Source organism: Bos indicus x Bos taurus, chromosome 8, assembly GCF_003369695.1.
Source record: "Bos indicus x Bos taurus breed Angus x Brahman F1 hybrid chromosome 8, Bos_hybrid_MaternalHap_v2.0, whole genome shotgun sequence".
In the NCBI taxonomy this organism is placed as follows: Eukaryota; Metazoa; Chordata; class Mammalia; order Artiodactyla; family Bovidae; genus Bos; species Bos indicus x Bos taurus.
This window is the reverse complement of record NC_040083.1, coordinates 75,198,722-75,458,072: the sequence shown is the minus strand read 5'-3', so window position 1 is coordinate 75,458,072 and position 259,351 is coordinate 75,198,722. Positions and strand designations below refer to the sequence as shown.

Sequence of the window (259,351 nt, the reverse complement as noted above, 5' to 3'; positions counted from 1 at the left end):
TGTGGGGAGGGCCTGGCCTAGACCTCTGGCCTCTGTGGAATCTTGGCCCTGCTCCCACTTTCCAGCCAGACTTTGCAGCAAGCTATGTATCACAGAAGGGCTTTGTGGACTTACGTGGGCCCTCCCATTCCTGCCAGCAGGCCTTACTCCCAGGCCATGAAAGAAAGTCCTTGTTCTTAGGCACATGCCTCATTCGAAATGGTCTACTGGCCCCTCCCATAATACTTTAGGTCCTTTTGCAGACGGCTTTGGAGTCTCATTTATGCTCCAGGTTCCCCCATCCCTGCCACTCCAAAAGTGGATTAGTATTAGTCTGGTGCATTAAGATAACAATGTTAAATTTATTAGTGTTCCTAATAAAGCTAAAGATTGCCAACCCAGGGCTCTCTGATCCCAAACATTTCCTAGACCAGGTACCCTGGAAAAGAAGTCAGGGTGTCAAGATCCTTGGTTTAGGATTGGGGGGTCAATCTAAGATCCTACAATCCAAGTGTTTTTTTCCTTTCTTTTCAGTTGGCTAGTGTCTCACAGACAACAATGTTGTGGCACGGGGTATGAAGGGAAGAAAACAAATACTCCATGTTTCTTGCTTTTAGCCACATCTCATTTCATACTATTGTGCTAAAATGGCTGGAAGCTTTGGAAGTGTAGAAACATGGGCTCCTAATTCTGTAGTTACTGAAGAAGACAAAAAAAAGTTCAGGTTTGTTAACTTGATTCTCCTGCCTTCATTTCAGTTCCTCCAAAGAATTATCTAGAGAAACAAATGTTAGAAATTTGTTTCTTACCTACCTCTAGAGAGAGAGGTGTGAACTGAACTCAAGATGGAATTGTGTAAACTTATGATTCAGCTCTCCAGACAGGTGTGAGTTGTCCTTTTAAATTCCCCCTGGGTTGAGCCTCACGTCTGAACACTCCTCTTTATTAGTGTGTAATTGCTGAAGTCAGAACTTTTAAACGATAATAATATTCATTAGCTGAGCTCAGTGTCACATGTTTACTGCCTTTGTTGTTAGGCAGTATTCAGAATTGTAATTAACATCCCTAGTGCTGTGAACAGGAAGAAAACAAATGATCAACTCCCATCTTAAACTTCCCTTGCTCATAGTTACTTTTTCCTTAGCTGATGACAGCTTGGATAGAGGACTGGAAATAATAATCTGGCTTCTTTGTTCCCCAGGGTTAAGGCCATTGGTCAATGCAGAGAACACTGCTGGGTACCTTGTAGCAGTTTGGGCCTTACAATGTGTTGCTTACCTAAGAAGCATCCTTCACCACCGCCACCACTACTCTGCTTCCCCTGGCCCTTCTGCTAAAAACACAAAATTATTGCTCTAATCACCATGCTTAAGTTTCCAGTGTTAGATCTTTTCTTTTCTTGAGGGAAGAGGATGTTATATTACCTGATTAAAGATACTGGAGGGAAAAAAAAAGAAAAGATACTATTGCTCTTCCCTGGAGGAGGCAAAGTGCCAATTGCCGAAGGTGAGTGTGGCCTGCAAGGGGAGGATATGGGTTCAGTTACAGTTCTACCACTGATGCTCATGGACATGAATTTAAACAAGTCTTTACTCCTCTCTGGACATAAGTTTTTTTGTTTTGTTTTGTTTTAATCTTATACAATGAAGATAGGAGTTCAAATTAGACATTAGATTTCTGTCATCCACAACAACTATTGTACTGGTACAGGGAAGCCTAAGAAGAATTGGAAGTGATCCTCTACTACTGACCTCAAAGCAAGTAAATAGAGTAGGGTTTATTAAATGAGTCTTATTTTCCTAATAGTTTCCAATAAAACACTGGAAATTGTAGGTTGAATGGTGTACCCCCAAAATTCAAGTCTACCAGAACTTGAGAACAATGATCGGGTTAGTCACTCAGTTGTGTCTGACTCTGTGATCCCATGGACTGTAGCCCGCCAGGCTCCTCTGTCCATGGCATTCTCCAGGCAAGAATTGTGGAGTGGGTAGCCATTCCCCCTTTCAGGGGATCTTCCCAACCCAGTGATTGAACCTGGGTCTCCTGCATTGCAGGTGTATTCTTTATGGTCTGAGCCACCAGGGAAGCCACCAGATCATCAGTGTGACCTTTAAGGTCTTTGTAGATGTAATTAGGAAGGATTGAGATGGGCTTATACTGAGTTAGGGAGTCCCTATCTCCAATGAGAGGGCTTCCTTGGTGGTTTAGACAGTAAAGAATCTGCTTGTAATGCAGGAGACCTGGGTTTGATCTCTGGGTTAGGACAATCCCCAGGAGAAAAGAGTAGCTACCAGTCTTCTTGCCTGGAGAATTCATGGACAGAGGAGCCTGGTGATCTACAGTCTATGGGGTCACAAAGAGTCGGACATGACTGAGTGACTAACACACACATACACACACCAATGAGAGTGACTTTATGAGACAGAAAAGGACATATGGGATCAACCAGAGAAGATGATGTGAAGACAGAAAGAGATTGGAGTGATGCATTTGTAAGCCAAAGAATGCCAGGAGCCACCAGAAGCTGGAAGAGGCAAGGAATGAGTCTCTTTAGAGCCCTAGAAAGGATTGTGGCCCTGCTGACATCTTGATTTTGGATTTCTGGCCTCCAAAGCCATGAGAGAATGAATTTCTGTTGCTTTAAAGCCACCAAATTTGTGGTAATTTATTTCAGCAAACCTAGCAAATTAATACAGAAGTATTCTGAGGAATTTCCAGATGCCAATTTTTATAAAATCACTTTTGAGATTTAAGAAAAATGTTTTCCTTTTCTGATAATACAAAGAGGAACTGTACTTACGTAGTAGTGCTAAGACTTATAAAAGCAAACATTAAAGCTCAAGGATTTTCCTGGAAGTCCATGGCTAAGACTCCATGTTCCCAATGCAGGGAGCCCAGGTTCAATCCCTGATCAGGGAACTAGATCCTGCCTGCTGCAACTAAGACCCGGTACAGCCAAATAGATAAAGAAAAATATTTGCTTCTGGCTGAAAATCCTGTTCCTTCCAGAACTGAGGCAGTAATCCCCAAATCTGCCTACCCCTGGTTGTTTTTTCCTATCTCAAACTGCTTCAACATTTTAAACTTTTACTCTAGGTCACCTTTTCACAGTATACACAGTAGAGACTCAGGGTGCTTTCTCATCTAGGATTTATTAGCCAGTAAATATGGACAGCTCTCTGCAGTCCCCCTTGAAAATGGGAGAAAATAGAAGATCTAGTTAAGGCCTAACACACCTAAACCTGCTTTATGATAGGATCTGCCCCGTGCCTGCCTCTGTGGACCTGGAGCTGCTAGCCAGAGTAAGAAGGATGCCCAAGTCAGCAGAAAAGTCAGCCCTGACGTTATTGCTCCTATTGGTTTATTTTATTTACTATGATCTTAATTGGGAAGACAGCCTAGCAAAATGGTATTTATTGCATTGAAAAATTCTTATCTCAGGACTTCCTTGGGAGTCCAGTGGTTAAAACTCCACACTCCTAATGTAGGGAGTGAGGGTTTGATCCCTGGTCTGGGAAATAAGATCTCACATGCCGCACAGTGCAGCCAAAAAAACCCACAACAAAAATTGATTGTCTCCATTGACCCAGACTTCTGGAAATTTTAGGAAATATTCTAGACAAGTATGCGAAGACAGATGTATAAGAATGGTTGTTGAGCATTATTTCTTTTTAATATGTTTTCTCTACTTATCAGAGTATTTTCTATCCATTATTTTTGGCTGCACTGGGTCTTTGTTGCTGCACACAGGCTTTCTCTTGTTGCTGAGAGCAGGGGCTACTCTCTGGTTGCGGTGCGTGGGCTTCTCATTGCAGTGGCATCTCGTTACAGAGCACGTGTTCTAGGGCATACAGGCTTTGGTAGTTGTGGCCCATGCTTAGTTGCTCTGAGGCATGTAGGATCTTCCTGAACCAGGGATCGAACCCATGTCCTCTGCATTAGCAGGCGGATTTCTAATCACTGGACCACTAGGGAAGTCCTGTCATAGCATTAATTAGCAAAAAAAAAGACAGAACAAACAACTGGAAGTTCATGCTCGGGTTCAAGTCAAGGACTGTAGCCTTGCCAGGCTCCTCGGCCCATGGGATTTCCCAGACAAGAATAGTGGCAGGAGGAGTGTGCTTCCAGATGATGGAGTAGAAGAACATTTGCTCACCTTCTCCTGCCAGAGCACCAAAATTGCAACTAGCTGTTGAACAACCATTGACAGGGAGATCCTGGAACCCACCAAGAAAAGATACCCCACATCCAAGGACAAAGAAGAAGCTGCAGCGGAACAGTAGGAAGAGCACAATCATGATAAAATCAAATCCTATGCCTGTCAGGTGGGCAACCCACAAACTGGAGAATAATAATACCAAGGAAGTTTTCCCACTGTTGTGACAGTTCTAGGCCCTACATCAGGCTCCTCAGCCTGGGGATCTGGACAAGGGACTGGGAATCCCTGGGGAATCTGACTTTGAAGGCCAGTGGGATTTAATTACAGGACCTCCACAGGACTGGGGGAAACAGAGAGTCCACTCTTAGTGGGCACAGACCAAATCTTGTACACACCAAGGCCAAGGGGGAAGGAAAAGTGACCCCACAGGGAACTGAGCCAGACCTACCTATGAGTGTTTGAGGGTCTTCCTGCAGAGGCGTGGGTTGGCAGTGGCCCACCACAGGGACGGGGGCACTGGCAGCAGCAGTCCTGGGAGCTACATCTCTGGTAAGTCCTTTTGGGGGTCACCAATAGCCCTCCCATAGAGCCAGTATGGGCTTCCCTTGTGGCTCAGCTGGTGAAGAATTTGCCTTCAATGTGGGGGACCTGGGTTCATTTCCTGGGTTGGGAAGATCCCCTGGAGAAGGGAAAGGCCACCCACTGCAGTATTCTGGCCTGGAGAATTCCGTGGACTGTGTAGTCCATGGGATCGCAAAGAGTCTGACACAACTGAGCAACCTTCACTTCACTCACTCTAGAGGCAGTAGACTCCAGGACTGGGTCGCCTCAGGCCAAACAGCTAACAGGGTGGGAGGACAGCCCCCACGCCCCCATCAGTAGACAATTGGATTAAAGTTTTACTGAGCACAGCCCTGCCCACCAGAGCAAGACCCAGTTTTCTCCACAGTCAGTCCCTCCCATCAGGAAGCTTTCATAAGCCTCTTAGCCTCATCCACCAGAGGGCACACAGAGGAAACAGGGCAAGAATACTGGAGTGGGTTGCCATTTCCTTTTCCAGGGGATCTTCCCAGCCCAGGGATCTAACCAGTGACTCTTACATCTCCTGCATTGGCAGGTGGATTCTTTATCACTGCGTCATCTGGGAAGCCTGTTAATAAGGAAACAGTTAAATTTTAAAATTAAAAAAAATTATATATTTATTTGGCTGCTCTGGGTTTAGGTTGCAGCACCCAGGGCCCCTGCATTGGGAGCACAGAGTGTTCACTGCTGGACCACCAGGGAAGTTCTAAATAAAAATGTTACATATTCTTGGTTAATCTTACTACAGAGAGAGACCACCACATACTATGTTCCTCCTGATGGGTTGCAATAGGAATTGAACAGGATTGCTTAAGAACTACTCTTGCCAGAAAAATCAAACTTGATCTGAGCAAGCTTTTAGATCTTTAAGTTTTCAGAAAATATAGTGGCTAGAAGAACATATTAATGGTATAGCAGGGATGCAAACAACCAAATGCAGAACCCAAGGAAAATGTTCTACTTTTTTCAGTAAACAAATAGCATGAAAAAAGAGAACTATTATATATTAAGGGAGACTTGAGACAGGCATAGGAAGCAATGTAATGCATAAGGGTGTTTATATCCTAATTCAAAACAATGCAACTGAGAAAGATCATCAGGGAGAGAATTCTCTGGCAATCCAGTGGTTAGGGGCTTCCCAGGTGGCACTAATGGTAAAGAACCTACCTGCCAATGCAGCGAGCTCAATCCCTGGGTCGGAAAGATCCCCTGGAGGAGGGCATGGCAACCCACTCCAGTATTCTTGCCTGGAGAATCCCATGGACAGAAGAGCCTGGCGGTCTACAGTCCATAGAGTTGCAAAGAGTCAGACATGACTGAAGTGACTTAGCATGCATGCACCAGTGATTATGTCTCAGCACTTTCATTGCCGACAGGGTTCAGTCCCCACAAGCTACGGGACACAGCCAAGAAAAAAAAAAATGCCACTGAAAAAAACAACAACAACAATACAGATAATTAGGGAAAACTTAAAACACTGACTGGATATTAAATAATAGTAAAGAATTACTATTACTTTTTCTAGGTATAATGATATCGTGAGTATGGACTTTTTAAAATAATTACATTTTCTTTTAATCTTACCTCTTAGAGATATTTTATTTGTAGATGAAGTAACATGATGTCAAGCATTTGTTTTAAAATAATCCTAAGAGAAACTTCCCCACTGGTCTAGTGATTAAGAATCTGCACTTCCACAGCAGAGGGCACAGGTTACATCAATGGCTGGGGAACAGAGATCTTCTATCCTCGAGGTGTGGCCAAAATTAATTAATTAATAATAATTCAGAGGGTTAGATTATTTTAAAGAGTTATATTGATAATCGTTGAAGCTGTCAGATGGGTTTATGGGGGCTTATTATGCTAGTCTTTCTAATTATGTAATATTAGGGATTTTTTTTATAATACAAAGTTTTTTAAATGGTACATAACAGGTAAACCTATATGCAATGACATAGAATAATCAAAACATAGGCTATATTATTAAGAAAGTTATAAGCCAGCTTCCATCTCTTGTAAAATTCATACATATCTAGATTTAAGTATAGGGAAAACCTAAAATGTTATCACTAGACTATCACTAGTGGATCTCTTGGTGTGTGTGCTCAGTTGCTCAGTCATGTCTGACTCTCGGTGGCCCCATGGACCGTAGCCTGCTAGGCTCCTCTGTTCACAGAATTTTCCAGGCAAGAATACTGGAGTGGGTTGCTGTTCCCTACTCCAGGGGATCTTCCTAACCCAAGGGTAGAACTCGTGTCTCTTTTGTCTCCTGCATTGGCAGGCGAATTGTTGATCGCTAAAGCCACCTGGGAAGACCATGGGTCTTTTTATTACCCCCTTCAGAATTTTGGCAGCAGAGTTTTAATGATTTTTTTTTATTCCCTTGCTCATCTGTATTTTCTGGTAGTATCATTTAAGATACACCTCTCCCAGGCTTCGCTGGTGGCTCAGTGGGAAAGAATCTACCTGCCAGTGCAGGAGACATGGATTCAATCCCTGATATGGGAGGATCCCACACGCTACTGGAGCAACTAGTGAGCCTGTGCTCTAGGGTCTGGGAGCCCCAACTCCTGAGCCTGCATGCCCTTGAGCCCCAGTTCCACAATAATAGAAACCTCTGCAATGAGAAGCCCTCGACCATAACAGAGAGTAGCTTCGGAGACAGTAGCTTCTGATTTCTGAAACTGGAGAAAAAGCCCAAAGCCCCAGATCAGCCAAAAATAAATAAATAAAAAGTTTTTAATAAAATAGAAATAAAACACACCTCAGTTTTTTTCCCAACATGTGCTGGTTGTGAATAAGTAGTTAGTAATAAAGGAGGAGAGAGATTTTTTAAAATGTTTATTTATTTATTTGGCTGCACTGGGTCTTAGGTGTAGCACACGGGCTCTTCAGTCTTTGTTGTAGCATGTGAGACCTTTTAGTTGCGTTATGTGAATTCTTAGTTGCAGCAGGGATCAAACCCAGGCCCCCTGCATTGGGAATATGGAGTCTTAGCCACTGGACCACCAGGGAAGTCCTGAGGAAAGAGAATATTGATTGCTCCTTTGCTCAAAAAAACCTAGAACAAAAATTCCTCACTTCCTTTTTCTGGGGCATGAACCTTCTGCTTAGGCCAGCCAACTCATCCAACCCTCTCAGTTCACACAGCACTTCCCTTGTCAAAACTGCTCACAACCAGACTTCCCTGGCCATCTAGTGGTTACGACTTTGAGCTTCCAATGCAAAGGGTACAGGTTCGATCCCTAATGTGGAAATTAAGATCCCATAAGCCATGCAGCAAGGCAAAAAAAAAAATTGCTCACAACCAAAATCTTTCAAGGTGTGGTTCAGAGCCTAACTCTTAGGAAGTCTTCTGTGATCACACCCCTCTCAGGGAGCCCTGCTCCCTTTCCAAGCTCATGCAGGTACGTCATCATTCCCAAAGCCCCAGAATCTTCTGGAGAGGCTGCGTAATTCCTTTGGGCCAATGAATTCATCATACACCCGGTAGGGGGAGCCAGAACTTACTTCCCAACCTCTGGAGGCACCATCCCTGTATAAGCAAACTCCATATGGAGTGTGATCAGAGATAGGTACAAAACATGTTTTTTAAGAGGGGAGGAAGGAGTAGGCTGGCTGTAATGTAAAGTCTTAAAGAAGGTTTTCTTGTTTCATTTTCTATAATGGACTTTTCAGAGTGACCATCCTTGAACCAAACTCCTCTATGCATTTATGTATAGATTTAACTTACAAAAATATGTGCACACAATTTCTCAAAAGTATGTGTGTGTGTGTGGTTTAAAGCCACATAGACCTCACCATGCCAAGAACGAATAGGATGTTGCCATTGAATCTCCAAATTCAATAAACTGAGCGTTGGAGGAATGAGGTAGGAGGCAGTCTGGATTCTCCAGTGCTCTTAGAGCACTGGGTCTAAGATTGATGTTCCTAGTGGCATCCTGTCTCCAATCATAAACCAGTTATTTGACTGTAGGCTGTCTGAATCTCTCTGGTCTGATGGGGAACTTCTGCGATAAGAGATGTGAAGGGGCTTTAAAATAGGGCACAAGTGTGAAGCATTCTTAGGGTTCCCAATAGGCTGAGCCATCTGTTGAGATTTCGCAGTCTCAGGAAGATGGCCAGCCTCCCTCACTCAAACTCAAGTCCAGATAATTATGACTATGGGGCAGCTAGGGGCATGTGAACTAGCTGGAGTCAACTTGGACAAAAAGCTCCAAGCCTTCAAACATCTAGCCAGGCCTTTACCACAGCAGGAACCAGGAGCCCCTTTACCCTTCCTGGGCTCAGCCTCCTGTCTAACCATGGAGAGAAGGGAGGCTTAGCCACGTTGCCTATGCCAAAGGAAGCCATTATTTGGCCTTTCCCTAGGACGCTGGGGACCTGAACAACCCTGGAGAAAGAAGCTGAAAGCTGGGCTCCTAGAGTCATTGATGGGATGTAACTTCTCTAAGAACTCTACTAGGAGCTGAGCTGGTAGAATTGGAGCAAGGTCTCAAGGAAAGAGATGTTTTTTAACTAATCAGGGTTAGGGCTTGATGAACGTTAGCTTGCCCTCTACAGATCCAGTTTGGGTTCATCTATGTTTGGCCACCTGATGTGAACAGCAGGCTCATTGGAAAAGACCCTGATGCTGGGAAAGATTGAAGGAAGAAGGCAAAAAGGGCGACAGAGGATGATATGGTTGGATGGGATCACTGATTCAATGTACATAAACCTGGGCAAACTCCAGGAAATGGTGAGGGACAGGGAAGCCTGGCATGCTGCAGTCCACGGGGTCGCAGAGTCGGACACGACAGAGCAAGTGAACAACAGTCATAATGTTTGGAGTCAGATTCTGATTTGTGTTTTCTCTGAGGTCTTTCCCTTCTTTCTGCACGGTTTGTCGCTGACCGTGGCTACAGTTGAGGCCAGTCGTTTTCTGCAGGGGCTATTCCTCAACAGGACATGTTCAGGCCTGCAGGAACTGGCTTGACTTGCTTCTGAGAGTCTTAACTCCACCCCAGACTCCTCTGGCTTCAGGGAAAGGAGGAATCAGGGTGGAGGAGGAGGAGACAGGATACAATCAAAGGTAACTGTGAAATCAGGACAGGTAACTTTACTCTGAGGAAGGAGAAGTTTCCCTAGGTCTCCCTGAGCTTTCACCAAACTTTTCTTGCACAGCCCAGGACAGTCTCCAGCCCTCTCTGTCTCTTATCTAGTGGGCATCTCTGTTGATTCTCCAGGAAGTCTTTCCTGCCCGACACTATCACACAGGTCTCCAGGAGGAGTCATCTATGGTCAGGCCTCACCCTTTGTAGACTAGACTCAGATTCCTTGAGGGCAGGGCCTGGGCTGTTGTAAGGTTTTCCCCCAGGTCTATGTGGAGTCAGCACTGGGCTGAGGAGCAGAGCAGTGCCTGGATACTTCCATCCACCCATCTAGTCTCTGCTTCCCTCAGCATATGACAGCAAAGTGCTCTCACTTGGAGCTTTCTTGCATCCTGTTGTATCTTATGTTCCTGGCAGCTTGCTGTGTTGCACACTTTAAGGCAAATTTATGGGGCATAAATAGCATTGTTTGAAATGTCAGTAAATAAAATGATGACAGGTTGGGGTTCCCTGCTGGCTCAGTGGTAAAGTATCCACCAGCCAATGCAGGAGACATGGGTTCCATTGCTCCCGAACATGGGAAGATCCCATATACCTCAGATCAACTAAGCCTGTGCACCACAGCTATTGGGCCTGTGCTCCAGAGCCCGGGAGCCACAACATGTACTGAGCTTACATGCCACAACTACTGAAGCCCATGTACTCTAAATTTAGTCTGTGCTCTGCAACAGGAGAAGCCACCACAATGAGAAGGCTGCTCAACGCAACTGGAGAGTAGCCCCTGCTTGCCGCAACTAAAGAAAAGCCCCATGCAGCAACAAAGACTTGGCACAGCCAAAAATAAATAAACAAAATAATTTTTTAAAAAAAGAAGCCAGACACAAAAGAAAATATCGATTAAAAGAAAAAAATGATGACAGTTGCTTTCTTTTAGCTCCAGATCTGCTTTCCACCCTCCCTGTTCAGGGCCCCAGTTTGGTCTGTTACCAACACACTTCCTTATCCTCTGGCTTCTGGTTAGTTTCAGCCAATGAAGGCTAAAGGAAGGGGAAAGAAGGATGTGAGATTGTTTATTCCACATCACAATCACACACCCCACGTTTCTAAAAGCAGGGTCTGAAGACACCTTTCCATACACTCTCTTCTCCATCCCATTGTCTCCTCAGTTCAGTTCAGTCGCTCAGTCGAGTTCGACTCTTTGCAGCCCCATGGACTGCAGCACGCCAGGCTTCCCTGTCCATCACCAACTCCCGGAGCTTGCTCAAACTCATGTCTATCAAGTCAGTGATGCCATCCAACTATCTCATCTTCTGTTGTCCCCTTCTCTTCCTGCCTTCAATCTTGCCCAGCATCAGGGTCTTTTCCAGTGAGTCAGTTCTTCACATCAGGTGACCAAAGTATTGGAGCTTCAGCTTCAGCATCAGTCCTTCCAATGAATATTTAGGACTGATTTCCTTTTGGATTGACTGGTTGGATCTCCTTGCAATCCAAGGAACTCTCAAGAGTCTTCTCCAACACCACAGTTCAAAAGCATAAATTCTTCGGTGTTCAGCCTTCTTCATAGTCCAACTTTCAGTCCATACATGACTACTGGAAAAACCATAGCTTTGACTAGACAGACCTTTGTGGGCAAAGCAATGTCTCTGCTTTTTAATATGCTGTCTAGGTTGGTCATAACTTTTCTTCCAAGGAGCAAGTATCTTTTAATTTCATGGCTGCAATCACCATCTGCAGTGATTTTGGAGCCCAAGAAAATAAAGTCTCTCACTGTTTCCATTGTTTCCCCATATATTTGCCATGAAGTGATGGGACTAGATGCCATGATCTTAGTTTTTTGAATGTTGAGTTTTAAGCCAGCTTTTTCACTCTCTTCTTTCACTTTCAAGAGGCTTCTCAGTTCCTCTTCACTTTCTGCCATAAGGGTGGTGTCATCTGCATATCTGAGGTTATTGATATTTCTCCCGGCAATGTTGATTCCAGCTTGTGCTTCATCCAGCCCAGCATCTCACATGATGTACTCTGCATAGAAGTTAAATAAGCAGGGTGACAATATACAGCCTTGACATATTCCTTTCCCAATTTGGAACCAGTCTGTTGTTCCATGTCCAGTTCTAACTGTTGCTTCTTGACCAGCATACAGATTTCACAGGAAGCAGGTAAAGTGGTCTAGTATTCCCATCTCTTTAAGAATTTTAAGAATTGTCTCCTCAGGTCCCATAATGACAAAATTTACCTCTGTCACTGGCCTGGGGATTATCCTTTGTCTCATGCTGGGACCCTGATAGACAGGGCAAGTGCCGCTGAGAAATATGAATTACCATCTAGCCTGGCTCTGTCACTTATCTCTGGGACCTTAAGTTACTCAGCCTTCCTGAGCCTCGGTTTCCTCCTTTGTAAAGCACTGCAGGGAGGGAAAGGGTGTGCTGAGATCATTTTCAGCTTTTAGACTCTTCAGTTCCAAGGTGATAAGTGTAGCTCCTACAGAATTTAACCAGGAGACTCATGGGCCTGAATGGAAAAATATGTAGAATTATTCCATTGGGCATCTGGATGTAGGAGTTACAGAGGTTACCTCCGAGTTAAGAATTGGTGGGAAAAGGCAAAGAATACCTCCAGGGATTTCCCTGATGGTCCAAAAGTTGACTCTGCCTGCCAATGCAGGGGACATGGGTTTGATTCCTGGTCAGGGAACTGAGCCCCGACATGACTCAGGGCAACTAAGCCCCATGATTGGCAACTACTGAACCCATGCACCACAGCAGGAGAGTCTGCGTGCTGCAACTAAGACCCAAGGCAGCAAAATAATTTTTTTTTTTAATTTTGGAAAGGAAAGGAATATTTTAAAAGGAAAGGAAGAAATACCTCTATCTGTGCTGCATGTGTGTTTATTTTAAACATGGTCCTTTCCAAGAAATTCTCTAGCGCGTGGTCAGAGTCTGCTCCTAGTTCATCTTCAGCCCTGTTTGTATTTGTTTTCTCTTGTTAAAAAATGTAGGAAAAATCTTTTTCTCTTGATGTTTTTTTCTTTTCCTCAATCTCTGTTTCTATTAATCTAGTCTCTCTCTCTGTATTTGTTTTCTTCTTTTTATTTCTCTTTCTCTCCAATAAAACAAAGAAAAGGAAAGGAAAAAAAGGTATTCTCCTCAGCACCTACTTAGCTGGGGAGAATTGAAAGTTCGTGAAGGAAGGCTTCTGGCAGGCATCCAAATGAAGCGGTTGAAACTGACCGGCACCTGGAGCTGCCAGTCACAGGGAGCGTCCCAGTGCTGGAAACTTTGGGCTCTGGAGAAGTTTTCCCAGACTGAGACCCAGACTGACAATTTTAACTTTATACTTTGGACTGAGTCCACTGTGGAATCTACCTGGCTGTCTTTTGTACCCCTTGGATGGCTTGTACCTGTGATTTCAGGAAAAGTACTTGAAAACCAGAGAGGAAGGCTGAAATTTCTCTTTAACTGGAGTCATAGAAAGTCCTAAGATTTCTAGAGCTGGAAGGGCTTCAAAGATTATTTATACTAAAACCTCTATGTTTTACAAATACAGGAACTAAGATCCTGGAAGAGGAAGGGTCTTGCCCAAGGACACACAGTAAATTTGCAGCAGCATTGAGTTAGTCACTCGGTTATGTCCAATTCTTTGCGACCCCGTGGACCGGAGCCCATTAGGCTCCTTTGTCCATGGGTATTCTTCAGGCAAGAATACTGGAATGGGTTGCCGTTTCCTCCTCCAGGGGATCTTCCCAACCCAGTGATCAAATCCCTGTCTCCTGCATTGCAGGCAGATTCTTTACCATCTGAGCCACCGGGGAAGCCAGCAGAGATAATACCAATTAAAAGGTACAAAATGCTGCATATTAACTTTTTTAATCCTCATCACAACTCTATGGAGGCAGTATTAGTATCATCACCTTCTCATTTTACAGATGAGAAAACAGGCCCAGAGAGGCAAAGGACTTGCTTGCACTGAAGTCTATGTTCTCTGCTACTTCAGGCTACCACCCCCAGGATGATGACATAGCTTGCTGTAGCCTGACAAACTCTGAGGCTTGAATGATGGGGGTAATATTCCTGTCGCAGAAATCGGCAAATGTTACAATCAGCTTGTTTTGTTAATTGTTATGGCTTAAGAAAGTGATGTAGGGACTTCCGTAGTGGTCCAGTGGTTAGGAGTTCACTGGCTAAAGCAGAGGACATGGGTTTGGTCCCCAGTCAGGGAAGATTCCATATGCTGTGGGGCAACTAAGCCCGTGTGCCACAACTACTGAGCCCATGCTCTAGAGCCTGCAAGCCACAACTACTCAGTCTGCATGCGGCAACTACTGAAGCTCACACACCACACAGCCTGTGCTCCACAGCGAGAGAACCTACTGCAATGAGAAGCCCACATACCACAAGTGGAGAGTAGCTCCAAGAAAGTGATGAAGATCCAGAGGCACAGGGAGATGCAGAGTCTCCCCCACCCCCGCCCCCGATGAGAAAGACGGAAGGATCACCCCCCAAACAGCCTTGGATGTAAACTAGTTTCCAGATGGATCCTATTCTCTCTCATGTGTAACCTTTAAAGTAAACTCCTTTGTTCTTAAGTCTTCCCCATATCAATAAAGATCATTTCTGGGGTGTGTGTGTGTGTGTGTGTGTGTGTATTTAGGAATAATTTCTATAAATAAAATGCAGAGATACTAACAGTTAAGTTTTTACAGTATATATCCCCAGGCAACCACAACTCAAAATGAGACATAGATCATTCTCATCATTCCAGAAAGTTCACTCAAGCCTCTAACCAATAAAATATCCACCACAGCTTCCAACCTGCCCTTCCCCAACCACTTTCTGATTTCTTTCAAGTACATAGGATTTCAGTCTTTCAGCTGCTCAGGCCGAAAACCTTATAGTCATCCTTCACTCATCTCCTTCTCTCACACCCCACATCCATAGTGTTTCTTGTCAGGTAGGTTTTCAAAATATATCCAACATTGAATCGCGTCTCATCAACTCCACTGCTGCCTTCTTAGTCCAAGCCACATCATCTCTTGCATTCTGACTGGTCTCTGTTTCCTTATCTTGCCAAGCTCCTCTGTTCTCTCTACAGGCTGTTCACGCAGCTACCTGAGCCATCCTTAGTCATGTAAATTCAGATCATGACACAACTCTGTAAAACTCTCCAATACTTACCATCTCTCAGGATAGACTCAGCCTCAGTCCCTACCACTGGCCTTTTTGGATCTCAATCTACTGTTCCCCACTGATTTACTGGGCTCCAGCCAAACCAGCCTCTTTACTGTTCCCTGATGACACAAGCATATTCCCTTCTCACAGCCTGGTCCTTGCTGGTTTCTCTACTTGAGATGCTCTTCAAATGGCTCATTTCCTCAGTTCATTCAGGTCTCTGCTCAGCTGTTATCTAATTATAGAGAACTTCCCTGACTGCCCATTCAAAATAGCATATTCCCTGACATTCTGACTCCAGACTCTGTTTATTATTTCTTCCTAGTCCTTAAGAACTTACATTATATTACGTCTGCTTATTTGTCTTTTTTCCCCTGATGAGTGAGCTGGCAAAATGTTTAACAACTAGCTCTCTGTAAAATGTGAATGTGTTATAGAACAGTTCATGTGCCGGACGCACAGTGAGAACAAACAAACCGGAACATCGGCCTTTTGAGCAGAAAAAGGCTTATTGCAGGACCAAGAAGAGAGAACAGATGGCTCATGCTCTAAAACTCTAAACTCTCCCATAGTATTTGCAGAAAGGTTTTTTTTTTTTTTTTTAAAGGCAAAATTTGGAGTGAGGGCTGCAGGATGTGTGACTTTCTTCTGATTAGTTGGTGGTGAGGTAAGAGGGCAGTGCTCCAAGGATCTTGGGCTCAGCCTGAAGTTACCATCCTCTACCTGGGTGGGGATCCTAGTTCCCACAGAATAACTCCAAGATATTATTTTGTTTGCTGTTAAAGTGCTGCACTCAATATGTCAGCAAATATGCAAAACTAAGCAATTTCCACAAGACTGGAAAAGGTCAATTTTCATTCCAGTCCCAAAGAAGGGCACTGCCAAAGAATGTTCAAACAATACTGTACAATTGCGCCCATTTCATATGCTAGCAAGGTCATGCTCAAAATCCTTTAAACCAGGCTTCAGTAGTATGTTAACCGGGAACTTCCAGATCTACAAGCTGGGCTTCAAAAAGAGGAATCAGAGATCAAATTGCCAACATGTTGGATCCTGGAGAAAGCAAAGGAGTTTCAGAAAAACATCTACTTATTTTTCATTGACTATGCTAAGGCCTTTGACCGTGTGGAACACAACTGTGGAAAATTCTTAAAGAGATGGGAGTTCCAGACCACCTTACTTGTCTCTGGAGAAACCTGTATGTGGGTCAAGAAGCAGAGTTAGAACTGGGTGTGGAACAACTGACTGGTTCAAAATCAGGAAAGGGGTATGTCAAGGCTGTATATTATCACTGTGCTTATTTAATGTCGACTACAAATTGGCTCTTGCCAAAGGCATTTGCCAGTGACTGAACAACAACTACAAGGGCATTTGCCATCTGCTTCTGCGGAGATTGAACCCTGTGCTGCTGCAGCTGTTGACCTTTGACATGTCCTGAAAGGAGTTCAGGGTGAAGAATGAGGCACTCTGTGCCCCAGGGAAACTGGTGGAACAGGTCTTCAGATAAATATTTTCAGGAGCTGATTTTCATGATCCGAATCCTTGCACCTCCTCATATCTAGAAAAGCACACTAAATCCCTTCATGGTGGCATCAGTTCCTCATGACCAACCAGCAGAAAACCTTTTGTAAAATAAGTGCTTGGCTGCATTAAACCCCTGCTTCATCAAAATCATATGTACTGACCTTCCCCTTTTTGGAACAGTTTCCCAGAGCTATCTGAGAGGTGTTAGCTAGGACTGTCTCCCAGACTGCAGTCCTCATTTTGCCTCAGGTAAAACCTAACTAGCAACTCTCATCTTGTGCATCCTTTTTTAGTTGATATTAACTTATATGCAGAGATTTTTGTTGTTGTTGTTTAGTCCCTAAGTTGTGTCCAACTCATTTTCAACCCCATGTGTTATTGAGTCCAAGGACTGTCTGCTCACTGCACAACAGGCCAACTAATCAAGAGAGATGAGGTATTGGGGCAAGGAATATGAGTTTATTCAGAAAACTGGCTGACTGAGAAGAAGGCAGACTAATATCTCTTTGTCTTGTCAAGGTCTGGATTTGTTGTTCAGTTGCTCAGTTATATTCGACTCTTTGCGACCCCATGGATTGAAGCATGCTAGGCTTCCCTGTCCACTGTCTCCAGGAGTTAGCTTAAACTTGTGTCTGTTGAGTTGGTGATGCCATCCAACCATCTCATTTTCTTCTTCATTTGTTAAAACAGGTCACAGGAGTCAGGGAAATATTTATTTATGTTTCTCAGTTTATTGTAAAGGATATTATAAAGAATACAGATGAGCAGCCAGATGAAGAGGTACACAGGGCAAGGTCTGGAAGGATCCTGAGTGTAGGAATAGAACTATGGTATGCCGCCTTCCGGACCAGAAGCTCATAAATCTTCCCTGAGGTCAGTGGGCAGGACTGAAACCCTCTAATCACTGGGACTTGCTGATCAGCAGTCCAGTACTGAGCCTGTGTAGGAAGCCTCCCCAGGTTAACCAGCAGCACAACTAAGGTGGGAGACAGTAGTAGTCATCGTCGTCGTCGTCGTCGTCGTCGTCGTTGCTCAGTCGTGTCCGACTCTTTGTAATCCCTTGGCCTGTAGCTTGCCAGGCTTCTCTGTCCATGGGATTCTCCAGGCAAGAATACTGGAGTGGATTGCCATTCTCTTCTCCAGGGGATTTTCCCAACCCGGGGATCGAATCCGGGTCTCCTGCTTTGCAGGCAGATTCTTTACCATCTGAGCTACAGGGAAGCCCTAAGGTAGGAGAGAAAGGGCTTATTGTGAATAACAAAAGACAGACAATCCTACCACTGAGATAAATACAGAGATTTTATTAGCTTTCTTCCAGGAACCAGGGCTCAAGTACAGATGGTCTTCTAGCCCTCTGTATCTGTGCATTCCCATCTGCAGATTCAACCAAGGGAGGATGGAAAACACTCAGGAAAAAAAAAAAAAATTCCACCAACTTCCAAAAACCAAAACTTGAATTTTCTGGACACCAGCAACTGTTTACATAGCTTTAAATTGTATTAGGTATTATAAATAATCTGGAGGTAAGTTAAAGTATACAGGAGTGGGAATTCTCTGGTTGTCCAGTAGTTAGGACTCTGAGTTTTCATTGGAGAGAGTGTGTATTCAATCCCTGTTCCGGGAAATAAGATCTGACAAGCTGCTAGTGCAGCCGAACAGAAAATATAAGGGAGAATGTTAAATGCAAATACCATGCCATTTTATATAATGTACTTGAGTATCTGTGGATGAATCCTCTGGGTGGGTGGGGTGGGGTGGGATCCTGGAGCCAATCCCCTCTGGATACTGATGAAATGAAATTCATATTTAATGGCAAGACAAGAAAATTTAAACAAAAATTTTCTTTGCCTGTTTGGGCCTCCTCCCTCCCCTTTACTGTGTACTATGCATCTACATAGGAATTCCCTGGTGGCTCAGATGGTAAAGAGTTTGCCTGCAATGCGGAGAACCACGTTCGATCCCTGGGTTGGGAAGATTACTTGGAGAAGGGAAAGGCCACCCACTCCAGTGTTCTGGCCTGGAGAATTCCATGGACTGTATAGTCCACAGGGTTGCAAAGAGTCGGACACCACTGAGCAACTTTCACTTTTACTTTCTTTCAAGAGTCACTATTCCTTAGGAGATAGCTCAGTTCAGTCACTCAGTGGTATCTGACTCTTTGCGACCCCATGGACTGCAGAACACCAGGCCTCCCTGTCCATCACCAACTCCCAGAGTTTACTCAAACTCATGTCCATTGAGTCGGTGATACCATCCAACCATCTCATCCTCTGTCGTCCCCTTCTCCTCCCACCTTCAATCTTTCCCAGCATCAGGGTCTTTTCCAGTGAGTCAGTTGTTCGCAGGTAGCCAAAGTATTGGAGTTTCAGCTTCAGCATCAGTCCTTCCAATAAATACTCAGGACTGGTTTCCTTTAGAATGGACTGGTTGGATCTCCTTGCAGTCCAAGGGACTCAAGAGTCTTCTCCAACACCACAGTTCAAAAGCATCAATTCTTCAGAGAATTCTTAGGAGATAACCTTCCTTCTTAATCTTGCAAGGGGTCAACACCACCCAGGACCTACTACTTTGTACCTGTAGGTCTGGATTGTGTAAACAGTCCATGATATGTCATTTGTCTCAAGAACTTCTACAACTGTGCTTTGACTTCCAAGGGGAGAATAGTACTCACAGCTTTCTAAAAGACTGTCTCCCAGACTATAATCCTCAGGTTGGCTCTAGTAAAATTTTCCATTTCTTTCTTAGACTGACTTTTTTTTTAAACTGGAGGATAATTGCTTTACAATGTTGTGTTTACAATGTCTTTACAATGGGCTTCTCTGGTGGCTTAGCTAGTAAAGAATCCACCTGCAATTCAGGAAACCTGGGTTCGATCCCTGGTTTGGAAAGATCCCCTGGAGAAGGGACTGGCTACCCACTCCAGTATTCTGGCCTGGAGAATTCCATGTACTGTATAGTCCATGGGGTAGCAAAGAATCGGACATAACTGAGTGAAAGAAAGTGAAAGTGAAAGTGAAAGTGAGGTCGATCAGTCGTGTCCGACTCTTTGCGACCCCATGGACTGTAGCCTACCAGGCTCCTGCCTCCATGGGATTCTCCAGGCAAGAATACTGGAGTGGGTTGCCATTTCTTTCTCCAGGGGATCTTCCCCACCCAGGGATCGAACCCAGGTCTCCCACATTCCAGGCAGACACTTTAACCTCTGAGACAACTGAGTGACTTTCACTTAATTCACAATGTTGTGTTGGTTTGCTGTACAACAACATGAATCAGCTATAAGTACACACATGTCCCCTCCCTCTTGAGCCTCCCTTTCCACTCCTGCCTCATCCCACCCCTCTAGGTCATCACAGAGCACAAAGGTGACTCCCTGTGGTGCCTGTAGATTGAATTTTTTTTTTAAGTCGTTTATTTATTTGGCTGCATCAGGACTTAGCTGCAGCATGAGGACTCTCTGTGGTGTGTGGGCTGCTTGTTGCAGGGCGCTGGCTTCTCTAGTTGCAGCACATGGGCATAGTTGCCCAGCACCATATGGGACTTTAGTTTCTCAACCAGGGATTGAACCTGTGTCCCCTGCACTGCAAGGTAGATTCTTAACCTCTGGACCACCAGGAAAGTCCATTTTCCTTAGATTGACTATTGGTTAACTTTTTCATCAACAGTACTGAGGGACAACTATATATTTGGCTTTAAGTTTTTAAAAAATTTCATTGGAGTATAGTTGATGGGGAGCCTGGTGGGCTACAGCCCATAGGGTTGCAAGGAGTCAGACATGACTGAAGCGACTTAGCATGCATGCACATGCATAGTTGATGTATAATATTATGTGAGTTACCGTTGAGTAATAAAGTGATTCACACTTTTTAAAGGTTATACTCCATTATAATTATTATAAAATATTGGCTATATTTCCTGTGTTGTACAATATATCCTTCTAATTTTTTTTTCCCACACTCTATGGCTTGTGGGATCTTAGTTCCCTGAAAACGGATTGAACCTGGGCCCATAGCAGTGAAAACACCAAGTCATTGGCCAGAGAACTCCCTGTAATTTATTTTATACATAATAGTTTGTACTTCTTCATCCTTTATCCTTATATTATCCTTGCCCCCTTCCCCTTCTCCACTGGTAACCACTAGTTTGTTCTCTGTATCTGTGAATCTGCTTCCTTTATGTTATATTCACTAGTTTGTTGTATTTTTTTTTTAGATCCAATATATTACTGTCATCATACAGGGTTTGTCTTTCTCCATCTGACTTATTTAACTTAATATGATACCCTCCACGTCCATCCTTGCTGTTGCAAATGGCAAAATTTCATTCTTTTTTATGGCTGTGTAGTATTCTATTGTATATACATACTGCATCTTCTTTATCCATTCATCTGTTAATGGATATTTAGGTTGCTTCTATATTTGGCAACTGTAAATAGTGCTGCTGTGAACATTACTGTGCATATATCTTTTTGAATTAGTGATTTTGTTTTTTTCTATCATATAGTCAGAAGCATAATTACTGGGTTACATGTGTATACTTTTTTCCTTGGTTGGAGGAGGTACACCACCCAGCTTGCCAGATCACAATTCCTCAAGCAGGGATCAATCTGTGCTCCCTGCAGTAGAAGTGTAGAGTCATAACCACTGGACTTCCAGGGAATCCCCAACATGTGTATACTTCTTATCACACAATAAACAGGAGAAAAGTGTAGGAACTTCATCAGTGAAGTGAGTAACTTACTAGCTGAATAATACCTTTTGAGTACTGGAAAAATATTTCTTTAACTTTTGTGGTATCCACAATGCAACAGCTACAGACATGAAACACTTCTAATTTGCATTGTTCATATTTTCTCCATCACTTTCTTAAGTCTAGACAATGAATAAAACTAGCTCTGATTTGTAGCATTTGCTGATTTCTGTGGGTAAATACTCCCACTATAGCCTATTTCAAGCTGCCAACAATGATGTCACTGACCATGAGTTAGGAAGAAATGCACTGTAGCACACCATTATATGGTTTCTCCTCCGTACAAATAGAATAGTGTAGATAATAGTGACATTGGAGAAAGGAATGGCAACCGACTCCAGTATTCTTTCCTGGAGAATCCCATGGACAGAGGAGCCTGGCAGGCTAGTCCAAGGCTTCACAAAGAGTCGTACGTGACTGAAGCCACTTAGCAATAGTATCACTAGAAGGCAATGAATTGGAGTATTTATTATCTTTATTTTTATATAACTTTTTAAAGTTTATGTAATTCAATTTTTGAGGACTTCTCAAATTTCTGAAAATTTAGCAAGTGGCTCTCGTGAGCCCACAGGAGCCAGCTCTAGCATATCCTGGTTTCTTACGAGACTGTAAGATCCATGAAAATGAGGCCTGGCACATAATATATAGTCAATAAATGCTTCTTGCATAAATAAATGAAAGTAATTTTAGTGTTATTCAGTTTCTTACCACCTAAATAACTTGATTAAATTAATTTGACAGGGACGTAAGAGATGGGTACTGCTTGAGCTGTTGTCAGATCCTCATGCCATTTCTAAAGAAATCTGGGAGCAGGTTAGATAAAGGAGTAAATTGGTCAGGGAGGCCTGAAAACTCCAGATTGAGAATGAGGGGAGAGTGAGAATATCCATAACACTATCACTCAGTCATCCTCCACAATGTTGCCAACATTTATTTTTTGTTGCTGTTTTTTTTTTAATACTGCTGTATTTATTTTTATTTTGACATGTATACACTGGTATATTTATTTATTATTTTTGGCTCTGCTGGGTCTTCATTGCTGCACTCAGGCTTTCTCTAGTTGAGAAGAGTGGGGGCTGCTCTCTACTTGTGGTACACAAGCTTTATTGCAATGCCTTCTCCTTTATGCAGAACACGGGCTCTAGGCACTCAGGCTTTAGTAGCTGCAGCACAGTGTTTCTGTCAGTTTTGGCTCTTGAGCCCTAGGTGGTGCAGGCTTCAGCAGTTGTGGCTCTCAGGTTCTAGAGCACAGGCTCAGTAGTTATGGCGCATCGGCTTGCTCAAGGCATGTGGAATCTTCCCAGACCAGGGATCAAACTGTGTACTCTGCATTGGCAGGTGGATTCTGTGTATAGTTTCTAGTCTCTGAGGTCTTAGCTGCTGCCCCATCCTCTCTGGCATAATTAATTCTCTAGTATTTTCATACACTGGATTGGGGAGATGTTGGTCAAGGATACAAACTTTCAGTGATAAGAAGAATAAGTTCTGGGACTTCCCTGGTGGTCTACTGGTTAAGAATTTGCCTGCCAATGTGGAGGACACCAGTTTGATCCCTGATCAAGGAATATCCCACATGCCTCAGCGCAACTAAGATCCTGAATCACAATTACTGAAGCCCAAGCGCCTAGAGCCTGTGCTCCTCAACAAGGGGAGCCACTGCAATAAGAAGCCCTAGCACTGCAACTAGAGACTAGCCTCTACTCACTGCAACTAGAGAAAGCCCATGTGCCACAACAAAATCAGTGCAGGCAAAAATTTAAAATAAAAAAATTAAATTTTAAAAATAAATAAATTTTAGAAAAAGAGTAAATTCTGAGGATCTAGTGTACAGTATGGTGACTACAGTTAACAATACTGTCTTGTATAGTTAAAGTTGCTATGAAACTAGAGCTTTCACATTCTCACCATAACAACAATACAAAAAAGGGAATTTCCTGGTGGTCCAATGTGCTCCCACTGCAGGGTGCCTGGGTTCCCTCCTTGGGTGGGGAACTAAGATCCTGCATGCTGTAGAGTGGCCAACAAAATAAAACAAAAGCAAAAAGCAAACCAAAAAACAAACAAACACAAAATGGTGCTAATGTGAGGTGAAGGATTTGTTAGCTAAACTTATTGTGGTAAACATTTGGCAACATCCGTATGTATCAAATCATCACATTGTATATCTTAAATTTACACAGTGTTGTATGTGGGAGAAGGCAATGGCACCCCACTCCAGTACTCTTGCCTGAAAAATCCCATGGACGGAGGAGCCTGGAAGGCTGCATTTCATGGGATCGCCAAGAGTCAGACACGATTGAGCGACTTCACTTTCACTTTTCACTTTCATGCATTGGAGAAGGAAATGGCAACCCACCCCAGTGTTCTTGCCTGGAGAATCCCAGGGACGGGGGAGCCTGGTGGGCTGCCGTCTATGGGGTTGCACAGTCGGACACGACTGAAGCAACTTAGCAGCAGTATGTCAATTATATCTCGACAAAACTGGAGAAAAAAAGAATTGACATATCTGTTTCCCTGCTAGACTGTGAAAGCCTTGAGGACAGAATCTGATTCATCATCTCCCATGGCCCAGTTTAGTCTCAGGATTCACTTAGTAGGCAACAACAATTGTTTATCAAAGGGATAGTCTAGGGAGAGGAAAGTATAACAGCTAATCTCTTTAGGCCTCAGATCTTCCTCTTTAAAGATAATGTTTCCTTGCCTGCCGGGAAGCTGAAGGAGATGAGCTTACAGGTCATTTCTCAGATCCATGAGATGCTTCAGAGTTTCCCCTAGAGCGGAGCCCAGTTTCAGACATGTTGAGAAGCACTGTGGTTTTATCCTTCACCCCAAAGGTATTTGATCTTACTTTAAGAAGCCAACAGGTGTAGCCATTCTGTTGCTGCCACAGGCCAAACTGAACTATCTTTGGCCCGGAAGAGGGCCCAAACTGCTGGGAGATTTGTGTTTGGCTGGGGGAATGTCAGGGAAGATCTGGGCTCAACAGGTTGTCAAGTCCCCTCCACAGCCAGGCTGGGAATTTTCCTCGTCTTTCATCGGAGCAGATTTCTCCTGGCAACTACCATGTGCTTGTTCTTGGAAGCGCGATAGGAAAGTTTTGCTCAGGTTTACTCAGGAACTGAAAATTGACATGCAAGTGAGTGTTGAGTGGAAGTATTCTTTCTTTAGTCACCACAGCTGGCCCACTCTCAAGATGGCAGAACTGGCGCCGTATCAGCAGAGGATCTGAGGGGGTGGCCTCCTCATGTAGAATATCCACCCTTCCACCTGTCATTCCACCCTTCAATCTGAATTCCTCAGTGTCTCTAAGGAGGCTTTTCTGCTTCTAGAAACCCAAGTGACATTCCACTTCCTCTGGAGAGAGCATTTTAGCCAGAATAACAGGAGGAAATAAAATTCCTTAGCTTAGCGTCAAGATACTACACAATCAGACACTACCGAACTCTACAATTTTATCTGCCACTGCATTGATCCCCAAAGAAGTCTCCTTTAGCCAAACTGGTCTCTAAACCTACCTTGCTTTTATTGCCCACTCTGTTTGCTGTCCATGCAATTTCCTCTGCCTGGAATATTTGGCCACCCATCTTCCCCTAGTCTGTCTCTCTTTCTTTTCTCAGTAGACATTTTAAAAAAAATTATTATTTTTATTTGGCTTCTCCAGGTCTTAGTCGGAGCATGTGGGATCTAGTTCACCAACCAGGGATCAAACCCAGGCCCCCTGCATTAGGAGCTCAGAGTCTTAGCCACTGGATCACCAGGGAAATCCCCTCAGTAGATATTTATTTATCATCTACTCCATGGGAACGCAAAGACATGTTCCTTTCAGACATGACTGAAGCAACTGAGTGCGCACACACAGACACACACAGTGAAGCACTGTGTAAGGTAAGGGTTGGGTTTTTGTTTGTTTTTTTTTTTTTCAATTGTTTACAGCCCCCAGAACAAAGCTAGACACGTCCAGGCATACAACAAACCCAATGTGAAACATGTCTTATATTCCTTCCATCTCTAGAATTTACTGGGCTTCCCAAGAGGCACTGGTGGTAAAGAACTTGCCTGCTAATACAGGAGACAGTAAGAGCTGGGGGTTCAATCCCTGAGTCAGGAAGATCCCCTGGAAGAGGGGGGCAGGGCAACCCACTCCAGTATTCTTGCCTGGAGAATCCCATAGACAGAGAAGCCTGGTGGGCTACAGTTCATATGGTTTGAAGTGACTTAGTACCCATGCTAGAATTTGCTAAGTTATAATTTGGACATGCAGGTGGGTATGTATTGGTTTCTGCATTTCCCTTGTAAGCAAAACATAGAAAGTAAAAAATAGAATTTTGTGAGACTGAAAGCATCACTCTTCATTTTAAAAATACTGAGTATGCTTGCTATGAGCTAGAAATAAAGACATGAAAGGACATGCTCTCTCGTCTCTAGAAGCTTATAGTCCCATGGAAAGAGGCAAGCAAAAACACTAATGATGTTGGAGAAAATTAAGTACTATGTTTGGAATTAGGGAGATCTGAGTGTTAATCTTGACTCTGCAACTTGTTAGCAGTATGTTTTGAATTAACTCTTTCTGAGAGGTGATGATGCTGATGATACTTCAGAGTTGCTGTGGGAAAATAATTTCTATTAAACATCTTGCACTGGGCCTGGCACTTCACATGGGCTCAATAAATATTAGTTTTCCTTCATTTTTCCTTAAACCACAAGCATTCATTGAGTCTCTCTGAGTCTCATGAGGAATATAGGCCAAGAATGAATTTAGAACAAGTACCAGGTGTGATTTTCTGCTAATTTATAGTCTGTTAAAATAGCGAGACCCACACACATGAAGAGTTAATAATACTATGAGATGGGATCAAGGAGGGCTGGGATTTCCTGGAGAGGTGGGCCTGGAGAGGAAATGAGACCTGTGTTGTGGAAAGGTAGGTATTGGGGAGGGACAGTAAGGGTATGTAGTCATGAAGGTCTTGGGATGAAGGAATGAAGATGCTCTGATGGATAGAAGTGAAAAATAAAGTGGAGCAGGGAGTATGATTGCTGAAATATCAATAACCTCAGATATACAGATGACACAACCCTTACGGCTGAAAGTGAAGAATTAAAGAGCCTATTGGTGAAAGTGAAAGAGGAAAGTGAAAAAGTTGGCTTAAAATTCAACATTCAGAAAACGAAGATCATGGCATCCGGTCCCATCACTTCATGGCAAATAGATGGGGAAACAATGGTAACAGTGAGAGACTTTATTTTCTTGGGTTCCAAAATCACTGCAGATGGTGACTGCAGCCATGAAATTAAAAGACACTTGCTCCTTGGAAGAAAAGTTATGACCAACCTAGACAGCATATTAAAAATCAGAGACATTACTTTGCCCATAAAGGTCCATCTAGTCAAAGCTATGGTTTTTCCAGTGGTCATGTACAGATGTGAGAGTTGGACTATAAAGAAAGCTGAATCCAAAGAATTGATGCTTTTAAACTGTGGTGTTGGAGCAGACTCTTTAGAATCCCTTGGATTGCAAGGAGATCTAACCAGTCAATCCTAAAGGAAAACAGTCCTGAATATTCATTGGAAGGACTGATGTTGAAGCTCAAACTCCAATACTTTGGCCACATGATGCGAAGAAATGACTCACTGGAAAAGACCCTGATGCTGTGCAAGATTGAAGGCAGGAGGAGAAGGGGACAACAGAAGATGAGATGGTTGGATGGTATCACCAACTTGATGGACATGAGTTTGAGCAAGCTCCGGAAGTTGGTGATGGACAGGGAAGCCTGGCGTGCTGCAGTCCATGGGGCCGCAGAGTTGAACACGAATGAGTGACTGAACTGAATTGAACTGAACTGAGGGAGTATGAACTAGATTATGGAGGGTTTTGAGAAGTGGTCAGAGTTATTTTATGTTGTTTTTAAAGCACTGTGTTGATTTTTGAACAGAGGAGTGGTGTGTTTTAAAACTATAATTTCTCTATACATTTAAAATGTACTTACTCTATAAAGGACAAATATACAGTTACTTTTCTTTTTGGCTGTGCAGCACGCGGGATCTTAGATCCCAGACCAGAGATCAAACCTATGCTCCCAGCAGTGGATGCACAGTCTTAACCACTGGACTGCCAGGGTTTAACCACTGAACTGTCCCCTGTTTAAAATTTTTTTTAAATCATAAAAGACCTGAGTATTAAAGGCAGTTTGAAAATATAGAGGTGAAAAGTGAGAAAATGTTATCCATAATCCCATTGTCTAAACACTTGTCTGTGCCAGGTCACTTTGGTCCTGCAGACACTCTGTGACCCTGTGGGCCATAGCCTGCCAGGCTGCTCTGTCTGGGGGATTCTCAAGGCAAGAATACTGGAATGGGTTGCCATGCCCTCTTCCAGGGGATCTTCCTGACCCAGGGATCAAACGCATGTCTCTTAGGTCTCTTGCATTAGCAGGCAGATTCTTTAACACTAGCGCCACCTGGAAAGCCATTGCCACCCCCGACCCCAGCCAAATAAATAAACACGGCCCATATTTATATTCTTTGGATGTACTTTTATAGCCTTTCCTATCTGTAGTGTTCTTACATAGTTACATTCTCTTAGCAGGTTTTGGCTTTTTATACCTAGCTCTACACAGCCAGCATTTCCCCATGTTCTGGCACGTTCTTCATAAATGTTATTTATAAAGGTTTCATTGTGTGGGATCTCATAGAATGCCATAATTTACTTACCCATTTCTCTACAGTCAGACATGTATTAATAAGATGTTTCCAATTTTTTGCTTTTATAAATAAAGCTGTGAGAAATTTTTTTTGGCATAACAATTTTTTCCATATTTAAAATTATTTCCTTAAGGCAGGGTAGCAGAGTTGCTTTGGATGAAGGAATTTGTAATGGCTTATGCCAGCATATATTTCTATTAGCCACATAAGAGAGTGCCTCTTTTTCAAAACACCAATTAGCATTGGGTAACATCATTATTTTCACTATTATTAATTCGGTAGGCAAAATACATGTTATTGCTATGACTTTCGACTTAAAAACTTATAGCGAGGCAAACATTTCCCTTTGTTTTTTGATTGGCTCTATTCTGTCTTTTAGAAATTGACAACTTATGTACAGAAATTTCAGGGTTCTCCATTTATATGAGCTTTTTATGGTAAGTATTATACATTCAAAAATTTGTTTCCCACCATCTATTGTTTATCTTTTAATTTTTTTAAAATGTTACATAAAGAAGTTTTCTATTTAAGAGTAGTTTAATCTCTTAATTACTTCCTTTCTGCCTCTCCATGGCTTAAATATTTATTTGTTTCCTTTAAGCTTTTCTATTTTTAAAAAATGACAATTTTTGTTCACTGCACCAGACTGGTTTTTCAACTAAACCAAGTCGAGCACAGCCTGGTTTAGTGGAAAGAGCACAAGTCCTTTCCTCTTTGTTCTGTGCTAGAATATTTGTAATTGGGATAAAAATAAGATGGACATATATAGCACTGTGCCTGACATACATTAAAAGCTTACCCTTTTATCTTTAAACCATTTTGTCACAGAGAGTGCAGTGTGGCTCTCAGTCTTTCCCCCAGATTGGTAATAGATTGTATCACTACTTTTAAATTATTATTATTTTTTTTTTCTTTTTGGCAGCTCTGGGTCTTCGTTATTTTGTGTAGGCTTTCTCTGGTTGTGGTGTGTGGACTTTTCTTTGTGGCTTTTGGCTTCTCTTAGTGAATGATGCTAAAGCTGAAACTCCAGTACTTTGGCCACCTTATGCGAAGAGTTGACTCATTGGAAAAGACTCTGATGCTGGGAGGGATTGGGGGCAGGAGAAAAAGGGGGCGACAGGGGATGAGATGGCTGGATGGCATCACTGACTTGATGGATGTGAGTTTGAGTGAATTCCGGGAGTTGGTGATGGACAGAGAGGCCTGGCGGGCTGTGATTCATGGGGTTGCAAAGAGTCAGACATGACTGAGCGACTGAACTGAACTGAACTGAACTGAACTGTGGTTCATGAGCTCTAGGGCACTTGGGCTTCAGTAGTTGTGGAGCAAGGGCTTAGTTGCTCCCCACAAACACATGGAATCTTCCCAGACCAGGGCTCGAACCCATGTTTCCTACACTGGCAGGTAGATTCTTAACCACTGGGACACTGGGGAAGCCCTCTCACTACTTACTTTAACTACTGTCTGCAAAGGTAGAATTTGTTTCATTAGCAGACAGCAAGCACGCTCCTTTCACAGTTGTGGATGTTTGTGAAGTCTAACTTAGACTGTTAAGTTAAATTTTTTTGTTTCCCTGGGTCTTTTTCTGAAATATTTCCCTGCTACCTTAATGCTAAGAAGAATATATATACTGAAACTGGGATTTCTCAGTTTGCTTGAATATTTTAGGCATAACAACTTTGAGAGTATGGAAGTAGAGTTATGATGAACTATTTTATTTTTGGCTGCACCATACAGCATAGCATATGGGATCCTAGTTCCCTGACCAGGAATCAAACACAGGGAGAGCATGGAGTCTTAACCACTGGACCGCCAGGGAATTTCCTGAACTATTTTATTACACCAAATTAGTGTCTGTCTCTTCTACTTTAGCCTGAACTGTGATTGGCACAGAGGATACATGCCATTCTATATTGAGGTCCATGCATTTTCAGCCACTAAAGGCAAATCTGTCTTGAACAAAAGAAAAAATTAACCTGGCAGAAAATAAACTATTTTTGGGTCTTAGTACTAATATTTGCTCAGCACTTACAATATGCCAGACAATGTTCTAAGTATTTGTATTAATTTGGATAATAATTACTATGAATATTATAAAGGTGATTTTTTCTCTCATTCCTTCCATGTATATTAATTGGAATTCTTCTGTATGGAAGAGTTTTCTCTTCTCCCTATCTACTCTTCCATTTATTTATATCAGCATTTACTCCTGGATATTTATTTTATTCCTTGAGGTATAATCAAATACCATCATTATTTATTTTGCTGCTCAAATTGTTCCATTTTTGGTCACTGAATGCACTTTCTACTTTTAAAAAACAGAAATAGAATAGAATATCAGAGTTTAATGTGCTGTGATTTTGTAAAATGTTAACATTAAGTGATACTAGATAAAGGGGATCAGAGGTGATGGCACCCCACTCCAGTACTCTTGCCTGGAAAATCCCATGGACGGAGGAGCCTGGTAGGCTGCAATCCATGGGGTCGCTGAGGGTCGGACACGACTGAGAGACTTCACTTTCACTTTTCACTTTCATGCATTGGAGAAGGAAATGGCAACCCACTCCAGTGTTCTTGCCTGGAGAGTCCCAGGGACGGGGGAGCCTGGTGGGCTGCCGTCTATGGGGTTGCACAGAGTCAGACACGACTGAAGTGACTTAGCAGCAGCAGCAGCAGCAGATAAAGGGGATGAAACTCAGAGTACATAAGGATAGGTACTGTTTTATAAAACTTATTTCAGTTTTATGAGTATGTATTTCTTCTGATGATTCAGTGGTAAAGAATCTGCCTGCATTGCAGGAGGTGAAGGACACTCGGGTTCAATACCTGGGTCAGGAAGATCCCCTGGAGAAGGAAATGGCAACCCACTCCAGTATCCCTGCCTAAGAAATCTCATGGACAGAGGAGCCTGGCAGGCTACAGTCCGTGGGTTCACAAGAGTCAGACCTGACTGAGCAGCACGCACATTTCTTCTAATGGGTTGCAGTCAAAAAGTATTGAACCCTGCCCTCTTCCCAGTTCCTTCTTTGCAGTCCAAGGAACTCTCGAGAGTCTTCTCCAACACCACAGTTCAAAAGCATAAATTCTTTGGCGCTCAGCTTTCTTTAGTCCAACTCTCACATCCATACACGACTACTGGAAAAACCATAGCTTTGACTAGACAGAACTTTGTTGGCTAAGTAATGTTGCTGCTTTTGAATATGCTGTCTAGGGAGGTCATAACTTTCCTTTCAAGGAGTAAGTGTCTTTTAATTTCATGGCTGCAATCACCATCTGCAGTGATTTTGGAGTCCCTCAAAATAAAGTCAGCCACTGTTTCCACTGTTTCTCCATCTATTTGCCATCAAGTATGGCATTTGACCAGATGCCATGATCTTCATTTTCTGAATGTTGAGCTTTAAGCCAATTTTTTCATTCTCCTCTTTCACTTTCATCAAGAGGTTCTTTAGTTCTTCTTCACTTTCTGCCATAAAGGTGGTGTCATCTGCATATCTGAGGTTATTGATATTTCTCCCGGCAATCTTGATTCCAGCTTGTGCTTCATCCAGCCCGGCATTTTGCATGATGTACTCTGAATATAAGTTAAATAAGCAGCCGTAGACAGTACATAAATGGTTAAGCATGGTTGAGCTTCATTAGAACTTAATGAACACTGAAATTTGAATTTAAGTTCTGTGTGTTGTGAAATACTTCTAATCCATTAAAAAATGTAAAAACAATTCTTAGCTAGTAAATTATAGAAAACAGGAGGTGGGCTGGACTTGGCACACAAGCTGTAGTTTGCTGACCCTTGTTCTGAAATCCAGGCCTTCTTGGATTCCTCTAGAACTCATGCCTTTACCACTGACTAGAGCTATATAGGTACTGGTGTAACCAAAGTTCTTCCTGATATTAATAGTGCCTTACAATTTTTATGGTCCAATTATTTTGGGGACTTTCATAGGCAGTATCTGATATGAACCTGACAATGCCTTATAAAGTTAGCATAATTTAGCTCCTTTATATAGATGAAAGAATAAGTTTAGAAAGGACAAGTTATCAATTAGTAGAGTTAGGAAGCAACTGGACTGTTAGAGAAATGAGACACAACAGTGTTACCAAGGAGTTGTTTTTTTCCCTAAATAAATCATTTTATTTATTTACGGCTTTGCTGGGTCTTCATTGCTGTATATCACCTTTTCTCTAGTTGCAGTGAGTGGAGGCTACTCTCTAGTTGTGGTGTGTGGGCTTCTCATTGCAGTGGCTTCTCTTGTGGAGCACAGTCTCTAGACCTTGTGGGCTTCAGTAGCTGCTGTTCCCAGGCTCTAGAGCAAGGCTCAGTAGTTGGCACTTGGGCTTAGTTACTTCATGATGTGGGATATTCCTGGACCAGAGATCGAACCCATATCTCCTGCATTGGCAGGTGGAAACTTTACCACTGAGCCTCCAAGGAAGCCCCACCAAGGAGTCTTTTTGGCTATTCCACACAGGTCTCACACAGACTCATTCACACATTAACTGTTTGTTTACTATTTTCAAAGGTCAGCGTGCCCACAGCTGGCTCTGGGCATAAACATACTTCAGAAACTGATGGTATATTCCAAATTGTCATTGTCACTGTACTAATTTTCAGCCAAACAAAACAACATATGGTCTTCCAGTTAATAACACATTCACACCTCTGGAAGAAAAATCATGAGAAGCCAAATTTTAATTCTAGCTTGTTGGTGAGTTGGGAATTTCAGGGTATCTTTATGAATAGTAAGGCATGGAGCACTCATCTCTATCTGACAAATGCAGATCTGCCAAAGGGACCAGAATGTCCTACATATGGGTCTGGTCACCGTCTTCCCTGCATGATGTATATTTTTGCTTAAGATTCTTTTTAAGATTCTATACAGACCATTCTGAGTTATCACATTCTTCATCCAGGGTATAATACATTTGATTATGATCATTTATTTTACTGTAAGTGAATAATTAGATTTGAAGTGTGATTAGCTTTATCTATGTGAAAATCCTTTATGAGCCTATACTTTACCATAAATGAGTAGATTAGACTTGAAAAGTGATTCATTTTTGTCTAGATTATTAAAATCCTTTGAAATTTATACACATTGATTCGACCTTCCTAAATGTGAGCTACCAGTTACTGATTTTATTCTGAGATGGGCCTTATTTCAGAATGACTAATTTCACTCACCTACCTTAGCTACACACTTAAAAACCCAGGCTTCTGAGAATTTCTCCAGTGTATTTTCTATCACATTAAAATGCTCTCACTTCAGTCCAGCCAAGAGCACTTAAACAAAAGCTAGTGAAAGGGATGGTGGTGTGAAATTAGTTTCAATTTCTCAGTCAGGCTGGGTAGAAAAAGGTGGTGGTGATATCCCTCAGGAGAGATTATTTTCAGAGGATAGTTCTATTGCATTCAGGTGGTAGGAACTATACTCAGAGGGGATTTAGGACTTTGATGCCCTTAGTTTTCGGAGAAGGCCATGGCACCCCACTCCAGTACTCTTGCCTGGAAAATCCCATGGACGGAGGAGCCTGGTAGGCTGCGGTCCATAGGGTTGCTAGGAGTCGGACACGACTGAGCGACTTCACTTTCACTTTTCACTTTCATGCATTGGAGAAGGAAATGGCAACCCACTCCAGTGTTCTTGCCTGGAGAATCCCAGGGACGGGGAAGCCTGCTGCGCTGCCATCTCTGGGGTCGCACAGAGTCGGACATGACTGAAGTGACTTAGCAGCAGCAGCAGCAGCCTTTAGTTTTCCCCCTTATTTTAAGTCTTAGGTAGGACTTCTTCCTTGATAATTTAGTGAAAGCACCCAGTGCAGTATGCCTGGAATAGAAAAACAGACATTTAAAATAAAGTAACAAGAGATAATTGAGGCCTGGAGAGGTAACATAGCTTGTACAAGCTAACACATGGTCTCTGGTTTTTCTTTTCTTAAAAGTTAATCTTCAATTAAAACCAGTACTTTCTCCATGTAGAAATGAAAACATTACAGATTAGATTATAGTCTCTTTCAACTAGCACTCTCAATCACAAACCTCTTCCCACTTCTCAGAGACAGCTGTTATCAGGTTTGTCCACATCCTTTTGGAAGAGCTTTCTTGGGCTCTTTCCATTGTCTTTGCCTCTCAAGGGTGGTTTTCGTCTTTGACTCTCCCACACATTTCTATACAGCAGAAATACAAAAAAGAGGAAGACTGAATTGCCCAGACACAACCCTAGCTCAGTGTCAAAAGAGAGATAAGACACATCTACACATGAATGGTCATGATAATAAGTTCTGTTTGTTAAAGGGACAGGCTGAGTATTCTTTGATCAATTCAAATGAATAACAAAGGCTTCCCTGGAACTGAGTGGGACAAGGTTTCAAGTGTTTTTCAAGTAATTTAATCTACAGCTAAGAAAGGCAATGTCAAAGAATGCTCAAATTACCATACAATTGCACTCATCTCACACGCTAGCAAAGTAATGTTCAAAATTCTCCAAGCCAGGCTTCAACAGTACATGAACCGTGAACTTCCAGATGTTCAAGCTGGATTTAGAAAAGGCAGAGGAATCAGAGATCAAATTGCCAACATCCGCTGGATCATCGAAAAAGCAAGAGTTCCAGAAAAACATCTGCTTTACTGTCTATGCCAAAGTCTTTGACTGTGTGGACCACAACAAACTGCGGAAAATTTTTCAAGAGATCGGAATACCAGACCACCTTACCTGCCTCCTGAGAAATCTGTATGCATATCAAGAAGCAACAGTTAGAACTGGACATGGAACAACAGACTGGTTCCAAATCGTGAAAGGAGTATGTCAAAGCTGTATATTGTCACCCTGCTTATTTAATTTATATGCAGAATATATCATGAGAAATGCTGGACTGGATGAAGCATAAACTGGAATCAAGATTGCCAGGAGAAATACCAATAACCTCAGATATACAGATGACACAGCCCTTATGGCAGAAAGTGAAGAACTAAAGAGCATCTTGATGAAAGAGGGGAGTGAAAAAGTTGGCTTAAAACTCAACATTCAAAAAACTAAGATCATGGTCCCATCACTTCATGGCAAATAGATGGGGAAACAATGGAAACAGCGACAGATTTTATTTTGGGGGGGGGCCTCCAGAATCACTGCAGGTGGTGACTGCAGCCATGAAATTAAAATATGCTTGCTCCTTGGAAGAAAAACTATAACCAACCTAGACAGCATATTAAAAAGCAGAGATATTACTTTGCCAACAAAGGTCCATCTAGTCAAAGCAATGGTTTTTCCAATAGTCATGTATGGATGTGAGAGATGGACTAAAGAAAGCTGAGCGCCGAAGAATTGATGCTTTTGAATGGTGGTGTGTTGGAGAAGACTGGAGAGCCCCTTGGACTGCAAGGAGATCCGACCAGTCAATCCTAAAGAAAATCAGTCCCGAATATTCACTGGAAGGACTGATGCTGAAGCTGAAACTCCAGTACTTTGGCCACATGATTCGAAGAAATGACTCACTGGAAAAGACCCTGATGCTGGTCAAGATTGAAGGCAGAAGGAGAAGGGAAGAACAGAGGATGAGATGGTTGGATGGCATCACTGACTCAATGGACATCAGTTTGAGTAAGCTCCGGAAGTTGGTGATGGACAGGGAAGCCTGGCGTGCTGCAGTCCATGGGGTCGCAAAGAGTCGGAGACGACTGAGCGACTGATCTGATCTGTCTTCTTTACGCGTAATTCGTGGAGTTAAAACAGGTGAGGTCATTTTGAGAGGCAGGTTATCCACTGTTTGGAGATAGAAAACTTGGATTTGGGTCAGTGCAGCTGGGAAACGGAATTCTTTCTCTACGCTTAAAACCCGGACAATTCCTGCCTCAAAGGGTTGATTCTATGACTTAATAAATGAAGTTGTATGACGACCGACAACGAGTAGGCTTTTCAACAGATGCTAGTCTTTTCAGGCCTTAGAGGCTTGGGAATGCAGAATTCAAGCCCGCATTGAACAGGGCACAACCTGCGAGGTCCGTCCGCCCCGTGGAGGTGCTTCTGAATCCCGCCGTGCGCAGCGGCTACCTTTTCCAGCCGTTGGCGTTTTCCCGCGCAGGGGGCGGGGCGGAGCGCGAGCCCGGGAACGTGTTCGCCGAACCCGACGCCTCGCCAGAACTACATCTCCCAGGAGGAGGGTCGCTCAGCCACCTGGCAGGCGGCGCCCACTGTTATTAGTCTCAGGTGGTAGCCCTGTCAACTTTCCGCCTTGGCCTTCCCTCGTACCGAAGTCACAGGCGCACCATCTAACGAACTCAGGAGGGAAAGGATGTGGTGGTGGGTGCCTTTGCTGTACAGCAGTTTGGGAGTCGTAGTCCCCTCGCACAAGGTTTGGGAGGCTGGGTTTGTCTTGAGTGGTCGGACCACATCACGTGATGACGGAAAGGCGGCCGTAGGCAGGGGAGCGACCTGTGGTGCCTTGTGAGGTCATCACACGGTGACGACGAGCTGTTCTTGGGCATCCTGGACGCGGTGGGTAGTACGTCTCTGAGAACTCCCGAGTTCGAGAAACTCCATAAAATATCCCTCGTTGACTCCATCTGCGTGCCTTCCCTTGACCCGCAGCTGTTGGCCTCTCGGGGCGGGAGTTGGGTGGCTAAAGGAAACAACGCGCTCCGTAGGCGGGCTGATGAGCCGCGCGGCGAGCTACGTGTGTTGGCTCCTCCTTCGGCCGTGACGCGGGGTCACGTGACGGGCCGGGCCGCCTCTGCCGCCGCCGCCGCTTTGTAAGAGGCACATTGGCAGGTAACGAGCGGCGGCGGCGGCGGCGGCGGCGGCGGGTCCCGAGTCCAGCGAGAGCAGCAGCGGTAATTGGCACCTTCTCTCTCTCCTTCCCCGTTCCAGCTCCTTGACCGCTACAGCTTGCGCTCAGTAGACCAGGGTTCAGCTCTTCTTTCCTCCAGAGCCCTTCCTACTGCCCCAGCGTCCACCCTGAGGTTGGGCCGAGCTTCCTTCGCCGGTTTCGTGCGTCCTCAGTTTGCCCAGGCCTGGGTGCTGTCCTTCCTCTCCACCGCTGGTTGTCCTGCGCTCCTTTCTGCCAACCCCTTCCTCGTCAGCCCAGCCCCACCCAGCCCCAGGGGGCGCCTACCCCTCCCCCCTTCGGGTTTCTGTCCTGGAGGGTGTGGTTTTTCTCTCCCACCGTTGTCCCTTCCTGCCTGTCCGCTCGAGCTCCCGCGCCACGCTGTCAATGACCACCTTTCCGCGTTCACGCCTGTCGCTAGTCCTGGAACTGGACATCTCAGAGCCCAACTTCTGTACTCTCTAGGCTTTCCTGGCAGCCCGGAGGCGTAGTTCAGTTCTACTTCTCCTCCTCATTCTGGAAAGCTTTGGTGCCAGACTCTTGGGATTCAGTTTTCCTCTTCGGTCCTAGTTCCTGTGGGCTGGCTGTGTCACGGTTGTTCTTTAGTGTGTAGGTTTGAGAAGGGTTTTGTAAACTAAAACGCTCTCTTATTCCAAATCTTATTCTTTTTATTGGTGCATTGCCTCTCAGTTTTCTTTGCCGCTGAATCACTTTTCCCACTCGGCATTCCCACCTTTTCCCCTGGGTTTTCAATCTGATTAGTTGTCCAGGTATCTCAGGTACCATCACTGTTCTCACCACTCTGATCTCTTCCTTGTTATCTCTAGGAGTTAGTTGATTCCATCATCATTCCTGTTATTTCCTGTTTGACCTAATCCTGCAGTTTACTTCCACCTCTGTTGGATATTGTTTCTGCGTGTATTCAAGGTGTCTCCGCCAGTATTTGGGCTTGCTGTGTTCTGCCCTTGTGTGCCGTAACAATTGAGAACTTTTAAAGGTCTTCACAGGGTACCTAAAGATCATCTTTTATTTGAAGGGCATATAATTCACTTTTTGAGTGAGCCCAATTACTGCGTATTTTCTCTTTGATTATGATAGTACTTTTAAAATCAAAAGTGTCAGTAATTAGTGTGTTCCTCACTTTTCCGTTATGAGTTGTACATTCATAATTTTTAGTTGTAGTTTGTCTAATAAAAGTGGAAGGAAAGTGAATGTAATCCTAAGGATTGGGTGACTCTTGGGGTGGGATCTGTCTGTCTCAGGAAAGGGAATAAATTCACTCGCTGGAGATGAAGGGTCTTCCCGTACCCCAGCATCTCTTATTTGCAGAGACCTTGGCTAGGACTGCCCTCTCATTGTTGCTTATCCAGGCAAAAGTGATTAGTTTCTCCTACACTACTTTTCTGCTTGCTTCCAGTGTGTTCCTCCTGAGTTTGTCTCCTTAAGGATAGTTCACATGTGTGGTGAGTTTTTTTTCCTCCACTCCTGTCCTCCTTGTTTCCCACAGCTCTGATTTCCTCTGTCTGCTTCATTGTTTCTGACCTTCAGTAATTAAGAAAATGATTGAAAGAACGGAGGTTTTTGTTATGATTGAAATATGACTGGAAGTGGTGGCATGGGAATGAGGCCATGGGAAAGGTTTGTGGTAATTGCCCCTCCTGCCTGTTTCCTGCTGCTCTGGTTTCCTCTGGCCTCTCTCTTTATATGTGGGCTGGACCAGCTCTCAGAGAGCTGCCTTTAGAACTGGGCTAGAACAGCGGTAACACCTCTGCTTCCCTTTCCTGGTAACTGGTCAGCCTGTGCACTGCTCATCAGTGTGTCTCTTGGTATTGTTTGGTGAGAAATGGTAGGAGAACCAGGAGGAGGATGGGTTTATTTCAGGATTTGTGTTTTGACAGAAACTGGTTGCTAACTCTGTTCCCATGAGTATAAACTGCATATAGAGAGTATAAACCAGTCTTGAAGGTTTGAACTGGTCTGAAGTTTAGCCTGTACTTTTGAAGTGTTGATTCCCCAGTCCTCTTTAAAAATGAAAACTTACTGTTAAGATTTTGTTGTTGTCATAAGAAACTTTTTGTGGGGTGTGTGTGTAAGTGCATTATAAAGGATTAATGCCTGCTCAGAAGAAGTGGTCTGCATGAATTCACAGGTTGTGACGTTCCTTTGGTTTTATTTTTAAAAAATTATTTTATTTATTTGGTTTTGATGGGTCTTTATTGCTGCGTGAGAGCTTTCTCTTGTTGGGGTGAGCGGTGGCTTCTCTTGTTGTGGAGCACAGGCTCTAGGGTGCACAGGCTTCGATAGTACTGGCACACAGGCTTAGTTGCCCTGTGGCATGCAGGATCAAACCTGATCCAGGGATCACACTTGTGTCCCCTGCATTGACAGTCAGATTCTTAACCACTGACCAATAGGGAAAAAAGTCCTCCTTTGATTTTAACAAACCTATCTTTTATTTCTTCTTGTGAGGCAGCTATAAGTCAGCAATGATCAGTTAGCTCTTAGTTGTTAACTTGAGTATATGCAGTGTCCTTTAAAAGCTAAGTAGTATGGCACTAGTGCTGTTTGACTAGTGAGAAGGTGGATCTCTGATAGAGCTTAGAAACCATTGTTTTCTCTTTTTTCTTTTCCCCAAAAGGAGAGAGGGAATATAACTTGAAGTAAGGTAAAGAGAGGGAATATCACCTTATAAACCTGTGGTAGGTTTTGAAATATTTTTGACCAATTATTGAGAGTCCCTTGGGCTGCAGGAAGATCCAGCCCATCCATTTTAAAGGAAATCAGTCCTGAATATTTATTGGAAGGACCGATGCTGAAGTCAAGCTCCAATACTCTGGCCATCTGATGCAAAGGACTGACTCATTGGCAAAGACCCTGATGCTGGGAAAGATTGAAGGAGGGAAGAGAAGGGGACGACAGAAGATGAGATGGTTGGATGGCATCACCGAGTCAACGGACATGAGTTTGAGCAAGCTCTGGGAGCTGGTGATGGACAGGGAAGCCTGGCGTGCTGCAGTCCGTGGGGTCTCAAAGAGTCAGACACGACTGAGCGACTAAACTGAACTGATCAAGTGGACTCCTTTTTTTAAGTCCAAGAATCAAATTAGTTGGTTTTGTTTTGACAATTATAACGTCAACTATGTATGCTGAAATTTCCTACTTTTAAAAATTTTATTTTTTTGGCCACGTTGAGTGGTGCGTGGGATCTTAAGTTTCTCCACCAGGGATTGAACCCATGCCCCCTACAGTGGAAGTGCAGAGTCTTAATCATTGGACTGTCAGGGAAGTCCCTCTCCTACTCTGTATATTTTCCTGACAGTGTTTTTCTCAAAGATGCTTGTTCTGTACTTTTTAAAGTTATTTTAGTTTTGAAATTTCTTGGCCTAGGTTTTGAAGAACAGGCTTGTGAAATTCTGGCTGACATAGCATGTGTATTATAGTGTGTTTCAGTTTTCAGAAAACTCATTTTCATACTGGAGTTTTGAGCTCAATTAAATTGAAACCCAGTTCACTGTTTGGAATTAATTTATGAAATGAGGCTTGGACCAAGGGGTAGGTGTTTCATTTAAGACTAGGCAATGCTCTACTTTTAAAGGGTGTTAGCAATGCGTTGATTGTTTTTTTTTTTCATTTGGAACTCTAAAAATAATAGAACATATGTTTGATTAGATTGAACTTTGATTATTTTCAAGGATTTATAGAGGAGAGAATTTTATTTGGATTTAGACTTGTTGCTATACCTTCATTTCTTTTGTTATTAACTTTTTACGTAAGTTGTCACATAGGAGCTTACTCATTTTAAGTTATGATATACATACATAATCCACTAATACTTTATTTGTATTTCCACGTCATGATATCTGGGGTGTTAGTTCCCTGACCAGGGACCAAACCCATGCCTTCTGCAGTGGAATTGTGGAGTCCTAACCACTGGACTGCCAGGGAGTTCCCCCAATACTTTAATGCTTTGTTCTTTACTCAAAAATTTTTACACGTCGCAAAAGAAAGAAGGAAAAGAAAGAAAGAGAAGTTGTCCAGTTGTATCCGACTCTTTGCAAACCCATGGACTGTAGCTGACCAGGCCCCTCCGGTCATGGGATTTTCCAGACAAGAGTACTGGAGTGGGTTGCCATGTCTCAATCTTCTCATCAAATCAGCTCTAGGTATACCTGTGGAGACTTTGAGAAGCTCAGTGTTCCTTCTTGCTATTAATGTCTTTCTCCCTCTTTGTCTTCTTGAATTCTTTCCATTCCTGTCCTCCTGTTTTCCTCTTCTTTCTCTTTCCCTTGTTTTCTCTCTCTTTTTTGCCTTCTGTTCCTTCAGCCACATACAAAAACACTCAACACGCAAGTCTCAGCTGAGGAGGTTGTATTCCTTCTGACTCTGCCACCATAACATTGCTGCTTCCTAAGCAAGCAGATGAAAACTTGAAATGTCTTTGCAGTCTCACCGGCTTGGGGAAGGTGTATAGTGCTGTCTGTATTGTACATGTCTACTCAGCTGGAATGTGTGTGGTTTGGAAGGTGGGATTTTTCATTTGATAATAATGTTTGTTGTCAGATCATAAACAAGAGAATGCTGCTGCTGCTGCTACGTCGATTTAGTCGTATCCAACTCTGTGCGACCCCATAGACGGCAGCCCACGAGGCTTCCCGTCCCTGGGATTCTCCAGGCAAGAACACTGGAGTGGGTTGCCATTTCCTTCTCCAATGCATGAAAGTGAAAAGTGAAAGTGAAGTCGCTCAGTCTTGTCCGAATCTTGGTGACCTCATGGACTGCAGCCTACCAGGCTTCTCCGTCCATGGGATTTTCCAGGCAAGAGTACTGGAGTGGGGTGCCATTGCCTTCTCCGAAACAAGAGAATAAGTGGGCTTAAAAAATACAAATTTAACTGAAATAAGGTCTAGGGAAAAAGTAACTGTCTTTAGGATTTATCGACAAGCCTAACTTGTTTCCTAGACCAAACCAGTTCTTCCCCTCTCTTTTTTCAAGTTAATTTACAAATTTCCATTTTAAGATTGGTTTTTGGGTCAGGTTGGCTGGGACTGTTTTACATAAGAAAATGCATTTTAGAAAATTTGGGGAAAAAAAGTGACTTACCATTGTTTAACATTTTAGTATAAATCTTTTTTTTTTTCCCTAAAGTGTACACTTTGAAAAGAATGAGATCATACCTTGCATACTTTTTTTTAAATTGAAGAATATAAGCTACATGCCAAAGGAGGTATATGAAGTAGAAAAAAACGTGGAGTTTTCAAAGCCAAAAATAAAATGACCAAGAAATGGAACATTAATGCCACCTTAAACTCCCTTGTGTGTTCTGTCTCCTAAGTTACTTTTTCCTTGGGGGGGGGGGGGGGTGGAGGTTACCATTACCCGATTATTTTGGTCTTACTATTTTTAAGAATAAATTTTACTCGCTATGTATCCATAAATAATATATAGTTTAGTATTGCCCGTTTTCAGTCTTGATCTAAATGGGATTGTGTGATTCTCTGGATACTTCACATGTTTTAGATTCATCCATATTGATTCTTCTCCATCATTTTCAGTAGTATGTTACTCTATTGTAAGGATATGGTGCATCTTATTTATTGTGGTGAATGTTTGTCTCATTTCCAGTTTTTTTTTTTTTTTTCCTGATTACAAATTATACTTATTCTCCATGTCTCCATTTGCACCCCACCTCAAAATGAGTAAACTAGTTTGCTGAGATTGTATGACTGAGAGTGGAATTTTGGGGTTGTGTGTAGGGTATGTGTAATTTTAACAGGTAATCCCAGATTATTAGCGTCGTTTTGGTCGCTAAGTCTGACCCTTTGCGACCCCATGGACTGTGGCCCCCCAGGCTCCTCTGTCCTTGGGATTTCCTAGGCAGGAATACAGGAGTGAGTTGCCATTTCGTTATCCAGGGGTCTCTCTAACCCGGGGATCGAATCTCCTGCATTGCAGGTGGATTTTTTTTTTTAAGGGGAAATTAAGAAAAAAGTTTTTATTTATTCATTTTTGACTGTGCTTGGTCTTTGTTGCTGTGCATGAGCTTTCCTTAGTTGTGGTGCATGGGCTTTTCATTGCAATGGCTTCTCTTGTGGAGCATAGGCTCTAGGGCTTTTGGGTTTTAGTAGTTGTGGCACTTGGGCTAAGTAGTTGCAGTTACTGGGCTCTGGAACACAGGCTCCAGTAGTTGTGGCACATGGGCCTAGTTGCTCCACGGCATGAGGGATCTTCCTGGATCACGGATCAGACCTGTGTCTCCTGCATCTCTTTACCACTGAGCCACCTGGGAAGCCCAGTGTTATATAGTCATTCTTAACTAGGCTCATTTGAACCACTGTGTGCTGGGCTTAGTCATTCAGTCCAGCTCTTTGCGACTCCATGGACTGTAGCCACCAGAGTGGGACTGTAGCCCACCTATCCTCTGTCCATGGGATTCTCCAGACAGGAATACTGGAGTGGGTTGCCATACCCTCTTCCAGGGGATCTTCCCAACCCAGGGATCGAACCCAGGTCTCCTGCTGCATTCCAGGTGGATTCTTTACCATCTGAGCCACCATTTGAACCACAGAATATAGAAAGTGACTATTTTCTCAGTTCTCTTGAGGATGTTACATAGCTAGTCTCATTCTAGATACCTATAGGAAAATATAATTCGTGCATACAACGGGTATGTTTGACATTGGAGCTTAATTCTTAAAGACTGAATTGGTGAGAGTGCCACATTCTTGCTAACATTTGGTATTGCTTTAATTTTTTGTTTTAGCCAATTCTAGTGGGATGTTTTAGATAGATCTTTTATGAACAACACACAGCTGGATTTTGCTTCCTTATTGCAACCTGCCAACTTCTCTTTTATTAAAAACTGGAGCATGGAGACCATTCATGTTTTTGGTAATTATGGATGTTTCAGGTACATTTCTGCCATATTGTCCTGTACTTGTCTTTATTGTTTTTCTGTCCTTTTTGCAGTTTTAATTCTTTTTTGTTGTTGGGCTTCCTCAAATTTAAAGACATTTTTCAAATTTGTAAAAGCTGAAGGAGTATACTGTATACCTTTGAACAAGAGTTATTACTTAATATTCACATTGAGTTTTTTCTGTATATACTCCATGTGTTATCTTTTGAGTCTAAGTGATTTGAAAGTAAAATGCAAATATCTTGACATTTATGCCTAAATGTTTCCTTAGCAAGTGTTTCTTCACAATAAAAACTTCTCATAAATAGCCACAATAACAGCTTTACACCTAGGAAAGGGAATGCTTATTTAAAATATAATGTATAATGTCAATAAAATTTGACATCCACATTCAGATTTTCCCAACTGTTCACAAAATAACCTCCCTATTCAATCAGGGTTTCTGTTTCTTTTTACCCTATTTAGTTATTGTCACTGAAGTACATTACTGAATAATAATCCATTTCTTCAGTGATTATTTTCTCAATTATTTATCAGATGTAACTGCCAGTCAGAAAATCATCTGATAAGCAAGAGTTAACTATTGCTGTTACTTGTTTAGTAGCTAAGTCCTGTCTCTTTGTGACCCTATGGACTGCAGCACGCCAGGATTCTCTGTCCTTCACTGTGTTCCTGAGTTTGCTCAAACTCGTGTCCATTGAGTCAGTGATAACTTAATCCAACCATCTTATCCTCTGGTGTCCCCTTCTCCTTTTGTTGTCAGTTTTTCCCAGCATGAGGGTCTTTTCTAGTGAGTCAGCTCTTTGCATCAGGTGGGTAAAGTATTGGAGCTACAGCATCAGTCCTTTCAGTGAATATTCATTCACGGTTGATTTCCTTTAGGACTGACTGGTTTGATGTTGCAGCCCAAGGGACTCTCAAGAGTCTTCTCCAGCACCACAGTTCGAAAGCATCGATTCTTCAGTGCTCAGCCTTCTTTATGGTTTAACTTTCATGTCCGTACATGACTACAGGAAAAACCATATCTTTGACACTGTTACTTAGTTAATTCTTGTAAATGTTAAGTAAATTTCATTTTATTGTAGGATAAGTGTAACTTTTTTGACTCTTAGAAGGCTCAAAGTGTATCCTGTTAGTCCTTTGCCCACCCCAAGTTTTGAAACACTGATTAAAGTTCCCTTTTTAATGTGTGAGAATGAAGCCAAAATATTATATTTATAAAAACTTTTAGATAGTATATTCTCATGACAATTCTCTGGAATGCTCAGAATGTAGGTTAATCCAGATTAGGTCTGAATAACAGTTTTTTGATGTTACTGGTATATGCTACTGTACAGCTGTTCAGTTGAACAAACGTTTACTGCTACTTGTTGGCAGTTGTTAGGTGCTAGGGATATAGGTGAATAATGCACTGTCCCTGTTCTTTTGGTGCTTAATTCCAGTGGGAAGACAGTGCAGTTAGGTATCAGGATGCTGTTGAGAGTGACAGAGGAACACACTGTCAGCTGATTCCAGGTATTGGCCAAGGCTTCCTTGAAGTATTAGGAGTTTGAGCCTTACTTATCCTGGGTTCTTCCCAAATTCCTGAAGTTAAAATTGTTTCTTTTGTTAAAACATTTTGAATTTCATCATAATGAAGTTTTATTGGAATTTGGTGTTATTTGGGTTACTATCTTATTGTATCTTTTGTTTGGCTTTGACTTGGTAGTTTATTTGTAGCCAGCAGCAGCAGTAAAAAAGAAAGTTATTCTTAATGTAAGTTAGTAGCTTTCAACATTTTTTTGGGTAAGTGTTTTACTGGAACTTACTGGATGTTTCAACATTTCTCCTCCAATCAAGATCTCATTTTATTTTGATGAGAAATTTCCTGTAATATCAGTTACTTGGTGAATGCTTCTTTGAATTGTTGAAGATCAGATGACCTCTTAAAAAAATTCTTAGTTTAGGTACTTCACCTTATTTAGTATCCTTTTAATTCCTTGTGATTGGGAGTACTAAGTTAATGGTGGAAAAAATACCCCTGTACAGAACATTCCAGGTAGTGGTGACAGGAATAAAATTCTTGTTAGCTAGGGGAGGCCATTTACTATTTTAATCAAAGAACTTTCAACTTTCATTTTTTTAAAGGCAGTTTGAGCTGTTTAATTGTTCTAGTGCTTATCTCACTTTACCAAAAGATCCCAGCTGTAATGGGATGTAGCTGGCATACCCTGAACCAATTTATATACTTTGGTCTAGACATCTGTGGGACAAAGAAATGACCAGGGTCACAAAGGATTTTGTTGCAGTGACTTCAGGCCTGTAGTGATAGTTGTACAGCTTCATAAATACTAAAAATCACTGAATTGTACACTTAAGAGTGGACTATACAATACTCATTATACCTCAGTAAAGTTATGTAAATTGTTTGAATAAATCGACAATATTTTGAAACACTTAACAAAGAAAGTGGTCAGTGTCCTTTAATCCTATAGTTGCTACCAGTTATGATCTAGTTTAACCATTTGAGTGAGGTACATTATCTTGTGTGGTGCTCCTTACAGACTTGCGAAAGAGTAAAATGCTCAAGGTTACTTAATCTAGTAATTTGTGCGACTTCCAAGCCTGTACTCCTAATCATAATACTGTACTACTTTATCTGTCTCAAATACTTCTGTCAGGAGTACAGCCAAGTGCTAGCTGATAAGTCAAACAATGTCCACATTTGTGGTACGTAAGGCTGGGATTTTGTAATGGACGGGGAATGAGGAATGGATATATGCAGGTGGGGCCCTTGAACTCCTGTCTCTAGTTCCTCTAGACCCATTTCACTTTATCTGCTTTATGTGTTAGGATTTAGTCACTGGTTTGGTTGGACTTGGTTTCTGTGGTTTAAAAGCAAAGCAACACACTTGCTTTTGCTTGGGTTTTCCATTCTGATTTTAGTAGCTGTTCTCATCAGCATGGTGAGCTGGTCTGTAAGCTGGTCTGGTCTCTGCCAGTTTAGGTGCGTCCTTTGAGGAAGGTGAGGCACACAGCACTGAGAAGCGGCCATTGATAGCACACTGGCACATCCTAAGAACGATAGGAAGGGTGTAAAAATTACGCTTAAGAACTCAAGCTGCTGTTAAGTAGGGCTGTTTAGTATATTGTTGCTGCTGCTGCTGCTGCTGCGTCGCTTCAGTCATGTCCAACTCTGTGCAACCCCATAAACGGCAGCCCACCAGGCTCCCCTATCCCTGGGATTCTCCAGGCAAGAACACTGGAGTGGGTTGCCATTTCCTTCTCCAATGCATGAAAGTGAAAAGTGAAAGTGAAGTCACTCAGTCGTGTCAGACTCTTAGTGACCCCATGGACTGCAGCCTACCAGGCTCCTCCATCCATGGGATTTTCCAGGCAAGAGTACTGGAGTGGGGTGCCATCGCCTTCTCCGAGTATATTGTTAAGAAACAGTAAAATAATCATAGTTATTATGGACATCAAGTAAAGACTAATTGCTGTTTACATTGAAGGACAGAAAATGAGAAAATGGAGATATGTTCAGTATGCTGTTGAGAAAATATGTCTTATGAAGGGTTGATGCAAAAAGCAAAATAGGAACTTTCGTAGTGGTCCAGTGGCTAAGACTCCATGCTCCCAATTCAGGGGGCCTGGGTTCGATCCCTGGTCAGGGAGCTAGATCCCACATGCTGCAACTAAGATCCAGTGCAGCCAAAACAAAACCAAAACCAGGTGCAGTTTGGAAGAATGACAAGGCCGATTTGATCAAAGTGTAGGGATCAGAGTGGAATAAAGACCTTGTATTTGTGATAATTGATGGTCTGTGAACAGAAGTTAATGAAGTTTGTTGTCGTTTAGTTGCTCAGTTGTGTCCTGCTCTTTGTGACCCCATGCACTGTAACTGGCCATGCTCCTCTGTCCATGGGATTTCCCTGGCAAGAATAGTGGAGTGCTTTGCCATTTCCTTCTCTAGGGCTTCTTCCTATGGGCAGGTGGATTCTTTACTGTTGAGCCACCAGGGAAACCAAAGTGATATTGTTGTTTGATAGAGTTTAGCAGTATTCTGAAAGATTAAACATTTTGATCCACTTTGGCATTAGTTTCATAATTAAGATAGTTCAGACAGGTAAATAGGGGTATGTCATTTCAGTGAAGTAGAGAAGAGGCAATTACTGATACTCTAGTTGATAAAGATGCCTTAGAACTGCTTAGAACGTTAGAGACTTTAAGTACAAACAGTAACCCTTAATCAGGTACCTGTTGTAAGTTGATGGCAGAGAATGTAAAGGAAGGCATAGATTTAAGGCCTTAAATCCTTAAATGGGTATAGGAAGGAGTTCATTAAAAGAATGGCTTAAAGGTTTTGAGCTCTGGAACACCTGGAAAATGCTGTTGGCTACTTGGAAAATTTTGGAAATCTTCAAGTAAGATCGTTTTGGATGAACTCCATTATATGTGTAACTGTCTAATAGGCAGTTACTTGGAGGCTGAATCTCTGGAGAGACATAGTCTTTAGCTTTTGCTTTGAAGTTAAAGGTAATAATTGATGCTAGTAGGGCATAACATTTCTGTGGGAAGGGAGAACGTGCTTAAGAATTGAACAATATTCTTTCAGAGGTGGGAGAAAGATGTGATGCCGCTGAGGATTTGAAGACAAGAGAGAACTAAGATGGTGTAGTATCTGAGAAACCAAGAGAAAAAGTTATACAGTGTGTCACATGCCAGAGATAGGTGAAAGACTGATGAGAACGAGAGAAGTTTGACAATTACTAGGAGTCAGTGATGACTTGGTGGAATAGTAGCTTTCCTTTTGTTGGAGTGTTAAGGTGGTGGAAACCAGACTGAAAGTTAAGATGTTTGGTGAGGAAATGGAGGCAGTGAGTGTATTCTTTTTTAGAAAAACAGCCTATGTAGTCACTGCTTGCGAGATAGAACATGTAGTTTCTGAGGACTGAGAAGGTAATTTTTCTAAGCCATTGTTTTTGAAAATCTGGATGTAGAGAATAGTTGAACAGGTTTTTGTGCACATTCTTGTGAGAACTAAAAGAATATGGAATATTTTCTCAGTGTAGCTGTTGGAAATTTCCTCACTAAGGCATTTTCTCTTTGGTTTGAATGAAAACTGAGCCTGGTACGTAAGTGACAGGTGTGTTAAGATTTACATGAATTGCATGACTCTGTTTTGGTAGGTACATTCTTCAGGTAACTGACATTTTTTAAAAAGTTGCTTTTGGCATGAGCGAAACAGTAATAAACATGCTGTTAGAATAAATATACAAATATGCTTTAAAGAAAGGAAAAAAAGTCAAGCAATTCAGGACTGTGTATCCTGAGGTATATGAGGAAAGTTGAAAAACTGTAAGGAAAAGCTGTGGGTATGAAGTACTTAAAAAATTAGTGTTTATATTTTTGGCTTATGATAGAGCTGTTTTTAAATAGCTTAACAATGAATATACTGAACCTTTAAATCAATTGTAAAATGTTTATGTATTTGTAACAATTGAGTGCCAAATGTTTAAATGATTTGTGAAAAATGAGAGTAACTTGAAATATTTTGTTATCTGTTTTCAGTAAGTATTGAAGATTTGTAATTAATAGAGATTTGTAATGTAATATAGTAAATCAACTAAAATTCAATTAAAAAGTAAAAAGAACTGAAGATTTGTAAAGTTTTATCTATTGAAGTATAGTAGGGATTTAATCACTTTGAACACTAATATCCAGTTTACTGTATGAGAGTGGTTAGCAGAGATGCCGCTTTGCCCAAAAACCGAAACAATAAATTAATGTGAGATAATGGGTTAAAGTTCATCCTAAAGGAGATCAGTCCTGGGTGTTCATTGGAAGGTGATGCTGCAGCTGAAACTCCAATACTTTGGCCACCTCATGCAAAGAGTTGCCTCATTGGAAAAGACTCTGAAGCTGGGAGGGATTGGGGGCAGGAGGAGAAGGGGACGACAGAGGATGAGATGGCTGGATGGCATCACCGACTCGATGGACATGAGTTTGGGTGAACTCCAGGAGTTGGTTGATGGACAGGGAGGCCTGGCGTGCTGCAGCTCATGGGGTTGCAAAGAGTCAGACTGACTGAGCGACTGAACTGAACTGAATGGATTAAAACTTTTTAAGTGATTATGGGTTAAACTGGGTAATATTTTGAGTGCGGTTGAATAGGTATATTTCCTGAAGTTCTTTTCACATCTTGAGGAGTTCGGAGATTTTCCTGTGTTGGGTATTGTTATGACTTTTCTGTTCTTGAAAATAAGAGGCAAGAATTAAACTGGCATTACAGTTTAAGATAATGTTTTGGCCTAGCGTTATCTTTGTAACTGGTTCTGGTCAATATGACTTGACTAAAACAAAGATTTGGCGTATCGAACTTGTATCCCCAAGAATAGGGAGGTAGGTTAGCCTACCCTTTCTCAGTGGGTCTCAGGAAGAGAAAATAACCCAAAGGAAGAAGGTGGCTTTTCCTTGCTTATCCTCTTCGCTATAAAGGCCTTGGGAATGAGCAACTAGTGAGAAGTTCATCTTTCTCCAATGGAGGGTGGTGGCAAAATGGGAGTGAGGGTGTGAAGGCAAAAAATTTACAAAAATATGTCTCAGTCTTCATCACAGACTAAGACTACTGTTGGCATTATGTCTGTTGTGTTCCAATGGCTCTGAGACTTCACTAGATTCTCTTGAGAGGGTAGGTGGGGATAAATGCAGCTGAATGTGGTTGGGGAAGAGCCAAGTCAAACTAGGATGTGGATAGGCGAATTTGAGATGGGACCATCCAGCTGGCAATTTATTATGACTTTTTAATACCCAGGAAATAGGCCTCGTGTTTTTTTTTGGTGCCTGATGTAATGTACGTTGACATCAACGGCTCAGTGGATGCTTACAGGTAGGTAAGGTTGTCTCTTAATCTTTCAGGCTACCATAGAACAACCTGCACAAAGTGAGGAAACATTTGAGGGCTTCTCACAAGAATGTTTAAAGGTGGAATGTGGTTGTCTCGCCTCCTCTCCCCCTCAAGACAGTGAAACAATGCAGATGATTTTAAAACAAACAAGGAAACAGCCTGAAAGATCCTGTTGTCCTTGGGTTCAGAAATATTTTTGGAACGTGGCCATACCATGCTGCCCAGAAGTCATGCAGATGTGTAAATGCTGCCAATTTGAGAAAGAGGCCAAGACAGGAAAGATAATGATATGATGAATTTATTTAGGAAAGCAAGTTCCTGGGCATGCCCTGGATTTAGAATAGATTCAAACTAATTCCTCACATTTACCCATCACATGGTTAGAATAACTGATGTAGAATCAGTAAAAGTTAAATCATGTTTATTGTACTGTATTTGCCAATGAAGAGAAATACTGCATTTTAGGAGGCAATTATATCAAAAAGGCTTGGAGCCAAAAACATTTTGGCACCTAAAGAATTTTCTTTCATATTCTTGTAATATACCTGATTTCTCAACTGACTAGGGTAATCGAGGTGCTATAATTATATTGCTACCTTGCTTTTACATAATAGTTTATATGTTAATGTTCTGTGATAAAAGCGTGATATAGTAATTTCTCGTGAATTACAATGATGTAAGACAAATAAAAACAGTGGAAGGCTATTCACTAAACTGTTAACAGTAGTTATTTTGGGGTGATGGAAGTGTAGGTGGTGGTTTTATTTTTTTCCACTTTTCATTGTTTTTTTTTGGAACTTTGTATGACTGAATGACTATTATGGGTAAAATAATAAAGTGAAATTATGTTTTTTGTCGTTTTCTCACCTTTCAATTGGAACCAACAGGAACGTTTTCATCTAAGGTTCTTTTGAGGGCAGCAATTCTCAAACTTTATTGTGGATCAAGTCTTGTTTAAACATTTCTGATGCACCAGATCTGGGGTGACCTTTGGCATGTGCATTTGTGACAGGTTCTTAGTGCTGATGCTGCCGGTCTGGATAACACACTTTTGAGAACCACTGCTGCTAAGTAGTTGGTGTGACATCCTGGCTGCACATTAGAAATCTGCAGAGCTTGTTTTTTTAAAAAAATGATATATGATTTATATATCATAAAATTCATCATTTTAAAGTATGCAGTTCAGTATTTTTAGCATATTCACAAAGTTGTGTATCAGTATTTCTAGTACATTTTCATCACCCCAAAAAGAAGGCGCCCCCCATTCTCACGACCAGTTTGCCCATTCTTTCCTGATCCCATCCACTAATATACTTTCTGTCTGTGTGGATTTGCCTTTTCTGGACATTACATGTAAATGGAGTAATACAGTATACATATCTGGTCTTTTGTGACTGGCTTCTTTCACTTAACGGTTTCAATGTTCATCCATGTTGTAGTTTTTATCAGAAGTTTGTTCCTTTCAGTACTTGACTAATCATTGTATGGTTATATCACATTTTATTTATCCATTCATCACTGGATTGTTTCTACTTTTTGGCTATTATGACCGATGCTCCTTATGGACATTCCATGTGTGAATTTCTGAGTAAATATTTGTTCTCAGTTCTCCTGAGTATGTACCTAGGATTGGAATTGCTTGGTCATATGGTAACTCTTTGTTTAATTTTTTAAGAACTGCTTGGAGAACTTTTAAAAAACAGTATTGCTGTCTGGGTCTTAACTATTTTGAGCCTGATGTAATAGGACCTGGTTTCATTTTTTAGAAATTGCTCAAGTGATTGTACTACGCAACTAGGGGTGGTGATGGATGGTGATCCACTCACTATTCCAGAGTCTTAAACTTTGTTTATTTGATGATGGGAAATTCCTGATGCTTCTGGAAGTATCACCACTTAAGAGTGGAGATTTAGACATGGTTGGAAAGCCACATTAGGTCATGAGTAAGTTGACAAACCTGGGTTGACTTTCTAGCATTTTTGCAGAGTAGAGTTTTTCTGGGCTCCTGCTTTACTTGTTTCACTGTTCTGTTGGTTCCTTAGGCCCATTGTGCAACGACAGGATCAGAACAGGGCAGGAGATAATGGCATAGTTATCTAGTACTTGTTTTTAAATTTTGAAGTATAGTAGCTTTACAATGTTGTGTTAATTTCAACATAGTGATTCAGTATCTTTTCAGATTATATTTCATTATAGGTCATTAGAAGATAATGGGTATAGAATAATTCCTTGTAGCCACAGCCTGTGGAGGTAGATAGGTTTAGAATGGAGGTTGAAAGCAGACTCTAGATGTGTCACTGTTTATGTGGGTGAGTTCTAATTCTGGGAGAGCAAGACCAGAGTATATAATGTAGGAAGAGGAACAGAATCTGCTATAAGTAGAGCAAGAAAAAAAAAGCGAGTGTCTGTTTAGCAAGAATTATTATGGATTTATGATAAAGCTGTTAATATTATATTCTGGTAAGTGGATGATTTATAGAAATTCTATTTTAATCTAGTTCCAGTGTAAGTTTTTTTTTTTTTTTTTTAATTAAAAAAGAAAACTGAACTCTTTACTAGTCTTTGTCTGTGGTGTAGTAACCCTCTACTGAAGGTAACATCCTGGTATTATTTGGGGAGTGCTTGTTTGAATGCAATGTAAATAAAAAGTACAGTACTATAACTTGTAGATCTTTTAAAATGCTGTATAGTATAGGGACCCCCTCCAACATCTCCTCTTTTTTAAAAAGATTTTTATTTTTAAGAACTTTTTTTTTTTTTTTTCCCCATGCTGTGAGGTGTATGGGATTTTAGTTCCCCGACCAGGGATGGAAATGCAGAGTCTCAACCACTGGACCGTCAGCAAAGTCTGAAACCCTCTCTCCTGCCCTTTTTTTTTTTTTTTTTTTTTAAGAGAAAAGACCTGAAAGGATTAAGACTGCTCATGAATACCTAGGGGCTTTTCAAGGGATAGGAGGGCAAATCATCATGAGGTGGCTGCTGAACTAAGATCTTAGTTAAAAGCCAGGGTTTAGAGCCAAGAAATTAGCAGTGGAGGAGTGGGACAGATGTATGGAAGCAGCTATTAGGCAATTAAATACTTTTTCTTGACTGACCTTAGATAATTGCAAAGAGAAATATGACTATGCCAAATACTTTTTGATGTCCCATAATATTCAGGGGTTCACCAGCACTCATCTTTTCTGTGGGCAGATTATATGTACAGAATAGCAGGTAACATTGTGTGTGACGCCTTGGTGTAGGGGAGTTAACCTTGTCTACCAACTGCTTGAGGCCTGACCCTGCCCTCAGCAGCTGCGGAGAATAAAAAAGTACCAGCTTGGTCAGCTCCTGGCACGCATGGCACAAGCAGTTTAGCTGTGTGGAATTGGGTCTCACACTGGAGTTCCTTGGCACTGTAGCTGCCTTACTCTCCCCTGAGTTGGGGTTGTAGACTTCCCCTTGCTGGCTGCTTTGGGCCTTCCAAATTTGTTGAGGTCCTTAATGTAAATCAGTGTTGTTTTCTGCAGGAATGAAAAGATGAATTTCCTCTGCAGAAAAAGGTTGAGAATAATGGATATTTTCTTGATAGAAAAAGCAGGAACACATATTGGAAGTTAAGTAAAAATAATAAAACAGATCCGATTAGCATATCATTACAATAGAGAGCTAAGGGAGCCCCTCTGGGTATCTGAAAGGCTGGGAAGTTAGGTGAGATTTGGACCCAGAACCAACCCAGATCTTTTTGCATCAGAGGTGAGTTATTAAGGTGGCACTAACAGTAGTAATGCTGTCTTCAAGACAGGGAAGCTGACTTGGAATGTGTGTTTATCTATAATTGATACATATGCTTGCTGCATAAAATAGTGGGGAAGAGCACAGACTGTGGAGCCAGATGGCCTGGTTTTGAATCTTGGCTTTACCACTTGAATCTTTGTCTTAGTTTCTTCTTGTCTGTAAAATGGGAGTAGTGTTAGTATGTATTTCAGAGTGTTGTTGGGAAGGTAATGACAATTCTGTATGTATAAAGTACTTCAGCGGTATCTGGTACATGATAAACAGTTTGCATTTGCTGCTGTTGTTATTGTCATAGCTTAATGGTTTCAGGATATTGGGAATGAGTGAATGAGTCTGATACAGATGAAGGACCCCTGACCGACCCAGCCTTGCCAGTCTAAGATAGCTCTGGCACTGCTGGCCTCAGGACTGAGTGAACAGCATGTCTGTGAGCTTTCTTTTTTTTATTTTGGCCTTAATGCATGGCCTGTGGGATCTTAGTTCCCTGACCAGGGATCAAACCTGCACTTACGCCCCCCCCCGCCCCGCCATCGCAGTGGAAGCACAGTCTTAACTACTCGACTGCCAGGGAAGTTCGTTTGTGAGCATTCTTGATGGAGGCTTGCTTCTGTTCTTAGTAGTTGAGCCCTTAGCTGATTACATAATTCATGTTGTGTGGGTGTATTATCTTCTGTTTGAGGGGAAAAAAAGACATTGATTTTGCTGTTTCTGGAATATAATTTTTTCTTGATGCAGTCAGTAGATGAAATACTCTGTGAACCTCCTGGTTTCAGAGGTATCTTCCAGTGCTGACACTTTGTAATACTGTCTTCAAGCCCTTGGTGCTTTCACCAACATCTTCACAGTTATCGGCATGTTATCAGCAAGTGTTCTGTAACTCCTCAGAATGACCAACTGTACCCTTGTTTTTCTTTTAGGGTTTATATGGTTTTTGATAAATTTTTACCTATTTTTTTTAATGTCTTTTTTATGTCTAATTTTAGTTACCATCTTCTTATGGTGAATTTGTGGTATTGCTCATGTAAACTTTAATAGAAGTACAGGTGGCTGTTAACCATTTTGAGTTCATTCTGAAATTCTGGAACACTTGAAAATGCAGCTGAGATATCTTATCTACAAAAGGTCCTTGAAAAAAAATAACAGTTAATAAACCGTTTTCTAAAAATGACCCACTACAGAGAAAATCTTTGTACTTTAATCAAGTTGGTTTATTCTGTTTTACTTTCTTTATATTGCAAGTAATTTTAGACTATTCTTGGACTTTAAGATAATCTAGGAGCTTTATGTGGTATTTGCTGATTTTGTTTTTGTTTTACAGATGTAGTAGCATTTTTTATCCCTGTTAAAATCTATCACATCTTTAATTTACTTTGAGGTGAAGTAAATATGGTTTTTAAAATTTGGTTGTATGGATTGAAATAACTTAGTGCTTCCTGCCACTTGAGAACCTGAGATATGTATGTTTGAGTTTCTACTGCATTATTTTTAGAATCTCTTGCTCTTGGCTGTTTCTATTCTAAGAATTCTCTTGGAACCTGTTCCATGGTAGTAGTTCTTGGGGGTGGAGAGTGATAGAGGGGATGGAACACAAGTGTAAACTGAATTCCTGTGTTCTGGCAACTGGGTGCTTATTGGAGAAGTACTGTCATTTACTACACAGAGCTCTTTTTCCAGAAAAGGAAACAGAATTTCCCCATGTGAGAGTATGCTGAAGGTGTTGATTTTTACATCTAATTTCCATGCCTTACTCATTTTCATAATTCATTGGTGGTAATTTTTAAGGATATTGGTAGTAATTTTGGTAACTTAGGCTTTTTACTTTGCTTTAAGAATACACTGACTCCAGAACCTTTATGTAAAAGATAAGAAAATTTGTCTGTTGAATCATACATTCTGTTAACTTTGCATTTTCTGAGCTCTGTTTTCTTTTCCCAGAGGATTCCATTATATTTAAATATTGTGGTTTAGAAATAACCATTTTTCTCTTTTAATTAAGATTTACTGCTCCAGGTTATTCATAAACTATTGCTACGAAAGACCTTTGGCATAAATATTGCAAACGGTTATTTCCAAACAACAGTATTTAAACATAAACTAAGCAATGTACTTTTCATGTTTTACAAAGCAGTTATTTTGGTTTAGCTATGGAGCAGAAGCCTAATCACCTATTCATTGTTGAATGTGGATTAAGAATTGATGATTGGAATGGAGATAGAAGATGGCGCTAGCGGTGAAGAACTCTTCTGCCTATGAAGCAGATATAAGAGACTGCGGATTTGATTGCTGTGTAGGGAAGATCCCCTGGAGGAGGGCATGGCAACCCACTTCAGTATTCTTGCCTGGAGAATCCCCTGGTCAGAGGAGCCAGCAAGCTACAGTCCATAGGGTCACAAAGAGTCGGACACGATTGAAGCAACTTAGCACACACACATGGAGATAGAAAGTCTTAATGTTTATATATTGAGACAGTGAATTAGTAAATTTTTTATAGTTTGAAACATAAGGAGCTTATGGTTAATCTGATTGACAACTGAGAATTTGGATATACTCCATCAAAATGTTTGGTTTAATAGCAAGGTTATTATAAAAGTCTTTTGTAAATAAAAAAAACTCAGTCTTAATCCATTCAGTTTAGCCTATTTCTGTACTTGCAGATTTTCATCACCAGATGGCACTGCTGTAAGAAGAAAGTTTCATTTTGTTATTTTTAATGTACCTAGTTTATTTTCATAAGTAGAGGCACTGAGGGATAAATAAAGTGAGAAAAGAATCACATTATTCAATTTAAAAAATAACTGTTCTGAACTCTGTGGATAAACAAAAGATTTTTTTAAAAGGTTTTACCCTTGGAATACCCACTCAGCCAGGCAGATTTTGGTTGGATGCTTAACTTTAGATATTTAGCATAGAATTATGGAGTGAAGAATTACAGGGTATTAATGCTGAAAGTGATTTTAGAAATAAGTAATCTCTTTATTTCAGAAATACTAGTATGTTTCACATTTGTATGATGCCTGATAGTTCAAGTATTTGTATGTATGTTTTCATAGCTGAGAATACTAAACTCAAAGAAAGCTTTTAAGATAATTTTGACATAACAACCTTGTTTATATAATACAACCAAAAGAATAAACCCAAACCAACAAAATCTTCAAATTGTTTATCTCAAAAAAGGATGCAAAGTGTGTTATTCGTACTGACAGTGAGAGATTCAAATAGAGGAAAAAGTTTTAAACCATAATAGACACATAGATGTTCTCATTAATTGGTTATTTGCTATTATAGTGTATGCAAAAGAGTGCAGTAACATGCCTGTAGCCTTAAGCATTCCAGTTGACAGAGGACCTATTAAGAAAATCAATAAATGATGTTAGGACACCTAGTTCAGTACAAAGCTTGTGAAACCTTTTTTAGCTAAAATCGTTTTCAGGGACATAATTTTCCTTGTGATGCCTGAAATGGTATCCTGAGTTATGATGTCTCCTCTCTTTAAATTTAAGATCAGATCAGATCAGTCGCTTAGTCGTGTCCGACTCTTTGCAACCCTGTGAATTGCATCACGCCAGGCCTTCCTGTCCATCACCAACTCCTGGAGTTCACTCAGACTCACGTCCATCGAGTCAGTGATGCCATCCAGCCATCTCATCCTCTGTCGTCCCCTTCTCCTCCTGCCCCCAATCCCTCCCAGCATCAGAGTCTTTTCCAGTGAGTCAACTCTTTGCATGAGGTGGCCAAAGTACTGGAGTTTCAGATACACAGGTCCTAAAGATAACTAGAAATACTTGTTTAATGTCATTTCATTAACCTGAGATGTGTAAGATTTATAAATAGAGGTACATTGTTTCACATCATGGGAGTGCTTGCTTTGGGGTCTCCATAACTGATTGTTTTAGAAAACAATTCAATTTATGTATTGTTCTTTTTTGGAATCATTGACTCTTATGATTTGGTCTTTCTTAGGTAATTCTTAATTTTTACAGTTGGGATATACATGTACATACTCACTTTGTTGTACAGCATAAACGAATACAACATTGGAAAGCAATTATACACCAATAAAAAAAGATACCAGCTTCTATCACATGTCATTTCAACACATTTGTAAAAATGTCTCTTCTGTTGACACCTACAGAGTAGTAAAGGGAGCAAAACAAAATGAGTTTCTGGTCTTGTTTATGATTTAAGTCTGGGAAGGCAAGTTAAATATAGAAGAAATAGAGAATTTATAAGCTGAAATATGAATTGCATGTATATACTTTAGAATTCAGAGGAAAGTCAGTAGATAAAAGGCATTAGGAAATAAAATCCTAGAAATCTGTAGGCTGTTTTGGAATATTTTAAATGGACTTTGATAGAAACTTAAGGGTGGTTTAGGTTATCTGCTGTAAACTTCTGGTCAACTCTTGCTGGTTTTCCTATTGGATAGTTTTCTATTGCTTCTTGTTTCATAGTATTTCTTTCTTTTTTCTTGGCTGTACTCAGTGGTTTGTGGGATCTTAGTTCCCCTACCAGGGATTGAACCTAGGCCCTCAGCAGTGAAAGCTCAGAGTCCTAACCATGGGACTGCTAGGGCATTTCTCTTAGTGTTTCTTCCTTCTCTCCTTTCTCTTTAATTGAAATATAGTTGATTTATAATGTTAGTTTCTGGTGTACAGTAAAGTGATTCAGTTTTATTTATATATATATATTAATATTTCTTCCATTATGGTTTATTACAGGATATTGAATATAGTTCCCTGTGCTATACAGTAGGACCTTGTTGTTTATCCATCTTAGTATTTAATAAAATCCAAATACTACTACTTATCAGATGTATGTTGATAAAAAAATTTCCTAGTTTATGGCTTGTATTTTCACAGGGCCAGCTGCCTTTTTGTGAACAGAAGTTTTAATTTTTAGTTATTAATCTTTGGGACTTCCCTGGTGGTTCAGTGGTTAGCACTCCACATTTCCACTGCACAGGGCATGGGTTTGATCCCTGGCTGGGGAACTGAGAACCTGTATGCCATATGGTGAGGCCAAAAAAAAAGTTATTAATCTTTGCAATTTTAACACCTTTTGACTCTTAAGAAAACAATTACTTTCATGCGATAAAAATTCCTTTTATGGGGTTAAAAAAATTAGCCTTATTTTCTTCTGAAATCAGTAGTTTTGCTCTTTGTGTAAGAGTCAGACACGACTGAGCGACTTCACTTTCACTTTTCACTTTCATGCATTGGAGAAGGAAATGGCAACCCACTCCAGTGTTCTTGCCTGGAGAATCCCAGGGACAGGGGAGCCTGGTGGGCTGCCGTCTATGGGGTCACACAGAGTCGGACACGACTGAAGCGACTTAGCAGCAGCAGCAGAGTACCTGTAAAGTAACTTTTATAATGTATGGTTTAGGAAAAGACATTTTAAAAACTATACTCAACCAGTTCTTTTAGCCTCTTTGAAAGTCCATCGTTTCCTGACCACATGCATCCTGTTGGAAATCATTTTCTGGGCTTTCTCTTCTGATCTGTTGCATGGATTGTCTGCCCTGTCCCAGTTGTGTACTGTGGTAAATACTGTAGCTTATAATCCTTGATACCTGGATGGTCAGTCTTGTGCCTTGCTGTTTTAAGAAGCATCTTCTGTTGACTATTTGTTCCCTGTGTCATTTTAGAATCACCTTGTCAGGTTTGAGAACAAAACCCTTGTTAGACTTTTGTTGGAAAATCTAGTTGAGGAAGAATGATCACTTTTACTGAGTGAACCTTTTAAAATAGGAGTTAGAGCACTTTTTTTCAAGGACCAGATAGTAAATCTTTTCTGCTTTGCCTGTGTTGTAACTTAACTATTCAGTACTGCCATTGTAGTGCAAAAGCAGCCATAGACAACTTATGTAGAATTTTTTTTTGGTTAGCTGGTACTTAGGTGTAATCTTTGTACATTTATTTTTATTTTGTATGTAAAATTTTGCTGAACTTATTATAACAATGTATCTGAAGATTCTTTATATTTTTTATTAAAGTATAGTTGGTTTACAGTGTTTCAGGTGTTTACACTTTTTTTCGGGAACTGTGATTTTTTTTTATTTTTTGAATTTATTTTTGGCTGTGCTGAGTCATCATTGCTGCACGTGGGTTTTTTCTAGTTCTGGCGAGTGGGGGCTACTTTCTAGTTGCTCTGCACGGGTTTCTCTCTTGTGGGACAAGGGCTCTAGGGTGAGTGTACTCAGCAGTTGTGGCTCACGGGCTCCAGAGCACTGGACTCAGTAGTTGTGGCACACAGGCCTGGTTGCTGCATGGCACGTGGGATGGAACTGGACTGGTGATTGGACTCGTGTTCACTATTGGATCTCCGGGGAAGTTCTTGACGAAAAGAATACTAAGAAAATTATTTCCAACTGGATATTCTTGTTTTACTGCCACCTTTTTGTAGAAATGCTTTGTCACTAAAATAGATTCTTACAGACTTTTAACATGTTCCCTAAACATGAAATAATATGACCATTCTACATTATTTTGCCATATATATTTCCACTCTCCATTTCCAGCTTTTTATTTAATTTGATAAAGCTTTTTATGTGTAGTTATTGGAATTGGATTTGTTTTGCTGTTTTCTCTCTTTTTAATATTTATTTACTTATTTGACTGGGTTGGGTCTTACTTGTGGTCCATGGGATCTTTCTTTGTGGTGCACAGACTCTAATTGCAGTGCAAGGGCTTAGTTGCCCTGCAGCAAGTGGAATCTTCCCGGACCAGGGATCAAACCGTGGCAGCAGAGAGAGAACTCTGGCTTTTTAAAAAGGGGACCTTGAGAAGGCTGATAATGAGTTTCTAGGCTTCCCTGAGCGGACGGATATGATTCAGTCTAAACGAGATAGGTTGGATCAGGAGATAGGTTGGATCAGTTAGGGCATTGTAGTATTCTTTTGCTTGGACATCTCATTCATTGAATCATCTTTTAAGTGGCAGAAACAGTTAAATCTCAGTTTAAATTTTCAACTGAGTAGGCTTAACATTAAAATTTAATATCAAGTACATTATTATTATTATTTTATACTTTTCCAGGGAGTATTTTATTTTTATTTTTTTTAAATTGAAGACTAGTTGATTTAAAATCCTGTGTTTGTTTCAGGTGTACGGCACAGTGATTCAGTTATATATGTTTTTCCTGGTGATATTCCATTACAGGTTACTATAAGATATTGACTATAGTTTCCTGCTATACAGTAAATCCTTGTTGCTTAGCTATTTTAATTACAGTGATGAGTATCTGTTAATTCCAGATTCCTAGTTTATCTTCCCCCAGCTTCCCACTTGGTAACCGTAAGTTTCTGTGTCCGTGTGTCTGTAAAGAAGTTCATTTTTTTTTTTTTTTTTTAGATTCTACATATAGATGATGTTGTCTTTGTCTTTGGCCTGCTTCATTCACTATGATCTCTGTGTTACTACAAGTGGCAATATTTTATTCTTTTTCATGGCTCAGTAATGTTCCATTGAAGTACATAATTTTCTATGTGCCGCATTTAGGCCAGCTGAGTCAAGCAGATATTTGTAGGCCATAGATGATTAGTCTATTTCCAGTTCATGCTCCTTAAGTGGTGTGGTTCAGAGGGGAAGATGCATGTGTTTTCCAGTTAATTATATTCACCTGAAACAGCAGACTTGTAAAAAATATTGTAATTTTAATATAGAATCTTTATTTATTTTTGGCCATGCTGAGTCTTCATTGCTATGCTTGGGCTTTCTCTAGTTGCAGCAAGCAGGGTCTCCCCTCCAGTTGCAGAGCATGGGCTTCTCGTTGCAGTAGCTTCTCTTGTAGATCATGAGCTCTGGGAGCGTGGGCCTCAGTAGTTGAGGCTTGGCAGGCACAATTGGTTGTGGCGCTTAGTTGCCTTAAAGCATGTGGGATCCTCCCGGACCAGGGATCCAACCAACAATTGGACCATCAGGGAAGTCCTACAGCAGACTATTTTAACACTACAATTAGTTGATTGGGTTTATACCATCTCAGCAGATCTTGAAAACAATAAGTTTGTTCAGAAAGAACATAGGTAGTATGCTGATTAAATACCACGTGTAAGTTTATTGAGGGTCAGCATTTTCTCCTAATAGTTTCTTTGGGAACAAGCAGGTACCTTTTGTTCTTAAGGAAGCATAGAGCCTATTAAAACAGTGTGTGAATTAAAACAGTTATAGTCTGCATTTTTCCTGGAAAGGAATACCCTTAAGCTGTAAATACATTTTAGAGTTCTGCTAAATTCTTAGAGCAGGTTTTTAGCCTGGACATCCATCATCATTGAGCAGGTGGAGTGGGTTGTTCCTGAATGGGTTTTGACGGGAGAAGGAGTGAAGATGAGATGTAATTCTCTTGAAATTTCAGGCAGAAATTTCTGTGGATGTGCCTTTTTCTGAGGGGAGGGGCCATAGTTTTTATCAGTTTGTCTAAGTGCTTAATGGCCCAAAAGCTTGAGTCACCGTATTATATTAGAGTGAAACACATGTTTAATGACAGACATGAAAGTGTTATTTTTACCTTTAATGAGGTTGCAAATCTGGCATCTGAGACTGTAATAAACTGGAGAGAGAACATTCTTTAGGAAGGTATGTTTTCACATATGTATTGAAGCTTAAAGTATATGAGAAAGGCACCAGAGTTAGCAGCTCTTTACCTAGTGACATCATGTATGACTTAAGTGGACTCTTGTTTAAAATCCAAGTTCTTTTTATTTTGTGGGATGTTTCAGCAAAGGATCTATTCATCTTAACTCACGTCTACACGTCTACTTTAATTACTGAGTTGAGTTGTGACATTCTAATTACTTTCATGGTAACATGTGGATCATCAGTATCATTTTTAAATTCTTTTTTATGACTTCTTTCGGCTTCCTCTCATATTCATAGCAGTTAAAAACTTTGCCGTTCTTTTGTTCCTCCACCCCCCACTCATCTAGTATGTCTCTTTTACTAAAAAAGTAAAGATTGATAAAACCAACTCTGTTGACTATCTCTCCTAATTTTTGAAAAATTTGGCTGATGTTGCACCCGCCCTTTTATTCATTCTGTTGGCCTGAGAGAGGGCTCCCTCTTCTTGTCCAAGGGAGACTTTTTATTGCTATTTCAGTTTAATGCCTCTCAGTTATCTCCTCTTTGGCTTATGGATAGGCCTCTTTTATTCAGTAAATATGTATTTGGAAGAACAAAGTGACAGGATGGATGTAATCACTGTCCTCATGGTGCTTACAGTATATTAGAATTGCTCAGTGTACCTCATCCTTACAAAATTCTACTTTGTTCTGTATCTCCTTCTGGTTACTACTTGCAAGTATGATTAGTTAATTTACTGTCCCTCTCCCTCATTCATCTTGGCTTTTTCCACTCCAGGGTTCTAAGCTCTGTTGGCAGTGGTCACCAGTGACCTCCTAGTTTCAGAGTTCCAGTGGACCTTCGATTCACACAGTGATTTTTTAAATTCTTGAAAATATTAAAGGGTTTACTTTTTTATTTTAAATGTTCATGTTGTTTGCTATTTTTTAGCAAATAACTTTGCTATTTTTCTGAGCGTATATGACTGTCAGGAAAAGTTAGGGAGATGGTGCTAAGGTGGGCTGCAAGTTATGGTGGGTGTTGTGTAGCTTGTTTACATAAATGAGAGTTCTGTCTCCTCCATCCTTGACATTGGGCTACTGTTTTGCTAGTATAGGATATGAAGGCAAGAGTTACTCACTGGTTTGATTTGTAGGCTCTGTACCCTAGGAAATAAGCAACTGGGGCTCACTGTGTTGGATCTCATTGGTCTGTAAAACCTTTTCAAGTTTTATTTCTGATTCTTAAAATGGGGATTATGCCGAACTCTATAGAGTGTTGAGTATTACAGTGAGTAATTTAAATAAAACATTTAGCTTGTTGTTCAGCATGTAATTTAAATAAAAAGTTGCTGTCACTATATAAACATTACAGTTGAGCCATATTACCTTTTATGGGGAATAGTAATTGGTTTTTTTCCCCCTCACTGTTGTTTATGTTTCTGTGGACCCACCACTGATTATACTTTATCATATATACAAATTCACTTCTTAAGATGGTCAAAAACATTTTCTTGGAGGCTTCTCTTTGGTGTCTCTCTGTTTTCCTGCTCTGATTAGATTTGATTGCTCTGTAGGCGTCCTGTAGTCAAGATGTCATCTTGATAATTTTTCAGTCATCTGAGGGAGCCACCTCTCCTGTCTCCTGTGTTAGACCTCCTTCTTATCCCCTAGTCTTTGGCAATCACTGATCTACTTTCTCTAGTTTTGTCTTTTCTAAAATGTCATAAAAATGGAATCATACAGTATGTAGCTTTTTAAATCTGGCTGCTTTTGTTTAGTATAATGTATTTGAGATTCATTCATGTTCAACAGTTGGTTTCTTTTTATTGCTAATTAATAGCTGTATAGATATGCTACATGTGCTCACTCTTTGAACACATTTGGCATATTTCCAGTTTGGGGGACCGTGAATAAAGGTGCTGTGACTTTTCAGATTATTTTTGAGAAAAGTGGCCTGTGGCCATCCCGAACTACAAGGGAGGCTGAGAAATTGAATATTTAGCTTTCACCCTCTTTGCAAGAGGACTGCGAGAGAAAAAATATGTTGTAAAGGGATTTTGGTAGGTAATTCATGGTGTCAGTTGCAAATGGCCTTTTCTTGGTATGCTGTTTCAGAGGTTTTGTTTGTTCCAGGAGCTTCCTGAGTATGAGGTCCGCAACCTGTTTCTGTCTTCACATTGATTGGAATCTTTGCTGAATATAGGATTCTAGGTTGGAAATTATGCTCTTAAGGCATTGTTGCACTGTTTTTTAAATTGAGGTAAAGTATACAGAATTTACCATTTTAACCATTTTTTAAGTGTACTTTTTGTATACTTTATGTTAAGTACATTCACATGGTATTGTGGCCATCCATCTTCAGAACTTTTTACATTCTTCCTCAACAAAAATTCCATACCCATTAAACAATAGCTCCCCATTTCCCCAAGCTCCCAACCTCTGGTAACTATTATTCAACTTTGAGTATGAATTGGACTACTCCAAGTAACTCATATAAGTAGTCATAGGATATTTGTCCTTTTGTGGCTGGCTAATTTTGCATAGCATAATGTCCTCAAGGTTCATTCATGTTTGTTGCATGTGTCAGAAATTCCTTTTTAAGGCCGAATAATATTCCATTTTATATTTATACTCCTTATGTGCTTAACTTTTTATCTGTAGATAGAAACCTGGGTTGCTTCCACTTCTGAGCTGTTGTTAACTGTTTCTAGCTATGAACATGGGTGTACAGTTATCTCTTTGAGACCCTGCTTTTAATTTCTTTGGTTTCTACCCAGAAGTGGAATTATTGAATGGGATGGTAGTTGTACTTTATAGGAACACAATACTGTTTTCCATAGTGGCTGCACCATTTTATATTCTTACCAGTGGTATTCAGGATTCCAGTTTTTCTGCATCTTCTCTAAACTTATATTCTGTTAAATTTTTTTTTGTAAATCATAGTAGCCATGCTATTCAGTGTGAAGTGGTGTTTTGTTGTTGTAATTGTGTTTTGATGGCATATTGAATTATGTGCCTGGCACTTAGTTGCTATTGAGTAAGTGTTGAGTAAATAAAGGAAAATTACAGTTGTTTTTGTCTCATTGGAAGATTTGTTATATTTATAAGTGGTTTTTGCCTTAAGGTATAGCTTGCTCCTAGACATCACATTTTGAATTAGATTATTGGCAGTAAAGTCTCTGCTGGACATAATATTGCCTTTGGGTTCAGATACCGACTGCAAAGGGAAACAGGCAGCTAAAACTACATATATAAATAGTAGTAACTATATACACTTGTCCCTTGGCATCTTGCACCTCCCTCAGATACCAGAATTTTGTGCATGCTTATCTCCCTTATAGAAATTGCATAATTGGGACTTCTCTGGTGGTTTAGTGTTTGACTGTATGCTTTCACTGCAGAGGACATGGGTTTGATCCCTGGTCAGGGAACTAAGATCCCCCATGCCAAAAAAAAATATGGCAAATAATATTTCTTGAATATAACCTACACGCGTCATGCTGTATACTTTAAGTCATCTCTGGGTTACTTATAATACCTAATACAATGTAAATGCTATGTAAATAGTTGCCATAGTGTGGCAAACTTGAAGTTTTGCTTTTTGGAACTTCCTGAAAAAAATGTTTTTCTAATATTTTCTATTTGTGGTTGGTTGAATCTGTGGATGCAGAGGGCCAACTATATAGTGGTAAACTAATTGCTGGTTAAAATTGAGATATTTTATATTTTTGTTTAGAATTGCTATAATCATCATTGAGAGTAGTATTTGTTGTACATGGCCTTTACTATGTTGAGGTATGTTCCTTCGTCTACTTTCTAGGGAGTTTTTATCTTTAACAAATGTTGCATTTTGTAAAAAGCTTTCTCTGAATCTATTGAGATGATCATATAGCTTTTATCTTTCAATTTGTTAATATGGGGTATCACATTGATTTGTTATGTTGAAGAATCCTTGCATCCCTGGGATAAAGCCCACTTGATCATGATCTATGACCTTTTTAATGTGTTATATTCTCTTTGCTAAAATTTTGTTGAGGATTTTTGCATCTATGTTCATCAGTGATATTGGCCTGTAATTTTCTTTTTTGTGGCATCTTTGTCTGGGTTTTAGTATCAGAGTGATGGTTGCTTCAGAGAATGAATTTGGGAGTTTTCCTCCTGCAATTTTCTGGAACAATTGAGCAGGATAGGTGTTAGCTGTTCTCTAAATTTTTGATAGAATTCGCCTGTGAAGCCATTGGCCCTGGGCTTTTGTTTGTTGGAAGACTTTTGATTACAGTTTTGATTTCCGTGCTTGTGATTGGTTTATTCATAAGTTCTGTTTCTTCCTGGTTCAGTTTTGAAAGATTATACTTTTCTAAGAATTTGTCTAAAGAGATGAACCTGGAGCCTATTACATAGAGTGAAGTAAGTCAGAAAGAAAAACATATATGTATATTAATGCATATATATGGAATCTAGAAAGGTGATACTGGTGCTCCTACTTGCAGGGCAGCAGTGGAGATGCAGACATAGAGAACAGACTTACAGATATGGAGGTGGGGGAGGGGAGGAGAGAAAGGAGAGGATGGGATGAATGGAGAGAGTAGCATGGAAACATATACACTATCATGTAAAACAGATAGCCAGTAGGAATTTGCTGTATGACTCAGGGAGCTCAAACCAGTATTTTATAACAACCCAGAGGGGTGCGATTGGATAGGAGGTGGGAGGGAGTTTCAAGAGGGAGGGCACATATGTATACCTTTGGCCGATTGATGTTGATGTATGGCAGAACCAACGCAATACTGTAAATCAGTTATCTCCCAATTAAAAATAAGTTAATTTTTTAAATTGCTATAATCGTAAACCCTAGACATTTAGACTGCCTTAGTAAAATTGGCTTAAAAGCTACCAGGGGAATCTAAAATCCTTAGTGGGTAGTTTCTTGAGAATTTCCTTTCTAGAGAATCTTTGTTTTATCTCATATTTCTTCCATATCCCTGAATTTTATCCTTGCTGTTTTTTTGTAATCTGGAAGTTTTGCTTACCATGTCTGATTTCTTGCAGATTTTCTATTTTGTGCATACGTTATTTTGTATATACTGTATATGATGACTTCGGTGAGCAGTGACCGGTCTAGAGGTGCTCGGGAAAAACCACAGATTTCAGCGACACAGGCAACACAACTACAGAAACAAGTGGTACAGGTAAGTTTTTGTGGAACTCTTGTTTTCTTTGTTTAAAATTACAGAAATTAAGGGGCGTATATGCGTTCATGTTCTCCTTTGTAGGAAACCCAGGATTTTGAAACTTGTTTTTAAAAAGATAGTTTAGGGATTTCTCTGGTGGTCCAGTGGTTAAGAATCCACTGCCAAAGCAGGGAACACAGGTTCAATCCCTGGTCTGGGAAGGTTCTACATGCCATGGAGCAACTAACCCTGTATGCCACGAGTACTGAGGCCCCAACCTTAGAGGCTCCACAGTAAGAGAAGTTACCACAATGAGAGAAGTCACCACAATGAGAGAAGTCACCACAATGAGAGAAGTCACCACAATGAAAGCCTACCCACCACAACTAGGCAGTAGCCCCACTCGCCACAGTTAGAGAAAACCTTCACCAACAACCGAGACTGAGTGCAGCCAAAAGTAAAATAATTTTTTTTTTTTAAAGAAAAAGATAGATTGAATTTTTTAAATAAGTAAATAGTCTGTAATAGGAAAGAGGAAGTACAGATTCAGGTAAAGTTGTTCCTTAACCGTTTAATCCTGAACTTTTTCCTGCTACTTTATTAGCACCTAGGCCATCTCCTTTTTGTTATTAATCTAGGTGTGTCCCTGGAATGTAATATGAAAATCTCAAGTGGAAAACAATACTCTGAAGTAGAGAGAAATCTGATTACAAGAGATTTTTTAAACTGCTGTCTTTTCTGGGACTTCCCCGGGTGGTTTAGGAGTTGGGACTCCATGCTTCCACTGCACAGGCATGAGTATGATACCTGGTTGGGGAGCTGAGATCCCACATAATGTGCAGTGTGGCCAAAAAAAAAAAGTGAGTTGTTGGGAATGGAAACTGTCTCCATCTCCCACCCAAATAAAATTTTTGGAAAGCCGCCCATTGAGCTTTGAAAAGGATTTCTAGACCCTTAGATTTCTGATTTCCAGAGAATCAAAGTCTACAGAATGGAGGAAGGTGGACTGCCAAGTATTGTCTCTACTAGCTTTTCCATTGGCCCTTTAAGTGTGGCTCATTTTATAGAAGAAAAAAGCTGCCCACTGAACTTTGAGAAGGATTCCTAGACACTTAGATTTCTGACTTTCCTTATAAAAAGGCATTCGGTGAGAATTTCTCAAAACAGTAAAATCCTTAACCCTATTCTGGAAAGTGTTTCTTAAGGGAGCAACCTGAAATTGGGGGTAGAACGTGTGTCCCTCATTCCAGAAGATACTTCCTGCCCAATCTAAATGTCTAATGGTAGAGGCGCACTGAGACACCCTATCGAGGCGGCAGGGTGTAAGAACATGAACTCTTTTGAATCTGAGTAAACCTGGGTTTGGGACCTAAGTTTGCTGCTTTACCATTGAGATGTTATTACTTAAGTCTTTTTGAAGCTCAGTTTAAAAGAAAAATTGCGAACTCTGTGTGACCCCATAGACGGCAGCCCATCAGGCTCCCCTGTCCCTGGGATTCTCCAGGTAATTTTTAGATGGTGGAAGATCTCTCTGAGGAGTGAGTATCGATCAACAAAACCTGGAGAAACAAAAGAAACTCATGAAGACTTCCTAGAGAAGTCACATCTTCAGGTTCAAATTGCCTTAATATTTGGTTCAAGAATATTAGACTGTGTCTTCAATTTATGTGAAGGTAAATTTGACTTCCTTGAACGGCTCTCAGACAGTTTGCTGCTGAATATCATTTCTTACCTGGATCTTGAAGACATTGCCAGGCTTTCTCAAACATCACGCAGATTTGCAAAGGGGAGGAGCCAAGATGGCGGAGGAGTAGGACGGGGAGAACACTTTCTCCCCCACAAATTCATCAAAAGAGCATTTAAACATCGAGTAAATTACACAAAACAACTTCTGAATGCCGGCAGAGGACATCAGGCACCCAGAAAAGCAATCCAACTCTTCGAAAGGAGCGCGACTGAACAAAGAGAAGAAATACAGCTCCACCCATCAGAACACCGACACAAGCTTCCCTAACCAGGAAACCTTGACAAGCCACCTGTACAAACCCACACACAGCGAGGAAAAGCCACAATAAAGAGAACTCCACAAACTGCCAGAATACAGAAAGGACACCCCAAACTCAGCAATTTAAACAAGATGAAGAGACAGAGGAATAGCCAGCAGATAAAGGAACAGGATAAATGCCCACCAAACCAAACAAAAGAGGAAGAGATAGGGAATCTACCTGATAAAGAATTCTGAATAATGATAGTGAAATTGATCCAAAAGCTTGAAATTAAAATGGAATCACAGATAAATAGCCTGGAGACAAGGATTGAGAAGATGCAAGAAAGGTTTAACAAGGACCTAGAAGAAATAAAAAAGAGTCAATATATAATGAATAATGCAATAAATGAAATTAAAAACACTCTGGAGGCAACAAATAGTAGAATAACAGAGGCAGAAGATAGGATTAGTGAATTAGAAGATAGAATGGTAGAAATAAATGAATCAGAGAGAATAAAAGAAAAACGAATTAAAAGAAATGAGGACAATCTCAGAGACCTCCAGGACAATATTAAACGCTACAACATTCGAATCATAGGGGTTCCAGAAGAAGAAGACAAAAAGAAAGACCATGAGAAAATACTTGAGGAGATAATAGTTGAAAACTTCCCTAAACTGGGGAAGGAAATAATCACCCAAGTCCAAGAAACCCAGAGAATCCCAAACAGGATAAACCCAAGGCGAAATACCCCAAGACACATATTAATCAAATTAACAAAGATCAAACACAAAGAACAAATATTAAAAGCAGCAAGGGAAAAACAACAAATAACACACAAGGGAATTCCCGTAAGGATAACAGCTGATCTTTTAATAGAAACTCTTCAAGCCAGGAGGGAATGGCAAGACATACTTAAAATGATGAAAGAAAATAATCTACAGCCCAGATTATTGTACCCAGCAAGGATTTCATTCAAGTATGAAGGAGAAATCAAAAGCTTCTCAGACAAGCAAAAGCTGAGAGAATTCTGCACCACCAAACCAGCTCTCCAACAAATACTAAAGGATATTCTCTAGACAGGAAACACAAAAATGGTGTATAAATTCGAACCCCAAACAATAAATGGCAACGGGATCATACTTATCAGTAATTACCTTAAACGTAAAGGGGTTGAATGCCCCAACCAAAAGACAAAGACTGGCTGAATGGATACAAAAACAAGACCCTTACATATGTTGTCTACAGGAGACCCACCTCAAAACAGGGGACACATACAGACTAAAAGTGAAGGGCTGGAAAAAGATTTTCCATGCAAATAGGGACCAAAAGAAAGCAGGAGTAGCAATACTCATATCAGATAAAATAGACTTTAAAACAAAGGCTGTGAAAAGAGACAAAGAAGGTCACTACATAATGATCAAAGGATCAATCCAAGAAGAAGATATAACAATTATAAATATATATGCACCCAACACGGGAGCACCGCAGTATGTAAGACAAATGCTAACAAGTATGAAAGGAGAAATTAACAATAACACAATAATAGTGGGAGACTTTAATACCCCACTCACACCTATGGATAGATCAACTAAACAGAAAATTAACAAGGAAACACAAACTTTAAATGATACAATAGACCAGTTAGACCTAATTGATATCTATAGGACATTTCATCCCAAAACAATGAATTTCACCTTTTTTTCAAGTGCACATGGAACCTTCTCCAGGATAGATCACATCCTGGGCCATAAAGCTAGCCTTGGTAAATTCAAAAAAATAGAAATCATTCCAAGCATCTTTTCTGACCACAATGCAGTAAGATTAGATCTCAATTACAGGAGAAAAACTATTAAAAATTCCAACATATGGAGGATGAACAACACCCTGCTGAATAACCAACAAATCACAGAAGAAATCAAAAAAGAAATCAAAATTTGCATAGAAACGAATGAAAATGAAAACACAACAACCCAAAACCTGTGGGACACAGTAAAAGCAGTCCTAAGGGGAAAGTTCATAGCAATACAGGCACACCTCAAGAAACAAGAAAAAAGTCAAATAAATAACCTAACTCTACACCTAAAGCAACTAGAAAAGGAAGAAATGAAGAACCCCAGGGTTAGTAGAAGGAAAGAAATCTTAAAAATTAGAGCAGAAATAAATGCAAAAGAAACAAAAGAGACCATAGCAAAAATCAACAAAGCCAAAAGCTGGTTCTTTGAAAGGATAAATAAAATTGATAAACCATTAGCCAGACTCATCAAGAAACAAAGGGAGAAAAATCAAATCAATAAAATTAGAAACGAAAATGGAGAGATCACAACAGACAACACAGAAATACAAAGGATCATAAGAGACTATTATCAACAATTATATGCCAATAAAATGGACAACGAGGAAGAAATGGACAAATTCTTAGAAAAGTACAACTTTCCAAAACTCGACCAGGAAGAAATAGAAAACCTTAACAGACCCATCACAAACACGGAAATTGAAACTGTAATCAAAAATCTTCCAGCAAACAAAAGCCCAGGTCCAGATGGCTTCACAGCTGAATTCTACCAAAAATTTAGAGAAGAGCTAACACCTATCCTGCTCAAACTCTTCCAGAAAATTGCAGAGGAAGGTAAACTTCCAAACTCATTCTATGAGGCCACCATCACCCTAATACCAAAACCTGACAAAGATCCCACAAAAAAAGAAAACTACAGGCCAATATCACTGATGAATATAGATGCAAAAATCCTAAACAAAATTCTAGCAATCAGAATCCAACAACACATTAAAAAGATCATACACCATGACCAAGTGGGCTTTATCCCAGGGATGCAAGGATTCTTCAATATCCGCAAATCAATCAATGTAATACACCACATTAACAAATTGAAAAACAAAAACCATATGATTATCTCAATAGATGCAGAGAAAGCCTTTGACAAAATTCAACACCCATTTATGATAAAAACTCTCCAGAAAGCAGGAATAGAAGGAACATACCTCAACATAATAAAAGCTATATATGATAAACCCACAGCAAACATTATTCTCAATGGTGAAAAATTGAAAGCATTTCCTCTAAAGTCAGGAACAAGACAAGGGTGCCCACTTTCACCATTACTATTCAATATAGTTTTGGAAGTTTTGGCCACAGCAATCAGAGCAGAAAAAGAAATAAAAGGAATCCAAATTGGAAAAGAAGAAGTAAAACTCTCACTATTTGCAGATGACTGATCCTCTACATAGAAAACCCTAAAGACTCTACCAGAAAATTACTAGAACTAATCAATGATTATAGTAAAGTTGCAGGATATAAAATCAACACACAGAAATCCCTTGCATTCCTATACACTAATAATGAGAAAACAGAAAGAGAAATTAAGGAAACAATTCCATTCACCATTGCAACGAAAAGAATAAAATACTTAGGAATATATCTACCTAAAGAAACTAAAGAACTATATATAGAAAACTATAAAACACTGGTGAAAGAAATCAAAGAGGACACTAATAGATGGAGAAATATACCATGTTCATGGATTGGAAGAATCAATATAGTGAAAATGAGTATACTACCCAAAGCAATTTATAGATTCAATGCAATCCCTATCAAGCTACCAACAGTATTCTTCACAGAGCTAGAACAAATAATTTCACAATTTGTATGGAAATACAAAAAACCTCGAATAGCCAAAGCGATCTTGAGAAGGAAAAATGGAACTGGAGGAATCAACCTACCTGACTTCAGGCTCTACTACAAAGCCACAGTTATCAAGACAGTATGGTACTGGCACAAAGACAGAAATATAGATCAATGGAACAAAATAGAAAGCCCAGAGATAAATCCACGCACCTATGGACACCTTATCTTTGACAAAGGAGGCAAGAATATACAATGGATTAAAGACAATCTCTTTAACAAGTGGTGCTGGGAAATCTGGTCAACCACTTGTAAAAGAATGGAACTAGAACACTTTCTAACACCATATACAAAAATAAACTCAAAATGGATTAAAGATCTCAACGTAAGACCAGAAACTATAAAACTCCTAGAGGAGAACATAGGCAAAACACTCTCTGACATACATCACAGCAGGATCCTCTATGACCCACCTCCCAGAATATTGGAAATAAAAGCAAAAATAAACAAATGGGACCTAATTAAACTTAAAAGCTTCTGCACATCAAAGGAAACTATTAGCAAGGTGAAAAGACAGCCTTCAGAATGGGAGAAAATAATAGCAAATGAAGCAACCGACAAACAACTAATCTCAAAAACATACAAGCAACTCCTACAGCTCAACTCCAGAAAAATAAATGACCCAATCAAAAAATGGGCCAAAGATCTAAATAGACATTTCTCCAAAGAAGACATACAGATGGCTAACAAACACATGAAAAGATGCTCAACATCACTCATTATCAGAGAAATGCAAATCAAAACCACTATGAGATACCATTTCACACCAGTCAGAATGGCTGCGATCCAAAAGTCTACAAATAATAAATGCTGGAGAGGGTGTGGAGAAAAGGGAACCCTCTTACACTGTTGGTGGGAATGCAAACTAGTACAGCCACTATGGAGAACAGTGTGGAGATTCCTTAAAAAACTGGAAATAGAACTGCCTTATGATCCAGCAATCCCACTGCTGGGCATACACACTGAGGAAACCAGAAGGGAAAGAGACACGTGTACCCCAGTGTTCATCGCAGCACTGTTTATAATAGCCAGGACATGGAAGCAACCTAGATGTCCATCAGCAGATGAATGGATAAGAAAGCTGTGGTACATATACACAATGGAGTATTACTCAGCCATTAAAAAGAATACATTTGAATCAGTTCTAATGAGGTGGATGAAACTGGAGCCTATTATACAGAGTGAAGTAAGCCAGAAGGAAAAACACCAATACAGTATACTAATGCATATATATGGAATTTAGAAAGATGGTAACGATAACCCTGTATATGAGACAGCAAAAGAGACACTGATGTATAGAACAGTCTTATGGACTCTGTGGGAGAGGGAGAGGGTGGGAAGATTTGGGAGAATGGCATTGAAACATGTGAAATGTCATGTATGAAACGAGATGCCAGTCCAGGTTCAATGCACGATGCTGGATGCTTGGGGCTCGTGCAGTGGGACGACCCAGAGGGATGGTATGGGGAGGGAGGAGGGAGGAGGGTTCAGGATGGAAAAAATAAAAAATAAAAAAATAAATAAAAGAAAAATTGCTTGGAGAGTTAGAGAAACATTTTGAGAGTGGTACATATAATTTCTGAATATCCTTCTTCTGGATTTCTCCCAGATTTTAACATTTTTGCCATGTTTGCTAATTTATCCTGTTCTCTCTCCTTCTACAAAGGAGAACCTACACACAACTTTTCCTTCAAACTTTTTGAGAATAAATTGCAGATATGGTGCGTCTCTACCCCTAAATATTGCAGTATGTAATTTTTAAAAAAGTGAAGTGAAGTCATTCAGTCTTGTCCGACTCTTTACGACCCCATGGACTGTAGCCCACGAGGCTCCTCCGTCCATGGAATTTTCCAGGCAAGAGCACTGGAGTGGGTTGCCATTTCCTTCTCCAGGGGATCTTCCTGACCCAGGGATCAAACCTGGGTCTCCTGCATTGCAGGCAGACACTTTACCATCTGAGCCACCAGGGAAGCCCTCGTTTTTTTTTTTTTTTTTTTTTAAAAACAAGGATCTTATTTTATGTAGACACAAAACAATTATCAAAAATCAGAAAATCAGCTCATCTAATGTAACCTGTACATTGTATTCATATTTCCCCAATTGTCCCAATAGTGTCCTTTTTAGCTAATTAAGTCCTTGATCATACATTGTATTTAGGTGTCAGTTCTCTTTAGTCTTTCTTTTTTGAAATATCATTTATTTATTTGGCTGCTATGGGTCTTAGTTGTGGTACATGAGATCTAGTTCCCCGACCAGGGCGTAGACCCAGCCGCCTGCATTGGGAGCACGGAGTCTTAGCCACTGGACCACCAGGGAAGTCCCTCTTTAGTCTCTTTTAATGTAGGACTTCCTCTGTTTCATGACACTGATGTATTTGAAGAATACGTGCCATTTATTTTATAGAATGTCTTCCAGTTTTAGTTTGTCTGATACTTTTTCATGATTAAAGGGAGTTTATGCATTTTTGGTAGAAGTACCACAGAAATGATGATCTGTACTTAATGTATCATATATGATGTATAGAACATAGGTTTGTCTTATAAACTGGTAATTTTGTCACTTGATTATCTACTATCATGTGAGGAGATAGAAAAACACTCTAGTTTTAAAAAATGTAAAATGGAGTGTGATAATGTTAAACTTAAAAAATTTATTTTATGAGGAAAAATGGGCTTATTTGGGAATAGTAGAGAATTGCAATTCAGAATAAGCAAGCCATTGCAGAAACCATAGTCAAGTCTCAGAAACAGAGGAACCTTATTTTATAGAGAAAAATGAGGAAGTTGGAAGGGGTTGTTGTGAACAAAAGTCCATTAGAGAAAAGTGAGGTATAGGGTAATAAAAGTTTCTCATTAACTGAGTTGCTGAAATAGTTGATTTCTTATAGGGATGCAATGTACATCTTTTCCCATTGGGGCCTACCTGCCATGTTAGTTTTTCCTGTAATTGACCTTTAGTGGTACAGCTGAGAGTTTCCCCTTCTGGTCTCCTGATTACATTTTAGTGAATTTTCCCTTTATTAATTTCACAATATTTACTTTACAGAATGCTTGGAAGGAATTAGAAATTATTTAAGTTCTATTCAGGAAATGGTAGCTTTTACTATTATTGTGTATTCTGCATATGTTATGAAGTGATTATAATAATAATTGAAATTTTAATGAAAAAGGCCTGGTTACTGAAGGAACCCAGTATTTTGCTTATAACGCAACTGTTAAAACATTTAAGCAAAAAGAATAGTTCTTAATTGTTGTTCAGTCGCTAAGTCATGCCCGACCGTTTACCACCCCATGGACTGCAGCACACCAGGCCTCCTTGTCCCTCACTATCTCACAGAGTTTGCTCAAGTTCATGTCCATTGAATCGGTGATGCCATCCAACCTTCTCATCCTCTGTTGCCCTCTTCTCCTTTTGCCTTCAGTCTTTCCCAGTATCAGAGTCTTTTCCAGTGGCCAAAGTATTGGAGCTTCAGCATCAGTCCTTCCAGTGAATATTCAGGGTTGATTTCCTTTAGGATTGACTGGTTTTATCTTGCTGTCCAAGGGATTCTCAAGAGTCTTCTCTAGCACCACAGTTTGAAAGTGTTAATTCTTTGGTGTTCAGCCTTCTTTATGGTCCAACTCTCACATCTGTACGTGACTACTGGAAAGACCATAGTTTTGAATATACAGACCTTGTTGGTAAAGTGATATCTTTGCTTTACATTGTCTAGGTTAGTCATAGCTTTCCTTCCAAGAAGCAAACATCTTCTAAGTAATTAATTATAACTAACAATACTTATCTTTAGATGGTAGGCATAAGGCTGTTTTATAAAACAAAATCTGACTTCATTGTATTTTCCAAATCAACTAGGTGACAGATCCAGCCCAAAACTTTTGGCTGCACTAGGAAAGCTGTGAACACATTGTTCATTGTGAAAGTAGCTTTAGCTCATTATGAGCCAAGTGAATGGAAGAGAAATCCAGAGGTAGAGAGTTAGTAATGCTGTTTTTCTTGGCAAGACTTTTATTTTTCCACTCAACAGTTGTGTGGTGGATTTCACTAATGTTTGTTGTAGGGGAGGGTGTGTAACCTTGTTAACTTACCCCTTGATTCTGCTTTTGCCCTCTGATTTCAGAAGCTGAACAGATCTCTTGACACATTCTAGAGCTCAGCCTGGCAACTTGCCTATCATACTCTTAATTTGGTGCTTTGGTTATTGAATATTTAAAGTAATTTTCTCTTGACTAGGGTAGTCAGCAAAGGAAAAGAATATTTAAGGTTCTGATTTAAAATGCTTTATGTTTCATCAATATGCTGTGCTAGTGTTGCAATACTGGACTCCTGTTAAGTGCATCAGCTGTGTTGTGTCTAGATGGTCCATAATCTTAGGGATAAAATGATGATACCACTGAAGAGAAGTACAAAGAATATTTTAGTCATAGTATTTAAGCTGAAAAAGCTGAGTCTGAATAAATTAGTGATTAGTATTTACCTTACATATGGTACTGAAGAATGATTTTATGGTTAGAAATGTATGGATGCAAAAATATCAAAATGAAAATAAGGAAATATATAGAAGCCCTAGACTATTGCCTGCAGCAAAATGCTATTGGCAGTAACTTTTCTGCTTATAGTCTTTAGTGAAAGTTCATCAACTTGAGTTTTTCTTACTAATATTTTATAAGATATTTTAATAGAGGAGCGTTCTTTGTAACTTGTGTATATTAAGGAAGCACAGACAATTCTCTAGCAATTTTTAAGTTTAAATATTGCTGCCTTTAGAGGTATTATTGTGGCTATTTCCCTCCCTGCCCTATTTTAATTGATCCCACATCCCTTTTCAGAAAGATACTATAGCCAGAGTCCCTGTCCTTGGTGTATCATATACTCTGTAAAATTGTTGTATGCCGTATTTTCTCTGTGAAATGTCTTGAACTAGGCATATTCTGCTAATGAACATCATACAGTGAGTGAATTTTTCCAACTGGTCTGTGGTTCACTTTCTTGGATATTTCCCCCCATTTATTGTGTGTGTGTGTGTTTATTTTTTAATTGAAGTCTAGTTGATGTACAACATTGTTTCAAGTATACAGCGGAGTGACTCAGTTATATGTATGTATTTCAGATTATTTACCATTATAGTTATTAAAAGATACTGAATACAGATCCCTTTGTTATTTAGTAATTCCTTGTACCTTAACTATATTTTGTATAGTAGTTTGTATCATTAATCCCATAGTCCTAATCTATCCTGCCTCCACGTCCTTTCCCCTTTTTAACGGTCACTTTTGTTTTCTATGTCTGTGGGTCTTGTTTCTGTTTTGTATATACGTTCATTGGTATTATTTATTAGATTTCATATATAAGTGATATTGAATAGTACTTGTCTTTCTCTGTCTGATTTCATTTATATTTTTAATTTTAGCTCCTGTTTAACATCTGTTTTTCCCCCTTCTTTTCCTTGGTCTTTTATTTTTTACCTTCTTCCAGGCCTTCTTTTCTGGTCTGCTGAAATTCCCCCCTGCTAATATTTTATTATGAAAATGTTCAAATATAAAGAGAAGGTGAAAGACTTGTACAGCCAACACCCATAAGTTCACAATTACCTTTAAAAAAATCGTTTATGTATTTATTTGTCTACCCTGGGTCTTCGTTGGTGTTCTGGGCTTTCTCTAGTTAGAGAGAGCTGGGAGCTACTCTCTAGTCGTGGTGTGCAGGCTTCTCATTGTGGTGGCTTCTCACTGTTGCAGAGCACAGGCTCTAGGGAGTGCAGGCTCCATAGTTGTGGTGCATGGGTTTAGTTGCCTTGCGACATGTGGAATCTTCCTGGATCAGGAATCAAACCGGTGTTGCCTGCATTGGCAGGTGGATCTAACCACACACCACCCAGACAGCCCCCTCACAATTACCTTTTTGCTCTATTTGTTTTTATCACATTAGACTAGCTATCCATCATGTTATCTTATTTTTTTATGCATTTCAAATACATTTATATGATATACCCCTGGACACACTTGCTTATGTGTCATAAACTAGAGCTTAATATTTGTCTAGGTTTCTCTTTTTTTTTTTTTTTTAGGTGAAATTTACATACAGGTGCATTTAAATGTATCAGATCACTTAAATATATTTTAAAATATATTTTTTGTATACATTTTGAGTAACCCAGTCTCCTATCAAGATACAGAACATCACCTTCATCCCAGAAAGTTGTGCTCATTTTATTTTCTTGGTATAGACACCTGCTTTAGGGTTCTGGTGATTTTATGTACTATTGACTGCTTTCCACTTTGCCCTCCATTCTCGTTTCTCTCATTCTGTGTGCCTCTTTTCATTGGATTCTCACAGGTTTCTTAGGACGAACGTAGGCAGAGTTCTCCCAGATCTTGCACTTGTTGTGGTCACTTTTCTCAGACTGCAAGTACAAAGTGATAAAAGAAACGTCTTTTACATCCCTTCCTTCTCTTGGCCACACTAGCCTGGACTCTCATGACTGCTTTCTTAGACTGTTCAAATAGCTTCTTCCCTAGTTGGGAGGCAGCATGATTTTTAACACTGGATACCCCACACCTCTGGTAGTTAGGAGGCCTGTGCCAGTAACACCCAGCATAAAGCATGAGTAAATTACATAGGGGTGCAGTATGGAGTTGAACTGGATTACTACCTCTGAGATCTTCCTAGCCATAAAACAGAAGATGTACTTTGTGATTTATTAATTTTTATAATAGAAACTTTTGGATCTTATAGGAAGATAATTCTTCATTGATGAACAGTTTCATGATGGTTATTTACCAAACTACTGTAGGCCCTATACTGTATAATACTTGTACTATGTTTTTCTCAAGTTTGGGCATTTTCCTGAGAGAGAGAGATTGAGTGAGTGTATGTGTGTGCGTGTGTGTGTTGGCATTTTAGCCATAAGAATTTAGTTCATGCATATATTCTACTTTCCTCACTTAATTGTTGAAAGACTTTGTCTGTTTAGACCCTCCAGTACAAATGGCTGGAACAAACATCCTTATTTTGTTCTTGATGTTAGGAGGAAAGCTTTCAGTTGTCTTTCACCAGTAAGTAGATTGTTAAAGTTGTTGGTTTAAGTTAAAGTTGTTATTAAGTTGAGGAAGTTCCCTTCTATTTCTGATTTGTTGGAGTTTGTTTATCTTAAAGGGGTTCAGTTCAGTTCAGTTCATTTCAGTCACTCAGTCGTGTTTGACTCTTTGCGACCCCATGAACCACAGCATGCCAGGCTTCCCTGTCCATCACCAACTCCTGGAGCCTACCCAAACTGGTGTCCATTGAGTCGGTGTTGCCGTCGAACCATGTCATCCTCTGTTATCCCCTTCTCCTCCTGCCCTCAATCTTTCCCAGCATCAGGGTCTTTTCAAATGAATCAGCTCTTCACAGCAGGTGGCCAAAGTATTGGAGTTTCAGCTTCAACATCAGTCCTTCCAATGAACACCCAGGACTGATCTCCTTTAGGATGGACTGGTTGGATGTCCTTGCAGTCCAAGGGACTCTCAAGAGTATTCTCCAACACCACAGTTCAAAAGCATCAGTTCTTCTGCGCTCAGCTTTCTTTATAATCCAGCTCTCACATCCATACATGACTACTGGAAAAACCATAGCTTTGACTAGATGGACCTTTGTTTGCAAAGTAATGTCTCTGCTTTTTAATGTGCTGTCTTGGTTGGTCATAACTTTCCTTCCAAGGAGTAAGTGTCTTTTAATTTCATGGCTGCAGTCACCATCTGCAGTGATCTTTGGAGCCCATAAAAATAAAGTCAGCCACTGTTTCCCCATTTATCTGCCATGAAGTGACGGGACTGGATGCCATGATCTTAGTTTTCTGAGTGTTGAGCTTTAAGCCTGAAGGGGTGCTGGATCTTATTAAATTCTTTTTCTGTGTCTACTGAAATAATCATGTTTTGTCTGTTATTCTCTTAATATGATATATTACGTTAAGATGTTAAACAACCTTGCATTCTTGAGGTAAACTTAACTTGGTCACAGTATATATTCTTTTTTGTGTGTTGCTGGTATGCTAGGGTTTGCTATGATTTTGTGGGGGGATATTTTTCTGTAGTTTTGTTTTCTTGTGATGTCTTTGCTTTTGATATCAGGGTAATACTGGCCTTATAGAATGCATTAGGATGGTTCCCTTCTCTGTGTTTTGGAAAAGTTTGTGAAAATTGATGATTGGTGTTCATTCATTGTTTGATAGGATTTACCAGTGAAGTCATCTGGGCCTGAGTTTCTCTGTGGGAGCTTCTTTTTGACTAATTCAATCACTGTTACAGATTTTCAGTCTTTCTTAAGTCAGTTTCAGGAGTTTGTGTCTTTTTAGGAATTTGCCTTTTAGACAGAATTGTTGACTTCTGTCTAGGTTATTCAGCTAGATGGCATAAACTTGGACATGGTTATTTTCTTATAATCCTTTTAATTCTTCTGAAGTTTGTAGTGATGTTTCTCATTTCATTCCTAATTTTAATATTTGAGACTTCTGTCTTTTTTCTTGGTTGTTCTAGCTAAGAGGTTTATAATTTTAAGATTTGAAAAAAAAAAGTTGGAAAATGATAGAGGTCTCTACATTTACCCAGCTTCCCTTAATCCTAGCATTTTATATTAAGTATTGGCAAAGTTTTTCCAGAAAGGCCAGATGACAAATACTTTCTGGTCTACAGGCCACACACAGTCTCTGTTGCATGTTCTTTCTTTGGTTTTGTTGTATTACAACATTTTTAAAATGCTAAAAACCTTTCTTAGCTGGCACACCATACAAAATCAGATCTTAGACTATAGTTTACTGATTTCTGTCCTATGTAATTATTTGTCAAGAGGAAGATAACATTGGCACAATATTATTAAATAAATACAGACTTTATTTGGACTTCTCTATAGTTTTTCCACTAAGGTCTCTTTTCTGTTCCAGGATCCGATCCAATTTGTTGTCATGTCTCCTTAGTCTCTTCTGATCTGCAGCAGTTTTTCATGACCGTTTACGCATTTGAAGAGTATATTGATACATTTTTAAAATAATTACTTGGTTACCTATCCTCCAAAAGTGAATACTTAATATTAAAAATATTATGAACTTATGAGTTTTACCATTTAAAGGGTTTTAGTTATTCCTAGTTGTTTTTTTCCCTTAAAGTTGAAATTATCCCATCTTTATCCAGGTCTCTTGAAATTGGATCCTGAGGACTTTTTGACTTGGTTTTAGTAATCTTTGATAGTTTCTTCATAAACTGGCATACAAATTACTCCAGACTTCTCTTGTATAATTTCTGCTGCATACCTTGATCAGACATTGCACTAGGGTATCCTGGCGTCTTTTAGTGGAAATCGCACTTAGAGACCTCCATCCGGTAACGGATTTGGGTTTGTCATTGTTTATAGGTCTCTCCAGTGGACAGATTGAAAAGTGAAAATGCCTCATGAGTTAATAATGCTGATAGCTCAAATTCAGGACTACAGAATTTTCATTTTCATTTTTTATATAGCATTTTCATTACTTCTACACTGAGAATCCTGGTTTCTTCAGAACCCAGGGGTTGGCATAATTTGAATATCCCCAAATTACTCGTTTGCTTTATCTCACATTATGTGTATGCTGCTGCTGCTGCTAAGTTGCCTCAGTCGTGTCCAACTCTGTGCGACCCCATAGACGTCAGCCCACCAGGCTCCCCTGTCCCTGGGATTCTCCAGGCAAGAACACTGGAGTGGGTTGCCATTTCCTTCTCCAATGCATGAAAGTGAAAAGTGAAAGTGAAGTCGCTCAGTCAGGTCCGACTCTTAGCCACCCCATGGACTGCAGCCCACCAGGCTCCTCCATCCATGGGATTTTCCAGGCAAGAGTACTGGAGTGGGGTGCCATTGCCTTCTCCGATTATGTGTATATACAGCCTTTAAAACAGCCTTTAAAATAACAGTGCTAAAACTACTACCATGTCTTCCCCATTTTACACCATCTCTCCTGTGCCCAGTGCTATTTTTATTTATACACAGTTTTCAACTTAGGGAACTTGTCCTTTTTCATTCCAGGGGCCTCCATAAACATTACCTTGTTTTTATGTAATATCTTGGTCATTGGCATCAGATTTCAACATACTGAATATAAATGTTTACATTCTTTGCTGGAGCAACAATGTGTGTATCAGTTCTGATTCTGTAAAAAAATTTTTTTGAATTTAGAATTTTCAGCTTTACCTTGAAGTCAGTTGATAGAAGAAATGTCTAATTGAATAGTTTCTTCAGATGTGAAATTTCAGTGAAACTGCTTAGCTTATTTGCTTCAGCTCCTTCTGTTGTAGCAGCTTTTAAATTAACAGCATTAATTTGCAGGATAATCACACTTGTACATCTGAGTGCCTTGGTTTTTATTAGTATTGGTGAAAACTATTCAACAACTAAGAGGCACTCTGTGTATAGACCTGGGAAATAAGTGTCTCCAGTTCTTGAACACAACAGGGGTCTCATAGCCACACTTGTTTTTGCCATTTGCTGTCTCATAATGTGACTCCTAATGCGGAGCCATTGTCAGCTGTCATTCTGTTATTTCTTGACACGGCCAACGTTTATGGTTATCTTGAATAGTCACTCTGCTAGACTTCAGTAATTTGTCATCTGCTCTCTTTTACGAGGGTCACTACATGGTTTTTCGCTATGACAGCCTTATTAACAGCCTTGAAAGCATATTTTACTTGATAGAGGTAGCCCTCAAGTGAAAAAATTGATGTGACTGCTAACGCCAGCACAAAGGACAGATTGGTGCACTCACTGTTTCAGGGTACAGCCTTTGGTATTCATGGCACCTGAATCAGCCGATAAGCTCCATCTGGAACTTGTGGGAGTCCCCTTCTATCCCTCTTCAAATAGTATCCTATACCTACATGCCCTGTTCATGTGCCAGTTAGTTGTATACTGTACTTTCTCCATTTGAGACATCATTTAGTTTTACTTCTACAATAAATATTGTGACTGTTAAGCATGTACTTAGGTCAGTATCTCTAGTCATTTATATTATTTATCTGAAGCCAATGCTGTTGTTGATTCCCCAGGAAAGGCTCATGGGAATAATCATTCCAGTGTTCTATGGTGCTGGTAATTATTTATGCCCTTTAAAGTCATTTTTTTTGGCTATACATGTTTGGCTCTTACTTCCTCTACTTGAGTATCTTAAAATGTTTATTTTCTTTTTGCATTAAAGCATTGCTTTTGACAAGTTTATTGATAACTCTGATTTCTTTCCCTTAGAAGTCTTATTATTTCTGCCTACATACACATGGATATTTTTGTTTTAAAGTCCAGCTATTTTACTAGAAAATATCCTAGTGTGGATTGTTATGCATTGATATTCTTAAGTATGGTGTGTTTTTCTTCAAAAATTTAAACATTATTCTATTTGCTTTCCACACATTTTTCTTGAATTTTAGTTTTAAATCTTTGTACTGTTCCTTTTCTGTCCTTGTCATCTTCAGAGACTTGTATTCTCCACAGATTGAGGTTGGGTTGTCTTTTGCCTACATTCAACATTTGACACTTTCTTTTCTCCCATTCCTTTATCTTTTTCCTTTTTTAAATTTAGTTTTTACTTTTAAGTATTTTTCCTCTTTTGTCTTTTATTTCTCTTATAGCATTAGTTGTTAAGTTTATTTTGTGTTCTTTTCAGTTTAGTTTTTACTTTCATTTCTAAATTAGAAAAATGTAGACATAAAATGTTATTCTTTTATGTTTTTATCTTTTTCTTCATGCTCAGTCTTTTAGTACATACTGAAACAGAAGATAGCTGTTTTACTTTTTTCCCTAGGCACCTTTTTGGTGTACTGTCATTGGTTATGGGGGATATTACCTTGCTTATTCTTTTTCTCTTATACTAACTTTGTATTGGGTTTGACCTTTATTTTTAGATAGCTCATTTTTATGTGAACTGAGTCTTGAACTTCTACATGGCATCATGATTCAGAGTGGCTTTTCTCATGTCAGTGTTTCCTCTTTACCTATGTAGTTATGTTGGCTTGCTTTCTGAGATTTCCTGGCTTTGTTCTGTTCCCCCAGTGTGGACTTTTTTTTGAATTTTCTGTATATGTGGCCCAATTTTGACTCTACTTCCAGTATTTTCTCTCAATGGAACTTTAGCTGGTCAGTTCAGTTCAATTCAGTTGCTCAGTCGTGTTGCTCTTTGCGACCCCATGAACTGCAGCACTCCAGGCCTCCCTGTCCATCACTAACTCCTGGAGCCTACCCAAACTCATGTCCATTGAGTTGGTGATGCCATCCAACCATCTCATCCTCTGTCGTCCCCTTCTCCTCCTGCCTTCAATCTTTCCCAGCCCCAGGGTCTTTTCAAATGAGTCAGCTCTTCGCATCAGGTGGCCAAAGTATTGGAGTTTCAGCTTCAACATCAGTCCTTCCAATGAACACCCAGGACTGATCTCCTTTAGGATGGACTGGTTGGATGTCCTTGCAGTCCAAGGGACTCTCAAGAGTATTCTCCAACACCACAGTTCAAAAGCATCAATTCTTCGGCGCTCAGCCTTCTTCACAGTCCAACTCTCACATCCATACATGACCACTGGAAAAACCATAGCTTTGACTAGATGGACCTTTGTTTGCAAAGTAATGTCTCTGCTTTTTAATATGCTGTCTAGGTTGGTCATAACTTTCCTTCCAAGGAGTAAGCGTCTTTTAATTTCATGGCTGCTGGTCAGTTTCAGTAGTTTATGATGGTACTACTCCTGCCTATTTCAACCTTTCTGCAATTCTGTAACTTAGTTTGCTATTGGAGTTGTCAAAACCCTATAGTACCAGGTGCTGTGCACAAATTGGCCAACCTTACTTTCAAGTAAATGCCACTTGGCTACATGGGGTTTCCTGTTCTTCGACTAGTCAGACACCCCAGTGCTGGCCTCTGCCACAGTTAATTCCATGCAGATGTTGTAACTGTTGTTTTTTTTCTTGTCATGTTTGTATTTTGAGGTTTGTAAGAGATACCTTGCCACCTAGTTTTATGTTGTTGTTATCCCTGGGATTTAAAAAAAATATATATTTATTTATTTGGCTGTACTGGGGCTTAATTGAGACACAAGGGATCTTTTAGTTGTGGCATACAAATTATTAGTTGTTGCATTTGAGATCTTGTTCCCTGACCAGGGATCAAGCCTGGGCGCCCTGCATTGAGAGCACAGAGTCTTAGCCACTGGACCACCAGAGAAGTCCTGTCCCTGGGATTTTAGTTTTGCTGTAAAGTTAGACCAAAGATGTTTCTTTGTGCAGACACAGTTTCACTATCAAATTTCATAAATTTATCATTGCTGCAGTGTTCTCTACAGTTAATATTCCAATTTTGTCAATGTGGAACTTTCATTTATTCCAATAAAGTCATTTACTCCAATAATGTCTTTTATATCATGTTTCTTTCCAGTACAAAATCATTATATCCTATTTGCTTGACAAGTCATTAATTTGGAACCGTTCTCAGCCTTTCTTGGTCTTCTGAAATAATAGCAATTTTGAAGAATGCCAGTTATTATAAAAAATGTTCAGTTTGAATTTGTTTGGTGTTTCCTTATGAGTAGATTTAGGTTATAGATGTCTATTTGGAATGCTGTTTAACTCACATGGAGTATTTCTGAGTCCCATGTGTAGCACCACATGATGTTTCTGCCCTCACTGGGGATGTTAATTTTGATCACTCAGTCAAGGTTTTGCCCATTTCCCTTATTGTTATGATGTCTTTGCCAACAACTAAGAAATAATCTTTCTGGAGACACTTTGAGACCCTGTGTAAATAACCTCTTCCTCATTGAACTTTCCCCTTTAGAATGAGCATTCGTTGATGATTCTTATTTGAATTAATTTTTCCTGTGGTGGTTGCAAAATGAAGATGTTTCAGCTCTCCTACACTCTTGTTTCATAGTCTTTTTTATCATATTAGTAAGTTTATTTTTTTAAAGATTACTCTTACTAATGATCTACAAAGTAAAATGAAACCAAATAGAGATCATCTTTATTTTCAATTGGTTAAATTTGCATTTTTTAAAAACTGAATTTTGAGAAAGCAGACCCTTTACACTGTTAATTATAAATTTTTGCAGCCTTTGTGAGGAGCATTTTTGAGCAGATGTATGAAACTTCTTTTAACGTTTTTCTAGATAGTAGTTTGACCCATCTTTGTATGTATTCTAAGGAAGCTATCCTGGATATATATATATAGAAGATTAAGTGTAATAATGACTCCTGTAGTGTTTAGATTGTAATGAAAGTTTATAGAGTAAAATGCAAGACCTATCTAGTAGATTTTTATGCAGCCAATAAACATAATACAGGTGTTTACAGTCGATAATGTGACCCTACAAAGTAGTAATGGTTAATATTTTGCTTTTGATATCAGAGAAAATTATGTAAGTGCCAAGTAAGTAGTTTTTGGTATTAGGTAGTTACCTTATGAGTCACTGTGATTTTCTTGTGGGCTGTGTGTAAGTTTTGTTATTTAAGGAAATTTATGTTAAGAAGCGATGAGCATTCATATGCTTGGATTGGAGCAAGGCTGAGTGAATATGAGTGAAGCATGATTTTTAGACTTGAAGTTCAGAGACTAGGAGGGCTTGGTATTAGGGAAAATGGACAGAAATTAATCATGTGGGATTTTAGCACCAAGAGCCCCAAATGTATTTTTAATTTTATTATTTATTTTTATAGAAGTATAGTTGATTTATAATGTGTTAATTGCTGCTCTACAGCAAAATGATTCATATATTTATATAGTATATATATATTTTTTATCCTAGTGGGTTTTTAAAAATTGTTTATTTTTATTTTTGACTGCACTGGGTCTTTGTTGCTGTGCTCAGGCTTTGCTCTAGTTGTAGTGAGTAGGGGCTACTCTCTGGTTGTGGTGTGTGGGCTTCTTGTTGCAGAAGCTTCTCTTGTTGAGCATGGGTTCTAGCTACATGTCACATGGGCTTAGTAGTTGTGGCTTAAGGGCTCTAGAGTGGAGGCTCAGTAGTTGTGGTGCATGGGCTTAGTTGCTCCGTGGCATGTGAGATCTTCCCATACCAAGGATTGAACCTGTGTCCTCTGCATTGTGAGGCATATTCTTAACTATTGGACCACCAGGGAACCCTGTCCCAGTGGTTTACTTTGACTCATAAGTGGTTGCCACTACCCAAAACTCAGATATATAATGTGGAAGTGCCATCTTTCCAGAACTCATTTTCCCCTTTGGTTTTCCCTTTTACCTCATTTACTTATTTCATACCTTGGTTCTTTAGGCTGCAGCACTGGGACTTCTCCTTTGAGGGTGTATGTAAAGAAGGCCCTTATGTATACTGATGAGGATTGAGGTAAAATTGGCCATATGTGTAGACAGTGTTTCTGTAATGTAAACATCTTTGTGTAATGTACTAGCACTTCAGCTGAGATCACAGCAGGCATAGGTTGGGATCAAAGGATTGGCCATTTGGTTGGAGGGAACTGGCCAAAGCTATCTGGAGCTTGAATAATCAGCCACACACATGAACTGGAAAGGTCTTATGAAAAGTGTTTTTACATTGTAAAAAATACTAACATCCCCCTCATCCCCGCTTGTCAAGATTATTATGAATCTATATTTAAAGCGGGCTTCCCTGGTGGCTCAGAGGTTAAAGCATCTGCCTGCAATGTGGAGAATCCCATGGACGGAGGAGCCTGGTGGGCTACAGTCCACGGGGTCGCAAAGAATTGGACACAACTGAGCAACTTCACTTTCTTTTCTTTTCATATTAAAAGCAAAGATGAAAAGCTGTTTATTATTAGCATTTAGTGAAGCCCCCACCCCAAGCTCATTCAATAATTTAAATGATTTAACTTTAAAAATGTTTATGTTAGGAGTTAGTAGAGATTTTAGCTGGCAGTAGTAACTTTACTTAAATAAAATTACTCCAAAATAGTTTATTATTTATTTTGTCTGTGCTGGGTCTTCATTGCTGCATGGGTTTTTTCTTAGCTGTGGGGGCTACTCTCTAGTTGAGGATCACGGGCTCTAGGGTCTGTGGACTCAGTAGTTGTGGCTCCCAGGCTCTAGAGCACAGGCTCAATAGTTGTGGTTGCTCTGCTGCATGTGGAATCTTCCTGGACCAGGGATCAAACCTGTGTCTCCTGCATTGGCTGGCAGATTCTTCACAACTGAGCCACCAAGGAAGCCCTGGAATAATTTCAGATTTATTAGAATGTTGCCGAGACACCAGAGATTTCCTGTATATCCCTCATCTGGTTTTATTGTCACAATTATGGTACCTTTGCCAGAGCCAAGGAACCAGATTGGTATGTTGCTGTTAACTCACTGCACAAGAGTTACCTTTTCAGATTTTCTTTCAAGTTTTTAAAAAAATCTTTTAATTTTTGTTTATTTATTTATTTTTGTTGTATCATGAAGCTTGTGGGATCTTAGTTTCTTGACCAGGGATTGAATCCATGCCCTCGGTAGTAAAGTGCAGTGTTAACTATTGGACTGCCAGGGAATTCCCAAGAATTACTTTTTTTTTTTTTTTCTTAATGCCTTTCTAAATTTCTAATTGGCAGAAATACTACAAAAGTAAACCTCAAAAATTCAGTAACTTGGGTTTTTTTTTTTTTTTTTTTTTTTTAGAAAAATGGTTTTGAGTGAAAAAAGCAGCTGGAAAAGAATTTTCTCTGTAGCTGACTAATTTTAGTGTTTGAAAGTTGGTTCTTTTAAAATTCTGTTAAATGAAATCGTTAAAAAAACTGTGGCTAAAAATGTAACTTAAAAGTTTTCATTTAGGTAAGTACAGAGTTCTCTTCAGAACTGGTTTTTTTGGAGTTGATAGCAAAGCTCTTTTGCTTTTTGACCGCAAGGCTGTGTTTAAGCCTGTATTCTGGAAGTTTGCACTGCTTCCTGTTCTTCCAGTTTCTGTTATGCTGTAACTTCATCTCCTCAAGGGAAAAAAAATTCAAAAAAGAAAATTTAAATGAGTCACATGGCTAATGAAAATGAACAGGACTTTATTTAGGTCATTTGGCCAAAGGAATGGGACCTTTATGCTATTTAATTTGGTACTTATTTACTTTATGGGAACACATTATATACACTTAAGAGGTCTAAATGCAGAGTCCTTTTGTTTTTTTAGTTAATCAGTATTTCTGTAACCATAGTGATTGAGAACTTTTATCTGTTTGCACCAGGTTTTGGCATTAAATCTATAACAATTGTATTTGCTTTTCCAGGCGACAGCTGAACAGATGCGTCTTGCTCAAGTGATCTTTGATAAAAATGATTCAGAGTTTGAAGCTAAAGTTAAACAGGTATGTTTCTGGCAAAGGATACTGTTATTTTTGTAATCTATTTTACTGTGCTTTAAAAGGTAATTTCACTAGAGATTCGTATTTTAAATTACGTTTTTTGCTTAGTTGCAAATAATTGGATTTTGAACCAGTGATTAAATACCTGTGTTGGTGGCTGCTGCTGCTACAGCTGCTAAGTCACTTCAGTCGTGTCCGACTCTGTGTGACCCCATAGACGGCAGCCCACCAGGCTCCCCCGTCCCTGGGATTCTCCAGGCAAGAACACTGGAGTGGGTTGCCATTTCCTTCTCCAGTGCGTGCAAGTGAAAAGTGAAAGTGAAGTGGCTCAGTCAGGTCCCACTCTTAGCGACCCCATGGACTGCAGCCTACCAGGCTCCTCTCCTCTAAACCATGAGATTTTCCAGGCAAGAGTATTGGAGTGGGGTGCCTAGAATGAAGCAATTTTAGCAGGAGAACCTTTCTGAGTAAGTGTTACGTGTGAACAATGAGCATTTGTGAAAGCAGGCGGACATTGTATATACTTGTGCATAGAGAGTACATTTAGTATTTGACAAATTTTCAGAAAATTTTGTTTGATGTTAAGGAAGAGCTGAATTGCCTTTTCACATATTGTGATGATTGCAACCATAGATTGGAAAAGTTATTAAATTTTAGGGTGATGTCTTCATTTAGAATTTCAGTGAGATAACATTAATTTCATGCTATTCTTTTTTGATAAGAGTTTCTTTCCATCCAAGATTCTAGAAACCAAGCTATAACCCTTACCTTACCTTGGTAGACGTCTCCCAATAATCCTGTAATTCCTTTCAATAATTCCTTATAAGTCCCTTGGTGAACCTTTTACTCTGTTCTTACCTAAGTTGCTGTCATCAGACTTAAAGTGATATTTTTGGAAAGCCATAGAAAGGATTTCTTAAAAAGTCATAGAACCCATTCACTGGAGTGAGGTTTATGAATTACTTGAGACATGCTTCTACATATTTATCTGAAGAGCATGGCAGAGACACAAACAAGAGCACTGGTACAGTTCAGAGCTTTAAGTTTTAACGATGGTTCTCTCTTTTACTAATCCAGTCACTGGGGGAATTTCAACAGTAACTGTGCGTCTTAATAACTGCATGTGATGGGTGTTGGGCCACTATAGATTCTTGATAAAACTCTAACCTCATTAGTAGACATCCAAAGACTGAAGCAATGGAAAGCTATAGAGTGTATACAGCCTTGCTGGGTAACACAGGAAGGAAATCAGGTGGAATGGGGTGGTGTAAAGAGCTGTATTTAGATCAGGAGACCTACCTTTTTGATAGGCTAATTGTTTTATGACCACAGAGAAATCATTTCAGATATTGGGGTCAAAGTATTTTGAAATGCAGCTGATATTGGTGCATATTGAAATAGTTAAATGTAGTTAAACAAACAGATATTTAGATCGTACATTTGCTCACTAATAATTGAGAAACCTATATTGTGCCTAATCTGTGGTTGTTCCTTGTGTTAAACATATTAAATAGCTTAATATCTCTTGTAGGGAGTCCATCAAGGAGATTTATTTAATTTCAAACAATAGTACCCTAGATAGCTGCCAAATTCTAATTGTGAGACCTTAGAGTATTATAGGGCTTCTCTGGTGGCTCAGGCAGTAAAGAATCCATCTGCAATGCAGGAGAATTGGGTTCGATCTCTGGGTTGGGAAGATCCCCTGGAGAAGGGCATGGCAACACTCCAGTATTCTTGCCTGGAGAATGCTATGGACAGAGGAGCCTGGTAGGCTCAGTCCAGGGGGTTGCAAAGAGTCGGACACGACTGAGTGACTTTCACTAAAGTGTTATAAATTATTTTGTATGTGGAATGTTCTAAACCAAGCAGTGATAGCCCATGTAGGGAATGTTGTCAGAGACTGCTAGACTATTGTACAATGCAAGCAGTTGGACTGGATGTTTGGCAGTTGTGGCCATATACTCATACTTGGTCTTTGGGAGGGCTTCTCTGATGGCTTATACTGCAAAGATTCTGCCAGCAGTGTGGGAAACCCAGGTTCGATCCCTGGGTCAGGAAGATCCCCTGGAGAAGGAAACAGCGACCCACTCCAGTATTTTTTGAAGTATATATAGTCCCGCTTAACATTTGAGCAGTTTAGAAACTTGGGAATCCCAGGCCTGTGAACTAGTTTGAGCAGTCATAAAACTGATCCTGAATGTTCTGAGAATGTTGGTATGTATGTATGTATATGCTGCTGATTAAGAATCTGATGCTTGGTCAGCTTGGAGGAAGGTTGATTTGTAGCTTGACTTTGCCAGTTTTGGTGGAAAGACATGGAGTCACCAAAAAAGCAGGTAAACCTGATATTAGATTGTACACTCGGAGTCTGGAAGAGGCCATCTTCATATGGAAGGATTGCATAATCTTTGTCTTTATATAGTAGAATCTTAAAATTAATATCAAGTGCCAATTTTGGGTTCCCCTAATCATTTTCTTATAATTTCAACAGCTTATGGAGGTGACAGGAAAAAATCAGGATGAATGCATAGTGGCTCTCCATGACTGTAATGGAGATGTCAACAAAGCTATCAACGTATTGCTGGAGGGGAATTCAGACACTGTAAGTATTATTAATTGATTTGCATTGCTAAACTTTGTCTCTAGTTTCATATTGCATTTTCAGCTTTACCTTACTTGGTGGAGGTAGAGGGAATTATGGGTGCCATTCCATATATATTTTAGAACCAGAAAGAACACTAACGAGAAATGTCTGTTTGTTATATACGTATGGTTTCTTCATGACGTTGTAGAATCTGAAGACTCTAAAGAGAACTTGGTCATCTAGTCCGGCCTTACACAGTTGCCAAAATTCTCTGAGCCTGTGGACATTTCACTACCTGAAAAACTTCTGGCTCCACTGCTTATGTTCCTTCATCTCAATCATCACCTCTCTCTACTCCTTATATCTCTAGGTTAACAGAAAATCAGGATTTGCTGTTATATCTATTTGCTTATGTGTCGACACTTTTTCATGACAGCCTGACAGCTATATAAAATAAGAAAAAAAAATTTTTTTAAGCTTTGTAAAGTTTGAGGAATGCACATGGCACACTAAAGCTCCTCCCTTTGTATTTTAGAAAGGGTGCTGCTAAAGCCACACCAGAAGCAGGTGTCAGTTCTGATCTTTTGATTTCTAAATAGAAATTACAAGCTGTGGTACATATACACAATGGAGTATTACTCAGCCATTAAAAAGAATACATTTGAATCAGTTCTAATGAGGTGGATGAAACTGGAGCCTATTATACAGAGTGAAGTAAGCCAGAAGGAAAAACAGAAATACAGTATACTAACGCATATATATGGAATTTAGAAAGATGGTAACAATAACCTGGTGTACGAGACAGCAAAAGAGACACTGATGTATAGAACAGTCTTATGGACTCTGTGGGAGAGGGAGAGGGTGGGAAGATTTGGGAGAGTGACATTGAAACATGTAAAATATCATGCAAGAAACGAGTTGCCAGTCCAGGTTCGATGCGCGATACTGGATGCTTGGGGCTGGAGCACTGGGACGACCCAGAGGGATGGTGTGGGGAGGGAGGAGGGAGGAGGGTTCAGGATGGGGAACACATGTATGCCTGTGGTGGATTCATTTTGTGCCTTCCTTATTGTTTAGGTTTAATCAGGTTCTCATTTTTACAGGTAGACTTTGTTAGGCATAGGCTGTATTAAAATGAACTACTGTGACAAGCTCAAAACTGAAATGAGTATCTTTTTATTTAATAGGAAAGCAGGTGGAATGAAATTTATAATTATAAACATCAGATAATTGGGAAAATACTTCATTATTTGAGTATAGCAGTATCTGGCTAAAATTCTGTGCAAGATAACACTGGTCCAACATGATAAAACTACCAAATACGTCAGTTTGTCAGGAAAATGCATGATGTTAAGTGAGGAAATCAAATTTTGAAGAGTTCTTATTTGCTAACACTTAGGCATGTATTTGGAGAAGGCAATGGCACCCCACTCCAGTACTCTTGCCTGGAGAATCCCATGGACGGAGGAGCCTGGTAGGCTGCAGTCCATGGGGTCGCTAAGAGTTGGACCTGACTGAGCGACTTCACTTTCACTTTTCACTTTCATGCATTGGAGAAGGAAATGGCAACCCACTCCAGTGTTCTTGCCTGGAGAATCCCAGGGAGGGCGGAGCCTGGTGGGCTGCTGTCTATGGGGTCGCACAGAGTCGGACACGACTGAAGCAACTTAGCAGCAGCAGCAACAGCAGTAGCAGGCATGTATTTCGGGATTTTATAACATATGGGGAATGGTCGGCCCATTGCTAATGAATGCAGTGTAGAATTGGTCTCATTTTTTAAAATGACCTGAAGGACTGAATTGCTCTTATTTATTTATTTTTTTCAAAAAAAAAGCACTGAATAAATGAAATATTTCCAGATTGTTAATTTGAGGGGCCTGTTTTCTTTTATATGGTAGAGATAGGCCTGGATGCTGTTTTCTCTTGCCTTTCCTTTAGCTCCCACAGATTCATCATTCATTTTCTGTGGTGGCTGGGTTAATCTTTTAAGTCTTAAATGAACATCCAGTTCTATCTCAATAAAGAGTTTCAACTTTCCTTTTCTCATTTGGAACTGAACTCAAAGGAGGTGGTTCTGGGCTGAAAGTTATAAAAGTCTCTTTGATTACCTCTAGAACTTAGAAATCACACAGTTGGGGGGTAGATCTGCCATGTTGTTTTCTTAAAAGATTGGAAGCTTGCGAATTAGGGCCTGAACACAGACACGACAAAAGACCTTTGCCTGTTTGGAGGTGAGAGGGCTATAGGGGAAATGGAGAGGCAGAGGGAAAGTCCTTTTGAAACCCTGGTTTGTTTAGGATCATTCTGTGGTCCATCCTTCATCCTGTTTGCCTTGTTCTTACTTTGTTGTCTGCAGCAGCCATGGGTAACCAGCTGTAAGGAGTATCTTCCCCTGCCTGTGGTAGATTATTTGGAGTGGGCAGTTAGAGAATGTGAACATAGTAGGCTTGATTGGTAGGAGCAGGAACTGTTCAAAATAAACTGTGAAAGCAAACAAATCTTATCCTATTGGCTAATCTTGTTCTGTAACAAGGCCTTCTGAAAGAAAATGGTTACTTTGAAAAAATAGTGGAATTGTCTTCACTATTTGTAGGGGTGCATTTGTCTATCTAATAGAGTAGTTGTCAAAGGAAACCACTGAACAGAATCTTAAGTACTGAACTTTTCCTTTCATTAAAGTGCTGTTTTGTTTGTGTGACAAAATAGTTTTGAAGTTTAAGTCACTTGCATTAGTGTGCTTAAAAAAAAAAAAAATATATATATATATATATATATATGTTTGTATTTCTTATATGTATGTATGTATGGTGCGTGCTCAGTTGTGTCCAACACTTTGTGATCCTACGGGCTGTAGCCTGCCAGGCTTTTCTGTCCATGGGATTTTCCAGGCAAGAATACTGGATTGGGTTGCCATTTCCCTCTCCAGGGGAAGTTTCCGACCCAGGGATTGAACCTGCCTCTCCTGTGTTGCCTGCATTGGCAGGGGGATTCTTTCCACTGAGCCACTTGGGAAACCTGTTTGTATTGTTTAGTTCTTGGCAAATATAAAGGGGTAGGAGAGTGATTTTGAATGAACTGGTCTAGACAGCTGCTTTTCTGATTGCTAAATATGGTATTTTGGAAGACAGTTTCTGTTAACATTTCTTCAAATCTATTATACAGGTAGCAAAATATAGATGACAAAGGTTGCCAGAAGTTCTGTTGAAAATCTTTTGTAATTATTTGGTTTTCTTTGAAAGCCTGTGTGCATGCATGTAGACTGTTTTGCAAAATGTGCAGTTGTATTCCCTTTAGGATTCACTGTGGTGTTAGTCCATTTGCCCCTTAAAAGTTCCTTGCCCTGCTTTCCTCCCCATGTAAGTTCTCGTTAGTTTTTGATCACAAGCCAAGACTTGCTTAGGGGTATCCTTTGCTGAATGAAAATAGGGTAAGATGTTACTGTCTCTCAAATGTATTATATAGAAATCTTACATATTTGTCATGTTTATTCATATCAGCGAACATAATAGATGGAGTTTATATGTTGTGGAATTTCTTTTCTGGAATAAATAAGCTTTATTGTTTTTGTCAATTAAAAAACAATGCAGAACAATAAAAAGGTAAATCATCTTAAAAGGCCCTCACTTGGATAACTACTACTTTTTCCAGCGATACACAAGCTCCTATTTGAGCTTAAAAATGTAATCCTATTTTATACAGTTTGCTGATAGCTTGTGTCGCTTATATATTATGGCTCTCTTTCTATGAACACGTGGATTACTCGTTAACTAGCTATGTATTTCTCACTTTATGAATGTTCTAGAGCAGGTAGTCTGTTAAGCTAAATATTTGGGAAATTTTCCATCCTTCTGTTCTGTGGTTCATTGTCTGCATATAAATGTTTGTACAATTATCAGATTATTTTCTCTGAATAAAAACCAAAAAATAGAATTACTGGGCCAGAAGTTTTGAACCAATATAAAATTTGGACACTATTGCCAGGTAGGCTTTCTGGAAGGTTAGAATGGATGGATGTTCATCAGAACTGAGAATACCTGATTATTCTACCATAACTATTGGCTGTTGATTTTTTAAAAAATTTATCAAAGCTTAGAGGTGGAAAATGACTCGTTTTAATTTGTATTTTTTTCCACATCCAATCATTTTATGCACTTAGGTTTTTTGGATAACAATTTTTTTTTTAAGTTTAAAATAGTTATTGCTTAGTTTGAAATTGAATCACTTCAAATCCCTTGTGAGTAAATTATGGAAAAATAAATAGAAACGAATGGGTCAGTTTTGGGATCTCCCAGCAACATCCTGATGGATATCCTAATACTCATATCTGTAGGAACATAGTGTTTCGTTCTTTTCACCACGATTTTTCTGCAAATGATTTGATTTGTGGGAGAAAGGAGGTTACATAAATCATTTAACTTCTCATTAGAACAGGTCTTTGGGGGCTGAAATTTTCCGTATTTAAAAACTAACCTCAAATTTGTCAACCACTAAATTCTTTAAGATGGTTATCTTAGACAATGAATAGGGAAAATTGTATTCCTGAGATTTTAGGGTAAAATCTTACAGTCTTTGAACTAGTTCTGTATATTAATAGGTGTTTGGCCAACTACTGAGGTAGGTGGGGATGGTATAGAGTGGGAGCTTGGGGAAATAACATTTGCTTTATTCTTATCAGTATAGGAAAAGGCTCTGTCGTGGGACAACATACAGTATGTTGTCAGTTAAGCTAGTGATGTAATCTTTTGTGCTCTCCAAGCAGTAGGAACCTAGCAAGAGATTTGCTGTCTTTGTCATCAGAAAGTACAGTATGTTTATGGAGAAGAATTAGAATGGTAGGCATGCAAGGTGTGAGATAGGGGTAATTAGGTTCAAAAGATAAATGCACATACCCTTGATGATTGTACACAGTTTAAGTGACAGCTCTGAATAAATGCTCTTATTTTCGGTAGACTTCATGGGAGACTGTAGGAGGGAAGAAGAAGAATTTTGGAAAAGAAAGTTCAGAAAACAAAGAGAATAGAGAGAAGAGAAGTGAGAGAGAAGTGAGCCGTGGACGTGGAAACAACAACCGGAAAGTAAGAGGTGGCAATCGTGGGAGAGAGTGTAAGTACAGACCTTTTAGCCTCAGCTTTGCTTTATGAAAATTTTCATGCATACTAAAAAGCTGTGAGAATGATTCAATGAATGCCCATAAATCCATTTCCTTAATGCAATATTTGTTAATATAAGTAACACTTAGCTACAACTGAGTAGTTTGTTAGAAACCCAGCTAATGCAGTTTCATATTAGCACTGACCTGGGCTGTAGGTAGTTCTGTTGTGTCTTAAGACTGCCTCCTCTAATCTAGTGCATCTCCTAATTTTAAAGAAGGGTTTTTTTGTTGGCTGATAGATAAAACTATTTATTCTTCCCTACTTATGGATATTCATGGTATTTGCAGAGTTTAAGAGGAAAGTTGTTGAATAGGAAGATTTTTCTCAATACCTTCCATTCAACTCAGGTTTTGGCATCATTCACCCAGAACAACACTACCTTCTGTGCAGGCATACCAAAGTAGCTAAATTATGGATGAATAGAATATAAATATTTAACATGTCCGCTTACAAACTTTCGCTAGTTTATTTATTCCACAGATGTTTATCGAGTGTCTACAATGTAGAAGATATTCTTAAAGGTGTACAGCAATGAAGAATACAGAAATCTTTGCCCTTCTAAGACTTTTTAAAAATATATATACTTTTATTTATGTATTTATTAGGCTGTGCTGGGTCCTAGTTGTGGCATTCCAGATCTTTAGTTGCAGGCATGTGGGATCTAGTTCCCTGACCAGGGATTGAATCTGAGGCCCCTGCATTGGGAGCACAGAATCTTAGCCACTGGACCACAGGAAAGCCCCTGCCCTTCTAAGACTTTGCAGGGAGGTAGTGTGAGATGTGGAGAAGGTGATGGCACCCCACTCTGGTACTCTTGCCTGGAAAATCCCATTGACAGAGGGGCCTGTTGGGCTGCAGTCCATGGGGTCGCTCAGAGTCGGACACGACCGGGCGACTTCACTTTATTTTTTCACTTTCATGCATTGGAGAAGGAAATGGCAACCCACTCCAGTGTTCTTGCCTGGAGAATCCCAGGGACGGGGGAGCCTGGTGGGCTGTCGTCTATGGGGTAGCACAGAGTTGGACACGACTGAAGCGACTTAGCAGCAGCAGTGTGAGATGTAATAATAAAAAAGAAGAGTAACATTTTATGTTAATATGACAGTATTTTAATGGCGTTATGTAGAAATTATGTTCTGGGGAAAAACAAAGGGAGAGAGATGGGAATTACAAATAGGGGTTTGACAAATTTAGAGAGTAGCCATGGAAAGCCTCACTAACAGCTTGCAGAGTTAAGCCCTGAAAGAGGGGAGCAAGCTGTGCCAGTATTGTTCATAAAGATTCTATGTTATATAGAGTCACTAATGCCAATATAGGAACGAGGAGAAGAAAAGACTGTGTTAACAGTTAATTTCCCCAAGAACTCAGTATTCCCTTGGTATTGCAGTTGGCTAGTCTTTGCCTTTCCAGGCTTTGAACTTGACCAGTGAGCAAATTTTCTTGCATATCGTTGCATAACAAAGGTAATTTTTTGGAAGTAAACTTAACCTTATGTGATGGAAAGTCCAAACAAAAAAAAAAGTAGTATGTCATTTTGATTTCTTTTTGAATTTTCACCTACAAATTAAGCAAGTTCTGCTGTCAGTTTTTTGAGCCACTCTGGCTTGGTTTTGTTTATCATATTTTCCAAACCCTTTGGTTAAATTTTAACCTTTTTTAAAACACCTTTTTGTTGTTGTTGTTGAGGGGCAGGAGGAGTCTTTTTGTCCTTGTCTTTAGTAGCTGTTTGCTCTTTTTCACTTTAGTTAGAGGTGAAGAGAACGGAATTGATTGCAATCAAGGGGACAAGCCTTCAGATCGAGGCAAGCGAGCTCGTGGTAGAGGTAAGAGAATGAGGAGGAAGGAGACACTTGTGATAGGGAGAAGGAGGCAGGCTGTTCATATGCTCAGTTCACTGAGGGCAGTGTACTGTGAAAGAACGGTTGATGTGAAATCTTTTGATTCATTTACTGATGCCTATAAGTGAAATGTTTGAATTATATAATTTTGAGGAACCCTATTGGTTGTTTTCAGATGAGCTGAGAAAGGCCCTTTGTGTGAATAATTTAAAATTTGAACCTCTGACCAAAAAGTTATTAAGTTCTCCTGTGTTGGACTTTAACAGATGTGTTTTACCCATATGGTAATAGTTTTAAAATCATTTGCCCATTGATTACCCCCATCCAGTGTTTTCTGTTAGTGATCATTTCTTTGCATTTATTAATTTGGGATGTCATTAAGCCACTTCAAGAATGTAGTTCCACATATTTAGAGTTGTAACTGAATTTTCTTAGGGCTCTAAAAATCAAGATACATAATGTAATAGGAATATCTTGTTTTGGTTCAGTAAAGCTACCTGAATTGACCGATATTTTGTTTGATCCATTGTTCCACTCAGTTGTGACTGTTCTCCAAATGTGCATTTTACAGTGGCAGAATTTCTTTTAATCAGAAATATTAGGGATAGAAATTAATGTAGGTATACTGCATATGCTATGAATTCCCTTGGCTATTCATCCAGTTATCATTTACTAAATTTCTACTATCTGGGCCAAAAGTAAATAATTTTCAGAGATCAGAAAAGGGCAGAATTATACTAATTTGTTGGGCACAGTGAAAAGAAGGTTGTGCTTTAAAAACAGATTTCAATTGTAATTCCCTTTTCTAGATTTTTTCTTATTTCAAGCACAGAGAAAAATGGAGAGAGTAAATGAACCCCGAGGCCCTTCATGTTTAGTCAGTAATGTTTAAGGATTTTAGCCATATATGCTCTATATATCTCTACCTTTCTTGTCTGTAGAAATATTTAAAGTAGATTTTTGTGGATATTTTATCATATATTATTGTGGTAAGCACCTCTAAAAAATGTATGTGATTTTATATGTAACCATGATGCTGTTTTCACACTTAAAAATATTATCTAATAATCTGTACACAAAGTTTCCTGATTATTTTAAAAATGACTTTGTAATTGATTTATTTTTCTTAAAAAAGTTTTTTTATTTGGCAGTATCAGGTCTTATTTGAGAGCAAGGGGGATCTTTCTTTGCAGTGTGTGGGCTTCCCTCTCTAATTGTGGTGCTCTGACTCCAGAGTGCTCAGCCTCAGTAGTTAACGTGATGCGAGTTTAGCTGCCTTATCACATGTTGCACAACCAGTGCTTCAAAAGTTGAACAAATTGGGCTCTGAAGTTTTGCCTCATGCTCCATACTCACTGACCTCTCGCCAATCGACTACCACTTCTTCAAGCACCTCGACAACTTTTTGCAGGGAAAATGCTTCCACAATCAACACGAGGCAGAAAATGATTCCCAAGAGTTCATCAAATTCTGAAACACGGATTTTTACGCTACAGTAATAAATTTATTTCTCATGGCAAAAACATGTTGACTGTAATAGTTCCTATTGTGATTAATAAAGATGTGTTTGAGCCTAGTTACAGTGATTTAAAATTCATGGTCTAAAACCACAATTACTTTTCTACCAACCTAATAGTTACTGGATTACACAATATACACAGAAGTGCTCAGGGTATGGTTTTGACATTTTATTTTAAAACAAAAAAACAGCAGAATTTTGTAGAGTGTTTACCCAGAGTCCCCAAACTTTTTAATATTTTGCTGCATTTGCATTGTCATTTTCTCTCTATGTACATACTATTTTTTTTCCTGAAACCATTGTGTGTGCATTTCAAACATAATGCCATTTTACCCCTAAATATTTCAGTGTGTAAACTCCTAAGAAAAAAGATACTGCTTATAGAACTACCTTAAAATTATAAAATCAGGAAATTACTGTTGTTACAATCTATTTGGCCTTATTCAAAACTTTCCAGTTATCCTGCTAGTGTCCTTAGTAGCAAGCAAATATTCTGGTCCAGTATCCAGCCAAGATCACACACAGCTTTTATTTCCCATGTCTGTTTACTGTTCAATCTAGAACAGTTTATCTGTCTGGAATAGTCTTCCTTTGTCTTTCATGGCCTTGATGACACTTTGGAGCATCTCTTTTGTAAAAAGACCTTCATTAACAATCTGAGAAGTTTCCTTATGATTAGATTCATGTTACTGGTTTTTGGTAGGAATGCCACAGAATGATATAGCTATCTTTCTCAGTACATCATATTAGAGGGTACACGATACAGATTTATCTCATTACTAGTGATGTTAGCTTTGATTACTTAAGGAAAGTGGTTTCTGCCAAGTTTCTCCTTTGTAAAGTTACTCCTTCCTTCCTTGTAATTAATACATATTTTTTTCAGGGGAGTGCTCTGAGACTGTAAATGACCATTTTCCCATCAGACTTTTCTTCACTGGTATTAGAATCCATTAATTTTTTCCTGAAATAATTATTGTGGCACATTTATAATCAGACTTTTTTGCTAAAGAAAAGCTAATATATGAGACATGATGATAGACTCTGTGATTTCTTCCTCTTTGAATTCCTGGGGCATTTGCTGTTGTCATTTGACTCATTTATGCTACTTTACAGTTGGGGAAGATTATTCCTATCTTTCTGTAGATGAAGCCTGAACCAGGGACAACTTGCCTGAGTCCTAAGTCTCTGAGTGAAATAATCCCCAGAGATGCCCTGTTGGGCTGAACTGGTCTCTGGGCAGGTGGCCAGCTCATCGTCAACACAGCAGCCATCTTTATCATTGAACCAGCTCTGAAAATCTGGGAACTTTTGCCAGTACAAAAAACTTTAGAACTAACTTTAAACTTTAAAATCTTTAACATCTTAAAGATCATGACCTGGAGTGTGCAGTGATAAATTCAAGTCCACACAGTTTCTGGCAGATTTGGCTGTTATCAAAGCCCTGCTTACAGTCTCCTGGGGATGAGAGAGGGATTGCTTTCTACTTATTTTTCTTTAGGTTGCACATGTTTGGTCCTGGGGGAATATCTGTTATTTGGATTTGCCTCTTCTAGTAAAGATGATTAGGTGTCCTCTGTGTTTTGGCTTTTTTCAAGGAAAGTGAGCAACTTTTTTACTCTGGTTCTCAGTGTAATACATAATATTAAACAATTAAAAATTTGAGCAGTTATTCAACATAGATGTAGTATAGAGTCCCTAGAGAGACCTATATGAGTAAAGTTTTAGCATTTATCATAACGTTGATTTATTCTTTATGATTATCTACTTTAATCTTGTTTTTCTCTATTTTATGAACCCAGGTCTGTCTTCTGAGCTGTTAGATGAAAACAGGTATTTGTACCAGGTCACGATAAAGGGAAATGTATACATATCAAAAACAATATTGCTAGTAGCATTACTAGCCAGGTGAAAAGGAGAGAACAGTTTTGTTAGCTTGTTAAAATGTACGTGAATATGGATTTTATTTGTATTTTTTAAATGTGTTTCTATTTAATTTGGCTGCACTAGGTCTTCGCAGCATGTGGGACCTTACATCTTCATTGTGGCGTGCGGGTTCTTTTAGTTGCAGCATGCACATCTTTAGCTGCAGCACGTGGGCTCTAGTTCCCTGACCAGGGATGGAACCCAGGCCCCTGAATTGCAAGTATGGTGTCTTAGCCTCTGAACCACTGGGGAAGTCCTGGATTTGATTTTTGAAAATCTGCTGAAGATATTTGGGTTGTACCTGTTTTGTAGTTGGGTACGGCTGCTGCTGTCTGGGGACATGGAGATATGTAGTTGGTATTGACTTTTTCCAGGGAACTCGCAGGATTTCTTGAGTTTTGGTCCTTAGATTATGTTTTTCTTTTATAAATTTCTTTCTTTTCTTTCATGTACATATTGCTTTCTGGCTCAAAGATTAGATATTATTTAATGATGTCTTAGCAGAATCATTTTTTTAAAATTTACCACTATTAATATTTAACCACTTGTTGGTACCTTTTGTCACACAGTATGCCATTGAATGGGTGCACTTATCAAGAGCAGTTGTATTGTTTAGATTTCTTCACTGGTAACAGTGTTTATTGTAGCCTAAAATGTTTTACATACTCTACAACTCACCCATTTAAATTACATATTTCAGTGGGTTTTAGTATATTTATAGAATTATGCTAGAGGCAGGTTTTATTTTCTTGGGCTCCAAAGTCACTGTGGACAGTGACTGCAGCCATGAAATAAAAAGACGCTCCTTGGAAGAAAAGCTATACAAATCTAGACAGTGTATTAAAAAGCAGAGACATCACTTTGCTGACAAAGGTCAACTATAGTGAAAGCTGTGGTTTTTCCACATTTCTGTACGGATGTGAGAGTTGGAGCAAAAGAAGGCTGAGCGCCAAAGAACTGATGGTTTCAAATTGTGCTGGAGAACACTCTTGAGAGTCCCTTGGACAGCAAGGAAACCAAATCAGTCAATCCTAAAGGAAATCACCCTGATTATTCATTGGAATGACTGATGATGAAGCTCCAGTACTTTGGCCACCTGATGCAAAGAGGCTGCTCATTGGAAAAGACCCTGATGTTGGGAAAGATTGAGGGCAGGAGGAGCAGGGGCGACAGAGAATGGAATGATTGGATTGCTTCAGCAACTCAACAGACATGAGTCTGTGCAAACTCCTGGAGATAGTGAAGGACAGGAAGGAAGCCTGGCATGCTGCAGTTCACGGGGTCGCAAAGAGTTGGACAGGACTTAGTGACTGAACAACAACAACAATACAATTATGCAGCCATCACCATAATCAAAACTATTGATTCCCAATTCCTTCCTCTTCCTCACCACTCCAATCCCAGCAATAAACAACTGGTAATCTGCTTTCTGTGTTTATAGATTTGTCTGTTCTGGACATACAATGTAAATGGAATCTCGTAATATGTGCCCTTTCTGACTGGCTTCTTTGACCTAATGTAATGTTTTAAAGGTTCATTGATGTTCTACTTCATATCAGCACAATTTTGTAGCATGTGTAAGCACTTCATTTCTTTTTATAGCCAAATAATATTCCATTTTATTATATACTAAGATTTGCCTTTTTTTTTTTTTTTAAAGCTTATATGGTGACTCTCCTCTTCCCATCTTATCGTCCTTAACTTTAAGGATAAATTATCTTATTCCTAAATTTTGGGTTGTAATCTTGCCCAAACTTGTACATTGAAAGCTTTCTTTTTTTTAACTCCAGTTTCTGACCTTCTTTTAGACTGTGGTATGCTGTGTAAAGTCTTAACTTTGCCTTTTGATGATATTAAAATAGACATTTCTAATAATAGGCATTATTAGAATTCTACTTTTTAGGACATTTCCCTCTGTTCCCCTGACTCTTGTAGATTTTTGTCAAGACCATATTTTTTAATAGTTTACCTTGGACTACTGGATAAGTTAACTGTACATGATTAAATATACATTTAATTGTATTAGTATGGTGAATATATCCCTTGACAACAACTTTTCTCTGAATTTGAGTACTCTTAAGTACTAAATGAGAAGGCAGTGGCAGCCTACTCCAGTACTCTTGCCTGGAAAATCCCATGGACGGAGGAGCCTGGAGGGCTGCAGTCCATGGGGTCGCTGAGGGTCGGACACGACTGATCGACTTCACTTTCACTTTTCACTTTCACGCATTCATTGGAGAAGGAAATGGCAACCCATTCCAGTGTTCTTGCCTGGAGAATCCCAGGGACGGGGGAGCCTGGTGGGCTGCCGTCTATGGGGTCGCACAGAGTCGGACACGCCCCCATCACAGAGGGGCACTGCTGCTTCTGCTAAGTCACTTCAGTCGTGTCCGACTCTATTTGACCCCATAGACGGCAGCCCACCAGGCTCCCCCGTCCATGGGATTTTCCAGGCAAGAGAACTGGAGTGGGTTACCATTGCCTTCTCCAAAGTGACTTAGCAGTAAGTACTAAATGGAATCATGAAATATTTGTCCTTTTGTGACTGGCCTGTTTTCACATAGCAAAATATCCACAAGTTTCAGTCATATTGTAGCATTTATCAAGATTTCTTTCCTTTTTTGAAAAAGAATTACTTATTTTGGCTAGGCTAGGTCTTTGTTGCTGTGAGGGCTTTCTCTAGTTGGGGCAAGCTGGGGGTACTCTGTAGTTGTGGTGCATGGGCTTCTGGGTTCTAAGTTGTAGGCTTCAGTAGTTGCAGCTCCCGGCTCTAGAGCACAGGCTCAATAGTTGTGGTGCACGAACTTAGTTGCTCCACAGTATGTGGGATTTCCCTGGACCAGGGATGGAACCTGTGTTTCCTGCAATGTGAACATGGGTGTACAGATCTCTCTTCAACACTCTGCTTTCAATTCTCTTGGAGAGATATATATACATACACACACACACACACACACACACACAGATATATACACACACACACACACAGAGATATACACACACATACACACACACACACCCCCCCAGAAGCAGAATTACAGAATCATACACTTTTTTTTTCCCTTAAATTTTTTTTTATTCTACATCGGACCACAGTTGATTTGGGCTTTCCTGGTGGCTCAGTGGTAAAGAACCTGCCTGCAGGGGAAACAGGTTCCATCCCTGGGTCAGGATAATCCCCTGGAGAAGAAAATGGTAACTCACTCCAGTCTTCTTGCCTGGAAAATCCCATGGACAGAGAAGCCTGGTGATCTATAGTCCATGAGGTCATAAAGAGTCTGATACCACTTAGCAACTAAACAACAACAGTTGATTTACAATGCTGTGTTATTTCAGGCATACAGCAGAGTGATTCAGTTATACATATATCTATTCTTTTTCCAATTTTCCTCCCGTTTAGGTTATTACAGAATATTGAGAGTTCCCTATGCTATAAGGATCATATAATTCTATTTTTAATTTTGAGGGGAGTTGCCAAACGTACTGTTTTCCACAGTGGCTACACTATTGTACATTCCCATCAAACATACAGAGGCTTCAATTTCTCTGTGTTCTTGCCAACACTTGCTATTTTCTGTCTCCTCCACACCCCCACCTCAGCCATTGTAATTGGTGCTGCGTTTACATAATGATTAGTGATGGTGACAATATTTTCATGTGCTTATTGACCATTTTTACATCATCTCTGAAGAAATATCTATTCAAGTCCATTCCCCACCCACCACGCCTTTTTTTTTTTTTTTTTTTTAAGAATTTTGTTTATTTTTGACTGTTCTGGATCTTCATTGCTGAGAGTGCTTTTCTCTGGGTGGGGCTACACCTCTGGTTGCCATGCATGGGCTTCTTATTGCGATGGCTTCTCTTGTTGCAGAGCACAGGCTCTAGGGCATGTAAGCTTGAGTAGTTGCGGCCCTTGGGCTCAAAAGTTGTGGCACACAGGCTTAGTTGCTCCATGACATTCGGGATCCTCCCAGATCAGGTATCAAATGTTTGTCTCCTGCATTGGCAGGCAGATTCTTTACCACTGAACCACCAGGGAAGAGCCCCCTTATGCATTTTTTAATCTGGTTATTTGTTAGTAGTAGAATTTTGTTATGTATTCGTGATGTTACTTCCTTATCAAATGTATAATATGCAGATATTCTTTGGGTTGCCTGTTTACTCTGTTCATGTCTTTTGATTCACCTGTTTAAAATCTAATTTTTTCCTCTCGCCTTTGATTCTGGGGGTCATATCTAAGAAATTATTACAAAATTCACTGTAATAAGCTTTTGCTGTATATTTTCTTCTAAGGGTTGTATAGTTTTAACTCTTGGGTTTAGTTCATTAATACACAATTTAGGATTCAATTAAGAAAAACCAAAGAGTCACTGAATAAAACTATTTCTTTTGCTTGCTTGCTGTCTTGTTTGCTGCCCTCTTGGTCATTTATCAAAAATCTTACTATTAAAAATGGTATTTAATATACCTTCAGCTTCCTTAGTAGATCCTCTTTTTGTTTTTCCTTTCATTTTATAGTAGAGGCTTATGATGCCATGGTGTTTACACTAGATGTGTTCAAAAAGATCCAGAATTTTTAAAAGTATAACCTGCCTATGTTAAGCTGAAGTATATGACAAATGTTGTACAAGCAGAATTAAATTCTTTTCTCTCCTTTGAGCTCAATAGGCATTTGTGTCATCAGGGACCTGCAGATTGCGTGTACTGGTTGGGAATGTTGGTGCTGTTAGGAGCAACGTCAGTAATGTTTGGGCAAGTGTGTAAGGGATGAAGTTAGTAGAGTTATAGTTGTGTGGAACGTAAATATTATTTTTATACTTTTTTGTTTTTAAAGGATTTGGGCGTGGCAGAGGGAGAGGGGCAGGAAGATTCTCAACCCAAGGCATGGGGTAAGTCTTAGCTATCCTGTTTTTGAATTTGCTACCTTCTCTTTTTGTTATCTCTAAGGCTTTCCTTCCCCTATCCTGTACCCGATTAACCGTCCTGGTGAGTCAGATGTTTTCTATATTTAAAAAGAGAAAATACTAAAAAAATGAAATAGAACAAATGAGATTGTATTGCAGTAAGCCTTAGAGTGATTTTTTAGTCCTGGGTTTATTGACATTTTGGATTGGATAATAGTTTATTGAGGTGGTGGGGTTCCCTTTACATTGTAGGATGTTTAGCAACGTCCCTGGCCTCTCCCTACTAGATCCCAGTAGCACCCCTCCTCAAGTTGTGACAGTCAAAAATTTCTCCAGACATCGCCAAATGTTCCCTGGGAGGGAGGTGCACAACCACCCCAGTTGAAAACCATTGCTTAAGAATTATGTTGGTAAATCCAGCAGTTGTCTTTGAATGGTAAGTAAATGCAATGTTTCTTTTTTTTTAATGAAGAACAATCATTTTTATCTTGAATTGTAATACTGAAAGATGAATATATTATTTTTAAATAGATGGTATAGTCAGTTATTTATTCATTGTTTCTGGTTATTCTTTCACTTTTTCCTGTTATCTAAAGCATTAGCTGCCACCCCCCATTATAAAAAGTATTTAAGCATCTTATAGACGCCATAGGTAGATGATAGTCAAGAAACGAAAAGTCCTTTGTTTGTCCATAGCTTCCCGGCAGTACTGTTTTGGGTCACTGCCTAGAGATGGTGACTCTTGCCATCTCTTTTCTGCCTGAGCTCCCTGTGGACAAAAGAAGGATGAAAATGCAGGAAGCAAATTGGCTGGAACATTTGGACATATATGCCCAGCCTCGTAGCTTTGAAGGATTTTGTAGATTTTGTCCTCCACTTCAGAAAAAGTGCTGTTGTGATTCTTTTTGTCAGTGACACCCCAATAATGCTAAAATATTTTTTTATAAGTTGTGAAAATTTTGGCGATGTTATTTAATTTGATTGTAGTTAGGCATCTCATGCAGGAGACCGTGGTTCAATTCCTGGCTTGGAAAGATCCCCTAGAGAAGGGATAGGCTACCCACTCCAGTTTTCTTGGGCTTCCTTGGTGGCTCAGATGGTAAAGAATCTGCAGTGTGGGAGACTTGGGTTCGATCCCTGGGTTGGGAAGATTCCCTGGAGGAGTGCGTGGCAACCCACTCCAGTATGCTTGCCTGGAGAATCCCCATGGACAGAGGAGCCTGGCAGGCTACAGTCCATGAAGTCGCGTAGAGTTGGACATGAGCAACTAAACACAGCACAGGCATCTGAATCATGGGTATTTAGGGTTTTTATTTAAAAAGAAGCACTGAGCAAAATGTTTTCTTTTTATTTGTATCCATCTAAACAAAATGAGTCATTTATTGTAAAAGGTTCAAAGCCAATTTGGATTTTGACTTGGGAAGAAAAGACCTGTTGCCTATTTAGGTCTAGGCTTAGTTGGCATGGGGTGGGTGGGTTTTTCGTTAGAGCCTTTACCCTGCCTAGAACTATTATAGGTCTCCACGCCTGCTTTAGGATGCAGAGGACAACAATTTAGGCGAGTAGAAGCATCATATAAGAGTGTATGGAAGTCCCTAGTCAGCCTCTGCTTTTTAAAGCTCTAGATTCCAATGGCCAGAAGAATTGGCTTATGGTTAAATAGGAGAAGGAAGATGAAGTCTCTTACAGTGGTCAGGGAAGATGATATACAGTTAATTTTGTGATTATTTCATTTGCCTTTATTTTTTATTTCAAACCCAAGGACATTTAATCCTGCGGACTATTCAGATTCTCCATCTATAGATGGGTGTGGGACAAAACCAGTAGTTTGGGAAGCTGCTCAGAATGGTGCAGATGAGGGAACTGGTAAGTGTCTGTCCTCACCAGAGATGTATTTTAATTATTTGAGCTCTTAATAACCAAAGATGACATCCAAGTGTGCTGGTGGAGAAAAATGAAAAACAGGCAGCTATTCTTCCTCTGAGGCTACTCTTAGCTGGTCCTTAGCTCCAAAGTTTCTCATTTACAAAGCTTCTTGATGATAAGGTATGTGGTTTTTTTCCTCTTTTGCACTCTGAAGAAGATGCTGTAACAAACCTGTGTAAGGCAGTACAAACCCACACTCAGATCTTGGTGTCAGAGATACAGAGAATAATTTCTTAGTGGCAGACTTCAAACAAAGTATTCACTCTTCATAGCGGTGAACACAAGTATGGCCGGATTAAGAGGTTGATGGTGGTAGGTGAGTTCAGGGTAATAGTTGCTTTTGCAGGTTTTTTTGTATCCTAAAACTTTAGGGTTATTTGTTTACTGAAGTTCATAGATAAATACTTGTTAATTGGCTTATTTATTTAATAGAACTCTTTTGAATATTCCTGATAATATATGTTGATAATATATATTAATTGCTGTGATTATATTTGTAAAAACATACTTTGATACTTCATGAATTATAATCCCATATATAAAATCATAGCTCAGTAATTACCTGAAAAAGACAGTGGCACCATCACAGGAGCACGGAAAACTAGGAATCAAATATACCATGGAGAGGACCAACAAAAGTTATAAAAATGGGAGTGAAAGGTTGTTGTTGAGCTGTGAAAGACGCTGGGATTCTTGGCCTCCGGAGGAGAGGAATTCAATCTGGGGCCAATGACGAGGCTTGATCGCTCAGAGCTTTTGTGTAATAAAGTTTTATTAAAGTATAAAAGAGATACAGAAAGCTTCTGACATAGACATCAGAAGGGGGCAGAAAGAGTGCCCCCTGCTAAGTCTTTAGCCAGGTGTTTTATGTCTGTTAGAAAGTTACTAATCAGATAATAGAGACACCTCAAGGCTGATGGAGTTTCACCAGCCCCTCTCCTACAACATGCATTTTTGAGATAGGATGGCACGAGGTGTGTCATCCCCCAGCCATAAAACAATTGATATGAATACTGGTTTGTTGATCTGTATCAGCCAAAACTTAGTCTTAGGTGGAACCATTTTGAAGAAAGGCAAATTCCAGAGCAAATACATAGTTTCATTAACATAGCTTAAGAAAAACATTTCCATAAAAAATTGCATTGGTTAGCTCAACGTTTGAGAAAAGTTAAGTTCAGGTGGAACCAGGTGTCGTCATGGCAACACAGAATTTTAAGAGAAAAAAAAGTCTTAGACTTGTTTGTTGCCTCCTGTCGCTTAAGGGAGAGAAAAACGTCTGACACTTGCAGTCTATTTCCTCTTTTTGGAGACCCTCTGGCCTTCCTGCCTGTTACCCTCTCAGTAGTTTGAAAATACTAGTAAAATTGATAAGTTTATCATGAGACTGATCAAGGAAAGCAGAAGAAACATAATTGGTTGTAGGAATGAGAAAAGGAATATTGATATTATTATAATCTATTATAATTAATATCATAGCTATTAAAATTGTCAAGATATTTTGTTGATAAGTTTCTTTCCAACATTTGAAATTATAGATTAATCATATTCTTCAGCACAAATGTAAAAATTTTAAATCACAATATTGGAAAACAATTCAGTAAACTAGAAAAAGGATATATCATGGCCATGTTAAGTTTAAACTTGATATTTTAACATTTAAAAAATAAAACTACTCCTAGATACATACCGGAGAGAATGGAAGATACAGGTTCACATAAAAGCCACATGTTCTTCAATGGATGAATGAGAAAGAAAAATTATCCAGATTAGTCAGATAGAAGCAGAAGTAGATCGGTAGTTGCTGATGGCTGGGAATGTTGGGAGAAATGGGGGTGGCTGCGAATGGGTTCTAGAGTTTTTTTGGAGTGATGAAAGTATTCTGGAATAGGTAGTTGTGATTGTTGTACACCTTGTGAATAGACTGAAAACTAATCAGTCCTGTGCCTTAAAAGGGTGGATTCAAAAGTCACAGCAAACTTCACAATAATTAGTGAAGTATAGAATATCCTTTTGTAACAAGATAAAGGACCTTAACTTTTTAAAAAATATTTATTTTTAATTGAAGGATAATTGTTTTATAGTATTGTGTTGGTTTCTGCCAAACATCAACATGAATCAGCCATCGGTATGCATATATTCCCTCCCTTCAACCTCTCTCCCCATCCCAGCCCTTTAGGTTGTTACAGGGTCCCAATTTGAGTTCCCTGAGTCATTGAGCAAATTCAAGGGGCTTACTTTTTTTTTTCTTTTAAATAAAGGCAAAAGATTTAGTCAAAACTGAAGAGAAACAGGAGGATTGCCCTCATTATTTCTGAACCATTGAAATAAAGAATGAAAAAGAAAAGGATTGGAAAGGAAGGGAAAAACCTGTCATCTCTGGCACTGATACAAATAATCTATAGAAAAATTAATGAAATTAGTTAGAAAGCTTTAAATGATGTAGCTAGTTCACTTAACAGGTAATATTTCTATAATCAACAGAGAAAATGGGGGGGGGAAGTAGCTTCAAAAAACGTCAAATGCCTGTGAAGTCTAATGATATGCAAAATAAGACTTCTATCTATGCAAATGCAAAATATAAAATCTTACAGTAAAATGTAAAAATTGAGTGTCTGAAGAAACATTAATGAGCAGAAGAACTACCATTTATAGTAATACAAAAGCATGAAGCTCCTTGGTCTAAATCTGACAAAGTATGTGTAAGATTTGTATGTCAAAAATTATGCAACATGAAGATAAATATCAAAGATGATCTATAAAGGAGGTGAGATAACTCAGAGGTGTTTTTGAGTTGGAAGACTCATAAATGTTATTGATATGTTACTGATACATCATTGATATTGTTATTGATACGGCATTTCTCCCCATATTGATACATAGGTTTGAACATACACGTTTGTTCAAAATCGTAGTAGGATTTTTTTGTGTCAGTTGATTCTAAACTTGATTCTGAAATTTTTATAGTAAAGTATAGGTGTGAACATAGTCCAAACAGTTTTGAAAACTAACAGCATTCAAAGACTCACACTCCATGATTTCAAGAAATTACCCTAAAGTTACAGTAATCAAGACTGTGGAATTGGAAAAAGCATAGAGATAGATCAATTACATAATAGCAAATCTAGAAATAAACCCACAGATACAATTGGTTTTGGACAGATGTTCCAAGACAATTCAATACAGCATACATTATACTGTATATTAAAAAAATAATCAAAAGTGGATAATAGCTATAGATGTGAAAGCTGAAACCACAACTTCAAAAGAAAATACTGGGGCAAATCTTAGCCACCTTGGATTAAGGAAAAATTTCTTATATAGGACATAATAAGCATGAGTCTAAAAGAAAAACATGGTTATTCAGAAGAAAGCAGAATGGAAGACCAAGGCATAGTTTAGGAGGAAATATTTATTTAAAACCTCTACTTGAAAAGGGACTTGTATTACAGAATGTATAAAGAATTCTCAGAAGTCATTAAGAAGAAAACAAGTAACCCAATGAAAATAGCAATTAAAACAACAGCAGATGAAAAAGTTGTGAAAATGGATGGTGATGATGGCTATACCACATTGTGATTACTCAATAGCAGTGAATTGTACACTTGGGAAAGGTTTGTTGTTCAGTTGCTCAGTTGTGTTCGACTTTTTGTGACCCCATGGATTATAGCACACCAGGCTTCCCTGTCCTTCAGGGTTAGTTAGCATGGTAACCCTAAAAAAGATTAGCATTAGGTAAATAGTAAATACTATTTACCACATGCACACTATTTTACCACAGTAAAAAACTGACATAGAATAGTATACACATTTTGTATCTATGGCAGTTGTTTTGCTATTAAATTTTACTGGAATTATTTGAGGTGTAATCATCGGGAAAACTGAAGCGAGGATAACGTCTTATGAATCTGTAATTATTTCAAAATAATAAAAAATGAGCAAAAGATTGGAACAGATGCTTCATAAAGGAAGACACATGGATTGCAATAAGCAAACAAAAATGTGCTCATCATCATTGGGGATGTCATTGGGGAAATACAAATTTACAGTGAGTGTGCATGCTAAGTAGGCTACCTCCATTCATCCACTAAAATAGCTTTGAAACTGACAGTACCAAGTGTTAGTGAAGGTGACGGTGTAATTCGAACTTATTCCTGGTGTGAAAGCATACATAGAGATGCTATACAGTCTTAAAATCTCAACCCTGGGTTTTTACTGAAAAGAAATGAAAACACATCCATACTAAGACCTGCCTGTGATGTTTATAGTGGCTTTACTTAGAACCTCCACTGAGTTTTAAATTGGATGTTTGAAACAATATTGAATTAATCCATTAACTGCTACTTTTCTGTTTTCTTATTCCTCCTCCTCTTCTTCCTTTTCCTTTTGTCTTTATTTCTTCCCTCTCATCCCTCTGGTTTTCATTTAGAGTAGCAGATTCCTTCCTGGAAAACATTTAGATAAGCAAAATATGTTTGATGCAAAATACAATGAAAGATGTTGTCATCTGATGGGATTCTGGCTGTTTCGCTAGAAGCCTCACAGACTGGTATTGTCTTGTTGATAACACAATGTTCTGAGTCTAGCCCATAGCTTCATAGAATCAGAAGCCTGACTTGACAGGATGATAATCAAATCCATCCTTAGGGTCAGACTCGAGATTGACCAAAAAAGAAAGACTGAAGGGTAGTCAAAATGCAAATTTATAAATATACTAAAAACATACCATTTAAACAGATTGTAATGTTTTCTTTGACAAGTGGGAAGGGAACTTGGTGAACATGGGAATGAGAACAAGCATAATTGATGCAAATTGAATATTTGAGATCTGTCTGGCTGCTAAGATTCATAGTTGGGCCATAGCAGTCTGTCATAGCATGGCTAACAGAAGTTTCTTTTTCTCTGGACACACAGCATATACTTAGCTGTGAGGCTGTCCCCTCATTGTTTAATTTACTTACTAATTTCTCTTCTGATGAATTCCTTCTGTCATCTGATGATAGTTAAAAACTTACATTTTACATTGATCCACAGAACTGGCATCAGATGCTCAAAATGTAGCTCAGAATCTATCAAACAAAAATTCTTTTGGAATCAAAGGTATGGATTTTTTAAAAAATTCCTTAGTTAATATTCTTATACAATTCTTTTCAATAATTTCCATTTTTATCAAGGCTAGCTAATAATTCATCAGGTGAGTGTTTGTAAACTATTTCTACAATTTCTTGATAAAATAATCAGCTTTTGATAATGAAAGTGTTTTTCACACTGGCCTTTAGGGCAGTGCGGAGTTTGGATCATTGTTGCTCCTTTTCCTTTAAGTCTGCCTTATATGTGTTTTTGGTAGAGGACTAACATCAAGTTAAACTGAACACAAAGCATACATTTCAGATTATTGTCTTAAGCTGAAAATAAATGAATGTCATTGAATTTTTCTCATAGTTTGAGGTGAAGCTTTATAGGTCTACAATGCGGAATAAGGTCTTCCTGTAAAAATTTTAATATTCCATAGTAAGATTAGGACCTGATTCTATGGTCTTCTCTATCTAATGTCATGTAGTTTTTACAGTCTGTGTATTTAGGGTGGATCACTGCAACAGTTTCGCCCTGGCTGCTGATATGGGCATTCCTCTCTGTTGCCGGACATAACACCTTACCATGTAGGATGTCTGCCTACAACTTCATTCATTGTCTTCTGCCTGCTTTTGAATATACTCAGCTTCTCATCCTCTTCTGGATGGCTTAGTTTGTGTTTTAATTATTTTCATAATACTTCTAAAGTGGTAGGCCAGTCTCTTTACATATCATATATAAGAATGTGTGTTTTAAATTATTAATTACTGAATTGTACACTTAAAACATCTTGCCACAACTTATATTGTTTTTTTGGGGAAAAAAGACATATTCTGAACTTAAGGTTAACTTTAATATATTTTAGTTCTTTGTAATTTCTCATCACTGTTTCTCTCTTCTGGAATATCCTTTCATTATATATCTGGCTATTCAGCCTTCAGGATTTTTGCTGTGATTCATCTTCCCCATAAACTTTCCGTTAGCATTCTAGCTTTCCTTAACTTCTGTGTCCTGCAAATTTCCAGTGTATTAATCAAATTCATGTAATTTATCATTCACATCACTCACTAAATTTTTAATGGTCTTTTCAGTGAGATATTCGATATCTAGCATCAATGCTTTATGTGTAGGCTTTTAACCCAGTATTATTTGGTTGATGACTGATGATGAAGGAGATCCTAAGAACAATTCCATCATACATTGTTTCCTATTATAAAATCTTAGTTGCTTTGAAGGTGAAAGTTTTAGGAATGATTTTTGAGGCAAAGTGTTCCTAAATCTGCTTAGATTGAGCCTCAGTTTTTTGTAGAGTTTGCAGTTTTTGGAGTGTTGTCTCCTGTGATGAATGTGACAGCATGAATTTGGGGTAGGTGGGATGGAGGTGGCACCGAGAACACTATGTACTGACCTGCTTCAAAACTAGCCCACTTTATGAACTTTTTTAAAAATATAAATTTATTTATTTTAATTGGAGGCTAATTACTTTACAATATTGTATTGGTTTTGCCATACATTGATATGAATCTGCCACGAGTGAACATGTGTTCCCCATCCTGAACCCCCTTCCCACCTCCCTCCCCATACCATCCCTCTAGGTCATCCCAGTGAACTTTTAAAATATACATGTACTGAGACAAAAGTCTGGCAGGAAATACATTAGAAGGTTGGAGATTTATGTGTTAGTACTTAAGAAAGGCACTAGTTAGTACTTAAGAAACCATGATGATAGTGAAGTGTAGGTGGATGGCTTGCCTTGGATCCCTTTAACTTCATGTAAAGCATGCTCTAGAGATCTAAGTTCTGGTACTGATTTCCACTTAGGACTAATTGTACCTTGTGTTTTTTAGCTTAAGCTATTATATCTTTCTGCTTTTGTTTATAAAATATTTTAATTCAAAGAGATGTTTTGGGGACACAGAAGTTGATACTTGCTTTGTGACATTTCTGGAGAAATTATGGAAACCATTTAAAGATAAGTTAGCCAAAGCAGTAGATCAGATTATCATTTCAAATATTAAAACATTCCTCTATCAAGTTTTACTATTATTACAAGGGTGCATGCAATAGAGAGGGACAGAAGAGTAGGGAGTGCTTTCCTGTAATGCACGTGCCCCATGATCCACAGTGTTGGTGAGATGTGTGTGGATTTCTCTCACACCAGGGAATGTGTTCACGTTTGAAACATCTCCCTTTTTATAGACACAAAATAGCATTTTGGGGGTAATATTTTATAAGAAGTCATGTTCCATAAATCCATAGATTCTACTTTTGTTTGCAATAATCAGTCTTAAATTAGGGACATCTGTTGAAAGCCTTCCACAGAGAAGCCCTCTTAGGTTTACAGCATCAGTTTAGTTAATAGGTTACTGACATGATAAGGTAGTTAGATCTGTTCAACTGCCTTTTTTCCAGAGGTGTGCCCTTCCTCTTCCCACACACAAACCTCATTGCAGGTCAGATGCTCAATTATTTCCTCCTATTGAAGGAACTGAAAACATTCACACTCCTGCTTCCTGATGGTGGTTACAGTCAGTTTCTTGGTGTGTTTCCTTTTAAAACTGTTTTATCTGGGTATGTGTTTGTACATATGTTTTAAAACAATGGGAATGGACACAGGATCACTAAGCACTAATATCAGCATATCTGAATTCATATACTTTCCTTCTTCAAAGTTTTCTATATAGATGTTTTCTATATAGATGATTATTCTGTAAGAACTGTGTGAACACATTTTCTGTTCCTACTTATCAGGGGTATAGCAACAGACTTTATGTGAACAGGACTAATGCTCAGCTTTGCTGGAGACCTGTTAGGAAATGATACAGTGGAGCTAATATAAAAAACACTTCTCTAAATCTGATAATCTGCCTGAAATGAGGGTCCAAAGCAGAGCTGCCTTATATTGAATTGTGTTCTTTTTTAAATAATGTATCATAAGGATCTCCTTGTTAAATATATTTATTTTGCTGTGCCATAGTTTCTTAAGGCAGTGGATATTAACCAAAAGCAATTTGAGACATGGCTTGTGTGTGTGTGTTTAGTACTTAGCCAAGCTGCATTTGAAAACATGACTGCTTTTCTTGAGATAGGTTAAGAGCCTCATATTTCTTGGATTATAAACTATATTGCTAATGAGATACATGATATATCTTGTGCTGTACACAATGGAGAATCATTTGGAATCAGACCTTATTTGACTTTATGGTGTAAACTGTGATTGTCAACAGGGGCCTGGAAGAATTCTGTGGAAGAGTGGACAGCGGAAGACTGGACTGAAGACGTAAGTGTTTAGCATCAGATGTGACTATCTTTCTTTTGGATTCTGGTGGGAACACATGTACTTTTGAGGAAACCTCGAGATATCTCAATTTTTTTTTTTAAGCAGATGATTTTCAGAAAGATGTTGGTGTTTCCAGATTTTTGAGAAACTTGGTTTTAAAGCATCTGTTTAAAGATGACCAGGCATTAAATAGGAGTGATGTCATTTTTTCACTATCTTTGTTTTATTTGGCCCAATAACCAGCTGATGCTTTTACCCTGGCCTGTGAATGATTATTTACTCTTTATAACCTTTTTACTGAAGGAGAGAGTCTATGTTTTAGGTCTACAGTTGAAATTAACCTCAATAAATCATTCTGGTTCTAGGGCCAAGCAATTCCCCTTTCAACTAGACTGGATCTTTTTGTATTCATTTATTCCACAGACATTTTCGAGTATACTGTACTAGCTTCTTGGTATTAGTAGTATTGATCTTTAAGTTCTGTGTTCAGCATAAGATACTCTTAACTATTTTTCTGTTTCACTCTTAAGGTCCAGAACAGAAGTATGTACATGTTAGAGTTACAGCTGACACTGGGTGGGAGAGAATAAAAGGTTACAAGTACTGACCTTCAAAATTGCATAATATGACCCAGAGTTTTGGATTTTATTTTTCTTTTTGAGATTATCCTCCCTCCCCCATTTGTACTTACATTTTTTTAAAAAAAGAAACAAAACTGCACTTGAGCTTTCTTTTATCACTATTTTATCTGACTTATTAGGGGAGTAAGCTGGATAGGGTGTAAGAAAGGAGAAGGATATACTGCTTTGGAACTTCAGAGACTTAGGGTTTTTTATTTACTTATCCCACATACTAACCATAAGACCTTGGGGTATGATGTCATCAGGTTTTCTGTTACCTGTAATCTGAGGAGAGTGGACGAGATGGGTGGATAATAGAGTCAGTGGAGGGATGGTACCAGTGATAAGAGGAAGTCAGAGTGAGGAACCTGTGGGTACCATACCTTATTTCAAATAGATCTGTCCTAGTTTTACATGCTTTGTGTTACTAGAATTTTTGCTAAGAGTTTGTTGGGAGGAAAAAAAGACTTCCAGAGCTAAAAGCTTTGTCTGGGGCAGCAGGCAGGATAGAAAGCCAACCAGCTATCAGAGGGTGGATGACTTGTATTCATATTCTAGCTGGGTTGACCTATTGACCTTAGATGAGGCATCTTACTTACCTTTCTGAGCCTCCTATTTTTCATCCCTGAAATGATTATCATAATAACCATCCTGCCTAACTGATGGGGTTTTTCTGTGCTTCAGGTGAGGTCGTAAGATGTAAGTCGTCTAATAAGCAGTTCAAATGCACTCACATATAGGTAGTAATACTCTGCTGTGTAGGCTGTATTGTATCACAATAGAATTACTGAAAAGAATTACAGTAGGGAATTTAGACATCTTTTTAAAAATTTTTCCCCCAAACTTTAAACTTTTTATTTTCTATTGGGGTATATAGCCAATTAACAGTATTGTGGTGGTTTCAGGTGAACAGTGAAGAGACTCAGCCATACATATACATATATCCATTCTCTCCCAAACCCCCTTCCCATCCAGGCTAGGATGTATCACTGAGTAGAGTTCCATGTGCTATAAAATAGTGGACATCTTCTTTTCCAGAAAATACCAAAATTACTTAAAAGTTTCTGACATTTACAAAGTAATAGTGATTGAATGGTGAGTAATCTAAAACGCAGACCCCGAGTTCCTTCTAGAGCTTAGGAGGAGAAAACAGTGCAAATTTTCTGTTCTCTAGCGGATTAGATAGGATTTCAGTGATAAATGTATAATAGTTCTTATTTACCTTGAACTTAATATTGTATATTTTAAGGCTTTAGATCATCTGTTACTACTTTTAATGAATTACTCCTTAATTGCTTCTCTCTGTCTTAATTTAGTTCATAAGATTCTTTGAGGCAAAAATAGATTCCTTGGAATTCTTAAGATACTATCTTGAAAGAGAGTGCAGTGCATAGTATAAGCCTTTCTTGTTGAAACAGGATAATGAATTCAGCACTTTTTGTTTTTATGGAAAGTGAACACCTAACTGTTTACTCTGCCCCTACCTTAATATTAATGTCTGAGGAAGTCTGATTTTAAGTCTGAGACACTTAGCATTGTTAAGAATAGCATTTTCATTAGTTTTCAACATTGTCATTACATCAACAGTATTAACCTTTACAAGACCGTGCCCCATTTTGAAAATATAAGTCTGCCTTTCAGCAGTGTCAGTTGAGGTTTCAAGAAATTGTATTCTGTGTGCCTTAAAACAACATGCATGAATCTCAAAATGATTATGTTCAGTGGAAAAAAAAAATCACAAAAAAGATTGTATGTTTAAAAATTCCACTTAAAATTCCTGAAAATACAGCTTAAGCTATAATGACAGAAAACACACCCTGGTTGCCTGGGGACAAAAGTGAGTACTCAAAGAATTGATTACACAGGGACAGGAGCAAACTTTTGGGGTAATAGATATTGATTTTGTGATGGAGTATATATATGACACACCTTATTCAGTTATTCGGTTTGAATATTCAGTTTATTATTTGTGTTATACCTCAATAATATTTTGATAAAAGCAGTAAGGAAATCTATGACTAGTAAATCTATTACTAATAAAATACTAAAGCCACCTGTCTTTGGGAAAAGAGAATGTCAGTAATTTACCTTTTCAAACTTTTCCTACTCCTTTTTGGTGTTTATAGTAACATTAGTGGTAGTTTTTATAGGGGTTCTCATTTAGTATAATGTGAAGTAGAATAGTGAGACTGGGACTTACACTATGATCTGACTTTACTTCACTTTCTTGTCCCTGACGTGGAATCCTTATTGTGGAATTATCCATCTAAAATTATCTTCACCTTAAGAAAATTACATGCCATGATCACTTGTTTCTTTCTTTTCCTTTAGACTGCCTTTTGGGTGAACTAGAAGAAGAATACTGATGACTAGAAATTATCAGGAATTTGTTACATTTTTTGGTTTTATATAAAATAAGATTAAAATATTTTTAATCCTTTTGTTACAGCTTTCTGAAACAAAGGTCTTCACTTCCTCATCTGTTCCAGCAGAGAATCATGTCACACCTGGGCAAAGGTAAACGGTTTTCCCCACCTTTTTTAATTCAGAGCAGAATTAAAATTTCTTGCTGTAGGAGAGTGGTTTTCTTCCTCATATCTCTTTATTTTTTACCCTTTTCTTGAATCTCTTTCTGTTTTTCTCTTTTCTGTCTAAGACTTGTTTTATCCCTTATCTGGTAAGCTGACAGAGCCTCCATAATCTAATTTGTTGTGTCTGCTGTTGAATTAAAATAGCAGTTACGGGTTTCCCAGGTGGCTCAGACGATAAAGAATTGCCTGCCACTGCAGGAGACGTGAGTTCGACCCCTGGGTTGGGAAGATCCCCTGAATTAGGAAGTGGCAACCCACTCCAGTATTCTTGCCTGGAGAATTCCATGGACAGAGGAGCCTGGCGGGCTACAATCCAGGAGGGTTGCAGAGAGTCAACGTGACTGAGAACGTGGTCACACGCATGGCAGCGATAATGTTAAATCTAACAATTTGGTTTTTTTACTTTCGTAACTATTTTTTTGACAGATAAATGTAACAGAAATCTCTTTTGGTTTCTTCATATAATGCCGTTTATTTAGATCTTAGGATAGTACAAAGTTCTCATTTTATATGGGTTCTAATAGTTTTAATCTACTAATTTCATAGATTACAGACAAGGAGGAGCTTTTGGGATGATAGAAACATTGTTAGAGTGTGTGCAGAATTGAATTATTGAAAAGTATTTATTTACATTCTCAGTTTAACAATAACTCTAAAAATCTTTGATTATGGTTTCAAAAAGTAGTGATCTAGAAGGATGAGAGCCTTGATATATATAATACCTAAGCATTGAAGGCAGTTTTGAACCTAACATGCTCAATCTCTTGCTAAATGAGGTGGTGATAAGACTTCATTACAGGGAAATAAAAATCAAAGGTTATGTCTTATAATATATTATTTTGTGACTTGCTCAGAATTTTTCCTTAAATGGATGTATCTTCTTCATTGTATTTAGTATTTGATGAATTGCATAGCATCATTTTCATTTAAAAAATAAGTGGACCTTTTAAGGATTATTTTTCAGACAGTAGTGCTGCAGTGTTCTTCATATATATATTTCATTAATCGTTTGGAATAGAACTTCTGGTTTTTGTAGTTATGGAACTTTTGAGATGGGTCATATGTAATATAATTACCATGAATTTGTATCCCTGGAATTAGGTTATCATAAGCTAGAACATTCCTTGGGGTCCATAATACTAGATCCCATAACTGTTTCTCAGTTACGGGGACATGAGAGTGGGTAGTGCGTAAGGAGAGGAACTCAAGCCTAGGAACTTGGCTGTATATCATGAGTGAGGTTTGAATTATTTGACCTTCCAGAATCTGCCTCATTGGCATGGTGAGTTTCCGTTAGGAGAACTGCTTGGGAACTGCCCTTTAAAAGGATTTAATGGAGCAGATTACCACGTTAGGTCATTCTGTGGAGAAATTAGTAGCTCATTCTCATGTCAAGAAATATATTATCTGAAAGATCATTTCTTCCTCATGCTTTCAGGTTTTAAGGCCATGATTCTGAACTTGGAATCTCAGTCTTCCTAGGGACATTATAAGAAGTCTGATTAACAGAGTATTTGTTAATATGTTGTGCATTTTTTCCCCTAAATATTTGAGAGAAATTATGAGATTTATATAAACCTAAATATATCATGGGTTAGAACACAAAACTTATAGGAATATTTATGGTAAATGTCAAAACTGCTTGAATGGTCTAGCACGGCTTTGGTCCTCATTTCTCAAAAATATGGGTTTACTTTGCTTTGGGAAAGTTTAAGAGAGACTGGTTTTAAGTAATGAAGAGGGCTAAATATTCTAAAGGAAACAAGCCAAGAAAACTGTTGAGGTGTACTCAGTGGCTCCAGGTTTTCGAATCAGTTGTCATTGTGCCATTTCCGTGGAAACATCTCAATGCACCTTTCTTTTCTCTTCTCTGCAAAGCCCTATTTGGGTCTCGGTGGCTTGGTGTGCTTTCTTGGTAGGGTAGGCATGTTGGGGGATGATTGATAATCTCCCTTTGCTGCTCTTAAACTCCAGTTTCCAAAGATTTTCCTCCCTGGGATTATTTTTAGCATGAACTTATTTATAGTGGTTCATTTCTCAAGTTTATTTTTTGGTAAGATTTGCCTCTGACTCATTCTTTCATTTGCTTTTTGTCTGCTTAGTGTTGATCTGGTAGCCTTGCTCCAGAAGCCTGTTCCTCCCAGTCAAGCCCCAGAAGTCAACTCCTTTGAAACTTCTCAACAGCAGAGCTTTGGCCAAGCCCTTGTCTTCACGAACTCTCAGCACAACAATCAGATGGCACCAGGGACTGGCAGCTCTGATGCTGTCAACTCCTATCCACCTCAGAGTTTGGTAACTCACTTTTCTCTCAGTATGGGATTTTAAGGAATGGTCCCATGAATAAATGTATTATTGAATGGCACTTGCCTTATCATTATTTTTTTGCATATAAAAATCTCTACACTAGATCTCAGTCCAGAAAACAATGATGTCATAATTTCCAAGCACATATCTGACAGTTCTGTGCAGAATTCAACCACTGAGTTTTCTGGATGAAGATAAAAAGTACTTCTTTATGATTAGAATTATGAATTAGTTCAGTCATAATCAACTTAGGGATCCTTCTAGTAAGAAGGATGATTTTTTTCCTTGGGTTTGTTTCAGAGTCTGTCTTTATACTTAAGATGTTAAATTTTCATTTGTTTTCCAGTTTACTTAAATGCTAATGTTTGTCAGCATTGGTTTGCTAATCTGCAAACAGTTATTTCTAGATCTGCCTAGGTTCTTAAATTTTTAGCATTTTGGTTTTGTTATTCCAAACAGTTGTATAGTAGAGGCCCTTAAAAATTGAATATGTTTTTATTGGAACAGCATCATCTGCTGCTGCGTATATGACTTTGGCTTCTGTAACAGTTCAGCTCCCGGGTCTTCACTAGTGATCCAGTGGTTAAGGCTCTGTGCTTCCACTGCAGAGGTGAGGGTTCAGGGAACTAAGATACCTCATACTTTGCAGCATAGACAAAAAAGAGAACTAACTTCTGTGAGAGAAAAGCTCAGGAATTGTTAGTGAAGCAAATGAAGATAGGTGATGGGAGTAAAAGAATGTAGCTGTAGAATGGTAAACTCAGGTCTCTGTCCAAGTGTGGGCTGTTCTGAGTTGCAAAACTAGAGGTTGAAAGGACTATAGACACAAATCCACAGCTTTCACTAGTGATGATACTTTGGTTCATTCTTTGTTGTGTTTAATCTGAAATCTACAGTTGAAAATGGAATTTCTTATGAATATGATCTATGATAATCACACCCCCCCCCCACCTTGATTCAGAATTCTTTGCTGTTCCCTAAAAATTGGAGGCTTGAATATGAGAACTTCCATTGTCATCTTCTCCTCTGCATGGTCATGTCATGGCAAGTATAACTAGCTTGGGAACTTGGCATTTTTAGCGTCATTGTTGATAGCATTTGAGAGGGTGTCACTGCTTGAAGACAGACGGACCCAAGGCAGACTCTGTTTGGAGAGGGCCCATTGATACCCCTGAGTTTGATTGAACCATCCAGTTCCTTTCCTCCATCTGCCAGTGGTACATTGATGTGATGTCCTTGCTTACTTGCTGGAATCATAGTCAGGCTACTTGAGAATGTAGATAGGACATTAGGGTTTTTATTTTAACAACATCCTTCAGGCATGTTGCTTTTTGTTGTGGACAACATCTTGAGAAACCAGAGTACAGATTGTTTGTTTTGCATCTGAGAGCAGTGATTCTGAGCCCTACTATGCTTTTACTATCATTGGGAAACTTCAGTTATAATAACTAAATATGCCAGATAGTAATTAGATTAAGCCAGATTCTACACAAGACTGGTCAGGATCTTTGGCATTGGAAGTTGAGCATTTGTATGTATGTATGTGAATGCATGTGCACAAGTGTACCCGTAGGCACGTTTGTAAACTGTCCCCATTGATTGAAATGTGTAGGTGGAATTGAAGCCTTTAGGTAATAGGTATTACCTAAAGCAAGGTTTTAAGTCATTGATGCAGTGAGGTCATTGTGTTGTGAAACACACAGAAAGTGCGTTACAATTAAATTAGCTGATGCAGGATAGAGATTAGGTAAGAAAAGAAGAAGATGCCTTTTTTTGAGCAAGTAGGCTTGAGCTGGGTTTTGATGCATTTATAAGCGACTTAGGAGTGGTGTAGTGGGTGGCATGAGCACAGAGTCAGGAGCAGTGGTGAGTAATGTTATCACAGCTGTTTTAATAGAAGCAGATTCTGTGTTGGAAGTGCAGTAATTGCCCACAGCCTGAAGTTTTTTGCTCACATTGGAGAATTTGAATATCTTTAAAAACAACTGGGACAGATAGCCCATGGCTTTGGAAATTGATACCAGAAATAATTGATTCAGCTTTCTAGATCAGGCCTCTTGATGGAATGTAGATCATTTCTATTTTTAACCTTTATGGTGGTTGTGGAGTTACGTTTTGACTTAATCTTTTCAGTAATTGAATGATATTGATAAGTAAAAATGCACTTGATCCGCCACTCTTAGGTGGCTGGTCATTTGCTCTTGAAGTGTATTTGGTGTACTTAGTCATCAGAACACCTTGAAATAAACACAGCAGTGTCCAGGGCATCTGCTCAGTACACACATATATCCTTGTAATTCAGTGTCTGATTCTGGAATACAACTGTTAAGTACTGTGATGTGCCTTTAACCTTGCAGGATGATCTGATGGCTGATCTCTCTGTGACTAACCCTAGTAAAAACTTGGCAAAGTTAAAGGTGATTACCATTCCACACATTAAGAAAATACTGTATTTTGTTTTCAACCTTGTCTTTGTCATTTGATTAATGGTATTTCTCTCTACTTTTAAAAAAGTATTTGTTTCTAAGCTTAAATGATACCACTTTTTGAATAAAAATAAATTTATTAAAATCTAGGGAAACTATTCCTCTTCCCTCGAAGCTCTTGTATCAGAAGCAGGAAGGATTGTTAGATTTATTTAGTCAGATCTTGTTACTTGGTAATATTTTTGTGTAGTGTTTATTCAGATGAGTCATACTAATTCAGAATGTTCTAGGCTATAATTTTAAAAATCCTTGTGAAAATACAATGGCATGTAGAAATTCTGTATTGCTGAGGATTTTTGTTTTTCTTTCCCTTTAAAGTCATCCGTCCTTGGTTCAGGATTTGGAGAGCTTGCCCCTTCAAAAATGGCGAACATCACCAGCTCCCAGATTTTGGACCAGTTGAAAGCTCCGAGTTTGGGCCAGTTTACCACCACCTCAAGTTCACAGCAAAGTAGTACGAGTTCTCCTACAACCACTTCTTCTTGGGACCTCAAGCCTCCAGCCTCCCAGTCCTCAGTCCTTAGTCATTTTGGTAAGTGTGCATTTTCTATGGTGGTTTGCCCCTAGTGAGGACATGCCAAACACTGGCAGAGAAGGTTGACTTTTGGATACTAATGTGGGTTTGACCAGGCATATTTCTTTCATTTTTTTTAATTAATTTTTTTGTTGAAGGATAATTGCTTTACAGAATTTTGTTGTTTTCTGTCAAACCTCAACATGAATCAGCCATAGGTATACAAATATCTCCTCCCTCTTGAACCTCCCTCCAATCTCCTACCCCATCCCACCCCTCTAGATTGATACAGAGCCCCTGTTTGAGTTTCCTGAGCCATATAGCAAATTCCCATTGGCTATCTATTGTACATATGGTAATGTAAGTTTCCACGTTACTCTTTCCATACATCTCACCCTCTCCCTATGTCCATAAGTCTATTCTCTATGTCTGTTTCTCCATTGCTGCCCTGAAAATAAATTCTTCAGTACCATTTTTCCAGATTCTGTATATATGTGTTAGAATATGATATTGTATCTTTCACTTTCTGACTCAACTTCACTCTGTATAATAGATTCTAGGTTCATCCATCTCAACAGAACTGACTCATGTGTTCCTTTTTATGGCTGAGTAATATTCCATTGTGTATATGTACCACAACTACTTTATCCATTCATCTGTTGATGGACATCTAGGTTGCTTCCATTTCCTAGCTATTGTAAATAGTGCTGCAGTGAACAGTGGGATACATGTGTCTTTTTCAGTTTTGGTTTCCTTAGGGTATATGCCTAGGAGTGGGATTGCTGGGTCATATGGTATTTTTATTCCTAGTTTTTTAAGGAATCTCTGTAAGTCTTCCATAGTGGCTGTATCCATTTATGTTCCCCCCAACAGTGCAAGAGCGTTCCCTTTTCTCCATATCCTCTTCAGCATTTATTGTTTGTAGACATTTTGATGATGGCCATTCTGAACGGTGTGAGGTGATATCTCATTGTGGTTTTGATTTGCATTTCTCTCATAATGAGCGATGTTTCATGTGTCTGTTAACCATCTGTATGTCTTCTTTGGAGAAATGTCTGTTTAAGTCTTTTTTCCCCCTTTTTGATTGGGTTGTTTGTTTCTCTGGCATTGAGTTATATGAACTGCTTGTATATTTTAGAAATTAATCCTTTGTCTGTTGTTTCATTTGCTATTATTTTCTCCCATTCTGAGGGTTGTCTTTTCACCTTGCTTATAGTTTCCTTTGCTGTGCAAAAGCTTTTAAGTTTGATCAGGTCCCACTTGTTTACTTTTGTTTTTATTTCCGTTACTCTAGAAGATGGGTCATAGAGGATCTTGCTTTGATTTATATCAAGTGGTCTGCGTTTGTTTTCCTCTAAGAGTTTTATAGTTCTGATCTTACATTTAGGTGTTTAATCCATTTTGAGTTTATCTTTGTGTATGGTGTAGGAGATATTCTAATTTCATTCTTTTACATGTAGCTGTCCAGTTTTCCCAGCGCCATTTATTGAAGAGGCTGTCTTTGCCCCATTGTATATTCTTGCATCCTTTGTCAAAAATAAGGTACCCATATTTGCATGGGTTTATTTCTGGGCTTTCTATCTTGTTTCCTTGGTCTGCATTTCTGTTTTTGTGCCAGTACCATACTGTCTTGATGACTGTAGCTTTGTAGTATAACCTGAAGTCAGGAAGGTTGATTCCTCCAGCTCCATTCTTTGTCAAGACTGCTTTGGCTATTTGGGGGCTTTTGTGTTTCCATATGAATTGTGAAATATTTTGTTCTAGTTCTGTGAAAAATGCCATTGGTAATTAGATAGGGGTTGCATTGAATCTGTAGATTACATTTGATAGTATAGTCATACTATCAATTTTCATAATATTGACCTTTCTACCCAGGAACATGGAATATCTATCTATCTGTTTATGTCATATTTGATTTCTTTCATTAGTGTCTTACGATTTTCTGTGTACAGTTCTTTTGTCTCCTTAGGTAAGTTTATTTCTAGATATTTATTTTTGTTGCAGTGGTGAATGGGATTGACTCTTTAATTTCTCTTTCTGATTTTTCACTGTTAATATATAGAAATGCAAGTGATTTCTGTGTATTTTGTGTCCTGCAACTTTGCTAAATTCACTAATTAGTAATTTTCTGATCTTTAGGGTTTTCTATGTACAGTATCCTGTCATCTGCAAACAGTGAGTGTTCTGCCTATGTTTTCCTCAAAGAGTTTTATAGTTTCTGGCCTTACATTTAGGTCTTTAATCCATTTTACTTCTTTTCTGATCTGGATTCCTTTTATTTCTTTTTCTTCTCTGATTGCTGTAGCTAGGACTTCCAGAACTGTTTAATAATAGTGGTGAAAGTGAACAACCTTGTCTTCTTCCTTGTTCTTGATCTTAGGGGGAATGCTTTCAGCTTTTCTTCATTGAGAATAATGTTTGCTGTAGGTTTATCATATATGGCCTTTACTTGTTGAAGTAGGTTCCTTCTATGTCCATTTTTTTTGAGAGTTTTAATCATAAATGGGGTGCTGGATTTTGTCAAAGGCGTTTTCTGCATCTGTAGAGGTTAGCATATAGTTTTTATCTTTCAGTTTGTTGATACAGTGTATCACATTGTTTGATGTGCATATATTGAAGAATCCTTGCATTCTTGGAATAAACCCAACTTGATCATGGTGTATGAGCTTTTTGATGTGATATGATGAAAAGAAACTATCCTCAGTTCTTTTCATTCTTTTTACTTTATTCTGCGCTTCAGAAGTTATTTCCACCATTTTATTTTCCACCTCACTGATTCATTCTTCTGCTTCAGATATTCTGCTATTGATTCCTTCTAGAGTATTTTTAATTTCAGTAATTGTGTTGTTTGTTTGTATGTTTATTCTTTAATTCTTCTAGATCTTTGTTAATTGGTTCTTGCATTTTTCTCCATTTTGTTTTCTAGGGTTTTGATCATTTTTACTATCATTATTCTGAATTCTTTTTGAGGTAGTTTGCCTATTTCCTCTTCATTTATTTGGACTTCTATGTTTCTAGTTTGTTCCTTCATTTGTGTAGTATTTCTCTGCCTTTTCATTATTATTTTTTTTAACTTATGTATTTGAGGTCTCCTTTTCCCAGGCTTCAATGTTGAATTCTTTCTTCCTTTTGGTTTCTGCCCTTCTAAGTTTGATCCAGTGGTTTATGTAAGCTTTATATAGGGTGAGATTTGTGCCGAGTTTTTGTTTGTGTGTTTTTCCTCTGATGGGCAAGGCTGAGTGTTGGGTTAGTATTTTTCTTTATTTGTTGTTTAGATGAGGCATCCTGCACAGGGTGCTTCTGGTGGTTGGGTGATGCCAAGTCTTGTATTCAAGTGGTTTCCTTTGTGTGAGTTTTCACTATTTGATATAAACTCTGGAAAATTCTGAAAGAGATGGGAATACCAGACCACCTGACCTGCCTCTTGAGAAACCTGTATGCAGGTCAGGAAGCAACAGTTAAAACTGGACATGGAACAACAGACTGGTTCCAAATAGGAAAAGGAGTACGTCAAGGCTGTATACTGTCACCCTGCTTATTTAACTTATATGCAGAGTACATCATGAGAAACGCTGGGCTGGAAGAAGCACAAGCTGGAATCAAGATTGCGGGGAGAAATATCAATAACCTCATATATGCAGATGACACCACCCTTATGGCAGAAAGTGAAGAGGAGCTAAAGAGCCTCTTGATGAAAATGAAAGAGGAGAGTGAAAAAGTTGGCTTAAAGCTGAACATTCAGAAAACTAAGATCATGGCATCTGGTCCCATCACTTCATGGGAAATAGATGGGGAAACAGTGGAAAGAGTGGCAGACTTTATTTCTCTGGACTCCAAAATCACTGCAGATGGTGACTGCAGCCATGAAATTAAAAGATGCTTACTCCTTGGAAGGAAAGTTATGACCAACCTAGATGGCATATTGAAAAGCAGAGACATTACTTTGCCAACAAAGGTTCGTCTAGTCAAGGCTATGGTTTTTCCAGTGGTCATGTATGGATATGAGAGTTGGACTGTGAAGAAAGCTGAGTGCCAAAGAATTGATGCTGTGGTGTTGGAGAAGACTCTTGAGAGTCCCTTGGACTGCAAGGAGATCCAACCAGTCCATTCTGAAGGAGATCAGTCCTGGGTGTTCTTTGGAAGGACCGATGCAAAGCTGAAACTCCAATACTTTGGCCACCTCATGCGAAGAGTTGACTCATTGGAAAAGACTCTGATGCTGGGAGGGATTGGGGGCAGGAGGAGAAGGGGACGACAGAGGATGAGATGGCTGGATGGCATCACCAACTCGATGCACATGAGTTTGAGTGAACTCTGGGAGTTGGTGATGGACAGGGAGGCCTGGCGTGCTGCAGTTCATGGGGTCGCAAAGAGTCGGACACGACTGAGCAACTAAACTGAACTGAGGGTTAGTTCTCTGATTGTCTGGGCTCTTGGAGTCAGTCCTCCCACTCCAAACGCTCAGGGCTTGCTCTGTCTCCAAAGACCAGGCTAGGTCCAATCTACCAAGAGGAATTTCACCTGAAACGAAAGGGCCTTTACTTGAGTTCCAAAAGCCAGAGCACAAGAACACAACGTAGGTCTCTGACTCAGCAGAAACTGGGAAGCAGTTATTACCACCAACAAATGCCAAGATAAAGTCACTCCACCTTTGGTCCACCCTGATAAGTCAGCCAGAGACTACCCCTCTGGTCCTGACCACCACTGCTCCAAACCACAGCCACCCAGCACTCTTAGCCACTACACCCCACCAACCAATTCAGAAGCAGGAGACTGTGGAAATGAAAGTGAAGTCGCCCAGTCCTGACTCTTTGCAACCCCATGGACTGAAGCCTACCACGCTCCTCTGTCCATGGGATTTTCCAGGCAAGAGTACTGGAGTGGATTGCCATTTCCTTCTCCAGAGGATTTTCTCGACCCAGGGATCGAACCTGGGTCTCCCACATTGTAGGTAGACGCTTTACCATCTGAGTCACCAGGGGTGACTTTGAGGTGAATGTCAATTGTTAGTGTTTACGGGTTCTGTCTTGACCAGGCATATTTCTTTTTAGTAGAACTTCTGCAGTTTCTGAATTAAATCCTTCAGGTTGGCATTGTATAAATACCTATATTTGTTTGTTAATATTAATAGTAGTAGTAGTACATACCTTGAACAGATGTGCAAAAGCATGATAGTAGTCAAGCAGATATAAGGAAACAACACTTTGAATAAATACCTAGACAGTTTTTTTTTTTTTTTTGAGCTTTATTAGAATAAGAAGGTGAAATGTGGACAATACTTTAAATCATATTCTCTCTTGTTTTCTGATTCTAACATGTGTGTATCTGCCATAATTTTGTCTAGCCTTAATGTCTGTGGTTTGTATGATAAATATTTTCTAAGTTAGATGTTTTCCAAGCTGTACACCCATAGACTTTGTGACATTAACTCTCCATTTCCCACCAATACACATGCCATAATAGCAGAGGTTTACTTTAATCATAGGGTTGGCTGTCTGGTTTATGTTTAGGGTATACTGAGAGACACGGAAACACGTTTTTCTGCTGAATGAAATGGTTTACTGTTACAGAAGTACCTGAGACTACTCTAGGTTTGAAGTCTTTTTACCAAAGCATTCATTAAAGACACAATGTCCAAGGTTTTTATTGGGGGACTGGTCACATGGGCACTGTCTACCTAGTATAAACCCAAACTGTAGAATCCCAGAAAGAGAGAGAACATTCAACATAAACCAAATTGTATAAATAATCAAGGTAAAGAGAGTCCCTTTTATCAGTTAGAGCATTGGCGTCCTTTGGAACATACCAAAAATTTCATGTTCCTTGACAGAAGCTGATGTTTCTAATATAGGCCTCCTGTGTATGTTAACTTTTTTCTGCACATTTAACTACTGAGTGGTATGAGTTTTTAGATCTGAGCATGCTATTCCCATTCTTTAAAAGTCTGTCCTCTTTGTACTTTCCTCTAATGTCAAGACGAAAATAGATTCAACTATGATGGAAAGAGACTAAGACATGGGATGGCAAACCTTTGACTGGATTTGCTACCTATTTGTGGAAGTACAGTTTTATTGGAACACAGCCATTTATTTATGTTTTTATCTGTAACTACTTTCAGTCTGCAAAGGCAGAGTTGAATAGTTGCTAAGAGATGACCTTCAGGGCCTAAAATATTTACTGTCTGGTTCTTTGCAGAAAAAGATTCTCTTTATGATAGAGGTAGCACTGCAAATCCACAGTGGAGAGATGGTTTGTTTCTTTTGGGTATCTAGCTGGAAAATGAAGTTGGATCCCTAACTCCTACTGTTCAGCAAAGTGCCAAATGGGTGAAATACCTAAACGTAGATAATGAATAACAATAACAGAAAAACATAGGAAGATTTTTATGTACTCTGTGTGAGGTAGACCTACCTGTCTGGATGTGATAGGAAGTATCATAACCAAATGAAAAAGGAGACAAACTATGAAAAAAAAAATCAGTTTATAGGCAAAGGGTGAACTTCCTTAATATAAAAAGTATCAAGTCACTCTTTGAACCAGCAACTCTGTTCTAGCAGTTGATCCTGCAGGTGTACTTACACTTGACCAAAATGTCTTACATAAAAATATATTTATTGCAGCATTGCTTTTTGTAGCAAGAAATTGGAAAACTTCAAAGTTTATTAATATAATACTGGTTTGTGTACCATATCTGACTTTGTAATCATAAAAATGAAGTAGTTCTTCATACATTAATGGGGCACAGTCTCTGAAAACTAAATATCTTTGATATTTTTATTTAAGAAACTGAGTACAAATGTCTGCTTCTGGGAACAGGGTGGAGGGTGATTTTTATTCATCATATATATTTTTGTATATTTTGGATTTTGCAGTATCACGTATGTTATTGAAATAATAATTTTCAAAAGTTAATATAAAATATGAATACCCATTCTCCACCCCATATGCTTTAGCATAAACTGAATCTCCTCTCTGCATAAGACATTAGCTACAAACTCATTCAGGTATCCTTTTCCATTTCCCACAGACCAGTTGTTAAAATATTATAGACACACGCACACACCATGTTTGGGATTGAAGTAGAAGGTGGTTGGGAGAAAGCAGTGGTGTCAGCAGCCCTCCACCGTCAGGGGCTGCGGAATAGGGAGCTGTGAGCTCATGTGCCTAAATGATTGATTGTTGCCTCCCCCCACCCCCACCCCGCTTCTTAGACTTCAAATCTCAGCCTGAACCATCCCCTGTTCTTAGCCAGTTGAGCCAACGACAGCAGCACCAGACTCAGGCCGTCACTGTTCCTCCTCCTGGGTTGGAGTCCTTTCCTTCCCAGGTGAAGCTCCGAGAGGCAGCACCCAGAGACAGCAGTACCTCCACTGTGAACAAACTTTTGCAACTTCCCAGCATGACTGTCGAAAACATCGCTGTGTCTGCTCACCAACCACAGCCCAAACACATCAAACTCCCTAAGTCTCGGCGAATACCTCCAGCTTCTAAGGTGAGTCTTTTATCAGGAAGTCATAGTGCCAAAGGTGGATGCATTTTAACACTTAGTTCATGGGGTATATTCAAGTACATAGTCTCTTGATTTATGAGCATCGGTCACTTCTGAGTGACTAATGGGTTTGTGCTAAGAGACAGGACTGTCCATTCAAATTACAGATCTTGCTCAGGAAACCTGATGATCTTGTGCGTTTAGGGAAGAGAATCTGGTGTTCTTCTGCACTTACTTAGCTCTGTTCTGTAGAGGTAGGAGTGGTTCCTTGACCAGGCAATGCTTTCATTAGAGGCCCCTCTTCCTCACTCATCCATCACCACAATCCCGTGTCACACACCCCCCTCCCCTTCCCCCCAACTCCCATCCCCAATCCTAAGAAGCATTTGGTGGAACTGACCATTCCGTTAACTTTTTAATTTTTCTTGGCTCTGTTCCTTTCTCTTTAAAAAAAAAAAAAAATCCTATTTCTTTTTCCTGCCTTTCACTCCTTGTTCCTCAGGACTCCCCAAAGGGCCCAGGGAACCCAGTGCTTGTTAGCTCTGCAGACCTTTGGGGCTGGGAATCTCTCACTTCCGTTGCTAACATCATGGTTTTGCTTTTACAGATCCCAGCTTCTGCAGTGGAAATGCCTGGATCAGCAGATGTCACAGGATTAAATGTCCAGTTTGGCGCCTTGGAATTTGGATCAGAACCTTCTCTCTCTGAATTTGGATCATCTGCAAGCAGTGAAAATAGTAGCCAGATTCCCATTAGCTTGTATTCAAAATCTTTAAGGTATACAGTTTCCCACTTCTCTTTCTAGTTTTGATTAACTCCTTTGCAAAGTAAAACACAGTAGAGTCTAAGAAATCACCTAGTGGAGAAAATAAACCCTATAGTGATGGGTTTGTATCACCATCACCAGTGGCTAACTCTAGAATGTGTCTTCCATCCCCCGAAAAAGAAATCCTGTGCCTGTTAGCAGTCATGCCCAGCTTTCCCCCTCACTCCATCCCTTGAAAACCATTAATTTGTCTCCTGATTTGCCTGTTGTGGGATTGCATATAACTAGGAAAATGCAATAAGTGGCCTTTTGTTTCTGACTTCTTTTATTTAGCATAGTGTTTTCAAGGTTCATCCATTTTACAGTGTGTGTGCATTTTCTTTTCCAAATAGTATTTCATTGTGCAGGTACATCACATTTTGTTTATGCAGTCATTAGATATTTGGCTTACATCCACTTTTTGGCTGTTATGAATCATACTGATGTGAAAATTCAGTTAAGTTTTGTGTGCTTTCATTTGCTTTGGAGCTGTACCTGGGAATTGCTGGATCCTTTGATAACTCTTGTATTTAACCATTTGAGGATCTATCAGACTTTCGCCCTAGTGGCTGAAATACATTCCTACCAGTAATCTATGAGGGATTCAGTGTGTATACATCTTTGCTAACACTTATTTTCTTTCAATGGAATATTTTATAAATAGAGGAATCAAGATTCAAGAGGAATCTTGAAATTCTAAAATCTCAAATTTTAGAATTTATTTTACTACATTTTTTACCTTCTAGAGCCAAAATCTGATATTTGCTTGAGTTCCCTTTCTAAGGACAGACTCAGGACATTTAGATTCCTTAAAGTTTCTTAAGAATTCTTAATAATGTCACGCTGCCTATTAGTTAAATTTGTTGTTCAGTTGCTAAGTCGTGTCCAACTCTGCAACCCATGGGCTGCAGTATGCCAGACTTCTTTGTCCTTCACTGTCTCCCAGAGTTTGCTCACATTCATGTCCATTGAATCAGTGATGCTATCTAACCATCTCATCCTCTGCTGCTTCCTTCTTTTGCCTTCAGTCTTTCCCAGCATCAGGGTCTTTTCCAGTGAGTCAGCTTTTTGCATTGGGTGGCCAAAGTATTGGAGCTTCAGCATTAGTCCATGCAATAGAATATTCAGAGTTGATTTCCTTTAGGATTGAATGAATGGTTTGATCTCCTTGCAGTCCAAGGGACTCACAATAGTCTTCAACACCACAGTTCACAAGTATCAATTCTTTGGTGCTCAGTCTTCTTTATGGTCCAACTCTCACATCCATACATGACTACTGGAAAAACCATAGCTTTGACTATATGGATCTTTGTTGGCAGTGATATCTCTGCTTTTAATATGCTGTCTAGGTTTTTCATAGCTTTTCTTCCAAGAAGCACGTATCTTTTAATTTCATGGCTGAAGTCATGGTCTGCAGTGATTTTTAGAACCCAGGAAAAGAAAATCTGCCACTGTTTCCACTTTTCCCCTTTCTGTTTGCCACAAAGTGATGGGACCGGATGCTGTGTCTCTTTGAACGTTCAAAGTTTTTTGAATGTTGAGTTTTGTGCCAGGTTTTTCACTCTCCTTTTTCACTCAAGAGGGTCTTAAGTTCCTCTTCATGTTCTGCCCTTAGGGTGATGTTATCTGCATATCTGAGGTTGTTGATATCTCTCCCAGCAATCTTGATTCCAGCTTGAGCTTTGTCTGACCCGTTGTTTCTCGTGATGTCTTCTGTATATAAGTTAAATTAGCAGGGTGACAGTATATAGTCTTTTGCGTACTCTTCCCAGTTTTGAACTGTCAGTTAAATTAGGTTGCTCTAATTTGGGAGGAGGGATTAATTGTTCTTTTAATCTTCATTTGCATGATATAAATGATGCAGCAGTATAAATTTTATAGTTAGATACGTTTATTTAATTTAAAATATGACGAGATGAAATTGTTCTGCCTCATGAAAACAGTGAAGTGACACAGATTTATGTCTCATGTCTTTTATTCTCTGTAGTGATTCTTTGAATACCTCCCTACCAATGACCAGTGCAGTACAGAACTCCACCTACACAACTTCCGTCATTACCTCGTCCAGTCTGACCAGCTCCTCTTTGAGCTCAACTAGTCCAGTAACAACGTCTTCCTCCTACGACCAGAGTTCTGTGCATAACAGGATCGCATACCAAAGCTCTGTGAGTCCGTCGGAGTCAGCTCCAGGAACCGTCACGGCAAGTGGTCTTTCAGGTTTATTCTTACAGGAGATTCCAGTTGGAGCTCGAGATGTAGTTTGGGAAATTTCCTTTTAGAAAATTTCATTTTAGAAATCGGCTAACCTTTTGAGAGGAATCCATATAGTTTGTGGCCATCTCGTTTGAAACCTGTGTTTCACGCACCTGTACACAGGGATTGTGTGAATGGACCCAGACGCCTGGTATACGGATAGTGTCAGGATACACCCTGAGTTGTGCAGTGGCTTCGGTGGGGTGAGTGGGGACTCTAGTCTAATGTTTCACTGTCTTGTAAGGCAGACATTCAAGCATTACTAGTGAGAGCTACTTTAGAGTGGCGAGAACATGAACATAATAGAAACAGTTGAATTGGCATAGCAGACATTTGGATACATTTTTTTCCCTTAAGTTTCCTTCTAAGATTGTGAGGAAATATTTGCATGTATTGACTTAAGAGTTTTTTCCTCCCTTTCTTTTCCATCTTTCATGTTGGATGTTTTCCTCAAATGTCTGATGAATCCATTGTGCCCACTTAACACTAAAACTGTCTATAGGGGTAGGTTGTTGGACATGGGCTTCAGTGAGGGACAGTGTGGTTGGCCATTTCTGTAGGGGTGGGAGCTCCTTCATCAGCCCTATGGGCCTTTCCTGTTGGGTTTGTTTGGATTCTTCAGGGGCTCTTCTTCCAGTCTCTTCCCTGTAGGACCTATACCTGTCTGTCAGTGTCTTAAAAACCTAGTGTGAAGAGAAGGCTGCCGTTAAATATTCATTGATGAAGTTTAGAGCTTGAGGGAGAAGGTGGAAGGGGGCATTCACCCTGCTGTGCAGAGTTTAAAAAATTCTCTTAACATTTAGCCCTGCCTTGACACCCAGTTCCAAAGTTATGTGATATATATTAGTACTGAGTTGCTTGGTATGGTTCTTGGATATAAGTTGAGCGGTTTTCTGGTTTTCTCAACTACTTGCTTAGGCTTTGGCTTTACCAGGTCAGCTAAGTCAATTACTATCTGGCATCTGCTTTCTACTGTATAAAGTCTTGTTGCTCTCATTTTCCACCTGTATTTCTCTTTCTGGGTTGACACCTTTTTAAAAAGCCATGTATTTTCAATATATATTCTGTAAGAAGTTTATTTTTGTGATTTCCAGCATGGTAACCACTAGCCACATGTGGTAGTTTAAATTAAATATACAATTAAAAGTTCAGCTTCTCCGACACACCACGATTTAAATGTTGTCTGTCTAGATATGGTTGGTCAGTCACTATAGTACACGACCAAGTACAGACAGACAGTATTTCCACTATTGCAAAATATTCTGTTCCCTTGGAAATTGCTGGTCTTTAGTGTGTAAGATATAAATCAGACCATTTCTTTAAATCTCTGTCATCTGCACAACATCTCAGTTCCAGCTCTAACTTGACGTCTTGTTCTTGTCCATATCACTGTTCAACTCATTTCTTGCTCAGCTAATCGAACCAGATTTCTGATCTCTTTTGACCATTTGATGGTATTTTTGTCCCCAGCATGCTTCTGCCTAGAATTTCCTTCATCCCGAATAACGTGGCTTCTTTATTGTGTCAGTTTGTCCATTGCTTGTGAAATTTTTGTTTCTGTTTTTAATAGTTTTAAATTCGAAGTTATTTAATTAATTTAATTTAAATTAATTGTAGTTAATTTACAATGTGTTACTTTCACATGTGCAGCAAAGTGATTCAGTTATATGTATATATTCTTTTTCAGATTCCTTTCCACTGTAGGTTATAAGATATGGAACATAGTTCACTGTGATATATAGTAGGACCTTACTGTTCGAATATTTGTATTTTTTTAAGGTTTATTTATTTATAATTCAAGTATATTGCTTTATAATTTTGTGTTGGTTTCTGCCATATATCAACATGAGTCAGCCTGGGGCTTCCCTGGTGGCTCAGATGGAAAGAATCTGCCTGCAATGCAGGAGACCCACATTCAGTGTCTGGGTCGGGAAGATCCTCTGGAGAAGGGAATGGCAACCCACTCTAGTATTCTTGCCTGGAGAATTCCATGGACAGAGGAGCCTGGAGGGCTACAGTCCATGGGGTTGCAAAGAGTTGGACAGGACTGAACCACTAACACTTTCACTTTTACATACACATGTATCCCCTCCCACTTGAACCTCCCTCCCACCTCCCACCCCATCCCACCCCTCTAGGTTGTCACAGAGCAGCAGTTTGAGCTTCCTGCATCATACAACAAATTCCCAATGGCTGTCTATTTTTACATGTAGTCCAGGGTTTGTATTTTTAAAATGATTTTCTAGGTGAAATGAAGTGTCCCCAAGATGTGATGGCAGCTATTTGATTCATCTTTTCCTCTCTTTTTGTCTAGTGAGTTTTTTTGGCTCTCCGGGTCTTCCTTCCTGCAAGGACTGTATCTGGTTGTGGTGTACCATTTTCTCATGGTAGCTTGTCCTGTTGCAGGGCCTAGGCTCTAAGGCACAGGGACTTCAGTAGTTGTGGCTCTCAGGCTCTAGAGCACAGGCTTAATTAATAGTTGTAGGGTATGGGGTTAGTTGCTCCAAGGCATGTGGGATCTTCCTGGATCAGGGATTGAACCCATGTTTCCTGCATTGATAGGTGGATACTTTACCACTGAGCCACTAGGGAAGCCCTGATACAGTTTTGAGAAGACTTTGTATGTTGGTTTTGTGCTGTCTTGGAGGAATATGCTTGATGTCATGTGTGTATATTTACCGAACAGTGAACCATCGTTGAGAGGGAGGCAGAGCAACAGAACTTTGATTGCTCTCCATGTGCCCTTTATACTGATTTTCCCTTCTCTGAGTCTTTTAGCTCTTGTTTTGCTTTGTTTTTCCCTAGCAGTTCTGTTTTATTGTCTACATTTCTTGTAAATAATCTCAAATTGTTTTAAGAATAAAATGTATGTAGGATTTTATGAAAAGAAAGTGAATTTCTGTTCTGAGATCATCTCCTCAGCTTCCTTGTCCCATCCAGAGCCTGTCTGAGCCCTGCAGGCTCCACTGTCAGTCACTTTTTTTTTTTTTTTCCAATAGTAAGTTTATTTTTTTACTTATTGGCTGTGCTGGGTCTTCCCTGCTGCAGAGGCTTTTCTCTAGTTGTGGCGAGCAGGGGCTATTCTCTAGTTGGGATGCATGGGCTTCTCACTGCAGGCTTCTCTTGTTTCTGAGCACGGGCTTCTGGGCACACAAACTTTAGTAGTTGCCTCCCAGGCTCTAGAGCACTAGCTCAGTAAATGTGGCACACGGGCTTAGTTGCTCTACTGTGTGTGGGGTCTTCCTGGATCGACTCAAACCTGCATCTCCTGCCTTGGCAGGAGTGGCTCTTTACCAGTGAGCCACCAGCGAAGCCCTCAATCTCTCTACCAGGTCTCTACACCCCATCTATGGAAGTAAAGTTTTCTTTGTGAGGATGCCTCCTTCTGTTTGAAAGTTCTGGGAAAGTGCTTCATGGTTAACTCAGACCAACTGAATCATATAAAATACGATAATTCCTTGCATGAAAGTTATCTTCGTTATAGTTTGGAAACACTTACTTTCTACTATGTGGGGTATTCAGGAGACAGAATGTCCATGAGATAGAAAGGCTTGTGGTGATTTCAATATAGTGAGAGTTCCCAAGTCCTGCCTATGGCTTAATAATTTTTAGGACTGTTTCATTGCTTCCTGTGCTTTTGGTCTTATTTTTTACTCTTATTACTTCCTTAAATAACCAGTTTGGTGTAAATAAGGTCAGCTTGCTGGGATTTATTAAGAATTTGTTGTATTGCCTCTCCTTTTCTTAAGAAACAAAATAAAACAGGTCATAGTTCTTTGCTTAATTCATAATCTTCATATGTTTGTGGTTAAATCCCAACCTAGGTTGTCATTCAATGGAGGGTTTACTTACTTTATTTTCTCTTTCTTATAGAATGGACATGGTGGTAGTCGAAGTCAGCAGACAGTAGACAGTAAGTATATGAGCTAACTATCCTTGTTGTGGCTGGTGGAAACCACAGACAGAAAAAGAGCATAGCTGATGTGGTGGGGTAAATGATTGGCCAATGGCTAATTCTGCACAAGTAGTCCTTTTCCATCTTTTCTGATAGCTGTCTCTGACTCATCATTGGCAACATTTCTTTCAGTTTAGAGCTGAGCTAGAGAGGCCCTGTGACCAGACTGTAGGTGACAGTATTACTAGAAATACATCTACAGCGTGAAGGGGGTCTTGCATCATTCTGCTGTCTTAAGACCGCATCTCAAGTGTGGAGTGTAGGTTGGATTTAAAATATGCTTTTCTCAGAGGCCCAGATTCCAGGAAGTTTAAGAGGGCTTTCACTTCAGTAATGTGAAAGATGTTTAAAGCAGAAATTGGCATGCTGGTTTAGGAGAGAGAGAAAATGTTGCTCACTACAAATACTTGGGAGAAATGGAGGGAAAGCCCACCAAATCTAGTACAGCTCAGTGATCACTGGAGTTAGTGTACAAAGGGAACACATTAGTTGTTCCCTTTGTTCTTGGCTTGTTTATCAATGATTATGGTCATAATCTAAAATGAAACCGATTTTCATTGATCATTCAGTGAAGCAACTGGATATCTATTGGGTATGGAAGCCAGAAAGACCCTCTTTTTATTTAGAAATTTTTGGGAGTGTGGCTGTGGAAATTTGCCAGACCAGGAATAGGTCTCAGTTGGAATTGAAATGACACATTGATTTACCCAGAGTTGGATTTGGTGTTGAGGGACTGCCAGAGCAACAAATAACGTTGGTACATCTGAGAACACTAGATGTCACAGGAAGTGTGAATTACTCAATCTGTGGTGGAAAGTTTCTTTGGCCCACGTGTGGGGTCGAGAACACACACAGGTTTACTTAGAGATTTTATTTGGAGATTTCAAGTGAGATAATGAGATGTGAGATGTCCATAAAACAGTGTGCATTTTAGATAGGTTTTTATCTCCCATGTGCTCTTCTCCAACCATCTCTCTCTCTCTCTCTCACACACACACACACACACACCGTCACACTCACATTCACCACACACTTTCTGTGAACCTGTCATTGATGTGATCCAACACCCAGGGAGGTGAGTTTTGGGCCAGGGACATCTGTGGTGTCTTTATCTGATTTCTGGAAGAACAGGCGCCATTTGGGAAGGCCTGTCAGTGAAAAGCCTCAGGGGTGTGAGGACCACTCTAAGAACTGACCATGCCCAGTGTTGCCCTGTCACTGCTGGTGCTGGCTGTCGAGCTGTCCTCCCTTTCGGAGACTAGCTCACGTCGCCTGGACTCTCAGGGCCTCCCGAAGCAAGGTGCTGCCCCCTCTTAACTGCAAGCACATATCTGAGTTGTATATGTGGATGGCACTAAAACTGAGTCTTCTCTGCAGCTGATTGATCGCATTCTTATTCTTCTGAAAGCCTAATGCATGCATTTATGTGCTCTGAGGTCTGTTCTGTTGAAGTGTGTGCAAAGAAAATGCTCACTTTTGGGAGTAGCTGTGGAGGGCAGGAGTGTCTTCCTCAGGTTTTAGGTGTGTGTGATTCTCCATTGTATGTACCCTGGAGAACTGTGTGTATGAGTATGTATTGTATGTACTGTTCCTCCCCTCTACTGGCAGTGAACTTTCCTGAGGTCAGCCTGCTGTGATACTCATTTGATAGAAGCAGACCTAACCCCTGGGTGGTTCCCCCACCACATGCTCACTGTCCCTTGTGTTCACGCTGTGACCGTATTTGTCAGTCTCTGAGCCTCTTTCCGTGTCTGGGTGTAGCTCAGGGTCAGATTCCTTTAGTCGGGAGGATTTGACCCCCACATCGGGGCTGTGTGTGATGGTAAAGATGTATCCCCCTCCTCGCCTGGGGCCTGTGTTCCAACCATCCTTCGCACCATCACCGCAGCCCGGGCAGGGCCCGCCTGCAGCCTGCTCACGCACTGTCCCCCGGGGCGTCACTGTGTATGTCACAGCCCAGCCAACCTGTCACAAAACATTGAGCATTTCTCCGATACTCACGGTTGGTTCTGGAGCTAAACTGATCTGTTTCTTACAGCTACTTCATCCGTTCCAGCTCCAAAGACAACAGACCCTCCTTCTGCCCTCCCATCTGTGGCCTCCTTGCCCAGCACCACCTCCTGCGCTCCGCTTCTGCCCCCTGCATCCCAGCACACTGCCACTCTGCCTTCCCTGTCCCAGCCTGGGGACCTGTCCAGCAGTCCCCTCTCTCAGCTCAGCAGGTACGGGGACAACAGGGACCCAGAGTCCGAGGCACCAAGGCCAAGTCCTGAAGCTTCTGGACGGCTGTGTCCAGGGACATAGCCCACACTTGCCCCTGCCTGTCGTCCTGGCCTTTCGCAGTAATGCTGTGTGGCGGGGGTGGGGTCTCAGGCGCCCGGTGTGAAAGTCTTGCCGCCTGTAACGCCTCTGCTGTCACACAGCCCTGGGTCTTTGGGAATGGGGTGGGGCCAGAGGGTCGCTTCTGCTCCTCTTTAGCCCTCAGGAGGGGACCCCGTGCCTCAGCCCTGCCCCACATTCTGGGCCCCATCACTGTGATGTGGGGTGAAAGTGCCGGGGGATTTCTGAGCAGGTCTCTTGTGTGGCACTTGCTGTGGGTTCAAAGATGAGTGGTCAACACAGGCATGGGAGGACCGGACTGGTGGGTCCTCACCTACCTTCTGAGCAGAATTCTCCTCTTGCCTCATGCAGCCTGGAGCAGAAGCCAGGCTTCTTGAATTCTACGTTTGATGGGCATTCAAGCTCCAGCGTGTGGGGCCGACGTAGGAACTTTCTTCCCACACACACAGATTTAAGGGGGTCTCCAAGGCTGGCTGTTCTTAGTACAATCCTGTTCTTACCATTTACAGTCTCAGAGCAGATGGTTAGAGCTGCCTGAAGCGGGCTCTGTAGGTTCCCAGGGAAGGATGTCCTGGATCCTCATGGCGAGTGAGCAAGCCTTTAGGTCATTTCTAACCACAGAACACCTGTCCGAGGTGATGCAGAATGAAGGGTGTCCAGCCAGGCCTTCCCATGGGGGGATAAGGCGAGCTCGTGGATAGCCTGCCTGGCCAAGTGGCCCCTGGTACAGAGGGCCGTGGTGGACACGTGGTGCCGTCTTGTCTTCCAGCTCCCTCTCCAGCCACCAGAGCAGCCTCGCCTCCACGCACATGCCGCTCTCCGCCAGCACATCCCACACAGTAAGTGTTCCTGCTCCCCCACCCACTCCCTCCTTAGCTGGCTTGGGGCCTAGGCTTGGGCAGGGTGGGGGGAGGCTGTGGTTTGTGAATCCGAATATCCGGATACTCTAATCATTTGGCTGTGATGTCTCATCTAGGTTCATGGTTTGAACGGATAATTTCCTAGGCCCCACGGAGGACATGTGGTTCATGCCTCTGTGGTGAAATCAGTTCTCCAGACCTGATACGATGGGCAGGGCTGTTGGGTGGTGAATTTGTTTCCCAGAATTCACTATTCATTCTAGGAGACCTTTCTGCCTGGCAGGGTTGGTTTTATTTTCTGGGACTTCTTTGCAAGCTTTTTAGAGGAAAGTTGACTTGTTGCTAACTTCTGCTTGGCACCTATTGCATGTCATGTCCGACTCTCTGTGACCCCGTGGACTGGGCTGTGCTAAAGTCCAGTTTTATCAAGAGCAATGCTTCTGGAGAACACTCTGGTACTTTGTGAAGTCCATTGTAGAGAGAGTGTGTGAAGGGAAAGGAAGAGTCTTTGAGACGGACAGATGGTCCAGCCAGTGTTACCGCATCCAGTGTGTGTGGTCATGGGGCCTTCACTCCCGCCAGCTCAGGCCGTCTTCTCCAGCTCAGGGGTGGGGGCTTTGGGAAGGTCCTGTTGCAGAAGCATGTGTGGAGCGTAGAGAGGCAAGAATAGAAGTGCGGGCAGGGTGCCAGCTGGGGAGGTCCCGATGTGTTGAAGGGTGACCCTAGATCGTGGTTACGGAAGTCTCGGCATCTAAGCTTGAAGCTGGGAGCATGGTCTCGGGGCTCAGTCTACACTGTGGGATGAGGCAGCGTAGGGGGTGGAGACAGTTCCAAAAGCTGGGAGAGATTGGAACATGGAAGGAAAGGCTCCAGGAAAGAACCAAGTGCCCCCTCCCAGGAGACAGCAGGCTTCCACAAGGTGGGAGTAGGTGGTCTTCAAGCAGGGAGGGAAGTTTTGGGCCCAGGTGAATGGGGGAGTTGGGAAATTGGCAAATTAGTTTCTTCTGAAGAAGACGTCAAATCTTTTGCCATAGAATGAAGTGGTGGAAAAGGTTCAGTCCTGTCTTTCATCAGTATCTGGCCAACATTGTGGCATCCCTATTCTAGCTTAAGTGAAATCGGTTTATACGTAATTCTTTGCTTGAAACACACAGATCACTGTCTTCCTAGCAGAGATTGGTGTGACTGTCTCTGTCCTTGGAGTAAGCTGCCTGCCCACCACCTATGCCTTGTGTTTGGCCAGTGGGTGCCCTGCGATGTCCCCTTTGTGAGCCCTGGAGCGCTGGCCTCCCATCCTGGGCGCTGTTGCTCTCGTGGTCCGCTGCACCCTGTCTTGGCAGGAACTGTGTCATACGGTCCCAGTGGCCGCCACCAGAACTGCCTCGTGCAGTTGCTAAGGTGGTCACTGAGTCACAGGACTCAGTAACAAAAGACGTAAAAGACACACACTGAAAAGCTTTTGTCTCTTTTCTGCTTGGCTTTGCCCCTTTTCCTATTATTTTCTTGATCTTCTAGACTTTGTTTTCTTAACCTGTCAAATGCGTACACGGTCATTTTCCTTTCTGCTCTTTTCCTTGTCCTGTAATGTAAATAGGAACATTCTATACAGTTCCCTATATCTTTCCCCCTCACTCAACAGTGTATCTTTAGGAGGTTTCTGTGTTGGATCAGAGTTCTTTGTTCTTTTTTCACAGCTCTGCTGCATTGGATTATTTAGTAGTCCTCCTCTGATGGAACTTGAGGGCCATTTTCAGTTTTGATATCCCAGAAATATTGCGGGTTTGGTTCTAGACCACTGCTATAAAGTGAATAATGTGGGAGAGTCGGTCGCAGAAATCTTTTGATTTTTTTAGTGCATAGAAGTTTTGTTCACACTCTAGTCTATTATGTGTGCAATAACATTATGTCCAAAAAATACAACATATTCATCTTTTTTTCCTTCTGCCTTGCTGCAGTAACATTACGTCTAAAAAATACAACATATTTTTCTTTTTCACTCACTGATCCTGTGGCATGCAAGATCTTAATTCCCCAACCAGAAATCCAACCCATGACCCCTGCAGTGGAAGCATGGGGGTTTTCACCAGCAGACTGCCAGGGAAGTCCCCCAATATAAGTATCTTAGTTAGTAAATACATTAGCTAAAAATGCCGGCTATCACCTGAGCCTTCGAGCAGGTTGTAATCTTTTTGCATTTGTAACGTCAGAGGTCACTGATCATCATAACAAATATTATGAAAAGTTTTGAAATATTGTGAGAATTACTAAAATGTGACACAGAGACGAAAAGTAAGCCAGCGCTGTTGGAAAATTGGCACCAATAGACCTGCTTGACCCCCCAGTTGCCTTGGACCTTCACTTTGTAGGAAACGCAGTATCTGCAAAGCACAAGAACGAGAGACGGAGCTGTGCAGACAGTGGTGTACAGCCTTCTGCACACGCTGTGTCTGCAGGATAGACTCCGGGGTGGAATTGCAGGCATCTGTCATGTTACACACATGGCTCTGCGTAGTGATTTCAGCCCACGTACCTCTCATTGGCAAACAGTGACGTGTCTTCTTTCTCTACTGCCTCCTAAAATGATGTTACCAAATATTTGTATTTTTCTAATGTGTTAATAGAAGAATGACCTGTCAGTATAGTGTTTAACTGAAAGAGCTTGAACATCTATTTTATACATTGGTAAACCATTACATTTCCTTTTGGCTGAGATGTTTACATTTTTCTGTCCAGTCTGTGGTATTTATTTCTATAGTTGGGAGACTAGTAAGTAGCCCTTTGTGATGGGAAGTGCAAATATTTTTCCTAGGTTTGTTGTTTTAGAAATCGTTCTGACTTTTAAATAGTCAGGTATATCATAATCTGTTAGAGCCAGGTCTCTCCCACTTTGTAAAGGATCTCGTCTTTTCTCCTGCCCCTCGTGATCTGTGGAAGGTGTGGTCAGCTGTGCTCTCCTGGGCCCATCTGGAGAGCTGAGTGACGGCCCCATTACATGGACTAAGCGGGCCAGCAGCTTGTCTTCTTCACGGATTCGAGAGGTGGAAGGGCAGATTCAGGGACCCTTTCAGGGCCCACTCAAGGCAGGAGAGGCTCTCTGGATGACTCCTGAGTGCCTATGGATTCCCCCCACTCCCCACACTGCCAGTGTTTTTTTTTTAATCCTGTGGTTGAAAGGTTGGGTGGCCAGTGACATCACAGTGCAGTGGTCAGACCTGTTTCTGACTCTGGCTGGTGTCCTTGGGTGGATGCTGGGCTCTGTGCAGGGGATCGTGAAGTGTGGGTAGTGGGCAGCCTCAGCCCCACTCTGGGCCCTTCTCTGGCTGGTCTGTCTCTCCATCTCGGTAGAAGGGGCAGAAGTCCTGGGGAGCCCCAGGAGACCAGAATTTTCGGAGTCTGCACTTGCTGAACCGGATCTGGTTGCTAGTGCCTGGGCGGGCAGGGCAGCCTGTGGGGCTGGGGCCTGCACAGTCGTCTGGGCCCTGGAAGACAGTGCATGGTGTCCCTTCTCCTGGTCTTTCCTGTTCTTCAGCTTGGCGTCAGTTTCCCGGCTTCTTTGTGGTGCACACGTTCAGTCTTACAGAACCTTTTCTTCTGTCTTCGGCCCTCACTTTGCCCAACCAGGTGTATCTCGTCTAGCCTCCTCTCAACCCTCGAAACCCTTTTTGCCACCTTGGTACTGGCAGCTGGGTGGGGCCCTTGGCTCTCAGGCTCTTCAAAGCTTTCGCTGGGCTTTGCCCTTCTTTCCTTGGTGGCTCTTCTCGGGCAGGCCTAGGGCCGGGCCATGCCCTTCCTGGTGTAGACCCTGAGGACCTACAGAATATCCTCACATGCTGGAGCAAAGGCCACCTGCGGCTTCAGGTCAGAGGTGCCCAGGAGGCCTTGCCTTGGGCTGGGCTGCCGTGGCCCGGGCTCCACCCTCCTGTTTTATGAGGTGGGTTTTCACCTCCTATTGAGATTCTCTGTGTTCATCTATAAACTAAGGTTTACTTGAGGTTTCTGTGCCTGTTTCAGTTACCAGAGCATGAGCAACTTGAGCGATTTTTAGGAGGATTTTTGGTCATAAATCTCAGTTGTGGTGGTCAGATACTCAGCTGACCAGTTGTGTCCCCATGGCTTCAGTGAGGGGCCAGGGCGAGCACACAGGTCAGCCTGAGGCCGTGGGCGCACAGCCCAGGCCAGTCCTCGTGCATTCTCTGCTCTGCCCCTAGATCCATGTGCCCTGGCTTTTCTGTTTTGCCAGCACGCCAGCGTGGACAGCGCCCCTTCCCTACAGCCCTCGGCCACCTTCTCAACGGCAGCAACTTCAGCCTCGAGCGCCGTGTCCTCAGGGCTCAGCTTGCCGAGCGGCATGAACACGGTCAGCAGCCTGTGCCTGGGCAATGCCCCCGGGAGTGCCCCCAGCAGCAGCGCCAGGGCTGCGCCTTTGATGACCTCAGGTGTGTTCCCGTGGCCTGGCCAGCCCTCCTCCCCCCGTCAAGAGTATAGCCTGGCTTCCTGGGAGCAGGCCCCGGTGGGCAGCCATGGGGGTTCACGGGCATTGAAAGCGCACAGCTGTGTCCGGCTCTGCCCCTACGGGCTTCTCTGTCCCACTGACCTCCTGAGGCCTGGTTCTTCCAGAGCTGGGATTGGGGTGGGGGCCAGATCCTGGCTGATGGTGAAATCGGTTTTGCGGGGGAGGATGCTCCCTGGACAGGATTCCCGGCAGCCTTTCTGCTTGGAGCGCTCCGTTCTTTTCTGTCCTTGCTCATCCCTGCAGCTGAGGTGACGGGGCAGCTCTCATGGGCTGCTCCTGGTCACTTTGTGTGACTGCCCATCAGCCAGACCTGGGCAGGCTGTGTGGGCCCAGCCAACTGTGGTTTGCTAGCAGCTCACCCCCTGTGGCCCAGCCTGTCCCTGTCCTGGGGCTACCCGGTCTGCTGCGTTCTGCTGTGCCCCAGTAGCTGAGGAATTGTACTCGTGTGGGGGCCACGTCACTCCATTTGATTTTTGCCCTCCAGGCAAAGCGCCCCCTAACCTGCCCCAGGGGGTGCCTCCCCTGCTGCACAACCAGTACCTCGTGGGCCCCGGAGGACTGCTTCCTGCCTACCCGGTGAGCACACCTGGCTCCCCTCAGCCCAGCTGGCCTTGGGCGGTCTTGAGTTGCCTCCGCTCCCCCTGAGGGCAGCTCTGCCCTTACACCCTGGGCCCTTCTCTAGCTGGACTCAGTCAAGGCAGGGCGTCTGCCCACAGCAGCTCATCCCCGTCTCCTTCCTGCACGTGTCCTCCGCCTCCAGCCTTGTTTTTGGCCCCATGTGGGCCGGGGTCCCCAGGGGTGGCGTGTGGTCTCTCACAGCTTTTGTGTCCTCACACAGATTTACGGCTATGACGAGCTCCAGATGCTGCAGTCACGGCTGCCAATGGTGAGTGGGGTTTGGGTGAGGCTGGGAGGCTTCAGGCTCTGAGTCTCACGCATCCCACCTGCTGTCTGGCCTTCAGGACACATCCCACCTGAGGACGCCCTCAGCACGCAGCCGGGAAAGCTGCTGTGATGGTGCTGCTGGTGCAGCTGTAGCCTGAGGACCTTGAAGTTCTTTGGCACCTGGGGCCCCAGTAGGCAGTTTCTCTAGCAAATGTGGGTCCTTCTCTTCCCTTAAGCCTCCCCCCATTAAAAAATAAAACAACCGACCAGGACATGGGGTTACTTGTCTGCCCCTAGGCTTTTAATAAAGTCCTGTCCTTCAAAGTGCCATCCATCTAGTGTCTGGCTTCTGCAGTGGCCATCAGTGATGGCAGCGTTGTTCTTTGGAGTGAGTGGCTGGAGCAGACAGTCTTGAAGGGCCCTTCCAGGTTTAGCCTGCCATCTGTTTGTAAGATTGCTGGCCCTGGGATCTCTCTGATTGCTGAGGTCAGTGTTGCCTGTTTTGGCCCTTGCTCCCAGGACGAGGCACTGGGCCTTCTCTGGGATGTGGCCGCATGAACAGGACGCAGTGCAGGAGTGGGACGTTAAGGAGGCATGCACCCTGCCTCGACAGCCTGCAGGCTCCTATCCTGCCGCTTCCTTCTTGGTCTGCTGTTTAGCAGACTCCTGATCATTTTCAGCAGTCTGGGGCATCTGTCACATTGTCAGAGAGTAATAGCTATTTGGACACTGATACCAGCTCTGTTGGGCACAGGCTTTCCTTTTCCCCAAGTGAAGGTGAGGTGTCCTTTGTCAGACTGAAGACTGGAGTGGAGGGCCCCCCGCCCCGGCCCCTCTTCGTGCAGGGCAGCGAGGTGGCCTCCACAAGTAGTGTTGCCCGCTCTGGGCTGACCGCAGAGAGCTCAGGGAGCTGTGGGCACCGGGCCCAGTGGCTGAAGCTTGTTTCTCTTGGGAGACTCTTTCATCTGCTGGAGTATTTCCAGAGGCTTGTAGCTGGGCTGCTCTTCCCCAGGGTGCAAACCAGCAGCCACTGCAAACCCATACTACTGCCCGAGGGCCTGTGGGGCTTTCTGCCCACATCCCTGGAGGGCCCAGGAAGGTATTGAGGATGTACTGGCAGATTTCTATGGTGTAAAACAGAACTCAGGGTCTCTGGGGATGCCTTAAGCCCTAGGCTTTGCAGGGAAACAAGGAAGCGCGACCCAGGTCCTCCTGACACTCAGGAAACCTCGCAGCCCCAGGGCCTCAGAGGTGGAATGTGGGAGCTGGTTCTGAAAGACGAGTCTGTGGTGGTGCCTGGTTGGGCCCCTCAGAGTGACTTGGTGGGATTCCAGGCCCGGGGGTCGTCCTGCTTCATACTCTGTTCATCTTTTTGTGCCTTAGAAGAAATCACTTGTGAGCCTGTCTTTGGAGACAGGGGTCGTTTCCTAGCCTCTGGTGCGTCTGCTCGTTTCCACCTTGGGGTTTTCCTCCGTGAAGGAGTAGCCCCCTTGGGCTTCCTGCAGGCCGGTCCCCACTTGAACCCTGCCAGCTGTGCTTCCCTAGCAGCCCTCCTCTCAGGCATTTTATGTCACAGGTGGATGCTGGTGAGGGTCATGGGCCAAATGAATTCCAGTGCCTTCTCCAGTGAGAGGGACTCTAAGGGACAGCTAGGAAAGTTACCTGGACAAGTAGAAACCTGAGGAGGAGGAGGAGCCTCAAGGGTTTAACAGGTCAGGGCAGCAATTACCAGTAGGCACACGTCAGTCCTGAGCTAGGAGACCAGCCCTCTACCCAAACAGCCCTGACGCTGCACAAGAGCTGGGAGAAGTGTGTGTGCAGAGGTGAGACACAGTGAAGCCCCGTGGAGAAGGGGAGGCCTGCCCTGCCCCTTACTACCCAGGGCTTGCCAGGCCTCGACATACTGCACCTGGGGCCTCTGAGCCGAGGGGAAGCCCTCCTGCTTTCCTCGTGGGCAGCAGTCTCCCATAAAAGCACCCACACCCTCTGGATCCACTTTGGCTTCATTGCCAGGAAATCTCCCAAGAAATCCATAGCATCGTCAGCCCAGGAAGATGTGTGTGATTGGGATCCAGTGGCTCTGCCCCTGAAGGCTGAGGGACTGGTCAGTGTGTCTACATGCTATGTGGCTGCCACAACTCTGAAGGGCACCGTTTGTTTTGAATTTTCCGAGTGCTGCCCTCTGGTGGTCCAGTCAGGAACGTGGCCTTCCCTGGAGTACCCAGCTGCCTGCAAGGCCCTCTGTCCTAGGAGTGGGTGAAGCCATTCTGCTGACCGAGTCTCTGGTCTCTCCTAGGATTACTATGGGATCCCTTTCGCTACACCCCCAGCCCTCGCCAATCGAGATGGGAGCCTCACTAATAACCCGTATTCAGGTTAGTCGTCTTCAGGGGGTTAGGAGTAGGGGCTGCTCAAAGGACTGGCCTGTGACCCATCCCAGGAGCCTGGAAACAAACGGAAGGGCTGCAGAGACCTGCCAGCTTCCTGTTGTTGAGCCAGCCCTGTTCCTATTTGCAGGGGCCTGTCTGACTTTTTCCTCCTGCTGGGATGAAGGGTGGGGACTGCATCAGTGCCCCTGTTCCCCTAGGTGATGTCACCAAGTTTGGCCGAGGTGACTCTGCGTCCCCTGCACCCCCCACCACCCTGGCTCAGCCACAGCAGAGCCAGTCCCAGGCCCACCACACGGCTCAGCAGCCCTTTCTGAGTCCCGCCCTGCCGCCTGGCTACAGCTACACTGGCCTCCCCTACTACACAGGCGTGCCCAGTGCCTTCCAGTATGGGCCCACCATGTTTGTGAGTATCGGTGGGGGTGTTCCTCCAGCTCCAGGGAGCAGAAGCAGGGAGGGGGGGACAGGTCCCCACTCGGGCTCACCTGGCCTTGAAGAATGGGTCAAGGCTGGGGGCGATGTTCCTGTTTCATCTGCTTGGAGACCTAGCAGGCATGGCACTAGTAAAGACACATCCCTGCTGCCCGAGGCTGAGCTGGGGCGACCTGCTCCCCTCACTCTGTTCTCCACTAATGCCTCCTGCTTGTCCCTCCCCCAGGTCCCTCCGGCCTCAGCCAAGCAGCATGGTGTGAGCCTCAGCACCCCCAGCACCCCTTTCCAGCAGGCCAGCGGTTACGGCCAGCACAGCTACGGCACAGGTGAGGGTGCTCCCAGCCCAGAGAGGCACGGGCAGGACTGGCTCACCGAGCTCACACACGCCTCTTGTCCCCGCCATGCTAGGTTATGACGACCTGACCCCGGGCACCGCAGCCGGAGACTACAGCAAGGGTGGCTATGGTGGATCATCACAGACACAGAACAAGGCTGCAGGCTCTGGGCCTGGCAAAGGTAGCATCACCCCCTTACGTCCAGGATTGAGGCCCAAAGCAGTTGTCTGCCACCCTGACTCCTTCTCAGGCGAGGCCGTCCCAGAGGGCCCCTGGAGGTTGGGGAGACTGGAGCTGGGCCCTGCTGCTATGGGAACCACCCACCGCTTTCCCTTCCAGGAGTGTCGGCGACTTCGAGCACCTCTGGCCTCCCTGATATGACCGGGTCTGTCTACAACAAGACTCAGGTGAGGGGGGCCTGGCGCTGAGGGGCCAGGCTGGGGCAGCTGCCGCCCGGCTGGCCCTCACTGTTGTCTCTCTGCCCTGCAGACGTTTGACAAGCAGGGATTTCATGCAGGGACTCCACCCCCGTTCGGCCTGCCCTCGGCCTTGGGCTCCACCGGGCCCCTGGCCCCTGGAGCAGCGCCCGGGTACGCGCCCCCGCCGTTCCTGCACATCCTGCCGGCCCACCAGCAGGCTCCCTCGCAGCTGCTGCACCACCATCTTCCGCAGGATGCTCAGGTGAGCTGTCGGAGGCAGAGGCCACCTGGCCCTGTACACCCAGGTGGGGGTTGATGGTGGTCCGCTTCAGCCTTGACCGCCTTCTCTCCTCCTCAGAGCGGCTCCGGTCAGCGCAACCAGCCCAGCTCACTGCAGCCCAAGTCGCAAGCCTCCAAACCTGCCTACGGCAACTCTCCATACTGGACAAACTGAACCCTGAGCGGGGCAAGCGGGGCAAGCGGGGCGGGCTGGGCGGGCTTTCCCTGGGGAGGAGAAAACACATGGAGCCCATTTCTCTGGGAGCCCGGCGCCCTTTCCTAGAATTCCTGAGACATGTAACTGTGTCAGCCGAGCCTCTGTGGGGGAGCCTGCCTCCCAGACTCGCTATTGTATGTAATGTATTTATGTATGTATTTGTAAATGTGATACAAGTCTTAGGGGAGTGGGGAGCAGCTGCTACTCTCCCCACTGAAGCCCCTTCTTGCTGTAGCAAAAGAAGCCCCCCTCCCCTCTGCCTCAGGCCTTCTCCCTAGCCCCCTGCACGGGCAGTGTCTGGAGGGGCTGGCTTAGGGCAGTTTGGATACTAGGGTCTGGTACCAATGAAGAATCACGATTTATCTCCCTTGTAAACCATCATTTGAGTTTTTGTCCCTGTGTAATTACTTTCTCCCTCACTTTTTGAGAAACTGGTCCTTCTGTCATTTGTCATGTTCCCCTCCCTCCAAATCTTGATCTGGGAATAGCAGAGATATATCCCCCACCCAACATGAAAGTGGCACCTATTTGTCTCCATAGAGAGCAGGGGCGTCTGGTTTTGTCCCCAGACTTGCCTTCCTCTGGCTGACCATTCTTAATTCTGAATTTGCGCTCAGTCAGCCAGTCAGCTCCCCCCTTAAAAAAAAAAAATCAGAAATGTTTTCATTTTGGTGAGAGCACATCTTCAGCAAAGGCTCCTCTATTCCAGTTGTCCTGAACCAGGAGGGTGACTATTTCGGAGGTTTTCTCTTTTGCCCAAACTCCACCTAATAAAGTTCTGAGAGCATGCTTGGTCTCTTGTATGGTGTGACTGAAGGGAGGGCTCAGGGCAGAGGTGTCTTCATTACAGTGCCGGGTACCCTGGACTTCACAGGGTTGAAGCAGAACTCAATGTCTTATAGTAAGAGGTCATCAGGGCTTCAGTAGGTATTTGGGTATTACAGGGAGATGGCAAAGGTAAAGGATACAGCTGACAAGGTAGCTAACCCCCCTGACATCGCAGACATTGCCCATTACCTTTGCTTTGCTTGCAACTCTGTAACAGACCTAGGGGACAAGCAGGGTAATTTGTTTTCCAACCAAAGTTAAGAGCTGAGTTCTTAAGTTCTTTAGTTCTTAGTTCTAGGCCTGTGAGAGAGTTTGAATAATTAAGCTGTCTGTCCTTTGCTTTTCATCAGCCAAATGCCATCTTGACTGATAGCTGTAACAAGTCAGTCAAAGTGCTGTGAAGTTGGTAAGTGGGTCCTGAGCTAAATTGCTCTACAAGGTCCCAAGGATTGCTCTACAAGGTCCCAAGGAACTATTCACCTGAGGCCAGGAGTCTGACTTCCCTTAAGCTCCTCCCTCTTGATTCCAGGCCACCAGTGCAGAAGGAACCGGGGCCATAAAACTATCCATGTGTCTTGCCAGGAGGCAAATCTCCATGCTTGTCGAGGCATAGATGTAGTTCAACCTGGCAGCTAGTTCAGGGCCCTGAGCTGTTTCCCAGAGCATTACATTATAGCGTCTGGTTTCAGGTCAGCAGGCTGGATGGGAACCAGCCCGGGGGCACAGTCCTCATTTCCGCTGCTTTTGACCTCTAAAATCAACGGTCATTCGTCAGATATGTTGAGCACTGCTGGCTGGCTTAAAAGGTTAAGTGTCCACAACTGAAACTTATCACTATCATGGCACCTATTGCCTCCTAATCACTTGATTTTAACAGCAGGAAGTTAAGATGACAAGCGACAAGAAAAACAAAAAACTTGCCTAAGGAGGGCAGTGGAGCACCCGTCCGTCAGTCATCGACCTACTTGTACCAGCAGATTGTGCCCTATTTCAGAATTAAGGTTAACATGTCTTTAGTAACCTTTCTTAAACTAGTAAGGATTTGTTTTTTTTTTTTTTTTTTTTAAATTTTTCAGCTGAGTCCTGTGTATAATCTGGAACACAGGAAGTATTAAGATCACCTTTTAACACACAAAAAAGAAAAGGGTCATTCCATGGGGAAGTAGCAATACAGGTATATTTTATTTCACATTTTATTAGTAGACAGATGGGCAGAAAAAGACAAAAATAAACCACTAAAGGGGAAGTTGAACACAAAATGCATCAGATAATCTTTTCTCATAAGTTAAACTGAAGAAAAACATCTACAATTTCAGCTAAGAAAACTATTAAAGTCAGGTGTGTCCTGCTGGTTTCAGAAGAGTTGAAAATTGCATCTGAATCTTTGTAAATGTAAACCTTTTTTTAAAAATCAGGATGGGGGTGGGGTGGGGTGGAGGGTTAATTTTCAATGGAGAACTACACATTTTCCCCTTCAATCACTTACTATGTATTTTCCAAACGTAAGGAAACCAGCAAATAAAGAAGCAAATAATTACCAGGAAAGAAGAAGGGACTACAAAAAAGTTTGGCTAACAGAAAAGAACTCTGGAATGATGTGAAATGAAAGTGGGGAAGACTGTGAGAAGCAACAACAAAATCACGATGATACACTTTGTCCACCCAGCCTCAAAATACACAGACCTGAAGAGCATCCAGAGGCCTCCGCTAGAATCTGAAGGAACCTCAAATTGCAGGGTGGTTTCTGAATTCATGTTACACCAAACAGCACAACTGTACTCCCAAGTTTGCGGCCTGAGCCCGAGATCTCCACTCCCAAAGGCAACCACATGCTCAAGGTCTCCTGTGTCTGGTGTTCTCAGGACAGAGCTCTGGAACCAGCACCTGGGTTTACAAGTCAGAGCTATCCGAACGTCCACCTTCTAGCAATTCTGGCAAATCAACACACACCCGTCTTTTCTGGAATTGATTGTACTCTCATCAGTGGCAAACCTAGCCCTCAAAAGTAAACCCCAAAGGGCTAAGAGGTACAACCTCCACCTGGCTCTCTGGCTCCCTGAGTCAATGTGCAACAGAGGCCACAGGGCCTAATGGGACAGCACCTCCCACAATGCCAAAGTGTCTGGCCTGCCCTGGGAGAGAAATGCTTCAGCAGGAAGGGGAAAGGCTTAGTTTTAAGGTTCCAAGAGTAAGACCAAGCTACTGGCTGTAAACGTGGGGGGCGGGGGTGGGGTGTGTGTGTGTGTAGTAGTGGAGGGTGAGAGTACACGTGGGGCGTAAAAAGCTACTTTCAGCGTCACTATTCATCACAAGAGAGCTGCTTTGTTTTCTGAATCTGACCACAGTTGTTGATTCAGAGGTGCAGGTAGCCCCATGGAGTTTGGACAGATTCTGGGACCAGGCTCAACATTGTCCCACATGAACCTTAGCATGTTTAACGTTCCCGATTTAATACTAGACCAAACCTAAGATTCCAAAGAGGGCTGCTGGGAATTAGTCAGCAAATGTTTGGAGAGTCTGAAGAGCGAATGAAAACCCTGAGATCAGAAAGGAAGGAGGAACTAAGGACCTAAGCATCACTTACTCTGTCCTAGGATCCATCCTACCCCTGTCCCTCATCAACCCTTTCATTCTTTCTGAGCTGTACGATCTGAAGAAAAGGAGTTGATGCTAGCGCACAGGGATCTGAAGTAAGTTCATAGCGGTATTTTTCCCACTGAAAAGAACACTGCCCTCTTACGCACTGGCCCGCCCCCACAAGAAACAAAAATCATCGCCACGTACAGAAGTCCCTGGTTGGTGAAGGCTGATGGAACTTGATATTGATTGAAGTAACACACGATCGGCACAAGGGAAATCAAAGCTTGCAGTAATTGTGCGGCAGGAAGATGTAGTGTTGCCTGGACACTGCCTGCAGCCAACTCCCCTGGCCCTGCCAGAAGAGACAAAGCAGCTCAGGGGAAAGCTCCATGCACAACTTCTGCTTGTACTCCGCAGCCCGAGTACATCAAAAGGAGACAAAAGTCGGGGTCACATCCAATGAGGAAAGCGGGAACCAGTCACTCAGGTCTCACATATATCCACAGTTACCACTATCAGTATAAGCAGCTCAATGAAAACCAAAATCTTAAACACATGCACCTAGTATTAATACTGAGTAATTAAAACCTCGCTACTTAAAAAAAAATGCTCGTGAGAGTGTATCTTTCAGGGAAAGGCCGTGTTACATATATGAAACAGATGTTTTCTCTCCCAACAGTGGTCACCAGCAGTTTGACTTTCCCCCAGCAGCATCAACCAAAACTGGCATAGTGATTTTAAATCTCTGTTCCCATCACTAAGTCTCCACACACTCACGCTAATCCCCCCTCTCTCCCCCCACTCCCTGCGGGGCAAAAATAACTCTGCCTTCAAAATAAATAGCAATCAATTCTATGTAAAGTATGAATATTTATTTCAGGGTTTAGATCCCAATTTCAAAAAACAAAATCTGATTCCTCTCTTCTGTGTGAGGAGGATTTCCTGGAGGCTGACGGTTCTGTGCCCTTAGGAACATGTCTCATCAGGTTCAGAACAAAGTCCCTGACGCCCACTGTACCCCAGCCTTAAGAAACAAAACTCACCATCATGGGGCTGAACAAATGCACACACACGTAAATGAGCAGCTAAACCTTGGCAAATCTGCTTAAAAAAAAAAAAGTTTGTTTTCTGGGGGTTTTGTGGTTGTTTTCTTTTGCTACCCAGCATATGCAGCACTTGTGAACTCCCAATGGGTTCCCAGCTTTAAACACATTAAACGTCTTGGTGAAAGACTAATTCTTCAAGAATCTAAAAATGGACCAAACGTGTTTTGCTGTGAACGCTTTGTAGAGACGAAGTGAGGCGAGTTTGGATTTAAAGAAAGGGGAAAAAAAAGAATCAATACAGTGATGGAAGGGTAAAGAATGCAAGAATTCAGACATTCTGTGGAGGACTACTTTCTCTCCATTAAGAGGTCCGTAAAAAGGAGCAAACTGAGATCCATAAGGGGATCAGCAGGAGCCGTGTTTGTTTTCCCCACCCCCGTGATAGCTTTTTGCTGAGGGGCCACTGCTAGGTCCCCACTTGCTCCCCTCCCTTTGGCCTGAGACGGCAGGGCAGTACAGGGGCCTTGAAGGAGCACGTCACGACTCCTCATTTCCAGAATCGTCATCATCGTAACAGTCGGCATCTTCCTCCTCCTCATCTTCATCATCAATGTCATCGTCGTACAAGTCGTCATAAAGCAAATCTGAGCTGTTGTCATTGGAAGGCACTTTAGTTTTGATGCAGTATTCCGCCAGGGTCGTAGGGACCTTCACTCCATCCTTTTCTGCTTCGGCTTTAGTGGCTGACACCTGTTTCCTGAAGACAGGATAGTTTATGTAAGTCTCTGGAACATGGATTTATAATTGGCCAAAATAATCCAAACGTCTTTGTGACTTGGGGTTTTGAACTTTAGAACCTGTCTACTTAAAAGCATCTTTGACAAATACCCTCTACTACACCAGAAGTTCCAGCCCATCAGGTACCCGTCTGAAGGATAATGACCCTTCTGAAGGGTGTTTGAAGCCATGGATCTCAAATACTGGTTAGCTGGAAATCACCTCACATTTTTTTTCCAGTTGGTCTCACACTAAACCTAGAATGCAGGCCCCAACAACTCAATAATCCTCCTACTTGGAGTAAAATCCAAATATCTCATGTTAAATTCAAAGTCCTGCATGATCCACCTGCCTACCATTTCACTGCTTTCTCCAATTCCAAAACATTCAGACCACTCTGGGGTATTTTTTAGTACCTTCAAACACACCTAGTTTTTCTGTGTGGATCAGCTGTTCTGCCCTACACATATGAACTTTTGAACATATGTCATCTGAGAGGAGGCTTGTTCTGACAGAAAAGGAGCCATCTTGTCATTCCTTCATATTATCCTACTTCCTCACTTGTTCACCTTTCTGTCATTTTCTCCCCTGAATGTGAGCAAAGACCTTGTCTATCTTAGTTAATTCTGTTCCCTTGCTGCTTAGAGTGCAGTCTGTCATACACAGCTGTGTGACAAATACTGATTGTATGAATGCATGAAGGTTGTTTCCTTCAATAAGTATGAAAATTTGATCCCTCAACGGGTTAGAGAAACTGAACTTAAAACATCAAACACTATTCTCCCCGTCTTCCTTTTAATTAGACTCCTCTCGGTTGATCTTGCTGCCTTGCATGCTGGTGTTGAGGCTTTCAGGCTTGAATCTGTCTTCTCACAATCTCCTCCTGGGACCACCTTATCCATTCCCATGGTTCTAACCCTTCATACTGACAGCACTCAAATCATCAGGGTCCAGCCTAGACTTCTCTCTCTTCTGAACCCTATTCCCTTCTCCGTGCTGATGGAATCCTAACGCGCAAGTCTTCATCTGTCTGGTCTGTCACTGTCCACCTCTGTGGCCAGTTTCTCCCATCTTTCTTCTCTCACCTCCTTATTTCAAAGTCCTAAATATTTTCAAATCTGTTTTCTCATTCTTGTTTGTCACTTTGTCAGTTTCGTCTTCATCTCTGCCTCCTCAGATCTCAGCTGGTCTCCTGGTCAATCACTTTCCTTTGGAACTCAAATAGGATTATCCTTTCACACACAGTCTTTAAGTGACACTCTGTCACCTCCTTCTGACTTCACTGTCTTTTAAGACCTGATGCTTTTCTTAATTTCCCATCAATTCTCAAATTAGAATTCACCATTCTCTTGACATGTCATGCTGTCATACACCTGTGTTTCAGTAAACATGTTTCTCCCTCTCTCTGAAAAATTCTTGGTTAAGACTCTCTCCTAGAAACATATTATACATTCCTTCCACTGTATCTTGTTTGTGTTTCTGTAGTTGCACTTATCCTATTACACAGTCATTTGTTTGTTTACAAACAGAAGTATGAATTCCCTTAAGGAAAAAGACTATGCCTGACATCCAACCTTCCCATGAACATCAGACTTCCATCTGACAATTTTATGAAGAATTCCCATTTTCCAATCCTCAGTCCACTTCCACACTCAACTTCTTACTACTTACACTAGTTATCTTCAATCTTTGGTATAAACCAGTCACCTAAGTGGCTGGTAAAAACAAAATACAGATGCCCAGATTCTATCCTTGCAATTTCATTAAATGACTGTGGATTAGAGAGAGGGTCTGGAGGTGATTTACAGATAACTTATTCAACTGTCAGATGACATGCATTAAAAAAAAAATCACATGGTATTGTGCCAACTAGATTTATAGAGAGGGACTTTTTAAATAAATTCTAGTGCTTACTAAAATTCATATACACAGAATGGGCTGGAATTGTCCCTGGGGCTCTACCAATCCTTAAGTACTGTTAGGAAAACCTTTTATTCTATGCAGGATATAACTAGAAATGAATGGCTGAGCCTAATACCATCTACCTTTTTATTTCCTTCTACAGATGGGAAAATTAAAGACCCTCAAAAGTTAACTGATAGGGGCTTCCCTGGTGGTCTAGCAGCTAAGACTTCACACTTTCAGTGCAGGGGACATGGGTTTGATCCCTGGTTTGGGAACTAAGATCCCACAGGCTGCAACTAAAGATCCCGCACGCCATAACTAAGACCCGGGGCAGCTACATAAATAAATAAATAACTATATATATAAAGTTAACTTATAAAAGGTCATGTGAGGCATGGCAGAGCTAGGAGTATACTCCAAGTCTCCTGATTCTTATTCCATTCTGTTAAATCATGTACTACAGTTGCTGATAACGATTGTAGGGTAAGGGAGTTAGGCGAGGATGATTCTTGGAAGACGCTGCTGTGGTTAAAAACGTCAATAATTTATAGGATTTCATTAATAAAAATTTGAAAACAAAAATATCTGGAATAGACATCTGGAATACCTTGGGTGTTTGCTACACTTAAAGGGCATGTTGAAAGCCTAGAACAGTGTCCCTAAACTGATCAGGAGGAAGAGTTTGCAAACTCGACTAGCCAGAACATGGAAGTTCTCACATGTACACCCATGGCAGATTCAAGTCAATGTATGGCAAAACCAATACGATATTGTACAGTAAAAAAAAAAAAAAAAAAGAACATGGAAGTTCTGGAAATCAGATCTGCTGTTCTCTCAAAAGCCAGTATCATTAGGCTCAGGCACAAATCTCTTCCCAAACAATAAATCTAATTGGCAAACACAGAGTCGACATTTAAGTTCAATTTAAGCCCTTGGTTCCAGGATATACTTTGATTTTGTATGAAGACTTGAAGCAAACAGAAGACAAAACAGAACACCTTACCTAATGATTTCAGCATATTCTTTGTCTTTTCCTTTACTGTCCCTCCATTTCCTGAACATAACCGAAGCATCCACATTGGCTGGGGAGAAGGTGTTGGGCTCATTAAGCAATGAGATTACACTTAACAGGATAGTCCTAGAAACAGGAAAAAAGGGTCAGCTATGAATATTCACATTCACAGTATTCAAAAGTTTTTGTTTTAAATCTAAGACTATAATATTTAAGGCTTTAGGGGAGTATCAAAATTTTGTTTCCAGTATTGGTTAGACTAGGAATAAGTTGCTATCTAGAAGACAATGCAGAGGGAATCTGAGTTTAGCATGAAGGTTGGTTTGCAGGCCAAAACATGAATTCTGTAGAAGGTACTGTCTTAGCTGGCAACATGTTCCAATCTACAAAAATTGGACGTCTGGAAGCTTTTCAAATAACATTTTAAAAATGAAAAGTTTTCTTTTTTAAGGTTTAAATTTTTTTTTATTGCAGTGTCTTATTTTTTAAATGCCATACAGTTTTTATATGAGTATGTGTATATATATATATATATATTTTTAACTTTTACAATGATGTGCTGGTTTCTGCCATACAACAACGCAAATCAGCCATAATTATACTTACATTCCCTCCCTCCCTAGCTCCCTCTCCTCCCCCCATCTCCCCTTCTAGGTCATCTCAGAGGGCCACACTGGGCTTCCTGTGCTACACAGTAACTTCTCACCTTACGCCTGATAGTATATATATGTTGATGCTAATTTCTCCATTAGTCTCACTCTCTCCCTCCCCTACTGTGTCTACAAGTCCACTCTCTACATCTGCGTCTCCATTCCTTCCCTGCAAATAGGTTCATCATTGTTTTTCTATATTCCATATATGTGTTAATGCTGTATTTGTTTTTTTTCTTTCTGACTTACTTCATTCTGTATAACAGGCTCTAGGTTATACCTCACTAGAACTGACTCAAATTCATTCTGTTATGACTGAATAATATTCCTTTGTATAGCTGTACCACAGTTTTGTTATCCATTCATCTGTCGATGGACATCTGTTGCTTCCGTGTCCTGGCTACTGTAAACAGAGCTGCTATCAACATTCGGGTACATGTGTCTTTTTCAGTTATGGTTTTCTCGGGATGGGGGGTGGGTATATACCCAGCAGGGGGGTTGCTGGGTCATATGGTAGATCTATTCCTAGTTTTTTAAGGAATCTCCAAACTGTTCTCCATAATGGCTGTATCATTTTATATTCCCACCAACAGTATAGGAGGTTCCCTCTTCTCTACATTCTCTCCAACATTTATTGTTTGTAAATTTTTGGATGATGGCCATTCTGACCGGTCTGAGGTGAGACCTCATTGTAGTTTTGATTTGCATTTCTCTAATAATTAGTGATGTTGAACATCTTTTCATATGTTTATTGGCCATCTACATATCTTCTTTGGAGAAATGTTTGGGTCTGCCCATTTTTTGATTGGGCTGTTTTCCTAATGTTGAGCTGTATGAGCTGCTTATATATTCTGGAGATTAATCCTTTGTTAGTTATTTCATCTGCAATATGTTCTCCCATTCTTTTAATCTTGTTTACTGTTTCCTTTACTGTGCAAAAGCTTTTAAGTTTAATCAGGCCCCATTTGTTTATTTTTGTTTTTATTTCCATTACTCTAGTTAAGAGCAAAAGGAAAAAGCAGAAGCAAAAAATACTTAGCTTGAAGGCAATCTTTTCACAGTAAAGGGTAAAAATGATGCTAGACTCCATATATCTAATTTGTATCATGGCTGCTTAGAAGATCTGAAAACCAGTATTACATACAATTGTATTTCTTTCCCATACTTGTAAGGGAAGCAAGTAAGAATTAAGCAGGAGAATGGAGAAAAAGCAACAGCCTTAACATGGAAGAACTAATTTCTTAATAATAGAAATCTTATTCAAAAATACTTACTAAGCACTTACTATTGTACCAGAGGCACTAAGTGAGATGCTGAATGTACAACTGTGAGAGAGTTAGATGCCATCCCTGATCTCTTAGGGCTCAGAAATTCTGTGAAAATTTTTCATCCACAGATAAAACTAGATACCTTTAATTACAGGGAATGAAGTTTCTGTTAGATAAAATAAACTCAGTAAGATCCAAAAATGTCTGAAATAGTTCTCATGCTTTTTTCTCCCCTAAAAGCTATGTGCATGAAGTTAAGAAACATGGGATGAAAAATTAAATTTCTCTACCTTTTCTCACTGGTGCGAGGTTACAGATTGTGTTGTTGCAAAATAGCCTTTTGCTCCTGACTCCAAGCAAAAAATAAAGGGAGGGAACCGGGCAATTAGATGTTTGATTTGATGAAACCTTCTCCTTAAAAGGGTAAAGAGTTTCTGTTACGTGATTATACAAGATTACCACAAAGGCACTTTCAAAGAAAACTTTCCCATCTAGTTAAAGTCAATTTATCACATATATTAATATGTCCCCCTTTCTATTAGGTTAACTCCTTGTTGTAACTCCCAAACCCATCCTTCCGGATTTCTTCAGTAGTTACAGTAAGAAGATTCAAAGAAACTCATCATTGCCAAAAATGGGAAATGGACTGACAATATCCTAGAAGCAAAAGAAAAATACGGGTAGAAAATTCTGTAAGGATTGTTTCAGAAGAAAACATATACAAAATCTGTTTAAAAAATAAGCAGAATAAGGACAAACTTTGGTATAGATTAATGGTCCTGATCAGTACTGTATCTTCACAACTTTCTGTGATGATGGAAACATATAATCTGTGTTATCCAATACAACAGTGGCTACTGGACAACACAGGTCCAGATGAATTATATTAACAGAATTAATATAGAATTAAAAAGGAGACTTTTCCCAGGAGTGTTCACCAAGTAGATTTTGTATATGTTGCAATGTAAATACCATATTGAAACACCAAATTGGAAAGTACAATTTAAAAAATGGTAAATCATCCATCTCTATGAAAAGAAAATCACTTCCAGTACCATAGACTCCCTAAATTGAAATCCATGATGCTTTCAGAAGCACCAGGCGCTAACTACAGTACACTGTGATAATATTTGTTAGTAACAGTTATTAATCCAGCATGTTTTCACTTCCTCCCTTTGTCTGGAGAGCAGAAATCATCTTTTTATTTTGGGTACATGGAATCCATGCCACTGGTTCAGATGGGGTTAATCTTCTTCATCTAGTACACCTTCAAACAACAACGCCACACCTTCATAAAAACAACCCACCCACAGCAGAAGACATACAACCAAGTGCTAGCAAAGGACTCAACACTAAGGAAGAATTCTGATGCAATTCCATTTGCAATATCCTATTCAAAGTTTCCCAACCAGTATGTTGTGACTGGGTTACAGAAAAGTTGTATGTGATTCCCCTTAGGCAGATGGGTGGGGAGGACCTGGGACAACCTGAGCCTCTGGAATGGTAACTTCTGGCCAAAGGAGCATCTTCAGTTTAATACACTGTGATCTACAAATAATAGAATTTCATTTTTCCTATGTACTGTGACTCAAAAAGGTTGGCAAGTATATTATACACACAGTTTAAGCTGTCCAGCACTTGTGCCACTAGCTCCCTTCCCTTTCAGTGGGTTGTAGAGAAGACGAGACCGGAGAACATCCTAGCCTACTCCTGAGAGACCCTTGTACGTGACGTGTGTCCTCTGGAGTGGATCCATAAATCTGGTCCCATGGCAAAGAAAACACTTTTCTATCCTTCGGAGGAAAGCAAATCCTTAACAAAGACCACTTTCCTATCCAAGAGCCTGCAGTAGATATGGCAGGTAGTTCTGAGGGTGGTTCCTCAGAGAAAGCACTTGTGAATCCTACTGCAAAGTCTAAGAGAAACCCCACCCACCCACAGAAAGCTCTCATTTGGTTCTTGAGAGAATACAAATTAAGCCACACTTTGTTTCTTCCACTGAGAAGAGGAGGCATGGTGCTGTGGGCCCCTAATCACAAACATGTGGCAGCATCAGGGGTCCCAACCCTCCCAACTTCATTTTTTGTTGACTAATGCCTACTTCTCCAAAACTTCCCAATTCTGTAAGGAACTCCCGTCCTCTAAACATCTGAGGACAGGGCTGTGGATCTCTTCTTCCAGAAAGTATGCCGGCTTCCTCTAAGAGGAGGAGACTGCTGAGCTCTTAGTGGAAACTAGTTGGCTGATGCTCTGGATCCCTACAACTGTAGCACAGCACATTTTCCTTGCTTTCTCCTTTAGCCACTCTCACTACTCAACAGGTCTTGTTATATAAATCGACTTAGGCTTGCAAAGGTAACTGGAATTCCTTCTTCTTCCTCAGGTTACAAAAGCCTGCAAAACTTTTATCTTCTGAGTATGTTCACTGAGGTGCTAAATCAAAGACTAGTGCACGTGGTCATGAAGAAGTCCAAACACATGTGAACATGGAACCACTTTCAGATAACAGAGCCATTCAGCAGTCAAGACCCTACAACAGGCTGAAATGAACCTTTTGCTGCCTCCACTGCTGTCTTGCTACAGCCATAAACTCGATATGGAGCTTAGAATCCTGAGGCAGACAAGTGCTGACTTTAGATAATTTAGCAACAAGCAGATATCAACAATAACCTTTGGTACCTCATATCTTGCCTCTTGATATTTCAGTGCCATAAATAACCTATGAGAAATACATACAATTTACTACCTTAAGGAACTCCTTTGTCTTAAAACAAATAACACACTGACAAATGTGACGTGTTTCACATCAGGTAGTGCTTTTCTGACTTTTTGGAGTTCTGGGCATCACCAGGAGTTCCAGATGAGGTTCTACAAGTCATACAAAACACCATGACCTCTCTAGAAATACACAAACACCAAAACTCCCATTACTTGCCCACTCCAAGACCACTACATTGAACAATCATCCAATAATGGAATGAAGAAACAAAAAGGTCCGAGAAGTTGACTAATGACTTCCAATGCAAATACCTTTTGGAGCAGTGGGTAACGATCAAGGGGACAATCTGAAGATAACTAAGTTTTGCCTGTAAAGCCTCTAAATAAGAAAGCATAAAGGCAAGGAAAGCAATCTCTGATGTGAAGTCCCAGTTCTAAACTGGGGCTCAGGTTATCTCAGGGTTCAGAGAGAAAAAATACTGATGCTGGTACCCAAAGTAGTTAAGGTAGTTTGAGTGCAGAGTAATACACAAGGAGTTGTTGCCCCCAAAGGATTGAATTAAATGAGAGACAGGCCCTTCTCTTCTTTCTTTTGGCCACGCTGCGTGGTTTGCAGGATCTTAGTTCCCTGACCAGGGATTAAACCCTGCTAAGGCATTGAAGTGCTGAGTCCTAACCAGTGGACCAACAGGGAACTCCCCAAACAGGCCTTCTTTTGGGTGAAAAAAAAAAAGTTTATAATATTTTAAGCTGAGACAAGGCAAATACAGTCTTTGTATATTTGCACAGTAGTAGAGGCAAAAAATTTGAATTGCTGTGGGCAATGGTAATAGGTTTTCCATCTAGGCAGCACAATGAGAAAAATCTTGTTTTGGGCTTTGAATCTGAAGAATGGGAAGGCTTCAGATTCTATGCTGTAGTTTTAATCCCCAGTACTTCAAACTATATGTGGAGCAGAGTCTCTAGAGAAGTAATCAAGTTAAAATAAGGTCCTCAGAACAGGTCTTAATTCAATATGACTAATGCCCTTAAAGAAGGGGCAATTAGGACACAGATATGAACAGAGGGAAGACCATGTGGAGATAAACTGAGGACAGAAGCCTCGGAAGAAACCAACCTTGCCAACACCTTCAGTTCAGTTCAGTGGCTCAGTCGTGTCCGACTCTTCGCGACCCCATGAATCGCAGCACGCCAGGCCTCCCTGTCCATCACCGACTCCCAGAGTTCACTAAGACTCACGTCCATCGAGTCAGTGATGTCATCCAGCCATCTCATCCTCTGTCGTCCCCTTCTCCTCCTGCCCCCAATCCCTCCCAGCATCAGAGTCTTTTTTTTTGCTTAATTTTCTTTCTTTTTTTTTTAAATTTATTTTATTTTTTAACTTTACAATATTGTATTGGTTTTGCCATATATCAACATGAATCCGCCACAGGTATACACGTGTTCCCCATCCTGAACCCTCATTCCCTCCCTGTACCATCCCTCTGGGTCGTCCCAGTGTACCAGCCCCAAGCATCCAGTATCGTGCATCAAACCTGGACTGGCGAATTGTTTCAAATATGATATTATACATGTTTCAATGCCATTCTCCCAAATCATCCCACCCTCTTCCTCTCCCACAGAGTCCAAAAGACTGTTCTATACATCTGTGTCTCTTTTGCTGTCTTGTATACAGGGTTATTGTTACCATCTTTCTAAATTCCATATATATGCGTTTGTATACTGTATTGGTGTTTTTCTTTCTGGCTTACTTCACTCTGTATTTCATCCACCTCATTAGAACTGACTCAAATGCATTCTTTTTAATGGCTGAGTAATACTCCATTGTATATATGTACGACAGCTTTCTTATCCATTCATCTGCTGATGGACATCTAGTTTGCTTCCATGTCCTGGCTGTTATAAACAGTGCTGCGATGAACATTGGGGTACACGTGTCTCTTTCAATTCTGGGTTCCTCAGTGTGTATACCCAGCAGTGGGACTGCTGGGTCATAAGGCAGTTCTATTTCCAGTTTTTTAAGGAATCTCCACACTGTTCTCCATAGTGGCTGTACTGGTTTGCATTCCCACCAACAGTGTAAGAGGGTTCCCTTTTCTCTACACCCTCTCCAGCATTTATTGCTTGTAGACTTTTGGATCGCAGCCATTCTGACTGGCGTGAAATGGTACCTCATAGTGGTTCAGAGTCTTTTTCAATGAGTCAACTCTTCGCATGAGGTGGCCAAAGTATTGGAGTTTCAGCTTTCGCATCATTCCTTCCAAAAAACACCCAGGACCGATCTCTCCTTTAGAATGGACTGGTTGGATCTCCTTGCAGTCCAAGAGACTCTCCAGAGTCTTCTCCAACACCACAGTTCAAAAGCATCGATTCTTTGGCACTCAGCTTTCTTCACAGTCCAACTCTCACATCCATACATGACCACTGGAAAAACCATAGCCTTGACTAGAAGGACCTTTGTTGGCAGAGTAATGTCTCTGCTTTTGAATATGCTATCTAGGTTGGTCCTAACTTTCCTTCCAAGGAGTAAGTGTCTTTTAATTTCATGGCTGCAGTCACCATCTGCAGTGATTTTTGGAGCCCCCAAAAATAAAGTCTGTCACTGTTTCCCCATCTATTTCCCATGTAGTGATGGGACCAGATGCCATGATCTTAGTTTTCTGAATGTTGAGCTTTAAGCCAACTTTTTCACTCTCCTCTTTCATCAAGAGACTTTTTAGTTCCTCTTCACTTTCTGCCATAAGGGTGGTGCGTATCCAAAAGTGTGAAAAAATAAATTTCTACTGTTTAAGCCACAAAAAAAAAAAAAAAAGAGAGAGAGAGAGAAAGAAGGCTTGCTTTCTCAAAGGGTGGGTGGGGTGGTATGGGAAGCATCCAATTCAACATTCAGCCTCCAAAAGCAAGAATCACTAACACCTCAGAACTCCTTCTTCTAGTCTAGGGTTAAAGCTAGTCCTGAAAAACAAGCACCAAAATCACTTAAAGAACAACTCTGCAGTTTTGGTCCAATTTTTCAACAAATCTTCCCAAATATTTGAATCCTTTTCTCGAAAAAGATGAGAAACAGGGTAGCCAAACTTTTCCACAGCAACCATAGAGTAATGCCAATAATATCCTCAAGGAAAGAAAGCATGATCCTGAAATCTTACATCTAGTCAAAATCTGTCATTTGAAATATAATGGCAAATACACTAGTACGCTCTAATATACACATATACACATGCACATAGTATTTTGCATGTGTGAGAATTCAGGGAATGAAATAAGGCTCCTAGGAGCAATCCCTTGAGAAATTACTAATGAACAAATTTCAGCCAATTAATAGAAGTAAAATAATGAGCAGCAAATAGTGACCTGATCTAACAACAGGAATAAGAAATTTTAAAAACTGGGATTATGTCACATTATAGTACAGACTGTAAGTTTTATAACCCTGACAATACAGAAACAATAATACTTAAAAGCTATAAGGGGGAAGCAGAAGATTTCCTTTTCTTTTACATCCAAGTGTCAGTGTATTATTTGATGCTGAAAATTCAAGTAATAAAGTATGTATGAGCTAACGGTACAAAAACTCAGCTAACAGTGGTATGATGCTTAGGTACGAGGGGATGAGGCAGAAATATACTAATTTTCCTAATGATCCTAAAAGATCCTGTGTAAAGCAATGGTCTTGAAACTAATATACATGCGACCCTGGAGATAATATAAAATATCACGTCAGTTCTTTCCAGCTTCCCTTTTCAGGATTGCCCTTCACAAGAAATGCATATTTCCCAAACATCCCAAGTATTTCTATGGTGCTTTGTCTAGTGGGGATGAAACATCAGAAGTGCAAAACAAAGAGAAATTTACAAATAGAGATGTTTTTCCTTCCTCATAAATAATTTTGTTAAAAGCACAGAGTGATTTTTTTTAAGAGTATTTTGCTATTGGTGGAGTATAATAAACTCAGTTATGTATAGATTGGGGCTGCTGGAATTACATCTTCACTAAAACAAACTCAGTAATTCCATCTCTGAATACTGTTGAGAAATGCTTCAACCCCAAGGGAGAATCCCATTAAAGCAAAGCAGAAAGTATAGGAAATGTGTAATGATTCTTTATTTCGTAGACATTATAAACTTATGGCAAGTCTTAATGCCTGATCTGAGAATTATTCATAGGCATGATGCTTGTCAAGGTGAGGTGTATCAACACATTTAGTTGAATTAAAAAGGGAAGCCATTTTTTTCTGATTAAGAAAATATACTTGCAAGATGTGGTGAAATCCAAAATATACCCATTTTTCCCAATCCTGTATATGGGATAGAACAAAGTACCTAAAAAGAAGTGAGTAACTAGCATAATCAAAAGTATCTCATATGTCTTGAACAGTCTTTTAGGTACACTCATTACAGAGAGTGGGAAGCAAATACATAACTTGAAGAAACAGGTAAGAGAGTCTTGCATATATCAGGAAGCTTCCAATTCTTTGCTTTTGACAAAAATGGAGATTCTAATTGAATTACTAGCTTCCAGATCATTGAAAAAGATTAACAAGTGGGAGAGCAGATTAATTTCTTATACAGAAGAACCTGAAATAACTTAAACAGATATCCCAGCCTCCTGGGGATATAATTCCCCACTCCTTAGTGTGGGCTGCACCTTTAACTTCCTTTATACAGAACAGAAAGTAGAAAATGAGGAATTTTACAGTGGAGAAATCCTAAAAACAAGTCTCAGCCAGGTGATGAATGTTACCATCAAGAGTGATAAGTCATGCTGATAGTATGTACCCTTGATATGACATGATGAAAATGTACTTTACCTTAATTTCTCCCAACACTCATAACTCCAGTATAATAAGCAGAAAAAAGCATCAAACAAATCCCAGTTGGGGGACATTCTATAAAACACCCTTCAAAATTGCCAAGGTCATCAAAACCAAGGAAAAGTTGAAGAAACTGTTGCAGTTGTCTAAGAAGAAACATCTATTAAATGTAATGTGCTATCTATAATATGTAGGATCTTAGAGCAGAAAAAATGACATTAGGTAAAAATTAAGGAAACATGAAAGAATATGGACTTTGATCAATCATAATGTACTAATACAAGTTCACTAATTGTAATACATGAGCCATACTAATGTTAGATGTTAGTAACAAAGAAAACTGGCAGGTGTGGGAAACATGGGTACTATCTGTACTTCATAATTTTTCTGATAGTCTAAAATCATTATAAGTTTTTTAAAGTTATTTTAAAAGAAACACACTGATGATAAAACTAAAATAAGAATACCCAGTCAACCTTCTGGGATAGTTATAATAAGAAACATGGAAAATAACAAGTGCTAGCAAAGATCTGGAGAAATTTGAATTCTCACACACTGCTGGTGGGAATGCACTAAAAATTTAGTGCAGGCATGTTGGAAAACATGGCAGTTCCTTGAAAAGCTAAACACTGAGTTATGACCCCACAATTCCATTTCCAGGAATAACTCCAAAGAAATGAAAACATATGTGCACATAAAAACTTGCACATAATGTTCACAGTAGCATTATTTATAATAGCCAATGAGTGGAAACAACTGAAATGTCCTATCAACTGATGAATGGATAAAAAAAAAAGTGTAAAGACTAAGACTTTTCAGCAAAAAGTAGTAAGTGTCCTAGAATACAGAAGCAACCAATTCAAACACGGAAGTCATGAAATCTAAAGCAGCAGGGTGGAACTCAGATAATGCAAGAGGAAGAAGAACTAAGAGTAGAATAATTCTTCCAAAGTGAACAGAGATGAGCAACATATGGATTATTAGTCCATAAATACAACTCTTCAAAATGATGCATGCATGCTACATAAAGCTCTAGCATAAAACAAAGCAATCATATATAAAAAGGATTCTTTTGTACTTGTTAAAAGATTATATCCAATGTTAAGAGCCACCTAGAAACCAGATTATTCCTTATGTAATTCCTTACCTGACATTTTGAGTAGGATTCCACCTTTCAGAGGGCAGTTCTCCACTCTGTGGGTCATCTACAGGTGGATGAAGAATTGAAATGCATACATCTCCATTCTACAAGACACAAATAACACATTCAGTAAATACTCAAAAGTATGATATAAAAAAACAATTCTGCTGAAATTTCTTTTATTCCTAGAAAACATGTTTTCTTACTGCTGGGGAGTAAACTCCTTTTTCTTCATGTTTAGATCCAATGATAAAGAAGAATTAAGCATTTTTATATTACAAATATTCATTTTGACCAATCTCCAAAATACTTTTCTTACTTTTGCCTAAAATCTGCCTGGAGACAGCATATGTGACAAACCTACAGCAAACACCATTCTCACTGGTGAAGAACTAAGAGCATTTCTTCTAAGATCAGGAACAAGACAAGAATGTTCACTCTTGCCACTATTATTCAACACAGTTTTGGAAGCCCGAGCCACAGCAATTAGAAAGAAAAATAAATAAAAGGAGTCCAAATTGGAAAAGAAGTAAAATTGTCACTGTTTGCAAATGACATGATACTATACATAGAAAATCCTAAAGATGCCACGAGAAAACTACTAGAGCTAATCAATGAATTTGGTAAAGTTGCAGGATATAAAATTAATGCACAGAAATCTCTTGCATTCCTATAATACTAACAATGAAAGATCAGAAAGAGAAATTAAGAAAACAATTCCATTTACCATCGCAACAAAAAAGAATAAAATAACTAGAAATAAACCTACCTAAGGAGGCAAAAGACCTGTACTCAGAAAACAAGAAGACAATGATGAAAGAAATCAAAGATAACACAAACAGATGGAAAGATATACCATGTTCGTGGATAGGAAGAATCAATACTGTGAAAATGATTATACTACCCTAAAACAATTTACAAATTCAATGTAATCCCTATCAAATATACCAATGGCATTTTTCACAGAATTAGAACACAAACTTTATAATTTGTATGGAAACAAAATAGATCCCAAATAGTCAAAGCAATTTTGAGAAAAAGCGAAGTTGGAGGAATCAGGCTCCCTGATTTCAGACTATACTACAAGGTTACAGTAATCAAGACGGTATGGAACTAGCACAAAAATAGACCTATAGATCAATGAACAGGAGAGAAAGCCCAGAGATAAACCCATGTACCTATGGTCAGGGTCACGTAATCTGTGACAAAGGGGCTAAGAATATACAACAGAGAAAAGACAGTCTTTTTGGTAAATGCTCCTGGAAAAACCGGATAGCTACATGTAAAAGAATGTAATTAGAACACTAACACCATTCACAAAAATAAACTCAAAACGGATTATAGACCTAAATGTAAGATGGTACACTATAAAACTCTTAAAGGAAAACATAGGAAGAACACTCTTGGATACAAATCACAGAAGATTTTTTTGTATCCACTCCCTAGAATAATGAAACAAAAACTAAACAAATCTAATTAAACTTAAAAGCTTTCACAGAGCAAAGGAAACCATAAACAAGATGAAAAGACAACCTTGAGAATGGTAAAAAATATTTGCAAACAAAGCAACTGACAAGGGATTACTCCAGAATATACAAACAGCTCATGTAGCTCAATATCAAAAGAAAAACAAACCCTAAACAACCCAATCAAAAAATGGGCAGAAGACCTAAATAGACATTTCTCTCAAAAAGACATACAAATGGCCAAGAGGCACATGAAAAGATGCTCAACATCACTAATTATTAGAGAAATTCAGATCAAAACTGCAATGAGGTATCACTTCACACCAGTCAGAACAACCATCATCAAAAAATCTACAAATAATAAATGCTAAAAAGGGTGTGGAGAAAAAGGGAACACTTTTGCACTATTGGTGGGAATGTAAATTGATACAGCCGCTATAGAGAACAGTATGGAGGTTCCTTAAAAAAACTGAAAATAGAACTACCATACGACCCAGCAACCCCACTACTGGGCAAATACCCTGAGAACACCATAATTCAAAAAGACACAGGCAACCCCATGTTCACTGCAGCACACTATTTACAATAGTCACAACATGCAAGCAAACTAGATGTCCATCAACAGATAAATGGATTTAAAAAGATGTGGTGTATATATATATATATATATATATACGTGGCTCAGTGGTAAAGAATCCACTTGTCAATGTAGGAAACACAGGTTTGATCCCTGGGTTGGGAAAGGGAAATGGCAACCCACTCCAGTATTCTTGCCTTAAAAACCCCATGGACAGAGGAGTCTGGTGGGTCCAAGAGGTCGCAAGAGTTAGACACAACTTAGTGACTAAACACCACCACCACATATATATATTTTATATATATATATATACACACACACACACACACACACACATACCTACACACACACACAATAGAATATTATTTGGTCATAAAAAAAGAATGAAATTGGGTCATTTGTAGAGATGTGGATGGATTTAGAGACTGTCACAAAGAATGAAGTCAGAGAAAAATACCATATATTAATGCATATATGTGGAATGTAGAAAAATTGTACATATTTGCAGGGCAGGAACAGAGACAGATGAAGAAAATGGATGTGTGAACATGGGTGGGGGAAGGGAGGAATGAATTGAGAGATTGGAACTGACATAGATACCCTACCATGTGTAAAATAGATCACTAGTGGGAACCTGCTGTAATAGTGCAGGAAGCTTAGCTGGGTGCTCTATGGTGACCTGGATGGGTGGAATGGGGGTAGAGGGTGTGGAAAAAGGAAGGGAGGTCCAAGAGGGAGGGAATATATGTTTATATATAGCTGATTCACTTCATTGTGCAGCAGAAATTAACACAATGTTGTGAAGCAAATATACCCCAATTTTTTTAAAAAAGAAAATCTGCCTATAACCTGTCTACAGAGAAGCTATAATCATCACCTTTAATATCAATGACTGGCTTCAATAAGTATGGTTTATATAAATTGATACATGCCTCCTAACAATTATATATAACTCCCTTGGTATATGGATAGAAGAACTCACCACTATGTATAATATTCTGGTTCATAAATTTAAATTATAGGATCTAATTCACAAGTGCTAAGTTAAAACACACATGGACTCTCTCATATGCAATAGAGACTGTTAACAGAAAACACTGAGAAAGATGTAGTAGCCTATTGGTTTAAAATAAAAGATTCAAATGTTTAAAAAGAGAGGTATAATCATATAAAGTAGAATAAATCTTATATATAAACCAAATTTACATACATGCACACACACACACCAAGATAACAGAACATTTTAAAAAGGAGAATAAAATTTCAATAACATCAATGTCAAGTACTATATTCCAAAACTTTGTATTAATGTTAGTAACATGAAAAAGTTAAAAAAAAAAAAAACACTATAGAAACGAGGAGAGAGAAACTAGACATATTTGGAGAGGACACCTAGGAGGTGCTTTGGAAGAAAAATGAAAGGCTTAAAGGTTGTAAGAAGCTTTCAATAATGATTTCAATTTTAATAACCTAAAGGAAATTTAGACATGAGATTGCCTGAAAAAATAAACCAACATCAGAAATATGTTTGGGTAGTTATATTTATTTTGTACTATTACACCAATTACCACAAAATTAGCTGAAAACAACACAAATTTATTATTTTACAGTCTTGTAGGTCTAAGCTTGACACTGCTCTCCACAGGGTTAAAGTCAACTGTGTGGGTAGCAACACATTCCTTACTGGGGGCTCCAGGAAAGAATCCCTTTCCTTGCCCTTTCTGGCTTCTAAAGGCCACCCACATTCTTTTGTTCTTGGCCCTCTTCCTCTAATCCTCAAAAGGAAGCAATGCTGCATTTTTGGAGCCTTTCTTCTAAAGTCACATGTCCTTCTCACTGATTTTCTTTCTACCCTACCTCTTCCACTTTAAGGCTGCTGCTGCTGCTAAGTCACTTCAGTCGTGTCCGACTCTGCGATCCCAGAGATGGCAGCCCACCAGGCTCCCCCCCGTCCCTGGGATTCTCTAGGCAAGAACATTGGAGTGGGTTGCCATTTCCTTCTCCAATGCATGAAAGTGAAAAGTGAAAGTGAAGTCTCTCAGTCGTATCCGACTCCTAGCGACCCCATGGACTGCAGCCTACCAGACTCCTCCGTCCATGAGATTTGCCAGGCAAGAGTACTGGAGTGGGGTGCCATTGTCTTCTCCGCCACTTTAAGGCAGTGTTCCCCAACTTTTTTGACACCTGGAACTGGTTTGGCGGAAGACAATTTTCCATGACCAGGGGTGGGGAAACTTCCCTGGTGGTTCCAACGGTAAGGCATCTGCCTACAATGCGGGAGACCCGGGTTCAATCCCTGGGTGGGGAAGATCACTCCAGTATTCTTGCTGCCACCCTCCCCTCCAAAAAAAGGGGTTCAAAGAAATATTTAGACTTCCCTGGTGGGTCAGATGGTAAAGTGTCTCCCTACAATGCAAGAGACCTGGGTTCAATCCCTGGGTTGGAAAGATCTCCTGGAGAACGAAATGGCAACCCACTCCAGTATTCTTGCCTGGAAAATCCCATGGACAGAGGATCCTGGCAGGCTAAAGTGGGTTGCAAAGAGTCGGACATGACTGAATGACTTCAATTTCAAAGGGGTGGGGGTGACGGGTGATTTTGGAATGACTCAAGCACAGTAGGCTCTGCACTCCTATGAGAATCGAATGCTCGAGCAATAATGTGAGCAATGGGGAGCAGCTGTAAATACAGATGAAGCTTGGCTTGCTTGCCCATCACGTGGGGGCTTGCTCACCCACCTCCTGCTCTGTGGCCTGGTTCCTAAAAGGCCCAGGGATTGGGGACCCCTTCTTTAATGGAACTTGTGATTACACTGGGACCACCTAGATTATCCAGAATAATCTCAGTTCAAGGTCACCTGATAAGCAAGCCTAAGTCTTCTTAACATGTGAAGGTGCATATCACAGATTCCAGGGATTACAATGCAGACATCTCTGTGGGAGCATTGTTCTACCTACCACAGGAGTGAAGAACACAGTTTGAATGAAAAATAGAACAGAGGAGTATGTTACTTTGTTCACAGTTTAGTGTGTGTGTTAAGTAAAATTTCTGAGTAGTGAAATGATATAAACAGTCATGTACGTAGAAATGACATATCAAAAGATGAGCATCTCTGGAGGAGGACATGGTAACCCACTCCATTATTCTTGCCTGAAAAATCTCATGGACAAAGGAGCCTGGAGGGCTACAGTCCATGGGGTCGCAAGAGTCGGACACAACTCAGTGACTAAACAATAGCACCAATTTTACAACAACCCTAAAAGAGCAACAGCAGGATGGACAGTTCCAGTAAAGTCTCATCATCAGTGAACTCAATGAAGACGTGAGCAGTTGTGTTTGTCTTTTGAGCCCAGATCACTGGAAGAGAGCAATCAGTTTCACCTGCTGGATTTAACTTGGAATAAAAATATGGTTAAGAATAAACAAAATGCCCTTGTTTCCATTAAAAAAAAAAAAAGATGGGTATCTCAACTGATTCAGGCAAAGCACTTGACAAGACCCAACACTCACTCACAATAAACACACTCAGAAAACCATACTTCCCAGCTATCTTAAAACTGTAAAAGGGAGTTATATTAAGATGATAAATTTAAGAAAACAAAAAACCAACCCACAGCTAACATCCTCAATGGTGAAAACTTTCCTAAGATCAGAAATAAGACAAAGGGCACCCACTTTTACCACTGCTATTTACAATGTACTGGAAGTAGTAGCCAGAGCCAAGTAAGAAAAATTCTGCAAGTATACAAATTGAAAAGGAAGAAGTAAATCCATTTCTATTGTAAAAGTCAAATAAAATTCCAAAGAACTCACAAGAAAATTACTAGAGATAATCAATTCAACAAAGTTGTAGGATACAAGATCAACACTCAAATCAGTTCATTTTGGGATTTTTGAAATTTCAGTGGAGGCATCTCTGGAGGAGGGCATGGGAACCCACTCCAGTACTCTTGCCTGAAAAATCCCACGGACAAAGGTTAGGACTCTGCACTTTCACTGCCTAGGACCTGGGTTCAATCCCTGGTAAGGGAACTAAGATTTCACAAGCCTTGTAGCATGGCAAAAATAAATAAAACAAAAATTTTTTAATCAGTTTCATTTTTACACACTGGTGATGAACAATCTAAAAAACAAGTTAAGCAAAAAATTCCATTTACAATGGCCTCTAAAAGAATAAAACATCTTAGCAATAAATCTAACCAGGGAGGTGAAAGTCCTGTACAAAGAAAATTACAAAACACTGCTCAAAGAAATTAAAGACGACCTTAAAAAAAAAAGAAAAACAGTCTATATTCATGGGTAGGAAGACTTAATGTTGGCAATATTCCCCAGTATGATCTACAGATTCAATCCAATCCCAATCAAAACCCTAGCTTCCCTTTTTGTAGAAACTGACAAACTGCCCATAAAATTTATAAGGAAATTTAAGGGACTCACAAAAGCCAAAACAATCTTGGAAAATAATAATAAAGTTGAAGGATTCATACTTCCTGATTTCAAAACTTACTATAGAGCTACAGAGAATAAGACAGTTTAGGACTGGCATGACAGATATATAGATCAAGGCAACAGAAATGAGAGTCAAGGCAACAGAAATGAGAGTCTACACAGATTCATACAACATGACCAACTGATTTCTGATAAGATGGTAAGCTCATCCAATGGGGAAAGAACAGTCTCTTTAGCAAATGATGCTGGGACTGGATTTCAAAAAGAATGAAGTTGAACTCCTACCTCATACCATATACAAAATTAACTCAAAATGGAACAAAGATCCAAGAGCCTAAATCATAAAGTCTTTTTATAAAAGTGTGTCTGTTTCTGTCTATGTGTGTGTTTAAAATCTTCATGACCTTGGATTTAGCAATGGACTTTTAGGTATGACACCAAAAGCATACATAAACAAGATAAACTAGATCTCTCCATCAAAATTAAGCACTTTTGTGCAAAGGACATTATCAAAGAAAATGGAAAAAAAACAATCGATACATATGAGAGGAAATATTTGCAGGTTATGAGGAGGTGACAAGGGTTTGATCCCCGGGCCGGGAAAATTCCACATTCTGTGAAGCAACTAAGCCCATAAGCCACAACTACTGAGCCAGTGCACTAGAGCCTGCAAGCCACAACTACTGAAGCTGGAGAAGCCACCCCAGTGAGGAGCCTGCGCATCACAACAAAAAGTAGCCACTGCCTGTTGCAACTAGAGAAAGTCTAGGTGCCAACAACAAAGACCCACCACAGCCAAAAATAAATAAATCTTTAAAAAAAAAAAAAAAAAAGGAGGGGGGAGGGAGAAGTTCTAAGCTTTGAGAAAGGCAGTTCTGAGAAGTAAAATGAATAATAAATACTAAGAGCAGTGAGATTTTGAGTTGCCATAGCTGTGAAGTTCATACTGAAGAGTTTGTGTACAAAAACTTCATTTGAATACATGATTTGTGAAGCAAATGGGCTTCACTGGTTATCTACTTCTGAACACACACAACACATGTAACCAGGCAAACTGTTACTGAGATCACTCAACATATTATATAAAGTAAAAAGGAGTCAACTGTGCAGCATGGTCATTGCTGACAAGTTCATATTAAATTTCTTTTGTTCTCCAAGTTTCCCCTTGGTATTTATAAATTTCACAAATGTGGCAATGATAAAAGAAATGTTGCAATTGATAACACAGCAGTTTATTTATAAATTTGGGGGCTACAGTAATATCTGTGAATGTATTTAACAAAACTGTACCAAAGCTCTAGTTTTTAAAAACCTGATAAACTATTTTCTACTAAAAATAGTCCTTACGATATTTTTAATGCTCACAAAGTTAATACATAAAAAACTCATCAATTCATATATTTTAGCATTTGAGTAGGCTTTTGCTTTAGTATTGTTTTGTTGCTGTTGATATTGTTGTCACTATTCCCCCATTTCAACCCCAGTTCTATTAAAAATAATTCTGTAGTAAACAATTTGGTGACTAGAATAATTTGACAATGAGGTCTGTTGTGTTTCTAGGTGACAACATAGATGGATGAGTAGAGAGCAATCTCCAAGAATATCCCATCCCTTTGGCTAAGAACCATGAGCTCTAATGTCTAAAATCACAAATACATACTTGGGCCCCCAAGTTCAATTCTGATACCTTTCCAGAATGTAGCAAAGTAAATTAACAAATGTGAGCAAAAGTCTCTTGTGACTCATTTGATTACATCAAATTTAATGCTTAACTATCCTAACACTTGTTTACAAACAACTTATACAGCATGGTAAACAACTGCATATTCATAAGATATGCATACATTATTTTACTGCTAAAATTTTTATGAATATGAAAAATATTTCTAAAAATAATGATCCAATGCTAAATCTTAAGAGACAGAACTAGACTGCCTACCTGCTGCTGCTGCTGCTGCTAAGTCGCTTCAGTTGTGTCCGACTCTATGAGACCCCATAGACGGAAGCCCACCAGGCTCCCCCATCCCTGGGATTCTCCAGGCAAGAACACTGGAGTGGGTTGCCATTTCCTTCTCCAATGCATGAAAGTGAAAAGTGAAAGTGAAGTCGCTCAGTCAGGTCCGACTCTTAGCGACCCCATGGACTGCAGCTTACCAAGCTCTTCCATCCATGGGCTTTTCTAGCCAAGAGTACTGGAGTGGGGTGCTATTGCCTTCTCCAGATTGCCTACCTAAGTGGTGAAAAAGCAATGGAAAGGGGACTATATCTACCTACACTTTCTTCTGAAAAAGCTTTGGTTCCTTTATCATGCTTTTTTTTCTTTTTTGACAAAAGTTTGAGAATTAGATAAATGAGATGGAAACAGGCAAGTGTGTGGCTCTAACATGAATGCATTCTCAGTGGCAAGACAAGGTATATATTTGTTGCATAAACAGTATGACACATTCAATGTTGTTTTCATTTCTCTTTTATTATCTAAAGCCTATATATACCACCTAGTTTTGAAGGCAAGAATTTCTGATTATTAAATGGAGACAGATACAAAAATATTTCGGTATTAACTGAACTCAGTTTTAACTTATGAAACAGTGAGTGAAATGTTTCTATAGTCTCTCTCCTGCAACAGGATAACTTTGTCATACAGAATGGTATAACACATTCAATGTTGTTTGTATTATGGTTATGTCGAATACTAAAGATACTAAAGAAAACAATATTCTGAGAGCTTATTTCTGGAAATGCTACAATCTATCACCTTTTGAGCACTCTCTGTCCTGTTTTAAGAAAAGAAAAATGAAGATAATGACTTACAGAAAAAAGCAGATTGTGAAAAACAATAATGCTGCTCCAAGGTGTTCTTTATATAGATTGAGATCCAAAATTCAGCACTATAGAATAAGTAAAGGCCTTATAGCTCTATTTCTGGAGCACAGGAGCTTGCCAATATACACGTGACCAAACCACCCCCCCCAAAACTATATTACTAAAGTTGCAAATTTTAAAAAACAAATTTAATGCTTGGGCCTCAGCTACAACTTCAGAGCCCTACTGTAATGAAACAGACTACAGAATGGTAAAGGAGTAAACTCAAAGGATTTATCAGTGGGCCTTGACATATACCCCAAGAAACATAAGGAATCATTTCAGGATCCTTAAAACTTAGCACAAAGCTAAGTACATTTCATCAAAAAAGCTAGAAATTGTTTTCCCAGGCATGTGCACTTGTCCAACAGAAGACCCTAACCTTGAATTTATTTCAGAAGAGACTCAACTGGTATGCAGCAACTCCTTAAAGGAGACCAGTACAAATGATTCCCACTCCCTTCACCCAAAAGCTGAATCTCTGATCAAAGTGACAAATTGTGAAGCTAGAGTCTGTGAAGCTAGGGAACAGGTACACAAATAAATTTGTATAACTTTACTAAATTTTAAAAAATGTAAATGTTAACACATAGGAATTATAATCTTAGCAATGAGCAGCAAAGCTGGTTAAAGTCTCAATCTTAAATTAACCGTAATATGGAACAGTGTGTGCTCAGTCATGTCCAGCTCTTTGCAACCCCATGGACAGTAGACTGGCAGGTTCCTCTGTCCATGGAATTCTCCAGGCAGGAATACTGGAGTGGATTGCCATTTCCTACTGCAGGGGAACTTCCCAACCCAGAGATTGAACTTGTGGCTCCTGAGTCCCCTGTCCTGGCAGGAGGATTCTTTACCACTGAGACACCTGGAAAGCCCTAACCATAATATACACTGGTATAATAAAAGCCACGAATAGTTCTTTGTCACCACAGTATACTGAGCTATGGAGGTATTTTAAAGGACAGTATCAAAAAGTCAAATCTTCAAAGAAATTCATGATAGACATCTCTTACCTCATAAATGTTGGGGTGCCACATTTTGGTCAAGAATCTGAAGGTAGGTGGTGAATATGGGTAGTCAATAGGAAATTTAATATGCGCCTAAAAAGAAAAAAAATGAAATGCTAATAAGTAAGACTACAGGTTACTTATCTGCCTAACAATTCACCCTAATATACTCCAATGAAACTGAACATCTTTCTACACCATAAATTCTGGAGATTAAAATAGTTCATATATATTTTGTTAGCCCCAATGCTAGGGTTATTAGCATGTTTTTACAACTATCTCTTTAAATATTTATAAAAATTTATGTTAAATTGCCAATGCTCAACAGTTATATAATTTTTAATTGAATAAACATGAATAAGTTTAATATGTGTCACATTAATGGCTGCATTTTATATTAGTAACAATTAATATGACCTATGGTATAATATAGAACAAAGATAATTTGTTTTACTTAACACCATTTACCTACCACCAAGGAGTAACAAATGCTATCATTTTGATACGGCTCTTCCAGGAGTTTTTCATGCTCAAGTATGCTTATCTTTTTACAAAGCTTATTTTCAATTATTGTATTTATACTGTTTCTTTCCATCTGTATTATATCATAAACATTTTCCTTTGTATGTATGATTGTTAGTATTTGCAAGATGTTTCCATCATATGGATATATAGACGAACCATTTTAAAAAACCTATTTCCTTATTTTGGAACATATTGGTTTTGCACTCTTTTGCTATTGTAAATACAGTTACAGTGAATGTCCTCAGTAGAATCCCACATTTCAAATATGAATAAATTCAAACAAAGTCTCATCTAAATGTACCAGTAAAAGGGAATGAGGACGGGAATGAAAGGACAAGCTGAGAGTACAGCTGAGGATAAGCAGTGAAAATGGCAGTAAGGATCCTCAAAACTTCTGTCTTCAATAAAAGCAATGAGAAAAATAGCAAAAATTTTAAGAATCAACTTCTTCAAAATCTACAAAATCATGTGAGGCTTGTAGCAATTCAGGGAGGATCTATTCAAGGAAAATAGCTGAACTGGTTTTTATAGTAAACTTTGTGGTATTTTAACTTGCTCTAGTTAAAAGATCTCCAGAAGATTGTCCCAACCCAGGGATCAAACCCAAGTCTCCTACATTGCAGGTGGATTCTTTACCATCTGAGCCACCAGGGACTCAGCAGGTCAAACAGATTCAACAACTATTTTAATAGGAAAGGGTGGGATATGAAATGCCTGTATGGCTTTGAAAATCTCTGACCAATTTCTAACTAGAAGATCAGGCCAATGTATAGGGCCATGAATATGCCTCAGCTATGCATACACTCAGAAAAGTCACGAGAGGTCCTTAGATGGCCTTCAACTAGCATCTCTGGTGAACCTGAGATCTGCACGAGCAGGAAGTGAGGGCTAGACTGAATTTGCAACTACCTAGCTGAGTGTTAAAGGCATGCCCCCAAATGCACACAGAGCTCCTCTAAAATGCCAAGGAGGTTTGTTGATTCCAGGAATATAATTGCATTTCACTTAATAAGGGAAACTTCTGCCCAATCACTGGGTGACCACTAAGCTAACCAAGTGAAGACTTTACTGGCCACACACAACCAAAAACACAGATGTTTCAGAATTAGGTCAGAAAAGTCATTACATAAGGAAGCAACTACAACAAACAACAACAACCAAAATCTTGTTGCCACAATATATTATTTTAAGCATCCAGTTTTCAACAAAATATTACAAAACATGAAAAGAAAGTATGGCACATACAAAGGGTAAAAACAGCAACCAACAGAAACTGGAAGGTCAAAATATTTATTAGAAAAAAGACTTTAAATCAGCTGTATTAAATATATTTCAAAGACTAAAAGAAACCGTGGCTAAAGAAATAAGGAAATGTATATGGAAAATCTTTCAGCATATCAGCATGAAGAAACTGTAAAAAACAAGCGAAAAAAAAAGCATTGGAGGAAAAGAACCAAATATAAACCACAAAGCTGCAAAATACAATAACTGAAATTTTAAAAATCTGCTAGATAGGCTGAACAGCAGATTTGATGAAACAGAAAAAAGAATCAGTGAAACTGAAGCAAGCTCTGTTTAGATTAACCAGTCTGAGTTAAGAGAAATAAAAAGCAACTAACAGAGACCTATGGGACACCAGGTTATCAATATATACATATTAAGAGTCTCAGAAGAGGAAACAAAAGAGGCAAAAAGAGCATTTAATGAAATAATGGCCAAAAATTTGCCAAATTTGATTAAAACAATGACTCTAACAATCAAAAGCTCAACAAACTCCCAAGAGAAAAAACTCAGAGAGATACACATCTATCTATCTATCTATCTATATATCATAATCAAACTGTTCAAAACTAAAGAATGAATCTTAAAAGCAGCAAGAAAGAAACGATCCATCAAACAGAATCCTTTGACAAACAGACGCTGTCTCACCAGAAACTAGGAAGCCAGAAGGCAGTGGAATAACATTCAAAGTACAAAGAACAAAATCTGTCAATTGAGAATTCTATATCCAGCAAAACTGTTCCTCAAAACTCAAACAGGCAAATTAAAACATTCCTAGGTAAACAAAAACTGAGAACTAGCAGATGATGACTAGCAGACGTCACCTGCAAGAAATACTAAAGGGAGTCCTTTAGGCTGAAAGGAAAGGACACTGACTACCATGTGAAACAAGATGAAGAAAGGGCACAAATAAATATATAGTACAGGATAGATACAGAAGATACAATAAACGTTCCTTTTGTTTATAACTTTTTCCTCCCAATTTAAAAAAGAGCTTCCCTGGTGGCTCAGTGGTAAAGAATCTGCCTGCCAATGCAGGAGACATAAGTTTGATCCCTGATCTGAGAAGATCCCACACAGCATGAAGAAATTAAGTCTATATGCCACAACTATTGAGCCTGTGCTCTAGAGCCTGGGAGCTACAACTACTTAGCCCACTGGCCACAACTATTGAAGGCAACATGCCCTAGAGCCTGTGCTCCACAACAAGATAAGATACTGCAATGCACATAGCAACTAGAGAGTAGCCCCCACTCCCCACAACTAGAGAAAATCCCAATGTGATTTGGATGTGAAGAGCCATCACAGTCAAAAATAAATAAATTAAATTCAAAAAATACACAGCATAATAATTATAAATCTACTAAAGAACACAAAGAAGTAATTTCTATACCAATAAATAATTGAACTGTATAGTTATATGATGTTGATTATAGAAAATAACTCCAAAAATTCAACACCCCTTCATGACTGAAAATACCCAACAAACTAGAAATACAAGGGAAATTCCTTGCTTTAACAAAGGACATCTAGTAAACAAAACTGCAACTAATATTATACTTAATGGTTAAGGAATTTCAGAAATTATACAGGAATGTCCACTCTGATCACGTGTATTCAACACTGTATAGGAGATGCTAGCCAGGGCAACTGGCAAGCAAATGAAATAAAAGGCATCTTGGTTAGAAAGTAAGAAGCAAAGTTATTTCTATTTGTAAACTACACAATCCTGTATACAAAAAAATCAAAAGAATATAAATATATTAGAATAGCAAATCAGTAAAGTTGCAAGATAAAATTTATAATATCAGCATCAATTATATTTCTATACAGCATCCCTGAACAAAATCAAATTAAGAAAATTCTATTTATAATAGCAACAAAAATAATAAATACTTAGGAATGAATTTAATAACAAGAAGTATAAAACTTGGGACTTCCCTGGCAGTCCAGTGGTTAAGACTTCACCCTCCAATGCAGGGGGTGTGGGTTCAATCCCTGATGGAGGAGGTAAGATCCCATGTGCCTCATGGCCAAAAAACCCAAAATACTTAAAAAATAAACAAAAAACCCAGAATAAAGACTTTAAAAATGGTTCACATAAAAACAAAAAAATCTTTAACAAAAATGTGTGCAAAACTCACACTCTAAAAAGTACAAAACATTTTTAAAAGAAATTAAAGACTTAAGTAAATATTAAATATCCATGTTCATGTAGTTTCCCAGATGGCACAGTGATAAAGAATCTGCCTGCCAATGTAGGCGACCCAGGAGACATGAATTTGATGCCTGGGTCGGGAAGTTCCCTTAGAGAAGAAAATAGCAACCCACTCCAGTATTCTTGCCTGGAAAATTCCATGGACAGAGGAGCTTGGCGGGCTACAGTCCACGGGGTCACAAAGGGCTGGAGACGCCTGAGCAAATACACACACACACATGTTCATGGATTGCAAGCTTTAATATTCTTAAGATGGTAATCCTGCCCAAGTTGATCTACACATTCAACATGACTGTATGGAAATCTCTGCTACCTTCTTTTCAGTTCAGTTGCTCAATTGTGTCTGACTATTTGCAACCCCATGGACTGCAGCACACTAGGCTTCCCGTCCATCACCAACTCCCGGAGCTTGCTCAAACTCATGTCCAATGAGTCAGTGATGGCATCCAACCATCTCATCCTCTGTCATCCCTTCTTCTCTAGTCTTCAATCTTTCCCAGCATCAGAGTCTTTTCTAGTGGATCAGTTAGTCACATCAGGTGGCCAAAGTATTGGAGTTTCAGCTTCAAAATCAGTCCTTCCAATGAATATTCAGGGTTAATTTCCTTTAGGGATTGACTGGTTTCATCTCTTGGAGTCCAAGGGACTCTGAAGAGTCTTCTCCAGCACCACAGTTCAAAAGCATCGAGTCTTCAGCACTCAGCTTTCTCTGTAGTCCAACTCTCACATCCATTCGTGACTACTGGAAAAACCAAAGCTTTGACTAGGTGGACCTTTGTCAGCAAAGTAATGTCTCTGCTTTTTATATGCTATCTAGGTTGGTCATAGCCTCTCTTCCAAGGAGCAAGCACATCTTTTAATTTCATGGCTGCAGTCACCATCTGCAGTGATGCTGGAGCCCAAGAAAATAAAGTCTGTCACTGTTTCCATTGTTTCCCCATCTATTATCTATTTGCCATGAAGTGATGGGACTGGATGCCATGATCTTAGTTTTCAATGTTGAATTTTAAGTCAACTTTTTCACTACCTCCTTTACAGAAATGGCAAAATTGGCACTTGGGGGATCCAGAATAGCTAACACAATCTTGAAAAAGAAAAACAAAGTGAGACAACTCATACTTCCCAACCCCAGTATACTACACACCTATAGTGATCAAGACAGTTTGGTAATAACATAAGGACAATTCAATGCGGAAAAGGCCTTGTCAACAAATTATGCTAAGACAACTAGATATCCACACGCAAAGGAGTGAAGTTAAATCCTTTTACATACACCAGAGGATTCTGCTTTTAACCAGGCCTGCCCTCAGGAGAAACTACTTAGAACCTAACTTGGAAGGATTATTGTCAAAGCATAACTAACCTAGGGGAAGAAAAACACAGAACTCCAACCCTAATATCCCACCTCATGGGCAAAGAAAAATTGAGAAACTCTTGAAAGTTCATAGTCCAGAGGCAAAGCCTCGTTAAAAGGCTGAAACCTAATCACAGAAGTACACAACTCTTTCCCCTCGCCTCACATCCCACCACTATATTACTGAGATACTTACAGAATATTCCTTTACAGAGTATATCACAGCTAAGTTACAAGAAAAAATTACAAGGCATAACAAAAGGATATATCACACAAGAAGAAACAGAGCAAATTATCACAACCAGATATGACAGGGATGTAGGCATTATCAGAATTTAAAACAACTATGATTAATATTCTAAGGATTCCAATGGACAAAGTAGACAGTATGCAAAAACAGATAGGCAACATAAGCAGAGAGATGGAAATCCTAAGAAAGAACCAAAGTCAAATGCTAGAGATAAAAACACTGAAGAATGCCTTAATGGGCTGCTTTCTAACACTGGACATGGTTGAGGGAAAAACCCTCTGAACTATAGGATATTACGCATGGAATCCCTGAAAACAGAAAAGCAAAGAGAACAAAGAATTGGGGTGGGATGGACCAGAACAGACTATCCAAGGACTGTGGGAAATGCAAAAAGTATGAGATACATGTAATAGGAACACCAGAAGGAATGAAAACCATCATTAGGAAAATGAAAAGACAACCAACCTACAGAATGGAGGTAAATACTTGCAAATCTGATAAAGGACACATACCTAGAAAACATAAAGAATGCTTGTAACTCAGTAATAAAGAGAAAGAACTCAATTTAAAAATGGGCACAGTATCTGAACAGACATTTCTCCAAAGAATATAAACAAACGGCTAATATGCATATGAAGAGATACTCATCATCATCAGCCATCAGGGAAGTGCATTCTTAAAGTAGAATGAGATATCATTTGATTACTGGCTATAGTTAAAGAGAGAGATAATAAAAAAAAAAATGTTGGCCAGGATGTCATGAAATTAGAATGCTTTATACATTGCTGAAGGGGATACTAAATGGTAGTCACTTTGAAAAACAATCTAGCAGTTCCTAGAAAGAATAAACTTGTGCCAGAGCAAATCCGCTACCAGGTATATGACCAAGAGAAATGAACTACATAAGAACTTGTACAGAAATGTACATAGCAGCATAACAGACAAAATGTAGAACAACCCCAAGTGTCCATTACCTGAGGAATGAATGTACAAAAGGCATTATATATCCATACACTAGCATATTATATGACAATTAAAAGGAATGACATACAGAAGTTCCCTGGTGGTCCAGTTGTTAGGACTCAGCTTCACTGCAGAGGAAAAGAGGAATGAAGTACTGACACATACTACAATGTAGATGAACCACAAAAACATTAGCTATGTGAAGTAAGACAGTCACAAAAGACCACATATTTATGAAACGAGAGATTAGTGGTTGCCTAGGGTAAATTGGGAGGAAACAGACGCATGAACTTTTGGGATGAGGAAAATGTTCTAAAATTGTTTACGGTTATGGTTGCAAAATTTTATGAATATATTAGAAACAGCTGAATTGTGTACTTTAAATGGGTGAACAGTATATGTACATTAAAATCACAAAAAAAGCTGCTTATTTTTAAAAAGGGGGCAGGTTTCCTGGGGGGGGGTGTTCCTGGTGGTCCACTGGTTTAAGAATCTGCCATTATTTGTAACGCAGGGGACACCAGTTCAATCCCCGGTCCAGGGAGATCCCACATGCTGCAGGGCAAGTAAGCCTGTGCTGTACTGTGCTGTGCTCAGTTGTATCCAACTCTTTGTGACTCCATGGACTGCAGCCCGCCAGGATCCTCTGTCCGTGGGATTCTCCTAGCAAGAATACTGAAGTGGGTTGCCATTTCCTTCTCCAGGCCATCTTCCTGACCCAGGGATTGAACCCATGACTCCTGCACTGGCAGGCAGATTCTTTACCATTAGTGCCACCTGGGAAGCCCCAAATAAGACCATGCGCCACAACTACTAGAGCCCGTGCTCTGCAATGAGAGAAGCCACTGCCACAAGAAGTCTGTGCACCTCAATTAGAGAATAGTCCCTGCTCGCCGCAAGGTGAGAAAGCCCAGCACAGCCAAAAATAAACCTGGAGCCCAAATGCAGTCACATCCTAATAGCAACAAGAATACGCAGTTCCTAAAATACCATTTTCTAATAAAAAGAATCAAGGCTATTTGGAGGAATACTTGATACTGGATCTGGGAGAGTGAAATACAGCATGAGCATGGAGCATCTTACAGTGCCTGAAAGAAAAAGCAAAAACAAACACCATAGAAGCCAACCTGAAAGAGCCCCTACTGGCCAAATGTAAAGCAATTTATAGTACTGGGTGATAAACCAAGGTAAAAAATAAATTTAAATGAGTGCATGTTGGTATAAATTATTGAGTGAAAAAATATTAGGGAAGGGACAAATCTTCCTTACAGCAGCACTCCAGATAATATATATAGGTATATCCCATTAAGGAGGTGGAGTTTAGTTCCCCTCCCCCTGGAGTGTGGGCTGGACTGAATGACTCACTTCCTAGGAATACAGTAGGGCAAGGAAGAAATACTAACTTTACAGTAGAGAAACCTGGCAGAAAACACCTTAATCAAGTGAATAAGATTAACATCACTGGTGTCAAATCATTGAAATCATGACCTCCTGATAAGATGTGATGAGAAATGCAGCCCATCTTGGTGATGCTCTTACCCCAAAACCCATAACCCTTCTAATCATGAGAAAAACATTAAACAAACCCAAATGGAGGGACATCCTACAAAATATCTGACCAGTTCTTTTCAAAACTGTCATGAAAAACAAAGAAAGATGGAGAAATCATCAAATACTGGAGGAAACTATAAAGAAGACATGACAACTAAATGCAATACAGTATTCTGAAGTGTATCCAGGAATAATAAAAGGCAGTTACGGGTGGTAGAGTAGAATTGAGCCTGACTGCTAATGGATATGAGATTTCTTTTGGAGTTGATGAAATAAACTGGAGTTAGATGGTGATGATGGCTGTATGACCTTGTGAATTTTTAAAAATCCAATAAACTGTATACTTTGAAAGCCTACAACATACTGGTACTATGGCTAGGTGTTGTCTTAAGGAATTCCCTGAGTAGATTAGAGCAGAGGAAACAGCAAGAAGGCACCAATGCACAGAATAAGGAGCTGCAGGTGCAGCAGTGAGATGCTGGTGGATTGACTACAGGAGACTGGATGAAGGCAGGCTGAGGCCATGTTTAGGGGTTTCAGGGGAAAGCTGTACACGCATGCTCAGTAACTCAATCATCTCCGACTCTATGCGATCCTATGGGCATAGTCTGCCAGGCTCCTCTGTCCATCGAATTTTCTAGGCAAGAATACTGCAGTTGGTTTCCATACATACAGAGAGAAAAGGCCAGATGTGCATTCTAGAAAAATGACTCTAGGACAGCACTGTAAAAGATGAATTGAATGGGATAAAAAAACAGACATAAGTTAGAAGTGGTTTCTTTTCTTTTTCATTTTATCTGTTTCATCTCCCAGATCTGTATATACTTTAGAAAGCTTTAGTATTTATTACATAGTAATATGGGGTTCCCTGGTGACTCAGACAGTAAAGAAACCACCTGCAATGTGGGAGATCTGGGTTCAATCCCCGGGTTGGAAAGATCTCCTGGAGGAAGGCATGTCAACCCACTCCAGTATTCCTGCCTGGAGAATTCCCAAGGACAAAAGAGCCTGGAAGGGTATAGTCCATGGGGTCACAAGGAGTCAGACACGACTAAGCAACTAAGCACACACAGCACACACTCAGTTATATAATGCATGTTTGAATAAAACAGGATTATAAAAATTTTCATAAAAGACTGGAACTCTGGTGCTTGAAAATGTAGCCTCCTTATCATATTTCTATGAGAAATTAGATTATCCTTTCTAAAAATTATAAAATTTAGTACTGTTAGTCAAAATCTTGAGGTCCCCCAAAATGTTTTCCTAGACTACTACTATATTAAAAGAAATTCTTCCAGAGTAACTAAGTATGGCAGTATGAAAATTCATAAAGAATGTATGAAATTCACCAATGCAACAGCATGAAAGAATAGTAAAGAACATCCGCTCAAGAAGCTAGACCACCTGGGTTTGAATCCTGGCTCTCCCACTTACTAGGTGTTTTTCGAAGTAAGTTATTTGTGTCTCTAATTTCCTCATCAATAAAATAAAGTTTATCAGTTCAGTTCAGTCACTCAGTCGTGTCCGACTTTTTGCAACCCCATGAATCACAGAACGCCAGGCCTCCCTGTCCATCACCAACTCCCGGAGTTCACTCAGACTCACGTCCATCGAGTCAGTGATGCCATCCAGCCATCTCATCCTCTGTCGTCCCCTTCTCCTCCTGCCCCCAATCCCTCCCAGCATCAGAGTCTTTTCCAATGAGTCAGCTCTTCGCATGAGGTGGCCAAAGTATTGGAGTTTCAGCTTTAGCATCATTCCTTCCACAGAAATCCCAGGGCTGATCTCCTTCAGAATGGACTGGTTGGATCTCCTTGCAGTCCAAGGGACTCTCAAGAGTCTTCTCCAACACCACAGTTCAACAGCATCAATTCTTTGGTGCTCAGCCTTCTTCACAGTCCAACTCTCACATCCATACACGACCACTGGAAAAACCATAGCCTTGACTAGAGGGACCTTTGTTGGCAACGTAATGTCTCTGCTTTTCAATTTTCAAGGCAAATTGGAAGTGGTCAAACAAGAGATGGCAAGAGTGAACGTCCACATTCTAGGAATCAGCAAACTAAAATGGACTGGAATGGGTGAATTTAACTCAGATGACCACTATATATACTACTGCGGGCAGGAATCCCTCAGAAGAAATGGAGCAGCCATCGTGGTCAACAAGAGTCCGAAATGCAGTACTTGGATGCAATCTCAAAAACAAACGATCTCTGTTCGTTTCCAAGGCAAACCATTCAATACCACAGTAATCCAAGCCTATGCCCCAACCAGTAACGCTGAAGAAGCTGAAGTTGAACGGTTCTATGAAGACCTACAAGACCTTTTAAAACTAACACACAAAAAAGATGTTCTTTTCATTATAGGGGACTGGAATGCAAAAGTAGGAAGTTAAGAAACACCTGGAGTAACAGGCAAATTTGGCCTTGGAATAAGAAATGAAGCAGGGCAAAGGCTAATATAGAGTTTTACCAAGAAAACGCACTGGTCTAGCAAACACCCTCTTCCAACACAAGAGAAGACTCTACTCATGGACATCACCAGATGGTCAACACCGAAATCAGACTGATTATATTCTTTGCAGCCAAAGATGGAGAAGCTCTATATGGTCAGCAAAAACAAGACCAGGAGCTGACTGTGGCTCAGATCATGAACTCCTTGTTGCCAAATTCAGACTTAAATTGAAGAAATTAGGGAAAACCACTAGACCATTCAGGTATGACCTAAATCAAATCCCTTATGATTATACAGTGGAAGTGAGAAATAGATTTAAGGGACTAGATCTGATAGAGTGCCTGATGAACTATGGACGGAGGTTTGTGACACTGTACAGGAGACAGGGATCAAGACCATCCCCATGGAAAAGAAATGCAAATAAAATAAAATAAAGATTACAGTACTTATTAAATGGCTTGGTATGAGGAGTGAGTAAATGCTTGTAAAATGCATTAGAACAGTGCTTAACATATAATAGGGCTTCCCTTTGTGGCTCAGCTGGTAAAGAATCCGCCTGCAATGCGGGAGACCTGGGTTCGAACCCTGGGTTGGGAAGATTCCCTGGAGAAGGGAAAGGCTACCCACTCCAGTATTCTGGCCTGGAAAATTCCATGGACTATATAGTCCTTTCCACAGCTATTTGTAAGCCTCCTCAAACAGCCATTCTGCTTTTTTGCATTTCTTTTCCATGAGGATGGTCTTGATCCCTGTCCCCCCGTACAATGTCATGAACCTCCGTCCATAGTTCATCAGGCACTCTATCAGATCTAGTCCCTTAAATCTACTTCTCACTTCCACTGTGTAGTCATAAGGGATTTGATTTAGGTCATACCTCAAATAGGAAAAGGAGTACGTCAAGGCTGTATATTGTCACCCTGCTTATTTAACTTATATGCAGAGTACATCATGAGAAACACTGGGTTGGAAGAAGCACAAGCTGGAATCAAGACTGCCAGGAGAAATATCAATAACCTCCGATATGCAGATGACACCACCCTTATGGCAGAATATGAAGAGGAGCTAAAGAGCCTCTTGATGAAAGTGAAAGAGGAGAGTGAAAAAGTTGGCTTAAAGCTCAACATTCAGAAAACGAAGATCATGGCATCTTGTCCCATCACTACATGGGAAATAGATGGTGAAACCGTGGAAACAGTGTCAGACTTTATTTTGGGGGGCTCCAAAATCACTGCAGATGGTGACTGCAGCCATGAAATTAAAAGACTCTTACTCCTTGGAAGCAAAGTTATGACCAACCTAGATAGCATATTCAAAAGCAGAGACATTACTTTGCCAACAAAGGTCCATCTAGTCAAGGCTATGGTTTTTCCAGTAGTCATGTATGAATGTGAGAGTTGGACTGTGAAGAAAGCTGAGTGCCAAAGAATTGATGCTTTTGAACTGTGGTGTTGGAAAAGACTCTTGAGGAGTCCCTCGGACTGCAAGGAGGTCCAACCAGACCATTCTAAAGAAGATCAGTCCTGGGTGTTCTTTGGAAAGAACGATGCTAAAGCTGAAACTCCAGTACTTTGGCCACCTCATGCGAAGAGTTGACTCACTGGAAAAGACTCTGATGCTGGGAGGGATTGGGGGCAGGAGGAGAAGGGGACGACAGAGGATAAGATGGCTGGATGGTATCACTGACTCAATGGACATGAGTTTGGGTAAACTCCAGGAATTGGTGATGGACAGGGAGGCCTGGCGTTCTGCGGTTGATGGAGTCGCAAAGAGTCGGACACGACTGAGCAACTGAAATGAATTGAACTGATATAGTCCTTGCGGTCATAATGAATCTGACACGACTAAGTGACTGTCACTTTCACTAACATATAATAAGAGGTATGTAAGGGTTTGTTTGCAAATTAAACTGTGAAGGGTTATGTCATGAAATCTCTTTTTTATAAAAAGTGTCTTTAACAGACTACTCATTTTCACTTTGTTTTATCTCTTTTACTTACCTGCCTTTTGATTCTAACACTACCAGCTTTAGAAAAGTCAACTGGAGAGATGCTTCCCAACCTGAATTTTATGGAACCAGTTTCTTAGAGCTTCACCAATCCTAATTACTTTTTACTTAAATATAATTAACAAATGTCAATTACTTAATATTTTAATTGGGTTTCTCTATTTCCTCTACACATCAACTAATATTTTGAATTATTTCTTTTGAACTTTCACCTGTAAGCAATCTCTACCTTGAACACTAGTTTTCTCTGCAAAAATTTTAAAAGTAACATCTCCAGGCTAAAGTCAAGTTTAAACTACTGTTGACTGATTTTTAAAAGTATCATGCTGGAGCATTCACTGGCAGTCCAGTGGTTAGGACTTGGTGTTTTCACTGCTGTGGCCTGGGTTCAATCCCTGGTCAGGCAGTTAAGATCACGGAAGCTGAGTGGTGCAGCCAAAAGGAAGTATTATGCCTAAATTATGCTTACATTACAACTGAAAAAGGTTAACATTGGATGGTGTACCCCCGCATGGCTATCTAAAGTTCTTATAAGAACTCTTTCAATGAAATTTACAATGCTAAAGAGTTTAACTGAAGTTAAAAATCAAGGGGGGAGATTCCTTAAAAAACTGGAAATAGAACTGCCTTATGATCCAGCAATCCCACTGCTGGGCATACACACTGAGGAAACCAGAAGGGAAAGAGACACATGTACCCCAATGTTCATCACAGCACTGTTTATAATAGCCAGGACATGGAAGCAACCTAGATGCCCATCAGCAGATGAATGGATAAGAAAGCTGTGGTACATATACACAATGGAGTATTACTCAACCATTAAAAAGAATACATTTGAATCAGTTCTAATGCGATGGATGAAACTGGAACCTATTATACAGAGTGAAGTAAGCCAGAGAGAAAAACACCAATACAGTATACTAACGCATATATATGGAATTTAGAAAGATGGTAACAATAACCCTGTGTATGAGACAGCAAAAGAGACACTGATGTATAGATCAGTCTTATGGACTCTGTGGGAGAGGGAGAGGGTGGGGAGATTTGGGAGAATGGCATTGAAACATGTATAATATCATGTATGAAACAAGTCACCAGTCCAGGTTCGATGCATGATACTGGATGCTTGGGGCTGGTGCACTGGGACGACCCAGAGGGATGGTATGGGGACGGAGGAGGGAGGAGGGTTCAGGATGAGGAACACAGGTATACCTGTGGTGGATTCATTTCGATATTTGGCAAAACTAATACAATATTGTAAAGTTTAAAAATAAAATTAAATTAAAAAAAAATCAAGGGGACTAGTCTGCTATAGTGCTTCCCTGAGATTACACACATTTTTATATTTTTTTCCATTATGGTTTGTCACAGGATACTGAATATAGTTCCTTGTACTTTATACAGTAGGACTCTGTTTTATCCATTCTATGTATAATTAGAATCGGATTTAAATTGCTAAGTAATACCTGACAGTTCTACAGGCATGCAGTAAGAACCAACTTTAAGCCCTTTTAAATAACTTTCATCAGTGAGTATATTTTTGCAAGCCAACCTATCAGTAACAGTCCCTTGCTTCTGAAAGCCAGCCAACTGGCAACACACTCCTGTCAACAAACACACTTCTGAATACCAATCAGTAATGGTCTCAGCCAAGTACCCATGCTTCCACAGCTAATGCCAACCACACAACTGTGAAAAATCCACTAATCTCTAAACTTCACACTTTTCAAATGCCCTATAATAAGGTCAGCCATCTGTTCTACATGGAGAGATTATGACTGACCAGCGAAGCTCTCTTTACTTAAATAAGCAATAAACTGAGCTTGTGGTTTGGGGTTTAAATACTAAGGTCTGTTATACCTTTAACAAATTAATTCATAAAGTACAGTTTTAAATTTCATATATAACTATATCAAGAGATACAGGAAATAAACGTGAAAAATCACACCTACAATTGTTTTACAAGTAATTTAAACTCTCTCTTTGTAGGCAACTCCTCATATTTTTCTTGGCTAACTTGCAAACTCATAAAGTCAAGTATCTCTAAAATATTTTCTGTACCATTACAATATATGTCTTCTCTAAAATGCTCAAGCTACTCCTAACTCTATCCTTAATGAAATCACTGAACTCACTAATCTATGATTAGTTATTCACACATTGAGCATTTATGTTAATATTTTCGTTTAGGCAATCATTCAATACATCACTGTTGAAAATCAATCATGCTGCCAGATGCATAATAACTTATTTAGGGGCTTCCCTGATGGTCCAGGGGTTAAGACTCCTGCAGGGGGCATGAGCTCCACCCCTGATTGGGGACCTAAGATCCTGCATGCCACGGGGCCACACATGCCACACAACATAGCCAATAATAACAACAATTTGCTTATATCCCTACCCCAGAATGGCTGTGAACTAACTGAAAACACAGATAGGCAAATAAATGATCACAAATTAAGTGCCTTAAGAGAGATATCTATAGGTGCTAAAAGAGCACTGTGAACAAATCTCTGCCTCTGCCTGAGAAAGTAAAGAAAGATTTCCTAAAGGATGAAACGTGAGCTAAATTGAGGCCAAAGCAAAAAAGAACCTTAAAGGCAGAGGGAAAAGAATGCAGAAAGGTTTATGCATGAGAGGAAAGGCAGAGACAGTAGGAGTGAAAATAACAAGACTGAATTTTTTGAGTTTTTTTTGGCTGCGGTTCCCCAACCAGGGATCAAATTCACACTCCTGCATTGGAAGCAGAGTTTTACCCTGGGGACCACCATGAAAGTTCTATTTTTTTTTAAATACTATTTATTTATTTTTGGTTGCACTGGGTCTTTGTTGCTGGATGCCAGCTTTCTCTAATTGCTGCGAGCAAGGGCTACTCCCTGATTGTGGTGCGTGGGCTTCTCATTGTGGTGGACTCTCTTGCTGCAGAGCACAGGCTCAGTACTTGTGGTGCACGGGCTTAGCTGCTCTGCAGTACGTGGAATCGTCCCAGACCAGGGATCAAACACGAGTCCCCCGCATTGGCCAGCAGATTTTAAACCACTGGTCCACAAGGGAAGTCCTCAAGGACTTTCAAGACATCTAGAAATATAATCAATGAGATCTAGTAATTGATTTGATTCTGGGATTGAAAGAAAGGTAAAAACAGGATAAGGATGACTCTTTTGATGTTTTCTGGATTGAGGAAATGGGTGACACTAGCTGGAACTGCTAATAAATAATCATTACAAAGTATGTACTAAATGGCAGTCACTGAACTAAATGTTTCATATGTATCATTTCATTACTCAGTTGTAAAATCAAAAGGTGAGATGTACATACACCCACAAACGCAGATGACTTTTAACTGAGGAATATATTATTTCCAGTCCATATTTCTGACTACCAAAAAGCATCTCTCCATGTTTATCATTTTGTTTCACGATCTATTTTCTGTTGTTGTTATTCAGCCACTAAGTTGTGTCCGACTCTCTGTGACCGCATGGACTGTGACATGCCAGGCTTCCCTGTCCTTCACTACCTCCCAGAGTTTGCTCAAACTCAGGTCCACTGAGTCAATGATGCCATCCAACCATCTTATCCCGTTGCCCCGTTCTTCTGCCCTCAATCTTTCCCAGTATTAGGACTTATCCAATGAGTAGGCTCTTCACATCTATTTCCTGGGCTTCACCAATTCCATTGTCTCCTCATGCTCTCTCTTTTATGTCCATTCTTTATCACACTCCTTAGCTCCTCTTGTCTGCTTTTTAATTTGATGTGCTCTCATTATAACTTTTCCCGGGTTCTTTATTCACCCCAAATGTGACACATTACAAAAACCAAAAACTTCTGGGCAAAGAAAAAGAAACCCTACAATGCACAACACCAAAAAACAATTTAGATAACATTACTATATGAAGTATACATCTGCTTGGGACAAAATTTTGCTAACCCCAATGTGCAACATTAATTTTGTTACCCCCTATTCCAACCAGTCCATTCTGAAGGAGATCAGCCCTGGGATTTCTTTGGAAGGAATGATGCTAAAGCTGAAACTCCAATACTTTGGCCACCTCATGCGAAGAGCTGACTCATTGGAAAAGACTCTGATGCTGGGAGGGATTGGGGGCAGGAGGAGAAGGGGACGACAGAGGATGAGATGGCTGGATGGCATCACTGACTCAATGTACGTGAGTCTGAGTGAACTCCGGGAGTTGGTGATGGACAGGGAGGCCTAGTGTGCTGCGATTCATGGGGTCGCAAAGAGTCGGACATGACTGAGCGACTGATCTGATCTGATCTGATTTCTATACAGAGGGAATTTCAGCTATAACATAACAAAAAACAAATATGAAGAGTGATACATATTCTAATTATTCCTGTTACCTTGTTATTAACATACTATTAAATAAGTGAGGAAAAAGTTTCCAGTTCTAAACCTAACTATATTTGGTAGTAAGTCAGTTGACTGCAAATGCAGAGTTGCTGCTGCTTTTGGATTAGTGCCTGAAGATAGTGTGAAATGAGGACACTCCCACTACTGAGTTTTTCTGCTATGTCATCAGCTCACATCTGCTATAAGATATGTTTCCAACATGACAGCAAAAGCAATCTAAACATATTTTCTTATTAACTTGTTGAAAGTTTCAAAAATCTGTCAATTATCAGAACAAACTTAAATTGTCCATTAATAGTATGTGAAAAACATATACCCAGTGATGCTATTAATATATGCCACAGACTTTCAAAATCAAGAAATTATGTCTTTATTTGTTGTTGTTTAGTTGCTAAGTCATGTCCAATTCTTTGTGACCCCATGGACTGCAGCCCACCAGGCTCCTTGTCCATTGGATTTCCCAGACAAGAAAACTAGAGCGGGTTGCCATTTCCTCTCCAGAGGACATCCTCAATTCAGGGATTGAACTGAATCCACACCTCCTGCATTGGCAGGCAGATTCTTTACCACTGAGCCACAATGGAAGCCCCTTTACTGATTATAAATCTCAATATAAAAAGTGAATTTACAATTACTATAATACTTAATGTAATTATTCTAAAGATGAAATAATAAATAGCAGTAAACCCATGGTGCTCTTACTGGACTCTTTTTTGGGGGTTGCACTGTGTGGCATGTGGGACCCTAGTTCCTGGACCAGGGATCAAACCTGTGCCCTGCAGTGGAAGCATACAGTCCTAACTTCTGGACTGCCAGGAAGTTTCCTGGACTCTTAAAAGTAAACCACTGACAGTTAAGGAGAAGTAACTCTCAGTATTAATGCTGATAGTCTTATTTTTTTTAAGAGAGTAATATAAAAATGTTCCTCTCTGCTTAGAAAGTAAAGCCTTATTATTCCCAAAATACACTACTAGATTATAAGACTGGGAGCTCCCTAGCAATCCAGTGGTTAAGACTCTGCACTTTCAATGCAGAGGACTCAAGTTCGATCCCTGGTCAGAGAACCAAGATCCCATGCCTTGTGGCAAGGCCAAAAAACTTAAAAAAAAAAAAAAAAAGGGCAACGGATTCAAAGAGGAAAGTTAAGAAAATAATTCTGTTTACAACCATATCAGTAAGAATAAAATATTTAGGCATATGGAATTCTCTGGTGGTCCAGTGGTTAGGACTTGACACTTCCACTGCAAGAGGCACTATTTGACTCCTGGTCAGGGAACTAAGATCTCATGTGCCGCATGGCGCAGCCAAAACAAAAAGAAAGGAAGAAATAAAATAAATACTCTTTTTATTTATTTACTGCTGAGCCACCATGGAAGCCCCCTTGTTGACAGAGGATGCTCCATCATTACAGGTATTTCTATAATAAAGTATTTACATATATTATACACACAAATACACACACACACACACATATATAAAGAATAAAATACTTAGGCATAAACTTAACTAAAGGTGAAAGATTTTCACACTAATAACTACAAATCATGACTCAAAGAAATTAAAGATGACACAAACAAATGGCCCGACAACCCATGTTCATGGGTTTGAAGACTTAATGCTGTTAATATATTCAATACTACCCAAAGTGATCTACAGATTCAATGCAATCCTTAGCAAAATCCCAATTATAACTTTTGGGGAAACAGAAAAATTCATTCTAAAAGTCAAACGGGATCTCAATGGACTCCGAATAGCCAAAATCATCTTTTCCAAGAACAAAGTTTGGAGGTCTGACACTTCCTGATATCAAAACTTAATAAAAAGCTACAGTAATCAAACAACATGACAAAGGCATAAAGCAAAGACACTAATGGAATATACACTTCCTGATATCAAAACTTAATAAAAAGCTACAGTAATCAAACAACGTGACAAAGGCATAAAGCAAAGACACTAATGGACTATAATTCTAGAAAGCCCAGAAATAAACCCTCACACATGTGATCAAATAATTTTTGACAAGGCTGCTGAGACAGTCAATGGGGAAGGTACAGTCTTTTCAACAAATGATAGAAAAAATGGACATACACATAGAAGAGAATGAAACTGACCCTTACCTTACACCATATACAAATATTAACTCAAAATGGATCAAAGACCTAAATATAACACCTAAATTTATAAAAGAAGAAAACAGGAAAAGCTTCATGACACTGGCTTTGGTAATGATTTCTACATGGTGACATGTAGGTGACAACAGAAGTATAGTAACAGAAGGAAAAAAATATAAACTGGGCTACATCAAAATTTAAAATATTTATCCATCAAATGACACTATCAACAGAGTGAAAAGGCAATCCACAGAATAGGAGAAATTATCTTCAAATCATATATCTGATAAGGAACTAATATCCAGAATATATAGTGAACTATATACAACTCAACAATAGGATTAAAAATCAGACAAAAGACAAGTAGATAAAATGTGGTATACACATAGAATGAAATATTTATTTAGTTTCTAAAAGGAAGAAAATTCTAACACATGCTATGAACATGGAGAACCCTTAAAGATATTATGCTCAGTTAAAGTGAAGTCGCTCAGTCGTGTCTAACTCTTTGCAACCCCATGGACTATAGCCTGCCAGGCTCCTCCATCCATGGGATTTTCCAGGCAAGAATACTGGAATGGGTTGCCATTTCCTTCTCCAAGGGATCTTCCCGACCCAGGGATCAAACCCGGGTCTCCGGCATTGCAGGCAGACTCTTTACTGTCTGAGCCAGCAGGGAATCCCAAGTTAGACCAGTCATAGGACACATACTATATGACTCTACTTATATAAGTTCCCTAGAATAGTTAATAATTCAGGGACAAAAAGCAGAATGGTGGTTGCCAGGAGCTAGAAAGAGGGGTGGGGGTGAAGAGTTATTATTTTATTTCATGGTTCAGTTTAAGATGGTCACAGTCTGGAGATAGATGTTGGTGATGATTACTCAACAACATGAATGCACTTACAATGCCACTTAACTGTAAATTTAAATATATGTTATCACACACACACAGAATATCTTCATGATACTGGAGAAGATAAAAGTTCTCAAATAAGACACAAAAAGCACGAACCACAAAAGAAAATACTGTTAAATTTGACTCCATTAAAACTAAGAACTTCTGGTTCATCAAAAGACATCAAGACTGAACAAGCACAAGCAGAAGAAAATTCACAATACATATATCCAACAAATTATCTGTATCCAAACTATATAAATAACTCCTAAAAATTAATAAGAAAAAGGAAAATGAATAAAAATGGGCAAAAGACTTAAACAGGTATACCATAAAAGAGAATATCCAAATCCCAAGGATAAAATAAAAAAAGATATTCAACCCCATTAGTCATTAGAGAAATGCAAGCTTAAAACACAATACCTCAAATGAAAGAGACTGGCAAGGCAATGATACAGAAGTACAGTAACTCTAACACAGTGCTTGTACAAATATATACCAATTTAGAAAACTGTTGGTAAATAAATAGCAATAAAAGCACATTTAGAAATATGGGGGCAAATGCCAGAAGATAAGGTTGAGAAGATTCAAAGTAGCTTTCTTGGGGGAGAAGTATTCAGGGGTAGGAAATGGACAGTGCAGCTCTTGTAGGATTATCAGACTCTTCACACTACCTACATGTATTAATTTGACAACAACTTAAAAAAAAAATAGATTTAACTGTTGTTACCAATCATGTAGCATTTTGGCATCTCACAGAGTTCCTACTATATAACTATGTGTTACACGTTATCCATGAATGATTTGTTATGGCTAACTTAAGAATGATGAAACTCTTGGCAGCCAGGATAAGACATCCTGGGTTCCTGATCTGAACACAAGCTCAAAGCTAAAAACAAAACAACAACAACAACAAAATGCTTTCAGTCACAAGATACGGCAATCTACTGCTAAGGGATTTTTCCTCTCAGCTCTCTCTGCCTTTATTAACAAGGTATCTTTTAGCACCTCATATATTTACATATGTGAACAAATGGCAGATAAAATTACTAACCAGTTTTGATGCTGAACTAGGAGAGCATACCTAAGACAAGTAAAAAATGATTATACGTAAACAATCCTAAAATGGTACTGTAAGATAAAAAATAAAGATCAGTTATAGGGAATTCCCTGGCGGTGCAGTGGTTGGGATTCAGCATTCTCACTGGCAAGGCCAGGGTTCAATCCTTGGTTGGAGGAATGAAGATTCCAAGCTACACGGCCAAAAAGATTGATTATATTCTTTCTAAATTTTTCATGAAAAACTTTAATTCCATCATGACACCAAAAGTTAAAAACCCTGATGAATTTTATAACATGAAAATTAATTCCATATAATACAGCAAATATACCATAAATATGGATAAAAGCAAAAGCACAAACTGGGGCAGATATATAACTTCTGACAAAAATATACAGACTTATGCATAAAGCATAAAGATAAAACTATCTATAGTAAAACAGGTAAAGGACATGAACAAGCCAAAACAGAGAAATACATTCTTAGCAGCCTTTTCATGAACTCTCCAAGACTGAGAAATTGAGATAGAAAGCCACTCCTATATGCAAAATGAGTCAGCAACTTTTACAAATATAGGATATTTTTTAAGTATACCAGTGGGAAATGAAAGTACACAATACAACATATAAGTCAGCCAAGCAGAGAAATACATGCCAAGAATCAACTTTATCAAAATAAGAAAAGGAATCTAACAATATTCTGCCTATATACTGTCTTCTGCATTCCTACCTAACTAAATACAAGTTTCCTGAGTAGGAGGCTAACAGAAGGAGCGAGGAGGTATTTGATAAGGGTATGCATGACAGCTGAAGGGGGTTAAATTAACTTACCAGAAAGGAGGGGGGAAAAATCTAAATTTTAATAGTGGCAATGACAAAAGAGAAAAAGGAACAAATTGCTAATTCTTGGCTCTGCTTCTCTTATCAAATGACAAGCATAGCATTCTATTACCAAAGATAAAAGCATATCAACAAAGGATACCTCCTTTGAAACAAAAGAATGAAAAGATTTAAAACCCTTTCTTCACTAATTCATATTTTACTGTCAAATAATATATGTCACCTTTTTTCTAAATCAGTAATTTCTCAGGTACAGAAAAATAGATCTTCTGGGAGAGGGGTTCTGGATGGGGAACACATGTGCACCCATGGCTGATTCATGTCAATGTTTGGCAAAAACCACTACAATATTATCAAGTAATTAGCCTCCAACTAAAATAAATTAATTAATTTAAATTAAAAAAAAAGGAAAGAAAATAGATCCTCACTAAAACTGCAGAGGAGGAAACCTAGATCTTATCTTAAATTATTTAATTACTGAAGAATACTTTGTAACACTGAGTTAACTCATATTCTTTACCAGACCACCCCAAGGAAAAAAAAGTAGGTGTCAGACATGATAAACAAGTAAAAAATGGGTATCTGATGTTATACAATCATGGATCCGTGAAACTCTGATTTCAAACACACATGATTTCTCAACAGTGAACAAATGACGAAGGAGGAACTCATTTATTCGAAAAGATACCAGCAGCAAAGGTTTTACTTTGACAAAAAGTGACTGGAACAGTGCTATGGAATATTATGCCATGCCAACATAACAAGGTGTTGCATCCTCACGCTCTCAAAATGGTACTTATTGTTTGCAAGCTAATTAATCATAGAAAAAGGTTAGAGCGAAGCCACTAAGACTGATGCTGAAGCTCTACTATTTGGTCACCTGACGTGAAGAGACAACTCACTCTGTAAAAGACCCTGATGCTGGGTAAGATTGAGGGCAAAAAGAGAAGGGAGCAACAGAGGATGAGATGGTTGGATATCGTCACCGACTCAATGGACATGAGTTTGCTCCAGTGACAGTGAAGGACAGGGAAGCCTGGAGTGCTGCAGTCCATGCGGTCGCAAAAAGTTGGACACAACTGAGCAACTGAACTAGGAATCAGAAGGCAATAAAATACAAACTTATACCAAAGGCTAAGATGGCAGGAGAAAAAGAGACTTATGTACCAATATCTGACATGTCAGGAAGTGTTATGCCCAATTAAGAGAATTTCCTTTCAAAACATTACTTGGAAAATGTGTGTTCCTAAAATGCAATATTAAAATAAAATAGCTTAAACTCCCATCACAAGGATTATATGCTAAACACTAAATTTACTTCTGAATAATCAAATTGTGTTTTCTTGACTACAAAAATCATCCTGTGAAACAAAACAAAAAAACAAGGTCTCCTGTGTCACACACAAGCACAGGGGAAAAAATCCTAGTTCTAAGAAAAACAGTATCTACAAATCTATCCCAGTCTTACGATTTTATGAGTCTGTTTTAATAATTTACACAAGTCATTCTGTGGGCACTCTGAAAATGATGACCTTCCATGTTAAAACAAGGATATTCTAAAGGGTGTAAAACTATCAGGTAGGGCAGGAATTCTAAATTAAACTTAGGCAATGAGCCTAAACAAATTTAAACATAAATTGTCATTGCTGGTTCTGCTGTTTTCATGAGGATCCCAGTGTGTCAACTTAGGGCAGATATTAATCTACCAAGAGATAAGACACACAAAAATACATTACAGTAGCAATAACATATACCGATGGATAATGAACATTTTCGAAGAATTTACAAAGGCTACATGGTTTTCAAAGTATTTGCATTTCTGCTCCCAAATACAGAAACCGTAACTTACAGTGTGTTTTTAAAAGACAATAAAATGAACTCTTCCATAAACTGAAATGTAAAGAAAACAGACTATTACATGGCATAGTCCAGAGTGGAATGCAATCATTTAGTAATGATTATAATTAGAAACTTAACATTTATACTGTTATTATCATAGATCATCAATTTCCAAAAACCTAAGCTTAACAAAATATAATTATTGCCTTCACCTGTTCCCCTGGTAACAGAACAGTAAGAAGGCATTTTATAGAATAAAGAGAACTATCTCATGATAATGCTAAGCCATCTTTCTAAATCTAATTTAGCCTTCCTGAGAGGGTTCTGAAACTTCAGGAAACTACATCAAAACTATTATTTATATTACTCAATAATGTACTTAGGTAGGTATGTGAAAGTGCCTATTTTACGTGCAAGAAAAATGCAAGAAAAGTTCAAGAAAAAATAGGTTAGCTTTTATTACATGCAATTATTCCATGAGTTCAAAAAAAAAATTCAAATGAGCATAATTAGTGCCTTACAAAGTGTCTTAGCCTTATAGTAGTAGAAAACAGAATACAACCCAAGGCTTCCTAACTTACATGTAAAAAATGAAAATAGCTACTCCCAACAATTCCTTAAGTCACTGTATATTACAAGCAAAATAGCTTGCCTGACTTTCAACAATTAGTCAATCTTTTGCATAAAGCATAAAAGGCTAACAATCTTATCAGTCTAATCAGCTAGCTGAGTTGTTTCTCAAAGCTAAATATTATTACCTTATAAATTAAAAAATGCCAAAATAAATAAATAAATAAATAAATAAAGCCTAATGTGACTTTCAAGTATATTATCATAGGAAACAATACTTTGTAACCTAAAATAATTTAAGTCAATACTAATTGTGGTTTGAACACAAAAGAAAGAACTTAAAATTCTAAAACCCTAACAAAAAGTTCGTAAGAAGAATAAAAATACATATAACCTCAAAAGGATAAAGAAAATGGAAGAGGACAGTAGACCAGATATTGAGAGAATTTTGCAATATGAAAAAGATGAAGTTAGCAGACTGGTAGAAGGCTGAAACCTAACAGGGGGCGGCGGGGGGGGGGGGCGGTGCAGAATGAGGGGCTGAAGCAAACTCTTGTGTACAGGTAAACCTGTAAAGGCTTAGGATCCAAACAGTTTGAAAGTCAAGGTGTGAGATGGGGCTGGAAAAAAAGGATGAAAGGTTTAAAAAAAAGACAGTTATATCTCTTCCTCTAGCTCTTCAGTCAGGTGACTACCCTTATAAGGCAGAAGGTTTGTACTATGGGAAGGTTAAACAAGAGAACCTCTAGCTGACAACAGAATTAAGATTTATTGAAAAACAAGGAGATTAAATAAAATACTATAACTGAACACTAAAACCACAGGCTTGTTTCATTCATCTACCCAATCCAAACACTAGTCTTCTCTCTCTCAGGTGGAAGATTAGAGGATTCTTCTCCAGAGAAACTACTAAGAGAAAAGGCCTACAGATACTGATGCTTGTGGGTTCCCCATAAAAAGGCTAATGCTCTAATCTAAATTTGTTGAGCCTCACAAATCAACAAGGTACATTCAGTTTCCCACTTGCAGCTTCTTAGTGACTCACTTGTAAATACAAACCAAGAGCAAAAGAAAACTAGAAATTTGAAGAAAAACTCCAGATGAGAGGCAAAATAAAAAGAAAAAGTAAAAAGCAACTAAGATAGAGAAATGAAAAGAAAAACAACACTGTAATTAATATCTTCAGATAATTTTTATTTCCCAAAACAGTAACATGAATGGGAAAACTCAGAAAAACAAAGTCCCCCAGTTAATAAGACAATCATAGTTAGAGAAGCATATTCAGTTATTTATGGGTAACATGGCATGATATCTAAATCTGCTCTCAGAAACTACAGAGAAATGAAATATTGGTAAAAAGTTAATCACTAAACTGAATGATAGGTGCATCACAGTTTTAAGATTCTATCTCCACCTTTTTGTTTACAGTTTCAGTAATAAAGTTTTTTAAATGATAAAATTTTAAAAAAACAATTCATAAAACTGTGAAGATTAAAGCTGAGAAAATCATTGAGCAGACAAAAATGTAGAAAATAAGAGTATAAAAATTAAAGAATTACTCTAACTCATCAGGCAAGTAATACAGGAGTTTCAGAAAGAGAGCAAAGAAAATGTTAAAAAGAGAATTAAAGAAGTTAATAAAATTTCCCAGAACTAAAGGACTAGAGTTTCCAGACAGAAAGAAGCCTCTAAGGTAAACATCTTAGAGGTGTGCATTCGTGCAGCTAACTCACTTCAGTCCTGTCCAACTCTGTGCAACCCTATGGACTGCCACCCACCAGGCTCCTCTGTCCATGGGATTCTCCAGGCAAGAATACTGGAATGGTTTGCAGTGCCTTCCTCCAAGGGATCTTCCCCAAGATAAGTATAATACATTATAAAAGATTTAAAATGAAACCAAGAATAATTTATTTGACCATGTAGAAAATAGTATTCAAGGGGGTTTTACAATAATACAATATTAGAGAATTTGGAATCATAAATGAAGAGTGCCAAAGGAAACCAAATAAAATGGAAAAGCAAGACAACTATTAAGTCCAGGAAAAATTACAGAATTTCTAAGAAAGGAAATGTAATCATACTACACACTGGGGACACAGTTAACATAATACTTACATGTAGAGCCGTCCCTCGATATCCATGGCGGGGGACTGGTTTCAGAACCCCCATGAATTCCAAAATCTGAGAATCCTCAAGTCCCTTATATAAAATGACATAGTATTTGCATTAACCCACACACATCCTCCCATATACTTTAAATCATCTCTAGACTACTTAAAATGCCTAATACAATGTAAACCATTGCCAGCACATGGCAAACTCAAGTTTTGCTTTTTAGAACTTTCTGGAATTTTTTTTTCCCTGAATATTTTCAATCTTTGGTTGGATCAATCTGCTGATGTGGAGCCCACAGATGCAGAGGGTCAGCTGTATTAAAAATAAGAAATATGTACGCATCAAATGAAAAGTAAACTAGACATTGCTATAACCATATTAGGAAAGACAAAGGAAGGGGAAATGGTGATAAGGGGCAGTGGTATAAGATGACTAACAGATTCTATAACAACAATTCAAAAGAAAATATTAAAAGTTCACAGTCATTTATAGTATTAGCACACCATTTAGAAATCTGGAGGAAAAAACCATATAAGAAAACAAGACTGAAGAAAGAAAATGTGGGAGAGATAGGTAACACAGTGTACTGCTATTTAACAATATCATATTTAACTGCTATTTAACCTCTATCATGGGGCTTCCCTGGTGGCTCAGAGGTTAAAGCGTCTGCCTGCAATGCGGGAGACCTGGGTTCGATCCCTGGGTCGGGAAGATACCCTGGAGAAGGAAATGGCAATCCACTCCAGTATTCTTGCCTGGAAAATCTGATGGATGGAGGAGCCTGGTGGGCTACAGTCCATGGGGTCACAAAGAGTCAGACACGACTGAGCGACTTAACTTTCACTTTCTTTAACTGCTATCATAAATCTAGGAGCATTTTTTTTTAACTATGTACATAATTGTTCACGACAGACAAAATATCCCAATAACTCAAATATCCATCAACAGACTAATGGACAAAAGAAAATGTGGTATATACATACAACAGAATATTATTCATCCTTAAAAAAGAAGGAAATCCCACCATTTGTGACAACATGGATGGCACTGAACTAAGTGAAGTCAGTCAGTCACAGAAGGACAAATACTGCATGATTCTACTATATGAGGTATCTAAAACAGTCAAACCCCCAGAAGCAGAGAATAGAATGGTGGCTGCCAGGGAATGGCGGGGAGGGGAAATAGGGAAGTTGATGTTCAATGTGTATACAGTTACCACACACACACACACACAAAAAAAACACCCACAACTATATATACACATCACTTTGATAAGAGTGGGGGGTAAAACCCCAAAACTATAGAAAATAGTGCTTTGCTGAGTGCTACCTGGGAGAAAAAGACTGCCTAATGGAAGCAGTGATGAAACAAGAGGATAGTGAGAGGTTTTATGTTTTCATTCTTAGTTCTCCCCTATTTATGCTTTGGGATAATGACCACCTGTCCCTTTCTCCAAATAAATCTACAGTTTAATCTCACTTTGCAAGTGTCTTCAGTGTAAAGTCAGGACAGTGCAAAAGCCTTGCTACTGTAAGGCACTGACAAAAATGCAAAGAAGGTGATTACCTTCCCCTCAGCATTCATCTTCCAAGCCTTTCTCCCATTCCTCCCCCAGATCCCCAGGAAAGATAGACTATAATCTAAGGCTTCCTTCCACTTTTCCCTGTAAGTCTCAAAGTAAAACCCTGCCCAATGTTGTTGTGTAGCAGCAAACAGGAATGACTAACACTGATTTTATGGTGCCTAGGGCTCATTCTTTCTCTAGAAATGTACACAGACTTGGACCTGGACTTTCATTATTTCCATTCCCCAAAATAGTTTTAATAGCTGAGAACTAACAAACACAGTAGCTAAAAACCTCAGAAAAAAGATGCTCATGAAACAAAACAATCACCTGAAAAATACATACAACTATAACAGACAGATAGAACCAGGCAACAATACTACTTCAATCCTTTATTTCCTTAAAAATATTACGATCGTCCACACAGTTTCCATCCCAGATTCCATCCCAGACGCCCTGAGGAAGGGAAGGGGCTTAGGGAGCCCTACCTTCTTGAGTGCCATCAATAAAGTACTCTATACCCCCCCAAAATTATCATGCTTATTTTAAATTCTCGATCTATTTCAAAATCCAACAATTTGTTAACTATAAGATTAAAAAATACTGGAAAAAACAAAAGGATAGAATAATGTACTAAGAAAACACATGCTAAAAGTTGAGAAGCAATCTGATAAAATGCAATTTAAGACCAAAAAATGCCTTTAAAAGACTAAAAGTATATATGTTTATAGATTGGCCAAAACAAGAAAGCTGCATATTGTTAAGTGTTGGCAAAGATAAAAGAAACATTATGTACTGCTACTTAAGAGTGCAGATTCATTTTTTCCCTATTCTATTTGCTAGAGAAAAATCCTACACTCTTCAGTAAAGTTAAGTTGGCATCCCTTATAATCCAGCAATTCTGCTCCTTGTTCTATATTCCAAAGAAATTCTCAAAAAGGTAGGCAACAAGACCCATATTTGGATGTTCACTACAGCAGTATCGATCACAAAGTAAAAAGTCAATCTGGATGATTATCACTGAAAATGAACAGCCAAATTATGATGGACTCATACTATAATGGGGACGTCCCTGATGGTCCAGTGGCTAAGACTCTATGCTCCCGATGCAGGGAACCTGTTTGATCTCTGGTCAGAGAACTAGATCCCACATGCTGCAACTAAGAGTCCCACATGCCACAGCTAAGAACTGGCCCAGCCAGATAAATAAATATATATTTGGGCTTCTCAGATGGCTCACTGGTAAAGAATCTGCCTGCCAATGCAAGAAACACAAGTCCAATCCCTGGATCAGGAAGATCCCCTAGAGGAGGAAATGGCAACCCACTTCCGTATTCTTGCCTGGAAAAAGTTCATGTACAGAGGAGCCTGGTGGGCTGCAGTCCCTGGGGAACCAAAGAGTCTGACACAACTGAGAAGCATGAAGCTGAAGCATACTACAATATTAACTGAGCAATTAGGTGTACACATAGCATGCAGCATGGATGGATCATTAAAACAAACTACTTAGGAGGGAAAAAATTAACATAAAGAATACATAAAGTACATATACATGAAGAAAACACATTTTATAGGAACAAGAACTTTAAGCAAAGTAGCACAGCTGCCAAATGAAAGTGGAGTTTGGAGATAAAAGGAAAGATATGGCAAGAGAAGTAAAATTTGCACAAACCAGTGACAACAATGGCTATAAACTAAGGATTGTGATTCATTCTCCATTAATCTGCATCGAAGATACAAAAAGAAAATTGTTTGTGGTGAATAATCAACAGAAATTTGAAAATAATTCAAGAGTGGCAATAATACATAATAGAATTCAAATAGAAAAGTCGAAGACACCATGACTTGCTTTGGAAGAGAGAATTCTTTTACATAGCCAGAACAAGTCCTGAGAGTAGGCCTTAAATAAATACTACTTGAAAGAATCTTTTGCAGTGCTGGAAAAGTTTCTACATAAATTACCTACTCACTTGCCTCATTTCATACATGTCAACTTATCACAAAGTATAGATATTAAAAGAGAAAATTAAAACCACTAATACTACAGTAAATATATTCACCTACCATTCACCTCTGCCCTAAAAAAGACAACAGTGAGGCCTGGAAGAGAAAACCAGGCCATCTGTCTCAGAAAGCAAGGAGGGAGAAAACAGTCTTCTCATTCTCAGTATTTGCCTGGCCCAGTCTTCTAAGATTTTGTCAAAGAACCTGGCAACAGCTATCCACACCTAAAACTGGGGCCGACACCAGAAGTCCTAGCCAGCCAAATTGTCTCTGTTTATATTTAGCTTGAAGTGGACAAATGCCACCACGTGGCACCAAACTGCAGTCATGATCGGATCAGATCAGCATCAAGCAGCTGGATTTTTTTAACTCCAGGCCAGCTAGAGGCATCTCTCTTGGCTCAGCTAGTAAAGAATCCACATGCAATGTGGGAGACCTGGGTTTGATCCCTGGGCTGGGAAGATCCTCTGGAGAAGGGAAAGGTTACCCACTCCGGTATTCTGGCCTGGACAATTTCATGGACTGTATAGTCCATGGGGTCACAGAGTTGGACACAACTGAGCGACTTTCACAGGCCAGAGAGAAATAACACTAGGCTCATATCTTGTATGATGAAATTTTTGGAACTCCATCTATCTAACTATGGTGGAGTTCTACTCACTACCAACCAGATATTCGGATTCTGAATATTCTAGAATATGACCTTCTGGATTCACATCCCATTTTAATACTTTAATATGCTGCTATATACTAAAATAAAATTAAATAGTATCATTTATATCATTTTAATATGCATGCATATAAATGCATATTTTATCTGAATGCATACCATTACCCCCTGAATAAAACACAAAACTATGAATCCATACAGACATAAATATTAATAAATTCAAAGTTGAGTAGGAATTGAGACTGGTTCAAAATTGGGGAAGGAATAAATCAAGGCTGTATATTGTCACCCTGCTTATTATTTAACTTACATGAAAAGTACATCATGTGAAATGTCAGGCTGGATGAATCACAAGCTAGAATCAAGATTGGTGGGAAAAATATCAACAACATCCCATATGCAGATGATACCACTCTAATGGCAGAAAGCGAAGAGGAACTAAAGAGCCTCTTGATGAGGGTGAAAGAGGAGAGTGAAAAAGCTGGCTTAAAACTCAACATTCTAAAAACTAAGATCATGACTTCTGGGGTCCCATTACTTCATGGAGAATAGGGGAAAAGTGGAAACAGTGGCAGATTTTATTTTCTTGGGTCCAAATTCACTGCAGACAGTGACTGCAACTATGAAATTAAAAGATGCTTGCTCCTTGGAAGAAAAGCTATGACCAACCTAGACAGCATAGTAAAAACCAGAGACACTCCTTTGTCGACAAAGGCCTGTATAGTCAAAGCTATGGTTTTTTCCAGTAGTCATGGATGGATGTGAGAGTTGGACCCTAAGAAGGGCTGAGTGCCAAAGAACTGATGCTTTTGAACTGTGTTGCTGGATAAGACTCTTGAGAGTTCCTTGGAAAGCAAGGAGATCAAACCCATCAATCCTAAAGGAAATCAACCCTGACTATTCATTCGAAGGACTGATGATGAAACTCTAATACTTTGGCCACCTGCTGTGAAGAGCCATCTCTTTGGAAAAGACCCGGATGGGAAAGATTGAGGGCAACAGCAGAATGGGGAGACAGAAGATGAGGGGGTTGATGACATCACTGACTCAATGACCATGAGTCTGAGCAAACCCCGGGAGATACAAGGAAGCCTGGTGTGTTCTAGGGTTGCAAAGAGTTGGACACGACTTAGCAACTGAATAACAACAGGAAGTGAGAATGTATGCACTTTCATAATAGCTTCCAACAAAATACTTATTAATTAAAAGGGGAAGGGTAAAACTTTATAGAACCCTTCTAAGTTACCAGATCTCTCGTAAGTAACCAAAGTGGACATCATCAGTAATGAGACAAATCAAAACCATGTGCCACCTTAAATAAACATGAGGAAATTTTCCTAACTCAAACTGAAGGATATTCTAGGATATTCTACAAATAGAATACTGTCAAACCTATAAAGGGCATGCAAGTCCAGAAAAGACTAAGGAATGATTACAGTCTGCAAGAGATTATAAGAGACGGGCAACTACTAAAAGCAACACATGATTATGAACTGGATCCTTCCGCTACAAAGAATAACATCAAGATAATTCACAAAATAGAATGGAGCTTGAGGATTAGATGCCAGTAATGTCCCAATCTTAATTTTGTTACTGTTGACAATTATGATTATGTAGAAGGATCCAGTCTATAGGAAATAAATTCTAAAATATTCCGAGGAATGGTGGGACATCAGAGATTGGCAACTTACTCTCAAATGGTTCAGAAAGAAAGCTGTAAGTCTGTAACTATTGAAAAAAAAATTTGTATCATTGAAAAAAAAAGTACCTACCAAAGGATATTCATAAAGTTGCTAGAATGGTTGCCCGAGGGAGAAAAATGGGAATGAGAATAAAAAGAAATGGATACATATAGACATATCAATCATCAAAAGAAAAGGTCTAGTATAGGCAAAATAATATAAAGAGCTTTGAATTGAGGAGTATGATTACTTCAATCCTAGGAACAGTAACAAAAAAAATGGTTTAAATAAATATGTGATTCAGTCTGGGGGTAGGGCTCACCTAATGTGTGGCTTTATGCTAGAAACAGCACAGGAAGTAACCTAAGACTCACTTTCGCTCCATTTCTAAAACAGCTGCAAGACATTACTTTTGAGTAGCGGGGGACTAGTAGTAAGGAACTAATGTTTCTTTATAAATTTTATAGCATGTTTGACTTTTAAACCTATATATGTGAGTTATTTTTATAAATGAGAAATTTAAAAAAAAAGGAGCAAGCATCATATCAGTAATGAGAAGGTAGTAAAGAATCTAAATTAGGATTTGAAGGATCAAGAGTAAGCCAGAAGTCAGGAATCCAGATTAGGCAGGTCAGTTAAGTTGCCAGCCATCAGGACACAGGTTAAACTTGTTATTGCAAAGGGCATCTATACCATGAGTTCAGCAGCTCACGAATCCAGCTGATATCAGGGCACAGCCAATCTGGTATCATGAGAAGAAAGTAAATACTGGTAACTTAGAAATGAAGTAACTAATGATGGCCTTGTTCCCAGTTTCCCCTTTAATGGTACTTATAGCTGGCCACCGCCACTTTCAACACCCAGAGAATCAGGGAATCCTTAACTCCCAGGGACAACTCTGACTTGATTACTATTTAAAGCCCTCAATCCTCAGACTCAGTTGAATCCTGAATGGTCTAGACTCCAACCTATTTCATTCAGCTCAAATGCCAAAGTATGCCAACTCTAATGCTGAAGTTCTTGTTCTAAAAGTATATTCAGTTTCTGTTATGGCCAGTATCTTACTAAAGGCTGTATCTGTCCAAACTCCAGTAGCAGGAATCTATCTGGTCCTCTAACCAAACAATTTCCTGGAAAACCTCTTTCTGAACATCCAAGTATCCTGCTTTGGGAGCCAGGGCAAAATTAAGGCAGACAGACTTGATAAGCTAAAGAACCAGGAATCTGTGTAACCCTAGACTCAAACTCTCTGCAAGCCTTAGTTTACACACACACACACAGAGGCATACAACAGAATTCAACATCCATTCTTGACTATTTTTTTTAACAAGACAGATACTTCAATAGCATAGTAAAAAAAAAAAATGTATATATATACATGGAATCAAGATTGCCAGGAGAAATATTAATAACCTCCGATATGCAGATGACACCACCCTTATGGCAGAAAGCAAAGAAGAACTAAAGAGCCTCTTGAAAGTGAAAGAGGGGTGCGAAAAAGTTGGCTTAAAACTCAACATTCAAAAAACTAGATCATGGCATCCAGTCCCATCACTTTATGGCAAACAGATGGGGAAACAATGGCAACAGTGACAGACTGTTTTCTTGGGCTCCAACATCACTGCAGATGGTGACTGCAGCCATGAAATTAAAAGACACTTGCTCCTTGGAAGAAAAACTACAATAAACCTACACAGCATATTAAAAAGCAGAGACATCACTTTGCCAACAAAGTTCTGTCTAGTCAAAGCTATGGTTTTTCCAGCAGTCATGTATGGATGTGAGAGATGGACTATAAACAAAGCTGAGGGTCGAAGAATTGATGTTTTTGAACTGTGGTGTTGAAGAAGACTCTTTGAGAGTCCCTTGGACTGCAAGGAGATCCAACTAGTCAATCCTAAAGGAAGTCAGTCCTCAATATTCATTGGAAGGAGGGACGCTAAAGCTGAAACTCCAATACTCTGGCCACCTGATGCAAAGAACTGACTCATCTGAAAAGACCCTGATGCTGGGAAAGACTGAAGGCAAAAGAGGATGACAGAGGATGAGATGGTTGGATGGCATCACCGACTCGATGGACATGAGTTTGAACAAGTTATGGGAGTTGGTGATGGACAGGGAAGCCTGGTGTGGGGCAGTCCATGGGGTTGCAAAGAGACGACTAAACGACTAACTGAACTGATACATACATACATACATACGTACGTACATAAAATGAGAGACAGAGAAACTGGCTCAGTAAAACTAACCTCATGGGGGTGCTGTAAGGAATAAAGACAGGAGCAGCAGCTCTCACTTACCGACTGCTTACTATGTTCCAGGCACTGTTTCTACATTTTCTACATCTATTAACTCATTTAATTTTGTTTATTTATTGGCCACACCGTGCAACTTTGCAGGATCTTAGTTGCCCAACTAGGAATTCCACCTGGGGCCTCAAGACAGTGAAAGCATGGAGTCCTAATCACTGGACTGCCAGGGAATCCCCTTAACTCATTTAATTATTAAAACCACCTATGAGGTAGGTATTATTATCAAACCTCTATTAAAAAGAGGAAGATAAATAAAAAGAATTTTAGAAATTTCCATCAGGTCACATATCTAGTAACTAGTGGAGTGGAGATACTAATATATATTAATATATTGTACTGTATATAATTTTTACTTGCACTTAGCACAGAGCAGGGCACATGTCAATCACTCAATAAACACTGCCTAGTATTAACTTTGTAATTCTCTGTTAAGATAATATACTCATCTCAGATTAGACTCATCTTGGCCTGAAAATTGCCCAGTCCATCAGATTGGACTATTTTTCTACATGTGTGAGGTTGGTTCAATTCCAGGCAGTCTTAGTTCAAACAAGTGGGCAAGTCTAGACCCTTCTCCACCTTTCTTATCTGGTTCTAAATAATAACCATCCACCACCAGGTTTATTTATTTATCAAATCATTTAATGATTAATAGGACTGGGAGTAAAAAATCAGATGATCATCCTCAAAGATCCTAAAAAAGGCATGCAACAGAATTCAACATTCATTCTTGACTATTTTTTTTTTAAAACAAGATACTTCAATAGTATAGTAAAGCATACTATGTCTAACCCAAAACCCAACAATCTTTGCTAAGTGCTCACAAGCATTCTCAGCAAAAGTCAGAAAAAAGGATATTCTTTACTATTAAAAGTTTTTACATTATTCTGCATGTACCAGTCAATATAATTAAAATAGGAGAAATAAAAGTGCAAAAATCAGAAAACTATCAGGATTTTCAGTGATATGATTTACTTGGAAATCTATAAAGAATCAGCTGGAAGATTATTTCAATGGTAACAGAATCCAGTTAGGTGCTGGTACAAATTAACAGCAATAAATTAAACAGTACCCCCACATACATATATCTATTTAGAAAATAAAAGCAAGTACACCTGTGTTTGAAATAACAATAAAAATTAATTACTTAGCAATAAAACTGAAATGTGCAAAAATTAATAACTAAAGAAAAAGAATGAGGATACTCTTTAACAATATGGAAAGTATGCATTAAGTGAAAAAAAAGGGTGCTGCAAATTAACTGTGCAGAAAAAGGAATCTAGACACAGGCCTTACACCCTTCACAAAAATTAACTCAAAATGTATCACAGATCTAAAATAAAACATAAACCCACAAAACCCCTAGAATGTAACATAGGAAAACTTTCAAATGACCTTGGATTTGCTGATAACTTTTCAGATACAATGCCAAAAGCACAAAAGAATTGATCAGGTGGACTTTGTTAAAATTAAATACATCCTCTATGGAAGACACTACCAAGAAAATGAAAAGACAAGCCACAGAGTAGAGAAAATATTTGTGCAAGATACATCTGATAAAAGACTTATCAAAAATATACAAAAACCTCTTAAAGCTCAACAGTAAGAAAATAACCTTAATTTTAAAATGGGCAAAATATCTGAACAGACATCTCACTAAGAAACAGATATCTCACTAAGGAACATATACAGATGGCAAATAAGCATATGAAAATATTTTCAACATTACACATCATAGAAATTTCAAATTAAAACAATGAAATTTCACTACATATCTATTAGATAAAAAACAAGGACAAACACCAAATGCTGATGAGGATAAAGTGCAAACAGAACTCTTATTTATTGCTGGAGGGAATGCAAAATGATACAGCCACTCTGAAAGACAGTTGGCAGTCTCTTACAAAATTAAACATACTCTTCCCATATAATCCAGCAATTGTGTTCCTTGGTATTTAAAACCCAATCAGTTCAAAACTTATGTCCACATAAAAACCCATACATGAATATTTATATAACAACCTTATTCATAACTGCCAAAACTTGGAAGCAGCCAAGATGTATTTCAATAGGTGATGGATGAGCAAATTTTGATACATCTAAGCAATGGAGTATTATCAAGTGATAAGTAGACACAAGATATCAAGACACTAAAAGACATGAACATTGGTTATCCATTTTAAATACAGCAGTGTATACATGACATTCCCAAAGTCCCTAACTATCATCAAGGAGCTCAAACTAGTCAATCCTAAAGAAAACCAACCCTCAACATTCATTGGAAGGACTGATGCTGAAGCCCAAGCTCCAACATCCTGGCCATCTGATGTGAAGAGTCGATTCACTAGAAAAGACTCTGATGCTGGGAAAGATCAAGGGTAAGAGAAGGGGATGAAAGAGGATTAGATGATTGGATAGAATCACCGACTCAATGTACGTAAGTTTGAGCAAACTCTGGGAGATGGTGAAGGACAGGGAAGCCTAGTAATGCTACAGTCCATGGGGTCACAAAGAACAGGACACAAATTAGCAACCGAACAATAAGCAGTAACAGTACTGATGGCTGACTGGTCAAAAGAAAATAAGGAAGAGAGTGTGTGTGTGTCTAAGTACACACAGTGGAATATAACTCAGCCATTTAAGAACAGGGGGAGGGGGGAATCCTGCCGCTTGGGACAGTATGGATGAACCCTAAGACCATAATGCTAAGTGAAATAAGTTAGAGAAACAGAAATACTGTATGATCTCACTTATCCATATGGAATCTAAAAGTCACAGAAACTAGAGCGTAGACTGGTGGTTGTCCCGGAGGTAGGATGGGAGAAATGAAGAGATGTGGTCAAAGGGTACGAACTTCCAGTTACAAGAGGAATACGAATGGGAACCTAATGTACAGCACAGTGATTACAGTTAACAACAATGTATTGTAATACTCAAAAATTACTAAGTAAATGTTAAATGTTACCACAATATGGTAATTATGTGAGATGAAGGATGAGTTAAAAAACTTTATTATGATAATCAGTTTGCAATACATATATCAAAATTATCATACTTAAATTTACACAAGGTTACACGTCCATTACAACTCAATAATGCTAGAAAAAAGAAATTAAGGAAGTCAGAAGACAGTTGAATGACAACTTGGAAGTGCAGAAAGGAAAGACAATGAAAAAAAAAAGCCAATTTAGAAATCTACATCTAGCCAAAAAAACTTTCAAAAAATAGATGCTTTCAGGCAAACAAAATCTGAAAGAGGGTGCTGCACAAAAAGGTTCTGTAGACTGAAGGAAAATATCTTAGACAAAAGTACCACTGCAGGAAGGAATGAAAAATTAAAAACTGGCAAGGGAAATACATAAATACGAAAGAACATGTGTGACACATGAAAAGATATATAAAATTCAGGAACTTCCCTGGTGGTCCAGTGGTTAAAAATCTGCCCTACAATGCAGGGGACAAGGGTCTGAGCCCTGGTTGGGGAACTAAGATCCCACATGCTGCCGAGCAACCAAGACCTGAAACTAAGACCTGACACAGCCAAATAAATAAATAAACTATAGATATATATGAAATTCAAATCTCAGTATCTGTAAGATAAAATTTTATTGGAACACAGTCATGTTTATTTATGACTTGTCTGTGGCTGCTTTAATGCTAATGGTAACATGAGTAGTTGCAACAGAGACTATGTGCAGTGCCCTTACTGCTTCGTACTGCTGCATCATGGTACACTAGAAACTGCAGTGATACAGATACAGCCAACAGCATTTTGATTGTCACAAATGCTGCTGCACCGACAATTTTATTTATGAGTACATAACCCATCATGTCAAAACAAGAAAAGTGCACTTCAAATGCCACACATTAAGGCACAGTGGAGTGTGTTTTGTCATCAAATTAAATGGCATAGCCTTGTCTTTACTATGCAATAACGCTACACTATGCTGCTGCTGCTAAGTCGCTTCAGTCGTGTCTGACTCTGTGCGACCCCACAGACGGCAGCCCACCAGGCTCCGCTGTCCCTGGGAGTCTCCAGGCAAGAACACTGGAGTGGGTTGCCATTTCCTTCTCAAACGCATGAGAGTGAAAAGTGAAAGTGAAGTCGCTCAGTCATGCCTGACCCTCAGCGACCCCACGGACTGCAGCCTTCCAGGCTCCTCCATCCATGGGATTTTCCAGGCAAGAGTACAGGAGTGGGTTGCCATTGCCTTCTCCGACACTATGCTGAAGAATACAATATACATAGATGTTACCAGACAGCGCTCACCACAACCCCCAAACTGACAGGAAAGCTACAGTCAGAAAAATTAGAAAATTTATACTGTAGTGGAATTTTTTCATAAAACAAAAAATGCAACTGCAAATAAAGTAGGTGAGTGAGTGGCTCATTGGTCAGCCTAGCAAGAAAACCCATTTACTATTCATAAGTTAATTAAATTGTGCTTGATTACACAGAAAGTAGTCAAAGTGTTGGATTACACACTAGTCAAAGAAATGAATCCAGAGAAAATAAACTTGTTCAAGATTATTAGCTTTGGGACTTCCCTGGTGGTTCCACTGTCTAGGACCCGGTGCTCCCAATGGAGGGTGCAGGGATTCAATCCCTGGTCAGGAACTAGATCCTGCATGCCACAACTAAGACCTGGTATAGCCAAATAAATGAATACTAAAAAAAAAAAAAAAAAAAAAGAACGAGCTTTTTGGTGAGAATGGTCATTCAACCAAGTTGAGATTATTGGCAACAACATCAACAATCAACAAAGGGAATGTTCCTGGTGATCCAGTGGTTAAGCCTCCCCACTTCCAATGCAAGGGGTGCAGATTTGATCCCTGGTGCAAGTATGATCCCATATGCTGCTTGGTACGGCCAAAAAATTTTTTTTAATTAAAAAACAAGACAAATGGTTTTCACTGGGTTTCCTTGACTCTAGAGGAGACAAAGATGTTACTGATCACTGCCCAGTTGTTTGAGCAGTCTACAGTTTGAAGCAACTACAGAATTAGCCTCTAAGAAGGTCTATGTGAAACCACAACAGGAAACAGTATTTTCAAACTTGAGAAAATACCAAGTCAGTATAACCTGAAGTAGAATCTGCTGAAGAATATTACAAGTGATGGTGGCAAAAAATATGTGTAGAACAGAAAAGGGCTTATTGGACAAATTAACAAAACCTGTGAAAATGTAAAATATGTAAGGTCTTGCAAGCTTATAGTTATTCATCAGCAGGTACTTTGTGGAAAATATTTGAATTAATCATGTCTTATTTACCGATAGTGCCAAAAGATATATATTTCATTTGCTTTCATGGATTTAGCCATCTTCTGTTCCAAAACAGAAGCCAAATATCCTGACTTGCCACTACAGAGCAGATTATGTTGATAATGTTTTATTTTCATCTTCTGAGCTCAGGTATGAGCACAAATTTTTTCTAAAGGAAAAGAGCTAGCCTCAATCATTATTACAAAATACTAAAATGGCTTTGGAACTTTTGCTTACAAACATGATAATGTATCTTAATAAAATTATAAGGTAAAATACAGCTTATATGCAAAACTTACACAGTACTAAAGCTTAAAATATTCTGATGACAACTAAAGCCGGTTGGAAACACCTGTAATGTTGAACGTTTTTAATGTTAAGTGAATAATGCTTTATTCACTTCCTAAACAGTCAAAGTTTAAAACAAGTGAGGTCACCATTCCCATAAAAATTTGCAACAGATACATTTTCTGAGCTCAAAGGATAGTTTCAGTAGTGTTTCTAAACTCTGAGCAAAGTATAAGAGAAATTTACATATTCTTAAATTCATTCAACTGTGCAATCTGAAGTGATTGGACCTTCAATTGAAGGTGAAACCCTTCGATTGAAAGTGATTAATCTGCATTGTAACAACATGCTAAAAGACAAATGTCAAGAGGAGAAATCTAGCAGAATTTTACAAAGGACTTCCTAGTAATCAATATCCCAATTAAAATCATATTCTGGTGGACTGATACCTGTTATTGGTAGCACCAATCTGTGAAAAGACATTTCAAAGAGGAAACCTCATTAGAGATCAACAAAGATGAACATTTACAATCAAGTTTAATGATAATGAGTAACAACTGAACCCAAATTAAGTGAAGCATTATCTAACCCTCCCAAATTAATTCCATTCTTCTCATTAGCAAACCTGTATTAAAGAAAACTATATTCAATTACTTGTACTTTAAAACTTTTCAATAAAGATTTATAGAAATTTCTCATTATATAACTAAACAGTATCTTTGAGTTTGCATTTTGGCCCACGAAGCCCAAAATATCTGCTCTAACTTTTACAGAAAAAGTATGTCAATCTCTGAACTAGCTAGTTCCCCTATACTATATATTAATTACTTGCTAAAAATAAATGAAGGTTAAAAGAGTACAGCAGTGCCCCCTTATCCACAGATTTACTTTCCTGAGGGCAAGGAGTCCAAACACATTGCAAGGAAAATTCCAGAAATAAGCAATTCAATTGTAGCATGATGAAATCTCACACCATCCTCTCCATCTTGCCTTAGATATGGATCATCTCTTTGTCCAGTGTATCCATGCTGTACATGCTGCTAAGTCACTTCAGTCATGTCTGACTGTGTGACCCCATAGACGGAAGCCCACCAGGCTCCCCTGTCCCTGGGATTCTCTAGGCAAGAACACTGGAGCGGGTTGCCATTTCCTTCTCCAATGCATCAAAGTGAAAAGTCAAAGTGAAGTCGCTCAGTTGTATCCAACTCTTAGCGACCCCATGGACTGCAGCCTATCAGGCTTCTCTGTCCATGGGATTTTCCAGGCAAGAGTACTGGAGTGGGGTGCCATCGCCTTCTCTGGCTGTACATGCTACCCACCTGTTAGTCACTTAGTAGTTGTCTGGGTTATGAGGATCAACTGTCACCGTACCACAGTGCTTGTATTCAAGTAATCCTTACTTTACTAAACAATGGCCCCAAAGCACAAGAGTAGTGATGCTAGCAATTCAGATGTTCTCTCACTGTGCCTAATTTATAAATTAAACTTTATTTTATGTATATGATGAGGCAACTCACTGGAGAAGACCCTGATGCTAGCAAAGACTGAGAGCAAGAGAAGGGGACAACAGAGGCTGAGATGGTTGGATGGCATCACCAATTCAATGGACAAGAGTTTGAGCAAACTCTGGCAGATGGTGAAGGACAGGGAAGCCTGGTGTGCTGCAGTCCACAGGGTCGCAAAGAGCTGGACATGACTCAACAACCACCATACATAGGGTTCAGTACTATCCACATTTTCAGGCATCCACTAAAGATCTTAGAACATATTCCTCACAGAAAAGGAGTGACTACTATATAGTGGTGGTGGTGGTGGTGGTGGTGGTGGTGTAGTTGCTAAGTCATGTCCGACTGTTGTGACCTCATGGACTGTAGCCCGCCAGGCTCCTCTGTCCACAGATTCTCCAGGCAAGAACACTAGAGCGGGTAGCCTCTCCTTCTCCAGGGGATCTTCCCAACCCAGCAATCAAACCCAGGTCTCCTGCCTTGTAGCCAGATTCTTTACCAACTGAGCTACAAGGGAAGCCCACCATATACTATGTAATGGCAATATAATCTGATAATACAGATATAGTACGGATATAAAGTGAGAAGGAAATGAGGATAACGTGCAAAATGTTTTTTGTAACTGCTTTCAGTGATCATATTGGAAATGGTAACATTAGTATTGCTATTCTGAGACTATTGTATAAAGTAGAATAAAACAAGTGACTAATTAATAATGATTATTAAGTCTAATTCATTATCCCCTATATCCTTGAGAACCAGAATTTTTGTTATGGAAAAAAAGAGCTATAGATGTAGCATAGAAGAGAGTAAAATTTTTAAATCTTTTATGAGTGGAGGTATGTATATATAGATATACAGATGTACCTGTATCACCCTTAACTCTGTCCAAGACACAGTAACCCACAGCAATGAGCACACTCAATGCCCAGATTACATCCTCAAACACCATTTCCCACTTAAACCAGGACTTCTTGGAGAAACTAGCTGGATACAACTTTGGAGCTGTAAATATAAAAGATAAGCCTAGAACACTTGGTCATAACAGATAACAAGGATGCTACAAAGACTACCTGGAGTGGATCAAGTTATTTAGAAACGAACTTGAGGCTCCAACTGACCAAAGATATAACAATTTTAGCATAAATAATAATAACTGACTTTGATTAAAAACCATCTGCTGCTGCTAAGTCGCGTCAGTCGTGTCTGACTCTGTGCGACCCCATAGACGGCAGCCCACCAGGCTCCCCCGTCCCTGGGATTCTCCAGGCAAGAACACTGGAGTGGGTTGCCATTTCCTTCTCCAATGCATGAAAGTGAAAAGTGAAAGTGAAGTCATTCAGCCGTGTCCGACTCCTAGCGACGCCAAGGACTGCAGCCTACCAGGCTCCTCCGTCCATGGGATCAAATATGTCTAAATCCCTGAATTCACATTGATATTTTAAAAAATAGCTGTTTTTCAAGAATTCCCTAGTTGTCCAGTGGTTAAGGACTCCACACTTTCACTGGCAAGGGCCCGGATTCAATCCTTGGTCAAGGAACTAAGATTCCACAAACTGCAGCACAGCAAAAAAAAAAAACAAACACAACTTTCTCTTAGAGGAGAACTAGTAAGAACTAATTGCTATCCTGAAAAGTAATAAAACCAAAGAATCAAGCATCTATCCTACCTTTCCTATATAACCTCTACTTCAGAGTAACTACAGTTGAACAACATTCGGGTTACGGTACTGACTCTACATGCGGCTGAAATCTGCATACAACTTTATAGTTAGCTCTCCACATATATCATTTTGCATCCATGAATTCAAACAACAGTGGACTGGGTAATACTCTAGTACATATTTATTGGAAAAAATCCACAAATGAGTGACCCACAGAGTTCAAATCCATGTTGTATAAGGATCAACTGTAGTAGATAAGTAGTCAGTAAAATTCAAATTTTGGCAAGGGTTCTTCAACAAAAAAACTAAGGAAAAGAAAGGGACAGAGAGGTAAATTGTACACTAAAAGGTATTTATAAGAAATCAAATTTTAAAAACTGAGTAACATTACAGTGTCTAGGAATGCACACTTGTGATAAAACTTAAAAAAAAAAAGGAAATGAATTACTGTAAGAGTTAGAACAGTAACTATGGGAGCAGGGAGGGAGGGGGTTATAACTGAAAGGGGTTAACTTTTTTATTTTGTATTAAAGTATAGCTGATTACAAATAGCTGAGAAAAGAAGTTAAACGCAAAGGAGAAAAGGAAAGAGATACCCATCTGAATGAAGAGTTCCAAAGCCTTCCTCAGTGATCAGTGCAAAGAAATAGAGGAAAACAACAGAATGGGAAAGACTAGAGATCTCTTCAAGAAAATTAGAGATACCAAGGGAACATTTCATGCAAAGATGGGCTCAATAAAGGACAGAAATGGTATGCACCTAACAGTAGCAGAAGATATTAATAAGAGGCAGCAAGAATACACAGAAGAACTATAGAAAAAAGATCTTCGTGACCCAGATAACCACGATGGTGTCATCACCCACGTAGAGCCAGACATCCTGGAATGCGAAGTGGACCTTCAGAAGCATCACTACGAACAAAGCTCCAATCGAGCTATTTCAAATCCTAAAAGATGATGCTCTTACAGTGCTGCACTCAATATGCTAGCAAATTTGGAAAACTCAGGAATGGCCACAGGACTAGAAAAGGTCAGTTTTCATCCTAATCCCAAAGAAGGGCAATACCAAAGAATGCTTAAACTACCGCACAATTGTACTCATCTCACATGCTAGCAAAATAATGCTCAAAATTCTCCAAGCCAAGCTTCAACAGTGTGTGAACCACGAACTTCCAGATGTTCAAGCTGAATATGGAATAGGCAGAAGAACCAGAGATCAAATTGCCAACATCTGTTGGATCATTGAAAAAGCAAGAGAGTTCCAGAAAAACATCTGCTTTATTGACTATGCCAAAGCCTTTGACTGTGTGGATCACAACAAACTGTGGAAAATTCTTCAAGAGATGTGAATGCCAGACCACCTTACCTGCCTCTTGAGAAATCTGTATGCAGGTCAGGAGGCAACAGTTAGAACCGGACAAGGCCAAATCGGGAAAGGAGTATACACCAAGGCTGTATATCGTGACCCTGCTTATTTAACTTCTATGCAGAGTACATCATGTGAAATGCTGGGCTAGATGAAGCATAAGCTGGAATCAAGATTGCCAGGAGAAGTATCAATAACCTCAGATACACAGATGACACCACCCTTACGGCAGAAAGCAAAGAAGAACTAAAGAGCCTCTTGATGAAAGTGAAAGAGGAGCATGAAAAAGTTGGCTTAAAACTCAACAATAAGAAAACTAAGATCATGGCATCCAGTCCCATCACTTCATGGCAAATAGACAGGGAAACAATGCCAACAGTGACAGACTTTATTTTGGGGGGCTCCAAAATTACTGCAGATGATGACTGAAGCCATGAAATTAAAAGACACTTGCTCCTTGGAAGAAAAGGTATGACAAATCTAGACAGCATATTAAAAAGCAGAGACATGACTGTTGACAAAGGTCCAATTAGTCAAAGCTATGGTTTTTCCAGGAGTCATGTATGGATATGAGAGGTGGACTATAAGTAAAGCTGAGTGCTGAAGAATTGATGATTTTGAACTATGGTGTTAAAGAAGACTCTTGAGAGTCCCTTGGACTACAAGGAGATCCAAACAATCAATCCCAAAGGAAAGCAACCCTGAATATTCACTGGAAGGACTGATGCTAAAGCTGAAGCTCCAATACTTTGGTCACCCGATGTAAAGAACTGACTCATTGTCAAAGACCCTGATGCTGGCAAAGACTGCGAGGAGGAGGAGAAGGGGACGACAGAAGATGAGATGGTTGGATGGCATCACCAACTCAATAGACATGAGTTTGAGCAATCTCCAGGAGTTAGTGATGGACAGGGAAGCTTGGCATGCTGCAGTCCAGGGAGACAGCAAAAGGATTCAGCCATAACATACAGCTATTCATTCTTCCCCAAACTCCCCTACCATCCAGGCCACCACATAACATTGAGTAGTGTTCTCTGTGCTATTACAATAGGTTCCTGTTGGTTATCCATTTAAATACAGCAGTGTATATATGTCAATCCCAAACTCCCTAACTATCTCTTCCTCCCGTCCTTTCCTGGCAACCTTTCTTTTTTTTTTTCATAAGTTCTTTCTCTAAGTTTGTGAGTCTTTTTCTGTTTTGTAAATAAATTCATTTATATCATTTCTATCTTATTAATTATTTTTGCCTGTGCTGGGTCTTTGTTGCTGCATGAGGGCTTTTTCTGGTCGCAAGCAAGTGAGGGCTACTCTCTAGTTCTGGTGTACAGGCTTCTCATCAAGGTGGCTTCTCTTGTTGTAGAGCACAGGCTCTAAACACACCAGCTCAGTAACTGTAGGGCAGGAGCTTAACTGCCCCTCAGCATGTGGAAATTGTTCCAGGTCAAGGATCAAACCGGTGTCTCCCTGCATCAGCAGGCAGATTCTTAACCACTGGAGAAGTCCTGTATCATTTCTTTTTAGATTCCACTTATAAGGGATGTCATACGATTCTCAACTGTCTGACTTACTTCACTCAGTATGACAATTTCTATTCCCATCTACAAAAAGTTCTATTTCTTGATCTAGCAGTATGGTTACAAGGATGTCTGCTTTATATTAAAATAAGTTTGTGTGTGAGTGAGATTTTCTGCTTACAACACAAAGGTTAAAATTATAAACTATGTAAAACAACAACACTATTGCCTTAGAGGTTTATACAATATGTGAAACTAAAATATACAACAGCATTGATAGCACAAAGGGCCAGAGGTGGGGGTGGGATAGAGTTAAATTGTTACACGATTTCTTGCATTCTTTGAAAAGCGTTAACTTAAACTGTAATAAATTAACACTGCAGACTGAAATATGTAGGCCCATGGTTCTTAACCAGGGGGTATTTTTGCCGCCAGGAGGACATTTGGTATTATCTGAAAACATTTTTGGTCATCAAAACTGGTAAATTGGGGGATGCTACTAGTATCTAGTGGATTGTGACCAGGGATGCTGCTAAACATCCTATAATACACAGCACAGCCCTCTCCATCCCAAAACAAAAAATCATCTGGCCCCAAATGTCAATAGTGCTAAGACTGAAAAATTCTGATCCAAGGTAACCACTGAAAATGAAAACTGGGGCAGGCTGCTAAATCGCTTCAGTCGTGTCCGACTCTGTGCGACCCGAGACAGCAGCCCACCAGGCTCCGCCGTCCCTGGGATTCTCCAGGCAAGAACACTGGAGTGGGTTGATATTTTCTTCTCCAATGCATGAAAGTGAAAAGTGAAAGTGAAGTCGCTCAGTCGTGTCCGACTCGTATCGACCCCGTGGACTGCAGCCCACCAGGCTCCTCCGTCCATGGGGTTTTCCAGGCAAGAGTACTGGAGTGGGGTGCCATTGCCTTCTCCGGTAATAATGGCTACACAAGTCTAAATATGTTAAAACCAGTAAATTATACAAATTGGTGAATTATATGATAATGTGAGGTGGTACTGAGTACCACTCCAGTACTCTTGCCTGGAAAATCCCATGGATGGAGGAGCCTGGTGGCTGCCATCTATGGGGTCGCACAGAGTCAGACACAACTGAAGTGACTTAGCATAGCATAGCATAGCATGATAATGTGAATTATATTGCAACGAAGCTGTTATTAAAAGTTCTTAGTAGTAAGCAGCAGAGAAGGCAATGGCACCCCACTCCAGTACTCTTGCCTGGAAAATCCCATGGACGGAGGAGCCTGGTAGGCTGCAGTCCATAGGGTCACTAAGAGTCGGACACGACTGAGCGACTTCACTTTGACTTTTCACTTTCATACACTGGAGGAGGAAACGGCAACCCACTCCAGTGTTCTTGCCTGGAGAATCCCATGGACAGAGGAGCCTGGTGGGCTGCCGTCTATGGGGTCGCACAGAGTCGGACACGACTGAAGCGACTTAGCAGCAGCAGCAGTAGTAAGCAAATAGAAAACTAAGGGGAAAAAAATTAACTACACGGAAAACAAAGTATTACATGAGAAATGAAAAACATATAATTACACCTTAAGATTGTATGCACTGAAAATCATATAATTATGACATAACTTTACTGGGAGACTGGAGAAATCTATGTGCATGTATGTGTGAAAGTATGTACATGTATGCTGGAGGGAGAAAGGAAGACATGGAGGGAAAATAATGAAATCCTTATCTTCCATAGGGAGCTATCATATATAATGAATAAAATTTTAAAAGCAAAAACTAGTGGGAATTCCCTGGTGGTACAATAGTTAAGACTACATATTCACTGCCAAGGGCCCAAGTCGATCCCTGGTCGATGAATTAAGATCCTACAAATCATGTGATGCAGCCAAAAAATAGCGTTTATAAATAAAACACAAAAATCAATGGTATTAAGCAATGAACTACACACTTTTGTTAAATGGTCAAAACTAAAAAAATTTATGTTACGTATACTTTACCACAACTTTTAAAATAAATTAAAAAGAAAGAAAAACCTCTAGAAGATTATATTTTTACCTTGCACATATATTAATTTATAAAGTGAAAAGTAACATTCAAAACAGTGTAGCTAACACTAGCAGCAGCTAACACTGGGTGCTTTTTATATAGCAGGCACATTCTAGGTACTTCTACATGTACTAACATACAGTATTTAATTCTCACATGATCCTTAACAGAGTAGATGCCATACTTTCCTCCATTTTACAGATGAAACAAAGACAAACAGGATAAATAATCTGCCCAATATCATAGTCATAGACCCTGAACTGGAACCTAGCTCTCCAACTCCAGAGTTCACATTTAAACCACTATCCTATACTGCCTCTCTGTTCTTTAACATTAAGAATGAGATTTAGGACTTTCCTGGTGGTATAGTGGATAAGAATCCATCTGCCAGGGGAATGGGTTCAATCCCTGGTCTGGGAAGATCCCATATGCCATGGACCAACTAAGCCTGTGGACCACAACTGTTGAAGCCCATATGCCTAGAGCCTGCGCTCCCCAACAAGAGAAGCCACCGTGATGAGAAGCCGATGCACCACAACGAAGAGCAGCCCCTGCCTGCTGCAACTAGAGAAAGCCTTCCCACAGCAACAAAGACCCAGGGGAACCAAACCTAAATAAACAAAAGAATGAGATTTAGCACAAAACTCAAAGGATCACTAAAATACATAATGCCTACTCTTTTACTCCACTGAGAAATAATATTAGTTTTTTCCCAGTGGCAACCTTGAAGCTATAATCTCTAAAGTTGCTTGCAGACTCTAAAATCATAACCCATAAAAAAAAAAACCAATAAATTAGCTACAATAAACAGCACTTTAAAAAATCTTACCACAAACCTTTGCAACAGAAAAAAAAAAAAAATTCAACTTTTACTCACTGCCTTCTACTTGATTAACCCCAGGATCACATACACTGAAGAATAACACTCTTTAGCTCTCCAGTAAGATGCTCTTTCATGGATCCTCATGGTTAGCCCCATCCCTTCCTTATGATTTTACTCCAAGTCACCTTCACTTTTCTTCAGAGAGGTCTAAAATGCGACAAAGATTTTTTATAACCTCTTCCCAACTTCAGACTCTACCTCGCCACTTCACCCGTTTTTTCACTAGAGAACTTACCACTTCTAAGATGTCACATACTTTTTTTGTTCATTGCCTGTCTCTCCCATTCAATGCTCCATGAAGTAGAAAATTTTTGGTTTTGAGTCACTGTATCCTCAGCATCAACAAAAGTGCCTGACACAGAGTAAGTGCTCAATAAATCTTTGATGATGAAACTACCAATAAAAATAACAAACTTTAAAATAAATGTTCTCCATATTTCTAATACTAACAGTTTTAATTATATATGAGAAAGAACATATTGATGGTTTACTTAGACCCCAAATTCTTCCATAAGAGGTAAAGAATTACCTAAGAAGCTAAAATATTCAGTTTAGCAATAGTTTCTACCCATGTTCCCATTTACTAAGGAGATGTGTTCAGTTCAGTTCAGTCGCTCAGTCGAGTCCAACTCTTTGCAACCTCATGAACTACAGCATGCCAGGCCTCCCTGTCCATCACCAACTCCCGGAGTTCACTCAGACTCACGTCCATCGAGTCAGTGATGCCATCCAGCCATCTCATCCTCTGTCGTCCCCTTCTCCTCCTGCCCCCAATCCCTCCCAGCATCAGAGTCTTTTCCAATGAGTCAACTCTTTGCATGAGGTGGCCAAAGTACTGGAGTTTCAGCTTTAGCATCATTCCTTCCAAAGAACACCCAGGACTGATCTCCTTAGAATGGACTGGGTTGGATCTCCTTGCAGTCTAAGGGACTCTCAAGAGTCTTTTCCAACACCACAGTTCAAAAGCATCAATTCTTTGGTGCTCAGCTTTCTTCACAGTCCAACTCTCACATCCACACATGACTACTGGAAAAACCATAGCCTTGACTAGACAGACCTTTGTTGGCAAAGTAATGTCTCTGCTTTTGAATATGCTATCTAGGTTAGTCATAACTTTCCTTCCAAGGAGTAAGTGTCTTTTAATTTCATGGCTGCAATCATCATCTGCAGTGAATTTGGAGCCCCCCAAAATAAAATCTGACACTGTTTCCACTGTTTCCCCATCTATTTCCCATGAAGTGATAGGACCAGATGTCATGATCTTAGTTTTCTGAATGTTGAGCTTTAAGCCAAATAGATGTATTACTGACTCAAAAATATATTAGATATGCTATGAAACAACTTCTACATCTGAACAAAAATCAAAACTGTCAACTACTCATTAAAAATATACACAACGCTGTAAATTAACTGTACTTCTATTTTTTAAAATCATACACAAAAATCACTGGAATAAAATTATGCAAGCTATTAACAAAAATTCCAAAGCTTAAGAAAACTACAATTTCACAGTTGTGTCTTTCACAGTAGGAGGGGAAGATAGTATTTGGCAATTAGAGAGAAGCCACATAATAATGAATTTTAAGTATTCTCTTTTTTTTTGGCTAATAAAGAGCTTATAGTACCTTTGGAACATAAATGCATTCTAGCCACAAACTAAAGCAAAACATAGCATCATACTGAATCTCAGGAACAGGACAGGAATCTTGCTTTACATTAGAATCACCTGGAGATGCCCATCAGCGTCCCTAGTTCCACCTCAAAAGACTCTGATTCTAGGGACTTTCCTGAAGGTCCAATGGTTAATATTCCACGGTTCCACTGCAGGGGATGGGTTCAATTCTGGTGGAGATTCTTCATGCCGGAAGACAGAGCCAAATAAAAGATTCTGATTCTACCAAACAGTGTGAGAATAGAGACAGGCATCTTTATTTCTAAAAGTTTCTAACATGATTCTAAAGCAGCTTAATCATTCATCCAGATAATTAACATCCTCTTAGAACACTGTCCTTCAGAGTCATCCAATATGCATTTGACTACCCCCAGAGACAAAAAATTCACCACCTTCTCAAATACTGACTTCTAATGGAAAGCACTAAATTTGGGGAATCTTATGGTGAAATATCATCTGCCTCCCTTTATTTGTTTTCCTCCTCCAGTTTCTATGTAACTGGTTATTAAACTGAAAGTTGTTAGTATTCACTACCAATACTGCTCAGGCATTGGCTATCACTCAGAAAAGAAAATTAAAATCTAAATACACTTCAGCAACTTGCATCAAACTAATTTTTGTGAATATTAAATTTGTAACAGATATCTTTAGATGTGAACATATTTGATCCATAAAATCTATTCTTAGGAATTTATCCTAAAGATACAACTAAACTGTATTTACAGTATTTTGTGCCGAAACTGAATGTTGGTTGCAATGGACTGAGTTTATGTTGCCCACAAAACCGATGTTGAAATCCTAACCCCAAATGTGATGATATAGGAAGCAAGGTCTTTGAGCACAGAATCCTCGTGAATGGGATCAGCACCCTTAAAATAAGGAAACCCAGAGCGCTCTCTAGCCCTTTTCTTACCATACTTATTATACCATATACAGTAAATCTAACCTGACCATGATGGCAACCTGATCTCAGAGTTCAAGGCTTCAGAAGTGAGAGAAATATATTTCTGCTGTTTATAAGCTACTCAGATATGGCACTCTTATTTGTAACAAAGTAATTTTTGCATCCTTTTTAAACAAAGGTACTTTTGTTTCTTTAAAATTTTTACTGTATCTTATTTTTTCAGCCTTATTGAGGTATAATAGGCAAATAAAATTATGATTAAATTTATAATTTTTTTACATTTTAAATTACATCTAGCAGTATTCATTTTCTCAGCACACACTATTATAAGTTTTAGCATGTACACAGATTCCTGTAAAAACCACCATAAACAGAATACAAAACACTTCCAATATTCACGAAGAATTCCGTCTACCTCTCTGTAGTTAAACCTCTTACCTCCAACCCTAAACCCTGGTAACCAATGATCTGTTCTCTATGCCTATAGCTTTGTTTTTTTTAAGAATATCATGTAAACAGGCCCATTTAGAATATAATTTTATGGAACTGCTATTATGCCATTGATACTTATCTGTATTACTGGTATGTCAACAGTTGATCCCTTTTAATTGCTAAATAGTATTCCATAATATAGATTTATAAGTTTATCCATTATCCATTTACCCACTGAAGGACACTTATGTTGTTTCCAGTTTGGGGTAATTAGGAATAGTGCTGCTACAAACATACATACACATATTTTAGTGTAAAGAGTAAGTTTATATTGCCCTAAGACATATCCCTAGAAGTGGGCTTGTTGAATGAAACCCATGTTAACTGTATACTTTGTAACAAACTGACAGATTTACCCAGAGTTTGCATTCTCACCAGAGTTTCAGTTAATCCTCATCCTCAGCAATACTCAGTAGTGTCAGTATAATATTTTCTATTATTTTAGCCATTCTAAAAGGTATGTATGATTCCCAGAGATCAAATTGCCAACAAGTGTTGGATCACTGAAAAACAAGAGAGTTTCAAAAAAAACATCTACTTCTGCTTTATTGACAAGGCCAAAGCCTTTGACTGTGTGGATCACAACTGTGGAAAATTCTTCAAGAGATGGTAATACCAGACCACCTTACCTGCCTTCTGAGAAATCTGTATGCAGGTCAAGAAGCAACAGTTAGAACTGAATATGGAACAAGAGACTGGTTCCAAACTGGGAAAGGAGTACATCAAAGCTGTATATTGTCACCTTGCTTATTTAACTTCTATGCAGAGTACATCATGCGAAATGCCAGTCTGGATCAAGCACAAGCTGGAATCAAGACTGCCGAGAGAAATATCAATAACCTCAGATATGCAGATGACACCACTCCTATGGCAGAAAGCAAAGAGCCTGTTGATGAAAATGAAAGAGGAGAGAGAAGTTGGCTTTAAAACTCAACAATAAGAAAACCAAGATCATGGCATCCGGTCCCATCACTTCACGGCAAATAGATGGGGAAACAATGGCAACAGTGACAGACTTTATTTTGGGGGGCTCCAAAATTACTGCAGATGGTGATTGCAACCATGAAATTAAAAGACACTTGCTCCTTGGAAGAAAAGGTATGACAAATCTAGACAGCATATTAAAAAACAGAGACATGACTGTTGACGAAGGTCCAACTAGGCAAAGCTATGGTTTTTCCAGTAGGCATGTATGGATGTGTGAGCTGGACTATAAAAGAAAGCTGAGTGCTGAAGAATTGATGCTTTTGAACTGTGGTGTTGAAGAAGACTCTTGAGAGTCCCTTGGACTGCAAGGAGATCCAACCAATCAATCCTAAAGGAAAGCAACCCTGAATATTCATGGGAAGGACTGATGCTAAAGCTGAAGCTCCAATACTTTGGCCACCTGATGCAAAGAACTGACTCATTGGAAAAGACCCTGATGCTGGGAAAGATTGAAGGCAGGAGGAGAAGAGGACGACAGAGGGTCATCACTGACTCGATGGACATGAGTTTGAGCAAGCTCCAGCAGCTGGTGAAGGATAGAGAAGTCTGGCGTGCTGCAGTCTATGAGGTCTCAAAAGAGTCGGACACGACTGAGCAACTGAACTCAACTGATGGCTCCCCTGGTGGCTCAGTAGTAAAGAATCATCTGCCAATGTGGGAGACAGAGGTTTAATCCCTGATCTGGGAAGATCCTATGTGCCTCAGGCAAGTAACTCCATGCACCACAACTACTGAAGCCCATGCTCCACAATAAGAGGGGCCACCACAATGAGAAGCCTGTGTACTGCAACTGAAGAGGAGGCCCCACTTGCCGCAACTAGAGAAAAGCCTGCATAGCACCAGAGACCCAGTGCTGTCAATTAAAAAATAAATAAATAAAAGGTATGTAAATGGTACCTCACTGTGGTATAATGACTAAAGATGAACATCTTTATGTGCTTATAAGCCATCCAAACATCTCTGAACTATCTGTTCAAATCTTTCACCCATTTTTAAAATTGGGATGCTGGTTCTTTAGGGTTTCTCCCCCACTATGTTGAGTTTTGAAAGCTCTTCATAAATTATGGTTAAGTCCTTTCTCAGATACGTGGTTTGTAAATATATTCTCCCAGTTCATAGTGTCCTTCACAGGAAAGTTTTAAATTTTGATGAATTTCACTTCATCAATTTCTTCTTTCATGGATCATGCTTTTGGTACCGTATCCAAGAGCTCCTTGCCAACCCAAGGTCAAGAAGACTTTCCAATGCTCTCTTCTAAGAGTTTTACTACTTTATGTTTTACGTTTAGGTTTATGATCCATCTTGAGTTAATTTTTGTATAAGATATGTTGGATGGGTTGAGGCTCACTATACATCCATGGATACCCAGTTTTCCAACATCATATATTTGAAAAGACTATCCTTTCTCCATGGAAGTATGTTTGCACCTCTGTCAAAAAACCACTTGACTATATCCAAGAAGTCTATTTCTGGGCTCTCTATTCTGTGCCTTTGGTCAATACACCACACTGTCTTGATAAGTGTAGCTTTACAGAACATCTTAAAATTGGACACTGAGTCTTCTAGTTCCTTTAACTTTTCTATACATAATTGTTTAAAACTAAAGCCATAATAGCTACCTCTTAAATGGTTTCTTTGCCCCCTAGAAAACTGGCAATTTTTACTGTTGCCTTTTATCTAGGTTCAAAATATAACATGTAGGCACCCAGAACTTTCGACCCAACATATCCAGTACTAGGAAACTTATGTGGAAAACCCAAATATAGATATAAAAATGTGTTCAACATAGTCTTGTTTAGAAACCAAATCTCCTGGTCCAACAAAAGGGGAAAGGTTAAATAAAAACTAGCTGAGGAAATGGTCAAAACATGTTGCTTTTAAAAAAATGAATACACAGTATTCAACTTTTTAGATGAAATATGGTATTTCAGAAAAAATATATATTAAAGTATTTTTGATAGCATCATTATAAGTGACTTTTTTCTTCACAGTTTAAAGAACTTTAAAAACTTTCTACCGTGAACACATGTTGATTTATAACTGGAGATAATACTGAGTTAAAAAAATGGTTATTGCCACTCACACAGAAAAATCCAAGCACCTCTGTATCACCCTGTACATTATCAGTATCGAGCTTGTTCATAATGTATGAATAACCCACATGACAAGTTAAGAGAGTTTAAACTGTAAATTCTTCTCTGCTGTCACAACAGTTACAACACAATTTTCTCTATGCTTGACTCCATGTTTAACTTTGGACAGAATTCTAAATATGTTATTTTAATTACATTATTAATAAATGACACACAGGTATTTGCAACATGCAATACATCTAACCAATGACTAACTTCCTTTATACAAACAGCTTTTATCTATTAAAAAAAGAAAAATAGGCAAAGGACAAATATAGATAACTTGCATAAATATTACAAATGGCCAGTGATGTGAAAGTAAGTTAGATTTCATTCATGATTAAAAGAAACAACCATCATAAAGACCGATTTATCATGACTGTAAACTTCATATTTGACAATCCCTATGTTATACTACAGAATATAAATTAATATTTTTGAAGGGTAATTTGACTATCTAGTAAAATTTAAATACACAAACACTTTAATTCAGCAAATGCACTCAAAAAAGTAGACGTATGAAAAACTGCCCCATTCAGCTTCACTTATCAGAGTAAAAAGCTGAAAATAATTGATTTTTCATCAATAGGGGAATAAAAAAAGTACTTCCTTAACAACTGGAATATTGTACAGCAGTTACAAATTATAACATAATTCATAAATATTAATAATGGAAAGATCTCCAAGATAAAGTTTTTTTAAAAAGATGCAGAAAAATACTTGTAGTCTAACTACACTCATAGTTTTAAAATGCTTAGATGTGCCTGTAGGTAAATGGAATATTTCTGGAGGATTACATTCAAACAATTGAGTGATTTTCAGGGGCAAGACTTTCTTACTGCTTGAATTGTTTATCTAGACTGATTTTAAGAAAAGTTATTAAATCAACAACCTTAATAATATCCCTCATTACATCTTTTGGGCTTCCCTGATAGTTCAGCTGGTAAACAATCCGCCTGCAATGCAGAAGAGCCTGGTTCGATTCCTGGGTTGGGAAGATCCCCTGGAGAAGGCAATGGCAACCCAGTCCAGTATCCTTACCAGGAAAATCCCATGGACAGAGGAACCTGGTGTGCTACAGTCCCTGAGGTCACAAAGAGTCAGATACAACTGAATGACTAACTCGAACATATTACATCTTTTAATGTTAGGAAATATATATTCCTATATAACACCCACATGATAAATTAATCCATCATGAACTTAGTATTTTCCCCCAGCAAACCTACTATACTAAATTTAAGTGGCTCCATGTTGAAGCTGAGATATGACAAGGTCCTACATGAGGTGGTTTATGAATTAAACTGGGTTAAGAAATAATGTGGAAAAATTAGGTAGCTAACTAGATTTGGTGCTAGAGAAGACTCTTGAAAGTCCCTTGGACAGCAGGAGATGAAATCAGTCAATCCTAAAGGAAATCAATCCTGAATATCCATTGGAAGGACTGATGCTCAAGCTGAAGCTCCAATACTTTGGCCACCTGATGCCAAGAGCTGATTCATTGGAAAAGACCCTGATGCTAAGACTGAGAGCAGGAGAAGCGGGCAACAGAGGATTAGTTGTTCGGATGGTATGATGAATCTACAGTCGTGAGTTTGAGCAAACTCCAGGAGATAGTGAAGGACACAGAAGCCTGGCCTGCTGCAGTTCACATGGTCACAAAGAGTCCAACAGGACTTAGCAACTAAACAACAACTAGATTTGGGGCCAGAGCTTACCATAATTACTTTATAACAAATGTATGGTGACCTCCAGAGTTAGAAACATAATAACTTTCCTTTACTTTTAGTACTATAAAAGTATCTTTAGTTTGGAATAAAATATAATCAGTCCAATTTCAAAGTCTTAAAACTGAAGACAGGAGTTCAGCAGTTAAATATATTCAATTGCCAACAAATAATTTTTGGAGAGAGAACAAGTGTTCGTGCAGATATAGAGAAACTAGAACCCTCTTTCTACTATTGGGAATGTATTTTGGAAAACAGTCTAGCAGTTCCTCAAATAGTTACACGCAGAGTTATCAGATGACCTAGTAATTCTATTCCTAGGTAAGTACTCAAGAGAAATGAAAACATATGTCCACAGTGAAACTTGTACACAAATGTTCATATCAGCATTGTTTATAATTGCCAAATAGTGGAAAACAACCCAAATGCTCAACTGATGAATAGATAAATAAAAGGTCCATTAAATGGAAGATTATTTAATAATGAAAAAGAATGAACTATTGATACATGCCACAACATATATGAACTTTGAAAACAACATGCTAAGTGAAAGGCCATATATTAAATGATTACATTTATATGAAATACAAATCTACACATTTACAGAAGAGGCAAATTTATAGTCCCAGGAAGCAGACAAGTTGCCTAGAGTGTGGGAGAAATGGGAAGTGACTACTGATGGGTATGGGGTTTAATTTTGGAGTGAAAATGTTCTAAAACTGTGGTAATGGTTTTGTACATTTAAATGGATAAATTGTATTGTATATGTAATATCTCAATAAAGTTGTTTTTTTTTTAAAGGAAGAAGAGAAATCAATTACAGTCTTAAGAGGCACATCACCAAAAGCAACTGGGGATCTTGATTCAAATGAACTTACAAGTGTATCTATGACACAACTGGGAGAATATGAACACTGGATATCAGATAATATTAAGGAATTATTATTCAGTAAGTATAAGAACAATATTTTTTAAAAAAGATTCCTTATCTTTTAGGGACTCCAGTAATTAGGGGTGAAAGGACATGTCTGGAATTTACTTTAAAATAATCTAATTGGAAAGAGTAGGAATTAACGGGAGAGAACCTAAGAGGTCATTCACAAGTGAATTGGGTCTTAAAGATATAAATTAGAGTTCAAGGACTAAAGAGGGCATGAGAAGAAATGAAAAAGACAGGTAACAGCTTAAGAAATGGCACTATCAAAGACCACCTATGGGACAAGAACAAAAAACACAGAAAAGTAAGGAACAACCAGATCATGAAGAGTCTTACATGCCATACAAGGAATTTTTATTTAATTTTATGGAAGACGGACTGCTAACTTTCTTTTTTTTTCTTGGTGGGGACAGGTCAGATTAGAGCTTTAGACAGGTTACTCTGATGGCATTACAGATTAAAGGGGCACAAAACAGAGTAGAGAGGCTACTGTCACAGTCCAGGGGAGTGACAACTGAATGGGAACTCATATGGTGGGAGCAGAAATAAAGATTAGAGGCTAAAACCTGAGATATGAGATACTAAAAATAATTGAATATACGGAAAGAGGGAGCAGAGACCATCTGACCTGATTTCTAGCATGTAGGCTTGTGCAACTAGGTAGACAATGTTCAATATACAGGAAAGTGAACATAGAAGAGGATTAAGGAAAAAGGTAGAGTTCAGCTTAGTGTTCAGTGTAAAAGGACATACTGGTGGAAATGTGTTAATATGCAAAAACTCAAGAGAGGGCTAATTAGAAAATATAGACGTAAAAATCTTTAGAACATATTTGGTAGCTGGAACAATAACCAAGGAGAGTTTGTTACAACTGACACAACACAGAAATTTAACCTGAATTTGGGCAAACTCCAGGAGATCGTGAGGGACAGGAGGCCTGGCGTGCTGCAGCTCACGAGGTTGCAAAGAGTCGGACACAGCTTGGCAACTGAACAACAAAAGCTCCTTCCCTACTCCACCTTGTTAAAAATTAATTATTTTAAAGTGTTTATGTAAACAGAATGATCAAGATGTGTTAATTTTATATTTAGACTATATATTGAAAGCAGGAGGAGAAGAGGACGACAGAGGATGAGATGGTTGGATGGCATCACTGACTTGATGGACATGAGTTTGAGCAAGCTCCAGGAGTTGGTGAGAGACAGGGAAGCCTGGCGTGCTGCAGTCCATGGGGTCACAGAGTCAGACGTGACTGAGTGACTGAACTGAACTATATAGGTACAGATACAGGAGAAAGAAGAACATAAACACATTTGGCTAAAAGCCATCAAAATTATTCTTTAACAAATTGCACACATGCAGCGTATTTTCAAAGAACAGCTATAAAAATGTACTTTTCTAATTATTCTGATTCCTTTAATGTATCAAGGACATTTAAAATATTCATAACATTTACAATCAATATTTAAAAATCTTCCACTGTATAAAAAATTCTGCACTTCTAAAATGCCCTTCTAGTCTGCTTTTAAAAGATCTTATGTCGAACTTCCCTGGTGGCGACTAGATTCTTCCCTGGTGGAGAATCTATCTGCCTGCCAATACAGGGGACGTGGGTTCAATCCCTGGTCTGGGAAAATTCCACATGCCATGGGGCAACTAAGCCCATGTGCCACAGCTACCGAGCCCGTGTGCTGCAACTAATGAAGCCCGAGTGCCTAGAGCCTGAGCTCCACAAGAGAAGCCACCGCAATGAGAAGCCCAAGCACCACAAGGAAGAGTAGTCCCCGATCACACTGCCATTACAGAAAGCCCATGCAAAGCAACAAAGACCCAGTGCAGCCAAATTTAGAAAATAATAATAAATAAAATTTTTTTAATGATTCAAAAAAATAATAAAATATCTTATGTCTTCAGATATTCTTTAAAAGGCTAAAACAACTTGATTTAATTATTTTGCTTTATTCAGTAGATTTCCAAATGAAGTTAAGCAATCTTTATCTTCATGGGACTACAAAAGTCAAAGTTGCTATTTCTAGCCGGTTTTCCCAGTGCCTCTCGTTATCACTGCTCCAAAATTCTTAACCTCTCTCAAGTAAGTTTTCTAATACTTAAAATTATAAGAGGAGCCCTTTACAAAGATCCTAATTTCCTATATTACTATAACCAAGGTTTCAATCTTAATTAATTTTTAGCTAACCTCAGTCACTAAGAAAATTAGATTTAACTGAGGCAACCCAGCAACTACAGAAAAAGGTCATTGATGGAAAAATCCAAATAAAATCAAAGTTCTCCAAAAAGGGAAAGCACAACTAGAGGAACTAAGCAGTCCAAATACTGAGCCACTAGTCTTACCACTATATTCAAGACAAGGGACTAATCACCTAAGATCTATGAAGAAACTCAGGTATCAGTTATTTCTTGAAACTGCCCAGAGAACTGGGCAGGGGGTCATTCATAAAAGATGTGACCTCTGCCAAAAGATTAAGTATTACTCTTTTAAGTCCTATGCCAAATGCTAAGGAATTTCAGACTGAAGTAAGATCTAGTCATTTCTTAAGAAGCCCATAATCTAAGAATTTAGACAGACTCTCACACTACTAGGTTTGGACACAATAGGGAAAAAAAAAATTTAAGCTAAAAATATCTTATTTTCTTAGTATAATACATGACCTCAAGTAACTTTTTCAGTTTTACCACTTACACTTTCAGTTTTACATCATTTTTATTTAAGGAAACTCTCTGTACATTACTTATTCAACAATTTATCAATTAAAAAAAAAACTTTTAAAAAATGGTTATATAAAAAACATAGTAATTCATCAAATCCAAACTCAGAAGTGCACTCCCCTTAAAACCCTTTTAACATAAGATTCCTTAGATACAATCTAAATTCAACAGAATTTCCATATCTTCAGTTTAAGACGTCTCTTTTTTTGTCTAGCTATTTTTCCTTCATTCTTAGAGTAAATGTTGAAACATGATTAACAAAGCAAAAGAACTCAGGGTAAAAACCCTGAGGACAGTTACTATATATTTTTTCCCTTTAAGTTTTATTGAAGTACAGTTGATTTACAATGTTGTGTTAATTTCTGCTGTACAGCAAAGTGACTCAGTTATATGCATATTCTTTTTCATATTCTTTTCCATTATGGCTTATTACAGTACATTCAATGGTTCCCTATATTATCCAGTAGGACCTTGTTGGTGTTTTTTCCCTTCTTTTTTTTAATTTTAGGGAAGTTGTGGAAGTTTTCCACAAGGATTAGCTTATATTGTTCCTTTCCCTATTTAGCCAATGGGAGAAAGAGCAGTTATGTGACAAGACCAAGATGAGCCTTAAGTAATAAGGTTTTTGTTTGTTTTAAACTCAACTACCACAGAACTCAAATGAGCTTTGTCCCCTTCAAAGCAAACACCTCAGAAGGTTGGCTATATACCACTCCAACAGTGCTAGACTGCCACTGTTCAAAACTCTTCTTTGAGAACTGCCCTCAGAATCCATTGTACAACTTCTTAATGTCCTTATTAGCGGCAAACCTTTGCTTCTTGTGGACCTTATTTTTAATATCCAAAGGTGATTCAGATTCAACTTGGTAAAGGAGGAAAATAATCTGAGTAATACTATATTTTAGTCAAAAACAAATGTGCGGCTTCCCTCGTTGCTCAGTAGTAAAAAAATCTGCATGCCAATGCAGGACATGGGGTCGATAGCCAATCCAGGAAGATCCTGCATGCCACAGGGCAACTAAGCCTGTGTACCACAACTGCTGAGTGTTATGCTCTAGGGTCTGGAATCCACAACTACTGGGCCTATGTGCCACAAATCCTTTAGACAGAGCGCCCTAGAGCATGTGCTCAACAAGAGACACCACCACAGTGAGAAGTTTGTGCACCACAACTAGAGAAAAGCCCACATAGCTATGAAGAGCCAGCACAGTCAAAACTAAATAAATTTTTTAAAAAATCAAATATGAATATGAAGTATTACAGAAATTTTACCTGTGCCTCTACCAACAATTTCAAAAGTTTCAAATCATATGAAGGATATTTTTTTGAATAATGACATTTTTTTGTTTCGCCATATATAGTATGAAGTATGATTTCCAGTAAACTTAAAAATCTGTATTCTAAGCTTTAAATTACTCTTCTATAAAGAATCACTAAATATTGTCCAACTTTTTGTGACTTTGCCAATATTATCTTATAAATGGTTATTTTCAATGAGATAATAAACATTCAATGTTTACAATCTGAATTACTATGTATGCTACTAAGTAAGTCACATAATCCAAATTATTTCAAGGGATTTATCCCTCAAACTAAGCATCAGCTGTCCGTGCAGCAAATACAGCAAAGCAGATAACTAAATAACTGTGAAATCTGACTTCCCTGGTGGCTTAGACGGTAAAGCGTCTGCCTACAATGCAGGAGACCCAGGTTCGATCCCCAGATCAAGAAGATCCTCTGGAGAAGGAAATGGCAACCCACTCCAGTATTCTGGCCTGGAGAATCCCCTGGACGGAGGAGACTGGTTGGCTACAGTCCACGGGGTCTCAAAGAGTCGGACAGGACTGAGGGACTTCACCTTCACTTTGTTTGTGAAATCTGAAAATCCAAATACACATAGACTGAAACTATGGCAATGATCTCAAGATGCTACAAAATGCATGAATATATGGCTTCCTCTGATGATTAATTTTTTAACATCTTATTTTGGAATACTTACAGATTCACAACATATATTTGCAAAGATAGTACACAGAAATCTATTTTTCACTAAATTTCCCCCAATGGTTGCGTCTTACATAATTAATGTCCCATATTAGAACTAGGAATTTGACACTGGTACAATATATGAGTGCAGTTCTGCATCATTTTATGGCCTGTGTAGATCTGTGTAACTACCAACACAATTAAGATATAGAACTATTCCATCCACAAAGATCTCATGCTCCTCCTTCATAGTCACATCCACCTTGTTCCCATAACCCAAACATCTCTAACCCCTCCTCCCTTCCCCCACTCCCCGCCCCACACTCAATGGTTTGTTTTAATCTTTATACTTTTGACATTTTAAGAATGTTAAACAAGTGGGACCATGTAACCTTTGAGATTGACTTTTTCACTCAGTGTAATCTTCATTCAAATTATTTATATCAATAATTTAAAAAAAAAAAAAGATGCTGTAATAGAGATAAGGAATACCAGTTAAAACTCAACTGAAAAAACAATAAAATCTCAACTTTACACTGCTCAAGTTTCTTATGACGTTTAAATATACTTGGAAAAGTACTGACATTATTTTAAAGCATAATGCAACACTGTACTAATAAATTTAACTTCCTCTATGATCCAGTATGACTTCAAAGATGTTTACCATCATCTCTAATCCCAAAAGTAGCTTTTTAAGATTTATATTTCTGAACTCTAGTACCATCCCACTCTTCCCATAATGAAAAAGTTGCTATCAAAGGAGTCAATTTGCTAACTAAAAAAAAGAAATCCTTCTGTAATATGACTTGTCACTCTCTAATCCAAGTGGTCCAAGAACAACATCAAAATCCAATTCTTCAGTCAATTTAAGACTTATAAGCAGAAGTTGCAATAATCTCCCTGAAATTTGAAGGAACAAATTACCCTTGTGACCTTTAAACTTGTACAATTTAAAAAGTTTACAATTTAAAAAGTTCCTTTTCAAATGTTCCCAAAGTTTATTTATTTACGTTTTTGACTACACCATGCAACATGTGGAATCTTAGATCCCCAACCTGGGATCAAATCCGCAACCTTCTGCAGACAAAGTAGAGTCTGAACCACTGGACCACTAGGGAAGTCCCGTCCATAAATTTTATTTTCTTAAAGCTCCATTTCTGTACCTTCAAACATCATCCAAAATGATAAAAGATCTCACCAAGAGAATACACAGGCTTTAGAACCAAGCAGTCTGAAAATCCATCTTGATATTACAACTTCCTAGCTGAGGACCCCGCAGAGCAAGTTAAATAAGCTCTGTGATTGTTTCTCTATATACATGAGAGTAATAGCAGCACACCTCACAGGAGAATTGTATGAAATAATCTATATAAAGTACATGGCACATAGTAAGTACTCAATACACGTTAGCTACTAACATCTACATTACTGTAATAAGGATAGTAGCATGTATCTGCAATTAGACATGACAGAGTTTTGCATATTTTAAATTACCCTGCCAACAAGTTTACAACAGTAATTTACTGTGTTGTAACAAAAACATATTTAATTTGTTATTAAAACAAATCAACTAAAGGTGCTTAAAGTGGATATTCACTTTCTATGTTAAATACATATCCCCAAATCTGAATATTCCAATTCTTTTTTTTCCCCTGAATATTTCAATTCTTATATGGAGGAAAATTTATGTAAAATCAAACCTTAGCAATCCAAACTAAAATTTTCTCTTCAGTTAAGTATTTATCATCCCAAAATTTCAGAATCAATTCGTTTAAAGATACTTAAGCATAAACTCAATAATAATTTCTCACTGAACCAAGCTGAAATGAATTAATTCTGTGCTGACAAAACACTTTCAAAGAGGTTCAGCTTAGTCTTATTCAGATAGCTGTATATGACGTAGCTGTATATGACGAAACATCCAAAAGAATTTCAGGAACATGAAAGAATTAAAATGTTTAAATATGACCTTTCAGCAAGATAGGAGTTCTGTTGTCTTAATCCTGAATTTATAACTGTTATTTTCCCAAACTATATTAGCGGAGGTGGGCCAATTTCCTAGATAACCTCTTTTATTTCACCTGTCTCCAACAGACAGATTCTTTTGGAACCTTACTTAGCCTAGGACCACGAAGTTTTAAAAATGGAGCAGAATATTTAATCATGACAGACTGTGGTTATGTTGACCAATGCACTAATTGGCCTTAAAACTTTGATTTTAATTACCATTACAATTCTGTCAGTAACACCTATCCCTCACATTTCTGCACAAAGACTTTTATGAGGATTATTCATAAAAGTTCTAAGGTTATCAATGTCCTAATACTTTTCCTTACTATCTGAAAAGTAGTGACACTTCCTATAGTGCTTTGCCTTTGGTGTGTGTTCAATAATTATTGTTTACTAACACAAATCTCTGAAAAAGAGGAATCAACATGCAGCAAAAAAGTACTAAGGAAACAAATCCTTTATTCAAAAAGAAATAATTCTTATTGATCAAATTTAAGACACTGATGCTGGCATTTAAAAAAATTTTATCAGATGATTTCAATGCAAGGGTCTCTCATAGCTAGGTCACAAGTGCCACCTAGCTGATGGCAATTCTAAGAAGTCCTGGACTCATTCCAAATTTGAGATGTGAAACTAGAAAAATATGCATCTTGGAATCAACTTAATATGGTAAAAGTATAATCTATGAAATACTGGAATGCTGCATTTGCCAGGGATGCAGGCTGGGGACTAAAATTGCACTCAGTGTCCCAAATCAATGTACATTATCCATGTTTCCACTTAAAATGTTCCCTTACTTCACCCAGCACTCAAGACAAGTTCAGCTTCCAGAAAAGGGTACAGCTAAGAGTCATAAGAGGTGTTCTTAAACTGACTGAGAAAGAATTTTAAACTAAGAAAATTTTAACTGACTGAAAGATTTTTCATAAATTTTTTTTAAAAAAGCAGCATTTTTTTTTACAACGTTAAAGGAGTTTAATTTTGTTTTTAAGGCTGATGATCCAAATCCCTTAAAACAAGGATTCAGTTAACCCTCCTACATACAAGCTAGTTCGTGTTCTCACTGTCTTCTGAAGAAAATTTATAAAGTTCTCAAAAGGATCCCTACACCAAAAAGACAAAGCTACTTAGAAAAATTGTTTCAACTATATATGAAAAATTTCAGAGTCATAAAATAGTTTTTATGGGGCAGGGAGGGGTGGTACCGGAAGAACAGATTCCAGAACAAATGAAAATAATGTATGTCCTTTATCTTAAACAATTACTATTGAAGAGTTTCTTTAATATAAAATGAAGCGTTACATTTGATAAAGCATATCCTATTAAGGAAAACTCTGAAAATGTAACAAATACTTCCTAAATTTTATCTGCTGGGAGTTATCCAAAAATGGAACACACCTGTATTTCATTCCCATACATTACTGAATAAAATCAAAACTACAAAATCTGCAATACTTTAAAGATTCTGTAACACTTAAATGTTATGCCTATCATGAAAGAGTCACTCTTTCTGATCTCCAGACTCATTGCTATCTTGTATTTACATAAATAATGCAGGAGTTACAAGGAGGTTCTATACAAAAGCAGCCACACTAAGTTATGATCATTACCAGTTATTTGAAAAAATAATTGTTTCAAAAAGAATAGGGGTAAACTTGTTAAAAGTCATTACTACTGCTCACGTGATCAACAAGTTCCTCTTCCAGTAACAGAATAGAATTCCAACTCGCTCCACATTAGCAAAATTAAGATCAGAAGTGTTCTGGGTATTCTAAGTCATCTCCTACTTTGTGTTCTACAATGACTGACCCAAGAGAGAAAATTTGAAGCAGCAAAGAAATTCACCCTGTGAATCAATGAGATCAAGAAACTGGACAAAGGACTCCCCTGGAGGTCCAGCGGTTAAAGCTCCTGGATTCCAAAGCAGGGTTACCAGGGTTTGATCCCTGGTGGGAGAACTAAGATCCTACATGCCACTCAGGGCAGCCAAAAAAATAAAATAAAAATAAAAAAATTTTAGGGGATTTCCCTGGTGGTCCAGTGGCTAAGGCTCCATGCTCCCAAAGCAGGGGCCCAGGGGTTGGATCTCTGGTCAGGGAAGTAGATCCCACATGCTGCAACTAAGACCTAGCATGGTCAAAGAAATAAATAAAAACAAATATTATATTAAAAAAAAAAAAATTTTTAAATTAAAGAAACTGGACAAAAAAGATAATGAGGCCAAAGAAGAGTTTATAACATGTAGAAAATCAGACACAAGAAACTACTTTTGCCCACCATACATCTATATTCCTCTCGATCCCCAACCCAAGCTAAGAATCATACAGATTCAAGATATTTTAAAAATAAGTTGAAAAAACAAATTTTGAAATACAGGTTTCACAAGTCTCTACTACAACAGATGCCACAGTTAAAACAGACTAGGGTCAACTATTTCATGGTGAATAAGATCAGTTAGAAGTATATTAATATGTAAAAGGTAAAGGAGTTAAATTATGAAAAATATAAAATGACTGGAAGCCCACTGCCTTTGGAAACTATAACACACCATAAAGAAAATAGTTTCACTTGAAAATAAATTATATTAAATGTTCAAGAACCACCATTTGATCAGGGAGAATAATAGTACAGAAAGATCTGTGCCAACTTTTAACTGCAGCTGTAGTGGACACACTAAAAGCCTTGTTTCACAAAAGCAGTGAAATAAAAAACAATAGTTTTAAACCTGTCACCAGTGTTAACTGCTCACGACCATAAATTTGCCTTTTCCAATGAAGGACTTTGGAATAAAAAGCCATTTAATAAAGAAAAAAAAAAAAAAAGCAGAAGAGAACAAAATTGAACAAAATTCTCACGTAAGACTAAAACACTAAATCTGTTTAAGAATTTTCATATTTTTACGTCACAAAAGTTAAAAAAACTATATCTAAAACATACAACAAAACGAGATTCTTTTTAAATAAGACTGAATTTAAAAAGCAGTTAATTTAAATCAGTGCATGCTTCAAAAAATCCTCCTTCCATATTACCTATGCCAAACTGAGAGGGTTCACCACACTCCATTCTCAATTACCTAAGCAAAATTATTACCATTTTAAACCCATTATTTCCTTTGTTTGTTGTTTGTTTTTAATGCACTGCACAGGAGTAAGATAATTCTAGCTAGTAAACATTTATCCTGACAAGTGATTGTCCCAAATAATAATACTTTTTAGAAATTAAACTTCATTTCACTAAAGTTAGCCAGTAGATTTTGCAAGTATTTTCCTCTGAAGAGTACAGTGTATGGTTGGTATATACAGTACTCTAAATACTAAACGCATGCTTTTAAACAGGCATTAAGTGACTATCACAGACATGAATAGTAAACATTCCCCAATCAATCCTTCACGTTTTCTACAAAATAGACCCAATCTCAAGCCTGAAACTGAGGCTTCTACCTTTAGAAGAGTAGAAACTAAAGTAATTGGGCAGTCCTTAAAAATACACGTAATTGCATGACTAAGATACTCATTTAAAACTTATGCCAAGATAGCCCCTCCCTTCAAAACAAACTAAGACTGACTCACAGACCTATTTTACTTAATTCTGGAAATTAAAAAAAATTAACTTAAAAGAATTCCTAAGCACTCATTTCCTCCTGTCCCCCACCATTTAAAACGTCGACCTTCAATCTGTGATTTTCCCCTTAAAAAATGGTTAAATAAAAACAAAAACTAAAGACCCTCAATATTTCCAACTATCTATTTGGGAACTGAAAAAACTACTGGATTCAGGAATGATAATAACCACTGTTCTAACATCCTGGAAAACAATAGAAAGTATATCTACGGTCGCTAAGGAGCGGTCCTACTTTGTGAAACCATCCCACCGCAGATGTTACTCTTCACCTGTGAGACCACCCCCCTCCCCGTTTGCTACAGTTAGCCATCTGAGCAAAAGGTTTCAATTTTGTCTCCCTGAAGTGGGAAATTATCAATCTCCCTATATAACATGTTCCGCCCTCAGTGGATATTTCTACACGGGAGGCCAGGGAAGGCAGGGGTGAGTGCAGTAAAGTTGGTGGCAGGGTGAGGACAAAGGGCATTTTGAAACAGCACTGAAGTAAACAGAAAATGAGGACAGAAAGAGGGCTAAATTCGAGTTCCCTCAAGTGGCTGATGGCAAGAAAACGCAGGCGCCCTTGTTTACCACCCCTAGGGTCCTATTCTCCATTACCACCCACTGGAATGCGAAGTTGGAACCACCACTATATGCAAGAAGCCCTCAAATCCCCAAAATGTCAGGTCAGTAGGCAGCCTCTGGAATGACAGCCCGATACCCCTCCCCCACCCTTCTACCCCCACCCCCACCCCCAAAAAAGGTCCAATCCCATAAGTGCAGGTCACTCTGCCCTCTGGGGTAGTTCCAGCCGGCGCAGAGATGGTTCTGATGGGAGGCCGTGGGGGGACAGACCACCTTTCTCTCCGTAAACCCTCGGCGGGGGAAACAAAACAAAGACCTCCCCCCTCCTCCTCCGGTAGCCACTACCCTAGCCACAGAGGCTTTCCTATTTCCCGGTGCAGGCTGGCCTCCCGCCCCCGCCCCCATGACAAAGAAAAGGCACCGGGTGAGCAAGCGAGGCCTTCCTGCCTCCACGGATGGGGGGAGGGGGCTGCCGAGGTGAGGAGCCCCCTCCGCTCCCCCGCGCTCCCACTCTCGGCCGGGAAAACAGCCCAAAACCGCGGCCTCCGCCGGGGGAAGCCTGAGAGGGGGTGAGGGTACCTTGAAGTAGCCGCCTTCGTAGAGCGTGTTAGGGGGTCCGAAGATGGCAACCTCCCAGTTGTAGAGGTCGGATTCATCCACCAGGGTGATCCGGAAGCCCTCCACCGGTTCCTCCTGCAGGGATTTCAGCTCGAGCATCAGGGCCTTCTGCGAACTGGTCATCTGCTGCTGGGCCATCGCGGCGGCGGCGGCGCCGGGCCGGGGCCCCAGTCCTCACGCACCAGCCGGGCCGGACCAGGCCCCTCCCCTCCGCTCGCCCTCTGCCGGGCCGCTCCGGGCCCCTGTCTTCACACACCCGGCGGCCCGGACCAGGCCCCACACGGCCCGTGGGCCGGCCCGGTTCCTCCTCACACACGACGCGGGCCGGACCGGGCCCTTCTCCTCACACTCGGGCCGGGGTGGGGGGAGGGGTGGAGAGAGTTAAAGAAATTCGCTCCGGGTCTCGGGCCTCCCCCCCCCGGAGGGGGCCTCAACTTGGTTGGCGCGGGGGGGGGAGAAGAGGTGGAAGCGGAGGAAGGCGGCGAAAGGCCGGCGACGGTGAAGAGACCGGGCCGTGATGGCCCGGGAGCGCCGCGCTCGCTCGCTCTCTTGTTCTCCTCGGGGGCCGCCGGGGCCGAAGGGCGCGCGGGGCCGAAGGGCGGGGGAAGCGCGACACGCGGGGGTCTCGCGGCTGCGGCGGCGGCGGCGGCGGCTGCGCGGGGGGAGGGGTGACGGCGGAGGAGGAGGAGGAGAAGAGCGAGAGCGCCTCGCGCCGCGGGAGCGACGAAGCTGAGAAGAAGAAGGGAGGGAGGAGGGGCGCGCGTCGGGAGGGAGGGCGGCTCTTGGCGGAGAGCGGCTCTAGGCGGCAAGCGGCCCGACGCGACGCGCGTGCGCGCGCCCCGCCCGCCTATCCCTCCTCTCCCTCCCCCCGCCCTCCTCGCCCTCCTCCCGCCCTTCCCCCCGCCCTTCTCGCCCTCCTCCCCCCCGCCCTTCTCGCCCTCCTCCCCCCCCTGCCCTCCTCTCCCTCCTCCCCACCCCCCCGCCCTCCTCTCCCTCCTTCCCCTCCTCCTCCTCCCACTTCCCCGCCTCCTCTCCGCCGCCCCGCCAGGTGGCGGCGCTTTGTGACGCCGGCGCGCGTCCCCCGCCCTTAAAGGGCCAAGCGGCAGTGGGGGGTGACGGTGGGGGCCGGGGTTTGAGGGTGGCCCCTGGGGATGCCCTTGTCCCCAAAATGACGGTTGTGCGGCTTGACGCTACGTTTCCAAAGGCGCGCCCGGGAAGGGACCTCTGTCCTAGAGCTGTCATCGCCCTCCTCCCCCTACTTGTATCCTCAGGCCTCCCGCAGTTGTCCTCCTAAGAGCCCTGATCCTCTGCAGGCCTAACGTCCCCTCCCCACCCCTCCATGACACACGGTCTGTCCTCCCAGCACTCAGTAGGTGCTTGACAAGGATGTGCTGACAATGCGGGTTTTGTCGGTGGGAACAAGCGTCCTGACATTTCTGCAGGTCCAGTCCTCATGCGATTGTGTCCTTGGAGAGCAGCGTGTTACCAACTTAGGGGGTTGAAGTGCAGTTTCCCATCCGAGAAATGGGAAAGCAGATAGGTCAGTTTCTACTTCCCTTCTTAACTACAAAGAGGAAGTTGTGGGAAATAAAAAGAGAAATAATCATACAGACTGAACCTGGGTTCTTGGCCCTTTTCTGTGTGATTTGGGACAAATGCTGTGGCTATCCTCCATTTACCCATTTGTAAAATGAGGTACTTGGTTGAACTTTGACCCCCTGCAGATCTTAGAACTGGGGTTCTTTTAAAATCATGAGTGGAGTGAGATGTGGAAATGGTCTGCAATCCCCATAATTTAGGCCCCGTTTCTCTGTGGAAGGCCTGTCCTATGAAAATGAGTTCCACACACTTAGAATTCTGGGATCAGAAACATCCCTGGTTCCAATCCTGGCTCCACCATTTATATTATATTACCTCTTCCTTTTTCATCAGCGTCTGTAAAAGAGGTTAATTATGCCTAATATATAAACAATTATAAAAATTAAATGAAATCATCCATGTACAGAGTTTAGCACAATGACCTGCATATGGTAAATGCTCCATAAATAGGAACTTTAAAATAAGAAAAAAAATTTTTTTCAAGGCATAGTTATATTCTGGATACCACCCCCTCCATTTTTTAATAGACGTAAAAAAAAAAAAAAACACCAGAGAAAATAGTACAGATAGTTTCCATATACCTGGCATCCAATTTCCCCTTATTAACATCTTACATTAGTGTAGTACATTTATTACAATTAATGAACCAATGTTGATATATTATTAACTAAAATCTTGGTTACTCACATTTCCTTAGATTTTACCTAATGTCCCTATTCTGTTCCAGGATCCCATCCTAGATACTATATTTAGTTTTCATTAAGGCTCCTCTTAACTATGAAAGTTTCTCAGACTTTCCTTGTTTTTGATGACTTCGGAAGTTTTGAACAGTACTGGTCAAGTATACTTTAGAATATCCCTCAGCTAGAATTTGTGATGTTTTTCTCATGATTAAACTGGAGTTTGGGGAGAGATCCTGGGGCTTCCCAGGTGGCTCAGTGGTAAAGAATCCTAATCTGCCTCCGAATGCAGGAGATGCTGGTTCAATCCCCAGGTCAGGAATATCCCCTGGAGGAGGAAAGGGCAGCCTACCCCAGTATTCTTGCCTGGAAAATTCCATAGACAAAGGAGCCTGGCTGGCTACAGTCTGTGGGGTGGCAAAGAGTCTGACATGACTGAGCAACTGAGCATGCCCACAGGGGAAGAGATCCCAGGAGAAAAATATTTTCATTGATGTGATGAAAATGATGTATATCAAGAGCACATAATATCAACAATGCTGTGTTGATATGCTGATATTGACCTCAGTCACCTGGCTGACCTAGTGTGTCAGGTTTCTCCACTGTAAAGTTACTCTTTTTACCTCGTTTCTGTCCTCTTAAGAAGGAAGTTACTATGCACTATCCACAAGGAAAGAGCCCCTTCATTTTGTTGTTGGTGTTATTTTTTTTCTCAGACACAAAGCCTCAATATTTTAAATAATCATTCCTTAGCTCCCAACTCTATTCTCTTGGTCTTGAGACCAAACTTCACTGGCATTAGAGCGCATCTTAGTCAGTGTAGCCCCTCCTTCCCAAAGGATGGAGTATGACTGATTCTGACTTCTCCTCCTCCCCACTACTCAGTTTAAGGACAAGAAGATTGCTGACCTAGAAACAGGTGGTGATGTTGACACTTTTAATAGCAAGGCTATGAGTAGACAAACAGGCAGAAAGTTCATCTTCAAAGCATTTTACCCACATAAACTCATCATAGCCCCACCCTTACCCAAAAGATGGCAGATCCCTAGTCTTACATCACTGGAACATACACCTGGCACCCAGACCAAATGCCGCTCCCTGGACTCAAATCAACTCACAAACTCATACTAAGTATTCACAATGCCATGACCCTAAGATGGGTGACTAATAAACATATACCTATCAAGGAAGCTCACAGCCTAGTGTCTTAATGAGCTGTCTAAAGACTCCATCCTCAGGTCAGAGGAAGTCAAATTCCACAGGACTTCTATCATGCCTTTTTATCTTAGAAGGTGAGACATCATTTATTAGTAGGTTGCAACTGTGTCTTATTCATCTCTGGATCCTCAGCAACTAGGACATTCTCTGACACAAAATAGATACTAAGTAGTTGTTCTCAAGGGCCCACAGCCAAAGGCAGGAATATAATCAGTAACAACAACAATAACAACAATGAATCACAAATTAAGCCTCACCCTCCACCTCTGCAGTCTAATAGGGTCTCTCAGACATGTAGTAGCTGCCCTGTTCTGTAAGGACAGCAGGTCTTGCTCATATCCATATCAGTTCAGTCCCTCAGTTGTGTCTGACTCTTTGCAACCCCATGGACTGCAGCATGCCAGGCTTCTCTGTCTCTTGCTAACTCCCGGAGCTTGCTCAAACTCATGTTCATCGAGTCAGTGATGCCATCCAACCATCTCATCCTCTGTCATCCCCTTCTCTTCCCACCCTCAATCTTTCCCAGCATCATGGTCTTTTCCAATGAGTGAGTTCTCATCAGGTGGCCAAAGTATTGGAGTTTCAGCTTCAGTATCAGTCCTTCCCAAATTTAAGTACTGATTTCCTTTAGGATTGACTGTTTTGATGTCCTTGCAGTCCAAGTGACTCTCAAGAGTCTTTTCAACACCACAGTTCAAAAATATCAATTTTTTTGGCACTCAGCCTTCTGTATTGTCGAACTCTCACATCCATACATGACTACTAGAAAAACCATGGCTTTGACTAGACGGACCTTTGTTGGCAAAGTAATGTCTCTGCTTTTTAATATGCTATTCAGGTTTGCCATCGTTTTTCTTCCAAGGAGCAAGCATCTTTTAATTTCATGACTTCAGTCAGCATCTGCAGTGATTTTGGAGCCCAAGAAAATAAAGTGTGTCACTGTTCCCATTGTTTACCCATCTATTTACCATGAAGTGATGGGACCAGATGCCATGATCTTAGTTTTCTGAATGTTGAGTTTTAAGCCAGCTTTTTCATGCTCCTCTTTCACTTTCATCAAGAGGTTCTTTAGTTTTTCTTTGCTTTCTGCCATAAGAGTGGTGTCATCTGCGTATCTGAGGTTATTGATATTTCTCCCGGCAACCTTGATTCCACCTTGTGCTTCATCCAGCCCAGCATTTCACATGATGTACTCTGCATAGAAGTCAAATAAGCAGGGTGACAGTACACAGCCTTGATGTACTCCTTTCCCGATTTGGAACCAGTCTGTTGTGCCTTGTCCGGTTCTAACTGTTGCTTCTTGACCTGCATACAGATTTCTCAGGAGACAGGTAAGGTAGTCTGGTATTCCCACCTCTTGAAGAATTTTCCACAGTTTGTTGTGATCCACACGGTCAAAGGCTTTGGCCTAGTCAAAAAGCAGATGTTTCTCTTGCTTTTTCGATGATCCAGCGGATGTTGGCAATTTGATCTCTGGTTCCTCTGCCTTTTCCAAATCCAGCTTGAACATCTGGAAGTTCATGATTCACATACTGTTGAAGCCTAGCTTGGAGAATTTTGAGCATTATTTTGCTAGTGTATGAGATGAGTGCAATTGTGTGGTAGTTTGGACATTCTTTGTCATTGCCTTTCTTTGGGATTGGAATGAAAACTGACTTTTTCCAGTACTGTGGCCACTGCTGAGTTTTCCAAGTTTGCTAGAATATTAAGGGCAGCACTTTAACAGCATCATCTTTTAGGATTTGAAATAGCTCAACTGGAATTCCATCACCTCCACTAGCTTTCTTCACAGTGATGCTTCCTAAGGCCCACTTGACTTCATATTCCAGGATGTCTGGCTCTACATGAATGATCACACCATCATGGTTATCTGGGTCATGAAGATCTTCTTTTGTATAGTTCTTCTGTGCATTCTTCCCACCTCTTAATATCTTCTGTTTCTGTTAGGTTTATAGCATTTCTGTCCTTTATTGTGCCCATCTTTGCATGAAATGTTCCCTTTTTTCATAATGTTCCCTTTGCATAAAATGTTCTAATTTTCTTGAAGAGATCTCTAGTCTTTCCCATTCTATTGTTTTCCTCTATTTCTTTGCATTGATCACTGAGGAAGGCTTTCTTATCTCTCCTTGCTATTCTTTGGAACTCTGCATTCAGATGGGTATATCTTTCCTTTTCTCCTTTGTCTTTAAATTCTCTTCTTTTGTCAGCTATACATAACCGTATTCAAGCTACTATAATGTTTGGCTACTTTACAGCACAAATAATGAATGGCAGAAACAGCTTCTTAGAGCTTTCCTAGTTTCATGACAGGTAGAGATTGACTTGA

The 259,351-nt window shown here is 39.9% G+C and overlaps 2 protein-coding genes and 1 non-coding gene across 8 annotated transcripts; 2 read left to right on the top strand and 1 right to left on the bottom strand.

Annotated features, from left to right (window-relative positions):
* Nucleotides 1-36,410: 36,410 nt before the first annotated feature.
* UBAP2 (ubiquitin associated protein 2) lies at nt 36,411-155,697 on the top strand. Of its 6 annotated transcripts, none has more exons than XM_027550019.1 (28): nt 36,411-36,433; nt 67,944-68,083; nt 90,953-91,030; nt 93,519-93,629; nt 98,561-98,714; nt 100,510-100,587; nt 108,879-108,933; nt 110,711-110,814; nt 119,172-119,224; nt 122,294-122,361; nt 124,538-124,727; nt 127,544-127,757; nt 134,951-135,231; nt 135,836-136,005; nt 138,021-138,234; nt 142,160-142,199; nt 144,280-144,463; nt 145,351-145,420; nt 149,682-149,877; nt 150,439-150,530; nt 150,793-150,840; nt 153,136-153,214; nt 153,427-153,632; nt 153,885-153,984; nt 154,067-154,174; nt 154,333-154,400; nt 154,483-154,674; nt 154,771-155,697. In XM_027550019.1, exons 2-28 carry the CDS (start codon nt 67,985-67,987, stop codon nt 154,864-154,866), a joined length of 3,348 nt encoding a protein of 1,115 aa, XP_027405820.1. In that variant the 5' UTR covers nt 36,411-36,433; nt 67,944-67,984; the 3' UTR covers nt 154,867-155,697. The 6 variants fall into 6 exon arrangements, with proteins under 6 accessions (XP_027405820.1, XP_027405823.1, XP_027405819.1 ...); XM_027550022.1 differs by lacking the exon at nt 36,411-36,433 and adding an exon at nt 36,665-36,768 and having other exon boundaries at nt 134,988-135,231; XM_027550018.1 differs by lacking the exon at nt 36,411-36,433 and adding an exon at nt 36,665-36,768.
* On the top strand, nt 124,849-124,929 carry LOC113897970. The gene has a single exon (XR_003512482.1). It is a non-coding gene; the product is annotated as a small nucleolar RNA SNORD121A (small nucleolar RNA).
* Nucleotides 155,698-156,889: 1,192 nt separating the features above from the next.
* On the bottom strand, nt 156,890-254,339 carry UBE2R2 (ubiquitin conjugating enzyme E2 R2). The gene is made up of 5 exons (XM_027550025.1): nt 253,490-254,339; nt 184,014-184,100; nt 173,653-173,750; nt 163,048-163,182; nt 156,890-160,119 (listed from the first exon to the last, which is right to left on the bottom strand). The coding sequence occupies exons 1-5, from the start codon at nt 253,664-253,666 to the stop codon at nt 159,900-159,902; spliced, it is 717 nt and encodes a 238-aa protein (XP_027405826.1). The 5' UTR covers nt 253,667-254,339; the 3' UTR covers nt 156,890-159,899.
* Nucleotides 254,340-259,351: the final 5,012 nt, after the last annotated feature.

Excerpts from the sequence above, each read along its gene's own strand:
- UBAP2 (XM_027550019.1), top strand. The coding sequence starts at position 67,985 with ATGATGACTTCGGTGAGCAGTGACCGGTCTAGAGGTGCTCGGGAAAAA. Across the intron at positions 100,588-108,878 it reads CAAGCGAGCTCGTGGTAGAG|GATTTGGGCGTGGCAGAGGG; the intron begins GTAAGAGAATGA and ends TTGTTTTTAAAG. Across the intron at positions 119,225-122,293 it reads CGGAAGACTGGACTGAAGAC|CTTTCTGAAACAAAGGTCTT; the intron begins GTAAGTGTTTAG and ends CTTTTGTTACAG.
- UBE2R2 (XM_027550025.1), bottom strand. The coding sequence starts at position 253,666 with ATGGCCCAGCAGCAGATGACCAGTTCGCAGAAGGCCCTGATGCTCGAG. Across the intron at positions 163,183-173,652 it reads AATCCTACTCAAAATGTCAG|GACTATCCTGTTAAGTGTAA; the intron begins GTAAGGAATTAC and ends TCCTGTTTCTAG. Across the intron at positions 160,120-163,047 it reads GAATATGCTGAAATCATTAG|GAAACAGGTGTCAGCCACTA; the intron begins GTAAGGTGTTCT and ends TCCTGTCTTCAG.